This window comes from Poecilia reticulata, chromosome 11, assembly GCF_904066995.2.
Source record: "Poecilia reticulata chromosome 11, P_reticulata-male-v2, whole genome shotgun sequence".
NCBI lineage: Eukaryota > Metazoa > Chordata > Actinopteri > Cyprinodontiformes > Poeciliidae > Poecilia > Poecilia reticulata.
In genome coordinates this window covers 24,385,025-24,651,951 of record NC_088840.1, presented here as the reverse complement: position 1 = coordinate 24,651,951, position 266,927 = coordinate 24,385,025, and the positions used below count along the sequence as shown (strand labels likewise).

The 266,927-nt window shown below is 36.7% G+C and overlaps 7 protein-coding genes and 2 long non-coding RNA genes across 25 annotated transcripts; 3 read left to right on the top strand and 6 right to left on the bottom strand.

Moving 5' to 3' along the window:
* Positions 1-10,425: 10,425 nt before the first annotated feature.
* Positions 10,426-22,789, bottom strand: tnfrsf11b (tumor necrosis factor receptor superfamily, member 11b). Of its 4 annotated transcripts, none has more exons than XM_081612661.1 (4): positions 21,112-21,282; positions 12,863-13,268; positions 12,603-12,779; positions 10,426-11,844 (listed from the first exon to the last, which is right to left on the bottom strand). In XM_081612661.1, the coding sequence occupies exons 1-4, from the start codon at positions 21,145-21,147 to the stop codon at positions 11,510-11,512; spliced, it is 954 nt and encodes a 317-aa protein (XP_081468787.1). In that variant the 5' UTR covers positions 21,148-21,282; the 3' UTR covers positions 10,426-11,509. The 4 variants fall into 4 exon arrangements, with proteins under 4 accessions (XP_081468787.1, XP_081468789.1, XP_081468788.1 ...); XM_081612663.1 differs by lacking the exons at positions 10,426-11,844; positions 12,603-12,779; positions 12,863-13,268 and adding exons at positions 17,359-20,887; positions 22,087-22,486; positions 22,679-22,789 and having other exon boundaries at positions 21,112-21,288; XM_081612662.1 differs by lacking the exons at positions 10,426-11,844; positions 12,603-12,779; positions 12,863-13,268 and adding exons at positions 17,359-20,887; positions 22,087-22,486; positions 22,635-22,667 and having other exon boundaries at positions 21,112-21,288.
* A 5,092-nt stretch (positions 22,790-27,881) lies between these two features.
* LOC103472798 (venom phosphodiesterase 2) lies at positions 27,882-61,361 on the bottom strand. 2 transcript variants are annotated; one of them, XM_081612308.1, is made up of 24 exons: positions 59,480-61,354; positions 58,146-58,227; positions 56,670-56,795; positions 55,258-55,318; positions 54,733-54,830; positions 54,234-54,313; positions 52,654-52,773; positions 51,783-51,892; positions 50,050-50,115; positions 49,809-49,881; positions 44,746-44,854; positions 41,215-41,337; positions 39,951-39,982; positions 39,586-39,713; positions 38,391-38,460; positions 38,208-38,295; positions 37,875-38,047; positions 34,633-34,678; positions 34,189-34,343; positions 33,193-33,328; positions 32,368-32,445; positions 31,600-31,732; positions 30,744-30,900; positions 27,882-28,565 (listed from the first exon to the last, which is right to left on the bottom strand). In XM_081612308.1, the coding sequence occupies exons 1-24, from the start codon at positions 59,522-59,524 to the stop codon at positions 28,392-28,394; spliced, it is 2,463 nt and encodes an 820-aa protein (XP_081468434.1). In that variant the 5' UTR covers positions 59,525-61,354; the 3' UTR covers positions 27,882-28,391. The 2 variants fall into 2 exon arrangements, with proteins under 2 accessions (XP_081468434.1, XP_081468435.1); XM_081612309.1 differs by lacking the exons at positions 27,882-28,565; positions 30,744-30,900; positions 31,600-31,732; positions 32,368-32,445 and adding an exon at positions 30,909-31,123 and having other exon boundaries at positions 59,480-61,361.
* A 2,045-nt stretch (positions 61,362-63,406) lies between these two features.
* On the bottom strand, positions 63,407-87,503 carry enpp2l (ectonucleotide pyrophosphatase/phosphodiesterase 2-like). Its single transcript, XM_008422633.3, is given in 27 exon segments — positions 63,407-65,659; positions 71,618-71,771; positions 72,307-72,439; positions 74,456-74,533; positions 74,672-74,813; positions 76,573-76,712; positions 77,528-77,588; positions 77,723-77,895; positions 78,251-78,338; positions 78,602-78,680; positions 78,893-79,020; positions 79,374-79,405; positions 79,479-79,604; positions 79,817-79,925; positions 80,007-80,079; positions 80,624-80,689; positions 80,793-80,848; positions 81,211-81,330; positions 81,567-81,646; positions 81,769-81,866; positions 82,870-82,930; positions 83,022-83,147; positions 83,761-83,910; positions 84,225-84,327; positions 87,181-87,237; positions 87,239-87,348; positions 87,351-87,503. Coding segments are annotated over 27 exon segments (2,763 nt in total). The 5' UTR covers positions 87,400-87,503; the 3' UTR covers positions 63,407-65,488.
* A 9,326-nt stretch (positions 87,504-96,829) lies between these two features.
* LOC103472795 (DEP domain-containing mTOR-interacting protein-like) lies at positions 96,830-101,806 on the top strand. The gene is made up of 5 exons (XM_008422632.2): positions 96,830-97,151; positions 99,267-99,425; positions 99,766-99,836; positions 100,074-100,178; positions 100,288-101,806. The coding sequence occupies exons 1-5, from the start codon at positions 97,133-97,135 to the stop codon at positions 100,453-100,455; spliced, it is 522 nt and encodes a 173-aa protein (XP_008420854.2). The 5' UTR covers positions 96,830-97,132; the 3' UTR covers positions 100,456-101,806.
* A 9,733-nt stretch (positions 101,807-111,539) lies between these two features.
* On the top strand, positions 111,540-255,715 carry col14a1b (collagen, type XIV, alpha 1b). Of its 5 annotated transcripts, none has more exons than XM_081613010.1 (48): positions 111,540-111,657; positions 113,546-113,660; positions 121,478-121,594; positions 130,297-130,440; positions 133,735-133,818; positions 158,843-159,001; positions 159,074-159,193; positions 161,055-161,219; positions 162,199-162,360; positions 162,541-162,713; positions 165,470-165,596; positions 166,961-167,106; positions 169,905-170,034; positions 173,270-173,409; positions 173,564-173,690; positions 173,789-173,928; positions 177,090-177,222; positions 177,337-177,381; positions 178,121-178,266; positions 184,751-184,880; positions 190,758-190,880; positions 191,448-191,597; positions 194,668-194,784; positions 199,216-199,365; positions 201,549-201,623; positions 204,914-205,053; positions 206,994-207,117; positions 209,289-209,432; positions 209,909-210,073; positions 210,176-210,214; positions 212,540-212,678; positions 212,843-212,985; positions 213,533-213,642; positions 219,472-219,630; positions 220,148-220,225; positions 220,778-220,864; positions 221,240-221,293; positions 246,800-246,895; positions 246,981-247,034; positions 247,188-247,241; positions 247,404-247,457; positions 247,963-248,034; positions 250,002-250,037; positions 250,245-250,311; positions 250,626-250,814; positions 251,310-251,387; positions 251,507-251,662; positions 254,182-255,715. In XM_081613010.1, exons 2-48 carry the CDS (start codon positions 113,579-113,581, stop codon positions 254,433-254,435), a joined length of 5,577 nt encoding a protein of 1,858 aa, XP_081469136.1. In that variant the 5' UTR covers positions 111,540-111,657; positions 113,546-113,578; the 3' UTR covers positions 254,436-255,715. The 5 variants fall into 5 exon arrangements, with proteins under 5 accessions (XP_081469136.1, XP_081469135.1, XP_081469138.1 ...); XM_081613009.1 differs by having other exon boundaries at positions 254,143-255,715; XM_081613012.1 differs by lacking the exon at positions 254,182-255,715 and adding an exon at positions 253,570-253,912.
* Positions 222,511-234,286, bottom strand: LOC103472825 (CD209 antigen-like protein C). 6 transcript variants are annotated; one of them, XM_081613014.1, is made up of 8 exons: positions 233,973-234,286; positions 232,487-232,603; positions 228,232-228,279; positions 228,080-228,124; positions 227,891-227,995; positions 227,519-227,661; positions 225,483-225,589; positions 222,511-223,778 (listed from the first exon to the last, which is right to left on the bottom strand). In XM_081613014.1, the coding sequence occupies exons 1-8, from the start codon at positions 234,208-234,210 to the stop codon at positions 223,655-223,657; spliced, it is 927 nt and encodes a 308-aa protein (XP_081469140.1). In that variant the 5' UTR covers positions 234,211-234,286; the 3' UTR covers positions 222,511-223,654. The 6 variants fall into 6 exon arrangements, with proteins under 6 accessions (XP_081469140.1, XP_081469142.1, XP_081469143.1 ...); XM_081613016.1 differs by lacking the exons at positions 232,487-232,603; positions 233,973-234,286 and adding exons at positions 230,706-230,822; positions 230,928-232,480; XM_081613017.1 differs by lacking the exon at positions 227,891-227,995.
* Positions 234,902-238,523, bottom strand: LOC145553902 (uncharacterized). The gene is made up of 3 exons (XR_014089942.1): positions 238,427-238,523; positions 237,217-237,335; positions 234,902-236,681 (listed from the first exon to the last, which is right to left on the bottom strand). It is a non-coding gene; the product is annotated as an uncharacterized LOC145553902 (long non-coding RNA).
* Positions 238,551-246,047, bottom strand: LOC145553901 (killer cell lectin-like receptor subfamily G member 1). Of its 4 annotated transcripts, XM_081613021.1 has the most exons (11): positions 244,745-246,047; positions 243,590-243,703; positions 243,427-243,501; positions 243,145-243,207; positions 243,006-243,053; positions 242,779-242,906; positions 241,587-241,705; positions 239,496-241,026; positions 238,957-239,076; positions 238,788-238,850; positions 238,553-238,696 (listed from the first exon to the last, which is right to left on the bottom strand). In XM_081613021.1, exons 1-8 carry the CDS (start codon positions 244,911-244,913, stop codon positions 240,855-240,857), a joined length of 888 nt encoding a protein of 295 aa, XP_081469147.1. In that variant the 5' UTR covers positions 244,914-246,047; the 3' UTR covers positions 238,553-238,696; positions 238,788-238,850; positions 238,957-239,076; positions 239,496-240,854. The 4 variants fall into 4 exon arrangements, with proteins under 4 accessions (XP_081469149.1, XP_081469147.1, XP_081469150.1 ...); XM_081613023.1 differs by lacking the exon at positions 243,427-243,501 and having other exon boundaries at positions 238,551-238,696; XM_081613022.1 differs by lacking the exon at positions 243,006-243,053 and having other exon boundaries at positions 238,554-238,696; positions 244,745-246,045.
* Positions 255,716-256,289: 574 nt separating the features above from the next.
* Positions 256,290-262,552, top strand: LOC145553903 (uncharacterized). The gene is made up of 3 exons (XR_014089943.1): positions 256,290-256,529; positions 257,791-257,873; positions 261,672-262,552. It is a non-coding gene; the product is annotated as an uncharacterized LOC145553903 (long non-coding RNA).
* The last annotated feature ends 4,375 nt before the right edge of the window (positions 262,553-266,927 follow it).

Sequence of the window (266,927 nt, the reverse complement as noted above, 5' to 3'; positions counted from 1 at the left end):
TTCCTTTAAATCAAAGCTAAAAACCCACCTGTTTAGAATTGCCTTTGATTAATTGTAAATAGAACATTGATCAACATATATGTATGTTAATAATTTTAATGATGAAATTTGACAAAATGTAATGCTTATTGCATGTTTCACAATTGGTGACTGGATGATGTTTTTATGATGTAACACACTCTGAAATTCCTTGTTGCTGAAATTTGCTATACAAATAAACTTGACTTGATTTAGAAATATGTTACTGTAAGCTCGCCCCTTCTTTCTACTTCAATTCTGTTTCTATGCCAGTAAACACTGGGTGTTACCGTATTTATCATTTTACTTGGCAAACTGATGTGTTTTTATGTTTCTCTTGCCTCCCTAGTCCTAACGCCAGCTGTAATTACTGGCACTCTTTTGAGTTTCTGTTTTGAGTTTTCATCAGATAAAGTTGATCATATAGACGTTCATTGTACCCTCTGTGCAGGTTGGTAATGGTGACAGTATAAAGTGGTTTCTGTTCTTCTCTCATGCAGCAGTTTAATGCTGGGAGGACAAAATACAAAAACGGCATGGAGTCATTACCAAAATATTGGCTGATGTTTTGTTTGAAGATCACAATTTGAAATACAAATTATGAAATACAAAAATATTAACTTTTCAACAATTTTTGTACTATATTTTATTATTTTTAGGTTCATGCCAACGAATATGAATTATTTATTGTAAACCTTTTTTTTTTTACTGCTGTCAGTTGTATTTCTTCTTTTTTCATCATATTTTTTATACTGTCACCTCTTGTTTTTAAAATCAACTTATAACCACATGCAATGAATCTCTTCATACTGCACTGGGGGTGTACTGATAATTTTCCAACACATCAAACTATCAAACTTTAAAAATACTGCATCAAATTTGAAGAAACACTTTTAGTTGCAGCATGGCACAGAGAAACTACCCAAGAGAGAACACCAAGTGGTCCAAAGCAGAAAGCTGCTGCGACTGAAATGCAGGGAGACTCCCACTACCCTAACGGTGGGGGAGAGTTGAAGAAGTTGGTCAGACAGAAGAAATGCTGCCCTTACATGGTTAACTCTCCCTTGTCATTTCTATGTTGAGACAGCAGTGGTTGTAAAAACAATGTGTTCTGGTTGCACCGTGGATTTTATTAAATCCTTTTCCAATTCAGTCTGTGAGTCAGTCTTAGTTCCAGTTAACATGTCAGACCTGAGATTTAGACTTGATAGTTGAATGAGCAGGAACAATGGAGTTGAGTAACAGATGTAATCTTTTTGCATACACTATGGAAGCATCCCTTTGTGCAGAGTAATGCAGTTAATTCAAAGTTGTTGATAGAGCTCCTCACTCAGTCAGTGGCCTTTTTATGAACTAGCATAGTGAGCAGGAAGCTTCAGTTGTTTCTGACCCCAAAGCTTGTTTAAGCAATAACTTTGAGTAATTACCCTGATAGCAGACATGGGAAAATAAACTTTCAGTTTCTCTATGCCGCTTATTTATCTTTATTATCTCTAAAGCTTTATCTCAATAGCTTTATCTTATATTTTTTTTAAAAAACGTCATTTAGTATAATCCGTTTGCTCCTGAGCTTGGAGATCAAATGAAATCAGAAAATGAAAAAGATAATCATGTAGTGTTTTGACTGTTTTGTAACGAACAAATGCCAGTGAGTTGTTTCTTAGTAAAATCCCACCTTATAGCCACATACTGACATAAAAATGAAAGCTTCCAAATTTCATAGATTATGGGAAATTGCCTGATAGTCTAATATCTTTGCAACCACATTGTTTCTTCCGGCTCACATTTTATTTTACAGATTTCTAGATAATGCTTCTCTACACAGCTCTGTTAAACTCTGCAACCATGAGGTTACAGTTTGGTTCCCTCCACCACCAGGCTTAGCATTTGGTATGAGGTTTGTAGTGTCATGTTGCTTTTGGTTTTCAACAAGGTCATCACTGACATAAAGCAGGTTAATCAACTTTGATGGAAAAAAATATCTTGAGTTTCTATAGCTAGCTGACAGTAAATGCTGAAAACCACTGTCAGAGCATTATCGAAAACCCTTTCAGCCTTTTTAGTTTCCTTCTCATTTCCCTGATGTCTTGTCATGGTTGTTCTGAGAAATCTTTTGTATTTTCATCACAGGGTTAATATGAGGCACCAAAAAGTTTTGTCAAAAAATCTTTGATTGCATTCATAGCTGTTTTTTTAAAATAAAATTTTAATTTATGTTGAAATACCATGTGACTTCTCATAAAATGTAAACTTTTTGCATATTAATTTATGATTCAGTACGATGAACTAAAAATGACTAATGAATATGTTTTCATTGAGTGACAGTGGGTACTACAGATTCAGCTAAAACCCTTGTCTCCAGGGGAAGTCATGTTCATGCAATTCACATTTAACATTCACAATCATTTGCAGAAAATGGCTTACAGAGTGGCATATAATATAATGACCCTAAATATTCTAATCAAATTCTGCATCACACAAGGTTTGATGACATATTTGTTTACCTAAAAAATAAAAATCTGAGACAATTTTGTATCCAAAAGAACTTCATGCAATCTTCTTACTCACTCTGGAAGAGTAGGTGCTTTTCGAAAAAGTGACTGAGACTGAGACTCTACTTGCTCATACTGAAAGCCACTAATCCAACCAAAGTGGAGTGTTAAAGTAAATGATGTAAGTAAATGCTTGGCGCATGATTGTTTTGCTGTAAATAACCGAGAAGTCATGTCATTAAAAAAACCCATATCAAAACATTCAATGTCAGTAGTTGAATTTGAAAGTTCTTTGTTGTTCTTGATGTAAATATGATTTTATAGGGTAAATCCTGGAGAGAATAAATTATGTATAACATTTTGTGGATAATCTAAAAGGCTTAATTCATTTTGTGAAAGTTTAACTCTTTCTTGTATCAATTTCTGCAATATGACAGAAATCAATATGTTTGATTTGATTAATAAATGTGTGTTTTTTTTCCATCCATTTAACATGTTCCTTCATATCCATTCTGACATGTAACACTGCAAACAAACCAGTTGGTGCTGCTGTATCCAGTCTAATGATTGACTGTCAGTTTGCATAATTAAATAATTAAGTCAATTGATGCTTTATATGCTTTATATATATATATATATATATATATATATATATATATATATATATATATATATATATATATATATATATATATTTACATAAATAAATAAAATAAATGCTGAAGGGGAATTCTGCCAATGTCATTGTGCCTGGACTTCCAAAGCTGTCTGTCCTGCAAACATTGATACAACACAAAAAGATTTTAAGACACCCCATTTGTGCAGGGATAAATAAATGATTCATGCAGGCTGTCCCACACAACCTAGTAAATATGGTCATTTTCCACCATAGTATGACAGTTACTGGACAAATTGGTTAAAATGAAGCAAATTTACTCAATCAAAGTGCTGCATCATATGGAGACTAAATAAATAAATAATCTATATATGAAAATCCCTTTATATCATCCCTTCATGAGCTAGTTATAGACAAGATCAGCAAGTATAAATATCTATGAATATGCATAAAACAATCAGTATGCCTTACTGTCTAATGTTACATCAATAGTAGACTTTTTCTAAAATCCATAAAGATGTGCTAAAGTCCTCAAAATATGTTGCTCTAAGACTTTAAAAGTTGAATCTCAAAATGAAAACTCCCATCCTAAATTGGAGTTCATTTTTTTATGACAGTAACATCTTTGAACAGTCTTGTACACTTGAGTCCTGAGCTCTCTTCAACTCACGCTGTAGGACTTAAATCTGGGAGCTAAGTTGACCATGAAGTAAGGCTGATTTGGATCAGGTCATATTTCATATTTCATCATTCTATATGTTTTAAATCATTATTATATTTTCCTAGCACCACACCCAAAAACATGTTAGCATGCAGACAACATTTGGTGTATTTATGGAAACTTGGTAAGCACAAGATGGCACTCTCTGCTGCAGTTTTCAACCAATAAGCTTTGGAAACATTTTTGGACCTCTATTGCATCCACCTCACGGCAACATAAACTTGGATCAGCATCCAACCCTGCAATTCACCAGTGGGTGAACGACATGGGTTTCTGCATCATGTGTTCATATCTGCAAGGCTAAATGGAGATTCTATGTGCGTGTGTGTGTGTGTGTGTGTGTGTGTGTGTGTGTGTGTGTGTGTGTGTGTGTGTGTGTGTGTGTGTGTGTGTGTGTGTGTGTGTGTGTGTTTGTATCTGTGTTGTTTCTACTGTCTATGCCAGAATTTCATGAAGAAAACCAAACATTACACATCATATTTACACTACAGGACAAAAGAAGGACATGGACTACTAATTAAAAGTTTATAAAATGTTATATTCTTCAAGTAGCTTTTAGAAGTGGAAATATTTGCACCACAGATTTTGTGAGAAGCGTTTTTTTATGCATCTTCACCAGAGGTGCCAGTAAATGTAGCCACCCATATAAACTGTTAAATGTGAAATTGATTGTAAAACAGTTCATTAGCCAGTAAAATGTAGAACTGCTGATTAAACATAGTTTGCCACAATTAATGGTAAACTCTTCTGTGACCTTTGCCTCATGAGCAAAAGCGATATCTACAGAACACCATGTATCTGTATTTTAAATAGAGGAAGTGACAAACATCCATTTGTCATGCTGGAAAATGCAGCATAAGATAACTGCAGTGAGCTTTGTTTCCCCCTCTAAAATTCAGCTACACTTTACGCGTGTTGCTTAGCATCAAAGAGGAAGTAGGATTAATTAAGAGTCAAAGTACAAAATACCTTCCGAGTAGACTGTAAAGGCTTCAACAAGACAAGTGGCTGCAGTTTTTGGAGAAGTGAGGATCAACTATTGTGACTTACTTAGAAGTGATTTTAGCTGTTTGTTCAAAGAAATTATTTTAACATGACATTTAAAGCAAAGTGGGCATCTGAAGTTCTCCACTGAAACAAGGAAACACATGAGCTTTGGTTCTGTTAAGCTTCAGCTGTTGACCTTTAACTAACCAACTGACATTTTAAATTGTTCATTTTGGTAGATGTGGATTGTGCACTTCCCAGGAGACAACATATTTACAAGCAAATGTTGATTTCTGTTTTTGTCATGATTTCTGCAACACGTGCAAAATTATTTTGAGAAATTTAGAAGTCAAACTCTGTGAGGTGGCATTAGTTACTTTGTTTAACTTGATTGTGTAAATTGTTCTGAGATATAAATAACCATTTGCACAATGCAAAGGAAAGTTCACTCTCCAGCTCAAATTTGGAGAAGACATGAGACCTTTACTAAGACTCATCAGGTTCTGACCAAGCCTTGGAGAAAAGCTTTTTATTACATGACATTGTCCTTAAATGGTGATCCTGCAGTTGCAAGATCATAACCAAATATTTATGACTATAAAGCTGCAATTATTAACTGTTTATTCATTCACATTTTACCAAAATGGTCTTTATAATATTGTAATAGCTTCTGAACTGAAAGCACCAGTGTTTCTGGAACACTCTGAGATCACCAGACAGAGAAATGGTTTTATCAATATGTTTTTAACCATTTCCCTCTGAGATATAAACAAAGGGCAGTAAAAAATAGCACCTACTTTTTCCACACAGCTATATAAACCTAAAGGGAACAAACACTCCTCTGTGGTTTGATTAATGGCGTAATGTCTGTGAACTATCATTGCTGGGTTAGTAGAGTGAGCAAAGGCAAGAGGAAGCAGAATCACAGGCTGACCTTTGTTAAAAGTTTCTATTTGTTAATTTTTTTTCCTTTATGTCACCATCTTCTTCTTGAAAGCTCGTTTTTTTACTCCCATGCATCTGCTGAGGCAAGATTGACTTTGAAAATTCTCAGTTTGGTTCTAAGTTCCATTGAGGAAAACTCAAGGACATCAGACGCCTGTGCAAGACGAAAACAGTTTGTGCCACCGCAGAAAGACAACTTTGAGGCTGACTTATACAAAGGTTGTGCAGAGGCTTTCCTCACTGAACTGAGGAATGGGAACCACAGGTCCTGACACCCAGATTTGACATATCAAACTGGTGTTATGAATTTATTTATGTCTGGTTTCTGGCTCTAGAACATAACAAACTTCAAAGGCCTTCTTCTGTTTGGAATATATATTTCTTTCTAAACTTTCATTAAGATTAAAAACTGGTATTTACACTCACAAAACATGGAATAAACATTGATGGAAATTTTGATCAAGTTAAATCTTTAATCTGCTAATGATGTGAAGTGTTTATTCTCAATTTCCTGTGGAATTATTATTCATGAAGTTAGATTTCATGTTTGTTTATTTTGTTGTTTTTTAATGTTTAATTAATTAATTAATTAATCATTATTTAGTGTGATAATAGATGTGATACTGGATGTGTTAATTACTGATTATGTTAAAAAAAAGGCAAAAGAAAAATCTAGAATAATCAAAATATTGTCAAATATTGTCTGTATTGCATGTCTCGCATTCCCTCTTTATAAAGGTTATAACTATGACTCCCCAGAAATGAAAATTTACCATTAACAATTGACTTATGAGAATAAGAAAAAAAAAAGCTAAAAGTATTTGATAAGACTCAAGATTAGTCTGTTGATTGCTATGACACTGTTTGTTGGGGGAAAATCTTTCACCACACTTGCAACAGGTTCTTACAGACAGATAATAATTTAAGACAGTGTTACCCAATGTAGTCCTCAGGAAACACTTCAGGTGTTTTCCTTTGTCAGCAACTCAATTCTAAAGAATAGATCATTTCAACAACCAAGCAAGTTCTACAGAAGCTTAGTAATTACCCATTAAGCCACATTGATGGTGAAACAGTTTCCATGGTCTCTGGAACTGGAGCATTGATGCTACAAGGTCTCAAAACTATTCCTCAGAGATTTTTGGGACATGCTGACATTATGCCATCACATGGTTGTTGTGAATGTAATTCCTGCACATCCATGATGCCAGTACCTGGTTAAATTCATCCAAGAGTGCTCTATTGGATTAAGATCTGGGAACATAGAGCTACAGATGTTCAGCAAACTCTTTGTCATACTCAAGAAACCAGTTTTAAATTATTAGCATGGTACGTTGCTTTGCTGGAAATAGTTATCAGAAGATGAGAATACGTGGTCAGATGTGGTCAGAAACATTTCTAAGAGAGGTTCAGGCATTTAAAAATGCTCAACTAGCAATATGAGAACAAAGGTGTAATAAGTACATGTTCTCTCAATACACCACCAAGAGACTGAAGTGTTGATACAAGGCAGAATGGAGCATAAACTCATGTTGAATGTTGTAGCTGAGATGGAGATTTGTCAAATCTGGCAAAGTTTCACAAATTTGTTGTCTAATTTCGGTAAAGCTGTGAGAGCTGCAGTCTTGATTTTCTGTTCTTATTTTGACAAGAGTGGCACCAAGTGTGACCTTCTGCTTCCTTCATCCATTTTCTTCAAGATTTCATGTAAATTTCTGTTAGAGATGATATTTTGCATTGTTTGATTCTGGCTAGTGGTTATTTGAACTGCTGTTGCCTCTCAATCATCTCAAACTTCCCTTTTTCCTTTGACCACAATGAATTTTCTTCTACATCTCTACCACTCATTGGATATTTTCTCATATCTGGGCAGTGCTCCGTAATTGCTTGCATGAGAAAATTCTAGTAAATGAGTTGTTTCTGACATACAGAATAACATATTTCTTTCTAATGATCTGCTTGAACTCCAGAAAATTTTGTTCACCGCATCTAAAAAGAACGATGCATTGAATTGCAGAGTCATTATTTGGGTAAACAGACTGAAACAGTGTTCCAAATAAAGTGGGTGGAGAGCGTATAAAGTGATTCTGTTCACTAGTTAATCAGGAACTGAACCTTAGTCACTGGTTGAGTCTAAAGAGGTTAAATTATTTGTTGTGTGAAACAGCAGTTCCTTTGAATGGTGACAAAAATCTTCCTACTCTAATTTTCTCTGCAACATAGTTATAGCACACTATTACATCTCAGGGCCCTTTGATGTTGCAATGTAAACCCCTTTGGTGTGATCTTGTGCGTAGTGTCAGAGCTCAGAGGTGTAAGAAACCACAGAGGTTAGTGCTTGATCATGTGAGCGAAACAATATGATGTAGGTCTCAGAGAACATGTTCCTCTTGTAAAGCCTTAATGAGTTTTCATCTTTTAGTCATGTATATGTATATCCATGTCATATATGTCAAGTTCAGTTTATTGATTTAAAAGCTTTCTGGCCAAGGAAACCTGGCTGACTGCACTGAGTCACTGACTTTGCAGCCACTAGAGCTCTCGGTCGATCATGTAGCAACAGTGCAGATTCACTGACATCATGATGTTAACTTTGAGGTTATGCCACATACTGAATATTCAGGTTGTGAAGGCAGACAGCAGAACTCCAATAACAAGAAGAAACCGACAGCAGAACCTGACCCAGTTTGATCACCCAATGCAGGGTGTCATGAGTTGGGGTTTGAAGTGGTAAGGACGGACGCAGCAGGACCCAGGTATGGAGGAGAATGATGATTTAATGGCAAATTGGCAGGACACAAGAAATCCAGGCAGCACCAGTGAGCATTGACAATAGTTCTGACTCTGGAAGCAACTGATAATCTTTCAGGCAGCACAAATGAGCAAAAGCAAAATGCTCTAACACTGGTAGCATCTGAGGAGTAACAAAAGCACAACACAACAGCAAGACAAGGACCTGACAGAGAACAAGAGACACAGGTGGGTATAAATACACAGGGAAGGTAATGAAGGGAAGCGAGGGACAGCTGGGGACATTCAGAGGCAGACGAGACAACACAGGAACTAAACTGACACACAGAAAACCAAATCCCCACACAGGGTAAAAGAAGACAAATTGCCTGGGGGTGAAAGGAAATCTCACACTAGATTTGAATTTGTTATGTTAGTTTTGTCTTTAGCCCAAATGAGGTGCCCACACATGCTCTTGGATTAAAGGTCAAACATAACACAGACAACCTGATCTAATCCAAGCAGGAAGCTTTCTGAATGGGGTTCACTCGCTCTCTTTAAAGCATTTCTGTTTTTTTCCCATGTCCTCACACACTTGCACAGAATCATGGTAAATTAAGCCTTAGTGACAGGTATTGAAACAACGCCTAAACACAACAATACAAATAGCAGAGACAGAAATAAACACTTGGCACCCGGAGCTATTCATTTGAAAGGTGTAACCCAGGTAAAGAGGGAAGTGTGCTAAGTTTGAAACTGAAATCTTGTTTGTGAGGAACAGAAAGCAAAACAGGCTGAGAAGAATTAGCACTGGTCTATAGAAGAGCAAAGAACCGTAGAAAACCAATGAAGAAAGAAAACCATAAGTGAAAAATATGACAAGACACATAGTTTTTCTTTTAGAAATGGCATAAATTAATTTAGATTGTTTTTTAACCCAGTTTAACAATTTAGCTGATCTTTAAGGCAAATGGACAAAATTTGCTGTTACGTTTTTATGACTTTGCCACTTTCAGTGCAGAGTAAATTTGTGCTGCTTTATCTTAACATTTAGGTTTCTTAAAGAGTAACTAAATCCCAAATCAACTTTTTTTTTGCAGATAAACTATATGAGAAATGGAAATATATATGGAAATGGGAGTGGCACTCGATTCTTGCTCAGGATAGTTGCTGGAGAGCGATGGTTGTTTTCATGTGTTGTTGCCAACGTCTCCACTAACATGTAAACAAGTTTGAAGTTTTGTTGCTAGGATTTTTTTTAATTTAAGATGTTAAGATGTTAGAGGGATCTGAAAAGTTGCTAAACACAGTGACAAAGTGACAAGTTGGCAGCAGTGCTTTTAATGCTCGTCCTGACCAAACCCCCTCTGCTCTCATCCCCACACTTGGCCGTGCAGCTCAGTGTTTCCACTTTGGTGGAATTTTTCTCATTTTTAATTGAAGGCAGGGTAATGTTTTTACATAGGGTTTAACTCCACTTTGTATATTCAGTAAACTGGGCAGACATTACGCAGCATTCAGGGTGTGGTGTGGTGCGTTATTTCCGTCATTCTGTAATGACTCATTAGCTAACTAACCACTATAATGAACCACCGACTTACCCACAGTTCCTTTCAGGGTGTTCCTGCCCCTGCTGGCAGCAACATTTTTTGCAATTGGGTGAAATAATTACTGAATGAAGAGTTAGCAATACAGGTGAGGAAGTAGTGATACTGGTGGCGTTATAACAGACAGAGAACTAAAACTACTGTTGATATAGCTATGAAAAAAACAAAAAACATGTATTTGTTCTAGTAGTTCTTGGCCTGTGCATGGCTGCACATGAAATCTCTGAAATCCAAATTGTCTGGATATGTGAGAATTGATTGAAGATGTTGGTGGAGCGGTCATTGTTACAAAAGATTAATTAGCACTGATTATATGAGTTTTGCTTTTATTTGAGCAACGTAAGCAGCAGTATTCCATATTTTAAAACAACAATAATTCTATAAAATAAAACAATTTTGCATATCTCTTCAAATAAATTAATATCTCTCTTTTGACAATTTGATCACAAGACGTACCAAAGTAATACTTTTGAAATACAGTAAGTAAAAGAGAAAAGCGCTCAACCTCTCTTTAGGAGAAATAAATAGGGGAGGTAGATAAATGTAAACTGAAGCTTTTCAACATTTACACTTTATGAATTTAAAGGGGCAGCATTATGTATTTCCCAGGCACATAGTGCCATTTTATAGCACAATCAAGTAACGATGTTGTTATAAAATGATGCATAAATGAAATATGACTTGAAAGAAAGTTGACTTCATAATTTAATGTGTTGAATTGAGGCCTCTGTCTCTTTAAAAACTAATTTTCCTTCTGCAACTCTGCCTTCAGAAAGTCATCACAACAGCACCCCTCTATTAACCCCTTAGCATTGTTTTTGGCAACATTCCACAACCAGGTGAGCTCCTATAAAGACCTCAGCTGATGCGCAATTCCACCAGGTGTTTGCTAATTGCTGCTGGCTAGTCTGAAGGAGCTCAGTGGGGGAGAGCCGCTCTGTGAAGCAAAAGCTTGGAAACTGCTGCTCCACCTGCGTATCGAAGGCGGCTCCGCAACCAGTTGAAGCGTTTTGCCCCAACTGGTTGCTATGGAGATGGATTGCTAAGGATTTCTCAAACATGCATGAAAGAATCAAGGCATCAGTCCAGGTATGGTTTTGATGAGGAAAGAACATTACAACATGATGTAAATCTCAAAGATGTTGACTTTACATAATACTGCCCCTTTAACATCTTTTAGATGCCCTCAGTGCAAATTCTACCTCCTAAAACTCAATTAAAAGCTCCAGCTTTTCTTTAACTTGGCATAAAGTGTCAAAGCTTGCAAAAACAGAAGTAAGACAGCATGTTGATATGACACAAAAACATCAAGTCTCATCATAACAAAGCAGCCTGTGAAATATTTGAAATGACATGTGCAAGAAAAAAAAACTGATTTCAATTAAGCCAAAGTTTAATTTAAATTTACCTCCCTATTATTTCCTAAATGGCACAGCTTTAATAGATTTTTGTCAATTCCATTCATCTTCTTCTGTAGTTTTTCTCCTGCGTGAGACGCTCTCAGTTTAATCAGAATGGCTGGAAGCTGCCGGATCTGCACCGGAGTGGCAGATGAAACCCAGCTGCTGATGCGTGAGTGAAGTTCTGAGAAGTTGAGCTCCAAAGTTCCTTCCTGCTTTCTGACGTCGTCAGATGGAAGCTTGTTCACCACTCGACGCAGCCGTTTCATTTTTATTTTGTGATGAATGAAGAAGGCGGGGACGATTTCTTTGAGATATTCACCTCCGTCTAGAGAGAGGAGACAGGCAGTCGGGGCGTTATGACACATTCCAGCAACACAGACACAACGGAACTGTTTTACTTTCTACTTTCAGGAAGTAGAAAGTACCGGAGTGGCAGATGAAACCCAGCTGCTGATGAAATCTCTTAACTTTCTACTTTCACGAAGTAGAAAGTAAAACAAGACATTTGGGAGTCATAAATAGGTGTTTAGTAATAATTTAAATAACTTTCAGTTACTGAGAAGTGGAAGTATTTAAGATATTTTGGTGACTTAGTGTTTAAATATAAAGGGCTAATAGAAGCCCAGACCACTAAAAAATCTAAAGATACATAATTTATGCAAAAAAAGTGTTATAAAATAAATGAAGGCGAGTTTATATATGGCACATTTCAGCAACAAGGCAACACTTTGTTTACTGAAAACAAATGAACAAAAAAGAAAATGATTATTTTCCTAATTAATTTTGTTATAATTAGTTGATCAAATATTCAAACAGACCATTTGTTAAAGAATATTAAATATTTGGGTATTTATTTATATTCCCTATGCTGCAGTGCACTTATGAAATGACTGAAACGTCTTACTGGCTAAAATGCAGTCAGTGTACCTGACGGCAGCAGCATTAGTCCTGAACATTGACCTTTAGATATGACTAAAAGATAAAACTGTCGTTTATGTGCTCCAACACATAACTAAAGAACCCCTTCATAACAGGCTACAGATATTAACCAGCCAATTTCTGGCTTTAAGGAGAACATTTTACCTTTTAGGTCTGTGCAGTTTGCACACAGGTTGTCGTGCCAGGCGGCGCCTTTCAGCACCAACTGCAGCCCTGCGGCGCTGCAGCTCCTGTGCTGTGTGCACTTCTGATCAGTGGAGGAAACATCAGAGAAGGAGCCAACAGAGCAGATTCCACACTCTGTGTCTCTCTCTGGTGTACCTGCAGGTGAAGCACATAAACTATCAAGAAAACTGCACTGCTAATGAAGGCCTGAAAACGAAGTTAGTGTAGAGTGGCTGTACCTTTGGTGAGCGCTCCCTGCCCAGAGGGACACTCTCTGTGTCGGACGCACATGTCGTAGTCCTGACGGTAGAAGTAACCCTGCTTGCACTCGCACTGACGGTCGCTGTCTGCGGTGCATTCCTTCTTCACCACCTGGTTCCGCCCGCAGACTCTGCAGCGCAAACATCTCCCGATGTAGTTCCAGAGCTCCGTGAAGGAGCCCTGTGGACACGGAGCGCACTCGCTCTTTTTGATGGAGGAGCATCTGGCGCGCAGGAAGGTTCCCGGCGGGCAGCGGTCACAGAGCAGAGGGTTGCCGGTCATCGGGTCGGTGACTTCGAAGGTCAGCGGGGAGGCGACGCCGTTCGCCAGCCGGGAGGGCACAGAGAGGAGGATGAGCAGCTCGACTGAGAGGGTTAGAAACTCCTGGAGAGAAAAGAAGAAACGTCAGGAAGCAAAACTTAGCGGGACTTAATTTGAGATGGAAACAGTTTACCCGAAACAACATGATTACAGCTAAATATGGGCACTTTGAGAATAGATCGTGTGAAACTGTTTCTGCCAGATGTTGCCTTCATAATAAAGCGCTTGCCGTAAGAGAGCACAGCCCATTTCTGCAGCACTGCCTCCACATACCATTATGATGAGGGTGATCTGGACCAGACGGTCAGGAAGGTGAAGTTCTTTCTGCTTCCCAGCTCTATTTATTGGGTTGACATGACCTTTTTATAGAACAAGGGAAATTCCTCTTTACACATTTGCATCAGCCTAAATTTTACGTGTATTCTGAGTAGATTATTTATTTATTTTATTCATAGTCCACAGGTAATGCTGCGTATATCTTTTAATTCAGGTTTTTGTGCCGTGTGATCAGATGGAAATTTTGTCTAGACCTCACATCTATCAGTCAGAAGGTAATATAATGGGAAAGTTCGTTAATATCAATTATTTAATTACTTCTTGTAATTTGGATTATTCTAATTTAATGTTAACCAATGGAAAAATTGTGTTTCTTAGAAAATTACAAAAGACCAATAAAATGCACGACAATGTGATGTTTTCTACACTATCATGAGGAAGACTGCTGACTTGAAGGCTGACTCCCTGCACAAGGAGAGGAAGCCATGAAAGGTCGTTGCTAAGGAAGCTGGCTCTAAGATTGCTGTGAATTTTAAATTAAAATAGTATGCCACTAGAGCAATAACAGAAACTGGATTTGAAAAACATCCCTAATAAAAAGTATGTCCATATGTCCTCAGCACTTGGACGTATAATATAAGCTCTAGAATATCAGATTAGTATCTTCATAAAGCTGTTAAGCAGAGGGAAGCACAGCTTCTGTATATCAGGGTTTTAAATGAATCACAAGGTAATGGAAGAGTTTGTTCATTTCAATTATTTATTTACCTCTAATAATTTGGATTATTCCAATTTACTGTTGAGTTTCAACATTCTGGTTCTTAGAAAATGATAGGAGACCAATAAACATTTGTTTTAAGAAAATGTGATGATTTCTTCCACATAATCATGGGAAAGATTATTTGACAGCCATTTAGCCAACCATTGTTGACTCCCTTGACTAGGAGGGAAAGCCACAAAAGACTATTGCTAAATAAGCTGGCTATTAAAGAGTGCTATTGAATGCAGAAAATTAGAAGAGCATCCCTTCAGACCAATGACAAAAAAGGATTTAAAAAGTTTGCCTACTTTGAAAAAACATGTCCCTCTATTGCCTTCCTGTGAAATTTCGCTCGGAAAACGTTCCCGCTTCCAGCAGCGTGTGGGCTTTCTTCCCTTCACTTGGATTGTCTTTTTGATATCTTTAGCGAACAGAAGAAGTCGTGAGCGTTGTTGATTTTCTGCGTTGTTTTAGAATTGCAGTCTGCCTGCAGTTTGAGCATTGGCAGTGGAGGTTGTGAACGAAGCCGTTCAGCCTGTGTTGGTCACGCTTCCATATATTGAATTAACATTAACAACCGCCTTGTTCCATTCAGCATTTCTCTCTGCGCAGTGGAGGATGGTTGCTTACGGCGCAGGCAATTTCCAGGAAGCTTGTTGGCATAAACTGCAGCATTACATATGTCATTGGCAAACTTTAGCAACTGAATACAATTTAAAACCTCATCACAGTCCACGCCTCCAGGAATCAATTGTTTCTCAACAGCTGAGAGCCCAGACCTGTACGAAGCAAAGTGTACAAGGGGCTGGTTTTTACCAGGCTAGTTCAGTTTATGTCCTCAACACTTGGGCGTTGCTGAGATGGGTCTCTTCATGAAGCTGTTCAGCAGAGGGAAGCATGGAGTTCTCTCTAACATCCTGGATGGATGAAAACTTTGGATTTGAGAAACACAGTGAGCCAACAAATTGAGATGACATGATCTTGGTCCCAACTTTACTCTGGACCTCAAAGAAATTAGATTCTGCACTGATGAAAGAATCAGACTCAGATTCTTTCATCTGAGTCTGAGCCCTTCATTTACCACTTGAAAGCAGCGTCTACCATTGGAGTAGTAAAAACAGCTGCAGCAAACACCAAAATTCTGAATATGGTTTGATTCACAATTATCTCAAACCTAATTTTCAACTGCATTTTTCCTTCCACTCAACTTTTCATTCAAGTGATCTAAATACACGATTAGCTTGAGCACTCTGAACAGCTGATCTCTTTAGCAATAACCTTGATGTGCAAGGCAGCAGTGGTTGTATGCTGACATAACACATGTCATGTCTTGTGCAGATTTAAATTTAAGATCATATTTTTACTTGCCCAAAATGACTGGACATTTTCACAGTTTTTAAATTGCCTCGTCAAGAGTTCTGTTGTAAATGTTTTCTGGGCGTTTAAGATTACATTAATGTCAGTCATTTTAACATCAGACTTATTGGAAGACATGAACTATGAAAAAAAAGCACAAAAGTGGTGACATTATGCCTTTTTTTTACTGATTATTGGAAAACATGTTTAAGCATGTAAAAACAGATTTTTTTTCTTCTAATTTGGCTTAGTCATTAAGTTTTACTTTTGAAACTAATTACAATAAACTAACATTTTGATAACTTATCAATGGAAATTCAGCTTTTTTTCTAGAAAGTGTGCAAATATGTCTCTGCTCAAAAACACATGCAAGTGACATGTTTATTTGTGTAAATGTAATATTAACATCAAAATAGCCATGGGCCAAAATCACCAAGATGAAATCACTCAAGAGCACACAATAAATTAAACTTAAAATATTTTCATACAACAAATTAGAAAATAATAAATTAGTGTAGGGTCTCTTAATAAAATAAAAGTTTAGAGTTTTCTAACCTTTTGGATAAAATGTTTTTTTTTATTTCGTTGGCGTAGAAAATGTGTCCATTCTAAAATTATTCCAAGCCAAATTCTGTTCTCCCTCTGCCGTAATCATTGATAAATTACAGAGGTTGATTACGCCCTCTTGAGGACAAATGTGTTTTTGCAGGGACACAGAAAAAGTATTTCGTCTACTTGGTTCTCGAGGCTCACTGCTCTGCATGTTTTAGATGTTTCCCTGCTTTAACACACCTCACTTAGATCACTGCAGTTCAACAACATTTTTTGAATATATTGAAAGATCTGATTATTATGTTATTGGTTCAAAATTATCAATTAAAGAAAGAATAAATAATCATTTAAAAAAGTGTAAAAGGATGCAAAAGACTTGATACTGGGAGGTTGATCTTCCACCAGAAAAGTAATTAATATAAAAAAATTATGACCGCCTGTCCCTGATAAAAAGTCTTATTGATTTCAGATTTTATCTCATCCATATAAATATAATTTTTACATACTAATCTATCTGAAACTATAGTTTATTTATAGTTTTATAAATGAACTATGGTTCATATAAATGTTTAAGTTGAGGAACTTAAACTGGTGGCTAGTCTGGAATCCAGACATTTAAGCTTCTTGTACATGATATGATATTTGTTTTACCTTTGTCTGCTCTCTGTTCTTTTACTCACTCGCATTCACTCACTTGGTCATGTGGTTCAACAATGTCCATATAAATGAACCATAGTTCCATAGAACATTTATAATTTTAAGTAGTAAGTTGTATATGTACATTACTGTTCAGGTCATTATTAGCATTATTATTATTAAATGAAAAATGCTTTTGAGTTGCATACTTTTTCATAACCATCTCAGTTGTAACCTGATTATATAGTTTGGAGTTACATATTTAGCTTGCTAACTAAATACTTAGATTGTAACTTAAATACTTTATTAGAAATTATATTTATCAATGTATGAATATCACATTGAAAATATGACTTTGAAAAATAAACACCATTTTTTAATCTTTTGACAGGCTAAATAACAAAATAATAAATTATTGCTGTGGATTTTTGACTAACATTACAATCAGCAAAACATACAAGGTAGCATCTTTTTTGGGGGAAAATATGGTTAGATTAAACAAATTAAAAGTATAAAATATGTCAGTAGCAATACAGTAAATTAAGTACCACTGAAAGCAGCAATTTCCAGCAATCAGAAGTGTAAAAGTATATTTATTGTATATACAAAGCAAAAGTAACTGACTAAAAACAAAAAGTTCTACTGACTTCATATTTTATCTCCTTCATTTAAATAGAAAACATAAATTAGGATCCTTTTTTACATACAATAGAAAAAGGAGCACAGATGCTGCTTCACTCCTTACCACAAATTTTAAAAAGAATATATACAACAAACTGATACTTCATGCTGCCCAAGTGTTTTTGCATACACATAAAAAGAAATTCATAGAAAAAAACAACCTCGTTTCCTTATGTTTTATTATTTAAAAAAAAGTTAAAGACCAATATTCTAAAGAAATAGTGAAATGCATAGCAGTCATTCTTGAGAATAGGGACAAAACAGGTCCTATGGATAAAGCACAAAATTTGAATGAAATATACACAAAATATAATTTTTTCAAATATCTGACTAAACCAACGTCGGTCATGTGAGCACAACACTGTATATTTTCCAGGTATTTGCTGAATGTTTTATTATTGTAAACATTGTAGTCGGTTGCTGGTGCCTGTAAAATCCATTGTCCAGGAGCAGAACTCAATACATTATAATAGTTTAAAACAATTAAAGAAATGCTAAAATTATATGACAATTAAGTATAAGTAGTCATATAAATAATTATCAAAGTATCAATAAATTGAATTAAAAATATTTTTTATATATTTTCCAACTCCATTGAAATTTGTCCCTAGTTTTTGTCAACACCTTCAGACATGAAAAGAATGTAAAACAGATCAGGCATTATTGGGGGGCGCCAGAACTTCTGAGGACCCCATGACCACTTCCTTTGTCTTCCTTTGCTAAGAGGGCTAGTTAGCTCTGGTAAGCTTATGTTAGTCTTTAGTTTTTTCTTCTTTTTATTCCTAAGTTGTTTGTCATAACCATGATGTGTCAAACCATAACTGACAATTTACAATACTTTTATGAAATTTTGTGAAATAAAAGCTTAATTTTGGTCAAATGTAAAGATTTCATGGATCTGATGAGCTACAATATGGCCTCCTTCAGAATAACATCATGTAAATTGAGGTAGTTTGGCTTTTTGTCATCTCTGTCAGATGTCAACTCCATCTGAGTTTTTCTGACTATTTCAGTGAAATTGTTGTCAAATCTCACTTAAATGTGCAATTAATTCATTTTAATGTATTTTACATAAATTGCATTACTTCACATGTATCAAGTTTTTCTTTTTACTCACTAGTTTGTCACCACCTTCAGTTCTGTGTCAACTCCGTCATGCACTGTCAACTCCGTCAGATGAACTTTTTGTTGTTTTTGGTTTTAAATAATTTTTTTGTTTGTTTCTTAAGAAGCATTTGTCTATAAAAATGAGTAAAACATCACTAATAGGATCATTAAATAATTATATTTATTTTTGTCAGATGGTGATGACAAAGTTCTAGGTCAGGTCGATTAAAAAAGTCATTTTTAAAAAAATGTTGCAACTGGGAGCCTGCACCTTAGCATCTTTACATTTCCGAAATATTATATGTCATATTTGCATACATAACGTTGAGAAATAATAAAAAATAAATAAAAAATGGGGAAAATTAAAACCCATTTAGTCCCCATTCTCAAGAATCAGTGAGAGCAAAGTAAGATAAGTATTTCTATGACTTAACCATTCCACGTTAACCTCACAAAAGAGCTCAAGCTTGTACAGGCAATGCACTCAAAAAGCAGAAAATTTGGACATACACAAAAATAAACTATAAAACATCTGCCCCCTCTGGCTTACAAGTACCTCAGTAAAAACAATGACAAAGAAACTTGACTCTTGGTCACATCCCTGTGCTTTGGAGTAGCCAAGAGGAGAAACAAAGCAGGTGGGGGAACATACATCACGCAAGCATCCCTAGTCCACAACCCAGAACATGAACAGGTAGGTAAAGTAAATAGCTGGGTCAATTATTATATATTAAAATATGAATATCAACCATGCACCCCAAAAGCAGAAATGTTGGAAATATATAAAAATAAACTGTAAAACAACTCTGACTTACAAGAACGTCGGTACAGCAATCGATAGGAAAAAAATGTATTTACCTACCTACTTTTACTGACAGTTTCAGATGTGTACTACCACTGTAAAAGCATATCTTCCCAAAAAGGAAGAAGTAGAGGTAAGAAAGGTCTGATTGGTTAAGAGAAAAAAGGAGCAATAAAATAAAACGGAACAACAATCTATGAATCTAAAACTTTCTGTTGTCAGTGCTACTGAGCTAAATAAGAATCTGCCTGTCCATTGATCAGAAGGAAACATCTGCTAATACCATTTGGCACCATCATCCACAGATGCAATTCAAAACGGATATTCCAAACAATTTGAAGCAGCAAGTTAACGAATAAATATTTGTGTCCAGTGCAGCAATTTGTAAACAATTTCTCCTTTTATCTTATCTAATAAACGCAACAATATTTTTTTAGTTGCTCGTTTTTAAAAATCCTCAATGACAGGAATAACATCTGAATGGGGGAACTTTCAGTAATGTTATCAGACTGTAAGTATTTTTGAATTTCCATCTTATTCACGCTGCTACTTTCTCTACAGACTAAGACATTACAGAGATGCTGTTCTGTCACACTTCGGAAGAATAGTTTCCTCTCAATGGTTATGATTGTGGGCTGTCAGGCTTTGTCTTAGAGCTTCAATTATCTCTTAATGCCTTGGTGGAGAACATCTCTGAATCCGACAGCTTTATCTTAGAAATTTGATCATTCTTCTAATCTTTACATAACGATTCATCCTATAAGCTTTATTTCTCCAAACGTGAATTGTTTCCAGTTAATCCCATGAACATATTATATGACTAAAACAGATGCATCGGATGCAATTTACCAATTATCCAAAACTAATTAGAAAATGAAGCAAAATTAGCAAAATGAAGAACAAAATTACTCTTGAACATTTATAAGTACTTCATTTACTTAAATGCTCTTTTCATAAATTTAAACCTCCACATGAGGTAAGTGTTAATGGGTGTCAGTTTGTTTTAAAATATTTAAATTCCTCAGTTTTCTACTTTTTAGGTATTTTCTTGGCTTTTTTCCAATAATTTAAACACAAGCTATTGAGATAGTTGTTGCTTTAAACACAGGATTTCATGCCCCCTAGCATCTTTATGTCCTGTGGTACAGTTCATATTTCTGGGTCAAATTGCTATGGATTAGCTTAAGATATCATTACCCAAGATCTCAGAATGACAGTGCTCTGTCAGATGTGCCTGAATGCTGTTGATCTTGCTCTGTAGCTTCTCGCTAGCAGCAGTTGCTCCTGTTCTATTCACTATGTCTGGAAGCTGCTGAATTTGTGCCGCTGTGGCCGATGACACCCAACTGCAAATGCGTGAATGGAGTTCGGAGAAGTGGAGCCCCAGAGACTCTCTTGGTTTTCTGCCGTCCTCAGACGGGAGCTGGAGTACAATTCGTCGCAGGCGTTTGATGTTCATTTTGTGGTGAATGAAAAAAGATGGGATGATTTCTTTGAGGTATTCGGCTCCATCTGAGAGACAACATGTTGTTCGAACCACTTTTTAGTCAAACAAGAAATTAGCTCCACTGAGAACATTCTTTAAAACTGATGTATAAACAGTCAAGTTGGAAATTCCAACATTAATTAAACATCAATGTCAATTTCATGTGAATGATCTATCAGATTTTCTTTTCCTTGATGCAGTTATTAAAACACCTGCTGCTTAAACTTAGTTTGTTTTTTTTTTTTTTTACCTTTGAGCTGTTGACAGTTTGCACACACACTGTCATGCCAGGTGGATCCTCTCAGCACTGACTGCAGTCCCGCATCGCTGCAGTTCTTGTGCTGAGTGCAGTTTTGATGAGCGGAGGAAATGTCAGAGAAGGAGCCTTCAGAGCAGACGCTGCACTCCGTGTCTTTCTCGGCTGTACCTGCAAGTGAGTCATTTTTTCCCTATTTATCACAAATATATAGTTTAAAGCAGTATCAAAATATATTAGTGCTTATTATGTTATAATATTAATATAAATGTACTTATTTATCATTCACATTTCCATTAATGAAACTTTATGTGTTTGGAATGGAAATGTCTTTAAATGAATATTTAAGGAGACCATAAATATCAAACAGAGAGCCTTTAGCAGAATTCAGAAAAATGATCACACGTTGCTTTGTTTGTGAATAAGAGAAGCACACTGGAAGTGCAGTTGCAATAATTTGCCTCAGTGAGGCAGAATTACACAATGTGAACAAGAAATGTCTCATTCGTCATTTTACAATTAAGTTCAGTTAATTTATATATTGAAGGAAGAATGGAACCTCCTTCCATAAACAGCCAAAGGCGACAGTGCTAAAAACGTCCTCGTTGTGGGAATCCTGAATAATAATTTGACATGTTTTATGTTCTTCATGATTCTGCAATCCTGCCCAATATCAATTAAAATATTAATCTGTTTAGCTTCGCTTTGAAACAGCAGCTGAGAGTTGAAAACATGGAGATTGATCACTTGTTCAAATGAACAAAATAAGAATTTAAAAATATAACCCCTAAATTAACAGCCTTCAACATATTTCTTTCGCACATATTGTATTTGTTTTGGTTTAGATGTTTGTTTTGCAACTCCACAAAGTGATATTTTGTTCCCCCAAATTATTACTGGACCACCTGGTCGCCCTGCATTTGCATATATTTTGCGGGAGAGCTCGGACATTCTCAGAGGTGGCTGTACCTTTGGTGAGCGCTCCCTGCCCAGAGGGACACTCTCTGTGTCGGACGCACATGTCGTAGTCCTGACGGTAGAAGTAACCCTGCTTGCACTCGCACTGACGGTCGCTGTCTGCGGTGCATTCCTTCTTCACCACCTGGTTCCGCCCGCAGACTGCGCAGCGCAAACATCTCCCGATGTAGTTCCAGAGCTCCGTGAAGGAGCCCTGTGGACACGGAGCGCACTCGCTCTTTTTGATGGAGGAGCATCTGGCGCGCAGGAAGGTTCCCGGCGGGCAGCGGTCACAGAGCAGCGGGTTGCCGGTCATCGGGTCGGTGACTTCGAAGGTCAGCGAGGAGGCGACGCCGTCCGCCAGCCAGGAGGAGAGGAGGATGAGCAGCTCGATTGAGAGGGTTAAACACTTCTGGAAGAAAGAAACAAAACATCAAAAGGAAAATTAAGCAAAACGGAAAGCACGGGAAATACGATCAAAACACATTTCAGCTGATTTTCGAATGATAATAATCAAGTAGTAAATTGTCCTTGTGCGCCTGTTTTCTATAATCGCTCACAGAAAGCATGCGAAACAAGCCTCTCAGTTTCAGTCTCCACCTACCATGATGAAGATGGTTGCTGAGGATGCCCATCCCGGGTCTCCTATTTATCTACCCTGACGACGTGACGCACAGCATCCTAATAATAAAACATGTGATGGTTTCAGAAACCATCACAAGGTGATTCACGTCGACACTAAAGTGAATTTGTAGCCATCAATTACTTGGGTTTTGTTTGTCTGAATCTTTTTTTTCCCTGTGAGTATCTGCTTCCACCCACTTAAGGGAAAAGGCAGTAGCGAGATGCTTTCAGGACTTTAGAATTTGTTATCAAACTATTCCTGGCACATGTGTTTTTTTTTTCTTCATTCAAAATGCTTCATATAACTTTAGATGTATTTTGTAATAGAAAGTAAAAGGTTTTACTTTATCTTTTTAAAAAGTCATGGTAACTCCAAGCATTATCTATCATGTTGCATAAATATATATATATATATATATATATATATATATATATATATATATATATATATATATATATATATATATATATATATATATTCATATTGTTTGATCTATGAGTTTATTAACTTTTGAATTGATTTTTTTAAAGCTGGATCAGTCAGAGTCAAATACTCTCTAACAACTTATTCATTTTATACTGCAGCATGAACAGCCGTAATGGAGGCTACCGCAAAAAGAATCAATATTTAGTATTTAAAAGTAACAAGGATTTAGATGTTGGTTTAAGTTTAATCTATTATATGTTGCTAAGCTAGGGGGTGGGCATTTGTCATATAATTTATTATTTACAAATTAATTTCTTGTAAGAATTTTGACTTATTGTTGGATGAATTCAAATTATGTTTAACACCCACCAAAACTGTCCCTAGTGTCAAGATTGGTAATTTTATTATTTTTTCCACTGTTTTTCCAATGAGAGTGTCAATAAATACAAATAGATTTGAAAATAGGATCAAATGCAGTTACTATTAATATTTTAACAAATAGTTTAAATATTCTAGCTTTCTCTACAATCAAATTAAACAAATTGAACACTTAACATCCTTTTGAATTTCAGTAATTTGGCATGATACAACTAAAAACGTATTTTATTTGACTAATAAAATAATATGTAACCTTCCTGTTTTGTTCGTTTCTGAGGTACAGCAACAATGTTCCTGGTTCAATTTGACCTGTAGAGTGTTTAATCATGCAATAGTGTCAGAAACCAAAAAATTCTCCAAAACATTTTTGTATCTGATTATTAACCCCAATACCAACCATTTCAAACAATATTTGTGCAATTATTTAGATTTTATTTTTTTAATTCCTCACAAATAAAGGATCAACGACGACAATTTACTCATTTACTCATTTAGTCATAAAAAATGTGACCAAAAATGTAATTTACATTTTTTATGTCAGTTGAAAAAAACAATAATTATCCTTGAAATTGATCTTTTGTAAATTTCTTTATATTACATTTGGAATACATAAAGAAATGTAATTGAACTTGAGATACATATTCTGTTCTGGGTCAAATTGACCTGCTGATTAAAATCAAGACAACTGAGTCATGCAGAGAGAATTTATGTTTCCCCTCCCACTTCTGCTGAGTGTCACTCAGTGTGGGTGGAGTTTGCCCACGGGACCAGAAAAGGTTCCCTTGAAAAGTTGTATGAACACCTGCTTTCTGATTTTTCTTTACTTCCCTAGTGAAGTAAAGAAAATAGTGAGAAAGTGGGCTTGTGTGCGTGCACGTGTGCATTTATGTGTGTGGAGGGGTGTGTGTGGCGTACATGTGTGTGTGTGTGGTGAAATATGTCTCATAGCTGCAAGGAAACATAGAATTTGACATTTCTTTTTCCTTTTTTCCCTCCTCTTTGACTGCCAGGTCAAATTAACCCGAACAGCATCTATGTAATATGTAGACATGGGGGGTTGCAAGTGTGTAAAATGAATCATTTTCAATCATTTGTATATGTACAGTGTACCTACTAAGACAAATAGAAAAAGTTTCATGTAGAAAAAATACTTCCAACTATATAAAAAAAAACAACTTTAAAACAAGTCAATTTGACTCGCAACATAACAGGAGGGTTAAGCACACTATTACCTTGGAGTTTTTGTTCTGTCACCCTCTAGAGGGAGACAGAAAAAAACTTTCATATTGTTTTATTGAGCCATTCAGAGATGGATTTACATGTGTAAGACCCAAATGAGCTTTTTGTCAAAAATAGGGAAAGCTGGGGAAATCTCTTAATCTTTTATAATAATTCAAGATTCTGTTAATTACCACCCCATCAGTTTGAAGTTGTCTTTCTTAAAGGCTGTTCATTATTCTCCTGTTGTACTGAAGTGTACAACTTCTGAGAAGTTTTGCTTTAGTCTGAATAATGGACTGAATATTTTGCAGAACATTCTGGGGACCATCAAGATATTTTTGTCAAATTGTGAGTCCTTGTGTTCTCTTTGGTCAACAACGGTTTTCTTCTTGAAACTCTCCTACTGATGCCGTCTTTGCTCAGTTTTTGTAAAAAGGGTTTCACTGGAATAGTGCATTTTCTCTGAATTATTTTATTTTCTTTATGGAAAACCAAGGCTATGAGTGCCATGAGTTGTGGTGTTTGTGGTTAGGACGGATGTGGTCAGACCCAGGATGAAGTGCAAAATGAACATTATAATGGTTATAAAGTTCACAAATCCAGAAAGTACAAGTGAGCAAGGAACAGAACACAAATAGGCACAGGGACTTCACAAGACAAGGATCCAACCGGGAGCAGCTGACACAGGTGGGGTTAAATACACAAGAGAGTAATCAGGGAAAACAGGAGACAGCAGGGTGTAGACAAGACACACAGGAAACAACTAAACTGGAAACACACCCAAAAATCCACATCCTCACAATGAGCTAATGGAACCATTATGCATCAATGACTTTTCTGGGATTTTTTTCAATATGCATATGCACTGGGCAGGAAATAACTTTATTATATTGATGTGTTTGAATTTATTACTGACGCACTAAATATCAAAAGTAGAATCCACAAAAATATTTTCATGTTGCAACATGAGCAGATCATGACAGGCAGAGACGTTTGCCATCAGGAACTAAAAAAAAACAAACAAAAAAAAACGAATCTTAAGTTATGTAATTAGCCTCCAGGTTAAAATGTGCTCATCTTCCAGAATTTCCCCACGCAACACATGAAGACAATTTCACGTATTACACGTGAGATGAAAAAACCCATCAAAACGCAACATAAACTGAGGTTTCAGTGAGCAAAAATGCTCTAAAAATAAATCTGCTGAGGAAAAAAACTGTCATCCAGGCAGATTGTACGTGGATTCATTCCTCTCACTACCTCTGGTTATGCTTTGCCGTTTCTTAGTTGCATTATTACATTATATTTCAGTAATTATTGATTGTTAATGATCGTCTGCTCCACAGTTTTGATTGAATCAACATCCCAGTCACCTGCGGCCCAGCTCTCTTCCACAAAACCAATTCACCGTCACCTACATCCTGTGTTTGCTTTTAGAATTTCTCTGTAGTCACTTATTTGCAATTGAAATTACTTTGTGCGTTTTACAGAAATTGTTTGCATTTGCATGATGCAAAGTAATAAAACATCTGAAAAATATTCAGAACTCACTTCTTTCATGGAGTATTAAACTCTTTCAGAGCACAAGAAAACACAGCTGAAAAAGATTAATTGAACAAATAAGTTGGATATAGACTGAAACTGTTAGTTGGTTGAGGGTCAAAGAAGAAGGACCATTGTGCATAATGGCTGACAGAGGAAGACCTTAACATTTAATAATTTATTGCTAAAATTATTTAAAAGCAACATCAAAGACTGGAAGGCAGCCAGTCGTGCAAATATAAACCCGCTTAGGCACTAAGCAAGAGTATTAATACCTGCTTACCTTTTCCATCTTTTATCACGACAGTCCCAAATTTCAAATTGGAATTGAAATTTTTTCCAGCTGATTAACACAAAAGTAGTGTATGACTGCAAAGAATATGAAAATTGTTTCACAAAAACCAGTAAAAATTGGTGTACTCAGTGGCAGTTTCTGATATGGATGACATGGGCAACTGCTCAGGGCAGTATTTGTGGGGGTGGCATTCAACAATTTACCTCTCGAGTAAGTTGTTGAATTTGAGTATAAACAAGCTGCCTTTTTTTAAAGCTGGAGAGGTTTTTTCAAATGAGTAGTAGTGGGAAAAAAGGTTGTAAAATTCTTATAACTGGTTCTGAACTTGTCAAAGAGCACAAAGTTAATTTTCATCATGTAAAAATGGAAAGCGAATGGCACAAGTGGAAATTTACCAAGACATGGCCGTCCACTCAAATTCACATGGAAACTGCAGAGAAACTGCAGAGATCCACAGCTTATGAGGGAGTAATGTATTCCACACATTTAAACTTAATAAAAATAGGCAGAAAGAAGATTATTCATTCCTCTGGGATGAATGTTTGACAGACGACCTCACTACCCTTTGATTCATCTCTAGACTTTCAAGTCACTCTGATGTTACGCCATATAGAGTTGTCAAAGCTAGGCAAAGTTTCAGTCTGTTACAACCTAATGAAATGCTCTCAGTCTGCCTCAGGCAACTTTCAGTCTTTACTTATCTGCCATGTTTTCATCCACAAAGAAGCTTCAGGCTATTTGTGATGAGCACATTTGACAGTTCAGCTTTAAACCTTGAGCTTCACTCTGTAATTTAACAGCTGATTCTTTGTCTTGATTTTTATATAATGGCTCAGTTAATGTTTAGAATCACAGATTAAATAAAATCTAAATTCTGGCAAGTTGTACAGCTCATTGGTAAGGAGCAATTAGGATAATTAAAAACAACAAAACAAAACAATTTCCAGCTTTTAACTAGGGAAAAGAAATGAAATCAAATACAAATAGTATTTAAGCAAAGACTAAATCTATTGAAAGAGCCTTACGTTTCTTCATGGCTAAAACAATTCTCACTTTCAATTGCCAAGCTAGAAACAAGGGAAACCAGAATTATTTCCTCAACTTCTGGCATCCAGTGAATTTGGCAGCATTTGAAACAGGGTTTGTTTATGTCTGCTCTGTTGACAGGTTTATGAACATGAGTTATGATGTCACTGAACTAGTTACAAATGCCTTTCAAAAAATGTTTAAATGTCATCTTTACAATATAAGTTTTAATTGTTAAATTAAAAGTGAAAGATGCATATTATGCGATACATAATGGTTGATCTTAAGACAAGATTAAAAATTGATAGTTTAATTAAAATCTGATTAAAAATTACACAATAAAGACAGGTGCGGTATTTTATCATAAAGAGAAAATTTGGGGGCTTGGTTCAGAAACTACACACTTCCCAAATTTTGTGGTGCCTCAAATAACTGAATAAATGTGAACAAACATGTTTCAGGAGGATCCTATATAAATAAATATAAACGTATTTGAGAACCACATAAACCTGATTTTAATTTCAAGTCTGGATTAGGAAAAAATCTTACTTTACATGTTAGACTATTTTTACAAAGTTATAGATCTTGACAGTGGCTGGTTTTACAGGAGCGGTACGTTACAATGTCTGTGGAGCCTGCTGGCCCGTGTTACTGGGTTTAATATAGGCTGAACTCAAAAACAAAATTAAATAAATTAAAAAACTGAAAGTTAAATAAATAAAGTTGCTTGGATAAGCGCTTTTAGTTAACAGCTGACATTGAAACGTTTGTCTACATGTTTTTGTGTGTTTCTGATTGAAGTGGTCACTGCTTTCTTTGAATTGCAGCTGTGGGGCGGGTCTTCATCATCAGCAGTTCTGGAACTGGTCGACTACTGGCTGAATAAAAGTCCAGTCCTGTGATCCACTCGACATCTCTGACCCTTGACTGGTGAAACCAGATGTGATCTTCCACCCACAAGGATTCATCTTCTGCGCTCTGTTAATACAAGGAAAAGGGGATTAAAATATATTTTCTCAGAATAAAATCAAGCAGGTTGATTACACAGTTCAGAGATGTACATTAACTCATTATGGAAAAATGTGTTATATTAGTTATTGACTTTTAATGATTAATTGGATCTATTTTTGACCTGGTAAAGAAAAAAGACAAAGATTGTACATACAGGCTTAAATATCTAGATACACCTGTATCTGTTTGCAGAGACTAGTTTGATAAGATAAAGACTGATTTGCGTGAATGAAGTCAATGTGAAGTTTTCAAACTTCAGAACACTGCTTTGCTGATTTCACTGACTGTAATATAAGATCATTCTCAAACTAGGCTTCCTAATTGGATTGCAACACAAATAAAAATTGGCATTACTGTCAATAGGGTAGTAATCCCAAACACACAAAAAATATCAAGCTTTTGGAATGGCCTTACCAAGATTCCAACCTCAACCCAGGCAACCAATTAATTCAAATGAATTTTACTATTCTGCCAAGAAGGATGGTCAAATATTGACCTAAATCTATGCCAGATGCTTATTATAATCATGCCTGCTCATGTTCCCAGCTCTCTATTATTTAATGCTATGTGAAACCCTGCAAGACGCGCTGTGGTGGGACAAGACTCAATCAATAACTTATGTTTGAGATGCACCGTGATTAAACACAGTTGTCAGTGGAAATTTGGAGGAGGCTGCATGTTAATGTGTTGTGTCGTTGTCCCACTCTCTATTTTTCTATTTAAAAAAAAATCTCATTCTGTTTTTTACAAAAAAAGTTCGTATTCAGGTGTGAATTGAAACAAATAGCAGAAATGATGGCAACATCTAGACAAGGAAGCCAGGATGAGAATTCTACAAAAAGCTCACTTAGATTTTTGCTTGTTCAAAACGGGGAAAGCTGGAGTTAAAAGTTATGTCTTTGAAAACAATGAACTCCCTAGTTAGCATGTAACATTGCTGTTTTTTCTTTGTCAGCTTTACCCCTCCACAGTTTCAGCATTCAGTAAAAACAACATTACACAATGAGGCAAGACAACTCTTTGTTCAGGACCAACGGGAAGCAGTTTCTCCTAAGGCAGTGGTTCTTAACCTTTTTTGAGGTACCGAACCCACCAGTTTCATATGCGCATTCACTGAACCCTTCTGTAGTAATAAATAAAATCTGATTTCCCCCCTTCCCCAAATTCAAGACATAGGGGTGACCTAACTAGAGTCTAGTTGGGTCACCCCAAGATCACCAAGTCTTCTTAAAAGGTAGAGTCTCTGAGAACAGTTCTTCAAAATACAGTCAGTGCTTTCAGCAAAGTTGAGCTGACTGTCCAGGAACGACCCAAGCTATTTAAAATTTTCCACAATTTCAACAGGTTGGACATCGAGAGAAACTGGAACCACTTTAAGGTCTTGTTTAGATCATTTAATTAGCTCTACATTCTTAAGAGAATGAAAAATTAATAATAAATAATAAAGACTTTGCCGTATTCTGATGTAGTAATGTAATTATATTAGTTGTGTTACCACCCCCACGCCACTAGAGGCAGTAGCAGGCCCGAAAAGATGCGACTACGGAGCACTGATTGGCTAAGCAATGTAACGTGATCCTCTGTAGCAAGTGATGGCAAAGCGGGGCGTCATCACGACTTTACACAAGTGTGTCTTTACCTCCTCGGCAGAGGCTCCACCGAACCCCCGAGACCGACTCACCGAACCCCTGGGGTTCGATCAAACCCAGGTTAAGAACCACTGACCTAAGGTATTTCACCAAGTAACAGCTTGTGCACATTTTTTTGTTTTGGGTTTTTTTTCAAACATGAAAACGGATAGCAATAAAGTTCTGGTTCCCTTGTCTCGCCCAGTGGGTGCGTTTGGACAAAAGAAGCCTGCAAACAGAAAGGTAGCCAGAATACAGTGAATATTTAATAGCAGTGATTTCAGACTCCAGTCCTCAAGGGCCAGACAGTGCAATTTTAGATGACTTGCTGCTTCAGCACACCTGACTCCAATATAAGCTCATTGGCAGAGCTCTGTAGAACTTGACTGCATGCTAGAGCAGCAGTTTCACTATTAAATTCAAGTGTGTAGGACAAGAGAAGTATGTAAACGTTTCAGGCCACTGCATGCAGTTTTGGACCACTGAAATTAAGGGATCACTGTGGATTCAGTCTTACTTTGCATCTTTCCGTGTTGTCAGCTCTGTGGGGAAGGAGGAAAGATGCAGTCTGCAGTTCACCACCACAAGCGCTCACTGGCTGTCCTGCGTTCTTGCAGCTTGTTAACACCACAAAGTAATGAGTGGGGATCGATATGTTGGTTCCAGGTACAAACCTAGAGTTGCACAGGAAAATATTCAGCTATTACACAAACCACTTCCTTGGTTTCATGAGTTTAACAGCCAGAAAAGTTCTTCCAGTTCATTTTGAATCATACTACTGATCACATTCCAGTAAATCAGAGCCTCCTTTTCCAGCCTCACATGGGTTACATGTGAAGCTGTTAAACTCTATGAACAGCCTCATAGAGTACTGCTGTTCCTCTGTTATACTTAGATCTGTAAAAGCATAAAAATAAATCTGTGGTAATATTTACCACAGATTTAGAGAAACTTGATGAGCATGTCATTAGATTCAAAGTCCAGCACAAACAAGATTAAGACTTAAACAGTTACCTCAGTACTGATGGAAATGAAAAATTAGAATCTGATTATATCTACCCAAGATATACTACAGATACTTTGGTCATATTTAGCTGTAAACATTAAAGAAAACACCAGAATCACTACAAAAGGACTCTCATGTTGTGCAAGGCCAGCGTATTTCTCATTTGTGTGAATGCATACCACATTTCAGATGATCAAACCCATGACTTCACAGCTGGCTGGTTTCATGACAAACAGTCCAATATAAAAGTGTATTTTTTGTCTGCATTTACAACATTCTGTTCCCCAAATCAGTTTATTTTATTTAATCATTTTCAAGTAAATGAGACATGTTAGATGATACATCCCATCAGAGAAATGACACTTACAACTGCATCTGCTCTGTAGAGTCATATCTGCCATCATAATTGTAATCAAAGACTGGTCCAGTCACCACATTAATGCCATTGTATATGGAAGCATATTTCTTTAACAAAGTGTTGTGGAGGTAATCCCAAATCCCTGAGAAAAAAAACAAAAAAGAAACATGTTCAAATAAACACAAGTAAAGTGGATATAAAGTCTTTTGCCAATTGCCTGGTTTTTGTGAGGTAAAAAATGAGCCGAGATTAATTAGGGTGTTTCCACACATGATAGTTTGGTAGACTCGATTTGATTGGAGACTAAAATGTCAATAGCATTTTCAGCTACTGTGATTCATTTTCACACTGCACTGTGTTTAACGAAGATTAAACGTTTTCCAACTGTGACAAAGAAAAAAGCTAAAATAATCTAATGTCGATCATAATAACCTGTTGGTTTAATTCTAGTGGTCATTGTTCTTTAGGTCATACATGCCCTCAATCACAAAATAAAGTTCAGCTTTTCTTTTTTAGTGTGGAATCAAAATTACTGTTTGAGTGCCAAGGAGAAGCCCAACAGACTTATTTTCACAAGTGGAGCATTACGGCTTTCACTATAATGTGTCACATTAAAGGCAGAAAAAGTGTTGAAATACTTTATTTCTTATAATCACCAAACCCTGGCAGTTTAACAAGGATTTGTTGACTTTGATGTCTAGAGTAAAAACTAACTTAATATAATGCTTTTAGAAGAAAATCTTTTTTCTGGCTTAGAAGAAACAAACCCAAACTTACTCTTAAATGCAGGGTACATCGGGGCAACATTGCTCATTATTAAGGCATCGTACTGCTGTTCCTCCGTTATACTTAGGTCTGTAAAAGCATAAAAATAAGCAATCAATTCTTTGCTTCTAACGTTTCATATATAATGTTAAACATTACAGCTGTCATGAAATGGTGGCTTTGAGGTGAGGATTGATGGCGGTCGACTCAGGTTGTTGTGAGAAATGACAATTTTAATGATATACATGAAGGAGAACAAAAAAGCCTGGCAGCACAGGTGAATGATGAGGCTAGGAACTCAAACACACTGGTAGCACTGGGAAGGCACATGACTAAAGACACAATAACAACTAGGATCGACAGGGAAACACACAGGTGAGTATAAATACACAGAGAAGTAATCCGAGTAACAAGAGACAGCTGGAGACAATTAAGGGAAAGACAGGCAGACAGGGGGACTAAATTAACAACGACAACAAAAACAGAAACCTAAATCCTGCAACAGCTCTTTATCTTAATTAGTCCATTTTCTGTAATCACTCATTCACCACAATGGGAATTTAAAATTTTCCAAATTGTGTGCCAGACCAGTGCAGCTAATTGAGGACTGAAGGTTTAAGATGTTAACTCCTACTGGGCTGGAAATGCTCAAAAACCACTAGTTAAGCTATTTCATCCTTTGGGTGTTCTAAGCAGGCACGAATGACTACTAGTTATTTGGCCCTGCGAAAGTTGTGGAACTAAAATATATAATGGTTTTTGACAGTGGTTTTCATAGTCTGCCTTATGTGTAATGAAGTACAGTGAGCTTTTATTTCGATAGTTGTTTAAACATACTTGGTGGGTACAGGAAAGCATGAGTCAAATTGCTAGCTGCTTCAAACTGATCACATCTGGGGCTCTGGTGTTCTGGCAATCTCACATCAGCCCTCAAACAGTTGGACATTACTGGTGGTAATGGGTCCAAGTTGGTCTAAAGAAAAGGAAAAGTTATGGTTTAGTCATTATTTAAACAAATCAAACCCTAAAGCAAGTTCAAACCAATACTTTGCCCTTGGATTATTGCTTTTTAATAATGGTCAAATTTTGGACTTGAGAATATGGGAAATATTTCTCCATCCGCTAGCGAGGGGAGGGGTGTGGGGATGGGTCATTTTCAGGAAAATGGTAATATGGGAGATGGACACACACTGAGACAGAGGGGTAAAATATGGTAGTTTCCCGGCCAAAACGGGAGACTTTATAGGTATGCTCACACGATTCCTAAGAAAATAACCATAAGAAGGTAATTAAACAACATTGAATGACTGTAAATCTTTTAGTGGTAAAACAATAAAGTGGGTAAAATTTCTTGCTCCTGGGTGGTCTGAAGTCTGGGCTCAAGTGGTTGGAACTCAATGACTCTTTAAACGTGACGCTTCAAAGCCTTGAGACTTAAAGAAGTTCTTCTCCTCTCCATGGTCAGTTTGAAGGAGGGAGGTAGTTACACAGCTTTTTCTTCAATAATTTAATCAGCTCAGCAATATATTGTTTTTTTGCTAAATAAGCTTGTTTTATACCATAAATGTCTGGTATTTCAAAAGTCAATTACTCCTCTTGTGGGTTTTACTCCTATATATGAATCACATAAGACTGAAGTGATCACATCTGTGTCAAGTCGGCAGAAATGTCCTGATAAAAGCTGCTCAATAAATAAGATTTCTTTTAAGCAGGTTAGGCATCCAAATGAGATTTAGTTTCAATTAATCATGCACTGGATTTGAACCTTTAAAACTGCAGCATTTATTAAATTGTGTCTTTTCTGCCACTTGCCATGCTCACCAAAACACTCACAGGTTTGTCGATGGTGAATGAGCTCCAGAGAGGCATGAGGACTTCATGGCTGTAGCCGCTGATGAATCCTTCTTGGTGGAGGACGCAATAACCGCTGTCAGGCTGCAGCATTTGGGGACGACCAAACAGCGTGTGCTTCCTCTCTGAAGCAGATTCTAAAAGAGGGCAGATGCAAATATGATATTTGACCTGGTAAACTCAAGGTTTAGACAGAAATGCTGGCGAGTCATTGCTTAATTATTCCGCTTGCCTGAAAGAACATGTCTAATTTAACCAGGCAGCATTTTGTGCAAGTTGGAAAATTCCTAGTTCATGTAAATAGAAGGTATGCAATTGTAAGTGAATGTTATAATAATAATAATAATAGTAAATGGAGTACTTATTTATTACACACTAAGTGCATTTACAGAATTGATTGAACAAAGACCTATCAAAGCCACTTACTTTCCTCTAAAGTCAAGTTCAAACGGCTGTTAATTTCAGGTCCAGTCTGCAAATGGAAACAGGTTGAAGTTAGTTTACTTCTCAGTTTCAGCACAATGTAAAAGATTAAACAACTATTACAGAAAGAAATGCAATGTTCTCACAACACAAAGAACACAGGCTGAAGATTTTCAGAGATAAGACATCTGTGTGTTTGCAGGACAGTTTTACATGTTCTCATTTCATTGTGCTGAATTTGACAAAGTACATACTGCTGACAGAGTGAATTGCATAATGTAAGAAGGAAGCACTGAGGTTTTGATGAGCCAGATGTTTTGACAATGACAAAAGAGAAGGCATTCCGAAATGATTTTCCTTCTTTCCAGTTTTACCCTGTTGTGAACCATGTACTTTCCAGCTGTTCTCTATAAAAACAGAAGCTGTTTCTGACGCTGAAAGCCAAGATTCATTCAGTTGTGACTAACTCTCCATAAACAAAGTAGCTCCTGTGTTACTGAGGGTTTAGTCAGTTCCACTGCCAGCTGTTTCCAGAAAGAGCTTTTTTATCTTAAAAGTATTACATTTATCTTAGATGCTGGAAATTGTAGGTGTATTTTCAGTCATTTGAATAAAAAGGAGAAAAAAAAACTCAAATGGTTGGAAATTACATGTAATGTGCATAAATGTCAATGGAATTGGTGAGACTGTCTTGAGTTATTGGGTTTCATTATGATATTTTAAATACTCCAGAACTTCCATGGAACCATTATCAAAAGAGTCCCACATAACCTGGATTTAGTTCCATCCAAACTGGTCAGCATTTTCTCCAAATAGTTTCTACTTCATTCTACTATGTAAAGGGGTTTTACAGATCAGTGCTGTAATGTTGCACACCTGTCAGCAAGTACAAACGGTACATGTTGTTTTTCAAAGGCATGTTCATTCAAGGACCTCAGGATTCAGCAGAAGACCTTCAGTATATGTGCTACTGTCTGAGTGAAAAATGTACAATATTGGAATATGAAACAATACAGTAGATCTGGGTTTAGGTCAGGTTTGAGAGATGAAGAAATATGTGGAAGAAATTCATTACATTTTAAGGTGTGTTTGGAAAATTGCAGAGGCAAACATCATTTCATCTTAACCCATAGTAGGGAGTCAGGAACATCTAGACTTTATTTTTCTGGTCAAGCTCACGCTCCTATGTTTGTTTTGTCCAGTTACCATAGTGACGTGCTTCATGACTCAGGTGAATGTCTGAAAAGGCTGATTGTCTAATTTTCCATGCATCAGAATATGTTGATGCAAAGATTCATCATTGATGAATAAGTTACCTTAAGGATTGCCTTGATCAAGGCAGCATAGATGCTGCCTAAAAAAGAAATTAGCAATGTGTTGATTTTTCACATGTTGTCATGCTACAGCCGCAAAATTTGAGGCCTTTTGTGTACTAGTGTGTGTCGGTCTATCGCCCATAGTTCACCCAGGCCACCAAACAGGCTAGGACTGCCGCTGGTTTGCATTTACTTCATTGTCTATTTTCAGATGGTTTTCTACTTCTGAGAGATTTCCAAAGCTTGACATATTGTTTTCTGACCTAATCCTGCTTTCAACTTGTGTGTTCTTTTCCTGTATGATAGAATATGTTCAGACGTTTCCTTCACAAAGCATCTGATACTAATTTACAAGTTGCTTTTCAGTAAACTATAGTTATTAGATGTTGTTTTAAGTAAATATCTTCTTAACATTGATGCAAATGTATGAGTTCCACAGGCAGAATATTTCACTTATATGGTGGGAAAAGTTTACTATAACTGAAAGAATCTGCCAGTGGAACTAGTACTTTTTAAAATCAATATTAAGGAACAATTCTGAAAAGTCACTTGTAAGTTAGTTTTGTCTTAATTCAAAAGTATAAGATATTTGCACTCGAAACTAGACAAAAATACTTGGTGAGATATTGTATTTTTGAAGTGAAGGGGCTGGAAGGGAATATTAACTTTTTTTTTATTTTAATGTGTGTGATTTCTGTACTCTTTTTTATGATCTTTGTCATTGGACATCCATATTGCATGTTATTGCTATCTTTTTTTTTTTTTTTTACTGTTTTTCCTTTAAAAACTTTTGCACATAAACAATTACCTGAGATATGAAAGCTAAAACGTTCAGGACACAGACTCCTGGTCGCACGGCTGGAGGCAGAAGGCAGAAACTGGGACAAAACAAGACGGACCGCACAGAGACGAGCTGACTGACGATACCCGCCCACCCCACAGTGGAAACTACAACTCCTGGAAAACAATGTGTGTTTACGACAGCAGAGCAGACGTGACGCTTCCACCGTGCCTCTCCACTGCCGTATGCAGGGGGGAGAATTTCCGTGGAGGGTCACATGGAAAGCACAGCTGTTGATGTTCATTTATTTAACACAGAATCCATAATGCAGCTTTTAGTGAGTGTTCTTGTTCTCCACAGGGAGAGGGAGACGACTGCATATCTGTGGATTGCAGAGAGGTCGCTGTGCCGCAAAACCATCTGAAGGAACAACAAGTTCCGTGTTCTCAGCCAAAAATAAGTAGTCCATAAAATTGTTCATTTAAAAATAACAATCTGTGTGATCCAGTGTATTGCAATGCACACGGGGAACTTTACTCAAATGTGCATCACATTTTCTCCATTTACTTCATGAGTGAAACCTGTCGCCAGTCTCTCTTTCCTGGATCCTGATCCAGGAAAACGGATCAAAATAACTTCCTGGTGTGATGATTACAGAGACCAGCTTGAGCACCTCAGAAATGGACCATACTTTTTAAATGTATTTATTTGTTTAAAAGCAACATCACTGTGGGTTGATTCAGAAATAGAAGAAATGCATACTGTTTTTCCCAAATAGTGTTTTTTGAGTCTATCTTGCAGTTTGGATTATTTTAGTCTTTAAAAAAAAATCAGTAAATAAAATTAAAATAAAACTGCCACTAATTGTAGCAATGATTTGTGAGACTACATATTTAACCATAAGGGCTGCATCAGATACGCAAGAACACAAAAACAGAAGCAAGCCATTTTCTCTTGTAAGATTAAAATGATGCCACAGTTTCTTTAATCTTCTAATTGTTGTTTGCCAATGAAACATTGTGATTTGGCTTAAAATTAATTTACTTTTGAACAGTTAAATGTTGTTTTGTTTTTAATTTTTCATTTCTTCTCACCCCAGACTACTAGCGGGTAACTTCTATAACATGAAGCCATGAAATGATGCTCACCAGGGCTGGGCATTCGCATCCCAGCTCGTCTTCAGGAGTTAGACTGATGAACGGGCACTGAGTCGGCTTACTTTGCTCCTCAGGGTGAGTCGGGTTGTAAAACGTCTTGCTAAGAACGTGATTCATGCTGCCATGGGTGCCGTTGTTGTCATATGGAGAGATCTCTAGCACATCTGGGAATGTGGGGAAAAAAAGAAAAAAAGTCTTTTGGTGCTTCTTAGCTTTTCAAGACAATCATTTTTACAATAACTGTTTACATTTCAGATTTAGATTTAACATTTGGGTTTAGTTTTATTGGTCATGTTTTTTTTCTTTCAGACATAAAACGCTCACCACACATTAAGTTGTAGAGCTCGATGTTAGCAAAGGGTTCAATGGAGGTTTTTTGCTGAAACTTTGGTCCATAGCTGAGAAACATTGCCTGTAAAGAAAGAAAAAATTCAGTTGTTTTGTATTTGCTATGCATTGTAAGTCAGGTGGGCAGGTTTCCAAAATGGAGGAGAGCTCTTTACTTACATGCATGCTCTCAACATCGTTGTCATAGCCGTGATTCCCACCTGAGCAGAATGTAAGTGATCCTGAAGATCTGTGGGAAAATGTTATTTATTAATTTTTTTTTACATTTCTGCTTCCAGTCATGCATTACTAAACGGTAAACAGCTAAGGGAGACGGTGACTATCTCTCAATAGAACTGCATGAATCAAGCTTTGATAAAAACCACAAAATAATGAGAACAAATAGCTGCTTGTTAAATCATTGCCTTCCAGTCATTCTTTGATTATCAGGAGAAATTGGGCTGTTTTTCAAAGGATGAATAATTTCCTGAATGAATAATACTTTAATGAAAATATGGTTAAATGGTTCCACAGTTATGAAAACTAAAGGCTCTCTTGACATGAGAACTGTTGTAAATGTGTTTTTATTTGTCTGCTTTTTGGTGAATAAACAAAGTGATTTTTTTTTCTATTCTATTTTTTCTAAGCCATCATGAATAAAAATAAACAAATAAATAAAAATAACCGAAGACGTTCTTTTTAACAAAAGCTGCTATAAGCAGGTTGCTACTGGACCACTGTCATGTCATTGTTGTCTCTGCTGTATTCATATGGTAAATGTCTTGGATTGCAGAAAAAGAAACATAATATTACTAGAAGAACAAGAAAGCAAAGACATATTTTTGTCAAGATTTTGAAATCTGTCTGCTTTTGATGGTTTTGTACACAGAGATGGCCCTTTCACTTCCTCTATCCATTCATACATGTAAATACAATTTAATGTGTTGGAGTCGTGTTTTTGAAAAATGGAGATAAATAATGCAAAAAATGCTTAAATATCAGATTTAAAAATTTTATATCAATAAAGTACATTCTATTCTATTCTAATTGTGAAGCTTTTATAATTTACACATCATTTTGTTCTTTCTTTTAGGTCAGTCGATTTATTTTATTCAACAATCAAAGCCTCCTGCTGGTGGTAAATAACACAATTTCTTTAGATTTCAAACAAACTGAACATGAAAGAAAATCCCTTTTGATCATTTGTTGTTAACGAGGGTCAGAAACATCTTAATATACGTAGTTGAAAAAGTAAAAATAAAAAATAAAACACATGACATAAGTTTTCGACATAAGCTGGATTTCTACACAAAAATGTGAGCCAAAATTGTTTATTCCAGTCAGGATGCACAAATTGCAAGTCATCAATGAATACCTCTCAAACTGCCATTTTGGCTCCACCAGGACAGTGACATCTTCAATACGCCGACTGTTAACGTAGTGGAGCCGCTTTGGTAGGTTGGACTTCAAGTACGGTGTGATCTTCTGGTCCGGCTTCTTGCACTTAAATGATCAAATCCAAAAATACTGATTTTATAATAATAATATCACTTTTTGAATGGATATTATCTGTTAATTTCTTAAAACGTAACTTTATGCTTCACGCATGGGAGGTAATTTTAAAATTGTTTGCGTTTAACTGTAAACCTTAAAGTCCTGAACTAATCTGTCAGAGAAGTAATACTTTCTCCACCCATGTATACAGTAATTATTCAGAGTATTCTTGATGTAAATACTTACACTCATATTAGCAACAAGTCCAGCAGAGTCCACTATTGAGAAAGAAACATGTTAGTTATTTCAGAATTATTCATTCGCTGAATAACAAACTTCCAATTACATTAATAAATTGCGTTTAGGAGCCTATCCGTACAATAAGTATCAGAATATTTTACCACTTGCTGTAGTTTTTTATGCTGTTAAGCATAAGCAGTAATTTTAATTTGTTGCATATTACCATTATTACCACAATAGTGTTGTTGTTGGGTTTTTTTGCATGGAGCCAGATTTGTGTGGACAGCATTCTCCTTTAATAAATTAAATAATTTTAAAACTGAACTATTTGCACATGCCATCTGTGTGTGATATTAATAAATGCTAAAAAAAAGGAACAAATTGAGATTCTAGGGAATTGTTTTAAAAATTGACTATGATAACCAGCTATATAAATGTCTTACAGTCAGGGTCTGGTGAAACCTGCAAATACTTTAGACCCCTTCCCAAAACATTTATAACAGCCTATTTTAATTGTTCAAACACTAAATATATGCTTGATGCCCATAGTACCACAGCTGTTGATCTCAGTGGTGCTCCTTATCTCCACTCTTTGGGGTACAACCAATCAGCAGCAAGTAAAATGACGGTGCTTCTGGATTGGCTGATTTGCAAACATCACGCCCAGGTATTTCAGCTTACCAAGAGAGATTTTCTTTAAAATGTGTTAGATATATTCTATAAACAAATAATTTGGAGTTGAATTCCATGTAAAAATCTATGAATATGTGTATTTGCTGGTCTAGCATATTTTTAATCAACATCCTTATTGGCTTTATATCCAGAGTTGGGTCATGACCTAAAACTCAACTTTACTTTACACTTGCAAATAAAATTTCTTCTACAGGACATGATGGGAGTGTTCCATGAAGAAGCGTGAACTAAATCTGAGTTGCGTGAGAAGAGCGCCCAGAGCACAATCAAGCACCATTGCTTGATTGTGAATAATGGAGCTAAGGTCGTTGGCAGATTATATCATATCTGTTACATCCATGATCTTGAATGGATTTCTTTGTTGCTCAGATGCATTGTGCAACTGTTTAGAGGTTCATCAAAGTGGAGATAATTTTGTGGTTTCCTCCCTCTGAAACCCAAACACGCCCACACTTTTTCCACAAAGTGACAGACAAACATCCTCGTTCTTCCTGCACTGCTACCTACTTAGACATTGTGACGAGCAAGGCCTAAAGCATATTCTATTGATCTCTATAACAGTTGCACTTCTACTTACATACAAAGTCTTCATTCCTGGATCTGATGCGTCCAAATGGCCCCTCGTTCACAAAATAATTACTGATGTCTCCCACCAGCTCCTGCATCACCTCCTTTCTGTCGCAGCTGATCTCCTCCATACCTGCAAAGCATTGGACCCTTGCAATAAAGTGCATCACAGAACTACTGATATGTGCTAAAAACTAGAACACATCACATCTAAAAAAAATAAGTGTAACTGAAAGGTTAATTTATTTTAAGAAACGGAGTCAAAAGGTGAAACGCAATCACCTGGATTCATTACACACATTGATATATTTTAACTGATTATTTCTATAAATGTTCATGATTTTTATTAGGCCAAATAAAAAAAATTAACACAGACATGTCAGGTCATACTACACAATCAATTGAAATACTGTTGAGTTGATTGTTGCTCAACACTCCCTCATTGTCACCCTCTTAGAAAGGTGGACTACATTACTAAAAACAAAAAAAATCTGTCTCTTCACAAAGCCTGTATCTAAGCATGTTAATCCAAAGTTGAGTAGAATGTTGTCAAGAAAAGATTCACAAGCAACAGGGATAAGTGGAACCTCAAGATTTGGTGAAGCCGATTACGAGTTTTGCAGGAAGAGTGCTCTGGAGTCAGACTTTCCACAGCCACCACAGAGACATCAGGACACAAACTACTGACTGTGGCTTTCCTTGTGTTTGTCTAGTGCTGAGCTACAGATAATTTCAGACAACTCTTGCCTAGACTCTATAACATATTAGTTTCTGCTTTTAATATTATTGTTGAAATACAATAATATTTAAATGAGTCTACCACTTTCTGTATGCATTTTTTTAACATGAAAGGCAATAAATGGTTAAAGGCTGAAGGAACATAAGATTGAGGTTTTCCGATGCAGTTTTTTCCAGAACACAACATATATATATATATATATATATATATATATATATATATATATATATATATATATATATATATAGCGAGACATCGACTCACTGATCCACACCACCAGGATCTACAGCACTGACATTGGGATGTCATTCGGACTAGAGAAGTGTGGTCAGATGGTTACAAAGAGAGGGAAGGTCGCCCACACAGAAGGGGTCTCACTCCCAGAAGGAACAATAGCAGACATAGAGCACAGCTACAAGTACCTGGGAATACCACAAGCAAATGGCAACCTCGATGAGGTCACAAGGAAAGGAGCCACAGCCAAATACCTCCAACGAATAAGGCAAGTCCTGAGAAGCCAGCTCAATGGCAAGAACAAGATCCGTGCAATAAACAGCTATGCCTTACCAGTAATCAGATACCCTGCCGGAATAATTAGCTGGCCAATGGAAGAGATGAAGGCCACGAATGTTAAGACTAGGAAGCTACTAACTATGCATGGAGGATTCCACCCCAAATCCAGCACCCTGAGACTGTACACGAGCCGTAAGGAAGGAGGCAGAGGACTAGTGAGTGTGAGAGCCACTGTCCAGGATGAAACATCCAAGATCCATAAATACATCAAGGACAAAGCCTCAATGGACGATGTGCTCAGCGAATGTCTCAGGCAATGGGGAACAGAAGACAAGGTGCTGGAAGTACCATCATGGGGGGACAAGCCCCTACATGGGATGTACCACCGACAAATAACTGAAGTGGCTGATGTCAGGAAAACCTACCAATGGCTGGAGAAAGCTGGACTCAAGGACAGCACAGAGGCTCTCGTCCTGGCTGCAGAGGAACAGGCCCTAAACACCAGAGCAATAGAAGCTCAGATCTACCACACCAGACAAGACCCAAGGTGTAGGTTGTGCAAGGAGGCCCCTGAGACAGTCCAGCACATAATAGCAGGGTGCAAGATGCTGGCAGGGAAAGCGTACATGGAACGACATAACCAAGTGGCAGGCATAGTGTACAGGAACATCTGTGCAGAATATGGACTAGAAGCCCCGAGATCAAAGTGGGGAACACCCCCAAAAGTGGTGGAGAATGACCGAGCTAAGATCCTGTGGGACTTCCAGATCCAGACAGACAAGATGGTAATGGCGAACCAACCGGACATTGTGGTGGTGGATAAAGAACAGAGGAAAGCCGTTGTGGTGGATGTAGCAATACCAAGTGATTACAACATCAGGAAAAAGGAGCATGAGAAATTGGAGAAGTACCAGGGCCTTAGGGAGGAACTGGAAAAGGCCTGGAAGGTGAAGACCACAGTGGTGCCTGTGGTCATTGGGGCCCTCGGGGCAGTCACCCCCAAACTGGAGCAGTGGCTCAAACAGATCCCAGGAACAACATCAGACATCTCAGTCCAGAAATGTGCAGTTCTAGGCACAGCCAAGATACTGCGCAGAACCCTCAAGCTCCCAGGCCTCTGGTAGAGGACCCAAGCTCAGAGGATGAAACAGACCACCCGCGGAGGGTGAGAAGGGAATTTTTTTTTTTATATACAACACAGAAATCCAGTTAACAATGTCACGTGAGGTGGATTGGCACAGCTGCAGTGCATTAAAGGATGATGTATAATGACGAACAACACTTATCCATTAGTAAGCTGAGAACGTGGAGACAGACTGCACTCCGGCCACATGAACACGCAGGCAGGACGCCAGGCTGTCTGCATTTATCGACTTCAAGGTTCGTTTGTATCTCCTATAGCTGAGCACGTAATTTGAACACACAGAGTTTTATTTGGTGGGAAAACGGCTTTAGCAGTTTTCTTAGTTTGGTCATATTTCCGTGTTTGTGCTTTGACAACTTGAAGAAACTGGAGGCACAGCCTCAGACACACACAAAAAAGAGGAGAGTTTTAATCCAAAACTGTGATTAAAATAAGCAACAACTAAAAATGGAAACAAATGGAATAGCTCTTGACTTGTCAGACTTGTGAGCAGAAAAAAGAAAGGACAAGCATCTTGACTGAATGAAGGTTGCATTTAGAAATAAAATAAATTCAGTGGATTTATGTTTCCTTAGAAATTTGGCAGATTCATGACTAGTTTTTAAAACTCAACTGTCAGAGAAAATTCTCAGCTACAGCCAAAATATTTCTCTGACTCAAAACACTGACTGGGTCTACAGGCACTAAAGAGTAATGTAAATCTGAAATAAAGTTCAATACATCTTTTTGTGTGGGCTGCACAGTGGCGCAGTTGGTAGAGCTGTTGCCTTGCAGCAAGAAGGTTCTGGGTTCGATTCCCAGCCTGGGGTCTTTCTGCATGGAGTTTGCATGTTCTCCCTGTGCATGCGTGGGTTTTCTCCGGGTACTCCGGTTTCCTCCCACAGTCCAAAAACCTGACTGTCAGGTTAATTGGCCTCTCCAAATTGCCCCTAGGTGTGAGCGTGTGTGTGCATGGTTGTTTGTCCTGTGTGTCTCTGTGTTGCCCTACGACAGACTGGCGACCTGTCCAGGGTGTACCCCGCCTCTCGCCCGAAATGTTAGCTGGAGATTGGCACCAGCAACCCTCCTGACCCCATTAAGGGACAAGGGTGCAAGAAAATGGATGGATGGATGGACATCTTTTTGTGCAGTATGTTCTGAGTTACCATGATCAGCAACAACAATGATGTTGAGACAGCGATGCAGGTCAATTTGCTTGAGGCCATTCATGAGCTGACCCATTATTTTATCCACTCCCTGGATTGCTGTGCTTATCTGCAAAAAAAACAAGAAAAACATTCTGATTTTATTAATAATCCCAGCTGAAAAATAACCCCAAACAACAAATTTTAATTGGTTTCCTGCTGGTTTCCCACCGATTTAATGCCAAACACCCTTGTGAACATTTTTAGACCTGGTTTATATGACTCATCCCTGCCTGGAAACCAACCAGTTTATTTATCTTTTTTCTTTTTCTTTTTTTTTTTTTTTAAACCGTAGTGAAATGTAAAGCTACAATTACCCCTGAAGTTTGTTCATTTCTAATAAAAACATGCAATTGAGGTGTAACTTGCATTTATTCAAAGTGCCTAAAATTATTGACATGATGTGTGAACATGAACCTCTCACTGGTACTGTAATACCCCACCATTATTCCTAAAAGAGAGAAACAACAATCCACAATATTGTGGGTTATTATGACTAAATAATCCACAATAATTCTGCTGTTGAAATATCTGATGGAGGAGGAAATTATACTGTTTAAGCCTTGGGAAATTAAACATCCAATTCCAGTCTCTTTTGTGCAAACTTCAAACTCCCCCTTACTAATCTGCAGCTTGTTTTCTTCTAAAACACGTCACTGTCTTTCTTATCAAAAATGAAACGGACAGAGAAACTGTCCCTGTTTTCCTCCCACTCTCATCCACTTTATGGACGTTGGTCAAACTCATTTCCTATAAGAGGCATGTTTTGAAGGAACAGGATGTTCATGTTTTATCAGCTGGGAGTCACCTGCTGCCAAAGCACACAGAGGACATACTTTCAGTTCGGTTGTCATTTCTAGACAACATAAACAAGATCTTAGATCTCACTTCTTTCAGGATTAAGGGGAAATAATTGCTGTGCTCCTGCAGTGGCTCTGAAACACATTCTAGACAGAAGATGGAGACAGTCTTATAACCCATTCAGCTCCTCTCACCATCCTCTGCAGGGCTCTTTTTATTGGATAAATGTGTACATATGGCTGAAAAATATATTTCTTTTTTGTAAATGCCGCACATAGAATCATAATTATATTGGTACTGGAGACCTTGGCTTAGCAACTTATTCACATAAGTGGATTCCTAGTTTATAAACTTTATCATAATTTCTATTAAGTTCCATATTTCATGCCCCACATTAAGTTGACTGTATCTTTTTCACTTAATTGACTCTTTATAAAATGTGATTATGACTGTAAAGAGTTGATCATAAAATGCTCTTCAAAATGCTAGTTACACCTCTGAGTACCCTCTTTATGAAACTGTTATATGAGTGTTTCTTTAGTCAGAGGCTTCTTAAGAGTTGCTGTAATACAGACTGCTACAAGACATCCTTCCTGCCCACATATTGGCATCTACAAAAACACTTTGAAGAAGCTTAAATAATGAGTTACCACAACATTTAATTTCCCTGTAACCTCAAACTGGAAGGAGAATAATATTTGTATACAATTTTAAGCAAAATAACCTTTGCAGGTGGCATGGCCTGTTTCCTTTTGTTTTTGTTTTTTTCTTGAAATGTCTGATCCGTAGGGACTTGTCCCTACAGCCCACTTACTTGGAGTTTGGTTGTAAAATGTTATCATTCCTCTCCTGCAGACAGTAACGTTATTGACATTCCGACATGCTGTGTAGGCGGTGCAGGTGCCATTGAATGGCTGCAGATTGCTGCAACACTTTCATCTTCATGGCAATGAAAATTCAACAGTATCGTAATCCAGCAGTACAGAGACAGTGTTGATTGATTGACTTCATGCTGACATAGGTGCTCACCATTACTTTATGAAACTATTTGAGGGATTGCTCTGATCATCATAGCAATGTTTTTAAAGAAATGGAATAAAGCTCCAAAATGTAACAGCTTTTCTGTATATATACACAAAAATGCATCATGAATATTGAATCTTATGTTCCAAAATGAAATAAATTATCAAGTTTGCTGTCAATCTACAGAGTGAAGAAAAAAGGAGAGAAAAGAAAAACTTTTAAAAATCTAACATCTGGAATTTGTCAATAAAAACCCTGGAAAATGAGTTGCATCACCACTCCATTAACTTCCTTTTATGAAATTGACCAACTTCAAAGATGAGTGAAAAGGTTTGCCAAGCAATGGCAACTGTTCTACATGTCACAGTTACTTTAGCATTCCTTGGTTTCCCTCAGAAACGGTAAGCTTGATATCACCCAAAATGTTTTCCTTTGGTTGAAGCTCTGGATTAACACTCCATAACTTCCATTTAGTTGCTTTGGTATCAGGATAACATGCCAATCAATGTGTTCTTTGGTATATTGCAACCTTGAGCTATACCAATATCATTAGTTATAGATGTACTCTAAATATCACAGCATACACGGGTAGCAGGTGACATTAATTGATCATATTGCAGCTTATTTTTGGTTGAGTCTTGACCTCTTTTGGGTTTTCTTTGATCCATTTGAATAGTAGTTCCCTATATTCTTCCACATCTGGTTTGGTTTTCCATTTTGGGACACTACCTTCAGCCTGTTTCTGTTTCAGTTTTCTGAAAAGCCATTTGTTTTCCTTCCTCTGAATGACTCACTTTAGTTTATCAAAACCACCTCCATCCTCACTTCAAATCTCAAGTCCAAAGTTTGCATCTACGTGAGAGTGGCTTTCTAAATGCTTTTAACTTTACAGCCTTATATACTAAATGTCAAATTATGGTGTCTCAAACATAGGTCATAAACAGCAATGGGCCACTAGGAGTAAACAGCACATGAGCTCATTGTTTCTATAAATCCTACTCTGTTGAACACCGGCTACACAAAAACGTAAATGGAAAATGTGAATGGCACTAAATATTGTCAAACATCAAGTACACTTTTTTTTTTTTTTTGCTCACCTGTGTGGTCATGGTGTATGTCGTCTAAATCAGTGGTCCCCAACCCCCGGTCCGTGGACCGGTACCGGTCCGTGGACCAATTGGTACCGGGCCGCTCAAGAAATAATTAAATATTTCCGTTTTATGTATTATTTGAGTCTGGAGGATCTTTTATTTTGAAAATCCTTTAACCGGATTCTCTCGGTTACTTGCGCGCCAACACTGAGGCCACAAGCAGCAAAATGAGTAAGAAGCAGATCAGATGTCTTTGGAAAGTTTCTTTGCGAAGGGGAAAAGGCCAAGAGAAGAGACAGGAGAATGGATTTATCCCGGACCGGTAGGTGAGTCTCACATTACAAACCCGCTCTGCGTAACATGCGGCGACCGGCTGCTAATGAGGCAATGAAGCTTCAAGCTGCTTCACCACATAGAGACCAAGCAGGCTGTGGATATAAGCAACACTTCGGGTGTCATTGTCTCCATCACTCCCAGATGGGACCGTCTTGTTGCAGAGAAACAAGCTCAGGGCTCCCGTTAGTCATTATCGTGAGTTAAAATTTTCACGAAAGTATAATGTTCGTTTTTGTGGCGTATCTGTATCTTATATTACCATAGAGACCAGAGTCAGAGCGTTTGGGCAGTGATCGAGAGGAGATAAGAGCTTGTGAGTCTTAAGTCTGGTTTAGACGGAAAGATTTAAGAATTGTCGGCCGACAATTAGCAACATTTTCCAAGTCTTGACCGGTCCGCGGTAATAAAAAGGTTGGGGACCACTGGTCTAAATGGATTCCTGCCAATTTTCTGAGGAGCCAATCAACTCAAGATTTAAGGCTTTAACAGTTTTTTTGTTAAAGGAAATGAAATTCATTTGACTTTTTTTGCATAATGAGCTGAGGAAGAAAGGTCCTTTCTCCTTCTTGATGGCAACTCTAAATCAAAGTTATGCAACAATATAAAGAATTAACTCTGAAGCCAAAATCGAGATGAGCTTAGATCCCTAAAGCCAAAGCAATTAGTTTGCTAGTGCATGCCATGCCGAAGAATCAATGGATGTTTGGCAGGAGGTCAAGGTGAGCTTCTGAGTGAGAGACCCATTAGATAACGCAGGGTGACTTGGACCTGATGGAGGTCAACATGTAGCTGAGCTGGAATGGGCTTCTTATGCATTGTGACTGGAAGTGGTTAGACACTTTAGTTCTTCCCCTAAATCAACGTTTCTCAATTCCGGTCCTCAGGCCCCCCCCTGCCCTGCACGTTTTAGGTAGGCTATTTCCCTTCTGCCACACACCTGGATTGAATCTGTGGGTGATTAACAGGCTTCTGCAGTACTTGATGGTCATGCAATCATTTGAATCAGCTGTTCTGGTATAGAGGCACATTTAAAACATGCAGAGCAGGGGGGCCTGAGGACCGGAATTGAGAAGCACTGCCCTAAACTGTTAATTATTTAATTCCACTTAATTCCTAAAAAGGTTTCTGAAAGTTTGCACCCAAAGACATCAGCAATCTATTTCTACAGCAGTTTAATTTGAAAGTGGAGTAATAGAATATATAATGACTTGATATAATTGATGGAAATGAGTATTTGATCCACACGGCCCATTTAATTCACTTGTTGTAAATAATCTGTTGTTTTTGTAACCCTCAATTACACAGACCCGTTTTGCACATTATTTAACTTAACCTACCCAGTTGCCCATTCCTTTGGAGGAGGAGAAGTGCACTATTTTTTTAATAATTGCATAGTTTATGTTGAAAATGTACAATTGCTGTACAGTATGTTCTTTAATCTTTTTAAAAATGTATTTCATTCTAACTTTGATTTAACTGCCTGTCACTTTGCTGCTGTTGCACCAAAAGTTCTGTTCTATTCTGACCTATAAATGGACTTTGCACTTTACTTACTGTGCAATAAAAAAACTTTTACCCTGTCATAATCAGTTATGATAGGTTACATTGAAGAAATAATGATGATAAAATTGTTTGCGAATGATTGTGGATTAGGGGAATTGGAGATACCAGAAGGCACATTTGTGAGAAGCTTTAAAAGGGCCTGCAGGTCGTCTGAGATTATCTGATTCTGTTGCTTCCTTATTGTCTGACAATAAACTGAAATGGCCTCACCCCTGCGCCGACAGGACCAAAGTTGTGACCGGATTTATCAGGTTCCTCCAGATAGAGTGTGTAGAAATCAGGCCTGAAGGACAGTTTTTGATATTAAAAATTTTAAATCTGATGATAATTTCAAAACAATAATCTAAGAGTGATAATCCGAAAAGAAACACTATTGTAACATAAAATCTAATAACTTCACTTTGATGACTTAAGTGATAATCTGGAAGTAAATATTGCTACTGATACTAACCTTTCATTATCTGGCAGCTGCAGCCACTTCAGAATTGTAAATACTCTTTCTTCAAACGGCACATTTCTGAAAAAGAAAGATCGTGTATTAGAGCAATTTATTACCAACAATAATTTATACCAGGAGTTTGAGGTTTCCATGTTTTATTAGTGATTCTTTTCTTACTCAGGCTCATCAATAAAGAAAGCATGTAATATTAATTTGATATTGCAGATTGTAATGGTGACAAATGCTTGACATTTACTTTTTCCTTTTGAGTTTTATCTAGAACAATTTCTCCTGTTACTCACCATTTATAATTTTTTCTTCTTTTACAGATTTTGTGGCAATTGTCTTTGCTATCCCAAAATAGCTTATTGATTCTCTACAAGACATGTGATTCCGTATTTAGCTGTGCCTCAGAGTTCCTGTAAAAAGTGCCCCTGGCACAGCGTGTAATTGTTTCTCTGTGTCTTCCTGCTTTTCCACCTTACACTCAGCCAACTGCAGCAGATGACCCTTCATAAAGAACCTGGTCCAGCTGGTGGAGTTTATTAAAATTGAAGATAAGTCTTTCCTTTCCACTGACGCTTCATGCTTGCTCAGAATTAGTAGTTGCTGCAATCAAAGATTCGATGCATCTGACAGAGATTTCTTAGATTCTATAACTTTTGACCAATTAGCAATAAATTATCAACTGAAACTGGTATTGTATTATATATATTTTTTTGCAGAACTAAACTGGATGTAACTGCTTTTGAGTTTTGCCATATGATTGGATTGTTCTGAAGGGAGTTGGATTGATCTGAATCAAAGTTAAAATGTACAAGATGCATACAAATGGAACCAGTTTGTCTAAGTCTTGAGGTTTTAATTATCTTATTCAATGACCTTTCATTCATTTTTTTCTGGTAAATAGTCTTCATCCTGCTTTGTTTGTGTTTCTCCAGAACTCTGCTTTTAATTTTCCCCTATTGCCAGCTGAGTCATTCCAACCGTTGATCTTCTTCAGTGTAATCTGCCGTTAGCAGTTCCTTGTCTAGACCTTGTGTTTGTGTGTTACATTGATCTTTTTTATGCTACTTTGTTCTCAATGCATTTTACTATGAAACAAATAAAGGATCTAGGGTTTGATATTTCAGTGTTGTCTTTATTTTTGAGCAGTATAGCCTTAATTAACACATGTAAAATATTCAAGCCTTTAACTTTATTAAGTTTCGGTCAAACGGTAAACAATAAGTTTGTTCTGTGAATAACAGAAAAAAGTTTCATTCTATTACAATAATGTTTGTAGCCTCAAAACACTTTTTAAAACATTGTTTATAATGTTTGGCATTGTAAGCAGTACAGTCCATCCAGTTTTCTGTAAAAATATGCCTAATATATTACTTTCCATTGGTTTTGATCCAACAAATGTCAGTCTTATCTTACTTGAGGATGGGGGGAATAAGCCATGCATTGACGTCAAAACACATATGTAGCCTAATGAGTGTTATGAATATAGTGTAAATAGCTGCTATCGGTGTAAGAAATTATGATAAACAGAGCGTATTAGATTTCCCAAAGGACAAAATGTTAAGACTTTTGCTGATAAGGTTTGCATCTGTTGATGCGTTGAGGCTTCAGACATTCCCACGCAAAGACGAAAAGTCATCCTGACTCTGCCTTACAGTAAATCTGAGAGATAAAATATGTTTTGCTTTTTTACAGAAATTAGGACCGAGTGGATTGTGTTTGATGTGGCTACATCTTACGCATCATACGGCTTGTAGATGTCAGGAAAACTTCCGTTGATTTTGACATCCGATCCTGGCCAGAAAAAGGTCCCAGATTTTAGACCTTGATGCATAGCTGTTTCCCAAATCTGTTGAGACAAACAGGAGACAATAGTTTGCTGAAAGCTGAAGAAATTATTTTTACAAATCCAATTTCTACTACAATTGTTAATTTTGATATTTACAAGCCACAGGAAAACGTTTCCCCAGCCTTTTCTTTGCATCTAACGTTTCTGCTTGCTCTTCTTATTATCTTGATGTCAGATTATAATTAAAGGAGAACTATGTGAACATACACTAGTGGAAAACAATAAATACATACATCTTGGTAACACTTTATTTGAAGGGGTGTGCATAAGACTGACATGACACTGTCATAAACATGACATAACACCTGTTATGAACATAAAGAAGTCTTTATGAATCTTTATGACAGTTGTCATAAAGTGTCATTCGGTAAATAATGACATTTTTAATGCAAAGTTGCTCTAAAAGTTGCATGAAAAGTCCATTAAAAATGCCAACTTTGCATGATTTTGTAAATTATGATAATTTAAATCAAATTTCACATTTTTAATGGACTTTAAATGCCACCTTTAGAGAAACTTTGCATTAAAAGTGTCATTATTTACCTTATGACACTTCATGACAACTGTCATAAACATTCATAAAGACTTATTTATGTTCATGACAGATGTTATGTCATGTTTATGACAGTGTCATGTCAGTCTTATGCACACCCCTTCAAATAAAGTGTTACCTACATTTTTAATTAGAACAAAACATAAAGAAAAATAATAATTCAATAAAAGCTGAACTCCGAGTCTGCGTCAAACTTAGAAGGACTCACAGGTTGTCCAAGGTACCAGGCTGGGTTGTTTTTCTCATCATTGCCCAGGCTGAACGAGGCATTAAACACTGGATCGTACATATTGTTGTCAATCAAACCGTTGGATTCTGGATACAAACCCTGAACATGAAATAAGGGTAACATGAGAGATATGAAATTCTATCCAACATTTTCTTAAATACCAACTGCATAAATAAATGCTGAACTCCTGCCAATAAATGAAAGTCATGCCTCAATGACTTACTCAACCAGCATCTACTGGTGACTTAATCTATTCATCAGTCATGGGTGTGCGAGTAAAAAATGCAGTCTATCCAGATGTTGTAAAACTGTGACAGAAGATACCACGGGATTCCCTTGCGTGGGTTTGAAAAACAGTTTCCATGAGATTAGCTGGAATTTTCTGACTCAGAACTTAGAAAGATCAGAAAAGTTCAATCAAGATCCAGGAAAAGATGTACAACTGGAAAGTAACAGTATTACCTCTATGTAAAGTGCAACTAAATCCATGTGACAGAAACATAAAACTAGAACCCTCAGTAACATATTTAGAAAGTTTATCAGCAAAAACAAGTTGATTTGAGGGTTAGGTACACATTAGCATTCTGAGACAGTGAAACAAACTCGCTCCAGGAGACTCGTCATTATTAGTCCTTCTGCAGGTTTCATAATCTCAACATAAAAAAAAATATGTTCTGTGAAGACCTCAGAAATCTGTTAAAGAGCAAAACAGCACCATGAAGATCGAGGAATAGGAAGACAGCATACCCATCAGGTATACAGTTGTGAAGAAAATTAAAGCAGAGTTACATTATTTTAAAAGTCTAACTTCAGACTTCTCATTGTTCAGCTTAACAGATTTAAGAAGAAGCTTAAATATGTTGAATAAAATATGTCTCCTTTGTAGTTTATTGCCACAAGTCATGCAGGAAAAACAGCAAAAGTGGAAGAAAGTGCTCTGGTCATATGTTGAAAACCTACAATAACCTACGAAAACTTTTCATTCCCAGTTATGTGCCATTCAATATTGGTCTTAATGTCAAAATATGACATTTTGTATACATTTTTAAAAAGTGTGCATGGTTTTTGTTTTCAGTTGTGTGACTAACTCTGCCATAATCATTAACCCCAGTCATTGATAAGGTTATCGGTTTATATCTATGCATAAGTCATACCACAATCTTTCCTTGCATACTTTAATCACTACAGTTAGGGAAATAAATATGAATGTGCAAGTAAAACATGCAGTTTGTTGAGAGGTTGTTGAACTGGAATCAATGGAGATCATATTCAGAAAATCTCCAGGATTTTTTTTATTCAGAGCAGAAATATTAGACTAGAATGTAACATATTGAACATATTCAAGTAATTTTGCATTAAATATTGTGATCTAAAAGGTGTTTTATAAACATGTTCATGTAAACCTTTTACATATAAAATCCTGTAAACATGTAATGATGTATTTAATTTAGTAATTTGAGTAATTTCTATTTCTATACATACACAAAGTTCAGGCCTTTAGAGATGCACGAGTTCATAAATGTGTGTAGGTTTGTTAGTGCAGTTTTATGAAACTTTACCGTAACAATTGTGTAGTGATTCGGAAAAGTCTTGCTTGGAAATGCTGCCTGCATGTAGGGAGTCGATGTTCCACAGCTTTCTGAAGATGACATGCAGAACTTAATAATGTGGAGGCATGTTATTCAGCCAAAGTCTTCCTTGGAATGAGGGAACCGGTCTGTGCGTCAGTGTGTTCTTGTGAGTTTACATGTCATCACTGGTTGGCAACACATCAAACATTCTTAAAAGTACTGAAAATTCGATCCAACTCAAAAATACTGAATTGCTCCCAAAGGGAAATTAAATGTTACTGTAACTTAAAACTGACTTTCTTGGTCATTGTTTTCAATCAGAATCAACATGACTGGCAGGAAGAGGAAGTACTATTATTTTGTAAGTTTTTCTTTGGAATTTCTCCTGATCAGGATATTTAAAGGACTGCTTCATGAGACGAACATGCAGTATGTCATTTTCTCGCTGTACATAATCAGAACACATAATATTATGCTTGATATTAACTGAGTTTGTTCAAGACAGGGATGACATCACTCCATGTCTGCAGGTATCCAGCCCTTAGTCCATCCAGAGACACCAGCAGCAGCGGCTGTCGCTTAAAGCTATGAAAAAAGAAAAGAAAAAGAGAAAAATACAAAATAGAAGGAGAAGAGATACTTCAATTAATTATTAACATAAACAAGCTGATAAGATGCAAAGCTGCTGTAATCCAACATCGATGAGGGCTATAAGCAAACATGCATGCAGAGTTGATTACATCTACTTAACACTTGCATGCAGTATTGGGCAAAAGCCATAAAAGCAGCTTTTTATAACCATATTCTTACTCAAAATCTTTGAAAATATTTGGCTGCGGTGATGTAATAGCTTTGACTGTGTAAATACCTCATCACAAAATTGGTAAAAGAACAATCAATGTTATTGCATGTAAGAAGGCGTGCTGGAACCCCCTCATATCAGAAATGCACATTTACATGAAACATTTCATTTTTGAGAAAATCCAAGTGCAACTTTTGTGTAACGGCTTACCCTTCAGGACATTTAGGAGCTGACAAGTCGTCACATTGGTCCTCTACCCACTCTGTTTCTCCTACAGCCAATAGAAAACATGAACAGCGCTGAAGAAAGGGTGTATTTAATAACTGCATGTCACAGTATTATGTGCAGTGTGCCACATTTTCTCATGATGGATAAGTGATGGATCTACAGAAGAAGAAAATAGTTCAGTTGTCCTGTGAGTTTCTGTGGTTTCCCCCATTATATTCAATGTTCACAGTACTCTCCAGTACAGAGAGGTCGTATTGGAGACAAATACATTTCAACTGCAATGAAGTCAACCTTTCCACAGGCAACTCTGTATACGTGTCGATGTCTGTACACTTATTTATGAGCAGAAGGTCCCTTCTCTCTTTGCACAAAAAAAAGGTAAATGTTTTAAGTGAAATGAGGCATTTTAACCTCATCTATGGAAATGTTTCCTGTTGAACCTTTTGTAAGATCTGCAAAAGTGCTCAATAAGTGGGTTTCTGGCAGATCGTTACATCAACCCAGAAGACCACTCAGCCATTTTATTGTTTTCTAGAAGGTACTGTGCCTTGTAAACTCGCTTGTGTCCAAGTTTGACGTCAAATATGCACTGTCACACATTTGTTTCCACAGTGACACCATCTCAGCCTTCTCACAAAATCCCACAAAAGAGGACTGGATGTAAGAAAAGCAATTACCTTAGCTCATTTCAGAGATGACGACCCAAGTTTGAGATTTCAACTCGAGTTGCACATAAGTTGTAGAAATAAAACTAGAGGTTAGCATACAATTCAATTCAAAATTGTATGCTAAACTCATAAGAGTTGACTTGGGCTTCAAATAATAACTTATGAACATTTCAGGCTCATGTGGAGACACATTTTGCCTCCTTTATCAGAAACGGATATATATTTGGACACAGAAATCCGGAGGCCAGGCCTATCCTGGTGTGTGAACAGTTGGAAGTAGTTAAATCTGTCAAGTTTAAACAGCATTGCCCCTATTCACTGTGAGCTTCAAAAGATTCAAAATGCTTCAGAAATACCATGTGTAAAAATTGTGTGTATTTCCTTGTAATACTTGCCTAATTTATTTAATCACATTTTGGAAGTACCAGAAGGGGTCCTGAGATCCCTCTGGTCCCTAACAGAACCCTGCTGTTCAGTGCAATATTGTGCAGAACTGAAAAGCTAACATTTTATCAGACATTTTCATTAAGTTGCACAGGAATCTATTTAGCAGATCTAAACCGAAGCCTTTCCTGTTTCAGAGCCTCTGATCATTTATAGTGGTCAGTGAATGTGCTCCTCCTGGATTTCTGTAAAAATACTTCAGAAATGACTTGTAGCTCCACGTTGCTCTCCTGAAATGCATAGATTTTGACTCACTCTCCATAAGACAGTGAGATTTCTTACCATGACAAACGTGTTTGTAGTTGGTGCAGCAATCTCCTGCAGACAGACAACCATTGTCGCAGTGACATTTGTTCTCCGCCTGCCTCTTTTCACCACAGCGTTTTCTCGAACATTCCCACTGTTGGACTGAAAGGAACAGCTATGAGCTTACACACACTGCACACTAAGACAAAAGTAAAATGTAGAGAAGAATATTATTGTGCACTTTTGCAGGCAGGAAAAAATAGGATCTGTCTTATCATTTCATTCTGCATTTTACTCTTTCGGTGGTGTCTGAACTTCCTCAATTCACTGTAAGTGTTTGAGTAAAATCTGTGAAGCTGCCTGTCTTGGAGCCATGCAGATGTCATGGTAGTCATGGCAACAATTGTTTGTGGAGTTAACGTTGGTACCACATCTGCAGCCTGGGACTTCATTGTCAAAAGGTTCAAAGCATCTGTTCTTGCGGAGGTACTGAAAGAAACAGTTTTTATTATTCAGCTCATCTCCAATGAATTTGTTTAATAAAGAGGGAAGCTGTTGATTAATTAAATGGACAATTTAATTTATATATGTTAATAGAAAGTTAATAGAAAATAAGTAGTAAAGGAAGACAGCATATCTTTCCCAAATATGGTTTTCTTCCTTATTTTACTTCCTTATTTCCAAATAGTTATGTCATAACATCAGAAAATTGCTGATTTGATGTCATTTCAGTGGTTGATTATACTTTGCAGTTTTCTTAATTTGTTTCTAGCTCATTTCATGATTACATTGTTTTCAATGTTTTTTGGATTTTTTTAAGGAATAGCCATTGTTTTTAATATGAAGTAAACTTAAAGAACTCAATCTGTTTCTCATTGTGCAAAATGTTTTTCTTTTCAAATACATTAGCTTGATTTCTGAGGCACAGTTGGTTTTGCATAACATTGTCATGGCACAAAGAATAGCTCAAAGTGACAGTTGATCATTTGACACAGTTTCAGTAACGTTACGCTCATGTGAGATTGAGAGTCTGGATTATACACCCAGTGCAGAGCTTTTCTTTTCTCCTGGCAATGAGTAGGAGGAGGAAACCAGAACAATGAAAGTTACACTTTTGACTTGGTCAAGCAAGAAATGTTTCTCGAAAGAACTGGTTCATCTCTAAAGTTTGTAAATCCTTGATCATGAGTAAGTGTCTTTTAAATCTATGAGTCAGAGTGTTTGAAAAGACCTGATCTGTAAGAAATTGAAGTCACCATCAGCCTGAGCTAAACAAAACTCGTCTGACTCATTCGAGTCACTTGTGTTAGGCTTAAAATGTGCTGAACGATAGTAAACAGACAATTTACAAAGGTATGCGGTTGCTAAGCAAAACTCAAAGGCCCTGCCGCCTCCACAAAAACCTCACTCGTGAGTGTTTGGTTTCATGAAGTGGCTGGGCATGCAGCAACACGATTAGTTTCTGGAATGTAGAGGTGCAACAAAATATGCCCTGATTGTTTCTGGCATTACCTTCAGGTTTATCTTTCCGCAAGCCCAGTCCAAGACCCAATCCAAGGATTAAAGTCACGATCGCTGCAGCCACGACCCCAATCTGCCAAACACAAGCTCACATTATAGTTCAGTTTGAGCTTTTGCAAATGTCAGCCACAGGCAGTCTGGTTCACATGAGGAACATCCTGATGACAAGAACAGAAACATTCAAGAGTAACTGCAATATAGTCATCTATCGCTGATAAAATTCCTGTCATATCACAGCTGCAGGGCACAGTTCCACTCAGGAACATATGAATCCAATATTATAATTGAATTGTATAAATTCCACTCAGGAATGATAAAACAATTCAAATGTTGCTATATTTGAACTGGGTAGCAAAGGCCTAAATTATTTTCATAAAGAAATTTCTATGGGTCATTACTCCTCTGTTACTGGTGCATTAGAATTGATCAAAACTAATTTCAGTAATTCAACTCAAAAATGAAAATGTCATTAAAACAGAGTTGCATTATTTGGAGTATATGTTTGTATGTATATGTGATTATTGTTTAAAGCTAATTAAAGCCGAAATATATTTAATCTGTATATTGAACATCATTAAATAATTCTGAAAAAGAAATGCTACATCCAAGTTATGACCTACAAAATAATAAGGTAAGATTTCTGATTTGATAATTGACCAGCACAGAATTACACCATCTACAAGAGGACAATCTATAAAACACAGTTACCAAGAAAGCTGCCTTTTCACTGAGAGTTCTATCCAATGCATACTATACAGAAGTGGAGTGAAAGGATTTACTTTATCTGAACCCTGACAACAAATTTTTAAGTGTTTTCACAAGGAATATACTACAACAAATGCAAATCATCTGGCTTCCACAGACAGATTACCTCCATGTCACACCACTATGATTCAGGCAAAAGATGTCCTGACCAAGTGCACCTGCTCTATGCTAAAACAAATAATAATAGTAATGGGTCATACTTATCAAAATAAACACCAACAAACGCTTGAAATAAACCTGCTATTTTAATTCACATTATTTTTTGGAAATGATTTGTTGAAATAAAGTAAATTTTGATGCACATGAGGATTAATAATCGATATTTTACAGCATTTGTTCTGAATTGATGGAAGATTTCAAAAATATAAAGTATTTATTCTTCTGAATAAGAATTTCAATGCACAGACATTTTAAAATCTCTTTTTCTAAATCTTTTTGGCCTCAATAAACAAACATTGTTACATGTTGTAATTCCAGGCGTTGAAATCTTAGGGTCTAACATTTTATATCTCTGCTGCTGAAGTCAGAGATTCCCATCAGGAAAACCCAGCAATACTCACTATGATTTTCTTCTTGTTTTTCTGTAACCATAATACCCAGTCCATGGCTATAATGGATCTTCTGCTTTTACATTCATACAATTCAAAGACAGAAAGAGAGAGGAGGCAAGACAACAAATATATCTGTGCAGTGACCTCTGGACCAGCAGCAGGGAATAAAAGAGTAACTGATTACCAGAACTAAGAGATAACGTCACATTTCTGTGTTTATAACAATCACATTTCAAATCGACGATGTTCACTATCACACTTTTCAACTTCAGAGGCTCATTGCGGTACATGACAGAAGAAAGGGACCGCAGAACGAACACAGGAAGCAATGTGTAATCAATACCTGAGGCTGTAGGATAAAAGTTTGGGTTTTCTCTGCAAATGTCAGATTGCTGTTTGTCAAGCACAAAGATCAGTTACTAGCTTGGTACACAGTTAAGCGGTGAATCGTTTGTAAAAATAGCTAAATTTGTAAGAAATGTTGAATAAAATGGGATAAGATAGCACTGGTTGATCACAGTCATAAATCTTGGAGCTGGGAACAAATTGATAAGCATACACATTTTCAATAAGGAGATCTAAACCTTTGGACTGAAGGTTTGCTTGAAGTTGAATCAATAATAAAGCAAGTAAGATGGGAGCATAACAGAAAGGCCAGGCTGAGGTTAGAAACAGCAACAGACTAAAACAGGAATCACTTAAACTTCTTTAAAAAAATAATTCCAATTGTCCTGTCGCCGTTATAATAAACAATCAAGTTTCATTTAAAAGGTTTGAAGGATCATGTCAGTTTTTCCTTTCCTGACTAGCAATGGCAACATGTGGATTATGAAGGTGGTGACCAATCTTAGAGGAAACTATTGGCAAGTCAAGGAAATAAAATTTATTTCTGGAACACATTTTGTGCAAAAGTCATAAAATGAATGTGATGGAACATGCAGTAAAGCTAAAAGTAAAAAGCAAAAATAAATGCATTTACAAAACATATTACAAATGTGGTTTAAAACCGGGCTGCACAGTGGCACAGTTGGTAGAGCTGTTGCCTTGCAGCAAGAAGGTTCTGGGTTCGATTCCTGGCCCGGGTCTTTCTGCATGGAGTTTGCATGTTCTCCCTGTGCATGGTGGGTTTTCTCCGGGTTCTCCGGTTTCCTCCCACAGTCCAAAAACATGATTGTTAGGTTAATTGGTCTCTCCAAATTTGTTCTAGGTGTGAGTGTGTGTGTGCATGGTTGTTTGTCCTGTGTGTCTCTGTGTTGCCCTGCGACAGACTGACGACCTGTGCAGGGTGACCCCGCCTCTCGCCCGGTACGCCAGCTGGAGATGGGCACCAGCAACCCTCCCGACCCCACTAAGAGACAAGGGTGTAAAGAAAATGGATGGAAATGGATGGTTTAAAACCAACATTTCCAGAATGAAAAGTACAGAGGAGAATGTGTAGATAATCTTAGAGCTAAATGATGGGGACAACACTGTACATGGTTAATTTTGATGGTGCCTTATGCAAAGTCTGTCCAAAATAGTAATTTTTATTGACGTCATCTTAAATTTAAAATATGTGTTTGAGGGAGAGAAAAAAGATTAGTGTTTGGTACATCTTATACTCAGGGCTGGAAAATGTGAAATCTTTATGGGTTCTAGATTTGTTGCACAAATTAAAAATATTGCCTTTATACTAACTCTCTAATTTGCTTGCTGATGTAACTTCTCCTTATAAACATGTGTGTTCCAAACAAATAGTTGACTTTAAGTGTAAACCCACCGTGTGCTCATCTAGTCTAAACACAATCCAGATGGGGCCCACATGCAGCTTCCTTGTGATTTAGACTCTTCATGGTTCTCCCTTTTCTGTAGCTTCTTTTCAGAAGGTTAATTCTGTGACAGATGAAGATTCCAAGTAACTTTCTTTCATTTCAGAGAAAGGGAATAGTTTCACAGAGTAACTTCACAACTACGAAGCTCCGGTATGGGAGCTGAAATTTACTTTCAGCTTGATTTTAGTCAAAAGTACGTCATAAATCTAGAGCTACTGTTAAACAAAGCTGTCACAGTTAAAAGAAAACTAAACAGCCCTGATGCAGCAGATTTATTACAGCATGTTTCATGCAGAGTAGATTTTTTTTTTTCATTATTATTTGTTTGTTTTTAATGTGCCACAACCTTTAAGGTGGAATGCCGGATGAAAAGTTTGAGAAATTCTAAGATATGTAATGTTTAGTTGGCCACTCGCCATTGCTGTTTGTACCGACACACGTTGTCAGATGGATACTTAGAGAGGCCAACCAAAACACTTTGTTTTTATATGTCCATGACGTCACTGTGACTGCCAAAGAACGGCCTCTTTTTAATCTAGTTATATGAATTCAATGTTTCCAAACTAATGTGTCAGGCCTAGTAATATTTTGCAAGTCTCTTACCTGTGAATCTATCCTTTGATTGGTTACGTTTTTCCTTTTCCTCAACGGAAAACGTATCTAGTAAACGAATCTGCAAAGTTTTTTAAAAAAGCAGAACTGAGATCAGCACTTTGTGATGTCCTCTCCACAAGGTTGAAATCGTTGCCTTTAACCCACTTTGTAGCTAATTTAGCCGTATGGTTAGCTTTATCTTTCATTTGAAATAATGTATGGTTTCTTCTTCTCCAAATGGCCTTTTAATCCATGTTGGCGCTGGACTCCCAGTGGATGGAAAAATAATCTCACCAGGTTTAGTCATCTTCACAAAGTCTTTTGCTGTTGTTCTTGGTTGAAACCCAGATTATTCCCCAGAATATAATCTATGAGACAAATGGCTGGAAATTCCCCTGTTGTTTATATTCACATAATTGTCTGTGAATATCTGTATCACACCTTCCGGCATCTGGAAGTTATTCCGAAAGATAAACTAAACTTCCTTGTGTGATCTCAATTTCCATGATGGCACACAAAGAGGCACTGTGTTTGACACGTTGCTATATAATAAATCTAAAAGTGTGGCTCAAGGTAATTTAAATGTTCTGTACAAAGTAATGACATCCTCAACTGGGCTTTCTCAAATTTCTTAAATGCATAGCAAGCTCAGTGTATGTAATTGTCTGAGTTTGCAAAAATTAATAAAAGTGTTCTGGAAGAAAATAATCAATCTCTTATTGTTACACTTTAAAAATGATGCTTTCTATATCCTGCCCACAGCTGGGTCCTCAACAACTCCACACAGAACTGTTACATCAAAAACCTGGAAAACGTTTAGTTCAAAGCTTTCTTTTTTCTTTGGTTGGTCTACAAAGGTGTTTGGAAACCAGACCAGTGAATGACGTAGGGTTTAGTTTCATTATACAAACAGAAACTTTAAGGAATGTCTCCAGAGAAATCGAAAATAAACAAAGACCTTAGGGGAAAAGGTTTGTAATGTTTCTGGTAATCCACCCATCTACAGCAAGGCAATCTTATTTTTTTCCATTTTTACTGGTAGTTACAAACTATCGGAGCTAACCCCTGTAAACTGACAACAGTGCCTTCAATGAGAAAGTGCACACAGAAAGTAAATGGGATTGTTTTATCAATATAATCCTTATGTACCGTAGATCCACAGCACTTACCTGGTAACAGATGTGGAACTAAAATGCCCTTTGGGAACAGGACCCACCCGAAATAGGATTTAGGTGCAGTATTTTTCACATGAGCATCATCACAGCACATAAAAATAAAGAAGTTCATTGTAAAGTGTCATTTTGAGTTATAATTGACCATAGTTTAAAACAAAGTTCCACTCACTATAATATATTTTTTATAACCTACATGCCTTTTATTTATAGGACTAGAAGAATAAAAATTGGTTTGTCTATATCTTGATAAGCTCTCAAAAGTCAAAGTCATGTATTTCTCTTCTACTGAGTATGTATGTTAGGAACATTAACTCATGAATGCAATACTATAAAAATAAATGAAATAAATGCAAAAGAACAATTTGGAACTCTTTATCTGTACAGAGTTAAGAGTATGAAAGCTGGCAGTTTAATAAGACAAAAAACAAAACTTGCAACAAACGCAACACCAGACAAGTGCTTTAATGCTTAAAATCTTTTACTAAGCAGAAGTCTTTATTCTCGGACGGTAAGAATGTGAACTATGCAAGACACCACTGAACCTCTTAAATAAAAGCCAAACATTGGTTAGACTAAAGTTTTTTAAAAGTTGCCTGACGCTTCGCAACCTAACATCTGAGTTTGAGTTATTTGGGATTTAGAATGTATGGATTCTTCATCCTGACCAAGAAAAAATGTATATGCCTTAAACTGATGTGGATGATGTGATGCTTCGTAGAGTAACGTGCATGCAGAAGAATTAGAAAAATAAAAATTAAATCACAAAATTTGACTGAAGTGGTGAGGTGGCTTCATTTATTCTGTTGTGTGAAGTCTAATCCAAATAAGTTTTTTTAATCCTCCTTCCATAACATAAGCAGTAATGTTATTTTGGAAGAAAACATTTTTTTTTATTTCTATCCATTCTAATGCTAAATGGAGTTGCATTGTTCCACTGAATTAGTTATATTTCACCATCTGGCTGTTATTGTCATAGTGCAAAAAACACTAAGATAAACTATTTTAGAAAAAAAGATGAAATACAACAGAACTGGGGAAGAACATTTAGGTGGAAATGAAATTAGCAGAATGGTGTTTTTCTTTTAACAATGCACTGTAAAAGACATTTGGTCACAAATAGTGTTGGTCCTGTTAGTGCACATTATTATCTTCAATTTTGCCAAAATAAATAATTTTGTAACCCAACCAAAAGAAAAGATCCACAAACGCAACATTTTTTCTGTGATCAGAGTTCTTTTCCAACCCAAAGCTAGACATGTTAACTATGTACAGTAAGGGATATTTTGGTAATATTTTGGTTTATTTTGTATATATGTGATGATGGAGACAAAAACGTGTTTATGCAAGTTAAACACAAAGAAAAACATCTGAGTTGATACTGAAACTTGCAGAGAGTTTCAGTTTCAGCCAAGCTACATTGTGACATTAGCTACTTTTTGAATTATGTGTATGAACTTCTAGCATTCCTTAAGTGTTATAAACAAAGTGGCCATTGGTTTATTTTATGGATTTGCAAATGTTAATAGAATAGTATTTTTACAAGAGGTCGCCAGCTTTGGCTAACACAAAGACTTGGTAAGTGTTTTTAACTAATGTCCTCACTGCTGATAGCCGGATATTTTTTAATCATAAACAGATCACAGGGTTAGACCCGTCTTACTGTTTTCACTAATTAACATGTATTATCAAACAGCATAATTTTTTGTCTGCAACTCCATATTTACCACACAAAATGCATATTTGATAACATCTATTTTGCTGCTTAGCTTAGCTTATCTTTGCTCATACTTTGCTACCTTCAGCTTCAGATTTCATGAGAACAGTGAATAATATTCAAAGTGATATGACACACAACTTTAAAGGTATGTACTCCAAAAAGAAATTCCACATATTTATAAAGGATTGTTTTAACACTCTGCTAATTTTGCGTATTTGGTTCAGCTTGGATTCGCAAACACTAATACTCTGCTTCAGAATTTCATATACATATTTTTTTTTTAATTTCACTTTCCAGTTTGTTATTTCAGGTTAGTTCTTGCATTAAAATTGCTATGATCTACAGATTTTTAAAACAAAAACTATTAAATACTTTCTAATATTTGCATGCAATTGGCGTTCATTGGGAATATTAGGTAAAGATTATTTATACTTACAGAGCTACACTGTTATAGTGCTTTATGTACGGAAGAGAATATAGCTATATTAATAAAATCTGCATCTCTGCTCGAGCTGCTTCCCTGATTTTTTTAAAATGGTATTCAACAATCCTACCAAAGTTCTTTTACATTGTTTTAATTTTCAGAAATGTATTCCCCTGTGAAAACTCTTCCTAGATGGGTCCTTTGGAGCAAAATGTATGTATAAAATTTCCAGCAAGCATGCAGACATAACACATGGCTTTCATGACATCCTGTGCATCTGCATCTTTATCTGTCTGTCTAGTCATCACTCTCGAAGGTGTTCAAGTAGGTTTTAAGGCTCAAGGTGCTGATGTAGGTGAGGTTAGTGGATCTGTACAGGTCCAGGCCCGTCAAGATCTCCACGTCTCGAACCCGGGCCGTATGGTGCTTCAACAGGTCTTCAACCCACTGGGACTCATCCTCAGCACTCTGCAAACACAAGCGGGAAAAGGTTTAATTGTCGATACCAACATACCCTAATGACAAACGTATTTCATTGGAAAGGAATTTTTAACAACATGTCTAATAGTCTTGACTAATTTGCACAAAAGAATTTCCCAGGATTACAAAATTGTCCTTGACCTAAACACATGCAACGTTCGTCAGAAACCACCACAGCTGGTTTCTGACGAATAATTATGCACAGAAAATTGCCTGGAACAATTAGACAGCTGGAACAAGCAGAAACAACGTCCAGAACTCTTGGTCCAGAAATAGGGGACCAAAGGGCAACAGCATGTTCAATCATTATCATAGTTAAGATGATGGAAAGCACTGTTTTTCCCAACTCAGCATCTTTCTTGTATATACAAGATAATCCCAGGCTTCTGTGGAGAAGCACAGCTTGGCAGAGCTTGGAGCTCTGCCTCAGCTCTCAACGCAGTTTTTGTATTCACTTTAAGAAGCCCAAACTCAATCTACTTAGGAAACGTGACATTTCAGAATTGGCTCAGACTCCACATTCAGTTGCCAGCCTGTGTTAATATTTTCTACTTTGCTCCATAACTTCAATATGAATCACAGTTTTCATATCAATGCTCCGCTCTTGACTTTATGTGCGTCACTTCATACATATTAATGCGCATCGCTCACCATTTTGATCAAAAGAAAAAAAGAAAAAAACTGAAATAATACCATAATTATTTAGGAAAACACTTTACACAAGTATCAAGCATATTTATCGTTTTCGTGTTGAATAACAGTCACTGCTGGTATTACACTTAAGGTTGGTTTGGTTGCATCGACCCTTCATCTTTATTTGACCTATTATATAATCAGTTAGAAGACAGTTTTTCTTGTTCGTCTAAAAATAATGCACATTGGATGAAATAATGTTATCTTATCTGAAATAGTATTCCAGATAAGTTTAGATAACTACCTCTATTAAATAACTGATGCCCTGGAGACATAGGTTCTTTGAAATCTTTCCGTGTTATTCGGCATTTAATACTTGGCAACTCATTATTGCTGTGATGTCAACATTCGTGACACAACTTCAGTTTAGAGTTGTTGCTTTTGTTGATGCCAACAGAGAAGATGAGTTCTGGTGTATTAATTATAAATATATATTGTATTCTTTTGGTTTTAAGAGACTGTACCTGAGAAACATACATCGTTTGCCCAGAATAACACACCAAAACTGGGTAGACAGTTGGTATAAGTGCAATGTTTCCACTGAACTATATAAACAGAACTCAGCTTCTAAAGAAAAGTGCAGGGCATGTTAGACACCATCACATAAATATATAGACGGCATTGATCTGTTTTGCGGGAATGATAATAAGTACCAGATCTATGTTTATCTCTTTGTGAGTGGCTTACAGGAAATCTTCATCTAGGATTCTGAGCTATAATTAGACTCATAGAAGAAAAAATACTGTCAAATGATTCCCAAATTATCCACTTAATTCTATATTTATTGCCTTTTTTTCAGAAAAACTATTATTTAGGTAAATATTGCCTAGAAATGCCTGTAACTGAAAATGGTATTGGTAAAATAAATTACATTGAACATACTTTACTTTTCTATGTTAAAGTAAAGTATGCTAAAGTAAAGTAACACACTTTAAAGTATAGCTGTCTTTGAAAAGACATCAAAACTTATGTCTTTTAATTGTAAAACACATAGCTGCATTTCATTTAAGAGAGATAGATGACAAAATATTTCTTCTATGTTGTGACAGTAACAATTTACAAATTGTCAAGCGAGGTGATTTTTTATGTATGGAAGGATTTTCTAAATAAGCCAAGAAAATAAAGACTAATCTCTATAAGCTGTGAAATCACTCTGCAATTACATCAAAACTCGTCTTCGGCTACGTACAGGTGTGTTCAACACTGGACTAAATCATTTTACTTTCTGCAACGTTAATTAAACTTTGTGGTTAAGCAGCTTCAACAATCAGTCGTCCACATTCCAAAAATATTGCATCATCAAGAACAAAGAAATGTAAATGTCTCTGCCGTGTTTGTCTTACGGTGGTTAAAAAGATTCTCACCTGCTATAACCAAACATTAGGAGTGGGAGTGCAATCACACCTTTAACCATGTTTCACAAGGCAAGACGAGACATGATATGAGTTCACAAGAACAAGACAGACCAAGGTTTTAATATCACTTAAAAAAACTTCAAAGATTCAACTTATGCTTCAAAAAGGCCTTTAATGTGCATTTTTACAGATTTTTGCAATGTCCATCCATCCATCCATCCATCCATCCATCCATCCATCCATCCATCCATCCATCCATCCATCCATCCATCCATCCATCCATCCATCCATCCATCCATCCATCCATCCATCCATCCATCCATCCATCCATCCATCCATCCATCCTCATGACCACTAGGTCATGAGGAGTGCTGGTGTCCATCTCCAGCGGTCAACGGGGGAGAGGCAAAGTCAGCATAACTTCTCCATTTGCCCTTTAATTTTTAGACAGCTTGCTTTCACTTCCTTATAATGTAAATTCAGTGTAAGCTACAGTTGGCAATCCACTTCCATGTTCTAAAGGTTGCTGATGAGGCTATAAATGTGTAGGTGTAACTGTGTACATCCAGGGGTTGTCGAACATTCAGAGAATGTTCGACAACCCCTGGATGTTGTCGAACATTCAGAGAATGTTCGACAACATTCTCTTTGGTTCTTTGGTTCGACAGAGAACATTCTCTTTGGTTCTCTGTCGAACATTCAGAGAACCAAAAGAAATCTCACCCACAGCTATACTATTTCAGGGTAGTGGTGGGCGATGTGACACACAAGGTCTGACAGTAAAATACGTAACTGTATGAATCCTTTTCTTTGGTATTTCTTTTCCAAAGGGACGTATATGGATGATGTTGCAAGCAAAATAAAGTGTTTGGTTTCACTGGAAGTCATGTCAGGGGCCTCAAAACATGTCTTCTGACAGAGAAAACAATCTGCAGAAGGTGGGCTGAATTCCACAGTGTTGTTGAAATAACATTTTTCTTTAGTGACAAAGTACGGGAAAGGCTAAAAAACCCTCGAGCTATTTTCACTTCTTGATAGAAAAAGGCTCACAGGGTATTTTCTGATAAATCAATTTAGAATCTGACTCATAGACTCAATTGCTTTATGTTTTGACAGATTCAAAGTTCACCAGCGATGAAATGTAATAGTTGTGATTTCATTATTCCTTTACACCCTGAAAATGCCCAGTCATCATATCACGTAACTGTATTGAACACTTGATCATTGTCCCATTAGTTAGCTTGAAAATGTAGCCACAGACAAACCACAGTATGAAAAACCACAGTTCCCTTCCTGACACATTGGTGTCATTTAGTCTTTAGTCTGATTAATTGAAAGTTGTCTTTTTTACAGTGCATGTAAGCATCTGGTTTCAACTATCAGTCTGTTGTTAGCAGATTTTCAAATATCCAGTCCCTCTTCAACATCTAACATCTGACAGAACAAGTTAACAAATAGCTGTACTACCGCACAACTCAGATAATATTTTTAATACATTTAGAATTTATATAGATTTTTTTTAATATTTGCTGTATTAAAAAATTTTTATATTTGTTTAGGTTCTTGTTCTTTTTCTTCTCTTGGCCTCCATGCCACCTCCTCTGTCCATGAAGTGCAATCCAGTTTAATTGGCAATCACAGGACTTAACTTTGTGAAGTTTAAGTTTACACATTTGGCTAAACCAGCACAGTTTAAGATTCAAGCCACTACCATAAATAAATTCTTGAAGGAAAAGTTGCTTTATGTGATTTAGCATATATAAAAAAAACATTGATCTAGTTGGATGTTTACATACTGAAAAGCTGGCGGCAACTACATTAAACAGGTTGTAATGTCAAAAGGAAACAGCAAGTTAAAATGAAAGTCTAGATATGATTAAAGGTAAAGGTGAAACCAGATGACAATGACTAAGATGTTAGTCTACCTCACCTCACCGGGGGAATTAAGGGGATTCTTCTTTCAAATTTTTTTATTTCTCTATGAATGTCACAGAGTATAATGGAGAAAGTATAATATTATGACTGCTGTAGAGTGTTTTTTTCTCTCTTTTCAAGCTTTTTTTTTTTTTTTTTTTTTGCTTGTTTGGGTTTTTCTTTTTTGAAAGTTTTGTTCTTTTTACATCCAAACGAAATTTGAAGTGTTCATATGCGGACACAAAGTTCTCCTGGTCTGCAAAGGATTTGATTCTGGGTCTTTGTTTTGCAACATCTGAACAGGGAGCAGTGCATTTAAAAGGATAGTGCACCACCTGTAGAAATGTTTAGCACCACTGAAACCAGGAAAAACTTTTAAAAACAAAAGATTACCCAACTTATGTAAACTCTAATACAACGTGGTGACTATGAGTCACACTTTTTGTGGTAACGCTAACAGTTACGACAAATTCTATCTGAGCATCTAACTGAAGAAATTGTTTCTAAGTGAAGTCACCAGGAAGAGGGGAAGAACAAGACAGTGGTTTCCTCTCTCTTTATAATACCCTGCTTAGACCAGTTCCACGTTTTGTCACATCACCACCACTAACTTCCGCGTGTGTATACTTGAAATTTCATAACATTCCCACCAACACAAAGCAGTGCATTATTGTGAGGGTCAACAAAAACAGAATATGGTTCGGTAACACTTTATTTGAAGCGGTGTGAATAAGACTGACATTACGCTGTCATAAACATAAAGAAGTCTTTATGAATGTTTATGACAGTTGTCATAAAGTGTCATTCGGTAAATAATGACACTTTTAATGCAAAGTTGCTCTAAAAGTTGCATTAAAAGTCCATTAAAAGTGCCAACTTTGCACGATTTTGTAAATTATGATAATTTAATGCAAAGTTGGCATTTTTAATGGACTTTCAATGCAACTTTTAGAGCAACTTTGCATTAAAAGTGTCATTATTTACTAAATGACACTTCATAACAACTGTCATAAACATTCATAAAGACTTCTTTATGTTCATAACAGGTGTTATGTCATGTTTATGACAGTGTCATGTCAGTCTTATGCACACCCCTTCAAATAAAGTGTTACCTATGGTTCTAATACATGTTGGAAGAAGGAACTCTGGTCCCCAAAGAACAAAACAGAACTTCTTGAAAATGCTGCATGTAGCAGAAACTTCCCTCACATGAGGAATTTTTGTGCCAAATGTAGCTCATCTGTGTGGTTTCTTTCACACGGTAATCAGGTTGGGATGCTTTTAGAGCACATGATATATTGACTCACTGGCAGTAAAGCGCTGATAATGCATCTGTCAAAAGTGACCAACTCTGACCTCCCAATGTCAGCAACAACTATTAAATCATATGGCATAGACTCAGCAACATGTGTCATAAGCAATAAGATAATACTCACATATTTACCCTTTAGATGACAATGCAAATGTTTTTGTAAAAATTCAGCTTGTGTGGGGCTAAGAATAGTGGCAGAATGTGTCAGTGCTACATGTAAGGCAGCATCAAGTTCACACAGCATGCATTAAAAATGAAGTATCTGCATAAACAGAAACAAGCAGAGACTAGTTTTATCCTGGATTCCTAAAAGAACAAAATGTGACATAATTCCACAACGCTACTAGCTTTGCACAAAGATTTAAATGGGAGAATTAAAGGGATCAAACATCAAGTGAATCAACATATGAATCACAGTTTCTGCCAATTTAATATGAACCTGAGTGAACTCATTGAACTCTGCTAAAGCTGTACAAACCCATGAAACTTCCCACGGTTTGAACAAATTTTTTAGCATATTTTTTAAGTAAGGCTTGATTCCATAAAGCGTCAAAATAATACATTTTGGTAAACTTGTGCAATACTTGTGTTGATTTTGTTCATTTTAACCTGTCAACAAGCAAAGAAAACTTATGCCAATGCTGCCACCTGCTGGTGTTGTTTTGGACTTACCTTGCAGGTTTCACTGTTGTCTGGCCTGTGAGGAAGGATGAAGGAAAACACCTTGAGAGCCCCATCACACTCATCCACCGTCTGGTTCATCTCCTGGCAGCTCGTCACAATCGTGTAGAAGTGGGTAGGAATGAGGGGTGAATTCGCTGAAGATCTTAAGAAGAAAACAAACAAACACAAAGTCAGATTACTGGTTGTAAAATTTTGACTTTTTTTGTTTATCTATTTTGAACCTATGGTCTCAAAACAAAGAGTATCTTACTTTACAGGTTGTTAAATAGACAGATATTCATTCAATCTGCTTGAAACTGAAAGCATTTTTAAGAATATAAAGGCTAACTGTAACCGGCTAACAGAAGTTATAAAATCGGAGATGATTCATTAAGGATCATCCCAGATCCTTGTATTTCAGTTCAAATCTGCATGATGTCTTCCTTTTTTGTTGGCGTTTTAGTTATTCTCATTTTACTCATAAGTCTTGATCCTCTCTTAATTTCCTTCTTATTGATTTGTGAGTTATAACTGACTTTTTGAATTAGAAATCTTCTTATTCTCTATATGCTTTTGTATTCTGTAATTATTCATTTTTTCCTCCGAAACTGGCAAACTTTCCCAATTTCATCCTTCTCAAACAGGATGTTTGTCACCACTCCAATTGTTAAATGTCGGAGCTGCTGTGAAAAACGTACTCTTTAATCTGCGCTGTGGTATCTCGAAGGCCGTCGTAGTTATAGTCGAAGACGGGCCCAGAGAGAACATTAATGCCATTGTTTTCTTCACTGTAACGTCTCAGCAGCGTCGCCTGGAGGTAGCTCCATATTCCTGCACACAAAAAAAAAACAATGAAAGCAAAAACAACTTACCATGTGTTTAGAAATCAACCTTCATGTTGAACAGAAGAGTTTTATTAAAATCAGCTTTTTTGAAATTTAGCAAAGTGAAGTGGTAACAAGTAGCATCGCTTTACTCGACATAATGATCTTCGAGTAAAAGCAACAACCCACGTCTGGTAAAAGGAAAATGCTGTTTTTTCATGGGTAACTAATGAAATGTGCCTTTTGTTTACAGAATGATCCATGGAGCCACTTGTTCCTCATTTGTATTGATCAAACATCTTGCAGCATCGACCATCTGAGCGTTTCAAAACCACAGCCGTCATAAAATCTCACCCAAGGATTAGTGGCTGAACATTGCAACGTCAAATCTGCAATTTGTTAACTGTACAAAAAGACACGACCTGAAAAGACTGCAAATGAGTGGCTGAGTATTTACAACTTCATGGTGGAAGCTCTGAAATGTAATCTTTCGGAACAGTTTTGCAGTGTAACTCCAAAACCATTACACCCCACTGACCCAACACACACCCACACACACTCAGATCCGATGACAGTAATAAATGATCTGTCTGCATAAGGCAGGATTTCAGAAAGAGTCAGTGTTTAGTCTGATAACTGCTTTCTCCCCACATACAGTAAACGAGTATCAGCTTGTCCTCACTCAGACTTCATGTCAAAAAATGTTTTTCTGTTTTGTGTGACGCCACTAAATCTCACCTAAATGACGAGTAAAAAAAAAGAAAAAACATTTTACTGCCCTGATGAAGAGTCAACACACCCCACCACACAAACAGATCTGATGTCTATAATAAATTATTTGTGGCTGAACTGGACAGTGGTTGACAGACAGAGGCTGTGTTGTGTCCTGATAAGTCCTCTCTCTCTTCATAAACAATGGGTATCAGTATGTCCTGACTCAGACCTGATGTCAGCGCCTTGCTGTCCTCTGCCTCATGTGATACCAATGAATGTCACTGATGCAAAGGAAAGGAGGAGACTCAAACCCACCATGCCTTAAAAAGGAATAACAACATTTCTTTTGTCAAACTCAGCAATTCAAATTGCACTGAATTTGATACATGCATTTCCTCTGTTACACAATTAGGTAGAGGCCTACACCTCTTAATTTTTCCTATTTATTATTATCACTATTAATGAATGACCACATCATTTTTTTTCTTTTATCATAACAGATTGACGTCCACTGCAAATAACAATCAATATGGGGTGCTTCCCTAAACGTCCTTGCCTTTATTTCATAAATCTTAGTATCACCTGACCAAAGGCACACACTCCCAGTTAAAATCCCAACTGCGTTTTGCATTCAGCATATGGTAGAAAATTAAACGTGGGTTCTCATCCAGCCTTGTTAGTCCCAGTTCTACATTTTTACTGATTTCACTACTGGTGGAAACATCTTAACGTCTGCTGATCATGTTATATGAAATGCTTGTGAACTCTCATCAAAACAACCTGTTTGGGCTGCACACACAAGGTTGGGAGTTGTTTTGCTGCAGCTGCAAGGGAACCAGACCGTCTCTCCCATGTTTTGAATTCCTTCATTTTCTATGTGTTGTCTCTGTCTGGCAGAGCTTTTCACCCAAACCTGCTTCATTATTGTCTGTCCTACAAGCTCTCTGTATTGTGCATAATATATGAATAAACCTGATTGAGTGATTTCACCTGAGAGTGCTTGGTAAAACAGTTTCTTCCCACAACAGTAGATATGGGCAGGTTTTGTAACTGTCCTCCTATTATTCCCGTTTTGAAGAGTCGTTACAAGACATGTGATGAAGAACATGAAAAATCCCAATTTTCTTTCCTAAACGTCTTTCTTGTTTGTTTTTTTTACAGAACGTTTATAGTTATATAGGCTGTTAAAACTAGAAACCATGTGAGATTCTAAGCATATCACATGTAACAAATAACCACATTTTATTTCTTGCTATAGTCAAAAGTGCTACATTAAATCTTATTTTTGCATTTTAAGGCTATAACTTACTCTTGAAAGAGGGGTACATGGGAACAGTGTTGGTGATGAGCGAAGAATCAAATCTTGACTCTGGAGATGTTGCTAGTTCTGTTGGCATAAAACATTTTTAGGATATTTTAATATATTGTTGCTCATTGAATGCTTGTATTTTAAATAACCCCCCGTAATTGCAAAGAAGGAGTTGAAAAATGTTGTGAATATGCACCATATAACATGGAGTTTTACCTGGAGGAAAGAGGAAGCCATAAGTGAGGTGGTTGTTCTGGTTGTACGTTGTGCAGCTCTGACTGTGAACTGAAGAAACTCTTGGGTCAACTCGGATACAGTTAACAGAAGGAGAAACATCCGGTATGGGAGTCAAATCCTCCTGTTTTAAAAAAAGATACTAAGTATGAGAGAGAAATACAAGAGGGAGTCATCTCCAAATTGATGGGAAGCATAACGAATACTGAAAGCAGACAAGGGCAGTGAAAATGCAACCAGTTACTTCTGGATTCATGCCTCAGTCTTTTAGAGGCATTTGTGTGTGAAAGTGTGTATTTCAGCATTCCCAAGGAGCGAGCAGATGTTTCTTGTAAACCTGCAACTCGTCTGCATAAACATGGGGGAAACATGTGTCCACTGTGTCTGTTCACTGTGGTGGGAGTTCATGATTACATTTATGCTACCTCCATGTTCTGCCATGACTCAAGCATAACATCAGTCATAAAAACAGATGCAATGTGTTATTACTACACACTAATTCGTTTTTTATAATGCAGCATAATTGTATGAAAAGGGATAAAAGCTGGATAAAGAGGTGCACAAAGCACAACTGCAATGTACTCAAAACTAGTTTGTTTATTTTTATTTTAAGAGAAAATGTGTCAAAAGGGACAATCATTCTCACAATCTTTTAGTTTTAAGGTAATAAACCCAGTAGCAATAACAGATAATTTGTATTTAGTTGTTTCTCCACTTGCCAATCTAGAAACCATGCAGAGCTACATCAATATGACAACGCAGATTTTTCCTCCTAATGTGGCACAATCTGTGTCTAATTTGAAAAAAAAACTGATAGAAAGCATCTAAACATTCTGTTCACAAAAGCCATCAAAGCTAAATGGCCTCCAAACAGAATTACAACAATGTTATAGTGGGATTTATTTTTAATCAATTAAATATGAAATTGTCCAGATAATGTGCAATTATCACAATAGCAATTTGTGCATAAAAAAATTGCAAATGACATGGAAATAACTGCAAAACACTATTTAGATTAGATTTGTGTAGGCTGAACAATGGCATATTTATCATATTAGATGTCAACTAAAGAATGCATCTCTTTAATTCTACAGTCATATTTAATCAACTAGGATATTATTGATTTTTATTTTTTGCGTGAAGCTGAAACATATGGAATAATTATACTGGTGACTAGTGTTTTCAAACCTCTAGCTCTATCAGTTATAAGGATTTTCAACTTAAAGTTAATGAAACCATGACATTTCAGACTGGAACATAACATCAAGCTAATGAAAAAGGTAGTTTAAAAGAAATGTGGCTTGAAAAATCTGCTTAATTTCTGCTTTGTAGGCATTTACAATATATATTTCATCTGATGAAGGTCAGCTTGTCCCCTAATAACAAATTTAAATGCACCAATTGTTTAGTCCTGTTGTATAAAAACTTTGCAGAAACTGTCAAAAACACACAAAAATGCCCAACACAAGTCATTTTTCTAAAAACATTTCTTGGTTTGTAGTTAGAAAAAAAAACACTAAGGAGATTCTAAAGAGCTGCAGGTAGCAGATCCCTTACACGAGGGCAGGACGACTAGTAAAATATGTTTTTAATGCTGTCAGCTTAATCATAGTCAGTTTAATTTGTCATGCTATAGACTTATAGATCAGAAATCTGTCACAAAACTCTGATCAGTAACTTCTGTTGACAGCTTCCATCTGCACACAACATGGGATATTTATCGAGGTTGTAAAGAACTTTTATGAGCCACAGAGTGCTATGGAGTCTGTGTGTGTGTGTGTGTGTGTGTGTGTGTGTGTGTGTGTGTGTGTGTGTGTGTGTGTGTGTGTGTGTGTGTGTGTGTGTGTGTGTGTGTGTGTGTGTGTGTGTGTGTGCGCGTGTACCTGTCGGGGTAGTGTGTATGCTGTCCAGAGTGGCATGGCCAGCTCTTTGCTGTATCCACTGATAAATTCCACATGATGAAGTAGACTGTATTGAGTACTGAACATCACTGCTGGGCGACCAAATGGAAGATGGGTGGTGTCTAAATATATAAAAGCACAAAACCACATCACAGGTGTTTGGTTAAATTATAAATCATAATTTGTTCACTTAATTATCGGAATAATCAATTCCTGGTACCTTAGGTGGTCTTGGGGAAAAAACAAAAAAACTACAGTCAAGTATCTACTAACTCTAAGGTTTGTGCCATGGGGGCAACCTGGAGGCTAACTGGGTAACTCACTGACTGACTGCATGAGGCAGGGCACAAAGTCCATCCACCTCCACATTTTCATTCTATCTTCTATCAACTAACTATATATTTCTGTATTTTCAGGTAATGCTGGGGACAATTTCTTGTGTAACATGTCTCGGTCATCTTGACTTGACGGCCTTTGAAGGAATCCGAAGACATCCTGAAACTTTGCAAGATCAAAGCAAGTCGTGGAAGGATTTCATGGATGTGCTGATGAAAGGTTGGGCAACAAATCCCCAAACATTGTGCAAGAAATCGACAGCATGAATGTTTTCTGTTCCCTATCATGCGGTGGAATATTGTCATTTTCGTAATGGAACATATGCTGATGTTACACAGAAAAAAAGTGCAATCATAGATCATTTCAACACTGTAAAAATATGAGGGAGTATGAGGTACAGTGGTGAAAACATGTTTTTTTTCTTATCACTGATCAATATAGCTGGAGTTTTTGCTGGAAATATTGTTAGATATTCATGGTTAAATTTAAATATCCCAGTATTTTTTTTATTTTTTTATTTTGTGACAATAACATATGTCATAACATTCTCAGCTGTTTCACAAGGAATGTTTTCATAACTGTCAGAGGATAGGAAACTCACTGTAACCGTAGGTGCCATCTGGTGCAGGGGTAAAGGTTTCAATTATCTCCTCCACCTTGTTCTGGAGGGGGAAGGAAAGAACAGGCAAATGGAAACTCATTTTAAAAGTACTGATTACCTGAATTGTGACTGCTTTTCACTTAGTTATTTATTAATTTATTATTTTATCTTTTCTTTCCAAAGTCCTCCTCTAACCTCATCCTCACAGCTGCACCCCAGGTCTTGAATCATTGCGTGGTTGGAGTCAGACGCCGGTGATGGAGGTGTGACTTCCTCTGGCATGGTGGGCAGGAAGGGCGGATCCTTCAGCATGTCATTGAGGCTACCGTGTGTCCCGTTGTTAGGAGCTGGCTTCAACCCCAACAAGTCTGTCATCAGAGACAAATACAAGGACTAGAAGATTTGGTAAGTGGATGAAAGTGTTCACCTGAGGCTTATATTTAAGAATGCAAGTTTCCCTTAGAAGTGTCTTGTTAAATCTAAGGCAAATCAAATAACTATCATGCAAAATGATTTATGATGCACGTTGTCATATTTTCTAAAGTGCTACACATCAACTAATCAGAGATGAATATACTGCTGTACCTAACAAATGAAAAGATCAAAATAACAGCTCAGTTGTTGTGTCTCTTACAAAGGGTTTCTATCACTAAACTTATTAACTGTTTTCACAATCTAAGTTCTAGTTCAATCCTCTTTATTAAGGGGAAAATGTATTCTTACCACACATGACGTTGTACAGCTCTATATTGTCAAACTCTGGGACACGTTTCTGGAACTTGAAACTTGGTCCATGGCCAATAAAGATTGTCTGCATACAAGGAGAGAAAGTCTAAATCACAAAAGTACACTCCTCAAAAATGTGAAATATGATTTATTTGGTTTATTTAGACCTATAATTTTAATCTGAGCTTTAAACACAGGCACATGTTGAATTTCTAGGCCAATCTCTCTCCAATTCTGCCATCCCTCTCACAGTGACCTGTGACTTCATTTCTTCCGGTGGTCAAACATTCTACCTGACATCTTTATGAGCGTTGCGTAAAGTGGAGAAAAAGTATAAAACTTCATTACCCTCATGCTTGTTATCTTGTTGTCAAAGCCATGGTCACCAAAGAAACCGCAACGAGATCTTGGTTTTTCTGGCAGTTTCCTGAAAAACATTTTTTTTTTCTGTACTGAAAATCCGTGCCACAAAGCAAAACTGATTTATATAAATTTACAGAGAACACAGAATGAAATTTAGTATTTGATATTCAAGATGTTACAAGATCTTTGATTGAAATGTTAAATCTGGCACAAAGTCTCCAGTCTTTGGAGCTTTAATATCTTCCTACATTGCAGTATAACTTTGTGTCAGGTTACTTAGCAATGTGCCATTTCCGCTCCATCAAAAGCTGGACATCCTCGATTCTGCGGTTGTTGGCGTAGTGAAGCCTCTTGGGTAAATGGTGCTTCAGGTATGGTCTAAAGTGCTGAGTAGGCATTTTACACTGAAACAGAAAGCCTGCTGTTGAACATCTTGAACCTATTTTTGCTCAGTAAATGCTTATTTACTGAGCACCATCCTTTAGTTCAATATGTAACGCAAAACCAGGAACAAGCTCATCAGGTTTGGGGTCTTTTGAAAACCTTGATAGTTGCTTACTCCCTCATCTTTTTAGTAGTGTGCCAACATTCAAATGACCATATCCTCTTATTTTTATTTCATTTATATGTGATTTACATCACTAGAAAGCTTAAAATCCACTCTTCCAGAATCTGTAAATACCCCGCGGGGAGACTTGCTCCTGGTTTTATCGTGGCCAGTCACAGATGCTTCGTACTCTTATGTTGTCATACTTACAGTAAGGTTTCCAACCACAACCTTTGGGTCATCTGAAAAAAGAAAAATGATTTTATTTTTAAAAAAATGCACACCTATACTTATTTCCAATCATTCTCATCTTACATGTGGTGGATTTAGGATCACGGGGGCGAATTCTACCGATGGAGCCAGGGATGAGCATGATATCGTCGAGATTTAGAGGGTAGTTGCTGAGAAACTCTGTCCTGTCACAATGGGCCTCTTCCATACCTGTCAGGAACATTATGTTACATGTATGTATTTGGTGTTACTAATAAATCCTCCCGAGTTCATCACAAATAAAATAATACACTGAGAAATTGCTTTAAAAAAAATCTAATCAAAGTCTCTTGTACATTTTTTGAAATGTACAATTAAATTTAATTTGTGTTATGTCCGCTTTTAAACAATAACAACAAAATCAGAAGGAAGTCAGTGAGTACCGTGATCGCCTACAATGATGACATTGACACATCGGTGCAGATTCATCTGCTTCAGTCCGTTCATTAGCTGACCAATGATGTTGTCAATTTCCCTCAAAGGGTTGTCCAGCTGAGGACCAAAACAAGATTAAACCATTTGAGAAAAAAAAAGTCTTATTTCAGAGACACTTTCTGAATCTTTCTTTCATACCTCACTGCTGAGTGGCCCAAGGCGATGGCCAAAGGTATCCGGCTGCTCTGAGTGGACTGCATAAACATAGGGCCTAAAGAATAACACAATTACTCATTTTGTTTCATTGGAAATTATCTTTGATATGAGGCCATTTTGTGTTCAGTAACACAAGAAAAGTCCTTCGCCAAACTTGTTTTAAAGCCTGAGTTCCTTTCATCTTTCCCATCTGATTGCATGTGATTTATCATGCCTTATTGATTTTTAAGAGGATTTTTCAATGCTAAATTACAAAAAAAAAATGTTGGACTAGAACTAGTCTTTGTTGTGGCACCAAAACCAAAACCACTCTAAAGTCATTCAGCTTTTCCACATACTTAACTGTAAGGAATGCTTGATGTCAAAGAAGAAACCTTGATTTTTGAAGAGGTTTAAAAGGGGTACATCCTTCTGCATCTAGAAACTAGTTTTAATTTTTTACTTTTCTGGTTGAGATTGCAATGCTTAAAGTTTAAGGAAGCGGCAAACAAGTAAAACTGTCAATTACCAAAAATATGAGGCTTTAGTAAATATAATTTGAAAATGAAAAAAAATATTGTACTCAATTACACAAGCTTCTGAAGAAGAGTTGAAAATACCTCTCTTGATCTGAAAGCGTCAGCCAATGGAGAATGGTCAAAATCCTTCTTTCTAGAGGAATCACCCTGGAAAAATCAACAGATTGAAGAAGTTAAACAATTTAAGGGAAATAGTATTAAAAAAACAGTGATTTTTGAAACAATTCAAAAACATTCTGTACTAATGTACCACGGCCAGAAGAAAGTTCCTGCTTTCACTCCTTGTTTCTCTGCTGTAATCCAGATCTGCAAAACACAAGGCGGGCGGCAAAAACACAATACTCCACTCACACAAGGAAATTGTAACATGAGCAGATGGCAAAAATGTATGCAACCACTGTTTGGAGAATCTGGTGACTGGTAACCCAACTGGTGAACCCAACATTGTTAGCACTTTTGTCAGGCTTGCACTGACTCTTCTGCCCAAAGAGGCATCCGCTGAAATATTGTGCAAAACTGATGTTGTATCATTTTTGCAATGATGCAAAAACAGTGTAGTTTTTGCATCATTATCATTATTGTTATTATTTTATCATTATTGTTGACATGGAGATATTTGGGCAACACTTTGCCTGAAGCAAACTAACTAGTATGTGGACGGTACTCACTGGCTGTCCGCCCCACCAGCGATGGTTTAACTTTTCTCTTGTGCGTAGGCTGAAGGTGGCATTGAACACTGGGTCATGCATGGTGTTTCCCACAATTCCATGGGACTCTGGGTACAGACCCTGCAGATAAACCCCACAGTGTTATGTCAGTGCAGGCAAAAATCAGGCCTGTACCAATGTCACAACATGAACAGACCATAAAAGTAAACTGGACAGAAACAAACATACAGTATGTTTGTACTTAGCTTTCAAACATGAAGGTATTCATTAACAGTCTGGCTTTAGTACCCATTCCACATGAGTTTTGCAAAGTAGAAATTCAAACAATTTACTTAGTATTATGGTCCATCTCTTACTGTGGCTAGGGTGTATAAATTTGGAAATGTCTTTGATGGATAGACGGGTCGCATGTACGGAGGTGACACACCACATGATCCTAAAACAAAACAAATGACAGAAAAACCAATTCTAGAAAAAGTTGTTCCCAATATGGAAAATTAAAACAAAGATACATTTTCTCTCCCAGAAACATGCAGAAAGAGTAAAATAGAAGCATACTGAGTTTATGTAAGTTAGGGATGACATATTTGCTCTTCTTCATGTAGGACGCTCTGAACCCATCAACAGACAGCATGATGAGAGGAGGACGGACAAAACTGTAAAGTACAAAAATAAATAAAATGAAAAATGGCAGTTTTTCTTTAAGGCCTCACCTTGAACACACTGCTTTCTTGTTTGACACAATAGAAAATAAAAAAAAACAAGCCGAACACCTCGTAAAGGTGCTGGCTGAAGCTAGTAAGACAGTGTCAATATGTACTGTGACTCAGGTCCCTGTATCAACATGAGCTGAAAGGCCACTCAGAAAAGAAGAGGCCTTTACTTAATAAATACAATAAGCTAGATTTCCGTTTGCAAATGTCATCAAGATGATTTGTGTGAGTTGGCTCTTTGTGCTACTTTGCTCATCAGTGGTCTTTGCCTCAAAACCAAAATATGGACGGTGTCTTTCTTCTTATCTAATTTCTTATTTTAGTGTCCTGTGGACGTCTGGCCAAAGAGCTTGGATAGCTTTTATTTTTAAGAGTTGAGCTGCTTTGAATCCAAGCAATTATTTCTGTCCTCCTCTTTAACCAGCTTAGAACCGAGTAAATTTAAACTGAGTATCTCTCCATCAATGCTGTGTGTTGTAGCCCGAATAAAATAAGAATGTTTTTAAAATTACTTTTCAGATTTCTTAGCATACACGGCCTAAATATGAGCAAGTCTTTATTTTAATGTTCATGTATGTTGCCCAGATGACAAAGGCATTTTTAAACCGTATGGACTTTTTTAATTCTGCCTGGCCCAAACCACAAACATTGATGTACTCTTGATTTGATTTTATCCTCAGGTCAGAAAAAGTCTGAACTTGAAGACTTTTGTTTTGGACTCTGTAGCTTCAATGAACATCGGGAAGCCTAAACTAAATCTTAGCCCCAGCTGAACATTATTATACCACACCCATTGCAATTACGTCATAAACCTTATAAACTACAAATACTGTGCTTGTATTAAATAACATTGTTGTCTCAGTGTCAACTTATAGAGGAACACTTTCTGACCAGGTCAAAATCTCCCGACCTGTTCAGTGTAATAGATCCAGCATATGAATTTTACCCTGCAGGACATTCAGGACTCTGGATCTCTTCACAGCTGTCCTCCAACCATGAAGTCTCATCTGAAAGAAATGACAAGCAAAAGCTTTTAATTGTTCTGAATGAGGAATAAATTAATCCTGTTTTACAAGCAAAATTTTAAATTCTAAGTACCTTTGCATGTGGGTTTGTAGTTAGAACAGCAGTCTCCATTTTCTAAGCAATCATCAGAACAGTGGCAGGCATGGTCTTCATTCCTGTCCTCCCCACAGCGGTCAGGTGTACACTCAAACCCCCCCGCTGAGAGAGGAAGCCAAATAAATCATCAATCAGCCATTTTATTTCTTAATATAAAAACCTCCCTCTGCCTGTAATGATTCCAAAATAGAGTAGAAATAGATTACGTTGTAGAAAATTCGACCCAATGAACCAATGTTTTTTGTTAAAGGGAAAAAGAAGAGACCGCAGCTACTGGTTGCATCAGATTAAAAATTTATGTCAATATTGCAGCCCAAACTACTTGTTCATGACAGGATGAATCCATACGTTTATGTTGGTTATGTCAAATTCTGACATTTCCATAGGTGTTGGAGCTGAATTTCAGATTTTTAGACTAGAAAATATTTATACTTTTTGTTACTGTTAAATGTGAATAGTGGCCGTAGTTTCATTTTCTTAACTGACAGGTGCAGCTTCCAGTGTGATCTTCTGCTGCTGTAGCCCATCTGCTTCAAGGTACATTGTGTTGTGCTTACAAATGACATTTTGAATACCTTAATTCAAAATGTATTGTTTTCTGTACTATTTCTACGTATAGCTATACCTAATAAAGTGGCTGGTCAGTACATCTTTGGATTGGGGAAAAATTACAAGGAGGGGTGAGAGTGGATGTGTAATTCTGTGTAATACTGACCTGTTTTCAGGCAGTGAGCATCAAAGTCCGAGCAGCAGCTGAGGTAAGTTTTACACAGATTGTCACATCTGCATCCTGGAGGATCTGCCACCTCCAACTCAAAGCACCTCCCTTTACAGGATCCTGCTGTGCTGACCCACTCTGACACAACTATAAGGGATAGAAAGTCATAATGAGAAACAACAGCTGACATCCTAGTTATCAAAAAATTGTGTTGGCTCATCTGAATTATTTACTGAAATTATTTTCAAATTTCCATGAGTGATGTTTTTACTTTGTTCATTTTCCTGAGTAATGAGCAGAACAGCTAGAAATGCTGCTTAAAATAAATAAATACCATCTGCTCAAAAAGCAAGTTGATTGGTAAAAGAACTGAATTTAGTTGTACTGTGATAAAATTTGGTTAATGAAAGTATAATCATGAAGATAGGGGGAGAGCGCGAGGGAGAGACATCTGTTCTTACGTTTAGTGACGGGTGATATGTTGTCTCCATCTCCAGGTCGTGTGGCTTCAAATATGTGAGCTCTGCTGACATCCGTTCCCCAAAGACAGAACACCAACACAATCTGCAGGAAGCACAAATTATTATATTTCTTTTCAGCCTACGTTATTTTACATTAAGACATTAACTCTTCATCATTATGTCTGTTATTGTGTGAGTAGTGGCCTGGTTGCATAATGATTTGTGGAAGTTTTTCTTAAATGGGAATTATTTGAATGAATTGTGAAAATTCTGAAGTTCTGCACCCTTTAGAAGGCATTACATTTTATGAACAAAACAAAATGTGTTCCAAATTTGGTCTTGCATTACAGACCAAAGCATTATAGGTAACATCAGACAGTGAAAGTCTTGGTTTAACGGGTTTTTTGCACCAAAATTAGCATGATTATAGTGTATTATCAATTTTTACTAAAATCATCAGATATTTGTGTTTGTGTTGCTTAGACTAAGTTTTTGAAATAAACTTCCTCATGCAAGCTGAGATTTGTTTTGTTTTTCTTACTATTGCTCTAAAGTTGTGACTTTTGCAAATGTTCTCAACAACTCAACTTGAACTTGCTACTAAACCCCTGGATGGTAACATGGCCTTAATTTGCTTTGTGGAAAGTGTGCAGGTTCTTATCTAACTAATCCTTGCAAGACAGACTTTTTTTCTTATTTATTTATTTATTTATTTATTTATTTATTTATTTATTTATTTATTTATTTATTTATTTATTTATTTATTGCTAGGTCTCACTAAATGAGATTTTGATTGGAAGCAATCTTCACAAACTTCTAAAATGGCCTATTTGTAAACTGTGTTTAGACCAGTTTTCAGAGAGATCTTAAACACCTCGGCTTCCCCTTTGCAGTCAGTGATGCTGACATAGTAACTGAGCAAGTTCAGATTTACAGAAGCTACAACTTGGTACTCACATAATCTGTTTTAAAAAAACTTTCCTCAGGATGAATCAGTCCAGTGGTCCAGCAACATGCTGGACACAATGAACAGTCTCAGCTCAGGAACTAAGACACAATGATACAGTTACAGATTCAGTGATGCGGAATCACAGCTTGAACACATTTTCTTGGGAAATGTGTTACAGATGCATCTCCAGGCGGTTTCCAACTAAAATCCTATTGGGCAAGAACATTTATTTTATTAAGAACCATTATCTTTTTCCATTACAGAATCCTGACTTTCTTTAAATCCATTGTTCTCAAGCAACGGTACCACTTGTACTGCTATGTAATTAAAAACAAACAAACTGTGATGCAGCCCAAAAATCTGTTAAAGAACACTGGTCTTTTCTTCATCACAAAATACCCAGAAGAAAAACATCCAAAACTTTCAGCGAAAACTGAGGTGGACAACAGAATAACCAGGAACACGTGCTTATCTGTTCCTGGTTCAAGTTGAAAAACCTGTGGGATTTGTGAGTGTTTTTCTGATCAGTGACCAGACCAACTGTGATAAGTAAAACAGATTGAAACAGTAAATTTTAATTTCCTTTTATGAAATAAAAACCTCTAACAATGTGATGACTGGAGGACACTGTACAGTACGGTATTTGTGAACACTTTTTGATATAGATATCAACAGATGTTTTTATATAGAAGACGGTGACATTGAATTTATAGGTCAGCATTGCTGAAAAATCCAAGTTCTGTTGCAAAACTTAGAATGCCTCGAGCAACAGTCGTACTCGGTAGTTATAGAGGTGACACTTGTAAAACGTTTGAGAAATCACTGTTTTTAATCAGTTGTTTCAACCTTTCACAACTTCTGACTCACAAACAGCAATTCAACTAAACAGACAAATACACGCTTCTGTCAGGCTGCCCCAGGGCAGCTGTGGCTATAATGTAGTAGCTTATCACCATCTGTGTGACTGTGTGCATGAACGTGTGAATGACTGAATGTCGTTGATAAAGTGCTACACAAGTACAGGTCATATAAAGACAGCTCTGGCATAATCAACAGCCAGTATGAAACTTGTATCCTCCCTTTTCTATTTTTATACCTATGGAGCAGGATACTGTGTGTTCAATGACGTTTGAATCGAGTTGATTTGAATTGAGTATCTATTTATGGTTATTGCTTTATTGCTTTATAGCATTAACATGCTTCACCATCATCATCATTATTTTAATTACTGAAAAGCATCTCAAGACCTAGTTGACCCCAACTTTAGGAAACACTGCATAAAATGTTTGTGAATCTTGTAGGCTGACTGATGAAATGACATTTAAGATATAGATGCTACAATTAATATAGGCTACATCCTCTTAAATACATAAATACAAAAACAAATACATCAAATAAATAAAAAAACAACCACATGGCAATTAAAAGGTGAACTTCTATACCTGTTTAATTTTAAGAGCCCATAGAAACTTTTTTTTATGACACATACAGTTATGTTGCTAGTTAATTATTACAATTACTGCATTAATAATATGAATTAAATGTTTCATCCGGATCAAACCCACGCTGTGGTACACGGAAAGGAGGTCATCCACAGTCTAACCATTAACCTACAGCTTGTGTTTACCTTTAACTCCCCCAGGTAAACACATCTGTGTAGCTGCTGACATTAAGCAACACTGAAGCAATCCATCACCGTCACACATCTTGCTCAGCTTGAGTCAGAACAACAGCAGCCAGTCATCCCTGCTCCATAATTCATATTCATCCACGGAGGGGTTATGTAATTTGCCCCTTCTGCTGAAGCAAAGCCTGAAAATGTTTCTGCTTGCGCTGATGTGAGGCAGTAAAGAGCAGGCAGGTCGATATGTCAATTCTCCAACAGCGCTATCTCTGTTTTGGGGCGGCTGTGTAAGGGGGCAGCTGGGAAACCTTCGGACATGCACATGAGAACTAAAACACAGCATTATGGGAATCGAACACAAAACGGTGACAGTCTTACCGTACCAAATTTCCCAGCAGCATCATGTTCCGAACAGCGGATCCACCTTTGGCATTCCAGAAAAATCCAAAAAGTCAGAAATCCGTCCCCAGCGTCCGATAGAGGATCCTCGGTGCACCTCTGCAGATCGATGGAGCAGAGCGCAGGGGTCCGGCTCTTTCTCTCTCCCCCGTTGTTTGCCTTTGCTCAGCCTCTGCCTCTCTCGGTATTGGGCCAATAAGCATGAAGTAATGGTGACAGCTGCGCTTTGGTACAAGAGTGCGTCAGGTCGGACAGACGCTCCGGAGTCCAACACAGTCGGCAGCACTGAGCAGATCACACAGGGAGAGGGGGAAAGAGAGGCACTCACAGGGAGAGGGACGGTTTGTGTAATCTCCCTTCGATTGCTTTCAGGCTGGAATAATGGAAAAAAGAACCAAGCTTTGACCTTTTGCACAATTTTAGTAACATCATTAGAGCAAAAACAATAAGATCAACAAGTACAGGTCATTTGATGGAGAAAGACTTTTATGACAAAACCAACGTTCTCCCTTATAGTAGTGCATTGTAAAGTTCCAAAGAAAAGTTGTCAAAACCACAAATTGAGTTTATACTTACACCAACATATCTGATGCCGTTATGCGTGGTGTCATATCGGATGTCATGCAGTGAATCCAACTGATATTCCCAAATGTTTGGATTTGTGTTGAGGTAATAATAAATGGCCTGTGTGCAGCACTTTATCGAGGCCAGAGGACTCCAAAGCGCTTCACACTGCATCCAGTCAGTCTCACATTCACATGCTAATGGTGGGAACTACGTTGAAGCCACAGCCGCTTTGGGACAGTCCAGCAGAAGTGAGGCTGCCTTGCACCGGTGCCACCAGGCCTTCTGACCGCCACCAAAAGGCACCAAGGCATGTGACAGACAGAGCAGGGATCCAACTCACCAACACACCAGTTACAGGACAAACTCCTACCTCTGTTGCCACAGTCATACAGATATAAAGTTTGTCAAGTATGGGAGATGGTCAAACTAATCACTTTCCTTATTTCAGTCTAAAACCTTGTAACAAAAACAAAAGCTTGACTGTAGATACAGTCACTCATGTGATCAACAAACAACCTGCGAGGCAACATTTAACAAAACACCAGTGCATATCTGAGCCTGCATGTACAATGGCAACATGGGTTTGAGGAACTGAGTAACAAAATCGAACTCAAGACACCAGAACTTTTTTTTTTCTTAGCAAAATATTGTTGGCAGTTGCAATTCTTTCCAGAGATCAGCTGTTACCCCAGTTACGATACACAGTTCTCAGGTTTTAATAGTACTGCAAACCGAACCCTAAAGTAAACATTAGATACCAAACCCACAGTTATTAACCATGGTTGGTTCGTTTAACCCATATTTTAGCAAGCAGAATGGGGACAGTGTGAAACCTAAGTTTGGCTGGGCATTTTATATAGTCAGGTTTCATGTTTTATTTTAGGCCTGGTAAAATTATATTTCTGTTCAATAAAAATGTAATTTATATTTTCTTCACAAGACCCTCCATATTATATAACAGCAAAAATAAGATTTTCATTTAGGGAACAAACAGAGAACAACATTTTCTAACTGCAAGGACACAGGAGGCTCTAACAGAAGCCTCATGTGTGCCAATTTCAACATCAGTGGTTTTTGCATTGACGTCAACGTCCCTTATTAGAAATGGAAAATATGAATAAGTCAAATCAGGGCAAGAACAATTTAATTGACTTCAGAGACAGACATCTATAGGCTACAAGGAGTAAATAGCATGCACTTTGACAGAGAAGTAAACATCTTTTTATTTTTGCCTTCAAGTAATGTGTCAACCGCTTTTATAGAAATATTTTGTTTAGCAAGGTTTCTTTTACCAATAGTTGGTTGCAAATACTTCCAACGATGTTTATTTTCAAAGATAATCGTCATACTTTGGAAATTTACCTGCTTTTTGATTTCTAGGGTTAAAGCATATAAAGAGTCTTTGCGTTACACTTCTGTTCTCAGCACGGCTTTAAAAACACACGAGGGCTTTTGATGTGTTTGAAAAGCTCTGCTTTCACTGACGACCTGCTCTCTGCTGGGAACGATTTGTTCACTGGGGGGTACAAATCTTTGCTCTTTGAAAGTGATCTGTACATCCATCACCACAGGGGGAAGAAAATCCTCATATTACAAAGACCACACACATGCCTAAACAGTCACATATGCATGGGCATGAACGCGTACAGAGGCAAGCCAAAGGAACTCTCAAACACACAAAGATTTTTATACATTAGCTCTAATAGGCTGCCTCTGAGGCAGTGGCTTTGATTTGAAAATTGATGCCAAAGAACAATAACCTACACACCAGCAGCCCCCCCAGCACAGATTACAATCAGCAAGCTTATTGGCCAGCATGCTCGTATGACCTGAGGGCACGTTGAGTAAGTAATCCCGGGAGGAAGGAAGTCTGCAGCTCGAGTTTCAAAGCACCTGGACTGTGACCATGTTAAAGAAATTATCGGTGAGTCTTGAACAGGTACATCAACGGACTGGTGAAAACAATCACACTCTTTGGGTTAATCTTTTTTATATTTATCTATTTATTACATCATCTTAATAAATTTGGAATTAAAAAAAAACCTGAGTGGTGTCACAAAAAAAACTGTGCTTATGTTTTGTTTATTGTGGACATGTATGAAAATGACTCACTGTGCAGCTTAGCTTTTTAAGCAGACACTTTGCTTAAAAAGCAAAGTGTCTGCTTTTTAAGCAGACACTTTGCGCATGGTGATCAGTTTCGCTATGACTTGTTTTGTAAGTGCTTTCAAATCTTTCTTCACGAACATGATCAGAAATAAATTAAACTGGCTCTTTAAGAATACATTTTTCCCATTTTGTGCTAAGAAAGTCAAATCTACACATGCACCATGTGATTTAGTTAGATTTAGTTATGCAAGTCAAAGAATTCTGTTATGGTACAAAAATTCACTACATGCAGTACGTTGTATATATGTCCAGTAAAAAATAGACACAATATACTATTTCACATATTTTTTTATGTGAAATAGCTTTATGTGACAAATACAGAAATATACCCATTCAAAAATCCAAAATAAAAACATAAATATGCCAAATGCACTCTTAGCCACCATTTGGAATATTTTACACACCGTTACAGTTTGATGGTCATCTAAGACAAAAATTACCCAAAAGAAACATGCATCAAACGTTTTAACATGTTGCAGGTAACATGTTTTGTTACATATTATGTAATTATATTATTTTCTTACTGCCTTACTTTGTGCAGATGTTTTATTGAAGGTATGTTTAATCGTAATTAATTTAAACACATTTATATGAGAAATAAAATAAACAAGATTAAACTTGGTAGCTATTTTTTTCCAGAGAAGTGTGACTGACTAAAGCAAACACAAACAAAGCTCCCACACACGGGAGTAAAAGTGAATCATCCAACCAAACCAACGCGAGTCATTTGAAGCACCTTTAAAAATCAGGGAGTTTCTCCAACAAAATTTCCTGGAATGATAAATAAAAGCGTTGCTTTGCTTTTTTTCAGCTTTGTCAGATAATATTTGCAGTGAATCAGAAGCGACTCAGCAGAAAGAGATGCTGAGCTACTGACTCTTCTTACAGGAAACATCGATATATTCAGCTAATTGTAACTTTGGACTTCATACTGTTAAATTACAACACAGTGGCACAGTAGTTCATGAAGCTGCCATGTATCGATTTGTGTTCTGGTACATGGCTGTTTATTTTTATGTGCATGTCTACATAGACGTTGAGCTGCCTGCATGTTGAAAGATCAACAAGAAAAAAATTCTGCAACTCATTAAAAATTATTGTTTCAAAATTAAACAAATAAAAATGCAAATTTCTGAATTTGTTGAAAAATTTATTTGGAAGCTTACCAAAGAGTTTATTACTGGATGACCCATAAAAACCTTCAACTGATTTTTGTGTGTTGTAGTTCAGGAACAAAGTACTTTGTACTTTATTATCTGCTTTACTATATTTGAACACAAGCAAATACTCTCACAAACAGAGAAATATGCATTTAAATGTTCACATGTTTAAATGAAACTGAAATTTAGATCACATTAACAAAAACGTAGAATGTTAACACATTTTTTTTCCCCAATTGTTATTTCCCAAAATAAAGGGAGAATTGCATGTAGAATTACTCTAACACAGGAAGGAGGGCAGTAGAATCATGTCAAGGTTGTGTATGTTAAAACAACATGAAAACATGGGGGTGAAACACAAAGCAGTACGAACTGCAGAGAAACAGGAAACAATCAGCAGAGAGCCATGCTGAGCTGGAAACAGAAACAAACCAAGTTTAAAACTGGGAGGATCTGGCAAGGGACTGACGAGTATTTAACTGAACAGATTGATACTGACACCATAATCAGGTGAGAGCAATTACACAAGACAGCAGAGAGAGGCCAGACCTGGAAGAACATCTGTTAGAGGCTGGAACTGGCTTGATACTGAGGAGGAGGTCAGACTTCCTGCAGGATAAAAGCCTTTAACATGCAGGTTCATGTGACAAAATGGCCATAACACAAATCCAGAAACTCTTCAACCAATTTGACTGTGTCTCTGTTAGTTTGCAGAAAAATGAGGCGCTGCTGTAGTTTTATTGGGAAGGTAAATGCAACTGACCTACTTGTACCCCCTATTGGAAAACCAAATTACTGTTTAAAGCTTATTGCACTCCAGAAAGGGTTACTTGCATGCCACTTTCATTGAAGTCTTCGGTTCTCTTTGTTTCATCATGTTTTGTTTTTTATATTTTAGCCTATTTTATTTCTCTTTATTTGTTCAGAAATGCAATTCTTATTTTTTTGTGCCAAGCTGTGCATTCCCAAAAATGTACGATGTTTAATATTATTAGAACAAATTATCCAATACAAAAGCTGTTTATTCATCTTACAATATTCCCTTAAAGGATTTTCCTTTGCTTTGATTTGTATTTACTGTTTTTGTTTGAAATGCTTTTTGTTTCCAATTTATCTGCAGTGCGGCTTTTACTTGGAATTGACAGCCTTCAAATTGAAAAAAAGATACATTAAATTAGCAAGTGAATACATTTTTGACTTTAATTCCTAAAAGGATTTATAAGTTTTCACGAAACGGGCAACTAATCAAATTTAAATGTAAAAATCTTACCATGACTGTGAGAGAAGATTTCATCCAGCAGATGGCAGTATAAAATCAGATTAATGGAAGCTTAAGGCAAATGGCAGATAACAGAGATCATCAACATGGGTTCAGTGCAATGCCCACTTATGCACTTATATATATATATATATATATATATTCATATTATCCGCTTAATGTCAGTTTTACCTATTAAAACTGAAAAACAGGTTGCTTTTGTCTTGTTTTCCCTGATTAGGAGAGGTCTTTATTTCAGGCATTATCAAGAGATATTAAAGTTTCAGCAGAATACCTCAAAATTGTGCCATTTATGTCTTCCGACATAAACTAGTTGTTTCTGCACAGGCTAAGCATTATTAGTATAATCCTCCCAAAGAGTTTGCAACATTTGCAAAATCTCTGTGGAAAAGAAAAAAAAAAACACCTGCAGTTTTCCATCTGCATGTGCAAACCGCAGACAAATGATAAGGTGTCTTTGTTTATGCATGACCTTTCTAAGAGTCAGACATTTCTACAGAGAAAAGTGCAATTTACATTTAAATCAACACAGTCAATCAATGATGAAAAAACACGTTAAGTCTGCCTAACACTCTGTACATCAATTGCGTTGTACCCTGAACTCAATGAGCTCATTGATCTATGACAACAATGCAGCACAGCAGCTAGAGATCACCAAGTGTTTAAGTGTATGAGAGCAATCCTCGAGGGAGGGGTCACAGAATGTCCCCGGAATAGATTTTTGAGGACAAACATTTACATTAGGCATTTGTTTCACAGCACTTGCTATTAAATTGAACATTTTCTTTCGAATTAGAAAAGGTGGACTATTCCATTCTTTTCAGGCTGGTTTGTGAAAGATAAAATATTCAGCATTTTAAACCTAGTTCCAACAGAAAACGTTAGCAATACATGATATATATTTTGCACCAGAAAGTTCAGATTTGTCTGTTCTGTGTACTTTCAATTCTACAAAAGTCTACCTGTGCAGTGGGCACAATTCTTGGATTTGTTCTAGTTTGCCAAAAGCATTTTATTCTTTGCATTTGTTCTATTCAGCCTAACTCAAAAATACTTTATTAATCCTAAAGGGAAATAAAATATTGCTGAACATCATATTATCCATATCATCGACTCTTCAAAGAGCTGATGTAGAGGCTGATGGCTTTAGGCAGGAAAGACCTCCCGTAGAGCTGTGTCTTAAAGACCCGAAAACACTTCTGGCTAAAAACACTGATTGTCTAATGAAGAGGATGCTCGGGGTTGTTTGTAATGTTCTTTGCACTGTTCTCTCCAGATGAAACTAGTCCCTACAACAGAACCAGCCTTGTTTATCACGTTGGTTGGTCTTTATGTCCCTGGTTCTGATGCTGTGTCCCCATCAGATGATGCTGCTTTTTTTGCTTTGGAAGTCAGAGGTGTACAAAGGGGGGAAAACAATGGTGAAAGTACATCCCATTGTGGTTCTCTTGTGCTCCAGAACAGCTTGATTAGCCTCTAAAATCTTCAGTCTCACAAACTGACAACATCTTTGTCAGGTAGTCATTGATCCAGGTGAGTGCACCTGTGTCTTCTGGAGTTTCTGACAAAGCAAATAAAGCTAAGCTGTGTTAAATTTTCCATCCAGTTCCAGGTCTGAGGTCACTGTGTTCCAGATCTTTAAAAACTTATTTAGACATTACAGGTTAGATTAGGAGGTTTTTCTCAACACTGGCATACAACGAAGGGCAAAAAAAAATCCTAGTAAATGATCTGCTTGCATTTGCTTAATGGACATGAATGAACTGTCTTACAGCAGATAAAAGAAGCATGGACTTCATGGTGGCACAGACATTAGCACTGTTGTCTTGCAAGTTCCTGGGATTGAATGGCAGTTTAAGGTCTTTCTGTACAAAGTTTGCGTAATCTCTTTTTGCATGAGTGGCTTCCTTCTGGGGACTCTGACATCCTCAGTTCAATAACATGACTTTTAAGTTAATTGGTCGCTTAGATACAAGTTTGTCTGTTCATGGTTTTTTTGTCTTGTCTTTGTGTCGCCCTATCATGGACAGACAAACTATCTAGGGTGTATCCAGCCTCTTGCCCAGTGAATGCTGAAGAAAGGCAGCTGTTGCCTGATGACCCTGCAAAGATTAGGTAGGATGGAAGGATGGTAGGATGGATAGATGAAAAAAATAGAAACCTGAGGTTAAAAAAGTTCACAACCCTCAAAAATAATTTAGAACTTCAAGAAATTTCAATAATTCAGATAGCCTTTGGAACAGCAATAATGATTGATTTCTACTTCTGAAAACAAAAAGCTGAGTCACTGGAAGTAAGGAAGACAATAACTTGAAGTTGAAGAGTTGCTTAGTCAAGCAAAAAATATGCAATTCTGCACAAGACAGAAATATCCAGTCCTTTTTAGACTTTGTTCAGTTTATCTGAGAATATAAGGTAACACTTTATTTGAGGGGTTGTGAATAAGACCGTCATGACAATGTCATAAACATGAAATAACACCTGCCATGAACATTAATAAGGGGGAAGACCCAGGACACGCTGGAGGGACTATGTCTCTCGGCTGGCCAGGGAACGCCTTGGGGTTCCTGGAGGAGATGGAAGAAGTGGCTGGGGAGAGGGAAGTCTGGGCCTCCCTTCTGAAGCTGCTGACCCCACGACCCGACCCCGGATAAGAGGAAGAAAATGGATGGATGGATGGATGGATGGATGGATGGATGGATGGATGGATGGATGGATGGATGGATGGACAGTAATACTTTTAGAACAAATTTATGTCAGATCATGATTTCTTGGTTAATGACAAGTTGTCATAACAGAAACATTTTGAAAAATGTCAACTTTGTATTAAAAGTGTCATGATTTACTGAATGACACTTTATGACAACAGTCATAAATATTCATGAAGACTTAGTCATGTTCATGACAGGTGTTATGTCATGTTTATGACGGTGTCATGACGGGCTTATTCACAACCCGTCAAATAAAGTGTTACCGAATTTTCAACAGTCTAATTGAAGACTGTTGAACATCTTCAATTAGACTGTTGAAGACTGTCCAGTCCAGAATCCTAATCAATAGACTTGATCAATAGGATTAAATGTAATCCTATTGATTTAGTCAATAGGATTACATTTAATCAATAGAATTTAATGCATTTTTGTTGTCCCTGAGAATATATATAGAATTTTACATTTGCACTTGAGTAAACTTTAATTAATAATCGTGGTCTTCGTGTTACATGATCCTTCCACCTTCATGAGGTCTCCAGACTGGAAAGACTTTCTCCTGTTTAGTTGTGAACCGCTATCTCTGTGTTGTTATCTCGAGTCATGCTGTTTGACTCATGATCAGTTAATGAAAGAGCAACACTGACTGACCTAAAGAGTAAAGAATGGTCCCCATGTAGACAGAATAGAATGGAGTTATCAGAGGCATGTTTATTCTGTCTGCAGCTTGTTGTTGTTGAAGGTGGTGATCACAGCGGCAGGTTTCCTCATTGATGTCATTCTTGGCCACGTTGTCGAATTGACTCAGCTGAAGGTTGAAAGGGAAAACAGCAATGAAAGTTATTTATTAGTTGCTTGTCACTTTTCATTCCAACATCGAAGGCTTGTATAGACCAAACAAACTTTCACGAGTTTCTTTTCAGTTTGAAGTTGGCATTTGGTGGAATTTCCTTAAATGATGCAGCATGGGTCAAACATTTGGATTTCATTATACTTTTCGAATTAGATTGAGAAGATTTTGGCCCTTTCCTCCCTACAGCATTCATGCAGCTAATTTAGTTTTGAAGGCCACCTTTTTCTCCCCAATACACATTTTCTGCTCTACCCACAACATTTCTCTGGGTTTGACATCAGGGCTGCAAGATGGCCAAACTGACCTTGTTTCCTATGAGCCACTAATCCCATGGCACTCTTGGAGTCATCGGTATTTCAACATATGTTGTTTCCCCATGATGCAGCCAATCTTGTTATTTTCACCTGGTGTGGTTTCCTCAGCTTTTTATTGTCCTGTATCCGTCCGAGCTTGAATAATTTTACTTTATTCCCTCTCCACCTGCACCCTCCCACACTCTGCATGGCAACCAAGCTGCAGCCTGTCTGGTACATTGCTTCAGTAATACATACAGTGTTGCTCTTTGTTAGTTCTATGCTAAAACTAACCAGTGTATCAAATAGTTAGCTGCTTAAACTGATTAAACAATGTTTTAAATACTAAAACAGTAAATACTTTTGTAATAATGTTTTCCTGGTGATAATATTATTAACCATCACTTATGTTACTTAAGTAATTACAGTATTGATCGCACAATGTACTTGATTAATTTATTTAAATAATCTTTAATGCCATAATAAACTGAACATTAGCTACAGCATTCCAGGCTTCAAATGAAAAAATGATGTGGTAAAATTTCAAGATTGTAAATGTCGGTGTAATTAGTAAAAACCATACATTGGAGATGACTCCTCCCACCTCGTACCTCCTGCTGACGGCTGACTTGTTTGCTCTGGGGTTTAATATTTAGCTCACCCTCAAGCATTTTCCAACCACTTCACTAGCTGTGTTTTTAGAACTGTAAACACAACGAGCATTTAAAGTACAGACTTGGTTAGGGATACGTTGTTGGTGAGCGCATGAAGAGAACTTCTTTATAAAAACAAATAATTGTTCCATTAGAGTTTTTGTATGTGCGGAAGAATTGTTAAAGTTCCTGGTTCTCCACATGTATCCATAGATACCCTTTTATTTATCAGTTTGACGAACGTCTGAAAAGAAATGGGTCTTCGTACAGCAGGTAAGAACTGTTTATAACTTGAAAATGCAAATGTTTATTTCTCCTAAATGCTAAAAGCAAAAATACGAGTTCAACATGTGTGAATTATTTCAAAATATGTGTAATAGGTTCAAACTGTTAGAAAAACATGGAGAAATATTAATGCGTAAATCTTATTATTTAAGCAAAATAAGCTAACTATATTAAAATATGGACAACTAAAACATAAGGAGGATACCAAATGGCATATCAAATGACAAAAGCAAACAATAATATAAAGTAATTCTACAAAGTTTAAAACTTACTTTTGTTCGGGTTGAAAAAAGTTGTGCCAGAAATAAATCAATAAACAGCAAAAAACAAACTAAAACATTTGGAGCTATGTGAGAGCTCACAAGAAAGCAAATGTTCCCCGTGCAACTCAAACAAGCTTATGAGACAGCAACCTGTATATCACTGCATCACTCACAGAAAATGTGGCTGGAGTAATAGGCTTCACACGACATAGTTATTTAGCAAGCATTACACAAACTGTATTATTATACAGTCATATATCTGCCTGACACATCATGGTGTCACTTTCCAATTAGACAGGAAAGGAAGAGAGAGGGAAGAAGGTGAATATGTTTTTATCACCATCACTCGGTTAATCATTGATGTGCTTGATGTTATTTTTGTACAAAAAAATCTGATTCTAATCAATGTGTTGCAAACCACTGAATACAGTAAAATTATACACATTAATATACAAATTTACTTTTACATTATCCAGGCACAAAAGCTCATTCTACAACTTTCAAATATGTAAAAGTTACTTTGATGAAACACCAATGTATATTGAGTGCATTAAATATAGTATGTCAAAACTGACTTATTGTTGTTAGTTTCTTGTTTAAAGCCAAGGCTTATGTATTTATAGCAGTAAATCATGGCCAAAAACAGGAATATACTATATTTTGGAAACTGTAACAGCACAACTCGTCCCTCTTATCAAAGCAGCCAACAGAACAATTGAACATGTTTCTTCATCCCTGCAGAAGTCAACATCATGGCCAATATTTGTCTTTCATATCTCTATAATTCAAAAGAACTTCCTCCTTGTCAAGGTGGAATGGAATAGAATTATAGATGATAGAATATGTAGGTTTAGAAAGAACTGTGTCAATGCAAACACACTTTAATCCAGCTGATGGCACCTTGGTTTACAACTAGATTGAACCCTTGGAAATTTGTTACTTTCTGATACTTGCTTGGTTCTTCCCAGAACACACCGTGTACGTTACCTAGAACCTTTGTGGAAATTATTGGTTGTTTTTAGAAACTCACTAAAATAAACTTACGTGGTGCTTTTACTAGAAATATAAATCACTTTCTAGAACTTAATGTGTACTTTCTAGAACTTTCCCTACCTTTATAGGAGTCAAACTTATTGCTGATCCACAACATTTGTATGTGCTAAAGTGAAAGTGAAAGCATTTGTGATTTATGACTAATAAGTACCATGAAAGTTACAAGAAAGTACCTCGGTAGTTGTAAAAATAAGTTGTGGGAAAATTACTTGCAGGTTCAAGTAAAGTACTTGGTCATTCTAGAAAAGTAACCTCCATGGTTCGTAGGAAGTATCTGGAAAGTTCTTTAAAATTCACCAGTAAGCTCCATGAAAGTTGGAGAAATGCATCTCTTAGTTCCTCAGAGTATCTAGTAGGTTCAGGAAAGGAGTTCTAAATACCTCATCTGATTAGGAAAAGTAATCAGAAAATTTCTTCATATTTCCAAAACGATAATTGTAAATTTCCAAAAGTAACTGGCAAGTTCTGGAAAAAGAACTCAAAGTTTCAAGCATGCATACTTGGTCAATTATGGGAAAGCCAAATTCCAGCAAGCTCCAGGAAGTCCAAAAACAATTACATTACATCTTAGTAAGATTAAACTTTTGTTACAAATTAAAACTAACTGAAAAACTAAACAAAACAACAAAGTCTTGAAATCAAAACTACTTGAATTGAGTCAGGAGAAAAAACACATTTAGGCCAATAAATGACTGAGTCAATGGTCAAAAAATAAATAAATAAATAAATCTATATCTTTATGTGAATCAGCAAGTTTTCCATGATGTGCATCTCTGTCTCCTTTTAGACAGTGCTTCTAAGAATGAAAAAGCCACTAAGAGTGGGAGCTGTGTTGGTCCAGCAAGACCCAGGCTAAGAAGCAGCAGCGATGGAAACATTTACACCAGAAGAACAGTTGGTGGCTGCAGTTCTTTCTCCTCCCTCACACTCTCCAACCCTAAATCAGGTATTATCTTTAAGGCAACTGCTGTGTTTTGTTAGGGCTAATGTACATGCAGGTTGCAAAAACAAATGACAGCAAAGGAGTATTGTTAGGCTAGTGGAATGTTGGAAGCCACAGGGTAATGTGACATTGATTTATCATTGATGATCTATCATTAAATTCAGATTACCTAGGTTTAAAATAGAGTAAGTCCACAACGTCCAAAATATGCCGTCTCGTAATGATTTTCCTCCTTTAGAATTATCCTGTTGAAAACTAAAAATAACAGTTTTCCTTTTTTGTCTCAGTTTTTTGTCTTTTTCTCTTTCTTTCCCCTATATTTCTACCTCTCCCTTGTATTTAGTCTTGAGGAGACCAGTGAGCACAGAGGAACTGCAAACACCAGGCGCCCCCTACATTAAGAAAACATTCACAGTATGTTTTACATTTGCCTAAATTAAAAGCCTTTTCCCTTTAACATGAATAGAGAAAGGATACTATTTCTAATCTTTATTTGGCTATTACAAGAAATATATTCTTCTTCTTTTTTTATATAAAATTTGACACCATTCACCAAAATGCGTGTTTTAATAAGTGAAAAGGGTGTTTTTTCGCCTCTAAATAAGCACATATTTCAGTTCTATAAATTGTCCTTTCTGTACTTCTCTACAGATTGTGGGTGATGCAGTGGGATGGGGGTTTGTGGTTAGAGGAAAGCAGCCATGCTACATTCAGGCTGTGGAGCCATTTGGTCCAGCTGCTGTTGCTGGGATGAAGGTACACAAAAACAATTATTCAAAGACATTTTATCTTAAATAAACCATAAATCAACCAGTTTCCTCTTTTTTTAAGCTAACTAATGTTTGAATACCTTCCATATTTGCAGGTACGACAGTTTGTGGTGTCTGTGAATGGTCTCAATGTTCTCGATCTGGACTACCGGACAGTCAGCCACCTGATCCTCACCGGACCCAGAACTGTAGTGATGGAGGTGATGGAGGAAAGAGACCACTGGGGAGAAGAAGAAATGCAATTTACTCAAGAATCAAACTAGAGAATAATTACCACGTGTTGAGAGGCAGGATAGGTTCTTTTTAGACTGCAGTTTTGAATCAAATATGTAGTTCAGTATTTTATCAGACACATGGGATCTTGTGTTCTGGAAATTGTAAAATTCAGTCTTAGATGAGCACATCGGCCAATTCATCACTGACCAGCAACCTGCTCAAAAACAAGATTTCTAGAGTTCCAGAAGAATAAAAAGGGCCAAAATTAAGGCAAATGACTCTTAGACTGAAGTAAATGGGTGTCATGATTTAGTCCAAGAGTTTAACTATTGTCATTTATGGCATTAAGAATTGGTACAATGTTTAAATTCAAGCCTTAGAAATGTTGGAAAGCGTTCTGCAGAAGAATGAAATGCATTGCATTTCACTGGCAGCTAAAATGCTACTGGAATATCTGAAACAAAAATAGCTCATATGTCTTTAAACGGGTTGAAAATGTTAAAATCAATCAATCAAGTTTATTTGTATAACACATTTTAGCTACGAGGCAGATTTACATCATGAAAACATCATAAACACTTCGGTTTTGAGTGACTTTTTCAGATTATCTGAGGTGTCTGACAGAAAAAGACATCTCGTGTCTGGAAAAAATGTGAACAATAGATGAAAATATATATGAATGACTCAGCAAAAATGTATTGTTTTAAAACTAGAATTGCTCCAATTGAAAATTGGTTATTTAAAAGCTTGTAAAGCGCCTTAAAATGTGTCCTATAAAGTCACATTGGGTTGTTGGGGAAAAGCTAAACTCTTCAGAAATAATTCCACCCATCTTGTGTTTCCCTCTTCAACATACCAGCATATGTGTGCCTTATAAGCCCATTTCACCTCCTTGCAACTGTTAGACAAACCATCTGAGCCAACACACAGCACAGCGTTTATGGTTGCAGTTATCATTTGAGTATCTTCGAGTTTAAGTCAGGATCTATCTGTTGTGTCATTTGACCTAAATAGTTTTTAAACCTGTATTAATTTGGTTCATCATAATTTCAACCTATTAAATGCTACCTCAGTGTCCATGGGAGAATATATTGAAAATATATTCTGGAATTAATCGTGCTGTTCTCATTTCTTTTCCGTGGTTACTTGGACTTTAAACTCTGCCACTTTACTGCCTGTCTGTTCACAAACCCAGTATCAACAGAAGGAACATTTCCACTGACTGACCTGCTCACACAAAAACATGTCTGGCCTCAAAAAAACGCCCCTCTAAGACCCTCTGATTGTGTTTGTCTTTCCATCCACGCCATTCTGATTCCCAGAAAGGAAATAGGAGGTGTGTAGTAGAAGTGTGAGGCAGATAAACAACTTAACAAAAATAAAGATTGTGACTCACGATTAGTTTGAAAGTTTGTACAGTCTACTCTTCCATTTACATTGTATACCTTTATATCTGTTTTTATTATATAGTTTTTCATTTTGTGGCTCTTTTTCTGCATTAGCATGAATGCTTTACAAGGATTTGATCCCACAGCCTCAGTGAATGTCTTTATTCCCCCTTTCTCTTTTATCATAGCGACAATGCAAATAATTAGTTTTGAAAAGTGTAAGGTAATATACATTTTCTTCATCAATATTGTTATTCTGCATGAATATCTTTTCTTTTTTTCCTAAACGTATTTGGAGATTTTAAAGTAAATAGAAATCCCGTTTAAACTTAATTGTTTAAATTATTAGTTTTCGTTTAAAAACATTGTTTTTAAATTATTTTTCTTTCACATTTTGTGTTGAAAATGTGAAAAACAATGAAATGTTATTCATTGTCACACAGACAATGTCCTCAAACATGATGACAATAGACATAAATCTTGAAGATTAACGTAATCTTGTTCAATTAAATAACCTGTCATTATTTAATTTGTAACAAATAAAATTGGCTATGCTGTACTACCAGAAGGTGGCGGTATGGACTAAATTGTGCATGACGAGTCACATCATTTTTGTCTTTGGCAAACAAATGTCCCTCAGGTCAGCTTGTGAACATTAACATAAACTATTATAACAATACTAATACAAAAAAAAAAAAAAAAAACAGGGAGTAAACCGTGCTAGCAACCAAATTCCAACACACGTTTCTATATTTGATTTAATGTGATCCAATTCAATTTCAATTACATTTTTCAACCAAATTACATTCTGAAATCGTCCCTCAGAGGGAAATGTTTTTGTTTTTTAATTGATCTTACGGGGTCCATTAATAAAGACCTTTTAGGTAACTGTTATTGAGTCATGTTTATAATATTGAGATTGTACAGTTTTTTTTATTATTATTATTGATTTGTCTATTTATACTGGCCTGGCAGTCCTTTTAAAAAACTAAATGTATGTGTTCATTATAGCCTTTTGTGTCCTGTGACAAGCATGACAACTAATTTCCTTAAAACAAAAAAGGTCAACAAAAAGTAACAAGCAGCACCAAAAGCTTTATCTCTGACATTTCTGGATGCCTCATTTTTTAACTCGGGGTGTGACACCAGTAGCATTTAGGGAAGTTAGTGTAAATGTTGGCTTTGTTCCTGAACTGTTTAACTCTGTCCAGAAGCTTTCAGTCCTTGGAAGAATGACAGAAAAAGAGCAAAATTACTGTCATTACTTAAATTCTCTCCTGTCAGCAGGGAAACCTCTCAGTGATTGACGAGTATCTGTCAGTGATGGAATAAAAAAGGTAAAAAAAAAATTTCATGAATAAAGGGTATGTAAATTGTTGAAAAATGTAGACCAGATTTTTTTTAGTGGGTCAAAAGAATAAAAACCCAAATGTTTGATCGATAAAAATTCTGAAATTTCTTTGGACTCTTTTTCACTGTAATAACACCTCTGCCCTGCAGATCACACTTTCTTTTGTGTCAAAATCACAATTCCACAGTTTCTGCCGTGTCAGAATCACATCATGTCTTTGTGATAAGCATGGAAGGTGAGGAGTTTGTTTGTTTTTTTTGGCGATCCCAGGTGAGTGGCTCTGACTCCTAACTCATACAGTCCATAACAGGAGGAAGGCGGCCAAATGTTAGCCTACGGATTCGCAGCAGATTTCAGGCCAACATTCTCTGTCAAAAAAGAAAAATAATGATTGTATGGTCAGTACGTGTGAATTTGGCAAGACAATAACCTATACATTAAACATATCCAATCTCCCTTAAAAGTAACTACTGAATTATACCACCCCAACCTCATTTTGTCAGATCAGTAGTATACAAAGTAATGTCATTTCATTATATTTTGTTTCCCTCTTGCAGTTTGTTGCAGATCTCTCCATATCTTCTTCTTGTGCATTATTTTCTGTCATCACAGTGTGTTGTTTTTTAATACAATTCTTCCCTCTGGACCTTGCTAGCTTGTTTAGACGTGATGGTTTATTCTTGAGCTGGAGTGTTTTCAGGGCGTCAGATGTCCTTTTCTTTGTGCCAGTATAGTCCCTGTTTGATTTTCAAATCCACCCTCACAAAAATGTTTTCCTTGCTACCAAAGTTGCATTTACCCCCTATATACTCATTCCAACAATTTACAACTTTTTCAAACTAAAGTTTTATGGAATGTTTCTGTTTACACGCAAAACAGCTAGTTGCAACAGGAAATGAAAAAAAAATGTATGTATAAAGTTCTCCATGTTCTGGTCAAGCTACTATATGCTGCAATTTTTTGTTTTTTTCTGAAAGTTGCTTTAATATGATAAATAGCCAGCATGACAACTCTTCCCCTGAAAAAAAAAAAGGTTACTATTCCCAATCTTTATTAAAATAAACACCGAATGATATGATAAAGCACTATAGAAGTTCAGGCCATCATTTATTTTATAAGACGACTTGACTAAATACTGAGGAAATGCATATAAACTGTTTGACTTAATGGATGTTTAAAAATAAGTAAATACCTTCTCTCTTGTTGTTCTGGCATTTAGCAAATTGAAATAATCAATCCTGAAATAACTGTTCAAGACAAAAATGTAAATATAAAATGAAATATTTTAATATTCTTGGAATACATACGCCTAATGGAAACCTATGAGCATAATTTTACATATATTTGGATGTCCAACTTAATAAGAAACAGAGTAAAAGAGTTTTAAAAAATGAGGCGTCTTTAGTAAATATCTATTCAATAATTTACAGAAAACAATGAAAATAAATAAACAGCGCAAACCAGGATTATTAAAATAAATTTGTTGATGTGAATGAAAATCATTTGCAGATATTACACATAAATGTAATAGTAACACGGAAGCAAATTGTGAACAATGAAGACTTGAAGATATATCATAAACTTATCTATGATTAGCACAATATGTTATCAGCATAAATTATTTATAAGGGTTTTTAATTTAATGTAAATCATTTTCCCCAGCTTCTTTCCAGAAAGGTAGAGCTTTGATCTATTATTGATTTTCACTTAATGAATTCACTTTTGTAATGAAAAGGAAATGCAAATGAAAGGACAGAGGAAGGTCACTGGTAGGTTCTTTTCAAGACTTGACACAGCTGAGACATCATCATGGAAATTAGGCCAGTATCTGCAAAAACTGTAATGGATTCTACCAAGAATACTACCATTGCATTTGCATACATTCTTAATATGAGTGCCCGATGTAGTATTATGAAAATTGAAAAACAAAAAGTAAATGCAATGCATGTCACTAAAAATGAAACGATTAAAAACGACAGAAAACAATTTTTCAAGGTTCAGTGCTCCTGTCCTGACAGACGTGTTGACAGGTCATCACAACAGAGTCAAAATCACACCTAGCACTGTGGCACCAGCTTCATAAATATGTCTCAAGAGTGATTCTGGTCACTGAGGCACAAACACCAACATCACCTTGGGATGCAGTGATTACTGTGGACAGCTGGATAAATGAAATGTAAACAAGTCCCTGCTGCAGCTGCAGCATTTAAAAGACATCATTAGAAAAAGTGATGCATTAGAGGGAGAAATCCCAAACACTAAAAGGAGCAGAGGGGAAAACTTCCAGTTCGCCTGATGATGTAAAGGAAGCTTGTTTATGATGAACGCAGTCTTCAGCAGCAACCCTGGTAGTGTTTCTACCATTGGGGGCAATAATCCCACATGATTTTGTCAATATTTTTTAAGCGTATGAATTCCAAAAAAGAGAGAACTAATTTTGTTGAGTTGTAGCATTTATATATTGCAATTCATTGCATGGTAGACTTACTAAAATATTAGATCTCTGCTATGTTGCAGACTTTGATTTGCTGATACACTATGAAGAATCTGACTTCATCTTTTGATTCTGTTGATCATCAACTCTTTCTGGATAGGGAGGTATTAGATCAATGTATCAGGATTTGCTTTAAATTGCTTTTCTTCATATATATCAAAGTATACAGCATTAATTTACGGTCAGCCCCAGGGTTCTGATTTAAAGCCATTGTATCTACCGTATTTTCCACACTATAAGGCCCACAGGATTATAAGGCACACCTTCAATGAGTGGCCTATTTTAAAACTTTTTTCATATATAAGGCGCACCGCATTATAAGGCGCATAGAATCGACGCTACAGTTCGGGGTTACCACCCGTCCCATATTGAACCTATACAGGACGCGATTTGTTCCGTATTCTACAAATGTGGATGTGCAATAATAAAGAAGTGGTCCCTGAGTACTTTATATACTAGGCTGCCCCAGTCATTGTTTCACTCACGGTGTTGGTGTTGCAATATTGTGCCCAACTGCTTTCTGGGTAACACAGACCAACCAACACACTGCCGCCACAGTCTCTGTCTCTCTTCCCTTGCCCCCCCGGCTTTAAATGTAGTCGAAGCACCCCGGATGAATATCTAAAGCCACTTTGTTGACATAACGAATGTCAACAAAACAGTCCGACTCCGGTCGGCGAGGAGAGCCTTCCGTGACTGGGCCGGAGCGTGGCTGGACGATGGTCACCCTTCTCCGTTCGCGCACAACATGCTGGTGGAGAAAGTGGTGCTAAATGACCTGCAGACGACCTGATTATAAGGTCTGTAGGTAGATAGGTCAGTCAAACTTTATTAACAAACCAGTTTTTTCTTGTTCACGAATGAGGGAAGAAGGGAGCGGGAGATCGACAGGCGGATTGGGGCAGCTTCTGCCGTGAAGCGGGCGCTGTACCGGTCCGTCGTGGTGAAAAGAGAGCTGAGTCAAAAAGCGAAGCTCTCGATTTACCGGTCGATCTACGTTCCCACCCTCATCTATGGTCATGAGCTTTGGGTCATGACCGAAAGAACGAGATCACGGATACAAGCGGTAGAAATGGGTTTCCTCCGCAGGGTGGCTGGGCTCTCCCTTAGAGATAGGGTGAGAAGCTCGGTCATCCGGGAGGGACTCAGAGTAGAGCTGCTGCTCCTCCACGTCGAGAGGAGCCAGTTGAGGCTCGGGCATCTGGTAAGGATGCCTCCTGGACGCCTCCCTGGTGAGGTGTTCCAGGCACGTCCCACCGGGAGGAGGCCTCAGGGAAGACCCAGCACACGCTGGAGGGACTATGTCTCTCAGCTGGCCTGGGAACGCCTTGGGATTCCTGGAGGAGGTGGAAGAAGTGGCTGGGGAGAGGGAAGTCTGGGCCTCCCTTCTGAAGCTGCTGCCCCCGCGACCCGACCCCGGATAAGCGGCAGAAAATGGATGGATGGATGGATGGATGGATGGATAGATGGCTCTGGTTTTATGTTAGACCTTCATGTTCAATTTTCTGTTACCTTCATGTTTTACCATTTAAAAATAATCGAACAATTAATGTATGCATATAAAATTATGTTCTCATTTTTCCATTGAAACTTTAAAGCCGCATTGCAGCTCACTTTAATCTTGGTAGGAATAAATGGTGAAATGTCTTGTTCAGCTTTGATGAAACTATAAAAGCAGATGAAGGTCTTAACATTCTCACCTTGTTCAATGTTTGCTACGAGAGGTCCTCAAATCCTTCAGTGACTCTAAAAAAGCTCATTTAAAATCAATCAAGGAGAGATCAAGGAGAGAAGCTCCCAGCATTATTCATGAGTTGGTGAGTGTGATGTGATGTGATGTGGAAAACAAGACGTGAACTGGGGATGCACTGGGACTGGGGCACCAGTACCGTTTCAGATTCGTTTTCTTAAAAAACCCCATCAAATACGACATTTTACACAAAAACACAAAGTAGGCCATTGACTAAGATACCACATATGTGTATGTTCACACTTTTTGTGATAAAAAAAAAAAGGAAGTAAGACTTCTTTGACAGATGTTACCTACAGGGCAGTTCTGTACTGCCCCCTGCTGAATAAAACATGCTTCAAAAAATCCCTGGAAAATTAAAATAAAGAAATCAGGATGACTGAACACCAACTAGGACAAAAACAACTTAATGCAACTCGGCATCGACTCTTCCATGTGTGTGACGCTATACTGGTGGAGAAGAACGGATATACAGTACGTCTGTTATTATTTTCCTGATTTTGTGATTTAATGTGGAGATCTGGCAAACACACAGACCTCCAATAGATGTTTTTATGCCAGCATGAGTTTTTGACTTATCTCGGGTGACTTTTGCTGTCCTGTGGTTTAACTTTAACTGCTAAACTTTAAAATCATCAACAAAGCATCTATGGGCCAGAGACATCCAAAAGTCATACTAAAGATACTTTAGCAACTCCAGCAGCATGGATAATACTGCCCGGAATTTGAAAATTGTTTAAATGTGTATGATTAAAGTCGAAAGTTGACAAACACTGAGAAATAAATTAGTACATGCTTTAACTGAGAGAAATAAAAATTGAAAAATAATTTAAGATTTAATTTTATGAATGCCCAAAGACTGAAAATGAACAGACATCACTGGATCAGGATGAAATGTTAATATAATAATTTGATCAATATTTTTCTAAAACTTATTTTCTCCTTTTGAAGAAGGTGAACCACATTAAGATGCTAAAAATCTGAGACGAGTTATATCTTTAACAAACCCCTCGGAGCGTATCATTTGATTCAATGCTAGTTGAAAAATTCTTAATGCTTACTCTTCCTCTTTTGTAATTGACCTTTTTCTTTATACTAACCATATTAGAATCTAATTGTTGCATTCTTCATCCAACAAACTAACCTCAGAAGTATAAAGTGAAAGTTTTTTCATTGCTTCTGTAACTGACGTATAGTTAATGTTCACACAGTATAGCTTTAGATACTTTGTAAAATGAGAACTTTAGTCAGCATTACACACTAAATGTACTCAGTTTGGACGTTAGGTATGGCTGAAGAAAACTAAGGGAGACATGGTGTGTATCTAAGATGCATTTTGGGAGTTGTGCAACTCGGCGATTGAAGGGAACACTAAATTTTCCTGTTAAATATTTATGAATATGATAATGCAGTAGACTTTGGAGACCTTGATTTCTCCTGTTTAAGGCTACATGCACAGCAAACAAACCCATAATAACTGAGTCAAAGATAGGCTTAACCCTCACCCTAAGCAGACAGAGGCCCATTATGCTTTCAAGGCTCTGCAGTATCTTAGAGATAAGAGCACCTGCACATCCAGCGCTGTGTGGTCTCTGCTCTGTTGCAGTAAAAATATCTAAAGGAATTTAGTTCATGTAAAGCAGATGGAATCATCTGTCTTTGAAGATGATGATGTACTTCTTGATGTCAAAAAAAATCTAACTCAAAACACTATCATTAAGCAGCTGCTAATAAAATAAATACAGGGAGAAAACAACAGTTGCCAAATCACAAGGCAAAAGTTGTGGTAATAATTTAGCTAGCTAAAGCACCTGTGCAAAGCTAGGCATGCAATCTAGACTTCTTATAACATCACTTACACATTTCTGCCGAGTTAAGTTTGTCTTTAAATTCATAACTTGGATCTTGGAAGGAAGTCACACTGGAATTGAGTGTAATGCTGATATAGACTGAACTGACCCTTAAAAACATACTTTTCATTAATCTGTATTAAATATGTGTAATATTATTTGAGATTTTGCTATTAATCTATTTTGTATTCAAATTTATTGAATGTTGTTAACATTTAGCTATATTCATCCATAAAACTTGATGAATCCAATGAATCACACCATTATGTCAGGTGACCTGAAATAATAACCAAGACAGATAAAAGATAATATTTTTGACTGAACTGACAGAAATTAGCCATAAAATGGGAACTGTACCTTTAAAAAATATACTTAAACACAAATAGGTCCATGAACAAAGTGAACTAATAACTTTTTCTGCAAGGAAGACATTCTGTTAAAAATTACTTCTCAAAATTTGACTAGAATTTAAACAATAGACAAACTAAGAATTGGGTTAATTGACATGGACAACGTGTTTTTATTATGATTCATTTATTGATTGATTGATTTTGTTAGCCATTGTGTCCTATTTCTGCTTATTGCAATATGGGAAAAAGATCATGAAGCTTAACATTTCATTTTGATTTAGTAATTTAAATTCTCTTTCTGTCATGACCCTTCTGTGTTTCCCAGAAGCTTTAGGCAAACCTAAAAACAATCAAATGTCAAAGCGTCTCTGTACTATAGAGGAAGTATGATTTACAACAAGCACCTGCCCACGAAGAGAAAGGTGCATCAACTGGAGCCCCTGAAGAGTCTTACAGCATGCAAAGTCAGGAGGGTCTCAGAAATACATATTATACCTGCAGCCGCTCAACTCGCCTGCCACTCAAACGCATTTTTCTGCAGCCGCACCTTGCATTAAACAGAGGAAAAGGAATGAGTAGCTGGAGGGGTGGATGGTGACTGAGGCGGGAAACACCCATCAGCCCGCTGCAAGTCTCAACTGAGCGGGCTGAAGTTAAGCTGCCCGAAAAGAAGCACGGTAAGATAAGGGGGATTTTCAAATTCCCCTTTCAAATTAAAAGAGAAGCTTGGAAAATTATTTGCAAAAATCAACGGTAGGAAATGTACTTTTGCTTGGGAGCTGGGGGGCAATTTGACAGACTTTTGTGCATTCGTAAAGAGATGTAATAGGCTGGTTAAAAGTGTATTTTAAAAACTATTCACACACACACACACAAAAAAAACTATTATAAAGTTGACACTTAACATCTCTTAATACTGTTAGTTTGGTCTATTTCAAAATAAAAGTTCTCAACAATGTTGATTGTAACATATTGTTCCATTGATTACTGGAACAATCTCAACTTCTTTACAATAAACATAAGCTAGTTTTTAATACCTGTGTAAAAATCCAGCAACATAAAGTTAGATAAGATAATTTTTTTTTGTTTGTTTTGTTTCGTTTCCCGTTTCTTTTCCTGTACATTCTTCTCTTCAGTTTGGAATACAATGCCAATATGCTGGGACGCAGTGGCGCAACTACACATTATTCAGGCGGATGCGAAAACATAAAGCGTCTGTTTCATTGAAGTGTGTTGGATCTAAGAGTTGCAGGTCACCTGCGCTCGAGGACCAGGATGGTCCAAAGCTCGTGCCCACATGCAAGCACACAAACATACGCAAATCTTACTTTTTGGTTTCAGCACAAACTGAACCGGTTCGTCGTGGGCGCACACACGGTGTTCCAGTCTCAGTTGTAACTTGCAACTTTCAGTGTCAAACATTTTCCCGGTTAAGAAAGTCAAACAAAGCTATTTCCGGATTAAAGCGCGCCAGGAGGGAGTCATGTGATCGCGTAATAGTGATGTCATCAGGGCGTTGCGCTAATTGATTGTATTTCTATTGAATTGAATATTTTGGTTACAGATTTTTTTTATGTGTTATAATAATTTTATTCATGTATTTTTTGATGTGTGATTTTCTGTCAGTTAAAATATTTATGTCTGTCAAGGAGAACTGATTTATAAAGTTAATAACAATGAATTTTCATACAAATCAGACAATAAAACCGGTGGCTTCAAGGTGTATTAACAAGAGTAAACCTAACATAAAACAAATCTGTATGAATCTTAGTTCTGTGCCGCAGTGGCAGAAGGAGGCGTTCAAACATATATTGAGACGCCAACGAATGAGGTCAACAGAGGTCTATGGATAATAAATATTCATTTTGGTACCCTTGGTAACTACGTATTTTATTTTGAAATTCCCCACCGGTAGTCTTGTGTCTCATTGAGTGTAACTTGACTCCAGGTCGGCAGCCGAGAGTTGTTGAACGGACCGAATCGGGGAGTCTGTGTGGGACCAACGAGTCTGTGACTGAGGTGTCCGGAGGGAAGCGGCAGAACCTGGAAACATATGAACTGAGAAGGTAACGCTGCTCTGCATTCACGCTGCACAGACCTGAAAAAAACACACACAAAAAGCCCCGCTCTTAGAACAACCTTTATATTCAACCTCAGCGCTTCTCAGTTGGGCTGCTGATGGCGAGACGTGCAGATCTCACCTGCGCTCAAATCAATTAAGGACAACTTCCGTTGCTTTTCTTCACCTGAAAAGAAACAACAGCGAGTCTGAAGGCGATTTAATATGTTAGCTCATCTAGAGGATCAACTTGTTTTCGCTGTAAAATAATAATAATTGCTCATTCATCTTTTAGATGCGATGCCAACTCGCTGAAATATGTCTGATGCCAAAACGAAAGTTGAGACTGTATGAGCTGGGAATGTAAACGTTTACTGCCATGAAAAATTTCTTTTCTTTTTGTTTTGCTTCTTTCTCTTTTCAGTGAAGTTGTTGTCAGTTGTAAACGAATTTTAATAATAATTCTGCATCTGTAGTTGCTTGTGTTTTAATGTTCATGCAGACAAAATACAGGATATTCTAAATCAAGTTGGTGCCCTCAGGTTTTACGTGGAGAGGATCTAGTTTTCCCTCTATTGTTAGTGGAAACGCAGCTCTTACAGGTGACAGCTGTCTGGTGCTGCACCTCTATCCCCCTGGAGTAACATGTTTTCATGCTTGATGCAGCTTGAAAGACTCGCATGAAGCTCATTCCATTGCCAGCTCTCCTAACCCTCCTCAGCTCATATCAAAGATTTCCTTTACCAAAAAAAAACTAATAATGATTGGAGGAAAACGTCTGTTAAGATCACAGGACCTGGCGAAATTTTAAAGCTTGCATACATTTTTTGTGGTTCTTGCAGCTACATTTCATCACATTTCAATTCCACACCAGTTGCTAACTTTTCACTGGACTTGATTAAAATTTCTGCTTGGCACAAATGCAGTTAATTCTACAGAGAAAATTATAAATGGTTTAAATTTTAATAATATTTTTATGCCAAAATGGTTTGCCCAGTTAAGTTGAGATATTTTGATTCATTAAATGTTGAATATCTTTTAGTTTAGTTCTGTGATATTGAGAGGATGTTTGCAACGGCTGCATGTGTTACCAGGTAAAGTGAGTAATCTGTTCTTATTTGATCTATGCCAAAGTACACTGCTCAAAAAAATAAAAGGAACACTTAAGTAAATCAAACTTCTGTGAAATCAAACTGTCCACTTAGGAAGCAACACTGATTGACCACGGGGGACCCTCGTCGGGTCAATCAGTGTTGCTTCCTAAGTGGACAGTTTGATTTCACAGAAGTTTGATTTACTTGGAGTTACATTGTGTTGTTTAAGTGTTCCCTTTATTTTTTTGAGCAGTATATTTATAGCCCTTGATCTTTTTCCCATTTGGTCATGTTAAGACCACACTTCTAAAACACCCTTTAATTCACAGTTGTGCACTTTTCTAATACAATAAATTTCAATAAAAGCAAGTTTTAAATTTTTATCCAAGTTTCTCGTTATGCATGATGAATTGTGAAAAAGTTATTTGGTTATGGATACTTTTGGAAAATTCTTGAATTGGAAGAGGTAAGTACAATTCAGTAGTCTTCCTGCTGGCTTTTTAAAATGTTGTCAAAAATGTTCAGATTTTTTTCCCTCTGTGATTTTTGGTTGCTATTAAGGAATAGATGATCTACCAATTTGCACTGCATTTAAAAGACTTGCCACAGACTGATTCACTGCTAAACAGATTAAAGAACATAACATTTCTCAGAATATATAATGAAATGCTCAATGGAGGCCAAGTGGAAAGCTGAAGTCTGTCACTCCCTTCTGTTTCTGATCATTTTTTTTGTAATTCTATCCTTCCTTCCTGCCTCCTTTGTTCCTTCCCTTCTTCTTCCTATTCCGCTTAAACTCAGGTGTTTTGTGTCCTCTGGTCACCTGGAATCAGGATGCAGTTCTCAGTCAGACTGAGCTTCTTCCTGCTGGGCTTTGTTTTCATCGCAGTGTTGCCTCACACAGCAAAAGGCCAAGGTAAGTACCTCTGCCTCAGTACTCATAAGTGTCACCAAAGACAAAATGACTTGCAGCAAAGGACCAAACATAACTGAGGTGGGCTTTTAATAATAAGGACAGGCAGTATAATTGGAAGGGCAAGCATGAACTTTAGAAGATAGTGAAAACTTGTAGGGCTTTGAAAACCAGAGCTTTATGTGTTGATTTAAAACCTGGCCACAGGTTTGAGGGGTTCTCCAGCTGTTTGATTGGAAATAGGATGGAAGTAGGCAATAGTGGCAAGACATGCCTACTAGATAAGGCCCACCTACTTTAGGTTTAAATTTCAAAGAAAAAATTACAATACAAAGCAAAATTAACAATGTGATAAAGATGCTTAATTATTACATTTGGAAACTCTGAGTTTGGTCTTTTGCTTTTAACATTTCACTTTTAAAGTTTCTATTTCTTTTTACTGTTTCCTTCTCATGTGCTCTGATCTTCCTGTGCCTTTTAAAGGGAAAAGCCATGATGATAAAGTCATAAAACAAGTTGCTCCAGCTGTTAAAACATGATAGAAGTGGATTCTTTTGCTTCCATAACTCTTTAACTCTACTTTGTGAACCTGATGATTTGTGTGCACGTGGTGTATAAGTTGTACTCTGGCTACAGATTTTGAAAATGAGGAAATGATGCAAATGTGGAATCTATTGATATTTAAAAGCCTAAAATTGAAGCATCTTTTTCTTTTTTTACTGGTTTTCATTCACAGATCTTTGTATAAAACAAGTAAACTTCTAATTTAAGTTCACATTTTTACACTTTCGCTGTCTTCAGCTCATTTAACATTGAAGCAATTAAATAGACTTACTCGTTGCCTGATTAGTCTAAAATGAGTTTCCTCATCATTATCATAATGACCTATTATACACATCAACTTTTAAGAGGTTTTTGTTCACTGAATGAAAGTGATTGATTTGTGTTGCTATTTAATTAATTCTGCTTGTTTTCCAATATTATCCAAACATTAGAGGTGGAATAAAGTTTTCAGTTTTAATTTGTTGGATTTCAAGTGTTGTGTGAGGCACTAAAAACATTTTCCCTTGAATCAGTCCAAGGGTTTCATTGCAGCAAGACGCCTCCCTTGTTGGAGCGCTCCCAAAGGTTTTTGGAATTGGTGAACCTAAAACAGGTCTGCACTGAAACCGATTTCACGTTGACGCCAGCTCCTTAACCACACTAAGATTACATATGCTGACGCTTTACCACGTCATAAAACAAAATCGGAGGAAAAAAGGTCAGTATGAGATATATTTAGTTGAAAGAGATTTATGCTATAGTAATTTCTTAAGGTATTTCATACAAAAGAAAGGGAACTGGGATTACCACAGCTCCGTCTCAGACGGTGTTGGGCAGTTATGGTGTCTGTCTGACGTGTTGATTGGTTGTGAGCAAACCATATTCCTACTGCCATATTTTGTGCAGGATCTTTTCCAAGTTACTTTTGCAGAATTTTTGCACAGCTATATAACGGCCTCCACAAATATTGCCAGCCCTGTGAAAAATGTGTATAAAAGCCCTAAAAATAAATTGTTGTTCCTCGCTGTGGGTTGAGGCTTGACAAACAGCATTCATCTGACATATGAGAAAGTTTGTGGTCATAGTAACTTCATTATCACCATTTCAAATTGAAGTTTTTTGTTTTTTTTTTGGTTCATCATGTGCTAAGTGGTACATAACAAAATGTTATCAGAGATCTATTCCAAGATTAAAAATCTTTGGATTGAAGATGGAAATCTCAAATGCACTATATTATCACAAGTATTTGTTGGTCTGGGTTCAAGCACATAGGAACTTAAATAACATCCCATTCCTAATCCAAATAATTTAGTTAGAACAAACAGGTTAAGCTTTTCTTGGAAGGCTTTCCATGTGGTTTAGGAGTATGTTTGTTGGAATTTCTTCCAGAAGGGAAGAAAGGTAAAAGAATATTTGAGGACAGACAGTGGTGTTGGACAAGAAGACTTGACTCATAGTCTCAGCTCTAACTCAACCAAAATGTGTTCTGTCAGGTCTCGATGCATCTCAGTCACATTCTTCCACACCACATTTGCTCCTTCTTGTCTTCATGGACTGCACTATGTGCACTGGTGCTAAGTCATGTTGGGAACAGAGAATGGGTATCTCTGTAATATTCCCACTAAGTTGGGAGCATCATCCTGGAACTGAAATGTCACGGTATGCTGATTTAAGAGTTCCTTTCAACAAAACTCTAGAAAAAACCCCAAAACAAAACATCCCCTCACCTTCATCCCTCTGCACCCAACTTTATACTTGACACTCTGCAGACAGGCACTGGAATGCTATTCTCCGGGCAATTCTCAAACTCTTGAATACCAGACAGGGAGGCTTTATTTGTCACTCCAGAGAACACATCTCTGCAGTACTAGAGTCCAGTCTAGTGTGCTTTGCTCCACTGCGTCTGACACTGTGCATTCCACTTGGTGATGTAGGGCTTGGAGGCAGATATTAGGCCATAGAAACCCATTCCACAAACTCTTTTCTTTAGCTGTGATGGCCATATGAGGTTTGTAGGTCTGTGGCCATGTCAATCCGCTATTCACCTCAGGGTTGGTATGCCGGACTGGAATGGGTTGCAGACACAGTTGTTTGTGGAAGACGTCTGTGTGCCTAGTTGCTTGGTCTTAAGCATATGAGGCAGTAGAAGTGGTTGGAACAACTTCACAGTTCACTATGCTGAATGGGTGAGCAAATATTTTAAGCAATATAGTATGGCTAAAGACACAAAAACAACCATGTAAAACGGTTGCCATAATACAAATAAAGTAATGGGTTTATCATAATTTTCTGACTGATGAAGATTTGCATATTCCCGCCTTACTGAAAATGCATGTTCTCTAATCGTTCCCAATGTTCAGGAGTGGTTATGAAAAAGGGTTGCTGGCTCATATACCCATGAAGCTATTGATTGCTTTGTGACTTTTGCTTAAAACTATTACGTTTTTTCTCTCCATGCTGAAAAGCTTTCAGTTGTTCGATGTTTGACTTTAAAGATGGGAAAAAATCAGAATTTCTCAAGAAATGTCACGCATGGTTTTTTAACCATGAATATAGAGTTAAAAAACCATGTTTTAAAGAAAACAAGCTAAAACCTTCATGTTTACTTTGCATTTGCATAAGATAAAACAAAAGGTGAAAGTTGTTGCCAATTAGGAGAATTTATAACCGTTTATTGACTCGGTAGAATAAACAGAATCTAATTCTTCCAGCTCTGACCATTGGTATGTTCAAATAACGTTTGCACCGGTCAGTCTGGACAGATAATTGGCTTGGCAAAACTTTGCAACAGACAAAGTCTTGCACAGCATGGACAGTTGCTAGGATTTGGTCTGAATATGAGAGAACCGAAAGCAGCCACAGCATTCCTCAGTTAGAGGCGTTGTGTGCTAGCCTCGGCTGCAGCGGCGACCCGGGAGGAGCTGAAGACTTACGAGTGGCTAAGCCCAACCTTTCCTGTGGAACCTTTGTTTTCAAATGGGTCAGGCAGGGGGAGAAGCCTTTGTAGCAGAACAGACTTCCAATTTTGAAGCTTACTGATTGATAAAATTAAATGGAAAACACCTGGCTTAATTATTCTATGAATTTAAAGCCAGGTATTGTGGATGGGGTTACTGGGTTTATCCAATTTCCCTACGTCTCAGTAAGTTAGGGTTGTCATTAAGTAATTACTTAGTCTGTCTTAAATCACTTTCCACACCTGACAGAAAATCCCAATTTCAGAGGTTAAAGGTGGAATTTCAGTGGCTCAGTGAAGGATTTACAGAGACTTCTCATGTTTGCCATCCCCCCACAGAGAGACTAGATGAAGTATCTTCAGGTAAAACCACCTAGAGGGAAACAGGCAGGGGGATGTGATCAAATGCCAGCAGTGGACTGTGTTACCATTTTAGGTCACATGTACGAGTTATTTACATATTCATTTGATCAGAACTTTGGGAAAATATTCTGAATTAGAACATTTTTATTTCAAAATATTTGGATAAATACACTCCCTTTTTTATCTTTGCTCTGCTTTTTAAAGCCATTTTGTCCTCCTGATTCAATGTTGACAGGTGTGGATTGAAAAGACAGATAGCATATTTGTAATTAATCTGCTCTCTGTTGATTTATTGATGCTGAAATCTACACTGTTGCCGCTCTGAGAAATCTCAGTGGTTGCAATAGGAATATAGATCACAGGGTCTTTTCTAAAACACGCTCACGTCAGAGGTCCCTTGCTTATAGATGAGTTTTCCTGTTTTCTGTACTCGGCTCACTGCTGTTCTCTCCCCTGATACCACAGCCCACCTCCGTCTACTCTAACACTTCATTTAAAATGCAGTCAAATCCGTGCACTTTTGACTTTCTGCAGAACTAGCATCGAGTGTGACGGACACTCGGCCCCTGCTGTTTACATAAGATCTTCGATGAAAAATTGATGAGAATTAAGTTCCTATCTCTGCTGGCAAGGCCTTTTGTCTGTCTTTACTGGGCTGTTTGCACGCCATTCAATACTTTTCTATGTGTGTGAGAATCCAATCTCACAGAAAAGATCCCAAGGTTTTTCTGAGTGTGTGATTGTGTGTATCTATATATATACGCGTGCGCACATGCGTGTGTGTGTAAAATGCTGCAAAGGAACTGGCAGATCTTTCAAGAGGCAGGGGGATTTTTGAAAACAGCCACCAAAGGTTTCATTTTTTTGTGTGAGCATCAGAATACATGCGCTTCCAGCTGTGGACAAACATGCATAATTTATGAACATACATGCAGATACGAAGGCACAGTACACAGTTGAGCGACACTGCAAACAGCGAGGTACGAAATCTGCATCTTGAATCATTTGGGATTTCAGCAGCTTTCTTCAGACGAGAGAGCTAAGCCCTGGGCTGAAATCTCATGCAGCCCTCATTCTCATCCCCAGGTTGGTGAGATAATTGGTACTGTATTTTTTTTATTTTTTACCTGAGTTTGCATATGAATATATATTTGCCTGAATGCACGGGCTTTTCATTTTCTCCACTGGAGTGACAATTATCCTTCCTGTGCTGAACTCAAGTTTCTTTACATACCTACATAAGTGGTTTCTGTTACTGATCTCTGGCATAAAAGAGGTGGCTCACTCAAAATGCTGCAGGGGTTTGTGGATAATATCAATGTTACTCAGCCCAGTGTTGCAAAGAAAGACGTAGGAAAATGCAGAAAAAAGTAAAATACAACACCAAAGGCTCTTCAAATTGACGCATAAGAACAAGGAAGAAAAATTGACTTTTTTTGTTCATGCTTTTATCTTCAATGTTAAGATCATTCAAAGGTTTTCTATACTGAGGGATTTAAGACTATCATGCTTAGCCAAGTGCCGTTTTTTTAAGTGAGAGGTTTCTAGGTCTTATTTCAACACCAGCCCTTGATGTACTGCTCAACATTTAGTGTCTTGCAAAAGTATTAATTTCCATCAACATAGACCGCATTACAGTTATAAAACTCAAGAAATGTTATTCCAATTCTATGTCGTTGACTAACAAAAGCACCAGCTCCTCTATGCCGTATGTCCGTAATACCAAAATGGAGCAAAAAAATCTATATTTTTTTCCTATTTAGTCACAATTCAGAGCTGACTGGCAGTGCTTGAAGAAATGGAGTGCTATTCTATGCCCCGTTTGATCAGTCTTTTGTATAATAAAGAGCATATTTAACTGCTGGAAATGCCTGAAAATAAGTTTTTTTTTGGTTTTCAAATCTCAACTTTTTAAAATACAGCACACTTTTAAAAACTTGAAACTGATCGATTTCTATTTCTATGTCTTGTTTGAAGATAACACGTGTGTATATTGTTCCAAACAGATATTCAACACCAAAAAATATTTATAATAGAGCATTTTTAAATTCCCATTTGATTATTTTGAGTGAGCCATTTTTTTAAAGCCTCTTGTGTATTTCGCTTCAGAGCATCAAAGCTCCATGAGGCATCAGTCATTGTGTAGGTATTTAAAGAAGTTGGCAGCAGCAGACTGTTCACCTCATAATGAAGGCACAAACACAGAAACTAGTTTGTGGGTTTCATATCTTATTTTCCACCCCCTGGGTTTTCTGTGTTTTTTTTTCTTTGTAGTCAATTAAAGTTAACTGGGGAATGTACTGCGTCTAGATATATTTTTAGTATGTGGGATTTGGCTTTGCTGGTGTGGAAATGATAGGGTGGTTGTTGACCTGGTTATGTGGTTCCTTCCATTGTTTTTCTTTACAATAGCCATATTCCATAGTTTTAACATGTGTCCTTTAAGAAAACTTAACAACACTATTCAGAAAACCGCAGTGAAAAGTGAATATACGCTCAAATACTCGCATAAAATTACAGTGTTGTTGACTTTTCTGAAGGTCACTAACAGGTGGAGGCAATTGTAAAGTGTGTTGGGTTTTGTGGAGTTCATTTGATCACATTATTATGTGATTTACATCTAAATTATCCTGGCGAGGACAGGAGAGGAATAGCACCGACATGCTATTCCAGGGCCTTTCCCTTTGGTACCTTTTTGTTCATGTTTTTATTGTTTTTTTTTCTTCCCCTATTGGTTAAAATAAAGTCACATTCTCTCCTTTTCACTGTCTTCCCCTCATTTCTCATTGATTTCAAAGCAAACAGACATCCTGAGATTAGTAAAGCAAGGGATCAGTCAAATATGAAGACTGGCAGAGCAGACGGATGAAACGCTAAGACTATAAAAGGGTTTGGGTGAAAAGTGGGGGATAGAGGCCTCTAGACAGCTGAAAGGGCCAGCAACTAATCAGGATGAGAGGCAGGAACGATGCTTTGATATAGACGGTAAGATGAGCACGACCAAGACCTGTCATACCCCACAGAGACGAGCACAATTCAGGAAGACAAGGAAGAGGAAGAGAGTGGGACTTTGGGGCTTTTTAATGTGACATCTGTTCTATCTAATCTCTCTGATGTGTATCCTCCACATGGATGAGATACAGTATATCCAGTTTTTTTTCCCCCTGTTTCTTGACAGTTAAAAACAGAGTGGTTGTCTCAATGGCACCAGAACTCTGGAGGGACTTCGATTTCATTTACTCTTTCACAGTTGTGGTTTGTGCTTGGTGTCACTGTGCGTAAGTGAAAGTTAATGGAGAGCACATCTTGTAGCACATCCATTCTAATGTCTGGCAGTGCCATGCAAAAGTATTCACACCCACTGTTGCTTTTCAGATTGAGGGCAGCACTAGAAGAAAATCAATTAAAGGCTGCCAGAGCCTTGGGAATGGGGTAGAAATTGACTTTCCAGCAGAAAAACAACCACATACCTTCAAGTTCACAGACATTCTCTCTCCAGTCAAACTTAACCCGTGCTATTTTGCAAAGAAAAATGGGCAAAGATCTCTACAATTGTGCATTTACTCTCTACATATGCAAAGCAGATGGAGAAATAATCCAAAATACTAAAATATTTATAATTCCCTTCCACTTTCCAATTATGTAGAACTTGATCTTTATTTAACATTAAAAAAATTTATTTCGATTTATAAGAAAACTTTTGCAAGACACTGTTTACGAGCTGGGAATGATTTTTGAAAACTTGTGAGGAGAAAAGTTGGACTCCCCCCAGTGTGAAGGTTCAGCCATTAATGACAACTGAAGTTTTCCAGTATTTGCTGAAATATTGGAAATGGCCATTCATTCTCTGATGCATGAGAATGTTTTATTGTAATTTACCTTTGATGCATATGCTTACAAGATGTGTCGGACTGTACAGACCTGTTAATATGGTGTATTTCCCATTGTCTGTAACCAGTTTCATCACCACGGAGATTTCGTGCAAAAGTCCTGGGTCAGGACAAGCTTGAGGTATCATGGAAGGAGCCGAAAGGAGATTTTGAAGGATACAAGGTTATTTACGTCACACGTCCAGGTAAGGTTGAGCTTTGAGGTTCAATTTTGTTTTCATTTTGAAAAAAGTGTATGTTTCATTATTATTGTCTTAATTTGTTGGGAAAATATGTTCACAAGCATGTACTTATAAAGAAAAGTACTTCATAGATAATAAACCTAACCTTAAATTTACTATTTCTTTTTCCCTAACATATTTTTTTTAATTTTAAAAGTTTATTCAATTAATATTTAAGAGAAATATGCTGTCAATGAAAGAGAACTACACAAACCCGGCAACAGTTTTCCTCCATTAAAAAAAAAACCTTCCAGTTTCAACTTGATCAGTTCAAAGAAATATGACACAGAATTTTTCAAGAATATTATTTTCTTGTCCAATCCTGCCCTGTTGTTCACACTGTTAACCTCACTTCATGCCCAGTAGCTCAGCAATGATTTCACTGTGACAGCTTGATTGTCTAATGCTTTGCTTAAGGGCACCTCCATTATAATTTCTGCATAAAAAATATCAGAAAATGAATTTAAAAAGTCCAATACGTGTAAGTTATACAGGGATCATTTGTTTTATGAAGACCCAAGAATATAAATAGTTAGATTTTTCTATGAAAAAGTTTTTTTTTTTCCTGGTGTTTAAAAATGTTGTTCTGCAAATGGGAGTGCAACAGTAAAACTCCTTTCCCTGAGGGAGAACTAATCAACTTTTTCATGTCATTTTTGCTTATGTTTGAGTTCATAGCTCATCATGCAGGAAAAAGTTACACACAACCGCAGACAGGGTGGGATATAATTGATACTTTGATTACGCTGGCGCACACAGTAAACACCTGTGACCGACTTCAGTGAAAATGCACTAATGTAGCTTTTAAGCCGTTTGTTTTCTACTTTGTGAAATACTCAACAATTAAAGCACCCAGTGAAGATCTGTTTGAAGGTTTTGCTCCAGTCTAGAGAGACTTCAGTCCAGGTGGGAAAAGCTAAACTGCAGTAAAATCTAATGCAATAATTACAACTGCTAATGTTGTGATTAGTTTTAATAAGCATCAGGAAACAAAACAACATATTTCTAAAGGAACTGAAAATGACAATATGATAAAATCCAACAAAACATAAAATAAGGGCAATTTTGTCCAGCCACCATAATTTGAGCATTTTCATGAGATTTGGAAAAGATTGCAACCAATAGTGTTGACTTGATTTGCATCATTTTATTTCACTGAAACATATTTTCCATCTTAACAGTGCTACATTTAGGTTTTGTACATAAACATATTGTTCGATTAGACTGTGGTTGTTTATGTTAACTAGAAATTAACAATATTTCACTCAGCCTTCAGGAATTGTGTTTGTATTGAAACAGGTGTCATCTCTGAAACAATATTGCTGATTTGAAAATGTATTATCACGACAGTCAAAGCAGAAAAACATAAGATAATCTTTTTAAACCTTGATAGATTACATAATCAGAAATCTATATTTGCAGCTCGTTAAGTTTGTTGTTAAATTGATTGCGCAAGACAAAAAAAATATACAAAGGTTCTGTTGCAACATTCATGTATAAGGCATACTCATTCTATTGAACAATTCATAAGAATCAACAAAATTCAATGGGAAATCCATGCTCCGTATGTTTTTAGATGTTTTCCTGATTCACATTGCAAGGCTTGACTTGTCTGCTTGTCAAGCTCTGCAGCTGTCTTATAATGTCTCATCTTTTTTTATTCTCATTATTCATGAACCTACAGCCAGTTTGGCCCATTTGGTAAGGATTTGTATTGAGCTCTAAACATTGGGAGATTTATTTTATGCAGTATGTGTTTTAAGAGACATATTCCTTGTAACAGTCTTTTCAGGTCAGTTTCTAGGACAAATACTGCAGACTTGATTCCACTTATACTTTTTTTATCAGTTTATACAAGTTGATAAGTAGTTAAGTAAAATAAAATGCATTTCACAAGGGTTAATAGTATCTGAATATTTTATAATTTTGTTATGTTAAAACAACAAATGGTGTCAAATATTAAGCTCTTACGTGATGAACCAACGAAAAAGTCACTCATATCTATAAAGTTATACTTAAAATGGGACAGGGGTCTCAAATTCTCTGATTGGCTTTGTCGTTTCTGCAGACGAACACCACTGCATGATGCTATCACCAGGTTTTGCTGTGGAGATGGTGCTTTCAGGCTAATGTTTGGTGTTAGTTTACCCCCTTATACATAGGCCAGCTCTTGACTAAATAAGTAATCAAATACCTTTTTTGCTTTAGATTGCATCTTTTTTCAGATGCATTCTGTGTTTTCATTCTTTATGTGAGAAAAAGTAAACCTATGTTGTGCCCTAAAAAACAACTGTGCAATATTCATTTGACTTACTGTTAGCAGTAGAAAGTGAAGAGGGAGTCACATGTGATTAAATATTGAACCTTTTAAAAAATAGCCTTTTTTTATGCATGTTCCCTTCATTTGTGTCACCGTCTTCGTTATTTTATTTTATTTTTTTTCCTCGCTGCCGGTACCAAACCTTCTTGATTGCTTGGTGAAGTGTGGAGATGAGTTCAGCTTGCAGTGATGTGTTGTGTCTGCGCTTCTGCTTCATGCTTTTCAAGTGATGCTAATAAAAAACTGTTTCTAGACTGCTTTGAACAGGACTGAACACACAGAAGGTGCTTTTCCACTGGCAAGTCGCACACTAACAGGTTAATGTGCGGTTCGGTTTTACCCCAGGTAGTGAGCTTTTCCATTATACGCTCTGTTCCTTGCTATGTGGGCAGGCCGTGAGCGCGCAGCAGCTGTGGTCAACTCTCTGCTGATGTTTGCAGCAACATTCAGCAATGGAGAACCTTGAGGTTATAGTTCTAATGGACTCAATCCCAGATAATTAATTTTGTCTTATATAAACTGATTGCTGGCCCAAGCATAATGATACAGATTCGGATTAGTTTATTATGTCCCTATACATATAAATATAATTATATTCTTTCACTTTATGTTTTTTTAAGTATGCAGCCTTTTGGATTTAGGCAATGAATGCAGAAAAAAGATGTAAACAAATGGCCATGCCTGGACTTTATCTATTCATTAATTTTTTTAAATCCAAAGGAAAGTCACAGGAAAATTTACATCACAAGCTAATATTATTTAGTTCCAGTATTTAACACTGTCGGCGCAAAACTGCAGCCCCATCAGAAAGCTGACCACCTACCAAAATCTGAGAACAGCCTGATGGAGCCGCGCAGGATTTGCTACTGGAAAAGGAATCAGGCCGGGGCGGACCGAGACCGTACCGGTTAGAGGCGGTCTAGTGGAAAAGCGCCTAGTGTTTCTCTTAGGTGTGTTTAATTGGACATTTCAAGGGAGAATGTACTAACCACAGCCATAAATAATGTCTGTGGAATCGTAAAAAATGCTTATGCAAACTGAGTAATTTAATAATTGGATGAGAAAATAGATGCTACTTGCACAATGACAGTTCAATATTTCTTTGGTTTTGACGCCTTACTTTGATTACCCCAGACATACCTTTTGTTCTTCTAAATGGCTCAAGCTTTGCATCAACAGTGAAACGTTTCTGTAGGAGATATTTGGTTTGTCGCTGTGGGTATCTGGAGATTTCAGTAAAGGTTGAAGTTGTCAGGGTTCTTTTTCTTGGTCAAGACCCCCATGTTCTGTGGTGATGGAAAACCAAATTAACTACCTGCAATATTACTTCCAGCAGTTTCAAGATTTTGGTGGATATGATGCTCCAAGTCAGTTTAATTTCATCAGTTTGGTTCATGTGGTAGAAACTTCGAGTTCTGACCTGAATGCTGTAAAAAAAAAAAATTGTGCACTAGATCTGTGGCAGGAAATTAACTAACAAAATGTTCTGACAGAATTATGCCAAAACGTAATTAATAGCAACAAATTTCCTGTGGTTAAGGTACAACTTGCTAAATGATATTTAACCAATGTTTATGGGGTACTAGAGGCAGTCCTATGTGACCTGCTTTTTTAGGGTGCCTGTCATGCTTTGTGTTATTAGTTTTGCCTGCGGCAGAGTAAACCTGCAGCTTCTGGTATTGCTTGGCCCGTCTGCTTGATGACATCAATGGAGAAACTGTCAGATAAGGGGCAGTAAGCCCAGGCAGCTGTCCCCGGAGACCGCAGGGAAGAGTCGGTCAAATGGCAGGAGCGACACGGGCGTGTAAAATGATGGAGGCGGAGGGGGAGAAGAAGCTCAGAGCTGTAGAAACATTGAGTCAAAATGGAGATGAATGAAACAAAAAATGGAACATGTTTTATTTCTGTGTTGCCTACATGTTTAGCCTTTGAATATTCTTTCTGGTTGTTAAACTGAAGCCTTTCTTCAGTGTTTGTTTAAAACAAACCTCAACCACTGTGACTTTGCATGCATTTTTGTTTGTTTTTAATAGCCCTTGATTGTAAAGATGCATCACTCGGAATTTGGCAGACAATTTCCAATCTCTGTGTTTTGTAAAATATTCACCTGCCGGTATGTTTTGTGCAGTTGTTTTGTCTTCTGTGTTTTATACTCCTCTCCATGTTTACGTCGCCTTGCTTTCTGATTGGCTACACATCACATTCAACAGGCTGCCATGTCGTTTGTCCTGTGGGAACACAATACATGTGGCGATATCCAACTCATTGAATGTTCCAAATAATAGTGGAGCAGTCCCAACATCCTTCCAAGTCGACCAGATCCCTTTTAAGACAACACACCACACACAGCAGGAGTATCTAATAGGATTATCTGTGGAGTCATCACAGTAATTAGTGTATCCTTAAGATTGTTCAAAAGGAAAAATCGGGAAGAGAATCAGTATAATTATCTTCCTTTGTGAACCAGGTGATGTTTAAGTTGGTTGCCTTTATTCCATAGCAAGCAGAGTCTCAAAGTTTCAAAGGATAAAAAAGAGCAACTTATTTCTATTCCCAGCCTTCCTCTCATCAACTGAAGACTCAGCACTTTCTTGCAGCCAGAAGAAATAACATGCATGATTATATTATTCCTATTAAATGGCTAATATTAAGTCTTAAAGTGTGCTTTTATTAGCTTTGCAATAATTGTCACGGCAAACAGTGAAGGGTCTGAATTACTGTGTATGATGTGTCATTTTGCAATGGAAGCAGGTTTGTGTATTTTAATGTCATATACTTATATTTTTACCTCCAGAATGTCAGGCTAAAGTTATTATCATTTTATTAAAATGTTCCAGTTTGAAGAAAACTTATTTTTAACCTTTTTAAAGTTTAAGCATATACCTTCTCTTCAAAAAATGCTGAAGCAAGTTGGTTTCTGCTGTCAGTCATTTTACTGGAGCAGCAGCTGGAAATTAGATTTATGGAAAAATTGGCTTTGATAGCTGTCAGTTCGAGAAGATCCATCGATCCCACCTGGAACATTTAGTCGTATGGCAACTGAATCAAGCGGGATAAATGACAAACCGAATTTAATCGCATGGAAAGCTGAGGAACAATAGGCACTTTTCTTTCATCACAAACTTAACTAATCAGCTTTGTTTCTCCTAAACTTTTCAGTTAATATGTTTTGCTACAGTCAGTTTGCTGACTTGCAACTTCCATACCAGCAATAGCAATCTTGCAGGCTTAGATGTATAATATTTTTCTTTTACTTGATCTGTATTTGCAGTTCTTATTGGTTACTTTGTGTATTGGGTATTGGTTTATGCATTTCTCTGTTTGTTCATATTACTATCTGTTGTACTGTCTGCTGCCAGTGTAACCTGTCATTCCCTTGGGTTAAAACCAAACTCTGCACTCCTTCGTTTTGTGATTCCACAGGGTTTCAAAATGTCAAAGATCAGACCTCTCTCTCATATACTAACTGGAGAGAAATGTTTTTTCTTTACTAGGTGATGGTTTCAAATTATTTAGGAATGCAAAAGAGTATGAAGAGAGTGTGTAGATTGTGCATCATGGTTACTTGAGAAATATCCCCAATCTAGAGTAGCATCTTTTAATCAAACAGACATAACTAGCCAACTAAGGCCTAGCAAACCTTACCAATTACTTATCACAAAGTAATTGGTAAAATTAATGTAACCATTTATGTTACAGATTAGTTTTAGGGTACAAGGAAATTCCTGTCTGAGTAACATGACAGGATTACACAATCTGTTGAAAACATGCACCGTAGTTTCTTTGGCTTTAATCTTGCCACTCTGAGTATGTAGACAAACAAAGACTGCAGACAGAGAGCTGATTAGGGGGGTGTTTGCAGTGTTATGCAAGTCGACCCTTCACTTGAACAAGTTCAAAGTTAAATTCACACATTCACACAGATTTTCTCATTTATTGGTTTGGCTCTTTCTGTTGCTTATACAGGTCTAGGGACAGAAAAAGGGCAGCTAACATTTCTGCAGACCCCACACATCCTGAACGTAAACTAACTTTTACTTTCAGGTAAAAGTAAAAGTACATGTATTTGCAAAAAGTAGCTGCCACAGAGGTAATTTCAAAGGTGTGTCTGTGATAATCATAATGAGCACTTTAGAGTCTGAGTAATCAGCTACTGTTGAACAAGACGAGCATATTTTGACCTAGAATATAGAATATAAATAAATGTACAGAGTGTTTTTCAGTTTTTTTAATCTCCTTTAAAATGTATCTGTCTGTTCACTGTACATAAACCTGGCGATTATATCTGATTCTGATCCATCTCTTTCCTACTTACTAATTTTACCTTTTTTTTAGAGATAAAAACAATGTGCTGTATTTTTATTTGCGTTACAAAAAATTTTAATGCAAGCATATATACATGATAGTGTATGCTGTCTAGAAGGATGTATTGTGTTCGCTGCTACACTTAGTTTATTAGATTAGAAGATTATTTTTTTCCTTTAGGTCTTTATCTTAGAAAGCAGGTGTTGAGAATGTCTGCTCTGATTTTATATCTATATAATTACATGGAGATTACTGAGGTTCTGTGAACTGTGTGAATATACAGTCACATTGACAGCAACAGCACACAGCAATTTATTCTGAAACAGATCTTAATAGCATGGAAAGGCAGAATGTGTTTCATCTCAATAGTTTGTCTAAAATATTACAAGGTGTTGATACAAAAGCGCATGTTTTTGCAGCAGAAGCGTGTTGTTCATTTGATCCTGTCATTTTTTTTCTGTTGTGCAAGAACAATGAATGATGTAATTATAAACTTAGTTTGAGTGAAAGTTTTGTTTACCAAAATACCGAACATGGAGAATTTTCTCTTAGAAGAAAAGATTTAAATTACCTTTCAGTGTTGCCACCTTCATTTGCATGTAAATGTATTAATTTTCATCCTTTCATTTCAACTGCTACAAACAGGTTTGCCATGCAGGATGTGTCACATTCTCAGATGAGAGACAAATCTTGATTGTGAGTGCAGCCTGAACAGTTAAAGATGTTGAGAGGTCTTGATCTATTTTCAGTCTATGAAATTAATGTGTAGTTTCACAAAGAAGGAAGAGAGATTAAAAAAACCGCCATCCACATAGTGGAGAATAAATACTAAGTCATATTCAATAAGTTTTATAATATGCATTCAGACGAGGCTCGTTTGTATGATTAGACCTAAAGGTTGAAAACAACAACCAGATATTAGACATGCTTTTCATTTCACCCATATTTATGGATTATATATGTTTTCTTTTTATGATCTGATGTAATATTCTAATTTAAATGTTGTTTTCATTACTGGAATTTAACAGAAATAAAAGCTTAAATACAGCTGTCTGTAACTTACTCTATAGAATTTATTTAATTTACTGATGAGGCTCCTGAAATAAATGGGCTGTAATATTCACATTTATTGAATGAATATGTACAACTTGCAAAAAACCTTTTTCTCTTTGTCACAAACTTCCATGTATTTTTTTTTTTATCAATATAAAGTAATGTATAATTGTAAAGTCAAAGGAAAATGATGCATATTTTTTGAAGGTTTTACGAAAAAGAATCTAAAAGTTTGGCATACAGCTATGCAAAAATCCCCTTTCAATAAAATCAAAAGACCAACTGTTTTTGGAATCAGAAACAATTTTATTTTGCCAGTTTTATGCACACAAATTTAACTTTTAACTTTTTGGAAGGCATTTAAATTACGAATGTTTTAAAAAGGCAAAAAAAAAACAATCATTCATTCTCCAAGATGAACTGTGGATTCATAGCTCCTCCAGATCTACCATGAGCTTCTTGACTGTTTTTCTGACTTTTGTTCTTCTTCTCAGCCTGTCAGAAAGGAGGACCACATCCTGTCTGGCCTGCATTTTCCAATATTCTTACCATTTTTAGATAATGTGTTAGATGTTGATTTATAACTCATCCCTTTTTTGTCAACCTTATTCCTGACCTATCTTGTGTGTTACTTGGTCTTTCTGAGCTGATATTTAATAACAAACTTCAGACATCTGATTTGTTCTTTTTGTTTATGTATTCAAAACTGGTGACTTATGACTGAAGTGCAGTTGCAGGAGCAGGTTGCTCTGTTCTGTCATGTCGGTCAGTCATGCACATCAAACTTCTTTAACGTCCTGTGCTCCTTCCATGGACTAATTGTTGGAATCCCAATAAAGCGTTCTGAGATATGTGTTGCAATATCAACACATAAGTTGTAAAAATACTTTAGAACTAGGCTTTAAAGAAACCTTATATTAATCTGGGTTTTGGTAGTGGTCTTTGAAAATATTTTTCTTCTAATTGTGCATTTCTTCCCTTGAAACAGGTGGACAACAGAAGGTGCTTGAACTAGCAAAGCAGGAAACGAAGCTGGTCATTAAAGATTATGACCCCTCAAAAGATTACAACTTTAAGATCAGTGCTGTGAATGGTGGGAAGGAGAGCAAACCTCTTCAAGGAAAACATGAAGGTAGGAATCTTAAACGAACTGAGATACTTCAAAGGCTATGTTCACAAAGCAAGTCTTGATGATCAATTCAGATTATTTTGGCTGCTTTTCGTCATTCATATAACTTATTAAATGCAACCACAATCAGAGTCCTGTGTGAACAATTTAACCTTCAACCTCAAAGTGACTCGGATGCGCAGAAGAAGAATGCTTACTTTACACTGCACTACAGTTTATGATTGTAATAATGGATGCCACCATTTTTGGATGTAATTCAAAGCTATTCAGAGCCGACAGGATCATCACAAAATTATGACACTAGGGAAGCTAATAAAAAGAAAACGCAGGTAATAGAAATGGCCTTTTGTGGACCATTGACTGCAACTTGTGCATAGTTGGACCAGGATGGAGAAATTGGGATGTGATGTACCCCCACTTACAGGTTTTTCATCATTTCATTCTGCTAATTGTCAGCCATTGTTTATGTCTGGTTTTACAGCACCTCGCTCTTCAAGTGCAGAATTACGATGCACGGCTCACATCACTGACAGAAAAGTTGGATAAAATACAACACGTTCAGACTGCAGATGGTTTCAAGACAATCAGATATGTATCAGACTTAGTGCTACATATAGAAGTGGCACAATTTGGACATTTTTGGGAGGCAAATAAATTTGAATCTGGCCTTTCGGACTGCTGTGGAAAAGTCGGATACAGGTTTCATATGGGCAAAAAAAAAAAATCTGATTTGGGTCACATTTGCCTGTCGAGTGAGCATAATTAAAAAGGTAAATAATACTTAAAACTCACCCGATAAAAGCTGACATAACCTGTTTTAAGTTTATGCAAATGTGAGGAAAATTGATCAAGTTAAAATGCGGCATAAAACAATCAACTGCACTTGCTGCGAGTTAGCTTAGCAGCAGGAGCCCTCCATCAGATGTGATTAGCAGAGTACCTGCTGTCTGATTAAGGTGTGGCTGTAAGAGCTGTAAGCCTAACAGTTTGAAACTGCAGGAGCTGAGACAGTGGGGGCACAGTGGGGGCTTGTCATCGAAAATATAGCTCAGTTTTTTCTTTGCTCAGGTCTTTGTATCTTTGCTCCTCTCAGGTGGATGTTAAACAGCCTTTGTTTCCCCACTTTAAGCTGCATCAGAAGTCCCCACAGTTCACTTTCTCTCCCTGGTGTTTAAAAGAATGTCAAGAACTATGTAAGAGTTTAACTTATGTGGTACTGTTCCTCTTGAGAGCAAATTGTCCTTCTATGTATGGATGGTATTTCATTGGGCAGTTTGAGGCACACACTGTCTGACCGTCTGTCCCTCACTCCTAATTTTCTGAGATTGGATCGCAGTGAGAACTGCTTCAGGACGGAAACCCAGACCTCCAGCTAGACCCTTCATCTGCATCGTAAGGGATTCCTCGGCCAGAAAGGAGATGCAGTAACTCAGGAGACTTCTGTATCTGCCTCAGGTTATCCTCCAAGTTCAATGTGGCAAAAATCCTGTTAAAATGAGGCATCCGTAATAAATAGATTTACAGAGAATAGTAAGAGATAAAATGAATTAGATATGCAGTTATATGAATATAGCTGTTTATTTTGTCAAAGTGGAAAAAACAAATGAAATAAATAACACATCAGTAATGTATTGTTGACATTGTTTCCATTAATAATTTTGCTTTAGTTTGAGTGGATAGTTGTATTAAAACAGACAAAATCTTGTTGGTTGCATCTCTATTTTGTCTGACTGCATGAATTCGTTTTGTTTCTTCCTTACTAATAAAAATCTATCTTCTCCATCCCTGGGAGTCCAACGGTGTCTATGAGTTGTTGACAGATCAACTTTGCAGAGTGAAACTTTATCATGTGTCATCTCTTTTGCTTAATACTTACCATCTTATTTGATCTTATTAATTGTATCTTCATTGTTTTGTTTTGGTATTAGTTATGACTTTATTTTTGTTCTTGTGTTTGTTAATCTCATTTTCCTCTCTTGCCTCATATTTTAGCCTATTTTTCTTTTATTTCTGTATTTTTTTATTTTAAAGGTTGATTGCTCTCAGTTTACTATACTTTTATGAACTTGGACATTTTTAATGTGTACCTGCTTGTTTTCCTTTTACAATCTTCACATTTTGTTTGGACATATGACTAGGAGCCAGTAGCATTTTTTTCCCACTCTCTGCATTGATTTACGTGCTTGAAGGAAGATTGAATCCTTTTCTTTGCTCCAGCTGTCAGCTGTTTTGTAGGGACCATGTTTTCTGTCAATCAGTCTGACACAGCTCATCGCTTAGGTCATTTAGCATCACTTATCTACCTGTAAACACATGACCATAGTTAGACTTGTGTAGGTTCTAGAAATGTTCATTAGAGTGATTCTATGGTGACTGATGGTGCTGGGAGGGATGTTTTCTTTAATACCCTCTTATCTGCTTTGCTTGAAAAGTCTGTACATTTTAATTCCAATGCCAATTAGTTATTTGAAGTGTTTTACAAAGCTACAATTTTGGCAAATGTATTGATTTAACTTTTTTTTATGATTTATTTTTGGTACAAAGTGAAGTAAGCTCCTTCAGGAATATTTGTTTCCTATTTTTGCCAATTTATGGTTGCAGAAGCACAACAACAGCATGCCTGAGTTTACTGTGGCATGCTGGTTTGGGGAAATGCACAGAAATAGGCCAAGTGTTTCCTTTGTTTCAGACACTGACATTCACAGACTTGCTAGTATTTACTTGCTGTTCTCGAAAATACAAATCAGGACATATTGAGCTTATGTGTCTGCTGCATGCATAAATGTGCAGGTGCAAAGGGCTGTGTTCTAAAAGCTTTAATTTTTGCACATAATCTTTACTCTCGTTGGGAGATTAGAGAGCTTTGCATTTTTTGACTTACCTGTGTAAAATGTCATGAATTTGGATTCTGTGTGCTAAACCAAGTAAATGAATAAATTATCTGTAGATATAAAAATCTGAAAAGTGTGGCACACATTTGTATTCAGCTCTCCTTCCTCTTATTGCTCCAACGGAATCCAGTGTATCCAATGCAATCAGAAGACATGTATGTAAAAAAAAAAAAAACATAAAATAAATGCATGCCATGTCTATTAGACAATTTCAAATATGTCACATTTTCATGTGTTGTGATAATTTCAGAATAACATTGAATTTTTTGTTTTAAAGTAATACTTTAATTTAGTCCAGCCAAGGACTGAACATCACCTTTTCATCTTGTACCCCATTTTAGTTGATCTTTTTTCTGTTCGTTAACATGGATTAATTTTTTTTTTCATTGTTTGTTCTTCCTTCCAGCTCAGCAATCAGGCTCCGAAACGGCTCAGACCCAGGGGACTAAAAAGAGTGATGTCACACGAGAAAACAACGAGATCTCGGAAGGTAAGATGCTCAGCGGGGAGCGGAAGGCAGACTGAGTGAAGTGACACTCTGGGATGGAAAAAGATTGACGCATCCGTCTGCTTTAAGCTTCCAATTGTCTGGATTTCTGAATTCTGATTTAAAATGAGAAAAGTGGAAGTTTTATTCCCCTGAAATACAGTCTACAGGTGTGAAAGTTAAAATGTGTTCTGTTACCAGAAGTACAGCAGAGAGATTTCTTTTTTGTATTTCCTGAAGTGTCCCTCTTTTAGAAATAACCTCTGAGAAATGATTCGTACATTTTCTGAAGATGAAACTTTGCCAGAAGACAGAGTAGATTCAATAAAAATAGGGAAGTAAAAGCAGAAAGGCTTCCTGATTTTAGACTTTTTGTCATTTAATAATGAGTTTTCATTACCATTCTCACACATTTAAACACAAACACTGTGAAATTCAATGGCTCTGCTTGTGCACAGTCAATGCAGAGAAAATTGAACCCAACGAAATAACTCTAAAAAAGGAAGCTATTAGAAACTAAATTAAGTGTAGAGAATAAACAAGCCATTTATGGTTTTGAGAGCGAGACTGAGAAGTGCCTGCAAAGGCGAACAGCCAGGCACCGCAGGGAGCAGTAAGAAGGAAAACGGCAAAATGAGGTAAGACATGTTTGTTTTCTAACTGCAGTAGAAGAGTCCTGAACTATTTACTGAAGTTTTTCAAAATGATTTCATTGTTTAGTCTCCTGACATTCATCTGTACCCCTGGTATTTTAAAATATTTTAAAATATTTTAAAATACTTTTGTCACTTATTGCAGTAGCTTTATCTAAATAGAAAAGGATTTAATTTCATATATATAATAATTTTCATTATTTCATTTCATTCAAACTCCTCTGGAAAAGAATCTTATAAATGTAAATGATTTGAACCTTTTTTGTGGTTTATTATGTGAAGACTCAACTCTTCAGCTCACTGCCTGTTTTACTTTGAACCAACTAAATAAATGTACTCACACTTAAGGTCAAATTGTTATAAAAGATAATTGTGTGACATTATGTTTCTGCAATAAAAACATTTAAAAATAATTTTTACACATCCTTATCAGCTAAAGCAATTACTGTAAACATTGCTATATTCATTTTTATATTTGAGACAATTTCCAAATAGATATTACCAATTATAACAAAGCAGTTGCAGAGGTTTTGTCTCTTGATTTGATTAGATATAGATAATCATTTTTTTGTCTCTTTCTTTGTTTAGTTGCTTATCATTGGGATGATTTTTATTTTTGTCATTTGTGTAAATCTGATTTATGTTTCTAACTTTGTACATAATTATATTTTCACTCATATTCAATAAAAATGTGTACAAAACTATCCAGCAGAATAGTTGCCTCACATTGTATTGTTGAGCTAAAACAGGTGTTCCTTTGCAGCATTTGGAAACGCTTTGTGTGTGTTTTGTGTGTGTGTTTTGCAACGGAGGAGCGGTGTTGTTGAATGTGCAGATTGAAACTTTTGGCAAACGTTTGACCACAGTTTCAAACCTAAATTGCAGCTTCTGCTTCAAAAAGCGTCAGGATGAGATGATTCCTGTTTGTTTGTCTGCATCTAAATCTGGTTACTGTTGCATCCTTATCAGTGTCAACATTTAGCTGCTTTCATGTTGCCACAGTTTGGATCCCCTCTTGGTAAAGCTATACTTCAGAATGAAAGAAATGCTTTTCTTTGCCAGATTGTGGAAACTTAACAAGCCCATCAGAACTTTGCTCTGCTTTTGCTTTAAATTACACACTATAGTTGACTCTGATGTGCAGAGTTATTTAATCCTGTCTGAGGTTTTAGACAAATATACATTTAGTGACATGGAATGTGAACGAACCAGTGTTCGAGTCAAACAGGAAAAGACTTGCGATAAGATTAGCTAAGTCCTTCTAATTTTTATTGAGGTGTCCAACCAAATGTATAAACTTGTATTTATTTTCTGATGGATTCTCCAAATTCAAACAGTTACCAAAGTACTGAAGGCTTTGCGAGTTTCAGTTTCTATTGTTAAAGTAGATTGTCATTGCTTTGTATATATTTATCCTTATTGAAGTAAAAATAATCATAATTTTTTTTGGGGGGGGGAAGACAAGTAAGTCAGCCCGGTGAAGTTTTATTTTTCTGGTTTCTGTTGATCATCCTTTGTTCGTTTTGTACATGTTGAATAAAATAATATTTCACTCAGGACTCTTTGAAGCGACAAAAACTAACAGAGGTCAGTTGGTTCTGTTCATCATTTCATTGATGTTTAACATTTTAATATGCAAATATAACATAACAGGTGCCAAACCCCATCCTAAACATAGGATAGATGTTTCCTAAAACATCTATCCTATGTTTAGGATGGTAACTGCGTTCGTTCTTGTTACGCTGAGCCAAAGCAGCATGATGGCAAACAGAAACAGAGCTGAAGTGCAGTGAGTCCAGTGGAGCCTCATCCAAAAGGCTCACATAATTACAGTTTGGACTTACCATAAATGTTCTTTTTCTGTCTCATTACGACTGCTTGGGTTCTACAAGATTACAAATCTGTGGCAGTTCTTTTTCCGTTTCTTTTTTCTCTGTCACTTTTGAAGCACACTGGACCAGTTTCTTTCCCCCAATAAAGCCACTTTACCCAAATATAAACTGTAAGGAGGATTAGAGATGAGAATTTAAGCTCAATGTGGTTTATTGCTTTGTTTGAAGTCTGTTGTTTGTATGTTCCAGATGTTGTATATGCAGGTGAGAGACGAAGTGAAACGGTTATTGGCAGTAAGCGCTCAGTCAGTTGTGCTTCTAGAAAAATGGAGGCGCAAACCCAGAAATGTTGAATCACCTTATAAAGTCACAACAAAAAAAGTAGTAGTACTAAGTATGTCCTCCAGCTATTTATAATTTGAAAACCATCTTTCTATGACAGCAACATGAAATAATTACCACAGATGGGGCATAATTAGCCACAATTTGGCTAATGAAAGACTTACATTCATTCCAGGCTCAAATAATTGTTGTTGACTCATAGTTTAAGTTTTTGTTTGCTTTTGCTTGCTTGTGGTTTTGGCAGCTACATGGTTGGTTGGTTAAATGTTGGTTTTCTATTTTTAAAACATTTGCAAATATCTCCTTGTTTCCCATATTGCCATAATTGGGTATTGCAGAGGGAAGAGATACACTTTGGAATAAGGCTGTAACTTAAAAAAAATATGGAAAATGTAAAGTGTTGTAATCATGATGCACTGGATGTTCCCAAATGAGCAAAAATGATTATGCTTTAAGTCTGTCTGAAACCGCAGGTGCATTTATCTGCTTTCTCCTTTCCTTTTGGCTCTGCTTCCTCTACAGCCTACAGGGCCTAAGTGTCTTTGTAAGTGATCTTCTCTGAGTCCAGAGCAGAAGCTCTTTCTGAAGTGGGAAATAAAGGTGTGAACTCTCACTAGGAGGAACATATTTGAAGTGTTGTGGCCAAAGATGTCACGGTGTGCTGTGCTGGGTGACCCCTGCCTCGGCTCAGGTGATGGGAGTCTTCATGGCCAGTGTGACAAAAAACCCAAAACAGTCGGGGGGGGGGGAAATGAGGAGGAGGAGGAAAGACATTTTGCTTTACTGCTAAAAGAATTACTGTAAAAGAATTACTACTATTCTCATTAAAAACTGAGATGATTTCTTTTTAAACTAAATGTTCTATAAAATAGCTTTTAGGTGATTCTGAATGCATGGCTTTACTAATGTCTCTAGTGTAAGCAGTATAATTTAAGGCTACATAAATATTTGATGAATAAATAAGAAAATATATTGAGAATTATAGAACTTAACTCTATTCATGTTTTTGAGGCATTTATTGCACCAATGGTGCCTGCTGTGATCATGTTTGCAAGTGTAATCTGGAGTCATATATGCAAATAAATTTGGCCTGTAATATTTTTCACAGCTTATTTAAACCTAAGATTTACACTAAGACTCTGAGGGTTCCCTGTGGTGCAGATGAAATGCAACGAGGTCTATTTTTACCCAGAAAAGCACATGTAAGGTTAGGATTACTGATTAGTGTAAACAGAGTTTAGAGCTATACAATATGTTAAAATGCTGTTTTGTTTGTGATAGAAAGCTATTTCAGCCTACAGTACATGTTTCTATAACTGTAGTGCCTTAGTGTTTGGTTACATTTGCTAAAATTCAGAGACTTTGGGATTCTCAGTTTTGTCCCAAAAAAAGTAACTTTTTTTATGAGAATTTTTGTTTTACTAATTTATAATTATTAAAACTTAATCTTAACACTTTATGGCGTGTTTAAAATGTCTCTTGTTTACATTCCCATGTTATTGTTTGTTGCTTATCTTCAGTTTAAATATAAGTGATAATGAAAGGTTAACACTTTGAAAAATGGGTTCTTGGATTAAAGGGAGAATTTTTTTGTAGTTTTGTACAGATTACTATCAAAACCTATTTACAGTTTTGTTCAGATTTAATTCTGTGATTGAACTGTATATTTTGAGTTCATGTTTATAGTTATCAAATGCTAATTTATTACTGGAATGAGCTCAATAGTCTCGTCACTTCACTTGTTATAACTTGATAGTCTGGGTGTCAGTTTTCAATCACTTTAAGCTTTTTAAAAGTCGGTCCTTTGTCAAATTATTGTTGGTTAGATGCTTTCTAAATTACTTTTTATAATACTTAATTAAAATAGTCCTCAATATGAAGGTTGTTTGTTATATCCACTGATATGGCTGCAAAAACAGATCATCTAGGCCAGATTTTGTTGCAAAGGCTTGAAAAAAATGACTGATGTTTGTCTAAATAGGCTATCCTATTGATGATGTGTAAACAGTATTTTGAAGGTTTTAAGGGTTGAAGTTAACCAAGTCTAACTTTCAACATCATTGTTTATGCAAAACTTTGAAAAACCCAGAGGTCTTACATGTAATATTTTCAGACTAAATAGGAACAGTGAGACGCTGGCCATTAATTAAAATGAGTTTACAGTGTTTGTCAAACTGGAAACCTGTTAATGAAAATGTGACTTTATTAACCTTTAAACTGTCATTGTGTTTGCATTGGTAGGTTGTTACCATAGAAACCTCATGGTAGCTACCTGCCCTTATGTTAAGGGTGATGCAGTGTAAAAATTAATTTAACTTATTACATTTTAACATTTTTGCACTAAACATGAGACCCTAACATGGTTGTAACTTGTAAGTAAAATACTAACTGCTCCTAACCTTTTAACAGGACATATCTTCCTAACTATCTCTTTGCTTATAGCTGAAGAACTTTTCATTCTTGGGACAGATTTGGTGATGTATGATGGAAAACTAGGCCTGAACAAATGAAAACTAAACTGACAAAAAGAAATCCTAATCCTCCAAGTACAGCAATGCCAAAAATTATGAATCAGCCACCAGTTCAAAGAACAACTGTGGATTAGGCTTGTCTGAATGCATTTTGTTTTGCCTTGTACTGATTTCTTTAATTCATCCTCTTAACAGTTTGATCCTGAATAGCCATTTCTAGTCTGTGAACATGTACTCATTTTGTTGAAGCAACCACATGCATATGTGTCCAGGTTTAATGTGCACACTTGTGTGTGTGAGAGAGTCATGTTGAGTCAGTCTGATGTAACTGGCTTCAGGCTAAAGGGGACAGATGGGGGGACTAAGGAGCCAACCATTGATAGAAAGCTTTGTTTTTCATGACTGCTGCCCACGTGCAGCTTCTGCATTTCCCATCCTGAGCTTCTCCATGAAAGCAGGATGTGTCGCCATTATTCCCTCTAGGAATTACATTTATAAGCTAATTTCTTAGTCTTTCCATCACATTTTCTTCATTCTCTGCCACTGTTTGTGCTCAATGTCTCGGCCACTATCCTTTTATCTGCCATGTTTGTTACTAAAATTTGAATGATGCACAAATATTCAGCATGGTATAAAGAACATATCACTTGTTTTCTAGGCATTCAGACCAGAAGTCTGAATGGCTAACATTTTATTTTAGTGATTTTGGGAACTTTAAGCAAATTGAAAGCTGTGAAATTTAGACTAATTTACATCTAATCATCACTTTAATATTTCATCCACGCCTTAAAGTAAAGCAAATTAAAATAACAGATCAAATTTTCAGGTGTTGAATATCTTTCTTCTAAAATATGATGTAACTTCTCACTTTCTCCTGGAACGCATTTGAATTTATTAGTTTTTTTTGTATCACCTTCTCTTTTCTTTCTCCAGTTTTGCCTTCATTTTTAGCATAATTTTGTGGTTTTTTTCAGTAGCTTTCTCTCCTTTGTTCTTAAAAAAATCACTTTTTTTTTTCTTTCAGAATTTCTAAGCCAAAAGCTGACAGTCTGCCCCTTGCCCACACTTGCTGAATACCACAGCTTTAGCTGTGCAGGCCTGTTCTTGGTCTGCTGCCTTGCTACTGATGAGACCTTTAATGGCTGCCTGCTTGAGAGGCTGTCATTCTGAAGCTTTGGCTGCCTGTTTGTCTCCTAGTGACAGATTTTCTTCACACTCATGTCTGCAGGTCATCTAGATGCTCACAGGACACGTATGGCTTGCGATACTTCATTGCTTTACGGCTACTGTTTATCTGAGAATCACAGTTTAGGCTGCAGTCGCTGGAGGTGGCAGATGGTAGTTGTAATTAACTGCACAGCAGCTATGCTGGAGCCTACGGTAGAGTAATGAAACATTTCATTATTTGCGGATCATAGTTATAAAATATCACTCTAATCATTCTGAATAGGAATGTTAGTGACAAATATTTTTTATGCAAAATCAAAGTCTCAGTCATCATCATTAAAAGTGTAAAAAATGTTTGTTCAGCTTTCATCAGACTTCAAACAATATGCAAACAGGGACTGTAAAACAGAGTGAAACACAACATATGTGAGCTAGAGGACATTAAAGTATTCGTTACCCCAGATGTCATGACTTTTGGGGGGAAATTAGCTCCATAATTGCTTAGGTAAGGTGTTTTTCTTCTCGTCTCCCAGGCTCTGAACTCTGAAGGATTTTGTTAAAGTGTTGCCAAACCCCCTATAGAGTTTTATTATCGATAGTGTTTGTTTATTGATCCCTTTTGTAGGTATTAAATCAGATTAAACACTCGGTTGCCATATGCTGGCTTCGGGCAAACCCTCAGGATGGAAACATTCCTAAAAGCAGTAAACACATTAGTCCCGGTTTTCTGCTATTTTTTTGTTAAGCTTTTAATACTTTCATTTGTATGTTGAATCAGGTTGACAGTTGGTTAATTTTCTGACCGTCACATTACCTGTGGTAATTGGCAATACAGGGACTTCATTGTGTCAATAAGTGACTTGAGTTGACAAAAATCACGTGAGGTTCTCTAAGGTTCCTTCTTGGGTCCCTCCTATTTTTGGTCCCACCAGCTCTGATAGCAACAGATTGCAAAATAAGTTATCATAATTATGCAGATGATACACAGCTGATCATTTCAGTGTCATCAGGTGACTATGAACACATTCAATTGTTTATTAGATGTATGGAGATCGTCTCATGACTCCTTGCTTGGTGTGTCAGGACCTACACTGGGTCCCAACACATATGTTTAAATCACAATCAATTTAAACACAATACTGTATGTTGGTTTAAAATGTTTCTTCAGGATTTTGACAGTATTATGTCAGAAAATCCCATTTTAAATTCTGCTCAGCTATTTGACGTGATCATCTTTGTTCCTCGCCAGACTGAACTCTTTTTGAGATTCTAAGAACTTGGATATATAGTTTTTTCTTCTCAGTCAAACGATTTGTGTCCAAATCTCTTGCCGTGATTGATGTCGAGTGGGAGCTTACATTAGAGCACTATAACTCATCTAATCTGTCTTTGCTCGCATTTCACTGCAGGCCAGTGCATACACCTGACTGCTGATCTGTCTGGTATCTCCTTCTGGTTGGACTTTGATGCATATTGTGAAATTACTTGCTGGATGATCTAAACTTAATAATCTGTTTTCTGTCTTTACAATGACTCATGCATACATTCATTAGGAATATAAGGAATATAAGAGAAAAACTAATATATATATTACTATATATTTTTATTTATTTATTTATTTTTTAAATCAAATATGTTGCTGTAAATCTATAGCAGTCACTGACATTATTGAACCTGTTTTTGAGCTCTCAACAGATTTATCTGTAAAAATGAGCCACAACACAATTTACGGAAATCTTAATAATAAAACTAGGTGGTTTTCTTCAGTCTAAATGTAAAATGAACAGAAACTTTTGAAAAACGGGCTCCGTGTGTTACGTATGTTATAAACATCTAGGTTGTTTCTGTTTCAGAAGCACTCTGGTGTATTAATCATAAAGTGGATTCAGCTACCGGAGGAAGCGACTTTATCTGATAGACAGCAGGTCTTCGTTTATATATCTATGCCTTTGTTATATCATGTTTTACAGGATGAAGTCCGCAAGGGTAATGGGCAATAACAGATCCCATCATCATAAACAGTTGATGACACAGTGCTGTTTTGTGAAAGCAGATTGCTATCTGAAAGATGTTATGAGGTACCTTTTGGCATCACTTCAGTGATGTTCTGGCTTTGTCGGTGGAACATTTGTTGCCTCATGAATGGTGTTCATATACAGTTTAGAAGGTGTTAGTAGAAGTGATAAAATGTGATTGTTTTGATAATACTGGACCTCTTACCCAGCAGCAGTTTAGAAGATAGACCTATATCTCCTCTTTTTATCTGCCTGTAGTAGTCAGAAAAGGAGTTTGACATGCTTTACTGAGCTTTTTTTGCATTTGCAGACATACATTTTCCAGAAATGCATGTGTGCCTGTAACATCTTCAGCTCCTCCATGCTTATATTTCCACTTTTTTTTTTCTTTTTTTCAAAAACAAGGTTTCTGGTTGTATTTTTTATTTTTTTTTTTGCTGCATGGTACAGGTCTATGACCACACAAAGACTTTACAGATTGGTATATATTGAAAAAACAAAAAGCTGTTCCTCAGGCTTCAGGTTTGAGTAAAACTGGAATCACAAATCAGCTCTTTAACAACAGGTTTCACATTTTCTGTAAGGGGTTTTACTTTGGTATCATATCCTCCTGATTGCTGCAGCAAGCTCCAACACACACCTGTCATGGCACACACTCCCTGATCATTTTTAATAGACATGTAGATAAACACGGCCTCTCAGATTTGCTGCCATGGCAACATGTGTTGTCTTAGGGGCCTTGGGTTTCCCTTTTTCCTATGGGTTGTCTTTGAGCTTTATGACTTGACTGATACATTGCTCTGAAATGATACAGAAACACACAACTGGTATTTGTTCTTCAGTGTGTAGTGTATGCTTGTTAAATGCCTTGATGCTGAACTTTACCTTCCCCTTCTTTAACCGCAGGCATGTGTGGACTTGTGATAAATACATAAAAATGTGTTGAGGTCTTTAAAGAAAAGGAATCCAAACTGTTCAGGCACATTGTTGAGTGATCCACCTGAGTAATCACTGACTTTATATTTGCTTGAATTGCCCTTAAGGCTATTTGTGTTTCAGATACATCAGTTTTTTCTTATTTTAGTCACCTGGGTGACTAAAACAAAGTGGGAGGTGGGGCATGTTGTCATGTCACTGAAGCTACAGTATGTAAGGTCCACATGCTTATTAGAAGAAAAATAAAGATGAGCTCTAGAGAAAATTTGTTTCTCTCAAACTAGGAATCACAGTGTTGTCACAATACTAAAGATCATAATATCGTCTCAATGGTTGGAAAATTTGACCAAAGTTTGCGTAGATAAATGTGTTCATGGCTGTACTTTTAGGAACATGCATCTCCGTAAGTAGGTGAAAATTACCCCAATTGGATGCATGTTTGTATTTATATCCATAAGTATAGAATTTCTAACTTCTTAAAATGTGTTCTTCACATTTCTGCAGACAAGCCTGTGCAGAACGAGGCTTGTTAGCTGCTTATTTTTACAAGCTGTAAAACTAAAATACACACAACCAACTTTTGAAGAGTTCACTTGGTGAGGGAAAAAGGGCGGGGTCCCCCGGCCTCTGACCAAGGCCTTTGAATCAGATTGCCAGCAGCGTGATTCATGTATTGGTATAAATCAGTTCTCAGTATGTCGGCAAAGCCTACATTTTAGAAAGTAACGAAGCAGTCTTTCGTGGAATGTGCTTCTAATAGTTTGTAAATCAGCGTTGCTATGGTGACATGTGACAAGGTGCAAGAGCACCTGATAGCAGATGGAGAATGTATGTGTAATTTTCAGGCGTAAGGCAGCAACTAATGGTACGTTTAACTGTCTGCTGCTCTAATAATTACCTGATTAGTTGACTAATCAGCATTGATATAAAAAAAATCTCTTCTGTGAGATCATAAAGTGAAATAGAAATTTAGAAATGGTTAAGTTATATTTTACATTTTTTTATTTTTATTTTTTTTTTACATTTTACTTTTACTTTATTATGGCACAGTGTATTTCCTGCCTTATTGTTTAAAAACTATAAAAGAATATAAAGTAGTTTTTAATTTTTGAAGGGACAAAATAGAAATAACACATTTTAATCATTTTACAAGACTGAGTGAGTTATTTGTAATTAAATTGTAATATAAATTATTTTAAAGATTTGTCAGCAACATCCATATGACCCAGATTAAATTATAAAAGACCCGCATTCAAGCTTGTAAAATTGTTATATTTTTTTCTATTCTTATTGAAAATAATGTGCCAACAGTAAATCTGTTATGGAGGTTGAGTTTAAGACATTTCAATTACCGAGCACATAAACTCAGTCTTGGTACATGACCACTTTTTAGGCTTGACACGACCTTTTTATTGAGATCTAATTCCTGGACCATTTGTTCAGGCCTCCAGTAATTAGACTGCACCCAGAAAGGATGGGCTGCAGAGAAATCACAGCAAGTGTCAAATGTTCCACACATCATGGGGGTATTTGTATCTGTGTGTGTGTGTAGCTGTGTGTGTAGATGGATTACACAAAGGGCCAGATTAAACATAGTTGATGTAAATCAGCCCATTTCTTCAACCCATTCTACAAATATCTAGATGTTAGATCTAGTATGAGTTTTTGCCTGTGTCTAACAAGATCATGCAAGTCACAACTTCTATTGGAGAACATTTACAGAGATTTTCATTTCAGGTTGAGGACGTTTTCATGAATAAATGAAAAGCTTAAACACTTAGTCATGTTTATATTCCCACACTGTGTGGAATGGGAAGGAAAAAAACATCAATGTCTTGTAAAGTTGTCAAAAACTGAATTGAGTCTGGTGGCAATGGGCAACTGATCAAGAACAATCTTTAATCTGGTATTTTGATAATTTACGTTTGGTTAAACTAATAAAAATGTCCAACTTTTTGATGTTGAGAGGTTGTTTTGCCATCAACCTAACCTTTAGCTCCCTAAACAGATTCTCTATCAAATTCAAGTCAGATTCTTTAACATTAGTGAAAAATTCTTTAACTGTCTTTACTATGTAACAAAGTTGAGTTTGTTAAAAAAAAAAAAAATCACTAAATATTGAAAGATCCAAAACATTTTTTTGTTCACTTATAATATGTGTAGGAAGTTAAGCATGGTATAAACAAAATGTTTGTGTTTAGTATGTAGTTTGGCTTAATGCTAACTCTTTTATAACTGACTGTTCAGTGCCATCAATGACATACTCATAAAACTGATTGGAGGTATGCTTTCCTAATAATTTTGTAAAATGAAAAATCTTTCATTTAGATAAAATATCCCAAGCGATGCACTTAATATACATTTTTATATGGATTTATTTGGACATGCAAATTACACTAACTTGACTTTTTGGTGGAAATGTGAAAAAAAAAAGAAACAGGCCAAATGTTTAACAAAGATAAGCTGTCCACGTAATTAGGCCACATGGGTAATGCAGTAATGAATGCACAGGCATAGATGAGCCTGGAATTGACTGGAAACAAGGCAGAGCTACTGGAACACTTTCAACATGCGCGGTCCATCAACGGGAAACACATTAGGAAGACGGACACGGCAGGATCTGCCAGCTGCAGGAATGTCTATCTGCTACACTACAAATAAAGATGAGTGATGAACCAATAAATCATCTGTGTAGGGCACTTGGAAGGCCAGGGAAGGAGAGGAAGTTGATTTAGTGAAACAGAAACAGGAGCGAGGCAGTATGTAGCTGGGATGAGGGTAGAGAGGTGCAATAATGCTGGCAAAGCAGTGAAGTTCCTGAGCAGCTGAAGCTCCATCATCTTCTATTTGACACAGTGACAACCTCATTTAGATTTGAAAGAGAAATGAGGGCAGTCAGATGGTAGAAAGAGGGAGACAGAGCAGCAAATGTTTTCAGTATGATACCAACCAACTGCCCAGTGCTCGGTGCACATTTTGACATCTGGTATTACAACAGAAGGACAACAGTTTAATAGGGTGCTTTTCCTCGTAATATCCAACGATTGTAGACTCTAGAGAACTTAACCAACATCAAAGAGACTTCAATGAGAGAAAAGCAGCAAACTCGCATGTAACGACAGAAACAAAGGGAAAAGAAGATCTGCAAACACAACCGTAAAAAACAAAATTTGAGCATTTCTGTGCCTGAGCTTTGTTAATGAGTGCATATCATTACAAGCAGAAAATCTGTACAGATGGAAAGATGATGCATGTTACATATTTTATTGAGACTGCTTGGAATGTGAGCTAGTTACCAAGGGCTTGTGTTGACTGCAACAATCTGCACTTTATTTTTGTATGTCATTTTTTAAAATAGCTTATTTATAAGCTGTTTCATATACTGAGACACTTAGATGCCCTTGTCAGACATTTCTGTTTTATCTTTTTCTTTTTGTCATGCCTTGAAGTGTAGGACTTTCTGTACTTTTGCCATTATGGGAAAATACTTTGTGTTTCTGTTTATTGGTGTAGCAAGTTTTTACTTTCTCCTTGTTTGTTTGGTTCAGGCTTTGTTTCTGTGTGCCGAATATTCCTCCAGAGAGCTTTTCCCTAAAGGTTTCTTAGCACAGAATGAGTTTGTTATGTTTGCAGATTTCTCTCATGCTTGTAGATCTTTCTTCTTTTTCTTTTCATTCAGATTTTCCCCTGAACATCAGATTTCCTTACATCTGAAGCTCATATTAACTCTTTTATCGTTCCAGTGTTTGTATACCTTTTCTTCTTTTTTGTTTTTCTCCAATTTTACTTTGCCCAAATTTCACTTCTTTATCTTTTAGAAAGCATTTCTTAATCACAGCTTTTTCTGCTTCTGTTTTACTTTTTCTTTACTCTGTTGTGGATTCATTTTCTGCTTTGCTTTTTCCATCAAATGTTCCTTTGTGTTTCTGTTTACTGGTGTATCAAGTTTTTACTTTCTCCTTGTTTGTATAATTTTTTGTAGCACTCAGAATGAACCATATCTGTTGTTGATTTTCACCAGTGATCTAAGTTACCATGTCACAAAGTATCATATTTCCTTATTTTATGTGTGCATTGAATACGCCACCATTTGCATCTCTCTTTTCCTCATTAACAAGATATTTTACATTTAAGTATTTCCCATAGAGATGCAAAGAGTAATGTCTCTCTGCTGCCAAGAATAACCCCAAAAACATGGAGCATGTCTTTTTTATGTAGTGAGCAGTAGATATGCTTTGTCAAAAAGGGAATTTACATAAAAATGTAATTAATTGCATGGTGCAAGATAAATAAATACATGCTTCCAGCAGATATTCAAGATAGACTATGCATATTAAACAACCTTAAATAGAAGTGGAAGATGGGAAGCTGTCATTTTACAACCTAATGAAGAACCAGCTAAGTTGGAGATCAGATATGGGAACAGTTTTGACATGTTATAGTTTTGATGAGAAATTATGATGAGTTTTTTTAGTTTCTTTATTTTGTGTGTCAAGAAGAACGTCTCTGAGACAGAGAGAGACGCCCAGATTACGGAAATGTTTGCTCACAGATAACAAATGTCTTCATCTTACAATAAATAAAGGTGGAGCTGTAAGATGTGATCTGATGCTTTATGAATATAATGCGTCGTGCTCTCTGAATGTGAAGTTGTTTTCTGAATTAATTATGCAGAGTTACAGTGAAAGTCACAGTAACTTTGCTTTGTTGTTCTCCTGATATTTTCTGTCACACACCTCACACGTGTAGTGGGACTGCAGTTTGCTCTCACTCCTGCCGTTTTCTGTTTGTGTACTTGATTTGTAGACCTGGTGGAATTACCTGTGACTTAACTGTTTGGCCCACATCTACATTGTATTTATTTTTTTTGTTTCTTTAATTTATTTATTTTCTGGTTTGCATTTATGGGAAAAAAACACAAAATGTGTCACAATAAGTGCCAAAGTTCTGTAACTGGATTTCTTGCAGCAGTAAATTGTTGCAGCATTTAAAGATTGGCTTAGCATAGTTCAACGTCTTTTAAACAGCACTTCAATTCTACATGATTTGCACATCTTTTTGAACTTTAGATAAAAGTAATAAATAAATAAAAAACTTCCATTAAGCTAAAGCTTCCCTCATAAAATGCAGCATATATTTTAGTGGAGTGGCATGTCAATTTGATCAAAGTGATGGATAAAAGTTTTCAAGCCAGCAATGCTTTTCAAAGGGTTATTGAAGTTGATGAGGTTGGTAATGTTTGCTTTGCAAAGAATCAAGAACAAACGTGTTGGCAGTGTGTATTATTCTAAACTGGATGGGTTTAAGTCAGGAATTACTTACAATACTGAGATTTATTATGGTTTGTTGTGCATTTTCATGACATGTTCTGTAAATGTCACATTTGCTTTATTTAAATGCATTTAAAATCCTTTTTTTTGTTTTTAGAAAATAGCTGTTAAACAATAGATTAAATTTTCTTGGATGTTGGAGATTTTTATGTTTAGTCTTGAGATTTTTAATACTTCAGGATAAAAACACAGGAGTGCTAAAGCATTTTGTGTATTTATCAAATGTTATTATTTCAACTTTGAAACCAACCATGAAGCAGGAATTAAGTCAGAACTTAACAAAAATATATACATTTTACATTTAAGATAAAAAAAAAAACCTTCTTTAACTGTAAAAATGTTTTACCCAGAACTCCTTTAGTGGCTGTTTTAGCATCACCCAGTTGAAATATTGTTTTAAAAAGTCTTTTATTAAACATCTTTTACTATCCAATTAGGAATCAGTTAATCTGAAATTAGTAGACTAGCCAAACACTGAATTAATGTAAATTCAAACTAAAATTGTTGAGCTTTTCACATGTTGACCTTGGACAATTTATTTTATTTTTTATCTGCGGTTGCATCTTTTGCTATCAATGATCAAGCATACACTAAAGGAATCATAAGATATTAGGTTTTAGGCAAAAAACTTATTTTCTTAAGCTCTAGTGTTTTGAACTTACTTTTGTAATACGACTGTAACATTTCAGGTGTGTTTAGCATCTGTGACGCTAAACATCACAGATTGATAGAATCAGTAGTAATATATATGGCAACTGCCAACTTGATTGTACTATTTTCTAATATTATATTAATGTAAATCATTTCCCAATATCATGCTGTTACAATAACTGAAATACAACCCAGTATACCCAGTCACTCATCGCCAAAGCAACGCTCTCTTGTTTTTTCTGGGTGGTCCCAAGGCCATAACCAGGTTCTGGATCTGTCCTGGGTTCTCCTTCCAGTCCAGGGGGTTGTGCTTTGAAAACCTTCAAACGACGGGACCCAGGAGGAGTTCTGATCAGATCCCTAAAGTACCTCTACTGGTGCTTTGATGTAGTGGAGCAGCTGTTCCAGTTAAAGCTCCCCAGAGATGACAGAGCTTTTTTATCTTAAACAGTGAGCCTAGTCATCTATGCTTAAAGCTAATTTCAGTTGCTTTCATCCAGGATTTTGTGTTTTTCTATAAATATCCACATCTTATGGCCACAGATAAAGATAGGGACGCTGTCTGACAGGTAAATTGAGAGCTTTGCTTTTTGACTTGGCTCTTTCCTTCCTTGACACTGAGGAGTAGCGCCCACATTATGTCAGATAATATCCCAAACAATCCATCCAACTTTATTTTACTACTTCTAATGAAGAAGAACCGTGGACACCTCAGACACTTAGAGGAGCTAACTCATTGTTGAACGTTTCAACAGAACCTCATCTTGTGCCAAAAGGAAAGCTGAGGTTCCCAAAATTCAATTAATTAAGATCCAGTCCTTGAACATCCCAAACTGGACTGGTGAAGAGAGGGAACCTGCACTGGCAACCAGATAGTCTGCGAAGGACATACAGACCCAGCTCTTGCATTAGTACGATGTTGATCAGACAGGCCTTAAATAACAGCTGAAAATAGTCAACAATGCAGTAATTATTCAATAGGAGGCTCATACCTATTTGCTAGTTAAATCCGTGGGGTGGCTTTATTTTTGGCCAACCGGTAATGTAAACAACCTTGAGAATACATAAACGAGTGGTAACCAGATTAGTTTAAAAATCCAGTTACTTTCTCTAACATTTTTGCCATTGTGGGATGATGGAGAATGAGAAAGCTGACTTTTTGTCTTCATGGCATGTAAATCAGTTTGTGTCTCCATAGATATTTTGGAACAAGCCACTAAAAGTACTGTATGTACCCTCTGACATTGAAGCTGATAACTTTACAGTTGCAGCTCTTCCTATACCCACCTTAAATGTAAACTTGCTCTCCTTCACAGTGTGTTGGAAAAGTATGTATGCAGCTTAATTTGATTAGATTTTTTTTATGGTAGACCAATACAAAGTTATGCTTTACTGTGAAGTGAAACAAAAATTTGTGCATGGATTTGAATCTTTTCATACAAATGTGTCTCAGAAATGTGGAATGCATTGAGCAATTTAATTAAAATCTAATTCAACCAAACGCATTCATCACCTGTTAATAGTAAATAAAATCCACCTGTGTTTAAGTTATTCTCAGTATAAATCCAGATGTTCTGTGAAGGCCTTGGATCTTTGCTTATGAAACATCATTTAGCAGCAGCAGCATGAAGATAAAGGAACACGCACACACACACACACACACACACCCACACACACATACACACACACACACACCTATTTTTAAAAAACAAAAGGTTTAAGATTCACAACTAACAAAAATATCAACACTGTTGGTACAAGTGCATGGCACACCTTTCTGAATTTTATTTGTAAAAAGAAAAATGCATTGCATATCATGTCTTATTTTCCTTCTATGTCACAATTGTACACTACAGCATGCTGATCTATGACATAAATCATAGCAAAGCATTTTGATGCTTGTATTTATTTGACAAAATGCCAAAAAGTTGAATAGATATGAATAATTTTGCAAAGGGGTGGATATGTGGAGAATCCTTTAATTATACAGACTGCCTCAGGCATTAATCAAATAATAATAATGCTAGTAATGCCAGATAAGTTGCAATCATAGCCACTCTGAAGTATATTATATTGTTTGAGTACAATATTCAGTTTTTTACTGTATAGCACACAATAAAAAAAATATTTTTAGTTTTCCTGTAAAGGCAACTGAACACTTTCTGCATTTGCAGACATAAATATGCATAAGAATACCAGTAAACACGAAGGACTCATTAAAATATTGTTTATAATTTGGCGACTAAGGTCAAGTCCTCTGCTTAATGCTCCTGACATCCGCTGTCTCAGGTTGTGCCTCAAACTTTGACTTTTTAACCTGTGAAGAAGCGGCCTGAGGGACCTTTCTGCTAATGGCTGTCTTATTAAGAATCTGTTGGTAAACGTGTTGCCTTTGTTTCTGTTCATGCATATCTCTTTTTTGGCTGCATCCCTTTGCTTTTATCTCTTGAAATTTCATTTTTTCACTAAATCTCATAGGATCAATTTGCAACTGTTCAGAAAAGTTGAAATGCGTCATTTAAACTGAAGACATTAGCAATAGCTTCGCACACACTTGCTAATGTCAGAATGTTCCCTAAATGGGGGTAATCAATATGGCTGCCAGCGTAATAATTAATACCTTTGCATAACTAACTCACTCATTTCCTCGTTAGCTTTACGTCAAATTTGAAACTAATTTGTATTTGTCACAGTTGTCAAATTTATATGTGGTACAGTGACAATAGTTTATTATTTTTATTAAACTCTCAGAATTTACCCAACCAATTGCATTTTTCAACATGTTTGTGTTTCAGATAAATCCTAATAAATTCATTAAACATTTTCACAAGAAGTAGCTGCAGCATTTAACCACCTAATGTAGATGGTTAAATGCTGAAGTAATTCAGCAATCCATCACTTCAAGGCTTTACTTTATTAAGAAAGTTGCATCTTTTTATTTAAACAGTTTGGTTTTTAGATTGGGGTTGTAAATGATCTTCTACTCCAGATTGCGAAACTTAAGTATTGCAAGGTGCTCTGCAAATTGACTAGATGCTCTGTCATTCATAAATATTTTAGGGATTAGGCATTTGCCTTGGATTCTGAGTAGAATCACTTCTCTCCCTCATCCAAAGGAGCCAGTTGAGGTGGTGTGGTCATCTGGTAAAGATGTGTTCTGAATAAGTGCTTATTCTGTACATGTCTTAATGGGAAGAGACCTGAGGGCAAGCCAACTACTTTGTGGAGAGATTGCATCTCCTTGGTGAACAGTTATGGGCTACGCAGCTAACGGCGGGTACAAGAGCAGCATCAGAAGATGGTTCTTTAAGGAGCCTGAGGTGTGAATGAAGACACGAAGCAATGGTTTTAGTGTATATATTAGTTATTTTGAAAAAAACAGCAGACAATTACAAATGCACAATGAGAGACAAATTAACTCAAAATAAATCAATTCCAAGATCATAACGTTTTTGTCCTTATTCCTAACTCGCCATCCTTGGATTCAGAAGAGGATCTGATCCATCAGGAATAAAAGCCCAACCTAAAAGACCAGAAAACCCATTAAGTGTTTTATCAAACAACAATTATGTGCAAACATACAAATGCAATAAATATCAAATTCAAATGCAATTATTAAATGTCTAATAATTAAACTAAAAATTTCAACCAGGCTAAATTAACCATAATTTAAATGAACAAAAAGAATATCAATCATATTTTAAACTAATCAATTTACAGTTAAAGTTGAAAAGTTGAAATCAAAGTTCACTTTCAAAATATCAATCAAGAAAAAGAAAATTAACTCAAATACTCAAGCAGAGTGAGTAAAAGAAAAAATAAATTAAATAAGCATACTGCGCAATATCAACTTAAATGTAGCTACATCCTATTTTAATCATATCAATACAAAAAGTGCCAGAACAAGCACAATACCAGCGATTAGGTTACCTTTGTGAAGCAAGTGGGGCAATCCAGGTGACGGCCCAGGTAACAAACGCCAGTTCTAATAAAACAATGCTCCAATGAGCAATCAAGCAGAAGTTTCACGCTAAACCAATAGTGCTATCACACAAACAAACTCACCAATAGATCAAATCAGTGGATGCAAAGATTTGGGTGAATTGTCAGGATGAATTGTCAGCAAGACGCCAAACAGCCAGCCACAATCACAGTGGAACAGGTGATGAAGTTCAAACGGTGCACTGGAGGCGGGGCTTTAAATAAGTTGGCAAGTTTGGGACAAAACAGGAAGTGAGCCCGCAAAAATAAAAGTCTTGACTAATTGACTAATTGCGGGTTACAATAAGGTAGGGACTACCTTGCTGACCCCAGAGGAGCTGGAGAAGATAGCGGTGGAGTAGGTGACTGGATGATTGGTCAGTTTTCCAGTTTATCTTCTGCGATTGTTTCCACATTCATGACCAAAACCCCAGTATAGTTTAACTTTTGAAGCAGCTATAAAAATCAGGTATAGCTATTCTAGCCAAGGGAACTATCTGCGGTGGGTTTTGGATAATATTAATAAGCCAATCAATGCCAAGAAAAATAAATGATGCACCTGGAATGACTACTTTCCATATGCCAACCAACTGATTGAACTCTGTTGCATTGCATCAGCAAAATTTTGGTGCAAAGTGAATTTAATGGATTGATGAGACATTTAAATGTCTGTGACCGAGGAATAACATGATTCAAAATTGTCTGGTTGTTAGATCACACAATTATATCAGTGCATATGCAACCAGCATGCTGTATATTCCTCAGGGGTATTTTGCTCTCTCTCTCCAAATTAGCATAGCTTGCCCAGCTGCTCAGACTGTTTGGTCCAAAAGTGCCTAAAGACGTATTACTATTTTCTCTCACCAGTTTCACACTTTCTTTTTCAGTTAGGCAAAATGAGGACACTTCCTAAGACGGCACTTGTAACACAACAGAATAGGCCTAATTATGGTGTTAGTGTAGGTTGGACATTCTCTCAGAGAATAAGAAATAATAAATGGGTAGGAGTTGGAAATCAAGCCAAAGGAAAGAGCATTGTTATTTACCACATACATACTTTTGCACTTACACCCTGTAATATACGAGTGTCTGTGGCTCTTCCTTTGCTTCCTCCTCTCTTTTCCACCCTTTCACCACCAGTCCAGGTGCCAGTCTTTTACAGAGCTGGCTCTAAAGCTCTAAATCCCTGTCTAACTTTCTGGTTTTGCTTCCTGCACTGACTGAAATGAATCCTTCCTTTCTGGCATTGAACTCGTTTAAATCCTTCCTCTTAACAACATCTTTGTTCAGGGATATTGTGTGTTACAACACGGATATTTCCGTGTCATATTGCTTTATTTTCTGATACATTCTAACAGGAACTGGTGGGAAGCACATAATCAAATTAACACAAACATGTTGTGTTTTTGGTAATTTTATCTTTCAGATTAGAGGATATTGTTATAAATGTTTGAGTGTTTTTAGAGACAGTCAAGTCATTTTTTTATTTTTTTTTTGCTAGTGAAATTCATAGGCCTTCTGTCTGAAAGAATTGCGGAACAAAAGTTAAATTCTTGAAGTGTTTAACATCGGAGTCAGGTTTCATTTAGTCAAACTTTTCTTCTCCTATTACTTGTCAGTTATTCTGATTGGTAATAGAGAAACTAAATCGACTCGCCTTCACCAAAAGTCATAAAAAGAAACGAACTGAGACTGACAATTTAATTAAACTGGTGTGAACAATGTAAGGTATATCATCTTAGCAGCAGCTAAGCCTTATAGGAGTTTGAAGCAGAAATCTGTGCTTCTGCTTTTGAAGTTGCAGAACCATTTGCCAAATAGCAGCAATTCAAAAAGTTAATGGAGAGCTTGTAAAGAGTCTCTGACAATGTTTGGAACCTGTTTCTGAAATAACTGAAACATTTTTGAAAGAGAGTATTTACAGTCATGGCCAAAAGTTTTGAGAATGACACAAATATTATATCTTCACATGATCTGCTGCCCTCTGGTTTTCATGTGTGTATGTCAGATGTTTTCATCACATACAGAAATACAATTGCAATCATATTATGAGTAACAGAAGCTTTTATTGACAGTTAGAATGAGTTAATGCAGCAAGTCAATATTTGCAGTGTTGACCCCTCTTCTTCAGGACCTCTGCAATTCTCACTGGCATGCTCTCAATCAACTTCTGGACCAAATCCTGACTGATAGCAGTCCATTCTTGCGCAATCAATGCTTGCATTTTGTCAGAATTCCTAGGTTTTTGTTTGTCCACCCGTCTCTTGATGATTGACCACAAGTTTTCAATGGGATTAAGATCTGGGGAGCTTCCAGGCCATGGACCCAAAATCTCTACGTTTTGTTCCCTGAGCAAAACATAGAGTTATCACCTAGTTATCACCTTTGCTTTATGGCAAGGTGCTCCATCATGCTGGAAAAGGCATTGTTCATCACCAAACTGCTCTGGGACGGTTGGGAGAAGTTGCTCTCGGAGGACATTCTGGTATCATTATTTATTCATGGCTGTGTTTTTAGGCAAGAATGTGAGAGAGCCGACTCCCATGGCTGAGAAGCAACCCCACACATGAATGGTTTCAGGATGCTTTACAGTTGGCATGTTTACAGTTCTTGATGATGCGATGGATTGTTGACTGAGGTGCAATCTTTCTAGCTGCGATACTCGTCCCTGTTAGGCCATTTTTGTGCAGTGCAATGATGACTGCATGCATTTCTTTAGAGATAACCATGGTTCACAGAAGAGAAACAATGATGCCAAGCACCAGCCTCTTTTTAAAGTGTCCAGTGGTGTCACTCTTACTTAATCATGACAGATTGATCTCCAGCCCTGTCCTCATCAACACCCACACCTGTGTTAATGGAGCAATCACTGAAACGATGTTAGCTGGTCCTTTTAAGGTTGCAATGAAGTTGAAATGTGTTTTGGGAGATAAAGTTCATTTTCTAGGCAAATATTGACTTTGCAATTAATTGCTGTTAAGCTGATCACTCTTTATAACATTCTGGAGTTTATGCAAATTGCCATTATAAAAACTGAAGCAGTAGACTTTGTAAAAATTAACATTTGAATCATTCTCAAAACTTTTGGCCATGACTGTACACTACAGTGCCATTCCCAACTCCCCTCTGTCTCTTCTTCAAGGCCCTCTTGTTTGCCATATGGCAGATAAAGTGAAGAATCATGACACAACTTTACTTTTGACCTGAATTGTCCAATTTCCCATCTGATTACACTAACCCATAACTGATCAACTGGAAAATAAAAAAATCTCAATCTTCCTTGATCTGATTTTTACCAACAGTGTAGTATGTGTGTCACCATGTTGCTGCAACAACACTTTTAGATGTAAAAGTCAGAAGAAAAGAGTCGAGACTTGTTTTTATCATCTGTTAGAGGAAGTATATAGCTATCATAAGCCATTTAAAAAGATAATAGATATTTATCACATGTCTGAGAACTGCAGACAGTATAAGCAACAATAAATATTATAAGGCCTCAAATGTTTTTCTTTTTGATGAGGTTTTTTAATTCTGAAAATATATATGTACTGTAAAGCCATATTTCAGCAAACGACAAAAAGACTGAATAGATCAAAGCAAAGTTTTTCTGTTTTATCCATTTGAATTTTCAACTTTTGTGTGACAGCTTTTGGAAATGTTGACATCATTTTAATCTAAAGGATCTTTTTTTGTGTGTGTAACACAGACAAAGACTGCTGTGTTAGTAATCACTAATACAATATGTATTAAAATGTCAACTTTGTAATTGAGTTCCTTTTAAAGTGACAGAATAAGATATTCACACTGATAATATCAATGGCAACTCAAAGCAAGAAGGCTAGAAAAATGTGCCTTAGCATCATGCGTTAAAGTTCCTAAAGTAAAGCGAGTAAAGTCTGAATAGAAAGGTCAAAGCTAAAAAAAAAAAAAAAAACACAAATTAGGGCATCAGAAGTTTTTAAATGTCACTGTGTGTAAGCAAACTTTAAACTGTTTAGATTAGATTTATCAAAGGAAGGTATTTTTTTTTTCTTAAAACTGGAAATGTTGCATAGAAAGGGAAATTGGGGAAGCTGAGGATTTTTCCAAATGAGTCATTTCCAGTGGAATTGTTTAAATTAGTTTATAGCTAACCTGAAATTAGGTTAGTTTAAGCAAATTTTATTATAATGATATCACATATAATTATAATAAAATTATATTTTATATATTATATTTTAAATAATTATAATCATGCACTCAAATATATAATTAATAGTATGTTAGTTTATGTAGTCCATGGACTCAGACATGTATCCTCCGTAAGCCTGGGTTTTAAATTGTCTATGTAACTCAGGAAGGCACAGTACATGTAGGGACATGGCCTCAATAAACCTTCAGTAGACAGTGCATGACGTCTGCATAATTGAGGAATAGCATATATTTAGTAAAGTGTACCTGCTTGACATCTGATATGCTAAATTATATTTTTCTGAATATATCTAAAACCCCATAAAGGACCAATGTTTAAATCCCCATTCACTTCCATGGAAAACTTCAGATTTTCAGAATTCTCAGAACATTTTCAACCCTATTTTTAATTAACTAAATAATGTCAATGAAATCACAGCAAAATGAAGCATTTTCATTATGTTAAACCTTCCCAGTAAGAGGTCAATGTCCTCTTCCTCCATAAAACCAACATCAAACACCATAAGCTTTAAATTTGATCCTTTCAACTGCAGCTTCCTGATTGTGTGCCTCCTGTGCCGTTGCTTCCTTCTACCCACCAAATATATATTTAATCACTGCTCAGACCTTTAAAACAAATCAGGGAGGAGGCTCACATTCCAACACTGCTGAGACTTGCCAGAAGAGATACCCCACTAAGTTCCTGTCAACGTCGAATAAAACGACTGCTGAAGAATGCCCCTGCCAGCCCTCCGATCACTCACTCTTATAACCTGCTCCACTCTGACAAAATGTTAAAACATGCTGTGACCCGAAAGAAATATTCTCCAATATCTGTAGGGTAAGAAATTACAAGCCAACAGCTGCAAAAGCTCTAAAAAGTTCAAATATATACAGTAGATGAACCATTGGAGCAAACGGGTCAACTATGCATCAGATTCATGCTGACGAGGCGTTTTTGTATGGACAGTTTTTGTATGGACTGTACTGCGACCCCTGCTCTATGAGGTTTCCCAGAGATGTGGAAATGGTTGGTTGAAATGGAACTGTTTCCTTATTCTGTTGGCCTTCGACTCTCTCTGTTTGCCGTATGAGCGTTTGTAAATGAACTGCTGTTGGCTCATTAGAGCCTGGTCTGCTTTATCACCTAGTAAACTATTGAGACAAACAACAGAGTGGGCCGTTATTTTTCATCTGCTGAAACTAAGCACCTCGGTCCTCTGGGGTTTAATTATACTGCGTTGAAGTGAATTAGAATTAATGAAACACTTTGTAATACTTTAGGACAGAAGCTGCAGATCTAATTGTCCTACTTTTACCTCTGCAGGTTCAACATATGTGAGCACTATACTGGTATATCAAAGTTTGATATAATTTTTATTTAAATCATTGCCTGACGTCTTTTGGGGTTTAATTACCATTTTTCTCTTTAAAAATACTAATTTTTTTGCCTTTGCTTTCTTTTTGTCACGCCGTCAGCTGAAGATGGATTCATGTGCAAGACTCCTGCCATAGCTGACATTGTGATTCTGGTGGATGGCTCTTGGAGTATCGGTCGGATCAACTTCAGGCTGGTTCGAGCCTTCCTTGAAAACCTTGTCACTGCCTTTTCTGTGGAATTTGACAAAACAAGAATTGGTGAGTTTTGGTTTGGATTTTTCCCTCTTTCAATTGCTTGAACAACATCTTATCTTTTATTGTCCAATGCAGGACTTGCTCAGTACAGTGGAGACCCCAGGATTGAGTGGCATCTGAATGCTCACACTACCAAAGAGGCTGTGATAGAGGCTGTGAAAAACCTGCCCTATAAAGGAGGAAACACACTGACAGGTATGCTGCCAAGCAAATTCTCACCCTACTTTCCGGTTATTATAGTCTTCCAAACACAGATGAGCAAACAGATGACATTCAGAGGTGGAACTGGAACCAAGCCAGTTTGCTACCTCGGTTTATTAAATTCCCTCTGGTGCAGTTAATTTCAGGTTGGTATTTATAGATTCAATAACAACCTTTGCCGATCGGATGAGACTGTGAATCAGAAGGTCAGGACAACAAAAAATGACTTCCAATGTTGATTTGATATTCTGCAGCAGGAAATTATGAAAAAGTACATTGAAGCATAAAAGAAGTGCTACGTACATTAGAAGGACTACAATTGCATTTTCACTTTATGGAAATTGCCATTATTGTGTAGTATGTATTGGATTAGATATTATGCGGTTAAACAGTATTAATATATCAATCAATCCAAGATTGGATTTTCAGTGCAGAAATCGGAGATGTCAGTGTGGGCTACCTCTGAACTCAGCTGCTCATTATGAGATCAAACTCAGAAGACAAAAAACTTGTCAAACTAATGGCGACACTTCAGACCAGTTAAGTTACAATCTCTGAGAGTGGCTCCTGCCTTGGTTCTGACAAGTTTTAGCTTCTGTTAGGACCTCAGAGGGAAACTCAGGCTACAATCAAACCATCAAGCCAGTACATAATGCATCTTAAAAATAATTGGTGGGTACAAGGTTTTTGTCATTTTACATTAGATGTCCTCTTGTCAAGCAAATACTCGGTGCAGTGTTTTTTCAGTGCTAGTACAACTGCATGAAAACAGTACAACATCACACTGCAATATTCTGATAACATTTTGCAGTGTTGATTGTGAATAACCCACATTTTGTTTTCTATTAATTACCTCCTCTATCTCTGACTTTTAGTAGAGTGACTGGTGAGATCTCCGTGGACATAAAGAACAATGAATGTCTGCCCAAAGGCCAAATATATTATTGTGTAAAGCATGGAACCTGTTATTGTGATAACTGTGCGTCAATTTCATGTGCACATGTAAAAAATTGTCTTTCCTAATATGGTGAGACATGAGTTTTATGTTATTTCATTGTAAAAGATACAATGAAATAACAAACATTTCAGTTTGTTTCCTCACAAAAACAAACCGAAAATTAGCAAAGACTTGATGTTTAGTATCATTTACACAAAAATAATTTATATTTATTAGTATATGTGAAATCAGTTTTTATTTATTTTTGGTGGCGAATTACTATCATTCTTTTAAATTTACTGGCTACTTTGAAACTATAAGAAAATAAATGTTTGTAATTCTGAAACAGTTTCTCATTTCTCTTTCCAATTTTCCAACTTCTCTAAGTCTGTTTGCCTAATTAGGTATAATATTACATGTCCATGTTTTTGAGGCATTTTACAAATTTACATCTATAATTTTTTTTTTTATTTATTCATTTTTTTGTGGGAGTAATGTAGCAAGGTGCTAACCTTTGCTTTTTTTTCTTTTTGACATTGCCTTTGATACTTTTCTGCTCTGTTGTGTGGAGCTCTCGAGCTACCTCTCTGCAGTCCTGTTCTTTACATTTTTAAACTTGCTATGCAGTGTCATTTCCTGACGTTATGACTGAAGAGAGCCTCTCTTAACGCTTCACTTGAGACTTATGATGGCCTTCTCTCCCTTTATATTGAAAACACTTTTTTTTATTCTCTAGCTATCTGACAGTAGAAACTAACAATGACTTGGCTTGTATTCAACTATTTGTCTTTTACTTTCCAAGACTATTACGCCTGAATGTATTTAGATAATTTTTTTTAATATGTTATTACTTGCAGCTTCTACTTTGATTATCTTCTTTTTTTATTTACTGACATTGTACTGTTCTCAACAATCCAGGTCTGGCTCTCACCTTTATACTGGAAAACAGCTTCAAAGTAGAATCTGGGTCCCGGCCTGGTGTTCCAAAAATAGGAATTCTCATCACTGATGGGAAGTCCCAAGACGATGTGATTCCTCCTGCCCAAAGCCTGAAGGATGCTGGGATAGAACTGTTTGCTGTTGGTATGTCCTCTCTGTATTAACTCATATCTTTTCTTTGTCATATCTAGTAAACATGTTTTGGGATGAGAGCTTAGTGTTCTGTACAGTCCCTGAGTGCCCTGAGCAGTGGAATAACAGTTCGCCCAATAAAAGGATTGGAACACGCTGCCACTGGAAACACTTCAGCAACAGTGCAGACAGAGTGTCTGCATAATGAAGCCTGAGAATATTTATTGGGTTACTGTTTTATATATATGCAGAGCATTCTGCAGTATATGCACTGACTCTATGCAACTGAACTTTTTGACACCAGTCGTATTCAATACATTAAGTTAAACGATTTATATAGATTAATTACAGACTGATGCTTTCAACCCTCTCCTTTTTAAAAATATATTTAATTAAAAGCTTAACATTGGAGGTTAGAATATTACATCACAAGAAGAAAAAAAAATTAACACATAAATGTTGGCTTAATGAAAGGTGTGTTTATCGACTGGGGAAAGGTTATTTTTAAAATTTACAGTTATTCTGACAAATGAGCACCATCAGAATGTGGATGGTGATTTATCTAGTATGACTACATATAGTGTACATGAGTATGCTACCTGGGCTTAGTGACGTATTAGATGCATAGAAAGCTAAAACATCAAATATTTTTTTAAAGCCACCTTGTTTGAACATTAAAATGCAAGGTAGAAAAGCAATGCATGCAACAGGATCACTTTTTTTTTTTCTTAAATTACAAGTTTTGAAATCCAGACTTTCGCCTGTTGTAGAAATTAGACAAAATTTGTTGCATGTTATGGAAACATTTCTGATAATAACTCAATAATTACATTTTTTATCCAATGTGTAAAATGAAATTCTCTCTCTTTCCCTCTCCTTGTTGCATCATCAGAAACCTCTCCTCGGCACCTTTCATGTGTTATTTTTTTTTTTTTTGCCTCACAGTCTAAATTTTCCTCTCTCCATTTCTGCCTCTCTCCTTTCCTTTCAGGTGTGAAAAACGCAGATGAAAACGAGCTGAAGGCCATTGCGTCTCCTCCCGAGGAGACTCACGTCTACAACGTGGCAGACTTCAGTGTGATGAGTGACATCGTGGAAGGTCTCACCAAGACAGTCTGCGACCGTGTGGAGCAGCTTGACAAAAAAATAAAAGGTTCAAGTCGGTTAATAAATCCTAGTGCGCATTGGTTACATATTAGCAACTAAATTCAGTGTCAAACTGCTTAAGCATTTTTATTTATTTATTTATTTTTTTTTTACATTTCTGTTGATATTATTTATAGAAATTGAACACTGCATGTGTCACTTCTAATTTGGTCTTCATACTTTGCAGGAGGAGGAGGAGAGCCAGCTCCACCCGTCACCTCCATTGCAGCCCCTCGTAATCTGGTGACATCAGAGATAACAGCTCGTAGTTTTCGGGTCACATGGAACCACGCGCCGGGCCTAGTGGAGAAATATCGAGTGGTGTACTATCCAGCCAGTGGAGGACAACCAGAAGAAAAGGTATCTGGTTTCTACTGTATTTTTATTTAAACTTTGAATGTATTATTATTATTTTATTTTTTTTACATATTCATGAAATTGCAGCTATTTTTTTGACATATCTTACACTGAGTTACATCAGGATTGTCCTGGTTGGTCCAAAATCTAAATAGCTTTTTAATTACTCCATAATCATGTCCTGAACTCAGCTATAATTTATGTTTATATTAATCCACCTGAATAATCAGAGGGTGTCATCATACAACTGATTAAATTTATGTCTTAATTTTAACTCCAAATCTGTGATCCAAGGCCAGAAACGATATAATCCACAAAGGCAAGAAAAATAAAATCACTTGAAATGTTTTACCACTGTGAACAAGTACACTCAGTTTGACTCCAAACTCTGTAAGTGATATCTCCTTCACACCAGATTATGAATACCTCTCAGTCTCCAAGAACCCCAGGGCTGTCCAAATGCTTCAACAAAATATTTATTTCAAGTGACTAAAACGGTCATCACTCTAGTGCACTATGCAATAACTATTTGTGAAATATATACTATATTGCCATAAACAATAGGGCAGTTGCCTTGACACACATATATAGACAAACTAATTTCACATAGCATTTATGAGGTCAGTCACTGATGTTGGAGAAAATGGCACGGTGGCGCTCTGCCTGAATTCATCCCAAAGGTGTTTTATAATGTTGAGGTCAAAGGTCTCTGCAGACCATTCTGGCTCTTCTACACCAAAATCACTCATCCATGCCGTTCTGAACTTTTAATGAGGTTTCCATTTCCAAACAGTTTGAGTTTGTAAAATAAAACTGTAAAAAATGTATTTGCATGCTCAAGCATTACACTTTTAAAAAGCAGTTTGCTTCAAATGCTACGTTTTACTCAATGCAGTCAAGTGACGTTCTGTGAAATGACTTAACTACTTTTCTTTGATGGAGTAAGAAAAAAATTTGAGTTTAAATTTTTGCAAAATCAAACTTTCCTCAGTCTTGTGCTGTCTTCTCCCCATCTGGCACTTTTATTTGACACAAAGTCAAATGCATAACAACGCCTCCACACAGCAGGCTGCTGTATCATGGCACTTTTTTGGGCCTTTATTTAAATGTAAATTGTGGAACCTTCTGCACAAATAAGAACTTTACCATAACTCACTTGGAGTGCTATCAGCTATCAGCACTCCAAGTGATAGGGTTGTTGTTTTGGTCTGAGACTACTACCTCATGGTCTGTGCTGTTTCAAATTCTCTAATGACAAATTTATGTTGGAGCACCTTGGCCGCGTTTCATGAATAACCTGTCACTGCTACTCAATGCCTCACCCAGGACCATGATATATTGCCACCATGATGATAAACCACCACAAGCTCCCTACTGAAGTTTTATGAATTTTTGAAACAGTTGGGGAATTCTAGCAATCGATCATGCATGATGGGAAGCATCTAGATTATTTCTAAGGACTTCTCCAAGCGCTGACAAAGGCCACCAGTGATCTGACTGTCAAATGTCCTGTCTCTGTTGTGAAGGGAACCTGACTACAGTGAATATTTATGATTTGACCAAGATAATTGTTATCACATCTCCCATGTTCACTCAGCCCTAGGTATCAAGTCCCAAGACTTGGAGTGTTTTCTTTAGGCACCTTAATTGATATTAGTTTGCAGGGGATTTCCCAGCACAAGGCAAATAAAACGCCTAAGTGCTGATTTAATGACGGCGTTTTTAATTAAAGCCGCTCTGCTAATCCTTTCAGGGTCACCTCAACAATTTCATTTCTTGGAGTGATCTGCATAGTAAATGGGGACTGTTCTGTGAAATTTGCCATTAGGGAATCATAAAACCAAATGCCTCTTAATACTGAGGTAAACAAGATTGTATCCACCTTTGTGTTCCAGCTACTACAGAGATGGGAACATCGAAAACATTAATATGCTAAACAAATAAAGTCATAAAATGGAAATGTTCAGTTCCTCCAAGACTTGTTTGGGGTTTTATTCAATGCACACTTAAATCTTTTACCTGGTTACTTTATATGCATAGCTTTTCTGTCACATAGTCAAAGTAAATTTAATCAAATTTGCTTTGAAACTTGATTCTCTCTTGTATTTTTTTCTATTTCTTAATTGCTGTGTCTGATTTCATCACACCTCATCTGAAGGAAACAAAAACTGCAGTGACAAGTGGTGCGATTGCAAGCTCCAAATTTGTACAAGTCATTTATCTGACAACTAAAGGAAGTGAAAAACCAGAATGAAATTTTAGCTAAAACTATTTTGTGAGAAGATAATTGGTTGAAATGTTTCCTCCCTTTTTATTTTCAACTGTTAATTTCTACAATTATTATACTAGTACTTGGTAATCTTCTTTTTAGCTTTTTGGCTCAGACTTTGACTTTATTTTTACCTCATAATGTTTTTGGACATCAGTAGAAACCTGGACTGACTTGCTAATTCCAGCTTTTTTAAAAGAATACAACACCCTCCGTGCTTATTAGCACTCTTAATAAAAATATGTAAAAAGCCTCAAACTAAACTATTATTCATTGCAGGTGAATAACTCACCATTAATTTGGTTAAAGAAATCACATTTTAGGAAATAAATGCGTTCATAAAATCCTTTTTGACACATTGACGAGCGCTCCTAAGAGTTCCTATTAAAGATGTGTAAATAAACTTAATCTGAAACTTTTTTTCTGTTTGTTTAGTGGTTGTAAAGCCGTCTTTGGAGATCCAGATCCTGATTTTAAGGCTGTCTTTCAGGTGGTTTTGGGGACGGAGAACAGCGTGGAGCTGACCTACCTGAACTCCCTCACAGAGTACCAAGTGGCCGTTTTTGCCGTCTACCGAAGCTCCGCCAGCGAGGCCCTGAGAGGAAGTGCCACCACATGTAAGCATCTGTGGTTACAACCTATAAAAAAACAAGTATTTTTATAGTACAGTGCAGTTTTTGACTGCACTGTACTTACATCAAGTTGCTTAAGAAGAAAATAGCTTATTTTTCACCTCATTAAAAAAAAACAAAAAAAAAGCTCTTAATTTTCAGACTTGCATATAAATATATAATCTCGATGTAATCTGTTGCTTATTCTTGAAGCGATTGGAGTTGTTCTTTAAATATCCTTATGAAACAACTTGCCTATTAAAACTTAATTTTGTATTCAGGGGAATTTGTTTTCAGGGGATCAGAATAAGTAAAATTTTCGGTTTAAAACCCAGCAGTTAAAAAAAGCAACATTTGTTCCTTTTTAAATAAAACAATGTCCTGCACTCCTTTATTTTTAATGTTATGTAGAATAAGATTATTAGACACCTGCAGAAATGGTCTATCGATGTTCTTATTGCACAAATTTGACACCCTTTTCTTATTCTATCTGCTATGAAGAAACACGATTTACAAAATCATGTTAAATGCTAAATATTTGGGCTATCTGTTAGCATCACTGACCATGTTTTAGTGAAGAATGATTAAATACATGAACTGTTTTCAGCAAACTAACAGGAATGTATTACTATTCTCTGTGCTTCCTGAGAAAACCCTGATTTCTTCAGCAGTTTCTCTGGCACCTCATAGAAATGACTTTAAAAAATAGAACTGATAATAGAGAGAAATGTAATGTAATGGTTTAGAAACCTTTTGAAAGCAATGTATTCATCCACACTGGTATCAGGTTCCTGCATTTGCTATGGGAACTGAAAGGAAATTGGGAAACAATATTATTAAACTTAGCTTTGCAGAAACTAAACATAAACTAATCATCACAATAAAATGTCATACGTCTTATGCAAAAACATTAAACATTAAAAGTGAGCCATAAACATAATATAGGAGTTCCATTATGCATAAAAGGGCTTATCCTGCTAATCAAGTGATAGTTTTGCTTAGGTCTATTTTCTAAAACTGTTGCATGAGGCGTCATCCTGACACACCAGAGCAACCTGTCCTGTGTAACAGCTGCTCAATTATCAAAATAAGAAATTTCTCCCTGCTGGTCAAGAAAGAAAATTAAGTAACAGGTTGACCTTTCTGTACAGTTCACAGCGTTTGGATTTTGCCATGAGGGGTCGTTATTGTTTTTTAGTGTACAGATATGTGGTCATTAAATCTGATTTGGCTCCTATTTAATCCTCATATTAAAGGGTTGAATAAAGTTTCTGTCTATCTTTGATCAACATTTTGACTGTACATTTATAAAGTGGGTTATTTTTTAAAGTGGTCAACTTATCAGTGTGAAATGTGGCTCTGTCTTGCAGTGGCACTGCCCACAGTGAACAACCTCGAGTTGTTTGATATCACTCACAGCACCATGAGGGTCCGCTGGAAGATCGCCGCGGGGGCTTCGGGGTACATGATCCTGTACGCCCCGCTGACTGAGCAAGAAGCTGCAGATGAGAAGGAGGTAAACAGCAGGTCCACCAAATGTGAAAATGAGGGAATTTATAAAGCACAAGTAATGGAAGTAACACATTTCCTAGAGCAGTTCTGTACTTTTTATAGTCTCATTTACCCGTTGTCTTCTGCTTAAAAACTGCTACATTTTCCAGGTCCGTTAAAAGAAAATGTCTAAAATGTCGTTTTTAGGATTGAGTAATGTTCACCTTTTGCAAAGTTTGTGTAAACCTGGATGAGACTTTATTGTCAAAGTGAAGAAATTATTTTAATGTGGTCTATATATGTTGGGTAGATCATGCAGCTGCTGGTTGAGCAATCAACCCTCCACCAATCAGCTAACTCAATAGTGATAACATGTCTTCATAGTGAGATGAAAATTAAAAAAAGGAAAAAAAACTATTTTTAGAAACAATAAAGAGTGAACAAAAAGAAAAGGGAGATTTTATACAAAACAAACAGAAAATACAATTACATTACCTATAACAATGAAAAGCAACATTCTATATTTTGTCTTTATTTTCTGTAAAATTTTCTGTCACATTTGAGGTTCACATTTCTAAAATATCAACATAGAAATAAGCCACTGGAAGAGGAAAGTGTTGTTCTCTCATTTTTTTCTGTGCATTGTGTGAAACAGCATAATTCTCATACCATTTTGTATCCCTTAAACTGCTGGAAAATAAAGCAGAAAGACTGCAATTGTAATCACTCTGCAATCACTGGCTGATTGTGATTCTTTCAGCACATCAGAGCATCGTTTTAAAAGGATGATAAAATCATGACCTCTCTCTGCAGCTCTGGAAAATGAGTCACACATGACAGAGGAGGATAAGAGGTGGAAAAGGCACAGCCAGTTGTACTCGCCCTTTCCCATTAGACCTCATTATTCCTGCTTTTCCTTTCCCCTGCAGGTGGAAGGTAATAAAAACAATTCATGAAGGAATTAAGCGTGAGAATAGATGCGTTCCAGAAGCAAGGATGAGTCTGGCTCTGAGGTTTTAGTGTCATAACCCAAAATTTGGCAGATTTCAGCTTATGCGAGTTGCACTCACGTCCCTTTCTGGGATTTGGGATTTAATTTGAGGACAGTTTTTTGAGACTGAAGGAAAGTGAGATTTAATTCAGAGTGAAGCAAAATGGGGAATTGGAGAAAGCGTGCTCATAGGAGTTTACTATTATTTGTAGCAGCAAAGTAGAGAAATTGCAGTCATTATAGCAGCTTTTTTCAAGTCCATTTTGGTCTTGATCCATTTCGCATTAGGTGTTTGACGCAATCTCCAAGTCCAAAAAGCAAAAGAAGGTATTTACAGGGAAGAGCAATATTAAAGTGATTCTTTGAACCCCATTAAAAAAAATTCTGAACTATATTTTCCAAGCAACTTGAACAAAGTTTACAAGATGCTAATTACAACCTTGTGATTCTTTCAAAACCATTATATTTTACTTTAACAGGGAAATAGAATTGTTTCTATGCATCAATTCCTCAATATAAGAATTTCTGATCAACTATGTAGCAGCTTTTTTGCAGAATTTTCCTGAATAAGTCTTTAGAATATCTAGTTAAATTTTGGAGTTAGATCAGTGTTTAAAATAAAGTATATACTGTTTTGTTAAAATTGGTATTGGCATAAATATAATTCTTCCTGGCAAAAAATATTTCTGTGTTTTTAAGTTGTTGCTGGGAATTAAATCGGATCCAGGATGAGAGCGTCCTGGTTTTAAGTTGGAAGTCAGCGAGAGTTGCCATTTGTTTCGGAGCTATCGCTGCTGGCAGTGCTAGCTGATAGCAACACACTTTTCTCTGTTTTATGTGTTCAAACCCAAACGTTTCACAAGTAGATTATCAGAGTACCCCGTGTTCCTCTACTTTAATGAGATACAAAACGTGTGAGGTGATTGGAGTTTATGCTGGCAGTGTTCACCGCACTTTACAGGTGCACAGCCATGTTTGATCTTGTAGGTTGAACAAATAATCATTCACCAACCTCTTGCACAGCTTCCAGAAGTTTGTTGACTCCATGCAACGCAGGTGTAAGGCAGTTCTCAGAAACTAAATATTTGTTGAGTGATTCACAGAAAGGCTAAATGTGCAAGCATTTTTTTCATGAAGTCTTAAAAGAAAAATGTGGACAGTGCTCATAATTCAGCGTCGTTTTAATCATTTTCTATCACCTTCTGCTAATTAATGACAAATTTGATCATTAATTTTTTTTCTGTTTGGAATATGTAAAGAATATACAGTGTTTTCATCGCATATTCATGTTTAAAATGAAATCTTTTAGAAGGATATTAAGGTTAATTTACTTTTTGCAGCTGTATGCAGGTGGTAGACAAAAAGGCAGCTGAACAACTGCTTTTGGTCTGTAATTGACAGACTCATTTTTGTTGTAACAATTTTCTTTTGAAAAGAAATAATAATTTAGTCGCTCACGGCTCTCAGTGTTGAATCAGCAGCCTTGAAAGCATCTTTCTGAAAAGCTGGAAGGCCTTCATTATGTGACTGGGTGGCTGCATTGAAAAGTTTTCACTTCTCAACCTTCTTACCGAGTCTCACATTGTCTCATTTTACCTTGAGTCTCCTGAAGCTTTTCTGACCGAGCTGCGCATCTGAAATCATTTCATCAAATGCGTCTTGTTCACAGCTTCTTCGAATTGTACGGGTCGGTTGGACGGATACGATGGAATCACAGAGAGATGACATGAACAATTTAAACTGGAGTCAAAAGATGTTGGAGTGAAAAACACGCCGTTAGTTTTCGGATGGAGTCGTTCATACTGTTCTGCTCTGTGTCTGTGTGCAAACAGGTGAAAGTGGGTGATTCTGTAAATGAGGTGGAGCTGGAAGGATTAACTCCGGCCACTGAATACACTGTGACGGTTTATGCCATGTATGGAGAGGAGGCCAGTGATCCCATGACCAGTCAGCAGACCACATGTAAGTCTCCATCAGCCAGTTTTTCAAGCTTCAAAAAATCTCTGAAGATCCTCTCTACTGTCCGTGCTCTGTCGCCTGTCGCAAACTATTAAGTGTGTTTTCACATTTTATTCCTCTGATGAGCTGTGATTCTCATTTTCCCGCAATTCTTTCATTTAATAGCTCAACTATTTTTCTGTACATTTTCTTATTATTCACTGAGGCACAACTGCAGTGCAATAAACTGAGACTCAATAGGACAGGCTAACTATGCTAGTATGTGAACATATAGTACTTGCATTCAGCCTCTTTAATTTGATACCCCTAAAAAAATCCAGTGCAGCAAACTGCCTTGAGAAGATTCCTAATGTGTCTTAAAAGCAAAAATTCAAGAAATATGAGTATATAAGTAGTGAATTGCTGTGTCAATACAATGTTCGCAGTTTAATCTGCAAAAATATTAAAAATAATGAAAATGTCAAATAAAGTAAAACCAATTTAATATTGAATATTGAGAAAAGATGTCGTATGTAAAACATCTTTTGTAGCTTTGATTGAGAGGCTTTGTGTTTCTGTAAAGAAATTTGGACGAATCTTTCTGCAAAACTTTGAGGTAAAATCGTGTAAAAGATGGAAGAATTAGACTTCAGGTAATCCGTATGAAATTTACTTAATAAAAAGTTTCTTACTGCTTTTTATCACCTTCATCTCAATTTGCTTTCATTCTCATTGGTGCACCTCGCTCTACTCGAGTCATTTTATTACTTTCCTCGCAGCTGCCTGCTGTTCATTTGGGAAGAAATCAAATCACTTATTGAAGAGACTTCCGTTTATGCATGAAGCACACTTGAATTCACTAATTTTAGCTTGCTTTTAGATCTGTATAAATATCTGAATTGTAGGACTTTGATTGGAGGAAGCTAAATTTCTAACCCAAACACTGCATCAGATACATTTTCCTGATTAGGTTTTAGTCTCGACTTGAACATTTTCTAATCAGTGGAATAAGCTGTTGTAATTATGTTTACTTTAGATTTCCACCACCTTTGACTTTTTTTCATTTAGCGTTACTAGTGCAACTGTGGCATGTTCAAGTCACGTTTCTGGCACTTCCTACTTTTTTCACCACTGAAGAAAACTATCAGCCTCCCATCCTTAAATCTGTTTCCAGCTGTCTCTCTCCCAGATATTTTCTGCATGTGGCTCTTCATCCTGAGCCTTGATTAGAGTCTGTTCCTGTTTAACTGTCTCCAAATCTTTACCATTCTTACTAATTTGTGTTTTATTGCATCTCCATAAAGGAGTGAGGCATGTGGCTTTAAGTCAGGGAAGGTTTATGTCAAGTCCAGCAGCTACATACGGAGTGTTTTCCATTGGAAAGGGACTGAGAGCTTCCTCAGTTGACTTCTCATGAGATATTGTTCCAGGCACAGTGCATGCGTTCTCGATTAACTAAATTTACAGTGCGGCTACCTTTTTTAAACCATTTTTCTTTTCAAGCAACACCTTATTTTATGTCTTTGAGCTCCCACTCAGCTCTCCTCTACATAAACTTTCAGGTATTTTTTCTACCTATATATTTGACACAAAACAAATTCAGCTAAAAGTTTGGGTTTTGTAAGAAACTTATAAAAGTACAAAGTACAGACAAATTATGCTTAATTGCAGTGATGTGAATGAGTAACATAAGTAGTTTCTTTCCACCCTTGCTGGGATGTATCATCAGAATCATCCAAAAAGCTACATTTCTTGTCACCTGCTAAGCCTCATCATGCAGCCGGATGATGCTTGATGGAGGTTTAATCTGCACTTATTTCTTCTTTTCATTCAGATCCCACATCTCCCCGAAGCCTCTCATCCCTCATTTTGCTAACAGACTTGACAAAATGAGGCACTGTCATCTCCTCCATTGTTGAGCCATAATGCACTCTGATGATCACTGTTGTGTAAAAAGCAGATGCAAATGACCATGATAAAAATGCAGTATAACGGAGAGTAAACAGAGCAGTGCTTCAAAATAAGATGTCATGCTAGATGTGGTGAATATATGAGGGAAGCATTTTGGGTTTTGTTTCTGTTATGACATGCTCTGCATACTGAATTCAAACTATAAACACAAAATGAATATCTTTATCACTTATCCACATATCATGAAGGTTGCACTTATTTTCACATAATCTGATGACACACAATGCAGAGGTTGTGAATAAGTAATGACTGACTTCTCTTATGGAAAATTTACATTTTATGCCACCTGTTGAAAAGAAAATGACTTGAAAGAAAAGAGGTGATTATCATAAATTTCGACTTATCTGCACCTTCCTTCTGGGTCTGCCTGGGTTTTGATCCGAGTTCCTAAAGTATTTGGTGTATGATTAAAGAAGAAACACTGGATTTATCTGTACTTTGCGAAAGTACAAAAATTCCCAATGCAGACAAATGATCCATCTTTAAAAATAAAAATGATTCCTTCCGCGAAGAAGAAGTAAGCTGCAGTGACATTTAAGGAAGCATCTGCAAACCAGCAAGAATTATGAAACTTTGCAAACTTTCCTATCTTTCCACTTTTTCTAATTTTCTATCCTGCTGACCGAGGCACAACTTATAGTAAAAGCAGTGGCAGTATCTCCTCCCTTGCCTCATTTTTCCTCTATCTCTCTGCCGGTTTGTCTTTGCTCTGACCCTCTGTATAATTGAGGTGAAGCAATGGAGAGAACAATCAGGGTTTTTCTCCTCCTCCTCTCTTTTTTTTTTTTTTTTTTAGAAAACAGATCAGTAATTTGAAGCCGAAAAGTTCCAACGGATGAGACTAAATCAGTTTTCCAGGCTGAATTTAAAACTACAACAGGCACAACATTTTTTTTTTTTAGCTCTTCCAAGAGAAAGAGGGAGAATTAAAGCAGGAGATGAAGTTGGAGCGGAGCCTCAGGGAGTGGTAGTGATGTAATGAGGTTTAGTCCACTTTATAATTAAAATAGTGGAGTCCAATAACTCTTGCTCTAAACCCCATGAGAGTGTGAGAGAAACGGAGAATGTAAAATCATGACCTCAGCAGCTCGTTCTGTGTTAGTTGCCATGATTGTATTCATGTATTTCCTCCTGACATCTTAATTAGCTTGCTGATTGATAGCAAGTCTTTTCTTATTTTTAGTTTGAGCTTTTTCTTAAACTTTTTGGTGTTCTCTCATCTAGTAATATTTTAAATCAGAAAATAGTTTCCATTCACAGATTATTTTATTTTATTTTTTCTGTTTAGTGCCACTCATCCCAGCAAGTAACCTACGTTTCCAAGATGTGGCCCACAGCTCAGTTCGCATAACTTGGGATTCCCCTTCCAGATTGGTGCGAGGCTACCGTATCATGTACGTCAAGACCAGCGGAGTTCAAACTACTGAGGTGAGCTAGTTCGGCTGACCCCAACCTCTCAAGGAGGAGGCCAGCAAGTCTTTTGTTTTTTACTTTTAACCTGATGCTTCAGGCAAATGAAGAACAAAACCAACCTCTGTGGATCTTTTCAATTTAAATTAGATGTGCGGATTGTGTTGCGCAGGTGGACCTTGGTGCTGTGACGAGCCATTTGCTCAAAAACCTGACCTCCCTGACGGAGTACACAGTCGGGGTCTTTGCTGTCTACAAAGAAGGAGAAGCTCCAGCAGTGACCGAAAGCTTCACCACAAGTAGGGAGGCTCATTTTTTTGGTGGACTAAACAGAACCCTTTAAAATGGAAAGAGACTGATGGTCTGTTTTATTTATTTATTTTTTCTTCTTATGTAGAGATTGTTCCAGACCCGATGGATCTGAAAAGCAGTGATATCTCCTCAGAAGGTTTCAGGGTGTCATGGCAACACCCCGCCTCTGATGTGGTGCTGTATCGACTCACCTGGACACCCACCGATGGGGGAGACAGTGAGGAGGTTTGTTGAGGTTTTTCATGGTTAATCAAACCTGAAATTAACAAGCACGTTTATTTTATTTAGTCTTTTTATTATTATAAATTATTTCCACTAATTAATTATTTTCTTCCATTTCATTTTTCGTGTGGGGTTACTATGTTATTTAATTTACTTTTCCATTTTTTTATTTGTTTTAGTATTTTATTATCTATTTTTGTTACATTTTATTCTGCATATATATTAATATAATATTTAATAATAAAAAAATAATCCCTGTATAGATAAATGTGTGAACAAAAGAAAAAGCTAATTATAGTAGAAAATGTCAAACATTAAAGTTATTCCAACATTTTATTCATCTTTACTGTCTTGTTAGTTGCTATGTTTACTTTATTTTCTGGTAAATGTTATTCAATAGTTTGTTTCTGATTTGAATGACAACCTAGTTGATGAAGAGGAATGAACCGTTTAAATACTTCCTTATTATCGCCAAGATTAAACATTCCACCTGAATTTTTGCAACTTTCTTTATTTTTTATCCTGTCAGATAAGTCAAAATAATCACTCAATGATTATTGATTCAAGACCAAGATGTAGCTGATAGCTATGATATATGTATAAACTCATATTTAGTCAGACATAGGTTCTTATTGTGCAGAAAACTTACCTCTGAAAGTTTGCTGCTTGTGGAAAGTGGTCACCTAATTTTCAACTCATCTGTGTCACTATGCTTGCATCATAAATTCCTTCTAGTAGAAAGAAGTGCATTACATTTTTGGTCAGGATGCCACTTTGCAACAATCTGCTGGAGATTTTTTGAAAAACCAAAGTGGATATTTCCATTTGAAGGCCCAGATGCAATTAAACATTCCTCAGTTTGTGACGTGCTTTGATTTGCCGGATGATTCTCCTTTTAAGCTTGTCATAAATTAGATGAAAAAAATATACTTTTGAAACCTAGCAGTAGCGCACCTTTTTTATGGAGTTCAAACATAAAGAAATGATCAAAGTGCTGAAAAGCTTTGTGGTTTGGCAGCTTTCCATTCATTTCCCTAAAAGCTTTACATTTCACTGCAGCAAAATAACAGGATTCAACTGCTCAGAACTAACAAAAGAAAGTTTTACATGAAAATTTCATTATTTCATTTTTGGTTCTTCAACAGACTCCTTTAAGTATGTTTTCAGTCATTTCCCTTTCTTAAATAAAGACCTTCAGCTTTCAAGGACTGCCAGTATTTTGAATCCACTAATATCACTGTCTTATTATTACTACATATTTATTTCATTTAGAATCAAAATACGAGAATGAGAAGCTGCAAGTGAAAGTGCAAAACCAGAAAGAGTGGAGGTTTTGAACGTGGATGAGTTTAAGTATGTGAGGTCAACCATTAAGAACAATGAGAAGGCATCATGAAAACTAATCAGAGATTTTAGTTACGATGCAGAAGAGTGGCATCAATAAAGGGGAGATTGACCAGATGGTAGTGAGACCTGCTTGGGGGTCTGGAGGAGGTTTGGAGACGAAGGCATTAACAAAATCTATGGAGGCTGAGTCAGAGGTGTTAAGTGAGGGGAGCTGTTAGAGTAGAAGTGATATAATTAGGACCTGCAGAGGAAGGATAGTTGGACTACGACAGACGCTCAGTGGGAAATTCAGGTGCACCAGCAGCAGAATGAAAGGCAAGTGAAAATGATACTAAATTAGAAATAAGAATAAAATGCTGTACAGTAAGAGCAAATTAAAGAATAATAAAATAGTGTGGAGTTACTTTCCAATTTGAAGAAATTTGCAATGAGCAGAACAATGAGAAAAACTAATTAATATATCTTTATTTGTGCATGAAAAACAAATGACTACAAGAAGTGTAAAAACTGTATAAATAACGGAAAGAATGTGAAATTGAAAAAACTGTACAAACAACATCAGGGATGTAAAGATGGAGTTGGAGTTTGTGGGGGATAGTGTTGGGATGCAGCAGTCTGAGACTGAAGAAACTCTCCAGTTCAAGCTTGGGGTGGGAGACATTGTCCTGCAGTGATGTTATTTTTGTTTTTCTGTCTCCTGCACTGGATCAAGCCGACCTTTCTGATGACCTTATATCAGCTAAGGACGTTGAAGCAGCCAGGGAGAGAGCTTTTGATGATGATTATGCAAAGGGTTGGTTTGTGAGGGTAGACCAAGTTGAAAACAGATTTTGCAACTAAATAAGGAAGTGAATTTGAGAAATTATGCAGTTTTTTTATTAATTTATTTATAAAGTTCAATTAAATTTTTTCTTTACATCTGATTTGAGGTTTTTTTTTTTCTGAAAATCACTCGGGTCTTTTTGCAAAGAGCTTCTGGCCCATGTCTGCAGAAAAGTCTCCTTTAGTCATTCAGTCTAGGATTAAATTGAACAAATATCTATTTGTCCTTACATTTTTGCCAATTTGCAATTATTTGTTTTAATCATATAACTTTATTCTAATTTCTGCTTAAAACTTCATCTGTTGTTTATTTTCATTTCATGAGCTTATAGTTTATTTTATTTTTTGTGGTCTGTTACTGCTATTTTCATAAATAACAATTGGGAAAATATGAAAATAAATGCATCACCATAACTTTGAATTTATCATTGTTATCAGCAGAAGCAGTGAGGGTGATATTATTATTCTGGTTAGTACTTTAACCTTTGGAGTTAGGGAAGTAACCATTTTTAATGCCGTTCACTTTTTTCTGCTGCTGCTTTTTTTTTTTTTTACCTTGCTAAAAATTGCTGCACAATAAATCAAATCATGGACCTCGCTGCAAAATCATTGTGTGCTAAATCACAAGAGACTGCTTGCATACAATATTTCCTTGACTAAAAGACATTTTAAGTACGATTCATGAAAACCCTGCAGGCTAATATTACAGTTGGCCTCATCTATTATAAATATTGACTAAGGTTAGTAGTCACTTAATTGTAGCAACAATATCACCACAAAACTGGACAATAATGTCAGAATTTCCTTTATCTGATGTTTTTCCATACTTTAATATTACTTTTATGGTTGATTTTACTGCTAGATTCTAATAAAACCAAAATCTGAATGTTCTTGCTATTTCAGAGGAGTGTTTTTTTTTCTGAATTGCTATTCAGTGTACCTGAATAATACAAAAGTTTTATCTGAATCATAGTTTCCCATGTCTTCGTTTTAAGGTTCTGGTGAACGGAAACATTAACACCTATCTGATCAAAGGACTGGAAGCCGCCGCCGAATACGAAGTCCTCCTGGCTGCTATCTTCACAAACGAGGTTGAGAGTGATGAGATAGTGCTAATAGAAACCACTGGTAAATTCAAAAGCTTCTCATGGACTGTTCAAAAAAATGTTACACTCTCAAATTTCACTTTCTGTGAGATTAACTTGATTTCAATAAAATAAATTCAATATTCATCATTTTCAGCTAAGAGGACAACTACAGTTGCTACAACAACCACAACGACATTAAGTAAGCCTTTCAGCCACTTTGTGCTGTTTTACTTTCCTTTCCTTTCACACTCAGATACTTTGCAGATCTACCTTTTTCCAATTTCTGTTGATTGTAAACATCAGACTTCCTCTTGGGCCATAGACTTGTTATAATCTCTTCATGTACATAGAGTGTCTCACAAATTTACGCATACCCTTGGATCTTTTTAAAGTTCTTTCTTGTTTATAATCATAAATATTATTCTATTTTATTAGGCTTTTGTGTTTAAGACCATTCAAAAACTGCACAACAGTGTGGAGGAAGTAAAGGACAAAACAATAGGGAATACACAACACGTTTTGTTGACCATGTTTCCTTTTTTCCACTTCTTAATTATTAACATTTTCTCCAGTGTCACTGGGATCTGTTAGTTTTTAAAACATGATGGGAAGCTTTATATATTATGAAGGTTATTGAAAAAATCTGGTGAGAAGCTTTTTGGGTTCAATCTCTATTTAAAATCTATTTTCACATCTTTAGATGTGGGGCTTATCTCCCATCATGAAAGTTTGTGATACCTTCTGCAGGGAAAGGTTTTGATGTCACCAAGACACCCTTATGAATTTGAAGTAAATTAAATGTCAAAAGATTTTGATATCATCTTCTTCCATCTCACAGTGTGACAGTTTTGTGCTTCATTGAGTTTCTCTGACTCTGATCTGCCGAGCGATTTCATTTATTTATTCATATTTTCTTTTCTCCGCTCCTGATCCTCCAGCACCTCGTTATGCTGTGAAGAACCTGAAGATCGATGAAGAAACCACATTTAGCATTCGGGTGTCGTGGCAGGCTGTGGACTCCAGGAATGTCCGTCATTATCGACTGACCTACATCAGTGCCAGGGGAGACAGAGCAGAGGAGACGGTAAGGAAGAAAGCTCTTACTTAGTTTTAATTCCGTTGTTTTTTCTTTTTTTTGGACAATTATTAAAGATATAATCTGCTAAGTATGTTGAAAACAGAAGATATTAGTTTTGTTTTCATTGAGTGGCTCCAAATGGGGTTAGTAGTGAGTTATCAGGAAATATGAATGTGTCTAGACAGAACAAAATGAACAACAAACAAAGGTAAAATATTTGCGTTCAAATAAGTTTAAGGTGGATTTTTTTTTATATACCTCAAATTCTTTGTGAATATTTACCCTGATCAGATGAATGTTTTGCTTCATAAATGTGACGACGTTATGTTCGCTTGATTTTTAACGTATTGCTTTGCCATGGTGTGTGAATTTAATTAGGTTGTGTCCCAGATTGTCCGTGCATCAGGGTCCTTATGAACACTAAGAGAAAAGCATATCCATCTGTCACGTTGCTAATTCCATGACAACACAAAATGGCAACACTCTCGGATAAGCATAAGAAAAGTATGAATCCAGAAACTTTTAAATGAATTACACTGAACAGTGAAGGAGCACTAGAGCATAATATCTCAAATATTTGAAAGCTCAGGAAGATAAAATACTTAGACTCAATGCCACTTGAAACTCAATGGCACTTGCAAAAAAATCGAGGGTCGACTTTCATTTTCTTAGATGCCCTCAAAGGGAGACCGTAGAGGTTAGCTTATGTGGTTTTACCAATACGGTACATTTGGTGTTTGACCTATTACAATAGGCAGTACATTCTTAGATAAACTTTTAAGTGTTATCTATTACTGGGTGGTTGTGGTTCTTACCCCCCCAACTAACACTGAAGGTCAGCTGTACTCAAATTAAGTCTTAGATTATTATAAAATTTTAGTTTGTGAATATTAGACAGATTATGAATCTACAGTAAAAGATGTAATTATTTTGGGATCTTTTTCTATTTTTGTTTAGATTTACATATAAATGAAGAGCATAGGTCAAGTGGCAATAACTGGCTGCTGTGGGAATAACTGAAGATGACATTTTTGAAGTAAAGGCCAAATGTAAAATGCTCATCATTTGTTGTTACTGTAAAGCACTAAAAGCTGCAGAAGGGGCTGCTGAAAAGTTGGTCCCCAATGCATGGCAGGACTTCAGTTTAACAGACTTTTGGGAACAAAAGTGGAAGGGGAGATGAAATGTTGCCGTAGTTCATGGCGGTTCTTCACACAGAGTTTTGTGATAGAGAAGAAGATAATGATGAAAACATTGTCAGATCATCAAAGACTCTGTTTGATTAGATGTTGAGAAAAATGGAGAGAGTGACTGGATTCACTCTAATGAGCCACAAGAGACAAAGTGTAGCAGGAAGACTTGGAGAAAAAAAAAACTCTGATGCAGAAACACAGTTCTGCCATGTGGATGTTTACTCTGTTTATATTGTTTTTATGTCAGCATGGTTGACAGGTATATAATAAAACATAAAGCAGATACCAATATAAACTTATGATGTCAGCAACCTTTTTGACTTTGTAACTCAGGAGAAGTTGGAAAAAATAACTAAGGACAAAAGAAAATGATTTCGGGTCTTGAGCATTGCCATCGGATGTTCATTTAAGGAAGTTGTGACCTGAAATAAGGAAATACTTCAGTAATGTCAGATCAGGGTCTCCAGAGTCATATTAGTAAAGTGTGGCCAATGTTTTGCTTGCCAAATTTCTTAGGAATATGTTCAAAATTTAGTAATGAAATTGATAAATCCCCATATCATAATCCTGCTTAAGCAAACTCTTCAGGAAATGTAGTGTTTAATTTACAACAGCTTTTGAAAATGAATCTAATTTCTTTTGTAACTCATTTACATTTTTTTTCTGATATTAATTTAGAAGCTACCTTCTGTAAACCATTTATTTATGATTATTGAAACCATGTTTCATAGCTGACTTTGAGGCCCCCTCAAACTTCTCTACATCAAAGACACTTTACAAATTGTCACAACTGAAGTTATTTCACAGTAGACTATAGATATGAGCAAGTTTAGGCAAGTAGGTAATTACTTGTTGCCACTTCCTGACATAAATGCACGTCTGGTTTGAATGTTGCGTTCTTGTGTTCTGCCTCTTTAAGAGTGGTTAAGAAGCTTCATCTGTGTCATTTCACAACTACAGCAAAGCATGAAGTCATCAGTTAATAGTTAAAAGGTCTCAGACACACTGATCATACAACTCAATTAAAATAGCTTGTTTTTTTAAAGGTATTGCTAAGAGTGCCTGTGATTTAAACAAAAATATAATTAAAGTGTGAATACTTTGTCCACACTGAATAAATGAACTAATCTAGGATATTTTATTGTTTTTTGCAAGTAAGTATGGAGAGTTTTAACCACCAGTTTTTTTTTTCCTTGACTAAAATACCGACCTCATCACAAATTACAATTTTATAAAAACTAAAAAAAAAATAATAATAATATCCTGCTTTAATAACTAAAGCAACATGATGTATAATTTGTGAAGGGCCCAAGGAAAGGTATCTAGGCTCATGGATGCAAAATGAAAGGGTTTCAATAACAATTTGAGAAGAAAAAACAGAGTTAAGCACTAAATGAGTAAATCCAAATGGTGATAACATAGAAAGGATAAGTGGAAGCAAGCCAAACACAAACAGCAAAACAAGCATGAATCTAGGAGAAAAACACAAAAACGGCGAAAGCCAGTGTGTCTGAGACATAGAGAATCCTTCCTCTTACGCTATAGCCTTAATACCTACAGGTTCTACCATGTATTTTGTCCTAGCTTTATATCAAAGTGTGCACTTCATGTCATGGTAACTGCTGCACAGTATCTGGACAGCCTATCATATTTTAATGAGTCTGAACTGTCAGTTGAGTATTTGTTAGTGTTGATTTGTGGCATCGGCCCAGCAGAGGATGCCGTACCATGGTGGTCCGCTCCGGACTCGGGTCCCACAGCAGCTTTTCATCCTGACAATAAAGAGCTGCCAGCTGTTCACACCAGCAGCTTGGTAAATGAGATCTCTTATCAAAGTGCGCGCAGCTGGGAGCTCCATTTGGCAGTCCGGTCAGGTTATGAATGGCCAAGTGCTGCACTCAACACAAACAGTCTAAAGAGCTTGGGAAAACAACTGCACAGCTTCCTACAAGTGTTCCCTTTGAGGGGAGCCGCAAGCCACCCAACAAAACCATGGAAAACGGAGCAATGACGCAATACTTCATGAAACGCTTTTCTAAATGTTCAAATTATGAAAATCATCAAGAGAACATGTTAACTTTAATTGCTTGTTTTTTTTCTGAAACTTCCCCCTCAAAACCCCTAAAATGATGCAGTTTTGACTCAACTTTTGAAATTCCTAAAAAGATGATAATTACAAGTTTTTAGTTCATTAAAATATGAAGTCAGCTTGGGTTCAGGTGTTGTTTACCTTTTGCCAACCACCTTTATTTCTCCAATGAAGGGGTCCTTGGAGTGGCTATTGTTGCTGCCAACTGCACTGCATTAGTTTGTTTTGCTGCCTTTTCTCTGCACCCATATTACCCCTGAATTTCTGATCTGTGCAGACTACCTCTTCCACACACTTACCTAAACAATTCAAACAACCTTCAAAGCAAATGTATTTTCTTAACATGCAACCGTAGATTACGTTAAGATAGTATACATGGTGCTACTCTTCAGCCTGTTTGTCTGGGTTGTACAGTCATAAAGGAAACATCTCAAGATCATGGCAGTCGGTGTAAATTTGCCCTACAAAAACTAAATGTCAACATTTCTTGAGGTTTTTTTTATACTGACGAATTCTTCAATTTATTAAGTCTATGAAATACATAAAACATGCATTTTTGTCATTTTAAAGAAAACATTTTTGCATGCAACTGCTTCGCACCAGCAGTATAGACTTATTCAGGCATCAATATGTCAAAGGATGCTGGCCGTATTTTGTTGACTATGAGGGAATGCGGAACATCCACTGCCACCTCGAAACCACAAACCTCACATCCTCAACAAATCCAAATTTAAATCCTGGTTTTGTCTCTGCCACTGTTTAACCAGATGTCAGTGTGTGCAGGGTAACCGTGGGGTAACTAAACTCTGCAGCCATCTGTTCGCAGGCAGCTGTGATGCTTAAGTCACCGAAGTCGCTCTGCCGCTGAATTCAGTGTTCGATAAACAAAGGCTTTCAGGCATTAAATGCACTTCTGTATGTGTAAACAGAGTTCTGGCTATTTTCACTTTGCAAGTACATTTTGTTTGAGGTGCTAAAAACTTTGGCAAGGACGAATGGAAAAACTGAAGGTATACTGGTTATTTAGTCAAACATTGATAGAGTGAAACAGTGTGGACAGATCTAGCAGATTTTTGGAAATGCTCAGCTTCATCCTGAACATATTAAAATCCCTTTTGGTCATTTTTTACATTTATTTATTTTATTTTGTTCCCTGAATGATTTCTTTAAGATCTCCACCTCATTGAACTTATTATTCTCCTACGTTCTTTGTAGAAGAAACTGTCTCAAATTGCATTAAAGTAATTTTTAATGAATGGAGATCTCTCAGAATGATTGGCATTCTGTGATCCTTGTACAGTTCGACAAGAATTTGATTGATTTTTTTCGAGCAATATGCCTAAAAGTCTGAGTTTTTATTTGCCAGCAAATATTCTACCACCTAATGTGAACAAAGTCACAATGTTGTTGGAAGATGTAGCTGGTAACTTGAAACTTTCTGAATTTTCCTCTCAGGGTTTGACTTTTTGGAGTCATTGTTGAATCTCGTCCACATATTTACAATTTCACTTATGTGCTCATTTTAATTACAACTTTTACTCTTCCTCTATTTTTTTAATCCGGCCTGAAAACACAGCAGGTACATCGTACTTTAAATTAAATTCCACACATTTGGTTTATTTGAGATTTTTGCACTTATTTGAAGAATTATATTTTTATTTGTAATTTTGTGGCACCAAAATGAGGTTTGTATAAAAAGTTGATTCATTTCTGGCAGTGTAGCTCCTTGACAGTTTGGAGGCTTGCTACCTTTTTCATCAGACCGAGCCGAAATTGAATCCTCAAGGCTCTGAGTGTTTGTCTGAATGACACGTCTGAAAAAGACTTTTCTTTAGAGCTGGAGAAAAAAAAAAGTTTGCAGATGGAGTAAGGCCAGACTGTGCATGCCTTGAATGCAAACTGGCAGACTCAGGTAGGGTGAGACAAAGACTTCTAATGGCCAGAGCAGACAGAGGAATCTAAAAGTGAGTCACAGAGCTACATACAGGTATCTTTTTTTTTTTTTTTTTGGTCTAGAGATTGATTTCTCCTTGGATTTTTCTCTTGCCAAACAACAAATGCAGTAATTGCAGAGAAAGTTAGTTCTACCAAGTATTGACTTTTTGGTGCTTATTAGAAATACACGAGATTTTTAAGATTTTTATTCATATAAAATGTTTAAAACATTTTTTTTTTTTTTTGCTCCTGATTCACAATTGCACACTACAACTCCATGTGTTACTCTATCACAAAAAAACCAACCAAATACACATTAAAGCTTTTGGTTTTTACTTTACATTTGTCATTTTTTTGTAGGATTTTGTTTTATAAGGCAAAAGGCTGATGTTGCGGTGATGTTTGTAATATGAAGACATGACATTTCACAGTTTGGTTTTCCCAATTGAGAAATACATTTCAAATGGAAAATGAATTTGATGTTACATCTTGAGTTGCTGATTCAAAGATGGACAATAAAATGCAGTAATATGTACCGTTGGAAAAGTTTAATTGAAGACCAAAAGGTGTAATAGGAAACCAGGGAGCCATGAACAGAAGTTGATAGAGTGAATGAAAAAGAAAGAAAGAGAAGCGCAAATAAAAGATGCCTGCTGGATAAAGAGGCAGATTATCTCATCTGCAGCACATGGAAAACGTTTCACCAGGATGAATAAGTCATTTGTAGATCTGCTTTAAGAAAAGGTCATTTTCACTCAGGAGAACAAACCTAGACACAATTAGCCTCTGCAGCCCCCAAAATCTGAAAGCGTGCAGTAGCAACTCTCACAAGCTAACCTTGGGTTAAGATTGATTTTTTTTTTTTTTTTGTGCTTTGCAGTTGGTTGTCAGGTTTGCTAAGATTCATTTACCTTGTTGTCCTTCCTAGCGTATTTCTGTAACCTACTAAAACTCAGCATGTCAACTTTTTAAGTTGAACAAGAATATTTACAAAGCAGTCATTTCCTCAGATGTAGGTGACTGCATCACAGAGTGAAAGAACAAAAGAGTTAAAGTTTTGATTTGCTTTACATCAGCACATATTACAACCAGACTGTTCGCCTTGTATTCCTTTTTTGCATGTATGGACAGGTTTTTGAGCATGTGTAGAAAGATTACATGATTACATCTTTTTTAATTTGTAACAAAATATCAGACAGTATCTGGATATTTTACCCAACATGTTTGCAGCTTTAGTTTGATTTTAATATGTTTTTTCCCCCTCTGCTTTCAGAGGACGGTGCCCTCAGGTCAAACCAGCCTGGTTCTGCAGCCTCTCCTTTCAGACACAGACTACAAAGTCACAGTGATTCCTGTTTATAATGAGGGAGATGGCCCCGTATCCTCACAAATGGGTCGGACACGTAAGTCTCAAGTTACAATTTGCTTATTTTAATCAATCCTGTGTTTTGTTTTTGTGGGAACAATACAACCACACTAATAATTATACCCGACTTCCTCACATGCACTTTCTTTCAGGTTTACACCCTTGAACAATTGTGCAGTTTTGTTCTGGGTCAGCCTGACCACTCTGTAGCAGTCATGGTCTGAACTTGATTCCTGTGAAAAACCTGTTAAAGACAGAAGTATACTCCCTTTAGAGCTGCAGACCGAGAAAAATGGTGAAGGCAGTGGAGCTTTTAGAGACTAAAAGGCATAACATAGTTCATAGAAATATTCACAGAAATAAAGAATGAATACCTAAGAAGGATTTCAGTAACTAAAATATCCTAACTCTGATTTATTTAAACATCAGGATATTTGGTCAAACCAAAAAAAAAAAAAGATTTTAATAAGTTTAATTTGAATTTTGTCCAATGATGCATTCAGGCAAAAGAACATTAGACCCAAATAGAAGTTAGTTTGTTTTTAAAGCCATTCAATTCTGATTTATTGTTGTGTTATTGCTTTTTACATGCACAATATGTTTTAATATGTGAATGGGGATTTCTGAATCTTAACTATAATCTATGTAAAAGGAAGTGAACAAAATTCTCAGAATCATTTGAGATGCATGGATCATGTTGCTAACATAAAACGATATGGCAAAAAAACCCAAAAAGAACCTGTGGACAAAATTGTAAAATAGTTACTTTTGTAAAAATGTGCTTCTGAAGTGACATTTTCTTATTCAGGTAAAAAATATTTTACCTGGGGTGTCAAATATTTGTATTATTTCTGATCATAATGTCTCTTGATATATCTTAAACTTATAATCATACCATATCTGCTCGTAGCAGTAGTCCAGAGCCAACATTTCATTTACAGTGGTCAGTCAAAGGCCAATATTGCATTATTTTTTTCTCGTCTTTGGGGTTTTATTTGATAAAGTGAAATGACCAAACGTGCCTTGAATTTTAGATTCCTCGTTCACATTCATGTTGATTCTTCATTTGCTGGTAGAGAATCGACACATTTCTCTGCTCAGGCCTAATCTGGTTTCACTTCGGGTGCATGTTCAACACCTGCTGATGTCAAAAGTGAAGCTTTGTCTGATTGAAGGTGCGTCAGCAGATCGTTTGAGAAGTCCTCGTGTTCAGACACATCCGGGCTTTGAAGGGACATGTTCAGTGGTGTGTGACAATTCAAACTGAGAAAAAATGAGAACTCTAGATTAACCACAAGCCAGTTGCTTAAAAAAGCTCATCACATGCAAATATGTACCTAATAAACTGATATTCTGCATCTGCGGTTATCTTCCCAGAAGTTACTAACACATTCACACATACAGAGACCCTGCCAGGAATAAGGTTGTTATATTAATACAGGGGCATTGTTATATAATGCCCCTGTATTAATATAACCTTAACTAAGTGCATCTGGCTGAAACCACAGCCTCTTGCAATGGCTTTTAGTAATCCCTCCCTGCAGTGCTTTAGAAATATGACTCAACCATAGCCAAGTTCAGTAAACTGTGGTGTTTTAACATGCTTTAGTTCATTATTTCCTACGCATTTATTGAACTAAATATTTAATATTTACTAATCTTGTAAACCTTCTGCCTTTTTGGAATGTGTCCACATTTTACACATAGTTCAGATGATGAGAGCAATGATGTATTGGGGGCATATTAGCAGAAGCTTGACTAAGAAGCTAATCACATTAGCTGAAAAAACGGAAAATGGTTGCTGTAGCCCACTTTTCGAGTTTGAGTATCTGTGCCAGGCAATTAAATAGGAACTACATTCTTAATGATTTGAGATGAATGTTCACCTCAGAGTTGTCACTTTGTCCAAGTTTTTGTCTTTTGGAAATGCAAGCAACATATTAGCAGAAACGAGTAAGCAGTTGTTTTTGAAGGTCAGAGCATTTTTCTTAAAGTCTAATAAAATGTAATTATTTCTGATGTGAAGCCTGAATGCATGGAGAAACCATTTAGCACCACAGCTAATTTAAAAACTGTCACTTAAAAGTAAGAACAATGGGGAGAACGTTTCAAATTTTATCAAACTGTTTAAGTCTTATCAGCTCATTACTCCCGAAACAATTTGAAGTGACTACAGAAAGGTAGCAGCCAGTCTCTGTGGCTGAAATTTCTACATTAATTATTTTTCCTTTGGAGCTCAAGACAAAAATGCAAGATTTTTATTTATCCTCTTTAAATGCGACTTTCTGCTTTAAATGCTCATGTGGGAGCTAATGATTTCGCTGTCAGCATGTGCATCACAGAGCAAACACTTGACTTTCAGCTAGAAAGTAACTCCAAATTCCGGTCATTTGTCTTTCCCCTCCATCTCATCGCTTCTCCCTGAGCGGCGCATTACACACATTAGCAGGCGTTAACGACGTTTTCCCGATTTTCAAATGACGGGCCTCCGACACTTGGTGATGATGAATGGTTCCTGTTAGCAAGTGAGGGATGAGATGATCCCCTGAGGAAAAATGGCAGAGAATGCAGAGAGGGGGGTCCATTAGTTTTTTTGTTTTTTTTTTAGAGTGAAGACAGATGATGAGACGAGGGGAGCCGGTGTAATCTGGGATCTGAACCGGCGAGGGGTGGGGTTGACACGGAGGGAGGCATGACAGGGAATGCAGAGGGGGTGATTGGGTATTTAGAACCACACCGACGATGGATAATATGACAGCTGAGGCCGACTAATCTGAGCTTCTGATCCACTGTGGAATGGGTTGATTAGCTGAAGAAGTTCTGAGGTTATTCAGCGAGCAGGACGAGTATTCCAGTCATGAAAGAACCGGAATCAACTGCATTCTGTAGAGTTTTCAGTAGTGATTAAAAAAAATTGCAAACTGGTCAGAGATACTCAGACGTTTCACTGTTTTCCTTTGAGACAAATTAATTCTGTAAACGCTGCATTTGTGTTCAAGAAGTGAGAGGATTTATTTTTAATACAAAGACCGTTTCTTGCTAAGAGTGAGCATCCAGCTCGCACCTGTGCTTCTGAAATATCATCATTTTGTACATGTTTAAGTTGTTAGTTATGGAATATTTTCTCTATTTTTAAAGCTATATCAGCACCTTCTGAATCTGAGATTTCTCTGTTGTTCATGAGTAAGCTAATTTCTTTCCCTCTGTTCTGGTGGTGTGACCTAGCACCAGAGAAGAAATGTTCTGCATAGGATTACCAGCATTGCTAAAATTAGATCTAATATAATATTAGGTTTAAGGAACAACAAGTAACATAGTTATGTCCTTATATGATTTGTAGCCGTTCAACAGTGCATGAAATATACCACTGCTGCGCCCTCAGCCATTTCAAAAGTGTAGAAAATTATACAAAAATACTTAATTACATCATCTTTCACCTCTGGAGTCGATAAAGCTGCTAAATTTGTAGGTGTGCCTAATCAGATCTCAATGTTTAAAAGATGAAGGTCGAGTTATGAAAATTATCTAGTTTAAAGAAGGAAAGTTGACATTTCAAGATTATTTTCTGTTCACACCAAATTCACACAAAACATTATGGGTTGGAGGAATTAACTGGTTTTGGTCTTATTTATATTCATGGAACGTTTGCAAGAAATTACATTTCTCATCCAACTTTGCAGAGTCATGTAGCTCTTCTTTCTGAACTAACTAAAACTATGACTGTATTTTTCTCTTGTTAAAGAGAAACATTTACCATTTGGAGGAAATGTCACCTTAACATACACAAATAAATGTCTGCATGTTCTTATTAAGGTGGCACATTCACATTAAAAGGATTTAACATTCTAGGTGGAATCGGTTGATTCCACCTGTAATGTGGCATTATGTCTTGTTCAGTTCTATTGAAAAAAATATGCTAAAGGAAGGAAGTGGATGTGCTTAATGGTAGGACTGGTTCACTATATGTTTGAGGCTAAAGTCCTTGATGCAGCCGTTCCAGGTTCGATTTCCTAACCCGGTCTTATTTTCTGAAAATAACAGATAAGAGAAAACAACATTGGACATTGCCATGAAACATATGGTGCTAGCGTCATGAAGACCTGGAGTTTCTGTTTCCAGATGAAATCGAGGTTGTTTTTAGGGTGGTTGAACTTATAATCAAGTCAAAATGGCAGTTAATCTTGATCCGAGATCTTCATCAAAATGAAGAGATGCTTTAATTTTTACTATCAAAGTGAGTTTAATGAGATGCCAAAAACAATAAAAGTTTACTTTCATTACAGAGTCAAAACTAAATTTGGTGCAAAATGTGTGGGCTCGCCTGAAGAGAGCCACATTAAAGAGACGACCTCACAACTGGATTGAGTCTCAGGCAGACTGGATTGAATATGGACCAATGAATACTACATGACTCATCAGGCGCCTCAATCAAGTATTAAAATAATAGTATTCAGATGTATGAAAACTGGTTATTGCAAATTTTTATTTCATGTAGTTTCTTGCTTTTATTCATTAGTTATTTTAATTAAAGTTGTTGTTTGTACCAACCATCTGGTTGAAGTTGGTCTGAAGTTGGTCTACCGGAACCAAGTAGGATATTTTTATTTTTTTTTCTGAAATGATAACCAGGATTCATAACACCTGAAATTGTCTTTATTAAGATTGTGAAGGTGAGGAAAAAACTGACTTTGTATTGTTTTTAATCCTAGCTGTCATTAATTGTTAAAATTTGAATCACATGGGTTCAGATAAAGTAAAGCTACAAAGCCAAAACCACTTATGAAACAAGCTTTATTTTGTAGCACAAGCTCAGAGCTATGTATTGATTTATTGTCAGCTCAAGTACAGTAAAACAACTGACCCATGCACAATTGCATCTTAGCCAAAGATGAGTCTAAATGCTGAATTATCACCCAAACCTCTTCATAATGGTTGCTAAATCACGAGAAAAGCTTCTGTATCGAGAGAGTTTCATTCAACCTCCAGTTTCTCATTATCAGTGAGCACAACGTGGGAGGGATGGCACAGAGCAGAGGATGATGGGAACCTCCTCAGGTCCAGGAAGGGCAGCGGAGGATATATAACACAACAGAGGAGCAGGTTATAACATGAGGATTTAAACACATCAGTTCGCAGCAGAAGCCATTGGGGTTGTTCGGTATGATTGGATTTTTAATGCTGAACAACAGCAGAGAGTGAGGAGGAAAGATGAGGCAGAAGAGCTGGTGTAACTCAGATTTCCGTTTGTGATGGAACATGGTCAGGGTGTTTGGAGGCTTTCAGCTGTATCAATGTGTCACTGAGCAGCTGGAGGATTCACTCAGGGATTTCAATCCATGAGGATCCATGTTTTATGATAACCGAGGGGATGTTCTTCAAAATGAGCCGAGGTTATGAATGAATGTCAATGCACACATTCCCTACACATTAGCCTAAGAAAGGAATTAATTTAGTTTAAACTAATCTACTTTGAGCTCTATACACAGTCCACCCTCTAGTTTTCATTCATATAACTCTGGTTTTAATTTGTTTTTGACATATTAAATTATATAAGCATGAGAAGATGTGCGCTATGAAGTTTTTTTCTTTGTGTTAAGTCTGAAAATAGCTCTAAGCTTTATCCAGCTTCTCTTTTATTGTGCTTCATTATCTGCAGGCTTTGTTTCTGTCCCTTCAATTTCTTCATATGCTTTTCTCTTTTTTTCTCTCTGATAACTTTGTATAAAATAAAAATATTTATATTTTTTGTGTGAATTGATTTGTAAAATGACTTGCTTTGTCTGAATTTTTCTCTCAATTTTAAACTTCAACATTCCTCCTTTTCTGTTTGTGTGCAAAGAGCAGTGTAAGTCAATGCTTTTAAGATTTCGGTAAAAATAAATATATAAAAATGACTTTTTTTTCTCCTCCTCAGATCCTCTTTCAGCTCCCAGGAACCTGCGAGTGTCAGAAGAATGGTACAGCCGCTTCAGGATCAGCTGGGATGTTCCTCCTTCGCCCACTATGGGCTACAGAGTCGTCTACCAGCCTCTTTCTGGTAATTTTTGCACATGAACAAAAACTAAACCTTTAACAGTTTACCTTCAAATTGTGCTTCTTGGAAATCCTCACTTTCATTCAGAGAGATTTTTTTTTTTCATTAACCTACATTTAGCTGTTAGAATGAGGATTTATGAACATTTGGTCCTCAAAGTCAGTAAGACTTAATAGTTGAAACTCAGAACTTTCTCTGTCATCAGCATTCTTTAGTGCTGGGTTTTCTTCATCGACTGTGAAGGGAGAAATGAGTGAGCTAAGCAGATTTTTGGAGCATTAAGCTACTGACCTCGAGCATCCTCCCCTGCAGCTAATGCCTTAAGGCTACATTAGACACTATCAAGTGCAAGATGAGGCCAGATCATTAGAGGCTTGTTTCGGTTTTCAAATGAAGAAGTACGTGTAGAATACAGAATGAGTTTCACACATTCTCCTTTAGTCTGGAAACTCTGTGCGAAGCCAAATATTTTTCTAAGAAATGCAAAAAGATGCTCCTTCCAGCCCTTTCATCTAACTGGCCGTTTGTTGCTCCCTGACTTCCCATTTAATCTGCTCTGGCCCGTTGCAGCCCCTGGACAGGCGCTGGAGACTTTTGTTGGCGAGGATGTGAACACCATGCTGATCGTCAACCTCTTGAGTGGGACAGAGTACAGTGTCAAGGTCATCGCGTCCTACACCACAGGATCCAGCGAGGCTCTAACAGGAAAGGCCAAGACTTGTGAGTTCAACTTCCTTCACTTTGATTTAACTCCACAGTTTCTCTCTTGTGTTTTTGGCTCAACGTCAAATTTCCTTTTGCACGGTGTTCTTAAACAAGATTAACAGGAGAGCTTATTGTGATTGTACACTGTATTTCTTTTCTTATGTTTGGAGTTGGTTTTGAAAAACATTCAGTTTTGTGTAACTGCTTCTGATGAACGGCTGTCAAAAGTGTACATGCCCATGCTAGCATATCAGGTTTTTGTGATGACAAAATAAGGCCCCAATAAATCATTTCAAAAGTTCTACAGCTTCAGTGTTAAAAATATTCTTTTGTAAAGGCACAGTACTATGTAAAATTGATGTTATTCCCTCATCAAAAGCATACGTGGAGTGTTGCTTTCATGCATATTTGAGCATGCTTTTAACCTTTCTACTTTGCAAAATACTGAGGGTACAGAGCACCGCCTATAGGGACGAAGCTCCTCCTCAGTAACTGCAGTTTCCAAACTCCTGTCTCACAGCAGCACCACTCCCTGGAGCTTCCCTCACTCAGCTCCTTCAGACTAGTCAGCAGCCATTAGAAAGCACCTGGTGGAACCGTAAATCTGATGAGATTATTATATTTGCTACTCCTCAGTGCAAAGCTTGTAAAAGGATTAATAGAGAAACAATGTTGGGACGACTTCCTGAAGGCAGAGTGTCGGAAAGCGCAAGAGTTTCTTAAAAAGACAGACGCCCAATTTCAAGGTGTTAAACTACAAGGTTAAATTGCTTTTAAGACATATCTGATATACTTTTATTACAACTGAAGGCAACACTGTTACCTGATTGTGCTATAAAATGTCACAATGTGGCTGAAAAACATAATACTGGCCCTTTAATTCAACAAGAAAACAATGAAGAAATGCAAAATATAAAATCTTAAATAATCTTTTTTCATTAGTGTGAAACTTTAATCACACACCTTTTGATTCGCAATATTTTTACTGTTCACTTCAACTGAACAAGATGTCTGTCAATCTATCAACTCAGTTTCTGATCAATCTGAGTGACTTTAATAGAATCAATTTTAGAAGATTTTTTGTACAATAGAACAATAAACCCAATAAGCCAATGGTCATGAAATCTGGGTCATGAAATGAGCTTTCCCTGCAGGGTTTCTGGGTAGTCCCTTAAAAGGTGAGGAGCTCGGCCATCTGGTAGAGACTCTGAGTAGAGCTGATCTAAACAATCACCTTTAATTAAACATCAAAGCAGCTGAACATCTACATCCAGCAGCAGTTGTTAAATTAACAAGATACGATAGCTCAAAGTTATGATTGCTGATGTAAAGCCTTCCCAACACTCCTTGAGAGTCTGTCCTGAATTATTTAATCAGTTCCTCTCGACTAAAATAATGTGAGTTGAAACCTTTATGTTCCTCTCCTGCGTCATAATTAACCTCTTCACAGCAGCCTGCTCCATTCGTGTGCAGCTCCGTTTGGACCTCCGATGTCACCAGCTTGTGAAAGTCAAAGCCACTAACAGAAAGCATGCCCTTTCGTGGTGTCCTTGAGCCAGACAGTTAAACCCAACCCCATCATCCATTTTCATTACTCTGTTTGCAGGGCAAGTGTCAGCTAAAGGCAGAAACATGTACCTTTTTAAATATAGCACACATGCCTTGGTGGCGTTTTTCACTGACTGCATACCAATGAGCAGACTCGCGGTGGTTAAATAAAGGACACATTTTCAAGACAAAGGCGAGAGGAGGAGAGGGTAAACTGAAAAAGATGGAAAGATGGGTTTATATGAAAAGAGGGAAGGCTGATTAGGCTGTAGATGTCCCAGAAGGGGAATACAGTGTCTGTGATATTGCTCAGCAGCATGTTAATGAAACCAGTGAGCCAGCAGAGATGAACGGACCGATGCGTCAATGTCACACAATCACAAGTATCTGAACTTTTGAGACGAAAAGTAGGGAGTTTTCTTTCGGAATTTCTTTTAAGACGTGTTAATTGTATATTTTGATGTCTCTGCAGAATATTTGGAAAAATACATTTGTGGCCGTACACTTTTTGTGCAATTAAACTCATCAGGTAAATAAGGAAAAATGTATACTTATTTATTATAAAGACCCAACAGCAACTCACTGTTTAATATTTTTGTTTTATAGACTTGGAAATTATCTGAAAACAATGTTTGCCAAAAAGCTGGAATTGCTCCTAAGTCTGATTGTAAACTTTGTACAAAAAATCCCAGGTCCTGAAAGAGTTTTTACATCCTTGAATATCAATTCATTTCAATTCAAAAATAATCTATTTACACCAGAAAGAAATTAAGTGTTGTCATAACTCATCTGATCCTAGGAACTTCTAAGTGGTTGTGGATTGTGGTGCTGTAGTCAGGAATGCAAGGAGATGAAACTCATGAATTAAATACTTAATTAAAAATATTTAGTTTTTTTTTTATTCAGTGTAAAATAAACCAAGCTTTTCAAGGCCATTACCAACTTATATAAACATGAATTGTAATGTCTCTCTCAGAACAAGTGATGCTTTCTAAAGTCAGATCTAAAAGCCATTCCAGCCATTTGCATAAATAGACTGTGTGGGTTTGTTTAGGATTGTATGTAAAACCTACTCTTTTTTTTTTTTTTTTGCAAACTCAGTGTAGCTACATTTCTCCATATGTCTGCAAATAACTTCATGAAAATGCAGTGTGGTGTTTTTTAAGCTAACCAGCTGTATGCTTTAGGTTCGTCATCTGGAATCATGATTGCATGTGGTTTCTCAGATGTGACTCTGTGCGGCTTTGTGCGCCGCTATTATAGCAGCATGGAGAGAAGAATGCTCATAAATCCCCACCGACTATTTTTAGAGACCCAAAAAAGTTTTACGTTTCTGATCCATTTCTGTTTAAAATTTAGAATCATATATGAGCATTGCTACAAAGTCAGAGCCACTAACCAACACCTGCCATAACTTACAGTTACTGTAATTGCTTTGGGGGGAATAAAGACTGAAGCAAATGAAAACTTGATGTTTTCTGCATGAAATCTGCATCTTTTTCTTAACATTATTTTTATTTCTCTGCCTTTTCAACAGTGTATCTTGGCGTAACCAATTTGAGCACATATCAAGTGAGGATGTCTGGTGTTTGTGCTCAGTGGGTGCCTCACCAGCATGCCAGTACCTACCGACTGGTTATTCAATCTGTGACTGGTGAGTACCATTATGTCTACACCCTTAACGCTGTGATTAAAAATCCACTCTGAAACAGAAGTGGCACAAAACCAAAAAAAAAAAAGCAAAAAGACAAAGTCTAAAAAAAGGACAATAATACTAATTTAGAGTTCACTGGATCTGCATAAATGTAGAAATGTAAATGTCAAATTTAGAAATAAAGAATAATTACATTTTTCATTTATTTTTTTTTTTACTTATACAGGTTGTTATATGAAGAGATAAAGTATGCAAACGCATGCACACAAGTTTTGTAACTACATCATGTTTGACTTCAGTATCAGGTTTTAAAAGAAGTGTTGCAGTTCTACTAAACGTCTCGGTGCATTACCTCAGCTGTATCACACTGTATTTCCAGTTGTAATTCTCTTCATTATTCCATGCTGAGCTCCCACAACAAATTTCTGAGCTGGTTGCGAAGGAACTCATTCATACTCGCATGCTTTCATGAGGAGGAGTTTGAATTCCTAATTAGCCCAAGATCACAGAGGTTCCGTTGTCTTCCACTTGAGATGTGCTGACAGTCGTAAAGATTTAGCTGTACAATCAAACACTGAGCTTTTCTGTCGGGGAAAAAAAAAACGGGCTTTTGGATTACAGCTCTGGTGACATTTACATTTCCTGTGTGGAGTAAAGTGGAGCAAAAAAGACAAAGAGGTATTATGGGTGCTAAATGAGGAGGTGTTCTCGTTACGTGATTGACAGTAATTATGCCTCGTTGAGTCTGTTCTGGGAGGTGTGCTTTAAAGAAGAACACACAAAATGGAATTGGTGTTCTGAAGTTTTCTCTAAACATTTAGTAGCACCTGGAGTCAGTTTTCTTATTGAGAGAAAATTGTTTCCCTGAAACAATAAAACCAAACATCTCCTTCTGTCTGAAGCACCCTGTGGTGAGATGTGGGCGTTTTGGAAAGAAGTGAAACCTGCGTTAGAGAGTCCCTGCAGACGCGAGTGTCTGCCGGATCTGATCTTCTGACTTACTTTTGAAATGCTTGAAATGTTTACTGCAGTGTCCCTTTTTGTCTAATTAAGCGTTTTATGCAGATGGAAAGTGTTTTGTGTTTTTATAATATAATGAAGGGCAGCCTGTCGGCTAAACCTCAAACATGCCAGATTTTTGTTTTTGCGTTTTCTCCCATTAGTTACATATTTACTCCCTCCTGTCACTGTCTTGCTATTGTGATCCATAGATGTTTGATACTTAAGTTTCATTTGTGTTTCCATTTTATTAATTTCTTCACTGATTATCTACTTAGATCTGGACTTATTTAACTTTTGGTTTATTAGTATTTTATGCATTTGGTATAGATGCCTTAGATTATTGTTCATTCCTGTTTATTTCGTTTCAGGTTCAGTCATGTTGTCTCCCTTTGGTTTATCTTTTCACCTCTTCCCAGCTGTTTTCTACTGCATATTCTAATCTCTTCTCTTTTTCAGCTGCTTCCACTTCTCCATAATTAGCTCTTGTGGTTCTTTTGCCACTTTCGCCTCTCTCCACTTCAGATTCAGGAACAGAAGTAGGATTTTCATCCTGGCTTTAGGACAGCGGACCAACCCTCTTAGAATTGCTGATAGAGTCTTGGGAGTTGGATTGTTTTGCTGTAGATCTGGAGAAGTCAATATTTTGACTTTCTACTTTCCACTTTGAGTTCCTGATCAGAATGCCTCTTGAGCACCTTCTTTTGGTGGCTTTATAGGTACATCCTGCAAGGAAGGATACATGGGAGAATCCCATAATTCACTGGAGGAGCTGTATCCCATCTACGCTCTCCTTCTTGGGGAGAGGAAGATGTTTTAATTAAAGTATAGACATGGCATTATCCTTTGTGTTGCATAAAAATATAAAGACATGGGATCTTCAACAAAATAAGTGCATTTTTCTTTTACTCTTTTAGATCTGCTATATTTCTCAAAAGCACAAAATATAGGTTGCTCCTTGGATTTTTATCATTTTACCATTTTCCTAAACTGTGCCAAAGTGAAAAAGAAGTAAAACTGTTTCCATTTAACAAGTTTGCATTGATTGTGTTCATGATTAATGATCTCACCGTCAGAACTGGACACACATTCACCGTTAAAGGTCTTTCAAGCTAGCTCTTACTGAGACTATTTGGTTTTTCTTCATGCTTTTGTTTTATAATCTGTAATAATCTGGCTCAGCATACTTTGAAAAGACAGCTCCCTTAATGTCTTAAAATTGCTCCCAGAGTTTTTATGAAACTTGTATTTTTGTTTCTATTGCAATTTAATGTGATCTTTTACTTCAGCTGTCCAAACAATCCCAGTCTCCCATATAAACAATTATTATCGCAATTTACCCGGCACTTTCTTTCTGCAGCCTCAAACAGAAATAATTGTCTATTTTCTCGTTTTGAAGGGATAAAACGGTCCAACTCCCCAAAATAACACCAAACAACAGATGGCGTTGCCCTGATTCAATTTCCCAGGTACACCTCTCAGTCTCCGCCTCAAAGATGAGATTGACTTTTAATACAGCCGTCATCCGCCGAACAGGAAAGTAATGGCTGTTATTCATCACCTTTAGGCCTTCAGCAATACCACTGCAATCATTAACGTCACATAAAAGCCACATATTCCCCCGTGTTTCCTCAGGGAGCGCCAATGTATTGGTTTCTTTCAACACACACAATGGAGGTAAATGAGGATTTATGTCAGCACAGCTGGTATGTAATTACCCTAGAGATGTTTCTGCTGCAGGAGAAACTGGAATGATGTGCTTCTTATCCCATTTTTGATAAGGAACGTTATGAAGTGAGACACGGGAAAGTAAATGTAGGAAAATGCAACGAAATCTCAAACACGGATTGTAAAGTAGATGAGGGTAAAACCTTTGGTGCCGAAGATGGTTGATGAACAAACAAGTTTAAAGAGGTTTGAGGTAATTAGATTTTCCTAAATTTTATTTTGTTGGCTGCCGTTTGTAAACACTGTTTCTGTTTTTTTAGGATTGTAAGAGTAGATCGATCTTCTAGCTGTCAGCATTAGATCTCCTAAGACCGCAGTTAGTTGGACAGTGAGCTTTTCAGTCGTCTGATAGGCATCGCCCATTTAACCTTGTCAAATATCTGCATGAATATTTAATGTATTTAGCACTATTTTTTTATTTTTTTTTTTGCATTCAGCCTATTAAGAGCACTTTCATTAGATCTATTCATAATTCACCCTCAGGCATTACACTCAAAATCACAGCTGTGGGCGACATTAACCAACAAATTGATCATTCTATATTTCTTCAGTAAAAATATTTAACCAACTTCTTGTACTTGCTTCATTTTAATCAATTTTCTTTTTGAGGCTTGCAGACAGAGAAATGACATTTCAGTGATTTAACTGAATGACTGAAGTCGTTTCATTTTGAAACATTTTTTTTTAAATACACCTCCTAGAATATGAAACATTAATGAGAATATGAAGCATCAAAAAAGATCATCCATTCTTTCATCCATTTATAAATCCATCCATTGTCCATATCTTCTCATCCTTGCAGTCATCAAAATGCTCGTGCATGTTGCTCAGATTTCCAACCTGATCCTTGTATAGAAGGTCATTTCCATAAACAAATCAATATGTATCTTATTGATTTATTTCAGAATTTGCCAATTAATTAAAACAATAATCAACCATAAAGCTAGAATAACTCTAAATGTCCAGCTACTCTCTCTATAAAGATACATATCTTATTTTAAAACATAAAGATCATGCTCTACATATTAACAGAACATAGAAATTTAAAATATTTAAAATATTTTGACAGCTTGAAATAATTCAACAAAATAATTCTAAAAGTGGCTCAAACCACATAACAATAAAAAAGTAAAATTTAGCACATCTATTTAAATGAGCTCCAGCTTTTGCCTTTATAAACATGAAGCTTCCCCAAACGTCGCACTTATTCAGTCTGATCTGGAACTGCTTTTAAGCACAGTTGCATTCAGTAACTGTGTTAAAAACATAATGTTTTTAACTATCAACATGACATTTATTTGAAAGGCAAATCATTTTTGCTGTCAAATAAGCTGTTAGTGGGAGCACAATAGGCTTTTTTCCTAATTCTTCCTATTGTCTTTTTCCAGCATGAAAAACTGATTGTTTTTCCCAAAATTTCTAGACAGACTTTGTTTTTTGTCGTGTCCAATTTTGCAAAACTATTTTGACGTTTTTGTTTGGACATATTATGTATGTGGTTTTTCAACACAATGGTCAGTGACACCGCTAGAAAGAATGTTGTTATACTCTTAGATTTTTTATGAAATTGTGTATTTCGCAGTTTAAAATATCAGGGTTTTTTTACTAGGTTCTCGAATTTTTTCCCAAAATAACATTTAATGCAGAAAAATCACACTTTCTTGTTATTGTTTGATTGTTAATTTGATCTGTTTGCGACTGCAGGTAGTCAGAAGCAGGAGACGAAGCTCGGTGGAGGCGCCAGCAGACACTGTTTCACCAGCCTGAAGCCCAACATGGAGTATAAGATCAGCATATTCTCTCAGATGCAGGACGGGACCGAAGGACCTGCTGTGACTGCAAATGTGAAGACATGTAAGAAAATCCAAGCACACAAGCTCAAGCAATAAAAGCGTCCAGTTTAGTGTGTTCATTATTAGATTTGTTTTATGGCTTAATTATTAAGCAATAAACATTAACGATTTGAAATCTGTACAGAAAACAGATGTTTAGTGCAGACATTCTCCACACTTACTCGACTCATCACCTATAATGCGTCCAAAATCCCCTTTAAATATGCTCGTGCAGGTGTGATCACAATATAACAGCAACACACTCCCCACGCACGCATACTCTTCATCTAACTGCTGTCGGCTGTTATTGTTTAGAAGAGAAGAGACCGGAGTACAATCACGTCACTTTCACCAGAAAATGTCTTTGATCCTTGTGGAAGCACCGCATCCTCGTCCGTCTTTCAGAATGAGGCTTTTGTTCTGCAGCAGCCGCTCCAAACTCTAATCAAGAGCCAGTGTCTGGAGACGAGGCGGAGGAGGAGGGAGGCTGTTGGGACGGGTGGGCTGCTTTGTCATTTTGTTTACCATAAGCATCATGGAGCATGATTTTAATAAATCAGGGTAATAGTCAACGGAACGTTTTGTCTCTATTACACTGTTGGTACTATAAACAGAGTGATAAGTATCCTTAAAAGATAACTTTTTCCTACGTGTAACATCAGATGGCCACTAGACGTTACAGTTTCACATGTTATATTTCGCATCAATAGTTTGAAGGCTTTTAAAGAAAAAACGACAAAGGAAAACATTGGAATGTGAAAAGCCTTTCAAAAAATAGTTATATTTCTTTTTCTATTTATTTTTTGCTGCAACCACAACCATTAATGGTTTTTGTTTTATTCAGGTTTTATGTGATAGATTAACACAAAGTACTAAATAATTGCAGTGTGGAAGGAAAGTGATTTAGTGGTTTTTAATGTTCCTCTTACAGCAGCTCTGTTGGGGGATGTCTCCACCTCCTTCACACACCCAGAGGATTGCATTTCTGCCTCTTCTTTTATGCAAAATACCTTGTGCTCATGGAGTGTTTGTGAAGTTTCTCCACAAACACTTAATTGGATCTAACGTTCAACTTTGGAGACTTTAATACTTGGATATGCTCAATATAAACAGTTCCTGGCTTTATGTTTATGGTTGTCCTGCTGGAAGTTGAACCTTTTCTCCCATTTCAAGCCTATGGCAGCCGGTAGAAGACTTTTTCCAAGTATTATCACATATTTAACTCCATCGAACCCTTTAACTCTATAGCGTCATTATCTTTGGATCCCCTCAACATAACTGTTGGGATTAACAAGGTAACAAGGCGTTTAAGAGTTCATAGAACAAAGCTCATTTGCAAATTCAGTAACACATTTCACATAGTGTATGCAGAATTAGGCATCTGCATGATTGATTTTATTGCACTTAATTGTTTGTGAAATCTGAACTGAATAGTATTTATGCACATCATATCTAAGGTTGATTCATCACAAGATGCGAACAAGAAATGCTAGAAGGAGGGCTGGATCTGAAAATAAACAGAATGAAAGTCAGAGATGGTCTGTTTCCAGACGGTTCAGACAGGAGGCTGAAGGAGTAAAGAGAATAACCTATAGAGAGATAAAAAAGGCAACAAGACAGAAAGTTCTTTCCCTGAAAAAAACAGATCTTTGTTTGCTTTAGGCTGCTCCCAGACACACTGCGGCTCTACGGTGAGCCTCCTGGATGATTTATGGCTTTGTTTTGACGCAAATGAAAGCCTGAGCATTTCCTCAAATGACTATCCCCATCGCTGCAGGCAGCCGCTACTGAACGCTCCCTACCTGCCATCACAAGTGATTCGCAGCCTCAGGTAGCTGATTTACTGCCTAAACAGCTCTGAAAGCATCGAGTGTGTGTATGTGGGGTTTCTTTAGGAGGAGAACACACACACACACCAAACCAAGTCAAGGGGTTGAAAGCGAGAGACGATAGACTTTGGGTTTTGACTGGAGCTCACGCTGTGATCAACGCACCAAATTATACAGGAGCCAAAATCACAGCTTTGCATGTAGTTATTTTACACTTTCTGTACGAGTTTGTATGTAGCTGTGTTTCACCGATCCGTGTCGAGTTTTGTAGCACGGAGATCTATTTGCTATGTCATTTGGCAGGTTAGTATATGATGAATGGGGTCATAATTGGAGGTTTTCACAAATTCCTGTTTGTGTGTTTCTCTTTACTCAGTACCAATCCCAACACCAGCACCGGCCAAGCCCCCGACCACCACGCCACCACCCACAATCCCTCCTGCTAAGGAAGGTGAGGCTTCCTGTCATTCATTCTCTCCAACATGTCTACTGCCAGTTGACAGAGTTATTGACGTATGAAGTTCTGTGCTGTTGTTTTGTTTAAGAGGTCAGGTGTTTTTAAAGATGCCTTATTTATAAAAAATAATTTTTTGTCATCATACCTTTTATTTAAGCATCATCACAAAAATGCTGCCAGATTAATACAATTCTATGCAAAGCACTCTTCTGTGTGCCAAACATAAAAACATAATGTTGCTTTCATTTACTCCTAAAACATCATTATTTCTTCAATTAATGAAGTATTTTAATTAATTCAGATTTTTTAAAAGTATTTATGCACATTAACATTATTTAAATTGATGGGGGATCCTAAAATAAACATGGAGATATAATTTCTAGATTGTAGCATGAATGTAAATGCTGAATTTAGTAACATTTTATTTTTGAATGAAAATCTTTGAGCTTACCTGCAACACTCTATTTTCAGAGACATACCAGTTAAAAAAAATCAAAAAAATCTGTATGATGTATAATTTATCTGTTCACTAATATATCTTGACATGAGAGCCTTGAAGTGACTTTGTTTTTCTCTCACAGTGGGGGGCACACTCAGCCACAGATTGTTACAGAGACCAGCAATCAAAATGTAAAATGTTAGTTTTAGTATGATGTATGCTAAAGTGGAAGCAGTCTGATCTCAGTCTGCACTGATGCTGTGTGAGGCTCTTTTCCTCCCCCACACACACACACACATACAATACATGCACACGCACGCACACACACACACACACACACACACACACACACACACACTTCTGACAAGCTCCAACATTTACAGGATTTAAAATACGGAGCTCAAACTGAAATAATTATTGTCAATTTCAAGGTTCTGAAATGGAAGTTGCAGAACCGATATCTGCAGACTTGAGATGAAAATAATTCATTGAATGTGGCCCAGTGATCCTTACATTTTATAGCTTTTAATTTTGTCAAACATATAATTCACATTCCTCACATCTGTCATCACTCACTCATCAGTTTCATCTCCAGTGTGCCATTAGCTGTTTTATATAAATGAGGTGAGAAAAAAAAACGCAGCAGCAGCCATGTTTGCTCTCTCATAAAATTTTAGCTTGCGTAGCCTCATTGTCTAATAAAAAATCATTGTGCCTTCTAATAAAAATGGTTCAAGTACCAAAAAGTAATGTCATTAAAAATACAGACCATAAAATATGAATGACTGGCGGCGATTTATTTTATGTGTAGATTAGTTTTCTGCTAATTTTCACTGCTTTTTCAATGTGCAATTTTCTCAGACCTTGTAAATTTAGCTTTGAAAAATATTTTCTGCATTTTCCAAATGCTCCACTTCTGCTTCCAGAAATGTGATTTATTCATGTTCATCACTAGCATAATCATTTTAATGTTTTTGCGGTAGTTTGTGTACATTAAAAACAGTTTGCTTTGATTTTCTTTGGTACATTTGGTTTTACTTTAACTTATTTTACCTTCTATGTCTCAACTCTTTCACTTTCTCAGTTATTACTCCACATATTTTCTTGCACATTTGGAAAAAAACGTCAGATTGATGTTTTTTTTCTGATTCTAATTCATAATGTTGTCATGTTTTCCCCGCCCCAGCAAATATTGATTGCCTTTGCCTTAACAAAATCCTAATTTAGTAGTACAAGAATAGCATGGCTAAAGTTGTGCTAGAATGCATGTTCTGCCAATTGCAGCTTGTTTTATCTTGTAAATAAATCAGGATTTATTCTTTTTTATACTTCTGTGTTTTTGCAGGATGTGGTTGTATTTCTTGTAACAAAAATGGGATAGCAGTTGTTCCACCTGGTCCATTAATCATCCCCTGTGATGTTTTTATACTCCTTTGTCTCATTAGTTTCCTTTCACGTTTCCTGATTCATGTATTGCTACTCGTGTTTGCTTTTGTCTAGACTTCCATCTTGAATCAAAGTATATATCTGTCCTAATTTCCTGCATTTCATTCTTACATTTATCATGTGATAAAGAAAATTTCATCCGAGGCTTTTCTTTGTACAAATTAGATGCAGATTAATCAGGTCCAAACACCTCATCTCACTTCAGCTCCATCTCATATGAATCTCTGACTTTATTCTCAGTTCTTACATATCCATGATAATAGAGCAAATATGTAGGAATAACAATTGAGAAGTTGGATATTAAATAACAAAAATTTTAATTTTATGGCTTTGGCTATTAGTGGTGTTCATTTAAAAATAATCTGCTAGCGACTCAGAAGTGCAGCCGCTAGCAGATCCACAAGAAATGTTGATGTCTTGTTGTAGCTGTTGATATCTAACCCAATTTTTGTAAATATAAAACAGCAGGGTTTAAAATATCGGGTATAATTTTATACCAACTCACGCGTTTTGATTGTGGATGTCCATCTTAAAGCTGCATAATAAAGTCCAACAAATATCATGGAAATATTAATTTATTTTAATATTTTTCATATTAGTTCTTGATAACACCTACACATCCGGCATGAATAAAGTGCTATTCATAATTCATATCTATAAAACACTCCCAGGTGAACATGGCTGACCTAAAGAACAGCCTTAACTCTGACCCCGTTAAATTACTTCAAAGCGTTTCCTGAATGCAGAACAGAAACGGAATAAAACCCTTCCTGAACCTGAAGTGCCTTGATTAATTTTCACAAAAGAGAGATGCTGTCCAGGGGGAACAGAACCAGAACCAGACCTGACCTGAATAAAGCAGAGATTAATTGGTTCCCATCCAAAATGCATCGGCATGAGCAGATTCTGCCAAGAAACAAACACAGGCAGCTGAATGAGTTGAGCAGTTAATTCACTTCACCAGCAAACAGCTTTAGTGGGAAACGAGAGCAAGTTGGAAAACGTGTATATGCCAAGGCAACTAATGCTTTGCATTTATTTATCAGCAGTAGAATGGGAATTTAAATTATCAGAGTTTCTGAGTAAATAAAAGAGTTTGAATTTAATGTATTATTAGCTGCCTTTATGCTGAAGACTTACTTGCTTAAATTAGTTATTGTATTAAATTATTGGACATGAAATGATTTTAATGCATTTATAATATTCAATTTGAACAATAGAAGTATGGTCAGTGACTACTGGAGACGCATGAAGCAGTCTTTTTTTCTTCAACATAAACAAAACCTCTTAACTGACGCATATTATCAGGATTTATTATTTTTGAGGGAAGATTTATGACCAAATATATTTAATCTCTACAACCACAATAAAATGAATATATATTTTTTTCTATTCCCAGTTTGTAAGGCAGCCAAAGCAGACCTGGTCTTTTTAGTTGATGGTTCCTGGAGTATCGGTGACGACAACTTCCTGAAGATTATCCGTTTCCTGTACAGCACCGTCGGAGCTCTGGATCGGATAGGCCCAGATGGCACACAGGTAACCCAGATGAGACCAAATCATTTTAAACAAAAATCCTTAATAAAACAAAAAAAAGTTAGTAAAAGTCTATGAAAGCATTTTTTTCTAACCATTTTGCCAGATTAATTTTTAATTAGTATCTGTTTTATTCCATCCACATTGTGCCTTCTGAGTCTTCCATGTTATTAGAAAGAGGCTTGAAAACAGATTTGAATTAGTCTCATTAATTGTTGCCTGTGTATTTATCCAAGGGGCAGAGATACTGCAACAGAAGGACAAATTGGGAAATGTATGCTTAATCAGACATGCAAAGTGCAAATCATTTGCAAATGAGAAAATTTCCTTTAGCAAAATGCAAAAGGAAAGAGGCAAACCACAGATACCAACATTTGTTCATGACATTGGAAACAAACAAGTCTAAAATTGCTGATAAGGGAGTGGATCTAAAAATCTGGTTTTCCTCAGGAAACAACTTCCACCCAATTTGCTCATCCCGCCTAAGCAATTTTTCAACGTCGCTATAATTTCAGGAGAGGGAAACTAATGAAGAGGGTTTTCATCAGCAGCCTATTGTGTCAGTAATGACTGCAGTGTGACCCCCACAAAACTGCATACATTAAATTTATTTTGCTCTAGGGAAAGGCGTAAAGACTGATTTAAGGCTTATACAAAACAAAGCAAAAATATCTGTAGATACTTAAAAGGATTGATTAGCCAAGAAAAACACAAAACTAAAAGAACAAAATGAATTATTGAAATCATTCTTTTGTTTGAATGCCTAAGTTGTCTCCAGTATTGCCATTTTTCTCAACAAGCTTTATTTAGCTCCGATATCATGTTAAATTCAGATGACTATGAAGGTCAACTAGTTATGTATTTTTTTGATGTTCCTTTTTGAAAATACAAAACCAGATTCTGAAACTGCACATTTCTTGACACATCGTCCTGCAAGTTGTGAGAAAACCTTGAAAAATACATATTTTATGGCACTATTATGACTCCCCCTTTCAAAAGTTAGTCAAATTCAACCTTTAGAGTTTTTGTTCATTTAAGAGTCCCACTTTTAGAAAATCATTTTTAACAAAATCAGAACATTTTATAGCATTGTATACGTAATTAAGTTAAAATGTCTAGAGAGATGTTAATAATCCGCAACTGATTTTTGAGTAGAAGTATAAATAATGAGTATGACAAGCCTGTTTTTCATTTCCAGTTTTCAACATGGAAAAGGCAAAAATTTGATTTTTCAAGAGAAAATACACACATTTCTTTTGAAAGCCTAAGAAACATGTCTTTAAAAGGGCTGCCAATAAATCTAGAGGACAACGTTTAACTTTAAAGATCAAGGTTTTACTAAAATCTTTAGGTAGTAATTCTAAACCATGGAAATAATATAAAAATATATATTTTTTACCATTCTTTATTGATTGATGGTCCTCTTTTAATTATTCATGGATTTCTTCCTAATATATCTATTTTGTACATTTTCAAGTTTTCCCTTTGCATTTATTCCAATGATTCTAAGCATTTTTCCTTGTGCTTGTTTTGATTCTTTGAAAATAAAATGCACCTCATTTCAGCCAGATCAGATCTGTGGTGCTTTCTAGGAATGAACCACGATACTTTAGTGTCACTTCACTTCATATGAGTTTTAGAATTATAGTGTTTAAATCCCTGCAGTTTTTACTAGTGAATTTTTGAAGAGAGAGTGAGAGAGGGGTGGAGATTTCCAACTTCAAACATTTCCACAATATTGCAGCTATAATTTTGAATAAGCTTTTCCAGAGATATCTCTCTGCAGAGAAAAAAAATAAATAAATTTAAAAATAGCTTTGGCATCTTTGACAGCATGGTATGTCAACCTTTGCATCCTTGCAATTAGAAATGACCAAACCCAACAGTGTATGTGAGTTGAAACTTATTGGAAGTTGGACTGACATCATGCCCGGCCCCTGCAGGTGGCCATCGCCCAGTTCAGTGACGACGCTCGGACTGAGTTCAAGCTGAACTCCTACGGTAACAAAGAGCGTCTGCTTGATGCCATCAACAAGATCTCCTACAAGGGAGGAAACACTAAAACAGGTGAGGGCTAAGCACACACAGAAAGTGGGCTGCTGAGACAAAGAACTGCCTTCAACTTCTGCAACTGCTGCAAATTAAACACAATTATCACTACTATCTACACGCTCAGGCCTCACATCTTGATTTCAGTTAGCTGTAACATGCACATGAACCTGTTCTTAATGTGTTAACGCTACATAGAGGTGTGTGTGTGTGTGTGTAATGCAAGAAAACCTGTGGGAGAGAAGAGACGGTAATAGCCTTTAATCAGTGTTTACAAAGTAGAAATGAGATCGCAGCGAGCAGATTTGTTAGAGCATCGCTGCCGTAAAGGAATTCCCCTGCTGGTAATGTCACACTATAATGCTCCACTTATTAATTTATTTTCTTTTTTTAATCAGAGTGCAACAGTTTAGAGTGTTGTTATGCATTCAGTCACAGTGTAAACTCCAATTTAAATGGTTTCCAAAAGTAGAAAATATGATGGCTGGATTTGTTTGATGTTCTGATGTCATTTAATTTAATTTAATTATTTAAATATTAAAGAGAATAATTATTCCTCTGAGTAAACCTAAAGATTTACTTATATTTGATTAAGTATCAAACTGAATTAATGAGACAATTATAAGTAAAAATGTACCGTTTTAAGAGGTAATGCCAAAATATCAAAATATATGGATATTGAAAGAGCTTAAATAATTTGCAACATAGTTTCATCATGAATTTAAGTTACTACTTTAAACGTTTTTTATTCTTCTTAGGGTTGTTTTGTACTGTTTTTTACATCATAAAAGTAAATTATATGCAATATGTCTACACTTCCATGTTCAAAATTCACTTTATGTAAATTTTTGACATCAAGTGGTTCATATTGAAAGACTTGCATTGGTTTCCCTCTGAAATATGTTGTATGGTTACATCACCAATAATGTGTACATACAACCTATCACATATGTATGAAATTTGTTCTGAGCACATTTTCAATCAGTGTGGAATAAAGTATAGATGAGGGAATACCAGACCTTGACATGTCCTCATCTAAATATGCAAATAGATGAATATATGTTCTGCACATATGAATCATCTGTCCACACACAGATTTATTCATTCTTGATTGTAATTTATTGGTGCGTGTAGTATTTGTATTCACATCCTAACAGCTCCTGAGGATGCCATCCAGGTGTTGTGGATGAGCCAGAGTCTGCACGCCAGTCATAAATTTGCCATGAGGCTCCACACATTTCCGAACTCAGTTCATTATTGATGCATCTGAAGTTTTGCTCAGAAATAGCCGTGTGAGATATTTGTGCTTACGCACACTTTGCACATGAGATTTGATGATGTTGCCATTGTTGAGGTTACCTTGAGAGGCTGCATGCTTCTGTGTGTGACAATATAAGCTGGTCCCTTGGCACTACTTCCCTCTGATGCGTCTCTTTTAATTTGTATTTGTATCGATGTGTCATGCATCACATATCACCCCCTGTCATCATAGTAAAAGTTCCAATTTTGAGACTAATTATTAAGTGGAAAAACCTACAATCATGCTGTCAGTAACGGCTTCATTTTCGAGGTAAACTTCGGCGGTGACTCACTGACGGTTTGTGTTTTTCTAGCACAGAAACCGTGCAGCAGCACGAACTTCAAAGGTTACTGCCACAAACATCTGAGACATAGCAATTTAACTGACGCCAAATTAAAATCCTAAACTCTCGGGGCAATATTGGCATGTGTGGAGGGTTGATCTGACTTCTGGCAGGAAGATGAACCCTCCAAGGCAGCAATTTGTTCAGCAGCACTGATCCATAATCTGCAATCTTCATGCAATTTATTTAAATTTGTAATGCAGATTTTGTTTTCTGATGTAACATTTCTCTGTAGTGCACAAATTGTTTTAGCAACAATGCAAATAAACCTGCAGGGAAGAATGAATCAAAGCCTGTTTTCTGCACACACGCCGCTCTCCTATTGACTTTTTGGACCCAAACAGACTCTGTGATTTGAGATAGTTTTTTCCCACTAAACCAAGGCACACTAATTATTTGTGCTTTTTCTCAAACTTTTAGGTTTTCTCCTGTAAGGAAAGTAAAGGAAAAAAATTAAAATTCAGATTTTTAGCATTTTATGCAGATCGGTTGCCGTTCTCTGATTTGATTGTTGGAAATAATTGACGGTTTCATCTTTTCAATCAGGTCGAGCCATCCAGCATGTGAAGGAAAACATCTTCACCGCTGAGGGAGGAGTCAGGAGAGGAATCCCTAACGTCCTGGTGGTTCTGACTGATGGCCGATCCCAGGATGATGTCAATAAAGTTTCCAAAGAGATGCAGATGTCAGGTCAGACACGATTTCTCTCATTTTAAAGGATATATATGAAGCTAAAACTCTGGTTTGTTTGTTTTTATTTTGTTTTGAATGAGGTATTAGGAGACTGTCTGTAACCTGAAGTTCAACACATATATTTAATATTGTATTCTTACACTTTTTTGTGTGCAAACACCTTTTCCAGGATTTATGACTTCTAATAAGCAAATATGGAAAAAATTATGGAACTCAGAATTTGTTTAATAATCAATATTTCTATTGCTTTCATTTTAGTACAACAATAAACCATTTCATCTACACTATCATGTTGTGACCGAGAAATGTCTAGAAAATACCCTGTGGTAGAGTTTTTAGAATTATCGTACCATTTTTTTACAAGCATACCGTGTTGCTACACGGTTTAATCATTGTTTAATAAAAGGACAACTTGTATGAATCCCATACTGAATTCAAAGCGTTTGTTTTTCTTATCCACCCTCCTTCTAAAGGTTACATTGTGTTTGCAATCGGCTTCGCTGATGCCGACTATGGAGAGCTGGTGAGCATCGCCAGCAAACCGAGCGACAGGCACGTCTTCTTCGTGGACGACCTGGACGCCTTTCAGAGGATCGAAGAGAAGCTGGTGACCTTTGTGTGCGAGGCCGCTACTGCGAGTACGTTTTAGTTAGAGTGCAACTTCCTTTAGGTAAACGGCATGTGACATTTCTTCACTACTGTGCTGACTGTTTGTTTTTCTTTGTTTTTGTCTTTAACAGCTTGTCCATCAATACCAATGAGTGGCAGCACAACCCCAGGTAAATGTTAAAGAATACCTCTTTACCCCAGCAAGTTACATGTGGAAATGTAACTGCTTACAATGTACTAAAAGACAAATGAATGTATTTTTTTTATCGTTTGCGCAAAAAAATTACTAACGACTATTAAAAAACTGACTTATTTAGACCTCTGTGTCCCCATTCTAAGGCATTTTTTTCGCATTATTATTTTTACATCTCAGCATGAGAAATTGGCTTGTCTGTGGTACAAAATAACCACTGAGGAATAATGCAGCTGAGTCATTTCATGAAGATATGGGAAAGAGTTGTTGAAGCCCGTCTTTGAAGGAGGTGATGATCTTTTAGTAGGAGAGTGGTGTTAAGCAGAAGAAGAGCAGTAAGGATGTGATGTGTGTTTTTGAAAGGCTTTATGGAGACGTGTAGAGACAGAAAAGACTTCCACTGCTTTCTTAAATTTAGAGAATAAGGCACAGAGGAAAGAACTGGGTTACTGAATGAGTCAAATGTGGCAGAGACATACGTGAGGGAGGTTTAGAGAACGTCAACTGTGGCTCAGTGACTGGGGTGGTTTCCTTGCAGTCTGAAGGTTATGGGTTTGGTTCTGGCTTCTAACACTTTCACAGTGTTGGAGCTGTGAAAGTGTTAGGCAGCTGCCTAACAGTCTGCATATGAGTGATTGATGTGTGAGAGGTTTTGAGCATGAAGGGCATTAGTGTAAAGTGCTTTGAGTGATGGTGTGATCATAAAAGTCCTATATGATCTCAGTAGTTTAGCATTTACATGTACAGAGACAACAAAACAGTGGTGAAGTGTGAAGAAGTCGTCCACAAGAGTTGAAGGGTTTCGTACTACCTTCATCTAAGGTAGGAACCTACTAGCTTTGGGTAGTGACTGAAAGAATAAGGATGTCAAAGCAAGTAGCTGAAATGAGTTTCCTCCACTGAGTGTCTCTCCATTAGAGATAGGGTGAGAAGTTTAGTCTTCCGAGAACAGCTAAGAGCAGAGCCACTACTCCTCCACATCTAGAGGAGCCAGACGAGGAGGTGGCTCAGGCATCTGGGTCGGATTCCTCTCTGGTGAGATGTTCTGGGGATGTTCCACCAGCAGGGAGACCCAGAGGAAGACCCAGGATATCTGGGATATGCAATCAATGTTTTTCGAATGTCCTGGGAAAGCTTTGGGATTGTCCTGGAGGAGTCGGTACAAGTGGCTATTTGGAAAGTTTGGGTCTCCCTGTTTGAGGTTCTGCCTCTCAATCCCAGATTAAGTGAAAGATAATGGAGGGATGGTCAGGGGAGAGTACTTATAGATTGGGAGGTTTACAGGCAACATCGTGATCTGCAGTGAGAATAGGTAGCTGGTGAAATGGTAGAAGACTGCTGTAGATAGAAAAAGAATGAAAGTCAGGAAAAGTAAGACATTATACACACTACTGAGAGAAAAATGGAACAGTTAAGATGCAAGCTGAAAAATTGAAAGTGGACAAGTTTAATTATCCGTAGAGTAAATGAAGATAAATGTCAGGAATGATTTGTAACAGACGGATAGCTGCCAGACTGTAAAGGATCAGTGCTTAGCCATTTTTTTTGTTTGCAGTAGTGACGGACAGGTTTACAGATCAAGTCAGGCAGGGGTCCTTATAGAGCACGATGTTTGGAGACAACTTCATGACTCTTTGTGAGAGTAGGGAGAAAATAAGAAACTCTGGAGAGGTGGAGGTATGTTCTGGGGAGAAGAGAAATAATTAGAGTAAATAGAAGCAGGACAGGTTACGATTTTATTAAGAGAGGTGAAACAGGACAGTGGCAAGGAGTAGAGCAGTGGAAGTACTTGAAGAATAGATGGGAACAAATGTCTGAGATGATTTGTGACAGAAACTGCAAGAGTTAAAGAGAAGGTGTTCAAGATGAGATGGAAATGAGAGTCTTTTTATTGGATTAGATCAAACAGATCAAGCAGAAATAGAAGTGAGTTTAGCAATTAGAGGTAAATCTAAGATGGTTTGAACTTGTACAGATGAGAGATAAAAGGTTCACTGGACAAAAGGTGGTGAATACAGAGCTGCTAGGAAGGAGAGAGAGAAGAAGATCAAATCGGTTCATTTGTGCTTTAGTGCAGGAGAATAAGCACTTAGTAAGAGAGAGAAGGACTTAGTAATTTATGAGATGGATGAGCAGGTGATCTGCAGCAGACAGAAAAAAAGGTTAACACTTGGTTTATAACTGTATCTATCTTTTAAAGTGAGCTAAGCTGTCTGAGATAACTATTCTTGAATCTTCTGCGGTCCCCTGGCCTAATTCCCTTTGACGTTAACAAGATCTCATCCCCACCACCTGTCTGCAGGTTTCCGTATGATGGAGCTGTTTGGACTTGTTGAAAATAAGTACAACAGCATCTCTGGTGTTTCCATGGTACCTGGCACCTTCAATGCCTTTCCCTGTTTCCACCTGCACAGCAACGCTCTGATGGCACAGCCAACCAGGTAACAACTCGATAAGCTGCACAGATAGGATGACGTATAACATTCATTGAAGTGAGAGGTGATGACCTTTTGGAAGGCAAAGCACAACTTGGGCGTTTTAGTCAACAGAACCTCAAGATAATCTCCTAGAATGTCTCAGTTGCATCTGTTGTTCTGACTCACAGGTTTATCCATCCTGAGGGGCTTCCCTCCGACTACACCATCACCCTGCTGTTCAGAGTGCTGCCTGACACGCCGGAGGAGCCCTTTGCTATCTGGGAGATCCTCAATAAGAACAACGATCCGCTTACCGGAGTCATCCTGGACAGTACGTAGAACAACTTTACGTTTAAATGCCATTCGCTTAATAGAGACATTTCTGTTAATAGAAAATGCGATACAACCATGAGAGCCTTACCAATCAGCACAAGAACTTTTTCATCCTAACAAGCATCACACTTGTAGAAAGCCAACTGTTGCATGGCAACTCCTAGCACCAAGAGGTGGGAGTTCGATTTAGATCTGTTATATTGACTTGAATGTCACAACAGTGAGAACCATGAGTACAACTGGTTCAATAACATCTGTGCAATTAAATAAGACGAACGATTTTAGTGGATACTGTTACACATGGAGGAGTCAATACAGAGAAAAATGTTTAACAAAATGAGACATTATTGTTTTATTATTTCAGCTATAATTCAGTCCTGGCTGCATGTGCATGTGGCCTATACCTCGTCAATTTTCTGGGTGAAAGCAGCAGACAAGAAGCTAAACGTTTTTCACAAATGCTTGAATATAACATAACAAACATACTTTTTAATGCATGGGCTGTTTTGCATCCTATTTACACACGTTTGTGTATTTCCCTGCAGATGGAGGAAAAACTCTGACATTCTTCAACAACGACTACAGGGGAGATTTTCAGACTGTCACATTTGAAGGTCCAGAAATCAAAAAACTCTTCTTCGGAAGCTTTCACAAGGTCAGAATGCCGTTATGCGTTTGTTTTTTTAAATACCTGATTCCCTTTACGCTGACCTTCAGAATGTTCTGATGCATACAAAATGTAGCGTTTACATTTTTTACCTGCAGGGTAAGTCACCTACGAAAGCCTGACTTGGCAAAGAGAACGCAGACTACGATGCTGAGTCATAGTGAAAATGTCTGCAAACTCAAGAAGCAAATTGATGCTTCAGAACCAACAAAGCATCCCCCTGCGTTAGAGGCAGTGGCGCAAAAAGTGGGTATGCAGGGTATGCAACGCATAGGGGCGCAGCACCAGAGGGGGCGCCAAAACCCCGTCTGGAGGGGCGGGATGTTTTCCCATACACTTCAGCGCGCCTTACGCTCCTTCACCTCGCGCACATAACGAGGTAAATGTATAGCGATCTATGTTTTCGCATCCACCTGAATAATGTGTAGTTGCGCCACTGGTTAGAGGACTAAATTTACTGCATGCGTTTCAGAGAATACCAGAAAGAAAGACATGCCACATGTTAAGTACAAAATAAAGTGGCTCCAAACTACTTGTTGGCCATGACAGACAGACAGACAGACAGGTCCATCTCTAGGCAACTCAATAACCTGCAGTGACTGATTGGTTGACAGCTGTATCGCCATTTTATTTCTGTTCTTTTTTTTTCAGCCCAACTGTCTGGATTATCATCTTATTGATTTGCACAGTTCAGCTTCGTCTTCTTGCCGTCTCTCGCTCCTGCCTTGTTCTATTTTTACCCCAGTTTTTCTGAGCAGCGTTACAGTGGCTGGTGTCCCAACAGGCTGACTTGAGTTGAGTCACGCCCCGAGTCTGAACCTGCTCACCGTCGCATTGTGTTATCATCAGAGCGACTCGCTCACTGATCTGCAGTCACTTCTGTCTGCTTGCTGTCAGCAGAGCTTACCCCGCTTACCTTTTCACCTTTTGTTCTGCTCCGTCTGCGTGTGCATGTGCACGAGTCTGAGTGAGTCAGAGTTGATTTTATAATCCCAGAGGACCAGAACCTCCGCTGCCTTCCTGATAAGTCAAGCCGACGCCTGTATTGGGTCATGCGGTTAGGGATTAAAGTAGATAACTAATGTGATAATCAGTAAAATCGCTTGACGTGTCCTTTTAACCCACCTTGAAGGTTATATGGGCTCCTTCAGTTGTACGTTACCTGCCTTTTACTAAACAGTTTTATTTGCTGAAAAGGTGACATTTTGAGTGTGGAAATGTTCTTACACAAGCTGTATCCTCAGATAAGGTGGTAGTCCTTCACACTCCACAGTCTCAGTAGGATTTAACTCAAGTCTCAGAAACTTCTGCACTTACTGCATGTGCATACAAGCATGGATTTACTAGTGTCTACACACACAGTCATGGGTACATAAGATGGAAGTGAACAGGGTTGGAGTGCAGTTTTACGTTTTAAGTCATGCTATTCTTAGAGTTTTAGAACTGTAGCCAAGTTTGTAAAAAGGCTTTAAAGAAACACCAACCAGTTCCTGAATAAATAAATCACTTTTTTCCCCTCCACATAGTAACTCTGAGTCAGTTTAATAAAAATAGCAATAAGTCTTGGATGTAAGACACATTTTGTCAATTGTTTGGCAGCAGTGACCTTATAAAGCACAAAATAGCTCAGCACTCCTCCACAGAACTGCAGGAAAGTGCTGCGTGGTTAGATTTCAAGCAGAAGCTTCGTTTTATCACCGTCAGTTGATGTTGCACATATTACCAGCTGAAAGGTTGCTGGAAAAAAATGTTCAAACTTCTGCATCCTCAGCTTTTTTCATGTTGTATATTAGAGCTACAACTTTTTCCTGCTGGATAGTGTTTGTCTAATGGGCCTGTTTGTTTGAGACGCTGAATATATGAGATAGCGTCTTTTTTTTTCAATTATTGCATTTCCTTCTCCTGTAGAAACCAAACGGTGTTGCCTAGTAACAGCTTCTTTTGGAGATGGTAAAGAGTAGTGTCAGATTTGAGAGGATAATAATTACCATCTTCCAGCCAATCAGAATCAGGAACAGTTTTTTGCCTGATTCTGATGACCCTTTAGTGCTGCAAAATAATAATATTGGTATTTTTACAGCACTTCTCTGCACTTCAGCTGAAAGTGTCCTATTCTGACAGGTTGCATGAAAAATGACTGGCACAACTGAGGCTATTCAGCAAAATTGTTGTCTTTTCCCTGCCTTATGTAAAAAGTAGTGGAAAGGATACATTTCTTTTAAAATAAAGAAAAAGCAAAATAAGGGATTACAGTTGTTTGTTCTGCTCCAAATTTCACTAAGAACTTCAAAGTCCCTTAAAGCTTCAGCTAAAATCAAAAGGTACTTTTCAGGTTTATGACCCAGCAGGATTCCTGAACCTCTTTATAAACCTCAATAGGTTTGGCTGGAGGCAGAAGAAAATTTTTAAAGTTTTTTGACAAATAAAACTGACAGCAATGTGTGCATTTTGCTCCCAGTGTGAATAACCTTTAGCTTTAATTACCGCTCTGAGTCTTTGGCGTATTCCTCAACCATATCTACAGATGGAAACTTTTTCTTAATCTTCTCTGTAAAAGGACTATTTTTTTTATTTAGATCTAAACTTTCACTGTGTCATTCTAAGACATGAACATACTTGTTGTAAACCATTCCTCTGTAGCTCTGACTATATTTTGGGCTGTTTTCTTCTGCTGTAACATGATGAACCTCCTTCCAAGTCTCATGTCTTTCTGCTTCTAACAGCTTTTCTTTTGGACATGATTTATGTCTCTTTTACGTTGCTGATCTTGTAAATTGAGACCTTCCTTTTTATCGCATTATTACAGATGAGACCGCAATCTGTCTGTTCATCACACACTCCCTCCCACTGTAACTCATGAACAACACTAAGATACCAGAACTCCTTGAGTCTGTGGCTTGTTCTGGCTCCATAGTGAGCAGTTCGTATTTTTCCTGTGCTGAATCTTGGTTCCAGATGTAAAAGATCTGGCTTCAGTCCCAGATACTTTAAATGTAGCTGTATTTCCATCCATCCATCCATCTTCTTGCACCCTTGTCCCTTAATGGGGTTGGGAGGGTTGCTGGTGCCTATCTCCAGCTAACGTTTTGGGCGAGAGGCGGGGTCACCCTGGACAGGTCGCCAGTCTGTCGTAGGGCAACACAGAGACACACAGGACACACAACCATGCACACACACACACACACTTAGTGGCAATTTGGAGAGGCCAATTAACCTAACAGTCATGTTTTTGGACTGTGGGAGGAAACCGGAGTACCCGGAGAAAACCCACGCATGCACAGGGAGAACATACAAACTCCATGCAGAAAGACCGGGGCCGGGAATCGAACCCAGAACCTTCTTGCTGCAAGGCAACAGCTCTACCAACTGCGCCACTGTGCAGCCCTTAGCTGTATTTCATTTATTTTAATTTATCAGAGGGGATGTTTAATAGTTTACAAATCTTTATCTTTGGACCTAAAGAGGAACGAACTAGAATCAATGCACAGCTTCAGTTATTACAACTAAAAACCAGCGATCAGGCCCGAAACCTGGGAGTAGTGATGGACTCTGACCTGAACCTTCAGAGCCACATTAAGACAGTCACAAAGTCGGCCTTCTATCACCTGAAGAACATCTCTAGGATTAGAGGACTTATGTCTCAGCACGATCTAGAGAAACTCATCCATGCATTTATCTTTAGCCGCATTGATTACTGCAACAGCGTCTTCACAGGTCTGACTAATAAATCAATCAAACAGCTGCAGCTGATCCAGAATGCTGCTGCTCGGGTTCTCACTAAAACCAGGAAGATAGAGCACATAACACCAGTTTTAAAGTCCCTACACTGGCTCCCTGTAGCTCAGAGAATAGACTTTAAAATACTGATGTTAGTTTATAAATCACTGAACGGTTTAGCACCACAATACATTAAAGATCTGTTATTGCTGTACCAACCATCTAGACCCCTCAGATCTTCTGGTTCTGGTCTGCTCTGCATCCCCAGAACCAGAACCAGACGAGGAGAAGCAGCATTCAGTTTCTACGCACCACAGATTTGGAACAAACTTCCAGAAAACTGTAAAACAGCTGAAACACTGGGTGCCTTTAAATCTCAACTTAAAACCCACCTGTTTAGAGTTGCTTATGGCTAAATTAGGGTTAGAGTGCGGGTTTTAATGTCTTAAGAAAATAAAAAATAAAAATAAAAAACGATAAAAATTAAAATAAAATAAAACCAGTTAAAGTCCGCGGGAGGGCAGACTCCTCTAACTATAAGTTAGTTAAATTCTGTGTGGGACGGCGGCGTCCTCTGGTAAGAAGTTAAACCCTGAGAATCCTAGGCACTGTCAGGTACAATAAAAGCAGTTAAAGTCCGCGGGAGGGCAGACTCCCCTAACTCTAAGTTAGTTAAATTCTGTGTGGGACGGCGGCGTCCCCTGCTAAAGGACGGCGGAGTCCTCTATGACATAGTTAAATTCCGCAAAGGAAAACCAGTTAAAGTCCGCGGGAGGGCAGACTCCTCTAACTATAAGTTAGTTAAATTCTGTGTGGGACGGCGGCGTCCCCTGCTAAAGGACGGCGGAGTCCTCTATAGTTAGTTAAATTCCGCAAAGGACAACGGGAGTTTGTTTTTTTATTTTTATTTTTTAAATTTCTCTCTTTCTCACTGTTTATTTCTGTTTTTATTTTAATTATGTAAAGCACTTTGAAATGCCTTGCTGCTGAAATGTGCTATACAAATAAAATTTGATTGATTGATACAAATGTCTGCAAAATAATGCTAACTATGAACTGATATGGTGAGATTTTATAATAAAATGAAACATGGAGATCTTTTTTGATCATGAAATGAGACATTTTAGGAACATGAGAGTAAAAAAAAAATAACTCGAAGGATGATTATGTTTAGGTTCCTGTTATAAGAAAACAAAATCATAGACACATCAACTATGAAAAGCCTCTCTGACTGCTGATCTGTATCAAAACAGTTTTTCCTCCAGCAATTTGTCACGTTCATTAATATACAATAACTCATATCTTGGCTTCTTCATCTGTATGTTTCATTTTAATCTCATTGCCTCTTAAACTTTGATTTATTTTCCTGGAATCTGAACATGAAGCTGTTATTGTGTGTTTGACACCAATTAAGCAGAATATCTGACCCCAGGTTGGCGAAGTGTCACATTTCTGAAGCAGAGGGACTTTTCAGCTCAACACACAAACATCTGCTTCTGAGAACAATACCAGCATCTGTAGTTTAAAAAAGAAATGTTAACATTTCACAAAGTAAGTTATGACAGTCTGCATATGGTCAGCAAAACTGAGTGATCCTCCTACATTTATTACATCTGTGAAAGGTTGGGAGTATCTGTCCATTTTTTTCTCTATTCTTTTTTTTTTCTTTTTAGTATGTAAAATATTAAATTATTCATTTATGTTGGTAGAATCTTTTCATGCACTGATATTGTTTTGAATCCCAGATTCACATCCAGTCCAGGTTCTGGTAAATGCATTCAGTTGTATATACAAATAACTATTTCCCCCAAATATGTAGATTTTATTTCATTTCAAGGTTGTTCCTGCAAAATTGTCCAAGAAACTGGATTCATTTACAGCTGCACACAAGTAGAGGGCGCTCTTCTCCTGCTATTTAAACAGCTCCCCTTTCTCTTTGGCTCATCGTTTTCCCTAATGTTACATTTGATCAGCATCTTGTCTGTGGTGACTGCTATGATTAATAATCATGGCATAAAGTTCAGATCCTATAGCAGTACAGTGCTACAAGGTTTCTCCTAAGACTTTATGAAGTTCTGTTTTATTTCTGGTTTAATGCAGCTGCACATTGCAATCAGCAAGACGAGCGCCAAAGTGTTCATCGACTGCAAAATGGTGACAGAGAAGTTCATCAACGCAGCAGGAAACATCACCACAGACGGAGTGGAAGTTCTGGGCAGGATGGTTCGCTCCCGAGAGAACAAGGACAACTCTGCACCGGTAGAAAGAGCGTTCACACATGCAGCACTGCACCACTGGATTCCTCTTTGCTCTCTATCCAGATCAGATCATTATTGATTGTTATTGATTACCGAAGCAACTACATTCTCACTCTAATATGTTGCAAACTTAAGTGTTGAGTTTTAGACACTCCATGGTCACAGAGTCTGATTTGATTCCCAGCAGGTCTAGGATGTTGAGTCCGGTTATTACAGACCCATCTGATTGGCCGGATCAAGAAGGCATCTTATGGGACATTTATTAATGACACATTTTGATAGCTCGTACTGAATTTCCTCTTTTGATCTCATGTGTTTAAATATCTGGTTTTAACTTTTTCCATATTTTTCTGTTAAAAACAATTTATTTGATGGTTGTAATTAATTCTTCTGTTTTTTGGTTGGCAATCAGGTTAAATTTCATTACATTTCTGTTATGCCTGTCAGTAAAACTTAAATGAACTTTTAGTTGCATTTTGATACATTCAGACTTGTATCCTGTGTTGCTTTTTCTGCAGTTCCAGCTCCAGAACTTTGACATTATTTGCAGCACATCCTGGGCCAACAGAGACAAGTGCTGTGAACTGCCTGGTCTGGTGAGGACACATTTTAAAGCTGTTTGACATTTACATTTTTGATTTTGCTACTTTGTCAAAATTAGATACTACTAAGTCAGTTTCATCGCCCATGTTTTTTTATTTATTTTACATATAAAAGTTTTTTTTTTTTCACATTTTCTAAAAGTTGGCTTCTGCTATGAAGCAGAATGTTAGACATGATGCCCTTTATGTTTTCACTTAACTTCAGTGAAATACTTTTTTCCAGCTAATAGCTTATCAGAGAAAAGTCACGACTGAGGTCAGTCATAACAGGTGTTGTAAGTGAATTATAGTTCATAAACCTTTAAACTTTCAATGCGTTTGATTTTATTGATTTACTATAAAACTAGGCCAGAGAAAAGTTGCAAAAAAAGTTTCTATTGTAGCTCAGATGGAGATTATTTTATAGATTTATACACTATGTTCATTTATTAGTTCATGTTTAATGTCAAACCTTTACTTTGCTTGATTTTGTCATATTTAAACCCTTTTGTCATCACATTAAGTTTCTTTTTTCTTTGTCATTTGCATGACATTATCATCATCCAGAGGAAGGAGGTAGACTGTCCAGCCTTACCCAAAGCCTGCACCTGCACACAGGACAGCAAAGGTCCAGCTGGTCCTCCTGGAGTGCCTGTGAGCAACTTATTATGTTTATCCTGATTATCTATTAGAATTAATGCAGCTTTGTTCCTAAAAAAAAAAAAATAGAAGAAAACCCTGCATGTGATTTCAGTATGTTACACAGATTAAATGAAGAACTTCCAAGATGCCCAATGTTCACTTGGCAAATTGAGATCATATCATATATACTCATCCATCCAGTCAAATGATCTTTAATTTGCAGCTCAATTTGCTTTGGCTTCATTATTTCACTTGTTCTCTTTCAGCTGTTTCTCAACTTTATTGTGGAGTCAATTTTGTCATTCCGTTCAGACACATAAAATATGTTTAAGTCCTAAGTGTTGTTGATCTTGCATATGTAATTACAATGTTTTTGGTTTCTAACAGGGCGGTCCTGGAATCAGAGGGGCCAGAGGTGATCGTGGAGAGCCGGGTCCAGTGGTAAGTTGTACTGCTTTACTCTTTTTAAAGCCACCGCTGTGTGGAAAGGGTGATGAAATCTGTATCATTCTGAATGAAACTTAAAACCAGGTGTAATTTTAGAAAAAATAAATAAATACAGACCTCATTGGTTAAGCTGTAGTTTCTACTGAGTCGTGATGGTTAATTGTGAGCTGAAAAAATGTTGCTTAGTGAATTGTGTGTAATTTCATTTGCACAGGTAAGTCTTGTAAAGAACGCTCCTTATCCATGGCTTCACACTCTCACCATTTTAACACGTTGAAAGCAACAAACCATGCATGAATGGGTTTTTCAGTCGCCCTTATTTATGTTTTAGTCCAGAAGTAGACATTCAAATACATTGCAGGAAAACAATGCCTGCATTTCAAGCTTAACTGAATATGTCAAAACTATTTTTCTCATTTCAAGATTTGTGAAAGATTTTATTTCCAAGAGCTCAGTGTTTCCGTTTTGTTTTAATTTTTCTCTGTCCTTCAAGCGTATCCTTTATTCTGTGATTTTGGCTGAGTATTTTGTAGCTGCTCTGTTGTTGAATGCACCACTTCTAAAGAATAACCCAATTTGGTTAAAAAGTTAAGATAGCTACAAGTATATTTTTGTTTATCAGGTGACTGTGTATGTAATGTGTCTGAATGTTTGATGCACAGAGAGTTATACCTGCTTTTCTCTTGGTTGTTTGACCTGGTAGTGACTAAAGGACCAACTAACTCAGATTCAGCTTGTTTATTTTTTTTGTTGTTGTTTTTTAAGATTGTAAAGTTAATTCTATTAACTATTAATCCTAATTCAAATTGGTGATTTTTATTCTTGTATCCACATAATGTGAGTTGTGGTGTAATATTCAGTTTTGAAGTATAAGTGATTAATTATGAAAGATTAATTATTTTTGCCTTAATGGGCAGGATACTGAGTTCTGGTTATGTCTTGTTGATGTGCTTATGGCCTAAAATAATTAGATAGAAAGTTATTTCTAAGGTCCAGTTCAGTTCCCTTTGTGACGAGTTTTAGCAGGAAACTTCACATCTTAGTAGTTTAATAATAGACAAATAAATTGAGAAGTGCTCCTTCTGCAAACTCAACAAATGAAAATAAGATGTAAGAGGAACCTAAAACATGCAACTCTTTCTTACTTACTCTTTCTTTGGATTACTATATAATCCGATGGTATGTAATCTTTAAATAATCTCATTACATGATTCTGTGTTTACCTCAAGGATTTTATTCTAACAGTAAATCCAGACAATGATGGCTGCATACTGGTTTACAATTGGTGGGGAAGACGAAACATCTATAAATCTATTGGCAAACAACCCGTGACACCCACTAAAGTAGCACAAACAGCATGTTAGAATGTTAAAATGAACTAAAACAATCAACTCTGGACCTATTAACTCTAAAATGAAAAAAAAATTACAATCCATCACATGTTATGACTGTAGAAATATGTATAATAGACATAACTGTCAGATGAACAGAGCTGATTTACAGTTTTTTTTTACTTTAGCTCTATATGGTGATAATTACATTATTACTGCTGCAGATGTTTTAGGAAGTGTTAGCAGGACAGTAGCTAGACATACGATTCATGCAAAGGTCTTAACAAGTACACCACAGATCAACATGTCTGTTTAAAACAGGAAATTACAAATTAGCTGTTAATTTATTATCTATAGTCTTGTAAAATGAACTTAACATCAATTTTATGTTAAAATCTCATAAAAATAGAAGGGCTTTTTTTCTTGATGAGTCAAACATGTGGGAATCTGGGGAAAAAGCTTTATTTTTATTAAAGATGTCCTTATTTGTTTAATGACTGCACATAGATTATGCAACATGGATAAAGAAAGGAAAATTAAATCCCTTTTACATTTACAATTTTAGAATATGGTTTATTTTATGTGTCTATGTTGAAACTTTACAGTTCATTCTTAAATTTGTCAAAATATTAAACTTACTACACTGACAAAGCTTTGCAAAGCAAATGGCACCACATCAAAGCAGATCATTTAAAAGCTACCACCTGAATTTATTTTCCTATTACTATTTTCCAGTAAAAGTTGATTTTCTCTTTGCCACACCGACAAAATTCACCAGAAAAAAAATTTATATGATTTCCATGCATCTGTGAGTTTAACAATAAAGAAAAATAGTTAAGAACTCATAACTAAACTCAGTCTGTTAAAAATACTCCACAGATCAAACATCACCTGTTGTCATTTGGTTACATCATGCCTCTGCATAAACCTTGGAAACAAACTTTAAGCAATGAGCTGTGACTCAAAAATCCTAAACATCATTTTTTTTAAATAAGGTGGTAGTTACTTTCTCTGGTTTGACACTTTATTTTTCACAAATCCAGTTATTGTTATTGATATAATATGCATGTTTCCATTTCCCTTGAGAATTGCAGCATACTCCATATTCCTGGTACTGGTAATATATTGGCCCTCCTGTTCTCCAAAACCTGTGGGGGAAAATAAAACTTTATTAAACATGACTCAATTACTGCCAGAAATCAATATATTTTTCCTTTTTATGTCTAATTATTATTCTCTTTTTTTGCATGCACTGGGAGAGCTGGAGGAGGAAGAGGTTTATTTTATCTGCACATTCTCATATACTCTCTGTATTCTTCTTAGTGTATTTCTCTTGGCTGTCTTTAATTATTTCCTGGAAATGTCTATGCTTTTAAAAGTCTTAAAGGTTTTCAGACATTAAAAATTTCAGCTGCTGTGACTGGTAGTGAAGGATATTTTAGTGACTTTAATGATTTTAACTACCTTATAAAACAGTGTTTCATATGATCTTTAACTTCTTCCTGCTTTGTTTTATTTTTTTCTGAATTGTTTCCTGTCTTTGCTTCCCACATTGTTGGAGCCTAATAAGAATTAGATGCATTTATTTTTTGCTAAATTAATTTCCACAGATTTAAAGCCATATGAATGGTAGATCTATTTATTTATTTATGTATGTATTTATTTATTTGTTTTGCTTAGACCCTCCTCCTCGTCAGTCAGGCTCCGGCAGTGATTAACAGGCAGAAGCAGCTGTTGGGGCTGATCTGATTGTTTGGTGAAGGAGTGAGGAGTGAAATGGTTTTTGTACCGCAAATTAATGATTTATTTGAAGTCAACTCGGAGATTTTTTTGTTTTGTTTTGTTATTTTTTGTAAGTAAAAGAAACTCCTTTGAAACAGGAAAAGTCTCCGCGAGTGCTTTTTTATTGTTTTTGAGTGAGTCGAAAACCTCCTCCTGAGGAACTACTCTGGCATTTTTGTTTTCTGGAACTTTTTGTGATGCAAGAGTGGCCATAACACGCATTATCTGGTAGTTGTTACTAAAATGATCTTCAATTTGCTCAGGATGCAGTGTGTTTTTTTCTTTATTTGTTATTGCCAGATTCTGGTATTTATTTATTTCTGTTTATTTCAGTCTTTACTCACATTTGCTTAACTATTGATTTGTCCTGGTTTGGTTTTGTCTGCCTTCGGTCTTCCTGTTGACTCTGCTTGTATTTTGCTTCTTTTCCACTAAGTTTCTAGTTTCTGCAATCAGCTCAATAATTACTTCACCTCTCCTCCTTCATCATTAATCCAGATAGTTTAACTCAATTAGTATTGGTGTGGTTTTATTTAGAGAAAAAAATGTTTTTTGCAGAAAAGTTTGGTTTTGGATTTCCTCTTCTAAGTTATCCCAAACTCTAAACATCATCGCTTTAAATCTGTTATGTACTTCATAGCAGATATAAGAACAAACTGACTTAACTGGAAAGTATAAACAACTGAAATGACATTGCTTTCTTTGTCTTCTTCAAAGTTAGTAATAGTTTGTGGAAGGCATTGTAGAATTTCCACAGAGAGAATCCAAGTAGCTGCTCATTCAAATATTTTTTTGTTTTGACTTTTTTCACATTTAAAGTTGCATTACGTAGAAATATTTATATGTATTTTAAATCATTACTGAGCCAACAAATATGATTTTGGGGTCCAAATGTAAAACTAAATGATTCAAATACGTACATATATATATATAAAAGAAAAATACTATTTTGCTGTGGAGCACCAGTGGGTACCATGACACCACAGTGGCACTAACAAATAAGTTCAATGTAATATGGGTCCACCTTTCAAGAATTTCTTACACATAAGTCATTTTTAAGATTAACTCACGATTGTGTCAGTGGTGATCCATCCACCCATTTCCAGTCATTCGTCGATTGCCCACTTTGAAGACCGATCCAAGATTCTCCATTTTTATTAAACTGTTTTATAAATTCCTAGTTGAGGAAAAATAAGACATGTTTTCTTTAAAATGGCATAGGTAGGTTAATGTAATACAATAAAAAAATGTGCTCTTTATACAAAGTGAATCTAACATAACAGCACTTTATTTCACAATAGTAAAAATCCATGTTTTTATAACTCATTTCAATTAAAGCAAAAACTTCATTTTTTAAATTTAGATTCTTTCAAATTATTTTAGATGGTCAGGTTTTAATAAACGTTTTTGTTTAATGGGTGCAACTTATTAGATTATTTTCTGTCAAACCACATTGTCTAATAAAAATAAAATACCTAATTGTAATACTTTTCAACATGGGGGTGATGCATTGTTCAGAAACAGTGCTAAAATATGCCCCTGATATTTGTGAAGTGTAACACAGGAATAATAGTGGTCTGATCTTCCCATAGAGGCCAAATCCGGTTCTCCAGAGCTGCTATCCTGCAACTTTTATGCATTCTCAGATTAACCTGAATCATATGAATAGCTCATTGCTAGACCTCTGCGGAGCTGAATGACATGCTGTGAGGAAGTTCATCCATTTGATTCAGGCATGTTTAAGAAGGATGCATCTAAAGTTTGATAATAGCAGCTCATGAGAACTGCAGCTGGACAACCTGATCTAAATGCTTTATGTTCCTCATTCTGCCTACTTCGTGTAACCTTTCATTCTTGTTACATCGGGGGGAAAGTCTGTTTGTGGAACTAGATGACAGAAATAGACAGTCTGTTCTGACTTCTCAGAACTCAGAAGTTGCTCATCCTTGTAAATCACCTATAAAAACTAGCCTCAAGTTAGATTTGCATTAAAAAAACTAAAAAATTAGACCAAGAATGACAGATGAAAATATGAAGGAAAACAGTAAGTACAAAGTTTTTTTGCTTACTTTTTTCACTTCTAAAGAAAACACATGTTTGATATAGCTTTGAATCATCACTTTGTAAGATAAACAATCTTTCCACAAAAGAAAGTTCACCCAAACTCATCTTAAGGAGAGAAATCTTAGTATCATGGGGAGCAGAGAGTCCAGAGACATTACCATGAATTAGTGGTTTATTGAGGTAAACTCAGGTTCACTTGGACAGTTCAGTACATCAAAGATTGTTCAGCTCCTATCTGGGTCAAACATTGTTTCTGAAACAATCAATGTTCTGAAAAAGTTAAGCATGGTGGTGCATGAACACCCTCTGCTTTTGTTTTTTCTCCTCACCAATGTCACCAATGTTATCTGAATTTTCCCATAAATCTTTGTCAAACATGGACTGATTCATCTTTTGTTTGTTCATTACTAAAGCTGAAGATGATAAATTAATGGTAATTAACATGCCTCTTCCCCCTTTTGAACATGTCTCCTTGTCATATGTCAAGAGTGTTTAGAGTGTGCAGAGCAAATCATACTCTCCAGACTAATTCAGGTTCTCTGAATGCTTAAAATCACAAATCTAGATCATGTGTTCTGTAAATTCTGGAAGGCAGAAAATTATCATCTATATCTCTGCCTTCTGGAATAAAACGTTTTTCTTTCTTAAATAATTTAGAACAAAGATTTATAACAGCTGTATTGTTCCACAGAGATTAACAAAAACAACTTACTCTGATATCCAACAGATAAGATATGTATCATTTAATGCAATGACACTGAAAAGATAAAATAGTTTCTTCATTCTTTAATAATTTGGATGCAGTGATTATTTTGTTGTTTTGTGACCAGCTTTCTTTGTGTCATATCAATGAAATTTGTCATTTTATTTAATCTTCACCTGTTTTACATAAAAGTAGGGTTTTATTGTATTGTTGAATTATGTTTCATTAGGAATTTTAATTGTTCAAACAATGCTTTTAGAAAACAGCTCACATAATATTAGATCAGACAGCAAGATGGTAAATTCATATCAAAGATCACACAGATATGAACAGACTCACCTGTTCAGCTTCACTGTTTATTATCACCAGATTAGCTCCTTGTTGCTGACAGTATGTCCTGCTATCAAACCAAGTCTTTGTGTCCTCGCTTTTAAAGTAACAGCTGCATCCAAACCTGGTCCATCCATCTGGGCACCACTTTCCTTTATACAAGGTCAGAGTTTTAATAAGCTTTATGTTAAATGTTTCAGTCAACATTTGCTAAATCATATATTTCAACAACATTGATTTTTTGTCTTTAGATTATTCCTAGCAACTTTCTTTTTTTCAGTGTTTTGTATTCTGACTAACAAAACAAATTAAATTTGGAAAAATGCAAACCTTGATTCTGGGTTGTAATACATATTTTTTTTATTTCCACTTTTTTCTTGCCTATAATTGTTTTGTTCAATCTGTTTACTTGATCAGTCAGTTGACTGTGATTTTTGCTGAGTATTTGGTAGCTGTTCTGTAGTTGACTGTAGTTGGCTGCCATTTCTAAAGAACAACATGGTTAATAAGTGAAGCAAAAAACAATTTAACAATTGTGAATATACTGGTTAAATATGAAATAAGCCCTACCTAAAAGTGTGGCTTGTAACTGTAGCTTGTAATTGTCTCCTATGTCTTAAAAATATAATTTGTTAATTGATTAACAGAAGCCAAAAAAAACAAACAAAAAACATTTAATGGGTCATTATTTATTTGGTGTTTTTGTATGAAATGTCTCTTACCTGAAAGACGACTGTGGTTGTTCTTCAGTTTGATGATTTCCAGAGTGACTAAATGATGAATGAAACAAAACTATTAAATCAGCAGTTTTAAAATAGCTTTTGAATGTATGAATGAATTTTACCATTCTTATTCCCAGCTGGTGATCAGGTAAATTTCCAGTTTTTAATGATGTGTCAAGCAAGATTTTTCCTACTAATACAGTGAAATGAGGAAGCATCTTTCATAATGATTACAGCAATTCAATGCAATGGACTGTCCACTCTCCCTGAGGGCTTATTCAGGAGGAGGGATTCGGTGTGTTTGTCTGTTTCCTTTGTGAGTTTGGGTTCTGTTAGAGAGAGGATCTACTGGCTCCGTCTGCCTACACGCCTAAGGATAATCACCTCATAGGAGACTAAGGAATATAAGAAACCGCAGGACCATCACTAGTTGACCATTCTGACAGCCTCTAGCCCTCCTGCAACCTCTTGTGGCTTTATGAAAAACCTTGATTTTCAACTGACTCTTTTTTCAAGTGATCTCAAGTTCTCTCCACTTCCAAGCATCTCAAGATCCGACTGTGGAACAAGTTGCTCACTTGTTTCCTACATGTCTGATGCTCTCAGATACCTGTCCAGACTCGCATCCACTTTGGATCCTCAGATTCACCAGCATTCCCAGAACTCACCTCTGGAACATCTCATTGCTCCTCATTCCACACCAGAACCTGAATTGTCCGTCCAACACCTACATTCAGCTTCAAGCCACAGTTAACCACCAGTCTTACCTGCCACTCTTGCATTTTTTCATTTTTGAACGCAGAATAACTTACCCCTCTGCTGTTCAGAAAATCCTGAACCTGATCTGTCCAGAATGGCTTCAGTCTTAACTAAACCTTCTCATGCTGTCACCAGTCTCCATGGTTTGATTGTGCAAGTAGGTCAGGAAATTACCAACCACCGTTGCTGCAAAGTTAGTGGCTCGATGCAGTTGGTTGGTTTCCTTAGATGAAAAACTTTTCACTAATTGACATAGTAAACTGAAATTCACTGCATCGTTCTATAACTAGAATCTAATTTGAATGCATGGAACTGACTTTGAATGTGATTGAGCTGAATGTCATTTTCATGTAACTGGACTTGCTTATCAGTAAAGTGCCTTGAAATAACTTTTGTGAATCTGTGCTATATAAATAAGCTGAAGTGAATTAAGTTCAACCTATTTATTTGTTTTTCAAAGAACCGGTTCAAAATTTAACAACCAATGGAAACAAGTTACGTTGCAAATTCTATAGTCTAAGTGAGGTAAATCTTTTAATGCCTTGTTTCTGTTTCTATTCACTTAGATGCTCTTTTCTTTCACTCAACAATCTGAAATTAAACAGACTAAAGACACCTAAACCATGGCTTTATTTTTTTTTCTTTCATATAAAACCCAGGTTATACAAGTAAAACCTGAGCTTTTTAATAGACATACATTTAATTGTGGTAAAGTTGCTGGTGAAAGTGAAATCTGGTCACTCTTTGGTGAGCCTCACCACATGCAGCACTTAAAACAGCTGATGATCTTGAATGTCGTTGAGTCAAAGCAAATTTACAGAACTTCTTTTGAGTCTGAGGATAATCATGACTTTTCTGTGCTCTTTGCAAACACCATAAAGCATTTTACCCACTGCTTTTCCTGACTGTCCCATACCTGTGGTCACTGCTACAAGTAACTCATCTGCTCTGCATGTTTCCACTGAATCTGTAGAAATTTCAAATGGACGTTTCTGTACCTCTAGCATTAATTTCACCCATTGAAAATAAGAAGCAAATATTCTGCAGAGAACTCAGCGGATACTAATGTCTGTTCACGAGGGACTTGATGTTTGCACTACAGTATCTTGGTTCCCTAAACTGCTGTGTTGGATTATTTTTGTACAAATGAATTACTTCTCTGCCAACCTATGTAAGGTTGCAGACCTTACATAGAACGTGGACATTCTTACAGATTGTTAATTTTATAGAAGAGTCTTAATCCAGTAAAGATTCCTCATATTTTGGAAACCTAGTAAACGATGGCAAACATGGAACTTTAATTAAAATTTATACTATTTATTTTCCTCAATCGGCTAAAAATCACCTCTGAGTTTTATTCTAACAGTAAATTAAATCAGTGATAACTGAATATTTGTTTTCTACTGATGGAAAAATAAAAAAAAACAATAAATCTACAAATTGCCAATAACCACTGGAACAACACAAACAGCCTTTTAGCAGGTGCTAAACAGGTGTTAAATAAAAACAGTCAATTTTAAAGCTATTATCACTGAAAACAAACTCACAAGTGAACCACGTTACGCTGTACAAATGTCTGTAGCGATATATAACTGTCAGATCAACAGAGTGTTTCTTGATGAAAATTGTAATATAAATACTTTATACATATGTTAATCTGGATTGTGATCAGAATACATTGAGAATATCAGTTTTGAGGTGTTAGTTTTTCTTACAGTACACGGTCAGACTGATGATCCCAGCTAATACCAACATGTACAGCACCATTCTGCTCAGTGTTGTAAATCTAGCAGACACTTTGTTGGCTGCAGGTTGATTTTCAATCTGTTTTCCTACAGAACCAAAGTTAAGAGAGAATAATTAACTTTAGTTGAACACATAAACTCAAAATGACTCAAATGAGCTGCTGTCCTGTTTGTCTCTTTATCTTTACTTACCTCCTCCTAACTGAGAATCGCCCATCATGTCATTTATATAATTATAGATATGAACCTTCTTCTCTTCCCTCTCTGCTGTTTCTTCTTGCTTTGCTTTGCTGTATGTGACTCTTTGGATTAAATCTGGAGTGGACTTAATATCTGAGAACATCCTGACAAAATAAAACGGCTGAAGAGATGCTGAACTTTGCTCTCCACTTAGTGAACAGGCTTTACTCAGAAAGAAACGTTGCTTCTAGCAGTGCGGTTAGAGCCACCATTTCCTGTCCTTCTGATTTCAGAAAACAAAAAAGAACTTTGATGTTGAAGCATCTAAAGAAACATGCATCATTGGAGTCTTTTATTTTATTATAAATAAACATTGCAAATAACTAAAATAGAAAAATCGTATTTGATATTTTTAATTCTGTGGCCATATTTCTAAAATACGTATCCCTTCATTACCATATAGTTTTTTCTTACACACTGTAAAGAAAAAGTTGTTGTTTGTGGAAGTTTTTTTTCTTTTGAGCTCGGTGTTTGCAGGAAGGGCAGCCAAACCCTTCATGCAAAGAGCTCAACAAGTACACCACAAATTAGCATATCTATTTCAGACAGGAGATGAACCTTAAGCTGGTCAACTGTTCTTTATAGCCTTACAAGGAAACAGAAATAACATTTTTCTTATGTTAGAATCGGTCTCATCAAACAAATGGGCTTTTGTTTAGTTGAGCTTTATGTTTGACTAATAAAGCTGTTAGATTCTCAATAATCATAGGAATAGTTAATTTAATGATTTTATAAAAGCTTGTGTATGATAAACAGTCCTAATGTACCAACTGCTATTAGTCGTTGGTAGACAGGGAGTCTGGAAAATGATTAATATTCCTGTTTTGTTTTCTTTTATAAAAAAGTGTACTGTCAAAACTGGAGTGATTCATTGCTGAATCAAACAGAAATCGTAATAGCTGGAGAATATTTCTAGATTATTATTTTTTTATTTGTATTTTGTACTTTTTAAATGTCCCAACAGTATCTTCTGTCATATCTGTCCCTCCTTCCCAAACAGTCACCGCAGACAAACGGTGCCAGTTTGCACTCTTTTTATAAACACGTTAAAAGTTGCAAAAACAGCCGTTACAGTCTGGTTCAGGTTCAGCAAGTCACATTGCAGGTGCTAAGTCATTGCATATAAATATCCTCCTCCCAGTATTTTGCAGGTTCTGATGATCAGCTTATGTTTTGTATATTCACAAATTTATTGTGTCTGTTATTCTCCTAAGTTTGCTGAATCTTGGTTGCATGTTATCAAGTTTGCCTCTATTTTTGCTCGTGCAAACCTTTAGGACATGAGGCCTGTTGTGTCTGGAGACCCAGCAAAAACAAATGCTCTTGCACATTTTTGTTGATTTTCTGCTGATGCAAAATGTCGGCAGCAAACCAGCTTCATGTCCGACTAAATTACCTTGTTGCAGTATAAACTGTAGGCTTATGTGAACTAATTAATTACGAAGCAAATGGCATTTTATCTGCATTTTGACTGAATTACATCTTGTATTGGTGTGTTTCACTTTTCTTACAGCATATGGTCAGGCTGATGATGGCAACTGACATTACAATCCATGGCAGCATTTTGCAGAGTTTTGCTCTTCTGGAAGAGGTTTTCTTCACAGCTGGTTGTCTTTGTGTCTGTTGGCCTACAGAGGAAAAAATAGGGAGGAAATTAGCATTGAAATTGATCAGGGAGTGAAACGAACTTTATGTTTTCATATTTGTGTATCTGGTTTAAATAATATGTTTAAATATATTATGTAGTATTAGGTCTTAAATTTCTTCTTAAGGCTCATTTAGACCAATGGAGGTTTAGGGCATAAACGACCCTAAACGTAAGCTAATGTCTAGATTAGCTCTGTGGGTTAAGTGAGTCCTCACCACAGCTAAGAGCATCACTTTATTATTTCCACCAGGAAAAAGAAATCAGCAATCAGGTTTCCTCTGAAAACCTTGAGCTTTTCAGAGGAAGCGTATTGAAGCAATAGATGCTATAAAATTTGCTGATAGACAACTCTGCTGACTTAGGACTTGATATGTGAATCATCTTGGATTGAATATCCCTCCATGATTCCTCTAGATTCTGGAATATTCATTTTCAAATGAATGTAAAATAATCTTTTGTCTGAAGGGAGATCTTTGCACCAGTGAGCAACAATCAAATTCTTTTTCTCTTTAGTCCAGTTAAGATTCCTCTGAACTTGTTTCTGATTCAGGCTTAGACAACAAACATGACAGTTGTAGACCTTTTACAACTAGATTCCTCTATGTGTGCTGCCTCTTGAAGCATTGAGTCCAGCTTTATGAATCACCCTCAAACTATTCAACAGGCTTTGCTTCCCATTCCTCTCCAGGCTGTTTCCCCTGTTTCTTCTGCTCCTCGTTCCTCCACAGTTTGTCCTGGTTCTGAAATGTGCGTCTATATTCCTGGCTGGTGCTGTGCGATCAGGTGGCTTTTTCTGTTTGAGGTGCTTTCTGCTTATGAAGGGAGGAGGTGACAGTCTGCTGGACAGCCATCAAGTCAGTAGTGGTCTCCATAAATTTGTTTGCCATAACAGGATTTGTATCGATTGAAAATAAAATTTCTATCAGTCTTGTGTTTCCATTAGCATAAGCTAATTCAGAAAATTGACAGAATGCTTGACATGTGTTGTTCTGTGTGTAGTGAATCTAGACAAACTCAGCTTTGCCTTTTGAGTTAAATTACCAAAACATGATGTTTTTATAGTGTTAAAACTTTTCGTGATGCTCCTCTGCAAAGGCAATTTACTAGCTCTATATCGACTATGAGGCTATGTGGGCTAATCTAGACATCAACATCACTAAGAGCAACAATTATTTGATGCACATATTCTGGATTTGACACAATAACACATTTAGATGTTTATCCTAAAACAAACATGGAGAAGAAGAGACGGTACGTGCTTAAATCTGTGTTTTAGTGCTTAAAAAATAACCAACATTCAAGACCTCAAAGAAGCCAAAGAAAAGTCACATGTTTTAAAGTTTGCTTACCTCCTTCCTGTGGCTGAGAAACATAGTAGTAATCAGCAACGTCTTCTGCAGACTGGTAGATATTTACCTCCTTGTCCTCCCAGTCTGTTCTGTTCTCTTGTTCATTTCTGGTATATCTCACCTTCTTGGATAACTGTACTTTGGCGTAAATATCGGAGGACATTTTGATACAGCTGAGTGCTGGACTTGATTCCTCTGTTTGTATTTTGTGAAGTTCAAATCTATACTTGTATATCATGCAGCATCAAAATCTGGCTGTCAGAACTACTGCTGCTGCTAATTTTGACCATCCTGTCATCAGGTTTCAGAAGAAAGAAAATGAGGAAGTGGCTTTGCTTAAAGACACACACACATTTAGACCAGAAGGTTATTTGCATTTGAAGCCCATACCATGAATTTGTTTTTATCATTGTTTTTTTGTTTTTTTTGTAAAACAGATAAACTAGCCCAAAAAGACTTTGTTTTTAGGAATAGTTTTCTCTTTTGTATTTCATTGATGGTGTATTGAGGAATGTTTGAACTTCTCACAAAACCACACAAACGCATGCCCAGCAGATTAGCATTTTTCCACAGGAAATGTTTTACTGTAAGTTCTGCTTTTTCTAAAGAAGAAACCAAAAGTGTTTCCCTCTGAGTTCTCATTATTGAGAAACATAAACCATGACGGATAATATTTTAGGATTTTAGAATTTTCAAACAAGATATTAAACCATTCTGTCATGTGCATCAGACCATCTTTACAAATGGCATACATTTACTGCTTTGTTTAGTTAGATTTCAAATGAACCTAATGTTATGGAAACCTTTTAATAGCTTTTGTGGTTTGTGGTGTTCATTGGAATCATCATTCAGATACCTTCAGTTTTAATTATTGAAATTTATATTAATTTATAGTCTTAAAAGAGCTCATCCACCAGCCACTTTGTACACATCAGCTGCTCAGTCATAGAGCAGGTTATGTTCAATGCTGCAACTTATAGATGCACGACTGTATCTCTTAATGCTGCTGTTATGTTAATGTTTGAACTGTTTGCTAGTCATTCTGATGTGATGTTGTACAAGGAGGAGCTGAAGTGCTGCTCTCCATCTCGGATCTATGAACATTCATATCTGTTAAGATTTTGCCTGGTTGTTAAATAATGTTGTGGTCCCAGCAGAACATTATGTTCTTCTGATATCTGCATTCATTTCAGGTTTGCAGCCATGTTTATTTCATCCAATACAAATGTCTTTTAGTATTGTTTTATTTCTGAAGTTCAGTTTCTATAGACTTTAGCTTGTTGTTCGGAGTTGAACTTATAGGCAATCAGACATTAGTTTGGTATTTTTCTACTGTTTTAAAAATAATACTTTGTTTAAAAATAATAACTGTTACATCCACCAAGGGCACAACATATTTGAGGACACAAGACAAAAAGATGAGGGTTTTACAAAATATTTTATTCATAAATTCTCTTCACTTTGATTTTCTTAGGTCAGCTTCTTCTAATTTTCTGTGAAGAAACCAACATTCTCACATCCGTGTCCCAAACAGTAAAGAAAAACAAACCCCCAAAAGTATTAACAGAAAGTTGGACCTGGTGAGCCGATCAAACAGAACAAAACGGTACAGCAGGGGGCCAACCCTATACAGGGCCGTCGAAGCTCCTACTAGTACCGGACTAAATCAAAAAAGAATCTAATAAAAAAGAAAGATCGAAAACAGGACAACCGGTCCCACCAGGCCAAAATCACAAGAAAAGCAAACAAAGGCTAACAGAAATACCGCAGGGCAGGCTGGAAACGTCAGCTGCGGCCCACAGCAACTGAACTTGCGCGCACCGAGCCGGTGGAGCGAGCGGAAGCGAGTGGAAAGGCGGAGCTCAGGTAGGAAGATGGCGGGACTCCTCAACATGCCGAAAGCCAGCCTATTTATAGGCGGACCAACAGCGCCACAAATTAACGTAATTAAATGATCACAAAGGAATTATCCAAACTCCAAAATAGATTAACAAAAAGTCATTGAACTAAAGTCTATAAGAAAACAAGGAAAAGAAATGGATAAAAATCATAATGTGCCCGAAGCACATAACAAACAAAAGAAAATTCACATATGTGACTCTGATTCAGATTTAGCTGTTGACAGAATAGATCATTAAATGCTGTACTTTTTGTAAGTCACTAAACAGACCTTCTACTTTTAGCTAATTTAAGCCTTCATATTATTTTGCAGTATGAAAATTGTTATATTCTTGCTGAATTCTGTCCAGTCATTCATTTGAATGCTTATACTGAAGTAGAAAGAAAAATCTACTGGCACATCAGACCCACCAAGATTCATTATTCACCAGCTGCTGCTGGATGTTGGTGTTTCTGAATCAAACAGCAAAAAAACAGAAATCATGTTTTTTTTATTATTTTTTTTATTTATTTTCCTGAATCATTCTTTTAATTACAAAGCTTAAATCTAACGCTAGGTTTTACTGTGTGGCTGCTGTAGAACTGATTGCACTGGGTTTACTCGTATCATAATTATAACTTTTCTCTGTATATAGTCCTTAAGTTTTAGTGATGTTCTTTCCAGGTTTAAGGTCACCAAGATACTGGACATTTCTTTTCTCACAGATCCAGTATTTTAATCCAGTTTTGTTGTACATCCAAAGTCCCTGTTGATCAGTAAATGCTTTCAATCTTGGCTCCACTTTGACATTTACTCCTTCCTTCCAGGAACTGTAAAAATGAAAACATCCAGAAAGAAGCAGGAATTATTTTAAAAATGGATGATTTTTTTTCATTAATGATACTTTTAGCTAAAATGTGTTGATATCATGAAAAACTGCTCCAGCTGAAAATATGAGCATCTTAAGGTTCACAGTGACTCAGTCCAGCTTTAAATTACCACATATCACTAAAGTGCTGCACAGAATACATTAAAACAGTCACATTATAAATGACTTTACTATGTTCATATGTCATTTCACTATTGCAACATTCTACTGATCAACCTTTAATCAACCTGCTGACATTGAAAAGAAAACCAGTTGAAGATGTAAATAAAATTATTTATGCTCAAAATTCAGATCAATTCATTTGACATTTCATTCGTCACAGATGAGACTCTAGTCCAAGCTTTAGTATGTGTTGATACCAGTGATTATGTGAGTTAACACAGTCTGAGTGACAATGTGCTGATATGTTCAGTAACATAACATGATTTTTGTTTTTATTTCTGTCTGGACGTCTCAGTTAACCAGATCGTTCTCACCTATAAGCTAGATCTGTTTCATCTACCCATTTCCATTTCAAAGTCCATTCCTTTGAACTTAGAAGAGTTTGAAGACCGATCCAGGAATCTCCATGTATCTTCATTCTTTCAATCATGTCCTGTAGAATTTAAAAAAAGCAAATAATGATTTTTGACGATGTACACTTTCAATTTGCAATTCACATTTTTTCCTTATTGTGACAAAAATTATTTCACATTTATTTTACCAAATTATCACCAAACAATATTTAGAGTTGTTTTGAAATGACAGAAATCAGGCATTGTGAAGCTGTGTGTTGTATAAAAGCAACAAGGACTACATTAAGTCACACTAAAATAAAAATACGTCTTTACACATCTTTCCTGATCCTTTCAATGTAGGAATGACTTGTTCATCAAATGACAACCTGGTTAGTAAGTTACTGTGCTTATATGATAAGTTATCAAAATTATTGATCAAAGTTTTTTTAAATTTTAAAAATAGTGAAATAACGGCACCATGATCTATACCCAGAGTTTGTAGAGTCACATGGACTCTATTGACTGGCCTCACTGGATTCTTTTCACTAAATTTATATGGATTTTTCCCTCCACTTAGTTAAATTGTTTTCTAAATTTTACCTTAAAAAACAAACTCCTCTTGCTGCTGTGGGGGGTTCAGGACAGCAGGCTGCATACAGCCAGGCAAAACTTGCTTTACTAGCAAGTTTTCTTTACAACTACAAATATTGCAGATGTTTTATCTCATCCAAACCACACAGTGAGGTAATATATGTCAGGCAAAATGTTAATGAGGTGAAAAACTTAAAGGTATTTAACTTGGATGAAAATAGTACAACTGTTTCACACAGTTGAGTAAACCTTATATTTGTGCAGGATAAGCACAAACACGAGCAATAAATGTACACCAATAACAAAATAAAAACATAGCATGTTCAATATTCATCACTCATTTTATGAGCACCAGGTGGCAGACTAGATCTTCAAGCAACTGCATGTTAGCATCATCAGCCATTGCTTTATTTGCTTGGAGAGTTCATATCATATATATATATATATATATATATTTTTTGCGTCAAAGTAAAAATCTGCTCTCACAATAGAAATTACATGATGTGTGATGACTGATATTTTCTTTGACTGGATAAATGAGGCTGTGATATTTCACTAATTATTTAATTATCATTTAGAGAATGTTTCTAGTCTCTACCAGTTTCTCTTTGTTATTTAGAATCGCCAGATCTCCTCCTCTGCTCTTGCAGTCTTTCCTGCTCTCTGTCCAGTTTTTCTTCTCAGTGGATGCGTAGTAAAAACTCACGAAGCTCCTGCCATTCTTTAAAAAAAATATTTGGTGTTAATTTATTTGACAAAATACAGAATCGTGTAATACTGTCTAAAATACCAGATGCAAAACATAAACTGCAACTAATAAATTTTGTATCTGTGCAGTTTTGGTCCTGACATTGAAACTTCTGCAATTCTGCAAAGTAATTTACAGTCGATTTGTCTTTTTCCAAAAACAGTAAATAACTTTCAGCAAAAAATGTAACATTAATTTTCTTTTGGCTCACCTGTTTGTTCCTTTGTGTGATTCTCAGGACAGGTTTGCAACGGTTTCTCAACAACTGAATGATCTAAAGAAACCAGCAGAAAATGAAGAAAGAAACTAGGGGGTCAAAATAAACTTTTTTTTAAAGATAATGGCGATTTATAAAATGAGATTAAAATCATATTTCCTACAGATTTTGACTCGAACGCCGATGTCCACAACAACCAGAAGGATCAACAGACCAAACATTAGGAAAACAGTCCTGTAGGGTTTTCCTTGGACAGCCGGGGGAGGCTGTTCAGTCTCTGCGCCTTTAAAGGACACAATAAACACATTTTTGAAAGCCTTTATTCTGGTAATTATGACTTCCCATTTACAGTTAACAAAACATGACATATAAAATTAGAATATTACATCAAATCAATAATTCATACAAAATTCAAGATGTTAATTTAAATTCACTATATTTCTTGCATGGCATCAGCTTAGTGTTGTTAATAGTAGCAAATATGTCTTCTGTTCTGCTAAACAGTGATAAATAAAAACAAACAGAAAAAACAAAGACCCCAAAGGCAGAGAGAAGGGTCATTATATATTTGATTGCATTGTTTATATTCTTTGAAAAATTGACATTTTTAATTTATACTACAAAAAATCTGAATACTTTATCTGTGCGACTTTGTTAAAATGCACCTGTTTTACGACATGGTCTTTGTTGTTTGATACTTACCTTCATTCTGTAGAGAAAGACCAACATAAAGGTGTGTAGAGGAATCTGGAGTCTGAACCGTTTCCTCTCCTCTGTCCGGAGATAATTCACTGCCTCTTGTAGTTGTCAAATCTATGTTCTCGTACATGTTGGGAGATTTCTCATGAAAGATGCAGCTGAAAGCAGCATTTAGTTTCTCATGCCAAGCAGACAAATTCTTGGTCTCTTTTTGAAACCAATCAGATTTCAGTAGGAAGTGCACAGGATGTTGTGGCAGAAAGACATGCACACAAATACTAAAAGTTTAATCTTTAGATAGAAACAGATGTTGCATAACGTGTTTATCTCTTATCACATAAAAAAGCTACTCAAATGTAAATGTTGAAATAAATTTTGATACATCAGGGTTTCATCAATTTTCTGACTTGTGTCTTGGTAAGTGGTTTTTCTGCTAAATTAAATACAAGTAATTGTTTTTTGGTGGAATTTCCATTTGTTTTCTTGACCTATTTACAGTTGCTCAAAGTTCAATTGATTTTATTTAGAGTCACATTGAATATAACATGAACACCAGTAATTTATTAAGAAATGACTGAAAGAGGTTAAAGTGTTATCACCACGTTTTTTATTCCTTTATCTTAATCATGTTTGTTCCAACACGGAAGAAACAAACATGATTAAGACAAGATGGCAGCAGATCTGTTTCTGAAACGGCACGACTGACTACTGCTGCTCAAAGCAAATAAAAAAATACTCAACTAAAATTCAAATGCACTGCTTAGGTTGGGTAGACAAAAACTGTATCTATGTAAAATTGGCATGACATCAAAATATGATTTAAGTATAAATAAAAAGCAGTTCTTGGAGTAAAAAAGCATAAAGATGAGCGTTTCTTGTTTGAGTATAATGTCTGGTTTATTTATTTTTCATTATTAATATTTAAATAAAACACAATATAATACTCCTATTCTGTTTATTTAAAAAACAAACACTAATAATTACTAACATATTTTCAAAATGCAGATTAAGGCACCAGAAACAAAACTTTTACTTAAAGATTTTGAAGTCAATACACATATTAAATAATCTTTACATATTTGAGCAGTGGAAAATACTTCCACTCTCGATACTTTATAAAAAGTCTCTGCTCTGCTCTGACTGCAGATTTCACCATGTGCCAATGCTTTAGTGACATTCAGTGGGTTGGTGGCTGTACCGTCATAATATGAGCTTCCAAGGCTTGACCTGCAGCGTTTGGCCAGCTGCTCCAGTGCAGACTGAGATTTGTATTTAAGTGGTTTATATTTGTCATCTGGTCTGTTTTTCTTAATCTTTTTCCTTTTCTTAATTAGAATTGTAACTTTTTTTTGTATATAGTCCTTAAGTTTTAGTGATGTTCTTTCCAGGTTTAAGGTCACCAAGATAATGGACATTTCTTTTCTCACAGATCCAGTATTTTAATCCAGTTTTGTTGTACATCCAAAGTCCCTGTTGATCAGTAAATGCTTTCAATCTTGGCTCCACTTTGACATTTACTCCTTCCTTCCAGGAACTGTAAAAATGAAAACATGAAAACATCCAGAAAGAAGCAGGAATTATTTTAAAAATGGATGATTTTTTTTCATTAATGATACTTTTAGCTAAAATGTGTTGATATCATGAAAAACTGCTCCATCTGAAAATATGAGCATCTTCAGGTTCACAGTGACTCAGTCCAGCTTTAAATTACCACATATCACTAAAGTGCTGCTCAGAATACATTAAAACAGTCACATTATAAATGACTTTACTATGTTCATATGTCATTTCACTATTGCAACATTCTACTGATCAACCTTTAATCAACCTGCTGACATTGAAAAGAAAACCAGTTGAAGATGTAAATAAAATTATTTATGCTCAAAATTCAGATCAATTCATTTGACATTTCATTCGTCACAGATGAGACTCTAGTCCAAGCTTTAGTATGTGTTGATACCAGTGATTATGTGAGTTAACACAGTCTGAGTGACAATGTGCTGATATGTTCAGTAACATAACATGATTTTTGTTTTTATTTCTGTCTGGACGTCTCGGTTAACCAGATCGTTGGTACAAAGTGAACCTGCTCACCTATAAGCTAGATCTGTTCCATCTACCCATTTCCATTTCAAAGTCCATTCCTTTGAACTTTGAAGAGTTTGAAGACCGATCCAGGAATCTCCATGTATCTTCATTCTTTCAATCATGTCCTGTAGAATTTTAAAAAAGCAAATAATGATTTTTGACGATGTACACTTTCAATTTGCAATTCACATTTTTTCCTAATTGTGACAAATTATTTCCCATTTATTTTACCAAATTATCACCAAACAATATTTAGAGTTGTTTTGAAATGACAGAAATCAGGCATTGTGAAGCTGTGTGTTGTATAAAAGCAACGACATCACTCACAATTAAAATGCATGATTATCGCATTACTCTAGTTCCCATCATTGTAGAAATTAATCATTAATGAATTGGCAGTCTGTATGGTTAATTATTGTACTTACAAGTTAATTTATTCATTATATACTGATGTCATCTGAAATATTCGAAGATGACCAGTAAATGTCAGTACGGTCATCTACACCCCCCCGTCCCCACTCCCACTAAGTTTTACAAACCTTAATCATCAAAATGTTATATTGCATTAGACTTGGAATGAACTGACAGGCATAAAGAAGCTAAATTTATATTTCTACATGCTGAAAATTCTTACATACCAGGTTTTGGTATAATTGAAAAGTCTGTAATAATATTTCTTCAAAAAATAAATTGATCAGGTTTTTAGTATGTTTGGCCAAAAATGACAAATAAATAAATACCAAATGCATGCTGTTTTTTTTTTTTCCAAAACAGATATTACTCTTACTACAGGAGTGTTTAGGAAAGCAGGCTGTATGCAGACTGGCAGAACTTTTTTTACTTGCCATTTTCACCTTTCAGTTTATGAGCACCAGGTGGCAGACTAGATCTTCAAGCTACAGCACGTTGGCATGATCAACCATTATTTAATTTTCTTAGTGTGGAGAACTTTAGATCATAACTCTGTGTATTTATATTTGTGTCACTTAAAGGTATCAAAGTCAATGTGTTCCTACAATTACAGGGAAAAGTGATGAAGGGATGGTTGCTTGCTACTATTGCACTTTGTCTGAATTACTGCAACAGTTTGGTCCAAAAAAACATGTAGTGTTACACAAGTGACTGTTCTGAGAATGTGACTAGTACTCTTTGATTCAACTGTGGAAAAAAACGCATAATAATCTTATAACAAGTAAACCTGTTTCTCTTTGTTATTTAGAATCGCCAGATCTCCTCCTCTGCTCTTGCAGTCTTTCCTGCTCTCTGTCCAGTTTTTCTTCTCAGTGGATGCGTAGTAGAAATATGACTCACGAAGCTCCTGCCATTCTTTAAAAAAAATAGTTGGTATTAATTTATTTGACAAAATACAGAATTATGTAATACTGACTAAAATACCAGATGCAAAACATAAACTGCAACTAATACCTTTTGTATCTGTGCAGTTTTGGTCCTGACATTGAAACTTCTGCAATTCTGCAAAGTAATTTACAGTCGATTTGTCTTTTTCCAAAAACGGTAAATAACTTTCAGCAAAAATTGTAACATTAATTTTCTTTTGGCTCACCTGTTTGTTCCTTTGTGTGATTCTCAGGACAGGTTTGCAACGGTTTCTCAACAACTGAATGATCTAAAGAAACCAGCAGAAAATGAAGAAAGAAACTAAGGGGTCAAAATAAACATTTTCCTTAAAGTTATGGCGATTTATAAAATTAGATCAAAATCAGATTTCCTACAGATTTTGACTCGAACGCCAATGTCCATTAAATAAAAAATGTAAAAAATGATTGCATTTTTTTGTTTGCAACTTTACAATACCACAGGTATTGCAATGTGATAAATGTCCTACCTGCCTGGTTCTGATTTCCTTGTCCCTGGTTCTGACACGAGGAATGTTCTTTATGTTTCCAACGTATTAATAGAGCTACATAAAGAATAACCATAAGTGTTAATATGAAGGCGTATTTGTGGGTAAACAGATGTTATCCAAATAAAGGTGAAGTTTTACTTACAGAGTAGCACACTTATCCCCGCCAACAACAGGAGGCAGAGCAAACCCAAAGTTACCGTAGCAACCTTGTACCAGTTTCTTCGGATGGTTGGTCGACGCTTTTGAGTCCGAACTCCTACAAAATCAAGGAGGAGTTTGACTTTTTATCTTTCAAAGTTCTAAAATGTGTTACACTTACAAAGTATGAACTTGATACAGCAAAATAACAGCAGTGTTATAATGCATAAACCTTGTATTAAAAGGTTTGCACACATGACAAAAAAAAAACAGCTTTGACATAAGCTGTGTGGAGACGTCTTTATATTCTCAAATGACACGTCAAATCTACGTTGGCAGTTTAACTATTTGTACAAAATGTTCTAAATGAGGTGCATAGACAATAGAAATGTTTTCATTTTATTAAATGGTTGTGAAACTAGGGCTGCACAGTGGCGCAGTTGGTAGAGCTGTTGCCTTGCAGCAAGAAGGTTCTGGGTTCGATTCCCGGCCCCGGTCTTTCTGCATGGAGTTTGCATGTTCTCCCTGTGCATGCGTGGGTTTTCTCCGGGTACTCCGGTTTCCTCCCACAGTCCAAAAACATGACTGTCAGGTTGATTGGTCTCTCTAAATTGCCCCTAGGTGTGAGTGTGTGTGTGCATGGTTGTGTGTCTCTGTGTTGCCCTGCGACAGACTGGCGACCTGTCCAGGGTGACCCCGCCTCTCGCCCGGCACGCTAGCTGGAGATGGGCACCAGCAACCCTCCCAAACCCACCGAGGGACAAGGGTGTAAGAAAATGGATGGATGGATGGTTATGAAACTACAAATTGATGCCAAAATGTCTGTTTATGCGAAAGCAAAATTTAAAAAGGTTATATGTCTGAAATGTCTGCAGAGTTACAGCCATAATGAAGCAACGTCAAAACTAATGCAAAGTCAATCAAATGCAATAAATATTATATTTAATTAAAGATGTGCCTGTTTTTACTTTTCCTTTTTAAATTTTAGCACATTTTGCAATGTCAAAGCATAATATATTCATTGACACCAAGAAGATAAATAATGCAACCTTTTTAATATCATGTTCTGATACTTTCTCAGGTTTTCGGTATCAAACCATACCTGGAATATTTAAAAAGCTGATTATGTAATAAATATTTATGATTCATTAAAACCTACCTCGGGCGTTCCTGGAGGGATTAACTCGATGGGAGGTCAACGTCTCGGCACTCTCGTAGATGTCGACCACTTTCTCCTCTTTCTCCACTTTCCTTCCTTTTCCTCTCACTTCTTTGCTGTACCTCACCTTCATGGTCTTATCCGGGTCTTCGTAAATGTTGCAAGACATCTCAAGATAGACGGAAGCAGATCGTTCCCTTACCCTCCTGCAGGACTTAAGAAGTTGTTTCAGTAGTATGAGTTTCTCTTCTTGCTTAGCCCAATCAAGTCATTTCAAGTAATTCCACCAGAGTTTCAAAGTCGATTTGATTTTTTGATTTATTTTTTTCTCTTAAAACCCCCAAAATTAGGATACCGAAGCTAATGTGTGAAGTTTTGTGCCAGGTTTGCTGCTCTTGTGTAATAATGAGCTCTTGACAGGAAGTACTGAGATGGTTATCACAGGAGAACATTTACGCACTCGATGGCTTATCGTGTCACAGTGCAATACATTAAACTGAGAGGAACTTTTAATTAAATATATAAAAGTTGTAATAACTGATTTATGTTTTGACACATTTTTTCTTGTCAGGACTGTCTCTTCTTGAATGTGTAATATCTGTTGGTTTTTTAGGGTTTTGCTGTAATGATTTTTTAGAGTGGTAAAGTAGAATTTCTTTTGATAAAACAAGCTAATTGAAAAGCTGTAAGTTTTGTAAAGCAGCCATTAACTTAACTACTACTTAGATTTACTTAAGTAGTGAATATAAAACATAACACAGATATAAGTGGTTTATTTTCCTTCCCTGAGCCAAACGAGAGCAAAGATTTGAACTTGTTTGGTGTTGATGTGATGTACAACGATCACCATGATTATTTCCTCCTCGACATCCTTTCACCTTCTCAGATATGTTAACAGGAAGTAAGACTAAATAAGCTTCAAGCATCAGCCAGAAATGGTTTGATTAACCGTGTGAATTCAAAAAGAGCATCCAGAAATTTTCAATGGCTATTTTAATTAAACTGGAGATATATGATGTATAAATTAATTAATTTAACCATAAATAAATGTGATAAATATAGAGGTTAACTTAGTTATAACTTTTCTTTTTCAGAATTTCAAATGAAATGCTAAATTTAAATGTGACCATACTTCTAGATCAGGGGAGCCCAAAGCCGGTCCTGGAGGCTCGGCATCCTGCATGTTTTAGTTCTCTCCCTTGTGGTTGTAACAACCTCCTCAGCAAGTCAATGTTCTCTTTAGGCCTCTAATGAACCATCATTTGATGCAGGTGTACTAAACCAGGGAGAGAACTAAAACATGCAGGACGCCGGGCCTCCAGGACCCACTTTGGGCTCCCCTGATCTAGACCATGACATGGTTTGAGTCTTTTCTTTATCAGACAGAACAGTGTGTGCTAGGAAGGAAACGTATGACACAAACCACCAATACTGTGACCATGTCGACTTTGTGGTTACAATGAGGTTTGAACATAACACATTATGACCAATTTTATAAAATCTTAACATGGTTGTTAAAAAAAAAAAAAAAAACATACAGTGTGCAAGACTGACAGTTCAAAAATAAAAGTCGTTACTCTGGACATAATCTGGATTGTTTTCTTATGTCATATTTGAACATCCAGATGGTGTTGTGCATATATTTTAGAAATTCAGCATGATGATATAACACAAACAGAGACACCCTGTGTTTGTATCTTTAATGTTCAGTATGTGTGCCTCAGTCATGCTTATTTAAGACAACTGGTTGATTCTGTCACTGAGGTTGAAACTTTTCAACACTTTCTCTCTTTTAACGAGATGTTGCTCCTGTGTTTGTTTCCTCTGGTAGTTAGATGCTTCTGTAGCAAACTCAGGACAAACCACCGCTGAACTCCTTATAGGATCACAGAGAGCCAGTGTTTTGGTGTTGGTCAGGACTCTGGCTGCAGTATTTATTAAGATGTTTATAAGAATGTTAAATCTGTTGAAGTAAAGAACTTGTCAGTCTTGTTATTTCAGGCTGTTGAACTGGATCTGAGTAGTTTTTCGTTCATCTTCTCCTTCTTTCATCAGGGACCCGCAGGTCCTGTTGGAGATACAGGCGTACCGGGACCTCAAGGACCCCCTGGACGTCAGGGACCAAGCGGCCGCTCCATCATTGGACCCCCTGTAAGAACATCTGGCTTCCTGATTCACATTTTACAGTTTCTGTGTGACCACATTCATTTTCAGTACCTGGATCTGTTGTCTGCAGGGTTCTGCAGGTGAGAGGGGGCAGAAAGGTGAAGCTGGCCAACAAGGACAACAGGTAACGACTGTTCACCCGATGTGGGATTATTCTACTTTTCACTTTTTAAATTGAAGTTGTTTTGCAGTAAGGCCAGATTATTTGTTCATGGAACGCTTATTGATCTTGACATTCCTGAGAGATTTTAGTAAATATTGATACGTTTTTTCTCAGGGTATGCCTGGAAGACCTGGGCCTGCAGGAAGAGAAGGACCTCCAGGACCCAGGGTCAGTCCGAATCTCTTAATATTACAATCTTTCAGTAGTGAAACTGTGAAACAACTCGAGTTCTTTCAAATATTTTGAAGACTCCTTGAAAAGAAATATCATTGCTGACATTAACCAGTCAAAGCCTACCTCAGGCTTTATCATTTACTTTCACCTCTACAGGGACTTTCAGGCAAAGATGGCCCACAGGGCAGACCGGGGCCCCCGGGAACTATGGTGAGACCTGCATAAAATCCCTCCAGTATTGAAAAACTTATTGATTTGTATTAAAACTATTGCTGGAGCAAATTTGTTTCTGTGCCTCCAAGTAAAAAGCAAAATAACATAATTGCTTATTTCTAAAATGCAGTCAACTCATTTGATTTAAGCTCATTTAAAATTGGATAATATTCAGAATGTGTGATTATTTTTTTATTTTTTTGCCTTTGTTGCTTCAAATACAAAATGACCACCTGAAAATGTCTTTTCTGTTTCCAAAGCAGTTTGGTCTGAGAATGTATTTTTTGAAATGGTTTCCAATTATGTATTTATCCAAAATTTATAAAAGAAATCGAAGGATAAATTACGAGATATTTCATTGCTAGCGGTTATTGGCTGTGTGATTAAATTGGATGAACTCTCTTCAGGTAGAGAGAAAACTTGATAATATGCAGAAGAGTTTTTGAAATTGCTCAACCAAACCCATTGATTTCAGCTGCATTCGTTCCTTCTGTGTGCTCAGGGGACTCCTGGAGCTCCTGGATCTCCTGGAAATACTGGCCCCCAAGGAAAACAGGGAACCCTGGGACCACCGGTGAGTCTGGAGATCATACTGCCCTGTTTGTCTTTGTGAACTTTTTTTTTCTTGGTTTGCATTTATTAAAGAGAACATATTCTTTTATAGTACTGTGCCAACATCCCGGAGGCAGCAGGACGTAGCGTCAGTCAGGCTTAGCAGAGTGTGTCAGACGGCCTGGGAGCTGCTAAGGTGGCTAACGGGGGATTAATGGCTCCCTGTCCAGTCTGTCTATGACCGTATTTGATACGCAGACACCCAAATGAAAGGCAGAGTGAAGAGTATTCAAGCTGACACAAAGGCAGACATCTGAGTTCAGACTGTTTTGTGAAAAGAACTTCCAACAGTTTAACCCATTGTGTTGTGCTTAAATAGCGGCACTGACAACTTCTCTGTCAAGAGCTTTCACCAACTCTTTTTATAGCATGAACTTATTAAGTCATTTTTCAACCTAGATCACCCGTTAATGAATTTCTAATGCATTGCAAAAACCCTGGTTCAACAAATGTTAAGTTGGATTTTTAAAATTGCAATCTGCAAAAAATTCAAACCAAAGCAAAGAAGAAAAAACTCCAAGGCGGTTTAAACACATCTTTCTCTGGCATTTTGTTTTGGTTTGTTTTCTCTGCTTTGGCATTTATTTGCGTTTGAGTGAAAGGAAACCACATTTTCATAACGGCGCCAGAGAAGAAACAAGACTCTGTGGGAGGCGATAAAAGCTGCTGATAAATGAGTTTGCATCGCTTTGATAAAATGTTGTCAAGCATGTAATCATCGCTGCGTGGGCGGACTGCAGAGAGCACTCATCAGCTAATTACAGCACCACTGTTAAGTTATTGCTCTTAATGAGGACTTGGTGGAGAAAAATACCGAGCAGTGAGTGTCGGGGATTGACACAGTTTCTAAAACAATAAATCTCTGCAATTTTCTTGCTTTTGTTGTTTTTTATTTTGTGCTTTTCATTTTCTATAAATGTTGTTCAGTCTGGAATAAATTTCTACATATTTCCTTTACCTTGTTTTCGTATTGAGCATGAAGTTAAGGTAAAGATTAGACTCTGCTAAAGTCTGTAAAATATCGCAATAAATATTTTAAAGCAGCATATTCTGACAGTGAAAAAATGGAATAAAATCCAACTTTTAAATTTAATAAATGTATTTTTTTGGTCAAAAATATTGTATGTTAAGAAAAAACTGCCGTGCTACTTTATGTGGCTGAAGCTGTTTTTAATGTTTCTCATTTTCAAGTCAGGAATATTTATACCCACAAGTCATTGGTATAAATATTCCATAATAAAGAGGCTGATTTGTCTTAACCAGTCTACAAAACACAATGTAAGTCAGGCCAGTGTGAACAAATGCTAAATGCCACTGGGAATACCACTGGAACTGTGCGTTTCTGAACAACATTAAGTTCAGGAGGGTCTGCTGTCACTCCATGTGAATATTCTTCTTTTGGCACCACAAAAAACTCTAAGCATATGGCCAAACAACAACACATGGTTCACTGACCACTAAATCAACCTTCTTCCATGACTTTCTCAGTTCCTTGACCTAAAGCTCGTAGAAAATGTGTGAACTGAGCTGAAGAAAAGAGTGTATCAGATAATCTGATGGCTTTCTGATACAGATGGCCCTGTTGACTAACGGGGTTACAGCATAGTGCAGTCTGACGTCTGTGAGCTGTCATGACAGTTGATCAAAAAATGAGATTTTTATACGCAGCTAAATGTTAACCTTTTCATGGCTGTAATGAGTTAGATGTAGAGATATGTGAATAGAAATGCCGTGGGAAAGGAGGTTTTCTGTATGTTTCCAATCAACTTTATGTCTTTCTGAAAACTTTCACAGCTTTTATTGAGGTGAATTTTGCTTTGAGGTCAATGAAGTCTGAAAAGCACTTTCCTCTGAGTCAGTTGATATCATGTACATTATTTGTATGTTTATTTTTGTTATTAATTTTATCTTTTACCTATTTTATTACAGGGTCCACCAGGAACAAAGGGAGAGAAAGGTGAACGGGTAGGTGTCTTTGTCTTATCTTATTTTAAATGAATGAAAGTATCATAATATTGCATTAGCTGTAGTATTTTATTCAAATGTTCAGGTAAAGTAATTTCTCAAAACATCAAAAATGAATGACAGAGGAACTTTGCGTACATTAACCAAGTTATGGTTGATGAGCTGGAAGTCTCAAGCTACATTAAATGATCTTTACTTGGTCTACAGGGTGACCTCCAGTCAACGGCATCAGTTCAGGCCATTGCCAGACAAGTCTGTGAGCAGCTGATCCAAAGTAAGTTAGGAAGAGAGGATGACATGGAGACATGGGCCTTAAAATGAGTCCAGAATTTCCTTTGACATTGATCATATTCATAGAATCACGAGCATGAGGGTTTGTTTTGTGTAAAATCAAAAATCTGAGAGAACCCTTACTCTGTTGTTCACAGTCACATTTTCCTGTCTGAATTATCTGAAGAATATTAGTAGTTGAACAATCAAAGTCATTTTTTCCTTTAATCCATTGATCTGCTTTTGTTGTCCATCATGTTTCTCTTACTCTATAAAATTTCATAACGTGACTTTTTCCTTTTTTCTTCCCTTTTCCAGGTCACATGTCGCGCTACAACACTATCTTGAACCAAGCGCCCAGTCCACCAGTGTCCATCCGCACAGTGCCTGGACCTCCAGGAGAACCTGGCCGTGAAGGTTCCCCGGGGCCTCAGGGAGAACAGGGACCACCAGGAAGGCCAGGCTTTCCTGGCCAGAATGGTCAAAATGGGAATCCTGGAGAACGAGGTGAAGCAGTTAAAGTTGCAGAGAACGTTTGGCTTTGAGATGTTTCAGATACTGAAGATCAAAAGTTGTTTGTTATGTAAATAGAGATATTCTCCACCCTCCTTTGGACTATTATCATATAATACACAACTGAGGCGTAAGTGTAACGCACATCTGCTGATGCATATTCAATATGTACCAATCATCACATAGAAAACATAGAAAAACGTTACACTAATCCAGTGGTTGGAGTTTTGTCAAACTAAACATACTAAATGTTAAACATGTATATATTTTGTACTTACTGTGTTTAAATTAACAAACCACTACATAATAAAATTTTTTATTTTTTTTCTAAAACACATTTTTATATAACTAAATAATTTCTGGCAGTAAGAAGTTTATAAATATTTGTGAAAGTTAACATTATACATAAGGATTTGGTTTGAAAGGTAGAAGAATAACAATTTGTACTTTAGTCTTTAGTCTAAAAAATGTGTTTATTTCTGTTTCCAGGCCAACCAGGAGAAAAGGGGGAGAAGGGGTCTGCAGGCGTTGGTGCCCAGGGCCCCAGAGGGCCTCCAGGGCCTCCTGGTAAATCATCTTCCACACAGGATCTCTGCTTGATGTTTGAAGACATGTTTAGTTTTTTTCTTTAACAGTTTATATAAACATAGTGTGTATCGTTGAACTCTGACCTTTCCACTCCGTAGGTCCCCAAGGACAGGGCAGACCTGGCAGCCAGGGTCCAACAGGTCGCCCTGGAAACCCTGGAACTTCTGGTCGGCCCGGAGTTCCCGGTCCAGTCGGCCCTCCAGGACCGCCGGGATACTGTGACCAGAACTCGTGTTTGGGCTACAATGTCGGAGGTACAGTACGTAGAGTTTAAAGGAAGAATAATGATGCATGATGCGTCGTCAGGCAACTTCAACGTCTTCATGGCATAAACCAGATAATTGAGCATGAAACTCTTTCAGTTGCCGTGTTGATCTTTTCTATGAAGGGCTCTCAGGTGAAACATTTAATTCAATAAGCCACTTTTCATCTTGAAAGGCTTCTACTGAGTTAAACAGTCTGCATGTTATCAAAGTCCTCCATCCCACTGTGTGTATTTAAAGGTGAAACATGAAAAACCTTCAAATACTCAGTTATGGTACAAGATTCTGCTTCACCACCATATGTGTGTGTCTGATTGTTTATGCTGCATCATTTTATCTGCGTTGATCTCATTTTTCGAGGAAACACAAAGCGAAACATCCAAACAACAAGGAGCCATGTGTAAACCTGCACCTCCGAGGAAAAATGAGCCTCATGACTGTTTATGCCTCTTGATTTGCTCTGAGTTCACTTAGAATGTTAAAACTGCACAATGAGCACTTAGTTCATTGTTGAAAAGATAATTAAATCTAAATTTTTACAAAGCAATTGTTTCTGAAAGTTCAATTCTAAAAGTGACAAGAAAGAAGGGAAATGAATGCAAACGTATGAAACATTTACTTTGCTCTAAACTGTTTCTGGCTTTTTTGTCCCAAAAGAGGAAGTTCTGCAAATAAAAACTCACTTAGAAACGTTTTTACTAACTTGTGTTCCTAAGCTACTAGCTTTCACCATAAGCTTCTTAAGAAAACCATTAATGTTGTAATTAATTATTTAAAAAATACAGAGAAAGAAAGCAGCAGACAAAATCATAGTTATTAAAAATGTTAATATAAAAGCAAGAAGGGGACCAACCCATTTAGTTTTGTTTTTAAGTTCTCGCCTGCAGCATCTGTTTGAAATTGCATGATTTTCTCCACACTACAGTAACAAAACCACAAAAAAATTCTGCATTTTATCTTGTTTCACCTGAATTGTTGCTTTGTTGCATTCCTGAGTATGTATTACATTAAAGATGCTCTTTGGAGGGTTTTCTAATTTCGAAATTAAACCATAAGTCATTAGACAAAACAGAACACCTCTACAACATTTCTAAGCGATCAATGAAATTGTTGATAATCGTTTACACCAATTATAAAAATCTCCAACATTTTATTGTTCAAAACCCTTTGTAAGAGTCATCTTTAATGCATGGTTGTGTTGATCTTTAAGGTGTGTTGAGGTTAAAGGTCACACATCAGTCTGCATGGTACTGTGCTGTAAAGCTACTGGCAGATCCTGCATGTTTCTTCTGTTTTTGTGTTTGTTTGTCCAACATCCTCTTGTCACTTCATTGTCAAGCTTCACCAGGAAATCATTATGGTGATTACTGAATTGTTTCTGCAAAGCATCAACCACAAGTTAGAACTTTAACAGCTGCAGAGGCTTCAAACTGAAGAAGGTGATAAAGTTTTTGTCAGTCCATTAGCTGGTTACAACTTCAAACCTTGTTGTTAGGTGCAAAACTTTGATTTATTTATGATCAAAAACAAAGGTTTCAAGAAAAAAAAAAGAAACACTTTTACCACTTGTCTCCACATGTGTACATTCACACCATGTTCTTGTCATATTTTCAATATTTAGATTAGAATGAGAACAAAAAATGCCTCCTTTTCTTTAAACATTTATTGAACAGTGATGGGTGAGTGAAGTACACATATCAGACATGCCAGTTTAGCTCATAGCAACACCACAATATTCACAAATTGAACATATTAGTTCTAAGTTTGTGGGATACTTTTGCATGTAAAATGAGAACGCAACATCAAATATAAGTATTGTTTAAGGCTGAAGATTGTTGAGATGAGATGAAATCCTAAACATACCTTGACCGTCATCCTTCTCTGACTTTTTCTTCTAGATTACGATCATCCAGTTCCTCTTTTTTAATCCAGAACCTTTACTGACTTTGTACAAACTCCAGTAACACAGATCACCTCTGTAAAGCGACTAAGCAAGACAGAACCTAATATAAATATAACGCACGTTTTAACTTCAAGTAACAGAAAGTCTTGAGAGAGAGATTAATTTTGTGCCGTTGTGACAGTCTGAATGTAAGCTAATGGATAACAAATCTAATATTTGCTAATGAGATATGTTTTTTTTTTATATATATAAAATCAAATGTTACTTACTCTAACTTTAATCTTGAAGGTCCAGAACTTCTTCTAACTTGCCCATAGTCCTATGACTCCATAACCTTGGTACTCATGGCTTGGTAACTCTTGCTAACTCTTGTTCTTCTTTCTCTTACTCCTTCCTTTTTTATCTCTATTCATCCTTACGTTAACCCTAATAAATCCCAACAAATTGCCCTCCAAACACTCTTTTCCTTGGTGATGGGAATCGGCCATCTTTCTTTGGGGCGCTCACTGACTGCTTGCTCAACTTGGTGGCACTGGTGGGATCACTTCCTGGGTGACTGGCCACGCAGAAGGGGAAGAGATCACTGACGTCCGCGGTATCCCTCCAGTCCAACTTCCGTCCAGCGTCTTCCAAAACTACGGAGAGGCAGAAGAGGACGACCCATACCGCTACTACCAGCCCAACTACCCAGCTCCTCAACCCGTCTCGCCTGATGACCCCGCGCTGGCGCTGGACGATGTCGAGCTGAGGTCCCCCGGCGTGTACCGCAGCAAACGGAGCACAAAGGCAGAAGAGGAGCAAGCCGGGACAAAGAGGAGAATAAAGAGAGGAGTGAAGAATCTTCCTAAACTAACTAACTGAGAGGAGGAAGCTGGAGGACAGAGGGACGCTTGCTCTTTGTGATTGGAAGGCTTGGAGCCATTATGAACTAATCAACAAGTGCCTGATGTAGGGGGTTTCTTATGGACATTGGAGATGGAACGGGAGGGGAAATGAGGTTGGGAAAACTTAACTCATCTATGCTATTGGATTAACTTCAACGGAACAGATTTATTTAGTTTTATTCATTTTGTTTAGGTGAAGCAAAGTGCTCAGAAAGTACTGAACTTTTGTTCATAGTACCCAAAAACTGTCAGTATTCAATTTATCGATTTGTTTTCAGGTCTTTCAGTTTTTCAGCTGGTTGTTTAAGTGCCTCCTAGTGTTTTTTCTGGTACTTTGATGGTAGAGTAAAGTATCTTTTCTTTGAAGGTCTCTTTTGATGCCTATTTGCCAGGGAAAGATTTGCTTGAGCCTTCCATTTGTTTATTTAACCAGTGAACGTGTAAAACGGTTTTACAGTGCAGCATTTCCTATAATCCTTTATTTTGGCCATGTTTGCATCCAGCTATGTGATTTCCACCCCACCCCTCTGTTTTGAAGGCACGTACAAATTGCAGCCAGGGATTTTTCCATCTTCACAACTGGTCTTTGTGGAGTTTTGCATGTTTTTATTTCATTTTAACATGTGATGTATTCATTTCTGACCTGATAAAGCCACAGATACACCTAAACTACTTATCGAGATGGTTTTATGAATGCTTATTGATATAATATTAAGCTAATACATGTATGTTTGAGAAGGTTGATTAAACTAAAATGTTATAAATCCATAGATAATGTGGGCAAAAAACAGACAGACTGCTGTTTCTCACCTCTTGCCTTTTAATTTTACCAGTTTAATTGTTTTTTCAACATTTCCTGTTTGTATTTGTAATCTATCAGTTAGCCATCTGTTCCAGAGAAAATACTCTACATCAATTTATTTTTTAATTTTAGGTCAGCTTTAGAACATAAATGAGTAAAAATAAATTAAGCACACTAATTCCATATGCATGATTGGTTTATTATCTTAGTTTTCGTGCTGTACCTTTTTTTTTCACTCCCATTTTCCTTGTCGGTGTGATTAAATTATGCCCAATCACATTTTCAATTTTGTAAATGTTTCCTCCGTTCGGTTTTTTTCTGAAGCCTTTGGTCTGTTACTGCAGCGTCTGATCAGGATGTTTAAAACTAAAAAAAAAAAAAAAAAATCAAGGAAGTAATTTATTTTTTACTTGGTGTTGATTTTCTCAGAACAATAAAACTGAAGTACAAGCGTTTGGAGTTGTGTGTGTGTGTGTGTGGTCTGGTTAATTGTGATGCTGTCCCTCAGCAGGGAATGTGACTGAACTGGTGGGAATAATTAAACTCGAACAGGAAGCTCTAAAATGAGCACTGAAGCTGCAGGAAGCTGATTGAACACCTGGCAGAAAAGCTGGACCACCTAGCTCACTATCGCTCCTTCATCCTCTGGTCTGAGAGTGGAAATCTCAGAGCAAACTGAGAATAATTTGATATTTGAGGTTGAATCCTCAACAGGTGGTAAAGCGTTCAGCTGTGCTGTGTGTGACTGAACTCGGGTACTGCACCTGTTTCAAAACAGTGGCTGAAATTAAAAACTGCAGCGGTCAAAGCTTTCAACCTTATGCGCCACAAATTTTTTATTTTCTTCAATGTTTTACAGTAAGTGTTTTTAGCTAAATAATTTATCAACGTGTTGATGTTTCAAATGTTTAAAATGTCACATTGTTTTTCTGTAATGGTTATAGTAAGTTATGAGCTAACTCCAGTCCCAGCAGCTCCACGTACTGTAAAATGATCAGGATCTTTCTTATTCAAACGGTTAAAAATAAATGCTCTTGATTCGCATGAAGAAAAAAAATGCTCCTTTTTTCCAACATATGTGACAAAGAATCATCTTGTTGAATATAATTTCTTCCTGTTCATTTCTAGTGTAACAAAGTGGAAACCAGTCTGAGAGTCAGATTCCAGGTCATAACTTTGACCCTCTCCACTCTTCAGGGGCCTGACTCCATCTGACTCCTCCTTCCTATTAGCAATGTCCCACAGGCTCCAACTCTCTGCTCCAGTCAGGTTTGCTCTCATTTATCCATTTTATAACTTTTCATGACCTGAATTTGCTGTTGTCTTGGGAATCTTATTCAGGTTTAGGTTCAGTTTCTCTACTGTCCCCACGACGTTTGAACCTTTGTACCACTGGGAACTTCTGGAGGGTTAAAGTTCTAGATAATGATAACAGTTCACATTCATACTAACTATATTAAGTCAAATATTACTTATACTATTTTCCCATGGATAATGCACAATCCCCTTAACAAGTTACATTAAAATTGTAATTAAAACGAGTGGGAAGTCTTTCATAATTAAAACAAACATTCACGTTGCCATAAATTGGTACAGTAACTTTATAGATGTCATATTAGGAGTGATGATACAAAAGTGGAAAATTTAAATGATTTTTTTAAAGTCTGCTTCATTTTAATTATTTTAATTCCAATTTTTTCACAAACTTTGATGCCAATGTCAAGCAAAGAAGATCATCAGCATACGGTACGTATTTATTTTTAATGCAACTTGATGTTTTTATGTTGAAAGAGATTCAACAGAGAGCTAAAATACAGCTTTAGCCAGACACCTGGGTACAAATTTGATTTTCGTAGAAAATTACTAAAACTCAAAAGTGCGGCTTTTACATTAAATGTTTGTTCCAACAGCTTCTGTTTTATCAGACACAACTAACCTGCGATTATTGATAATTGGTTTATTTACTGCCTAAAGTCCATCTGTTTTTGCATATTTTACATATGTATTGGGTTTTTTATTACATGATATTCCATTCTAAAGCTTTATTCATACAAGGTCTGGGTTATTTGTAAAGCACGTTTCAGCAACAAGGCAGTTCAAAATGCTTTGCATAATTTAAGAAAGGCTAAATCCTTTTAACTCTTGAACAATAACAGTATAAAAAGCAGTACTTTAACAATCCTAGAGAAATAATGTATTGCAAAATGTCTATTAGTGTAAAAATAGGCAGACTAAACATTGAAATATACCTATAAATACATTATATTTTTCTTCTTTTGCAGAATTTTATTATCTTTAGCGAAGCAAAGTACTGTTATAAAATCTTTATACGTATTTCCAGAATAAGTAGAGGTTCTTTACCACATCTAGGCTGGAAAACATCAGCTGCCACTGGGTTTCTGTAGTTTGGCTTTAGTTGTCATGGTTAAGGAATGAGTTCTGGTAACGAGGATTTTCACAGAAATAGTGTGTGTGTGTGTGTGTGTGTGTGTGTGTGCGTGGATGCGTGTTTTTGGGTGTGTGACAATAGAAAGCAGAAGCCTTGCAGATAGAGTGCCTCGTCTGTGGGGCTCAGCAGGTGGGGAGCCTCGTTGGTGTGAGGAGTGTGTTGAAGTGAGTATGTCGTTCATTCATGTTCACAGATTTGAATCTTTGAGCAAAAAAATGTTTTCGTTTGGGTCTCCACGGAAACGTCCTGAATCTAAGCAGCTGCAGCTAAGGATGCTGAGTTTGTTCTGACTTAATATAAATTCGTCCTTTTAGTCTCCCATAACTATTATTTATGAATATTTTGGTTTCATTTTAATGTCTGAATTGTTTGAACTGCATCTAATTAGTGGCTTGATCTTTGTATTTCTTGCACCCATCAGATGTTTCTCACCCAAAGCAGTGGTTAATATGCAAAGAAATTAATCTTTAGTGGATTTGTATGAAGTCTTTGGGTGTCGTATAGTAAATGGATCAAAAATAAAATTAATGAAGGTTTGACTTAAAACATTAATTTTGCTACTTAAAAAGACCTTTTGTGTTTCTCATTAGCACATAGTGAACTACATGTTCTGTAATTGTTCGCACAAACCTCAACTTCCTGCATAACGGCGCTCAAATGTCATAGTAGTGGCAAAATAAAGCAGGTTCTTAATTTAGCACGTTATGCAGAGACTTTGTGGGCGCTGATTAAGAGTCACATTAGTAAGCCCCATAAATGAAGCCACGTTTGTGAGGAAATGCATTTGTGGTTTGAGCAGCAGAGCCGAGTACGGAGGCTGCACCCATCATAAACCTGTCAAATCCTTTCTGTCAGTGCGAAACAGCTCACTCTGTTTAACACCTGTGTTTGGTGTCATTTTTCTTTTTGGATTGCAAAATTTTGATTTGAAGAAAACAATATATTTACTTTAAAAATGCATCCATTTAACAAATAATTTAAAAAAATAAAAGTCTGTCTAGAAGCTGTAAAGGTCTCAGAGCTGTGGGATTACATCTGATTCAGGCTTTTTTGCTGAATCCATAACATCCATTACATCCTCTCAGCTCCCAAGTTTTGGATCTACTCTATTACAGGTGTGGGTTATATGATAATATAATAATAATTTTGAATTGTATTTAGTCTTTTAAAGCAGATATGTCTTAACGGTGCAAATAAGGCAAAATTTTATTCTGTGGATTTTTATTTTTTTCCATTTAACTGAAGCATAGTTGCATCATTAACCAGGGTTTTCTAAAGGGGAATTATAGGGAGGCTTAAAGCAAAAGAGCTTAAAAGCAAACATGAGAAAAAGAAGATCCAATTAAAGGCCGAGCAGGAAGAGATGAGAGCGCGGTGAAGCACCTCCACTTTACATCTGCTTAGATGAATTTCCATTTAAGTCCAATAATTAAACATTAAGTGATTCGTCCACAGCAGCAGTCTGATAGTTTCTAAGGAGGATTCCTTCTCGGGATAATTCTCTCCTCAGGCAAAACAAGAATTCTGCTCCTCTTCATCGTGTTTTCTTTTCATTTGACGTGTGATGTTCGGGGCTTTAAAACCGCACCGACTGACACCAATGATAAAAAAAAATGAATAAACGCTGTTTGATGTTGTAGAATCACACAGTTCATGTTTAAACTCGCCTTTGTTTCTCAAATCAAACATCACTGAGGGATGAGGATGGGGAGCGAGGAAAGACCTCACACAGAGACCAAAGGCTGCAGCACTTCCTTCTTTACGTTTCATGAATCACTTATATGCATCTGAATCTCAGGAAGTTCTTCCACAGCTTATTTACAAAGAAGGTATTTAGATCCGACCCCCATATTCATCATGTCTTCCACCTCATTTTTTCCTTATCAAAGTTAAGTGTTTTATGCATTTGTCCTTTTTTAATTGCTTGCAGGACTTTGAAAAGCTTCATTAATAGTGGCCTAAGTGTCAGTAGCGCTGACTCTGTTTAAAAGGCAAAAGCAACAGATTGAAAAGATAGATTCATGTGTGAAATCACAGGGGTGAATTATGTGACTGTTACAGTGAAAAGGCAACAAATATGGAAAACAAGTTATGGATTTTCAGCGTTTTTCAGGTCATGTTTTTACGTTTTTCGATCTAAGTGTCTGCAGCTCCTGATTTTAAAAAGAGATTGACGCTCAAATTTGGTTCCACATCCACAAACCACAACATCCACATTTCTAGACATCCCTGATAAAGATGTCTATAAAGGAAGCATAAACTCACATTGACAAATGTGAATAATTCCAGGCGTTAATGCAATTGACAGTATCTCCTGCTGTTCATACTTTGTAGAAACCCCAGCTCATTTATTTTTAGTAATTTTTCTGGGTCCCACAGAGTGATGTTGTCAAATAACTATAATAATGTGTTTTTCACCCCACAATGAATAAATGCACTCAGATTACGTTTCTTAGTGTGAGACAATAAAAGATTGAATTATTTTAAGGCTGTTTACACCAGGTGTGCAAGTTGGTTAAGCTTGTGCGGATGAAGAAACCACATCGTGACACAACATTCACAAACACCTCCATCTTTAAATTGCTGCAGGTAACTCACTTTTTTTCAGCATATTTTATTTTTATGCACCACTTGAAATCTAAGCAGAAGAAATCGACAAAACCACTAAGAGCAACCTGCTAGTGTAAACACATGGTAAAGTAAAATCATCACCACTTACATGTTTGTTTGTCCAGCTGTTGAATATTTTCAAGCTGAAGGAAGGACATTCGTGATTGCACGTCATCCTCCTAATAACCTCGAGGGCTTAAATACAATAATTAGAGCCACTGTAGTTGTGATTTGCTTGATTATAATTATCTCAACTGTTAAAGCAGGACTCTTCATGCAGCTTGGAGAGAACGATGGTTGTTGTCTTTTCTTTTGTTGCAGTTTTAAAGGATTCAGAGCACTTTTACCATTTTTTCCTCATGTTGACACTTATTATATTTTATGTATTTATGTATGTGTGATTGAATTGAAATGTTTTTTGTTGATTTTTTGTTTGTGCCTCGAGACAACATTGGTTGTGAATTGATGTTTTGCGAACAATTAATTGAAAAAATTATCAAGGATTAAAATCTACTACATTCTCATTTTGAATTATATTTTTTTCAAACATATGTTTATTGAACTTCATTTGCAAAGAGGGAGAGAGAGACGACATAAAACGCTGTACCAGAAACGGTGCACAAAATACAGCTCAAACAGCAAATGATGAAATAAAAAGATACAACTGAATAAACTTATAGTATTATAACCTCAGGGGGGAAAAATCATAAAATATTCATAAATAATAGTTATGGGAGACTAAAAGGACGAATTTATATTAAGTCTTTTGCAGGCATTTGAGACAAATAATTCAAAATAAACGTTGTTCCTTAAAATGATGAAATGCTGCCATCTTGTGGTTATGTTCATGTCTAACAATAAACATTTAGAGCTCGGGGGTTGGAGGTTTAGGGGCATGGCTGTAATGAGTTATTTCTGTTCATTTGCCTTCTTATTTAAAATGTAAATAAGGGAAATGAGGTTTGGCGGTAAAACAAGTACAAAATATACAGAGGCTTCAGTTTTACTCCTTCAGAGCAGAGGCCCGGTTCCATTCCTGGCCATAAGGGTCATTGGCTGCATTACTTCTTCTTGCTCTTCCTTCTGTTTGCAGTTGTATTAGTGCCACAAAAAAACTTTAAGAAAGTAACTAAGATATTATTATGACACATACTTTGAAAAATCCATCGTGATTACATTTGGTGACCTCTAGATTTGTCCCTTTTGTCATCAAAATGTTAATCATTTGTCTTGTCTTGAGATATTAAGGGATTGTATTGGTAGTTGCTGTGGGATGTTTTATGAAAAAGTATTTTAACCTATTTTCTCCATGTCTCAGAGTTTGTTTGTTTGTTTGTTGTTTTTTTTTAAAGGGAATGCCGGATTAACCTCGCAGAAAGCAGACGGCTCTAAACTCAGGCGTTTTGGCCTAAAAACGAGGTTTTGACAGAGTGCCAGATGGGTCTGCTAGACGGAGGTCAGAGGACCTCTCATTGTGATACTTAGCGTTGATATTACGGAGTAAACCCAGAGCGTTTGAAGCTCCTGGACAGCTGCCTCCTCTGCACTTTGTGGGTAATCCTGTCTGCCGATTGGAAAAGCTATCACGAAACATTACAGGAGTTTCATTTGTTGTGGAATTATTATTATTACTGCAACGTCATCTATAATTTGCAAACAACTGTTCACATTTTGTCATTTCCATGTCTGTGTTTTACCTTAGATTCACGGTTTAAAATGATGCAAAGTGTTTGAGGTTGATGATTTGAACGTGGTTAAGATGTTACTGTCACAAACCAGGTTTAAGCTGTACTCTTATAGCTTGAAAAGATACATGATGTTTCTTTGCACCTCTGAGTAACAATAAGGTTATTTAAAAAAATACTAAACCCTGAAAGCTTCTAGTTTTTCTCAGTCATAAGAAGCAAAGGTGAACATGAGCTGACTTATATCTACTGCCCTCTAGTGGTGTATTATAATGTGTATCTTCACGAATATCAGTGTGAAGTGTATTTATTCCCTTAATTCAAGCATGAATCGCTTTAATATTTCTCAGTAGACAACTCCTTTGATAAAACTGAGTCACCAACAGCAGTAGATGGCATGATCCACAAATCATCCCTAAATGTGGAAACTTCACATTTGACCTTAAGCAACTTGAATTCTCTGCATCTCTTCTCTTCCTCCAGGGTCGGGGCCTTCGTTGTCAAATAAATTATGACATTTACTTTCATTTTATTGGGGAACGTCATTGAAAAAAAAAAAACACTTCCTATTTCTCCTTAGGAAAAGTAAAATGCTTCTGACATGGTTTCTGGTTCAGCAGTGGTTCAACACAACAGCTGTAGTTTAGTGAAAACATCCACATGTGGTGGATCTTGAAGCTGCAGTTGATGACGTGAAAATCTTCCCAAAACCGTTGAATGAGATTTGTTTCGCAAGGATTCCTGTTGCTTTTCAACCACATTGTTTTCCTTCCACTTAGATTTCCATGAGGAACCCATAAAATGTTAATATAGTATGTCATTTGCATCCACTCTGCTTCCCCTCTTTTGAATCTGTTGTGTTATTGTAAAGAGCATCCTGTGAAGAGTCATAAGTTTTAAAATCTCGTGATAGTTTTCCTTGGCTGTGTATTTTCTTTCTCATCCGTCTGTTTTCCATGCCCATTTGATTCTTGTAGAGTCACAGAGAGACTGCTGCCTGTTTTCAGTGGTCAATTGGCAAGAGGCAAAGTTCATCCTGGACAGGTCAATACTCTCATCACAGGGTCCTGGAAAGACAGAAAGGGCACACACTCTCACCTGAAGGCAAATTAAATTGTCCAATTCTACAAAAGTGCATGTTTTTGGACTGGGCTGAAGGAAAATGCTACATAACTCCCACGCAAAATAAGCCCCGACTGAGATTGAAACCCAAATCTTCCTTTGCAAAGGATAACAAAGCTAACGCCCACATTACAATCCCTTTCTGGAGATGGAGATGGGTAAGTCACCGTGGACAAGAATGTACAGACGATGGATTGATTGATTATGCAGCAGTGCAGGGACCAATAACTCTCAAGCCTATCAAAACCTGAAAGGTGGTAGAACAGCAGAGGGACTGTCCAGCGTAAAGGTCAGCTTAACATCAAAACGCACTGATGGAGAAAGTTAGCAGCAACTGAGACTCACTTTTCAAATGCTTTCTGGAGAAACGAGATCATGTAAAGTTCAAGTTGTTTAGCCACCATAACAAGAAGAGGCGTTCTGACCCAGGAATATGGTACCAGCTGTCAAGCATGGTGGGAGCAGCATCATGCTGAGGGTTTCTTTGGCTACTAGTGTATAAAATTAAATTACTAGAGAATTGTTGAAAATTGGATGTTTCAATGGTAGAATGATTTAAAACTCCCAAAAACCTGAATTTCTCACATAACACTTCTATAAACTCAACTGTGTTGAAGATGTGTGGATTATTCCTAAAGACAGGATCCACACAACACCAGCATGGTCTTAGTGAACTCTTCCAATCCATCCAAGAACAGTGGTCCAGTATCCATTAAAGTTATGTGTATAATACATACTGAAAAAAAATCAGTTGTTCAAATGCAATCTTAAAAACCTAAAATTAATAACCCATTAAAATAAATGTAACATTAACATCTTGTCGGCAGCGAACTTATTCTCATTTAGGAGAAAATGCATTTTTCTCAGCAATTTTGTGTTTTCTCAAAAACTTTTGACTGCATGACATAGTTATTACTAGGGAAATGAATAAAGTGTCTCTTTCATCTATTGTGATTTGACTGAATCAGTTATTTTTGCTCATGTCATAACAGATGAACTTTTTAAATATGAATTTAAGGAGGGAAAAAAATCAGCTACTCCCCAAAAGTTTTCATGTGTGATTAGAAATTCAGGACTCATTTAATTTACAGATAAATAGATCAAACTAACTAACATAATGACTGTGACTCCTGAACCAAATGCCTTCTGAGATATTTTTAACAGCAATAAAATATTCCTTAATCCGACACATGTGGTTCACATTTCAGTCAAAATCCACTGCAACAAATTACATTAAATCAGATTTAAGTGGAATCACAGTAATAAAATACATGTGACTGAAGCTCCTGTTATAGAAACCTGAACTTTGGGTGAAATAACTGTCATGTGATGTGGAAGAATCATAGTTTTGAAAGAGTACAAAGATGTCTGTGTTTCTACATGATAGCTTAATGTCTGTATTTGGTCATGAATTAACTGAGGGAAACGTCAAATGTTGAGTAACTTTGTTCGTTGCCAGCTTGTGTCTGCATTTTTGTGTGTGTGTATATATATATATATATATATATATATATGCAAGTTAGTTGTGAACTAAGTTTATAGAATTACGCAGTTTTTTTCTGCAGTTTAGATGGACTGAATTGTATGCATCTCCCTAAAGATAACTCTATAAAGAAATTGATAGCGGTCAAATAACTCCAACAAAAATCTTAATTATTTTGTGGAAAAAAAAAAAAAGTTGTTGCAGATGAAAGAAGGGAGTTTTGTGATCGACCTAAACTTTAACGACGGTCTGGGTAGAATTTAATTTTGCTGCCTAGCTCCCAAAATGTGTTGCTTGATTGTCTGCATATTTTGTATTTTCTTATTAATAAATGTGCAGACAATGAGTTTCTTAAGTTGGTTACCAGGCAGAATACGTTTTTAGAAAACATGTTTCTCTAATTTGCTAATTTGTTCAAAGAATCCTCAAGTTTTAAACATAAACGACACAAACTGGCATGTAACAGTGTTCAACAGCACTCACCTCTTACATAGCCACATAATTATTTTTAAAAAATGTGATACATTTTCAGAAATGGAGCTGAAAAAGTTTTTAGTTAATTAGTTTCAAAAATGTTTACTATATTTTGAAGAAAGAAAGTGTTGCTCTAAAACCTTTCAGTAAGATTTATTTGAACATTTATTTAACCAGGTAAGTTGCTTGAGAACAAATTTTTATTTACAACTGATTTGAACATGACATCAGTTTGTTGATTTCTTGAGACTTCTTTTCAAAATTGGGATCAATTTTGGAGAACATAATAGGCTAAGGGAGTAAAATTATATCTAACTGCAGGATGTCCTTTAAAATATAGATGCTTAAGGTACCATACACTCAGCATATCCTCCTGCAGTAAGTGGACAAATGTGTCGTACATGCCATCTTCACCATCACTGACATGTCGGGTCTGAAAAACACTCATCTCGGAATTGTTAAGCCCAAATATTTTACTCAAGTGTTGTTATGCGAAACAGGTGATGCAGCTCCGCACCTCTTTCGACTTGGAGCAAATACAAAAACAAAGGAACAAACAAAAGGCAGCTGAGCAGAAAAAACTCCTGCCTGCTCTGAGCTCACAAGACGTGTTGCGTGTGAAGCCAGCGGGGATGATCATCCATGCAAAATGTGATAAACTCCAGCTCATTCCACGTCACGCATACTCTGGATTAACAGCAACTCAGGGCCACGGCCCTGACGTTTGTGGTTATCGACGCTCTCTGCAGCAGAGGATGATCGTGTGTGTGTGTGTGTGCATTAATAATGAATCCTCGCTTCATTTGTATGTAAATGTGTCTGGACAGCACTCTGCTTTTTTCCTCCTGTGATGAATAAAGCATCAAGGAGGGATCCAGAGCAGCAGAGTGAGGCAGGTGACTTACTAATGAGCATCAACAGAGAGAAGGAGCCAAGCCAGCGACTCGGAATGACCTGCAGGAGGACAGGGAGAGGAGCTGCGTCCTCCAGCCGAGGGAAGGGTGACAACCTGTTGTCACTGCAGCATGCTGCTGTGTATATGTAGCATGCTTTCTGGCAATATTCTGTGATAAGTGATTTAAAGAGTAGTAAAGCTTTAATAACAGTTTTTACTGTGACACTGACCTTTGCTGGCCTAAAGTTAGACATCGGGGCGCATTCCTGCTATTTGTGATTTTTTTTGCTCATTTTCACTTTTCACAAATTGTTGCACCAGGAATAAAAAAAATATATAATCTTTGGGTCACAACTAAATGTAACTGCATTCCTCCAGTTTTTTCCTCTAATTTCTTTTCATTAACATGCTATTTTCACAGCTTGCTCTGCTCCAATTAATTAAGAGCAACACTCATCTGTGGTGTCAAGCATTCTCTGACACCCGTGGCACACAGCTGCTGCTGTGAACAGGGAGGTGAAGTGGGTCATAAATGCTTGATGTTTGCGAGATGCTTGTTTGTATCATTCCCAAAGGTGAATGTCATCAGAATTTATTTTTCTATTTTAGCTGAAACACACAAAACAAAATAAATATGACCTGCATATTGTATATATTTAAATATATGTATGTTTTATATAATTTGTATATCATTTGCATATTAATATATTAGTTTTTGTTGTACTTTTTTTTTACTTTTGGATTTATAAAATATAGTATACATGATAGAACATATAATATACTATAAATTAATATATTAATTGGTAGTAATTTTGTTAGTTCACTGTATTCAAAACACCTGGACTCTGAATTTTTCCTGTCAAATATAAAATGCTCAAAACTAAGAACATTGTGGCTGCTGTCAAGCAGGGTAGGGGTTGTGTCATGGTGAGGGTGTGTTACATTGCAA

Coding starts and splice junctions, on each gene's coding strand:
- tnfrsf11b (XM_081612661.1), bottom strand. CDS start 21,147: ATGACAGTGTGTGTGCAAACTGTCAACAGCTCAAAG. Junction 13,269..21,111: donor AAACTGTCAACAGCTCAAAG/GTAAAAAAAAAA, acceptor TTTTCTCTCCAG/GAGTTTCTAACCCTCTCAGT. Junction 12,780..12,862: donor GCAGGGAGCGCTCACCAAAG/GTACAGCCACTC, acceptor CTTCACCTGCAG/GTACACCAGAGAGAGACACA.
- LOC103472798 (XM_081612308.1), bottom strand. CDS start 59,524: ATGGACTGGGTATTATGGTTACAGAAAAACAAGAAGAAAATCATA. Junction 44,855..49,808: donor TTGGTCCTGTCGGCGCAGGG/GTGAGGCCATTT, acceptor TTTTTTTTGCAG/ATAAGCACAGCAATCCAGGG. Junction 34,679..37,874: donor GATGCGAATGCCCAGCCCTG/GTGAGCATCATT, acceptor TTCCATTTGCAG/ACTGGACCTGAAATTAACAG.
- LOC103472795 (XM_008422632.2), top strand. Junction 99,837..100,073: donor ACATTAAGAAAACATTCACA/GTATGTTTTACA, acceptor ACTTCTCTACAG/ATTGTGGGTGATGCAGTGGG. Junction 100,179..100,287: donor CTGCTGTTGCTGGGATGAAG/GTACACAAAAAC, acceptor CCATATTTGCAG/GTACGACAGTTTGTGGTGTC.
- col14a1b (XM_081613009.1), top strand. CDS start 113,579: ATGCAGTTCTCAGTCAGACTGAGCTTCTTCCTGCTGGGCTTTGTTTTC. Junction 113,661..121,477: donor TCACACAGCAAAAGGCCAAG/GTAAGTACCTCT, acceptor GTCTGTAACCAG/TTTCATCACCACGGAGATTT. Junction 220,226..220,777: donor GCTGTGAACTGCCTGGTCTG/GTGAGGACACAT, acceptor ATCATCATCCAG/AGGAAGGAGGTAGACTGTCC.
- LOC103472825 (XM_081613014.1), bottom strand. CDS start 234,210: ATGATATACAAGTATAGATTTGAACTTCACAAAATACAAACAGAGGAA. Junction 227,996..228,079: donor GTTACAAGCCACACTTTTAG/GTAGGGCTTATT, acceptor GTTGTTCTTTAG/AAATGGCAGCCAACTACAGT. Junction 225,590..227,518: donor TAAACAGTGAAGCTGAACAG/GTGAGTCTGTTC, acceptor TTCCTCAACTAG/GAATTTATAAAACAGTTTAA.
- LOC145553901 (XM_081613021.1), bottom strand. CDS start 244,913: ATGTCTTGCAACATTTACGAAGACCCGGATAAGACCATGAAGGTGAGG. Junction 243,704..244,744: donor TCCCTCCAGGAACGCCCGAG/GTAGGTTTTAAT, acceptor TTGATTTTGTAG/GAGTTCGGACTCAAAAGCGT. Junction 241,706..242,778: donor TAAATAACAAAGAGAAACAG/GTTTACTTGTTA, acceptor AAAATTCTACAG/GACATGATTGAAAGAATGAA.